This window comes from Poeciliopsis prolifica, unplaced genomic scaffold, assembly GCF_027474105.1.
Source record: "Poeciliopsis prolifica strain line A6 unplaced genomic scaffold, Auburn_PproV2 SCAFFOLD097, whole genome shotgun sequence".
Classification (NCBI taxonomy): Eukaryota; Metazoa; Chordata; class Actinopteri; order Cyprinodontiformes; family Poeciliidae; genus Poeciliopsis; species Poeciliopsis prolifica.
Window position 1 is genome coordinate 893542 of NW_026562472.1, and position 288358 is coordinate 1181899.

At 39.6% G+C, this 288358-nt stretch overlaps 11 protein-coding genes, 3 long non-coding RNA genes and 3 pseudogenes across 30 annotated transcripts in view; 4 read left to right on the plus strand and 13 right to left on the minus strand.

The window, feature by feature from the left end:
- Positions 1-1404: 1404 nt before the first annotated feature.
- On the plus strand, positions 1405-24820 carry LOC129353790 (collagen alpha-1(XVIII) chain-like). The gene is given in 47 exon segments (XM_055023233.1): positions 1405-1797; positions 7948-8366; positions 8369-8488; positions 9180-9260; positions 9335-9388; positions 9518-9593; positions 10596-11134; positions 11859-11939; positions 12012-12071; positions 12185-12260; positions 13021-13142; positions 13216-13233; positions 13571-13777; positions 13844-13870; positions 13953-14015; positions 14096-14179; positions 14255-14305; positions 14377-14517; positions 14602-14655; positions 15015-15059; positions 15168-15227; positions 15491-15622; positions 15734-15793; positions 15865-15891; positions 16530-16628; positions 16723-16758; positions 17526-17615; positions 17765-17797; positions 17905-17931; positions 18015-18074; positions 18293-18370; positions 18498-18533; positions 18617-18670; positions 18758-18829; positions 18905-18952; positions 19036-19066; positions 19158-19208; positions 19276-19310; positions 19400-19513; positions 20100-20256; positions 20810-20874; positions 21081-21209; positions 21285-21317; positions 21396-21662; positions 22144-22341; positions 22418-22527; positions 22603-24820. Coding segments are annotated over 47 exon segments (4944 nt in total). The 5' UTR covers positions 1405-1490; the 3' UTR covers positions 22820-24820.
- A 332-nt stretch (positions 24821-25152) lies between these two features.
- On the minus strand, positions 25153-27501 carry LOC129353822 (PI-PLC X domain-containing protein 1-like). Its single transcript, XM_055023272.1, has 7 exons — positions 27266-27501; positions 27056-27192; positions 26859-26984; positions 26266-26421; positions 26082-26194; positions 25928-25998; positions 25153-25766 (listed from the first exon to the last, which is right to left on the minus strand). Exons 1-7 carry the CDS (start codon positions 27369-27371, stop codon positions 25501-25503), a joined length of 975 nt encoding a protein of 324 aa, XP_054879247.1. The 5' UTR covers positions 27372-27501; the 3' UTR covers positions 25153-25500.
- Positions 27090-37736, plus strand: LOC129353824 (four and a half LIM domains protein 2-like). Of its 4 annotated transcripts, none has more exons than XM_055023276.1 (8): positions 27090-27208; positions 32229-32382; positions 32480-32623; positions 33492-33677; positions 34422-34596; positions 35241-35410; positions 36526-36712; positions 37018-37736. In XM_055023276.1, exons 4-8 carry the CDS (start codon positions 33522-33524, stop codon positions 37167-37169), a joined length of 840 nt encoding a protein of 279 aa, XP_054879251.1. In that variant the 5' UTR covers positions 27090-27208; positions 32229-32382; positions 32480-32623; positions 33492-33521; the 3' UTR covers positions 37170-37736. The 4 variants fall into 4 exon arrangements, with proteins under 4 accessions (XP_054879251.1, XP_054879248.1, XP_054879249.1 ...); XM_055023275.1 differs by lacking the exons at positions 27090-27208; positions 32480-32623 and adding exons at positions 30571-30641; positions 31035-31176; XM_055023273.1 differs by lacking the exon at positions 32480-32623.
- Positions 37737-38353: 617 nt separating this feature from the next.
- On the plus strand, positions 38354-44508 carry cunh7orf57 (chromosome unknown C7orf57 homolog). 4 transcript variants are annotated; one of them, XR_008605078.1, is made up of 9 exons: positions 38354-38471; positions 39493-39565; positions 39722-39895; positions 40727-40814; positions 40997-41126; positions 41901-41965; positions 42061-42161; positions 42770-43968; positions 44369-44508. XR_008605078.1 is itself a non-coding variant. In XM_055023211.1 (8 exons), exons 2-8 carry the CDS (start codon positions 39523-39525, stop codon positions 42826-42828), a joined length of 660 nt encoding a protein of 219 aa, XP_054879186.1. In that variant the 5' UTR covers positions 38354-38471; positions 39493-39522; the 3' UTR covers positions 42829-44508. The 4 variants fall into 4 exon arrangements, 3 of the variants coding, with proteins under 3 accessions (XP_054879186.1, XP_054879188.1, XP_054879187.1); XM_055023211.1 differs by having other exon boundaries at positions 42770-44508; XM_055023213.1 differs by having other exon boundaries at positions 39500-39565; positions 42770-44508.
- Positions 44509-45371: 863 nt separating this feature from the next.
- Positions 45372-76755, plus strand: LOC129353778 (plakophilin-4-like). The gene is made up of 22 exons (XM_055023210.1): positions 45372-45793; positions 46408-46584; positions 54849-54961; positions 55861-55895; positions 56396-56503; positions 58339-58493; positions 60412-60868; positions 65338-65508; positions 66782-66983; positions 67131-67263; positions 68310-68523; positions 69596-69779; positions 70876-70993; positions 71466-71660; positions 71730-71903; positions 72367-72517; positions 72591-72783; positions 72953-73037; positions 73145-73262; positions 73339-73467; positions 74066-74139; positions 74952-76755. Exons 2-22 carry the CDS (start codon positions 46453-46455, stop codon positions 75204-75206), a joined length of 3396 nt encoding a protein of 1131 aa, XP_054879185.1. The 5' UTR covers positions 45372-45793; positions 46408-46452; the 3' UTR covers positions 75207-76755.
- A 6159-nt stretch (positions 76756-82914) lies between these two features.
- LOC129353776 (uncharacterized) lies at positions 82915-84765 on the minus strand. The gene is made up of 3 exons (XR_008605077.1): positions 84702-84765; positions 83050-83130; positions 82915-82978 (listed from the first exon to the last, which is right to left on the minus strand). It is a non-coding gene; the product is annotated as an uncharacterized LOC129353776 (long non-coding RNA).
- A 4167-nt stretch (positions 84766-88932) lies between these two features.
- On the minus strand, positions 88933-110436 carry LOC129353806 (NLR family CARD domain-containing protein 3-like). 4 transcript variants are annotated; one of them, XM_055023252.1, is made up of 10 exons: positions 110347-110436; positions 108812-108938; positions 106649-106722; positions 103409-103533; positions 102813-102955; positions 99159-100932; positions 97560-97739; positions 96525-96694; positions 90468-90620; positions 88933-90002 (listed from the first exon to the last, which is right to left on the minus strand). In XM_055023252.1, exons 4-8 carry the CDS (start codon positions 103522-103524, stop codon positions 96622-96624), a joined length of 2286 nt encoding a protein of 761 aa, XP_054879227.1. In that variant the 5' UTR covers positions 103525-103533; positions 106649-106722; positions 108812-108938; positions 110347-110436; the 3' UTR covers positions 88933-90002; positions 90468-90620; positions 96525-96621. The 4 variants fall into 4 exon arrangements, with proteins under 4 accessions (XP_054879227.1, XP_054879224.1, XP_054879226.1 ...); XM_055023249.1 differs by having other exon boundaries at positions 99159-100935; XM_055023251.1 differs by lacking the exons at positions 88933-90002; positions 90468-90620 and adding an exon at positions 91144-91313 and having other exon boundaries at positions 99159-100935.
- A 1283-nt stretch (positions 110437-111719) lies between these two features.
- On the minus strand, positions 111720-128672 carry LOC129353799 (NLR family CARD domain-containing protein 3-like; annotated as a pseudogene).
- A 1511-nt stretch (positions 128673-130183) lies between these two features.
- LOC129353810 (uncharacterized) lies at positions 130184-131510 on the minus strand. Of its 2 annotated transcripts, none has more exons than XR_008605085.1 (3): positions 131144-131510; positions 130533-130819; positions 130184-130433 (listed from the first exon to the last, which is right to left on the minus strand). It is a non-coding gene; the product is annotated as an uncharacterized LOC129353810 (long non-coding RNA). The 2 variants fall into 2 exon arrangements; XR_008605084.1 differs by having other exon boundaries at positions 130892-131510.
- Positions 131511-137572: 6062 nt separating this feature from the next.
- LOC129353802 (NACHT, LRR and PYD domains-containing protein 12-like) lies at positions 137573-167429 on the minus strand. Of its 3 annotated transcripts, none has more exons than XM_055023243.1 (9): positions 167195-167429; positions 149051-149175; positions 148437-148585; positions 144292-146065; positions 142392-142577; positions 141347-141520; positions 139410-139583; positions 138725-138877; positions 137573-138544 (listed from the first exon to the last, which is right to left on the minus strand). In XM_055023243.1, exons 2-9 carry the CDS (start codon positions 149164-149166, stop codon positions 138436-138438), a joined length of 2835 nt encoding a protein of 944 aa, XP_054879218.1. In that variant the 5' UTR covers positions 149167-149175; positions 167195-167429; the 3' UTR covers positions 137573-138435. The 3 variants fall into 3 exon arrangements, with proteins under 3 accessions (XP_054879218.1, XP_054879215.1, XP_054879219.1); XM_055023240.1 differs by having other exon boundaries at positions 144292-146068; XM_055023244.1 differs by lacking the exon at positions 137573-138544 and having other exon boundaries at positions 138721-138877; positions 167195-167428.
- A 3286-nt stretch (positions 167430-170715) lies between these two features.
- On the minus strand, positions 170716-185586 carry LOC129353804 (NLR family CARD domain-containing protein 3-like). Its single transcript, XM_055023245.1, has 8 exons — positions 184008-185586; positions 182497-182623; positions 180981-181105; positions 180376-180527; positions 176180-177953; positions 172419-172598; positions 171387-171560; positions 170716-170872 (listed from the first exon to the last, which is right to left on the minus strand). The coding sequence occupies exons 2-8, from the start codon at positions 182596-182598 to the stop codon at positions 170716-170718; spliced, it is 2664 nt and encodes an 887-aa protein (XP_054879220.1). The 5' UTR covers positions 182599-182623; positions 184008-185586.
- An 84-nt stretch (positions 185587-185670) lies between these two features.
- LOC129353801 (NLR family CARD domain-containing protein 3-like) lies at positions 185671-202441 on the minus strand. The gene is given in 10 exon segments (XM_055023239.1): positions 185671-185950; positions 186421-186573; positions 187094-187267; positions 189032-189205; positions 190070-190249; positions 191882-193634; positions 193637-193705; positions 195967-196115; positions 196580-196704; positions 202103-202441. Coding segments are annotated over 10 exon segments (2946 nt in total). The 5' UTR covers positions 202265-202441; the 3' UTR covers positions 185671-185943.
- A 3802-nt stretch (positions 202442-206243) lies between these two features.
- On the minus strand, positions 206244-209012 carry LOC129353809 (uncharacterized). 3 transcript variants are annotated; one of them, XR_008605083.1, is made up of 4 exons: positions 208866-209012; positions 206729-206833; positions 206555-206612; positions 206244-206453 (listed from the first exon to the last, which is right to left on the minus strand). It is a non-coding gene; the product is annotated as an uncharacterized LOC129353809 (long non-coding RNA). The 3 variants fall into 3 exon arrangements; XR_008605082.1 differs by lacking the exon at positions 208866-209012 and adding an exon at positions 206905-206935; XR_008605081.1 differs by lacking the exon at positions 208866-209012 and having other exon boundaries at positions 206729-207193.
- Positions 209013-213500: 4488 nt separating this feature from the next.
- LOC129353805 (NLR family CARD domain-containing protein 3-like) lies at positions 213501-234860 on the minus strand. Of its 3 annotated transcripts, none has more exons than XM_055023247.1 (10): positions 234429-234859; positions 232134-232207; positions 230267-230284; positions 229779-229825; positions 228757-229038; positions 223877-225638; positions 220615-220791; positions 219579-219749; positions 214988-215140; positions 213501-214532 (listed from the first exon to the last, which is right to left on the minus strand). In XM_055023247.1, exons 4-10 carry the CDS (start codon positions 229816-229818, stop codon positions 214520-214522), a joined length of 2598 nt encoding a protein of 865 aa, XP_054879222.1. In that variant the 5' UTR covers positions 229819-229825; positions 230267-230284; positions 232134-232207; positions 234429-234859; the 3' UTR covers positions 213501-214519. The 3 variants fall into 3 exon arrangements, with proteins under 3 accessions (XP_054879222.1, XP_054879221.1, XP_054879223.1); XM_055023246.1 differs by having other exon boundaries at positions 230188-230284; XM_055023248.1 differs by lacking the exon at positions 213501-214532 and having other exon boundaries at positions 214984-215140; positions 230188-230284; positions 234429-234860.
- A 2952-nt stretch (positions 234861-237812) lies between these two features.
- Positions 237813-254269, minus strand: LOC129353803 (NLR family CARD domain-containing protein 3-like; annotated as a pseudogene).
- Positions 254270-264132: 9863 nt separating this feature from the next.
- On the minus strand, positions 264133-282610 carry LOC129353808 (NLR family CARD domain-containing protein 3-like; annotated as a pseudogene).
- A 3820-nt stretch (positions 282611-286430) lies between these two features.
- LOC129353826 (kinesin heavy chain-like) overlaps positions 286431-288358 on the minus strand; it is a 12436-nt gene continuing 10508 nt past the window's right edge. The window contains 5 exon segments of the mRNA XM_055023283.1: positions 286431-286852; positions 287086-287192; positions 287418-287634; positions 287760-287864; positions 287935-288006. Of these exon segments, the coding sequence (XP_054879258.1) occupies positions 287107-287192; positions 287418-287634; positions 287760-287864; positions 287935-288006 (480 nt within the window). The 3' untranslated portion in view covers positions 286431-286852; positions 287086-287106.

Below are 288358 nucleotides of genomic sequence, written 5' to 3' on the forward strand. Positions count from 1 at the left end.
GACGATGAGGAGGAAGAGGAAGATGCCTCCTCCTCTCATCTGTGAGAACCTGGAAGTCTGGGGATTTTCACAGTGAGATGTCAGCTGCTGTCTCTCATTCATCACTTCGTGCTGCTGCTGTGTTTCTGTCCAGCTGTGCTGCTCATCACATTTCAACCAGAACAACACAAACTGATTCCTTCTGCGTTCGTCGTTCTGGTGGAAAAACGAGTAGCGAAGCACATGTCAGGGCTGTTTAGCTCAACCATGCCTTCCTATTTCTTATGGAACCTGATTCACTTTTCATCGGCTGTAGCTCATTTGTTTTCTGTCGCAACACGTGGAGAGTTTTCTCACAGAGTCATCTAATTTGTCAGCTGCGTCTCTCATTTTTCCACAGGATGTTCCTGCTTTTTCCCACAGTCTGGTGGCAGAAGAAATACTACATAAAAAAGCACACATTTATTTAGAAAACACTCAATAATTATTATTTTATGAACAAATACTAATGTTACTAATACATTGCATATTTGTATATATTTTTGGACAATTATTCCCTCTGGCATTGGCGGCTGTGCCGTTATGATGTATAACCATGGCACCAAGGTATTGTTTTTACACTTGATTTGCATCTCAAAAGCTACGTAGACCTTTGAGATGCAGAAAACCAGAGGAAGTTCAAATTATCTCTTCAATCAATCATGATGGACAAAGATCGAATCCCCTACTCCAACATTTCTCAAATTTCCAACTCTCCCTCCAAATAGAGATTTAAAAGGAGCTGAAAATCAATCATAAAGACATTGATTATACTTGCCTTCCTCTGAAACTGCGGGATGGATGGACATTTTTATGTTTTTCTTCTTGCTTCTCTTCAACAAAGGTCACAAATGTCAAATTAAAACTAACAATTATCCTGTTAATAGACTTATGCCATGTCATTTTACTGCTTGTTTTATTAATGCTGTAGAAGTATTAGGTGACTTCTACAGTCAATTGTTTTTGGAGAATTTTATTAAAAAGTATCAAATTGAAAATATAAAAACATGCCACACTTTTGAGATTTTTGCAGAACCGTCTTTCTCTTGAAGGCTTATTATATAAAGTTCCAACAAAATACATGAAGGTTTATAGATACAAGCATTTCCTCTGTCCTGTTTGCGTACCAGTCTAGAACTAACACAAATAATACTTCAAACTGAGTCTTGGGTCTGAATAAATTAATTTAATCTGAATATTTCAAGCTATTTCTGCAGATTGTGGGAGCCAGCTGTTTAGTCATTGAGGGAGGAGTTTCAGTGTGTTGGGGAAACTTTCTGTCATCACATCTCAGGTCTCCCCCTTTGCCCTGTTCACTGGGAGGATCTCTGAGCGGTTTATGTTTGGCTGCCGTTCAGCGGATGCTCAGTTGGCCCCGATCAGCGTGGATTTAACTGCTGAGCGGCTGGCTAACAGGTGGCGTCCAGGGGAAACAGTGGAGCTCTGTACAGAAGGGAAACAGCAGCAGCAGCATGTCGGGGATCCAGACATGGTCACTTCTCCTGGTTCTCTGTGCTGGCAGTTTGGAGGCTTGGTGGTTTTCCAACAAACCTCAACCTACAACAGGAAGCCCAACCACAGAAGGAGCCACCACTCCCAGCGGGGCGTTGGTGACGGAAGGGACCAAAATATCGCAGGTTGGGGAGGAAATCCTTAAAGTGGCAACAGGAATACGTCAGGTTGTTGACGATTGGGATGTGACTACAACCGCCTGGACTACCAGTGGAGGCCTGACAGGGACGGTGGAGACAACAAAGCCCAACATTACAGATAACAAAGGCAGGTTGAGAGGGGCGCTGGTGGAGCAATAGGTTGGGGAAGGGCATCGGTTTTGGTCCGGTTCAGAGATTTCTAGTGTTGACGCCACTTCCACTTCACCTTGCTTCCCTGTCCCCTCTGATTGGCCGATATGCAAACAGCCAAAGGTTTTCATGCTGCCAAACTTTTTCAATCACATTTCTGTGGAGGAGATGGAGGAGGTCCTGTGGGAGTGGGAGTGGGTGTGGCTTGTGAGGGCGGGGTGTCACCATGACACAGACCGGTTCCTCTGCCTCCTGCTGGCACCCAGGTGCCCGATTCCTGCTGCACCTCTTCCCTGTCTCAGCTTCTGCAAGGTGCAGCTGGACAGCTGCTGGGCCTCCCTGCAAAACGGGTGTCTCCCAGTGGAGCTGGTAGTAGCAGGAAAGGTAACCCGGTGGATTGAAATGTATCCTTAGTGCCGATGCATTTCAGATCTGGTCAATGTTGTTTGTGTCTGTTTTTTTAAATGTCTTTACATATTAACATAAGTTAATATGTTACATTTTTATTTTTATATTGGGCCAATATGTTGATAAAAAAATTAACAAACTGTTCAAATATTAATAAATATATTTCTCTGTATTCTCAAAATTAAATAATTTAGAATTTTACAATATTTGCATCAGAATAGTAAAAGTAAGAAATACTTGCAGGTCGGAGTTGGTAGTTGCTTAAATCTGGCGTCTTCAAGAATTTTTCTGTAAAATTTGCAATAGAATAAAAAAAACTTACACTGTCCTTATTATCAGGATTATTTCTACTTATTTAAGCATCGATGCATATCAATGAATTAGTAAATGTAGCTACTGGTTACTGTTTAGTGATACAAATCACTAAACTTCTTTGATTTGTGTCTTAGAGAATGAAACGAAACAATACAATAAGATGAAATTGTTTGACATTTCTGAGTCTCATTCACTGCGATTCTGGTTACTTAACATAAACAAAATCCCCTTTTATGCTTAAAACAGGTTGTATTGAAAAGAAATAATTTAGAAGCTTTTCTTCTTTTCTGTGGAATCGAAAGGGATGTGAATGCAAAAACTCTTTTTGTGTCTTGGTGTCTTCATAAATTTAGCAGTGCGGGGTTGTCAGCTAATTGTCAGGGTTAACCTCTGAACTGTGCTCCATAAAACTGTCAGTATATTTTCCCATAGGAAGAGTTTGTACAAATGTCTTGCATTTAATGAACAGAAGTTCCAGGTTCATGTTTAGATAACTTTTTCTGTCTCGTAAAGTAGAAATTAATTGGAACATTTTGCTCCAATTAAATTTACTCAGGGTGTTTTGGATTTAGCTTTGCATTGTGAAGAAAGGGATCAGAAATACAGCTGTGCTTCAATATAGTGTCATGGGGCTTTCCACTTGAAACACATGCAAAGAATCAACTTAAATTGATCAAAAATGTGGAAGAAATTAAAGAATTCAGGTCTTCCTCTTTCCCCTCTCTTTGTTAATGATCAACTTCTGCTTGATTTGCCCCAAACCACCTCAACTTCAAAGTTTTTCTTAATTTACTAACCTATTCTCTCACTCTTAGTGAAAACTCAACATCTTCAGCTCCTCCTCCAGTCTTAGTGATATATAGCCGTAGATATACGTCTGTATATCATAGCAGGTCTCACTGCCAACTTGTAAACCTTCCCTTTCTCTTGCAGCCTCCTGTCACAAATCATTCCTGAAACTTCCCGACCCAGAATCCTTGAACTCATTCATCTTCAAACTATTTACTCCCTGGAGCTTCTTCTCACACATGCATCGTGTTTCACTGTCACACGCTTTTATTCTTTACTCCCCATGTCTCCTGACTTTCTTACTCCTGATCCATAAAACTCACAATGTCATCTGCAAACATCGTAATTAATGAATGCATGTTCATCAGAGCACCGTTCATTACATTGGTGTGCTGAACGCTTCACCACTGGCTTCCAGTCTCACATAAATAAGGAGGGTTGCAAAGACTTTCATCAAATCAAACATGAGGCCATAACATAATCTGATTACCAATGTTTCCCAGAACATATTTAATCTACCAAATATCTAGCCTCAAAACTAGAAAACACCCAAACAAAACAACAATTCATCAGCTGACTTTATGGATTTTCATACCACACTGGCCTGCATTAATGCCTGACATTTACCAAATGTAGTTTTGGACATTCAATACTTATTTTCCTCCTGGGAAAAATAGTAAAGGATTTATCAGCTAATGTGGCAAATAACAATATGAGTAAGGATTAATGATTGGTAGGCCCAGACCAAAGCTAATAATTTGAGAAATAAATATTTATAACCAGTACAAACCAGCGGCTATTGTTGATTACCAGAGAAAATGTGCAAAGTTACCAAAATCGCAGAATCTGAACAGGTTACCTGGAGATCAGAACCATTTAATCACTGGCAGATTTAATAAAGACCATGGATGCTATAGCTTCTGCTGCAGTGGAAAGACGTTTCCAATGTGCAAGTTAATGCATATTAAGGGGCATTAGGCATTTAAACCGTTAAAATCAAAATAGGGAATGAAAACAAAACATTGTTAGAAATCACTACATAATTAGTTTTGGCACATATTCAGGTTTTTCTATCAGTTTTGTGCAATAATTTAGATTTTCATTGGATTAGCAGTAATAAAATTATGGGTTTTGTTTTTGTTCAGAATCAGTGGAGTCAGACGGGTTTCCCCTCATCCCAGTTCTGGTTTACATCTCCTCTTCATTGTGCTGACTTCTAATCAGTTGCTGGGATCTTCTCCTTTCCATAATCCCAGAGAGGGAAAGTCAGTGAGGTCGTCTGCTGTGGGAGAAACTTTTTTGGGTAGGGGTGGAAGCTGCAGATGACATTTATGATGGATGCTGTGGGTGGGAAATCGTTTTTTTCTTGGGGAAGACTGCCTATATTGTATCCTTGGTTTGGGAGAGGGCAACGATGTCGAGGTTGGAAAAAATAGAAGCCTTGTCGCTGGTGTGACACAAGACAGTTTGCGGCTTCTGCCAGGGGTCAAAGGGCAGCACCAGTCGCCTACCCTTTGAAACCAGCAACGCTTGCGGTAAATGTGTACTGGGCAGATAATTAGGAGATGAGCAGACTGATAGTGGGATGCTGTCTGAAAAAGGCTTTTATTGGAGCTTGGATTTGCCTTCTATGAACTTGAAGTGATATCAGCTGAAACACTTTCTTATACTTGGATACTATTTAAAGTCTCTACAAATTACCCTAATGTATTTTTGTCCAAAATTAGAGTACTTCGAGCTGGAGATTAAAGGAAGTAGTAAATCCAATTTCTAACCCTATTTCCTGAACAAAACACTCCTGAAGACAGTTGCTGCTGCACTTTTGAACAAAGTTGATTTCAGAAGACACCCAAAGCCAATTCTCTCCTCTTTTCTGCTTCTTGTAGGACTAATGAAGTAAATTTTTGAGATGATAAGACTCAACTGGAGGTGTAATGACAAGACATGAGAATGAGATTATATTTTAAAATCATGTCAATGAAAACTTGAAGGACAAACTTTATGCTGCAGAATAACTTTGTGTAGCTTGTTTATAGAGTTTTCACAGCTATATCTCTGATCTCTCAGGGCAGGAATACGGTTCTGTCTGTGGATCAGAGGTCAGTTGAAGGTGCAGCAGCTGTCTCACCTCTGTTGGTTAACAGGTTGGTCTCCAGAGGACAGAACTACAGCTGAGCAAAAATGTTTGTCTCTCTCTGACTGTGTGAACGCCAGTATTTGGTTTCAGGTTATTTGAGGATAAAGGGTATGATTCAGCACAGTGTGTCATTATTTGGTCAGATTAACATGCCTCTGCTGGGCTTGTTTGGCCTAATAAGGCAGGCAGCTTTTAAAATTAGGTAAAATTCAGTCATTACTGGAAATAGTACTAACAAAGATTGTGCACAATTAATCTTTTTTCTCTACCAATGAAGAGATTTTAGGTCAAGAAGAGAGTTAAGTAGTGTTTCTGAAGCCGTTTATGGTTTGTCTCATTAACAATGTAAAGTTTAAGTAACAAATCTTTGACTGGTTATTTTTATATTTTCTACAAGGAAATCTATATGTCTCCCCGGGGGGGATAGGAGGCCCTCTTCAACCTCTGGAGGAATCCTGTTTGCTCCAATATGACCTTCTGGCATGTTTCTACCACTCTTTTCTGTCAGTTTTATTCTTTTGGGGCTCTGTGCTTCATCCATCCAAGAGTCCCTCATGGTCCACTTTCCCATGGATATCTGACACGCATTTCCTTCCTCCTCCTATTTGCCCATCTGTCCATCTGAGCCTCTTACTACTGCTGGAAGAGGCTTTTCCTTCAAATTGTACACCAGTGATGGATTTCTCTGAGATATCTGGAAATGACATGTGAAACTGAATATGTCCAAGTCCTGGATGGAGGAATGGTCAGTCTCGATGATTCTCTCTGTAGAACTGAAATGAAACAGGACAGACTGAATAAAAAAACTGTTTCTGTCGAAGGTTGTACAACTTGAGTTGCAGGAAGACCAGTCTCTGCTGGGCAATATTTTTATCAGGTCTAGAGAAATGATTTTTAGGAACCAGGTGGTTCTGACCGCATCACTGGACGAACTGGACCAACCAGTTCAACGATTTAAAGGTTTATAAACTAAAATGAAGAGGAAATACATCTACTTTCTGTCTAATAATTCAGATTATTTAGTAAAATGTAAGATTCTAGGATGCAGTATGTATAAATCTGTTTTCTGAAGCCAGCTTAGAAGAACCTTAAATAACTTTACAGGTCAGGAATAGGTTGCATGTGTGATGAAATTAAAACTCTATGTCTGGTTTTTAGGCAGAAATGTTCCCTGTTCAGTGGAGGTTTATTTCATTACTTCTGGTTTATGTTTGTGCAGAAACTGTAGTCAGTTTAAACAACTTCCAGATGGGGAAATTTATTCAATCAGAGCAGAACTGGAGGGTCTTAATTAAAAGCAAGTTACCCTGCTGAAGTGAACTTTCTCTGCACACATGAGCTGCAACAGCTGCAGCAGCTGCATTCATGGGAGATGAACTGATAGCAGATGCCCTCAGTGGGAAGAAGACCACCCTGTCCCACCCCAGATTCAGCTGGATCAAAATCCCACAAAGGTCCAAGCTAAGCTAAACACAAGAAAACAATAATGAAGCATTGGTTACATTGGTTTCTCTTTGGGTAGAGAAACCCAAAGAGAATTTCCATAATTTGAATGTAACTTTAAAGCTGCTTTCTTTAAATTTACATCTAAACTAAGAGGAAGCAACTTAAAGTTTAGTTTGTCATAGAAATATTGTAGTCCCATCTGCTTAAGTGTAAAATCCTTGTACTGTTTCCTTTGGAATCTTAATAAATATAATCTTAATAAATTATACTAAGTAATATAATTATTTCCAGGAGTGAAACCAAACATTGTTTCCTTATCCAAAAAGATGCCAAAGCTTTTCCAGACCTGAAAGATTGAATATAGTTCCTTTAGTGAGTAACGCTGCTTCAAAGACACTGACATCACACTAATGTCTGCCATGAATCTGCACAAGGCCAGCATGTGTTCCCCCTGGTGATTGTTGGTGTATCAGAATGTGTTATTGCTCTCAAAGCTGTTACTTGTTCATTTTTAGCATATTTCAGTCTATGGGAGCTGGATTGTGTTCATAAGGTCCAGTCTTTGTCTCATAAATGTAGCTTATAATTCTGTGTCTCGTGTTTCTCTATCAAAATGTGTCTCAAATATTTTGCTCAAGGACTCTGCTAGATGAAATTTCAGGTTTCTTTTTAACCTTCAGTTTTATTTGTTTTTCGTCTGGTGCTCATTGCTCAATTAGATTTTTAGCTACCTTTGCAGCAGCTTGTGCCTGGTTTTCTTTAAAACTCCAACATAAGATTTCCTAACTAGTAATTGCACTGTTTGTTACAGAGTTCTTCCTCGTCCCCAGAAGAAGATATCTTGTTTAATTCAACACATTTTAATCAGTGGGTTATTCACAGAACTGCAGAATTTGAAGACATGGTGGATAATTTTATGCATCACTTTGAATCAGTTGTGTTAGAGCAAACCTGTGGAGGATGTGTTTTTATCTCAGGTTTAGAAATGTTTCAAAGGTTTCATTTTATCCTCTGTCTTGATCTCTCTTGCAGAAAAAAGTGGTGTCTTTTTGCACCAGCTGATTGGAGATCCTCCACCAGATTCAATACCTAAAGTTGTAGGGCCCCGAGGACCTGCCTACAGGTTTACCTCAGCATCGTCATCAGGACAACTGGCCCAGGACTTTGTTCCCAGTCCATTCTACAGGGACTTCACCATCATTTTCCGCCTCAGTCCTTCCACTCCCTCTGCATCCGTCCTCTTCTCCATCACAGACAGCACCCAGAAATTCATGTACATCGGTGTGAAGCTCAGCGCAGTGCAGTCTGGTCGTCAAAAGATCCAGTTCTTCTACACTGAACCTGATTCTGAGTCTTCATATGAGGCGGCCAGCTTTGAAGTTCCAAGGCTTGATAGCCATTGGAACGTTTTTGCTCTGTCTGTGTCTGACGAACAGGTCAGTTTTTTCACCCAGAATGTGACAGGGATCCAGAAGTGGTGAGGTTTGAGCGCTCGCCTGATCCGATGGACCTGGATGATGGAAGTATGATCTTTGTGGGTCAAGCAGGAAGAGCTGATCCAGACAAGTTTGAGGTAATAATTAAGTAACTCTTGCAATTGCCTTGGCACCACAGGTTTTATCTTCTTAGTCAAATGCATCAAACCTTACTCTGTCCATAATTCACGTCACGTTCACCTTGTATCTAGTTCTGTAAGATTTCTTTCTTTTTTATTTAACCTTTAATTGCCATTCCCTCGTGTATGTAAACAACACACTTCTTGACAAAAGCTCAACGTGTGTGCCAGTGTTCACATCGGCATGCAAGAGTGCAGGTTTCTCTAATGATGCAGGAGCAGATCCTTTGTCTGCAGGAGCAGATGCTGTTGCAAAGGTTTCTAAGTCCACAACAGCAACAGAGTGTCTGTGTCTGTGGAGCTCTCAGAGCTCTGTGATCTGTGATCAATCTCTCCCTCACTGTTCCCAATGACTACTTCTCAGCCTTTTGTAGGTCCACGTCAGATTTGTGTTACATAAATTCTCTGATGAAAGTTTCCAGACAGAGGCAAAAGACATGGACTCTTGTTGGAAAACTGTGGATTATAGGACAAGGTAAACTGTCCTATAATCCACAGTTTTCCAACAAGAGTCCATGTCTTTTTGCCTCTGTCTCCCATTCCTGTGCTCTGTCAAGAGTCCCTCTCTTCATAAATTTAACTAAACCTCTATGAATTCATGGTTCTATTGTCATACTTGAGTGCTTATAAGTTGTTTGTGTCTTTAAAGGGTGAAATTGAAAACCTAAGACTTGTGGGAAACCCTCAGGCATTTCAAGACTTTTGTGACCAAGACGATTTCCCAGATGAAGTGAGTTTTTCTGCAATCATTTCAATTAAAGTGAATCAACACTTTAGTTTAACACATTCCTTGTCGTGTCTCAGAGTTCTGGAGATGATGGCAACAGAAAGGCTGATGGGAAACAAACAGGAAAGACGGTAGGTTTGTAGACTTCTTTAGATTGTCCAATTAGAATATGATATGCCTGTTATAACTGTGTTGAGGATTTTGTGCATATTTATATTTAACATAAAAGAAATTTCAGTTTCACACTTTTGTCCCCTCAGGTCTCTTCTACATCCTTCCGTCCGGTCTCTAAGCCCACAAATTCACGCCAAATAGGAGCTGGAATCAGAACCTCAGGTGAAACCAAATCTAAACTAAATCAATAAATATAGTCAAAAGTTATAGAACAACTTGGAAAAGTGAAACAGAAGTGATACTTCAGAATCTAGAAACCTCTGCCAAAGATTACTAATCTTGTGTCAAAGTCTAGGCAGCTAAAATATGTATTTGACAATAATTGTCTGGAACAGAGTATGAAATTTTACCCCAAAGGCAAATTTTGTCCATTTTAATCTGCAACTGGAGCATTAAATATGACTCATAAGGCATAAGGTTGGCAAGGTCCACATAAACCTCCCAAAGTTAGTTTGGTTGATATTTACTCTGGGTTGTTTTCCATATTCTGACTGGATGAGGATCTGGAATGATAAACCAACAACTTTGCTATTTGGCTCAAATCTCTAGATGAGACTTTAATAATATCCATCTCACAAATCTAAGAAACCTTAGATTTGTTTACTTTTATTCATTGACCCTGTGTTACATGAATAAAGTAAGAGAAAACAACCACTGACCAAAAACATTAGCTTTCAGCAATCCATAAAAAGATAATCTTTCCTGCATAACCAAAGTGGACCAGGAGTTGAATCAGCCTTAAGAAATTACATTCAAAGAGTTTGTTGCACATTAGATTTATTAGACAAATTCTTCCCACCTGAAGTTATAGTCTAGCCAAAATGTAGAGAAATAAAAGTTGCAGACATGCTAGATTGCAATTTCCCATTAAATAGCCTTTGTTAGGGTTGTAATTTACTGCTAAATTATTTCCACAGAAACAAGACACTGACATCATGTATACTCTGGGGTAAACCCCACATCTTTCAAGAATCGGCAAAAGGCCAAAACTCTTTCCCCCTGGTGATTGTTGGTGTATGAAAATGTAATTATTGCTCTCAAATGTGCTGGTTGTTTATTTTTGTCCTGTTACAGTCTGTGGGAACTGGATTACCAGCAACTTTTTCTTCATCTGGTCCACATTATATCCTCTTATTTTATCCTCTGTCCTGGTCTCTCTTGCAGAAAAAAGTGGTGTCTTTTTGCACCAGCTGATTGGAGATCCTCCACCAGATTCAATAGCTAAAGTTACAGTGGCCCGAGGACCTGCCTACAGGTTTACCTCAGCATCGTCATCAGGACAACTGGCCCAGGACTTTGTTCCCAGTCCATTCTACAGGGACTTCACCATCATTTTCCACCTCAGTCCTTCCACTCCTGCTGCATCCGTCCTCTTCTCCATCACAGACAGCACCCAGAAATTCATGTACATCGGTGTGAAGCTCAGCGCAGTGCAGTCTGGTCGTCAAAAGATCCAGTTCTTCTACACTGAACCTGATTCTGAGTCTTCGTATGAGGCGGCCAGCTTTGAAGTTCCAAGGCTTGATAGCCATTGGAACGTTTTTGCTCTGTCTGTGTCTGACGAACAAGTCAGTTTTCACCCAGAATGTGACAGGGATCCAGAAGTGGTGAGGTTTGAGCGCTCGCCTGATCCGATGGACCTGGATGATGGAAGTATGATCTTTGTGGGTCAAGCAGGAAGAGCTGATCCAGACAAGTTTGAGGTAATAACTAAGTAACTCTTACAATTGGCTTGGCACCACAGGTTTTATCTTCTTGGATAATCTTGGATGCAAATCCAGAGCTAACAACCAGTTGAAAACAATTTAACATTTTCTGTCGTATCCCCTTATGGACTTTTGCTTTTGTTTCTTTTCCTCCTTTATTTTCCCCATTCTAGTTTATTCCCTCAGTTGGTTCAAGTGTTTGAGTTTTGGATTTGTTTGCTTCCGTATGATTTCACTCTAGTTTATTCCTTCTTATTCCAGGTGTTCGATATATTTTGCTAGACTTTCTGTTTAGGTCTCCCTCTATTGTCATTCTTTACCATTTACTCCGCTTCCCCAGATTCTAGTCATTTATCTCATCAAGTCTGACTCGCTGCACTCAGTTTCCCTAATTGGTTCCTTTGTCATTGCCACTCCCTCCTCTGTATATTTACCTCTCAGACTCGTTACTCGTCACTGGTTCCTTTTGTTTGCTTTCTTGTTTTTGGACTTAGAAGGCAGCACTTGGGTCCTGAAGACATGTTTTATATGAAGTGACCAAATAAAAGAAGCTGAAATATTCAAATGTCTCACCAGTGAGGAAATCTTAAGAATACATAGTATTCTGTAATTATTGTAGGCCTCAAACTTCCTCTGAGTTCTAGTTGTTAACTGTATTTTTCACAAATTTATGCTTCTACTGTTTTACTTCATTACTTATAAGTTATTTGTGTCTTTTAAGGGCGACATTGGAGAGATAAGACTTGTGGGAAACCTTCAGGCATTTCAGGGTTTCTGTGATTATGAGGATTACCCTGATGAAGTGAGTGTTTCTGTGAAAATCTTAATTGAAGTGAACAAACACATTTGTGTGACACGTTTCTTTTCATGTCAGGGTTCTGGTGACAGTGGCAACAAAGAAGCTGACAGGAGACAGAAAGAAAACACTAAGACGGTTGGTTTGCAAATGTCTTAGCTGGAATAATAACTATTTGATATAGTTGTGTATAGTTGTTTTTCTGGATATATAGAAAACAACGGGTTTGGTGGTGTTTTTGTTTTTCTTAGATCACTTTTCCACCCCTTCGTCCCGTACCTGAACCCCCAATTACATCCCAAACAGGAGCCAGAAGAGGAACCTCAGGTGAAAAGAACGAAAACTCAACTTGGAAGTGGTTTTACCAAGTTGTTGAATGGTTTGAAAATGTGAAAAAGAAATGTTTTTTCTGAGTACAGTAGCCTCTGCCAAAGATTACTCATGTAGCGTCAAAGTCTCATCAGCTGAAATATGCACTTGATACAACTTGTCTGGACCTGAGAATGAAGTTTTGCTCCAAGCGCCAAGTTTGTCAGTTGTAATCTGTAAGTGGAGCATTGAATATGCCACTCATAACAATCCACAGACCTGAAAAGGTCAACTTCTGTTACCTTAGTACCATTGCTTGGTTGTTCAGAGTTTTCTGAAAAAAAATATTGGATTCCTTTTGCTATCTTTGTGCACTCTGCATAAAGGAGATGTACAGGTAATTTTTGTAGGTTGGCCCCTCTGGGAAGGTCCTTTTATGTTTCATATTTTCACCATAAATAGACTTTAGTACACTATATCTCTCACTGCTGTTCACTTGAGTCTCAAAGTCTTAGAAATGTCTTTGTAAGCCTATCTGGACAAATGAATATTAATGAGTGTTTCTTGCCTCAAATGTCTTTAGATTGGGGCATCATATGTTGCATTTTAGGACTTTAAAACTTGTTTGATCATCTGAACCCACCTAGCCTAATTAGTATTTAGGATCATTCATGCTAACGTCACAAACTGCTTGCTTTGTAAGTTTTGCATTGGCTTTTACATTTGTCAATCCTGTAAGACCATGCTCTAAACAGGCTAACTTGTTGCTCTTCTTTAGGAGGCAAAGGTGAGAAGGGCGACAGAGGAGAGAAAGGTCTGAAAGGGGACAGAGGTCCTGCAGGGCCAAAGGGGGATTCAGGCTCCAGTTTGTCCTCTCAGGGTCGAGAGCAAGGCAACAAAGTAAGAAGTCTCTAATTTCTGAGTAAACATTTACATCTGACACAAATAACCAGTTTTCTTTTCTTCTTTCTAGGGAGAAAAGGGTAAAAAGGTATGTGAAGTGCATTTATTGGACTTTGGGGTAGTGGATTCTTATGTTTTTTCTGATGCTACAACAAAAATGTACAGGAATTAGGGAACCACAATGAAGTTTCAGGAAGTAGAGGCACTAATGGTGGATGATCTACTGTAATTTTCAAAGTGAAGGTTTAGAGAAGAAGTGAATGCTGGCATGGTGGAGTGGATGGCAGTAGGTATCAGGGCTGATTGGTAACAGAAAGAGAACTGTGACAGTGAAAGTGAAGCTATCAGTGGAACCATCAGTGATGTAGACATAAACAAAGTAAGACCAAACATCTAAAAGCTTGCCTACTTGTTATTCTCTCCAGGGTGATACTGGTTTTGGATACCCTGGCAAAAAGGGTGAACGTGGCGTTCAGGGGCCTCCTGGTCCTCCTGGTGCTCCAGGACCTTCGGCCGAGGTTGTCCGACTCGGCGATGGCTCCGTTGTGCAGCCGTTGGCTGGTCCAGCTGGGCCACCTGGGCCACCAGGGCTGGAAGGGCCTGAAGGACCTCAAGGGGCTGATGGACAGCCTGTAAGTGCAAGAAATTAAAATGGTTAAATAAAAATATTAGTTTGTGACCATTTCTTTTTCGTTTAGGGTGATCCAGGAGAGGATGGAAAAGTTGTAAGTGTCTTTTCAGCAGGACTTTTCTCTGAATTGACTGACTATTCATCAATTGACGTCTTTAATTTTATAATTTTTTTAGGGTCCTGCTGGACCGCAGGGTTCTCCAGGAATTCCAGGAACGGCTGGTATGAAAGGCCAAAAGGTGCGATACATGAAGCCATTATGCTAATCATGTGAAGTCTCGATTTATGATGATAATTTATTATCTCTGAATCATTCCAGGGTGAACCTGGAGAGGGTTCCCCTGGACCAAGAGGTCCCCCAGGTCTTCCAGGACCTCCAGGACCTGGCACTGGTGATCGTCCAGTATGTGAAAAGATCTTCCTTTCTAGCCAATGTTTGTCAAAACAAAAAATCTAACCACAGTGAATGTTTTTGTAGACATTTGTTGACATGGAGGGTTCAGGATTCCCAGACTTGGAAACTTTCCGGGTAAGTTGTTCACCATTGAGAAAAGTGTTAAAAAATATCACAGAATGGTAGTTGTGAAATGTGACGGACAGGGTCCACCTGGTCCTTCTGGGCCCCCTGGTCCGCCCGGCCGACCTGGGACACCTGGTACTTCAGTAGCCATCGGACCCGATGGTCCAGTAGCCTTTGGACCTCCTGGACCACCTGGACAAGATGGAGTGCCTGGCCTACCAGTGAGAATCCAATTTTATTTCATTGTATTTTGTTTGATTACTTAGTAGCTAAAGGGTTTAAATCTGCATTTCTGTTGTTTTCAGGGCCCACCTGGACCTCCTGGTCTCCCTGGTAGACCCGGGTCCAGAGGAGAAAAGGTAAAACTCATTATCATCTACGTTTGTGCCAGAAATTGGCACAAAAGTTTGTTGTTGCTTTTTAAATCAGACAGAAAGGATTCCACAAGGTAGTCAGGCTACTTTAGTTTTATTTAGGCCTGACCAACCTTCAAATTATTTAAAAAGAAACTATAAGACTCATCTTTATGATAAACTACAACCAGAACTATACACTTTCTGGGATGAAGGTAGTTCATTTTCAATGTTATGGTTTGACAATAGCGCCTCTTGCTGTCTGTAGCCATGTCAGTGTTTTCATTTTCTGCTTGCTAATGAAACCACCTGCTTTTATGATGCGTTTTGCCTTCAGCAATAATGTTTTAATTTCTATTATTTAGGGTGACGGTGGTGATCTTGGCCTTCCTGGTCCAGCTGGGGAAAAGGTTAGTTAAAATAGCTAAAAATAAAACGCACAAAGATTTGTTTACTGTTTAAAAATAATAGAAAATGCTGCTGCAAAACCACATAGATTCTCTGTTGCTTTCTTCTAGCAAGACACAACGGACTCCAACCCTTTCAATTACCTCTTCTCTTTCTTTGCTCCATCCTGGGTGTGTAATGGGTAGCAGGTACTGGGTTGGGTTACTTCTCTGCTGATCTGCTTTGCTTTTTAACGTTTTCCATTTCCATAAAGATGACAATGTTTCAGATAGAAATCTAATTCTTCTTCGTTTGTCTAAATATTTAGAAATCTGCCTTTGCTTTTCCACTTTTTGAATGTCTTCTTTCGGTTTTCCTCTAATTTTCTCCTTTAATTGTCTAACATAATTTTCCAATACAAAACACAATATTTCTGCTTGTAATCCTGACTCAGGGTGGTCAGGGTGATGCGGGAAGGCAGGGTACACCTGGACAGTCTGGTTTGGCAGGACTTCCAGGTCCCATGGGACCAGTTGGGCCTCCAGGGCCTCCTGGACCACCGGGGCCACCGTACCTCGCTGGCAGTGTGAGTCACGGTTTCAAAGTTAATCTCCTTTGAGGCAGGATTAAAAATTCAAAATCACAAAAGTGTATAACTGTTCAAATATTCTTTCTAATTCACATTTTCTCCATGCAGGGGAATCAAAATGAGGTGCTAAATGCCCTGCCTGGCCTCAGAGGCCCACCTGGACCACAGGTAGCCATATTGGACAGTTGGTTCTCTGATTATGTCATCCTTATACTTTCTGATCTGTATCATGTCTTCAGGGTCCACCTGGCATTGCTGGTCTACCTGTAAGTAATGGACATTTTCTTCAGCTGCTCTTGTAAAGACGTCAGATTGAGTTTTTGAAGCTCGTAAGATAAGAAAACATGATAAAATTTGTAAAGTTAAACCAATCAGTCACTTTCTGGAAATTGTCAAAACAATATTTGTACTAAATAAAAATATTGAAAACTATTATTTTTAGCAGAACTAAAAATCAACTTGACTGCTTTTTGATAAGCTGCAGCCTTGTTTTAGGTGTTGCTGTGGCAACTATTAGGAATAATTGTTTTTATTAAATATTTTATTTATGGTTTCAAACTGGCTTTTTTGATTGGTTATGTTTCCAAAGCATTTTTATATAAAACTTCCTGTATGTTTCCACCAATTAATATTTCTCTGATTAATATGTTTTATGTTTTATGACAATATTGTTTTTAAAATTAATTTTCGTGAAAAAAAATCTGGGATTTTCATCTTGCAGCTTTTTTTCTTAAAACTGGTAAATAATAAAACTGATTTTTGTGACAAATTTTGCAGAACAACCTTCACAAACACAAAAAAGATTAATTTTTACAAGATTTGCCTGTGTGCATCCATGCCCTACTTTATTTATTTGATCTATTAGTTAAAGTGAAAGGTAAAAATGTTTAATTGTGGTTTGTAGGGCAAGCCAGGTTTTCCAGGAGTTCATGGAGCTAAAGGAGCAGAGGGACCAAGGGGACCTCCTGGGATTCCAGGCATTGACGGATACCCTGGAACAATAGTACTGACCATCTTTATCATGCAATATTTCCAGACACATAATAGTTAAATGTGTCATTTAAGATACTAATCTTTACTTGTGCTGATTTCTCTAGGGTAAACAGGGAGAGAAAGGAGAGAAGGGAGAGACGGTGAGTTTCCTTTATTTCCTGAATAATAGCTAAAGAGGAATTTGTTGAATGAGATTCAGAAGATTGGTGAGGCTAATTGGTTTAAATGTTGAGAAAAAGATTATGTTTCCTCTAAGAGTGTAGGTGAAAAGTATGTGGATCTAGAGAAAAGTCAGAGAAACTGTAGTGTTGTATGATGAAAGAAGTGACCGTGGTTTGTTGATATTTGCAAGGGCAGCTAGAAGGTGGTGAGGTGTGCGGGTGAAGAAACCAATAGGTTAGATTGGCAAAATAATATTTCTTTCCAAATGGTTAAATCTATTGAGAAATGTCTAGAAATTTTGAATGAAAAATGTATGGGAATCTTGTCTTTGTACTGTCTAACTTTATTGTTATCTGCAAGAAAAATACCTTCTTGTTCAACCAAAGTATTTGCTTTAAAACTGTGTGTCGAATTTGGTATTTTGAGAAGAATCTTCATTATGTTGTTGAAAAAATTAGCTAATTTATATTGTATAGCTTTCTTTTAAAAAAATAAACTAAAAGGTGTTCCACCGGGTTCTACATTAAGACCTCTTTTGTTTTCTGTTTTTGTGTTATTTAATTGTTTGTTCAAACACTGATGCTAAAATGCCATTTCAGAATCTTATTTTAAACTTCAATTTTAAGTTTTGCAGGCCCTAATGGGCTTTAATCTTAAACTACAACACATTCATTAAGCGTTAACCCAAGTTCACATAAAAAATATTTTGCTGTTTCTTAAATTTACGTGTTTATTCTGAACTCAGGGCCGTCCAGGTCGAGATGGTGGACCACCTGGACCACCCGGACCGCCCGGCCAACCAGGACAGATTCTCTACCAGCCGTCATCTAGAGATGTGAGTCAGACCTCTAACTATAAATGTACATTAATTAATTGGAAAATGAAATTAACCCTTCAACTTTTCACCATCCTCTCCCTCCTTCACTGCACGGTCACTGCCTGCCTCACTGCTTGTTACTAACTAACCTAACTTTGTCTTGCTAGTTTAACGAGGTTTATTGGAACGATTTGGGACAGGTGAGTTGATGCTCCCCCTGTTCCCTAAACTAAACTAAAACTCACTGACGTTCACCAAGTAAGAACCAGGCTGTTCTTTCTTTAATGAGCCGTCTCTCCTTCTTTAGAGCGGATCAGGGCGAGCAGGATTCCCAGTACGTATCAATGCATCTACCAACCTCACTTTATTGAGACAAGCGTTCAACTTAAACTAATGGTGGTATGTCTTTTGATTTAGGGACCAGCGGGGCCTAAAGGAGACAAAGGGGATGCTGGTGCTCCAGGATATGCTCCTAAGGTGAGACAGTCCTATTAGTGAAAATCTGTCCACATCCCTCCACTAATAACGCAGATGAACAGATAAAACCTGGAAAATCTGGATCTGAACAACCATCACTAATGTAGTGGTCGATCTGAATAACTTCTAACCAGTGATGGTGGTTGCAGCAGTCTAGCTGTCAGATTTTTGCTCTCATTTTAAATGTTTTGAGAGAATATGTACTTTTTATCTTGCAGGGACAGAAAGGAGAGCCTGGCATTGTCATGGGACCTGACGGGAGGCCGTTATATCTGGGAGGCCTGACAGGACAGCCGGTACGTCAATGCACAACATCCTCTGCTCTTCCTGGCTTTCTTCATTCTTAAGTCTCAGACATTGAGCCACTGGCACATGAATTATATATAATTAAGAGTTAAAGTGACTGATGGTGTTGATTCGCAGGGGGAGAGAGGAAGTCCTGGCCCAGTGGGACCTCCTGTATGTACTGATTTAATACGTTTTCATCTTTTTGACAAGATACCAGGATTGTGCAAGTTTGACAAGAGTAACTATTTCTCCAGGGTCCGCGGGGTCCTTCTGGGCCAAAAGGAGAGATTGGTATTCCTGGGAGATCAGTATGTTTCTGTTGCGTTAAGAAAACATTTAAACTATTGTTTTTATTAAGATAAGAAAATGACTGAAGGATGACTTTAATATTTCAGGGTCGACCAGGATTAAACGGGGTCAAAGGAGAGAAGGGAGACTCTGGCGGTGGGTCTGGATACGGTTACCCTGTAAGTGCTTTGAAAAGCTTTGGTGTTGGAACAAGTGAGTCATGAAGACGTTATTCATTGCTTGTTATTTCTCAGGGAATCGCGGGACCTCCGGGGCCCCCCGGTCCCCCCGGACCTCCAGGCGTGAGTTGGGTGGAGACATCTCATTCCCATTTAGATCAAGGAACGATGACTTTGTCTCTGACTGTTTCCTCTCTTTGCTTTAGGGGCGTGATGAATACTCAAGGTATTACGCAGGTAAGTTTTCAGACTTTCTTTCATACAAATCAAAGTTTCACAAAGGAAATCTGCTGCTATTTATGTTTTCATTCCTCTTTTTTTTGCATAGTTAAAGGAGAGAAAGGCGATCCTGGACCACCAGGAATACTTGAAATTCAAGGTAGCATTAGTTAATGTTCATATATAAAATTAATACAACATGAGGTAAATATTTGCCTCTTCTTCAGGTCTGGGAACAGGCTTTGACTTTTACACTTTAAAGGTAAAATCACCCACTATTTCCACCATTCTATCTGCGTTACAGATTAAATCAGTTCGTTTCTAAGTGAAAATCGATTTGGTTTTGTCCAGAATGAGTTGAAAGGTGAGGCTGGTTTAAAAGGAGAGAAAGGAGAACCAGGCGGCGGCTATTATGACCCCCGATACGGAGGAGGAGCTGGCTCACCAGGACCACCTGGACCACAAGTAAGACCACCATCTACATCCATTTCCTCAGTATTTGGTAGAATTATCCTTGAACGGTATGACTTGGGTCAAATGTTTTGGGTTTCCGTCCTCAAGCTTCTCATAATAGTTGCTGGAGTTGTCTGTACTCATGTATTATTACTTGAACTGCTGAATTTGGCATCTTCAAGGATGAGCCAGACTTTTTTACAGGATGCATCCCTACTTTAGTGGGTCACAGACATTCAAGCACTGATTAAATGTTTATAAAGTCTAGAAATGTTACACATGTGATTGATTTTATGAAAATATATGTTTATAAGTTAAATAAATGTCCACTTGAAAATTAATCCACAACATAGAAGCATGATATTTTCTGTTAACACTTGTACTCTGAAAACATACAATATAAATATTTTACAGCTATAAGCGACACAAAGACTGATCTGGCATTTTCTGTTACTAGTTTGAACATACTAGCATTAAAAAACACTAGAAGTTATTAACTCTGAATGGAAAAAAAAAAACCCACATTTCTATATTTTCTTGTCTGGGTAAAATTCCAATATGCTGATTTAGGGATGATCAAAGTTGTCTCTCTGACCAGGGTCCAAAAGGAGAATCAGTTGTTGGTCCACCGGGCCCTCAGGGGCCTCCTGGAGCCCCAGGAAGAGGTTATGACGGTCGACCTGGAACACCAGGCCCACCAGGCCCACCCGGACCTCCAGGTTCATCCTTGTCTGGGCCCTATGGAGGAACACAGTGTGAGTCCAGTTAAAAAAACAAACTCAAACTATGAAAGATTATTCCCTCTCCTAATTTAAAGTTAATTCCTCTAAGTAATTTGTAAGAAAATTTCTTTTTTCTCATACTTAACTTTATTCTTTGAAAAATTAAGATTGGTATTTTGGTAAATTTTTTTGAGATATGACTGCAAACATAGGACGGATATAAGTTTTATTATTTTAATTATTTATTTTTGTATATAGTACCACAGAAAATAGGACGATAAACCATTGTGGTGCTTAGGATTAAATTTTATGTCTGTGAAAAATTTATTAAATGCTAAAAGACTTTTGTTTTCTTGTTTGGCTTCTGCTGTTTGCATTTTTCCACATTTCTAATTTCATAACTAAAAACTTAACACAATAAAATATGTGACTAGTAGTTGTAGTGGATAGAGTCAGCAGCTTACTGGCTTTTTCTTAATTTTCTGGAGAAACTGAGTTTTTAAAAAAATTGTAGAAGAAAAAGAAAAATACCCAAAACTTTTGTCTAAAATGTGTTAAAGGTATTTTTTTTGTTGTTTTATTACAGCTATCAGTATTCCTGGACCCCCAGGACCTCCTGGAACTCCAGGTCTTCCAGGACTTTCTTCAGGAGTGAGTTTTTATATACAGATATTTTTAAATTGTCTCAGACATTATGAAATATATATCATAGACAAGGATAATTGTTGAAATAATTACTTGAAAACCGTGAAACTGAACAATCTTCATGGACTTGCAGCTGTTTTTTTTCTGCTGTTGGATCTATGAATGAATAAAACAGGCTAAGGAGATGCAGAGTCATGTCTTGGTGTTTTCAGGTGACAGTGTTTCGGTCTTATGACACCATGGCGGCCACAGCTAGAAGACAGCCTGAAGGATCTCTGGTGTACGTTATCGACCAAACAGATCTCTACGTACGAGTCCGGGATGGAGTCCGACAAGTTCAGGTGAAACTTGTTCTGAGTAATGATTCAACATTTGCCACAAACACTTTTTAAACATACATTTTTTTTTATTTTCAGCTTGGGAACTACATTTCTTTACCAAGTGAATCGGTGAGTGTGGTTTAATGTTTTATGTTTTTAAAACACACAACTCTTCTTGTTTTTTAAGCCATTAAACATTTTTTTCAGGGCGTCGCAGTCGAGGCGTTGCCTCCCGTCATCCAGTCCCCATCACAGTCAAACCCAGACTCTGATCCCCGGTATCGACCCGACTCACGATACCAGACAGATCTGGTTTACCCACAGCCGTCGAATCCCAGATACCCGAGTTACACGGATCGCGTCAACCTGCCGGACGGTCGATATTTGGACCCCCGCTACCCGGTCACCCGTCCTCAGAGACCGCCGCCTCCGGTTCCCCAGGCTCCCATCCACAGACACACTTCAGGACCAGCAGTAAGACAAGATGGAAGTATATTTATAATGAAATGAAGAGCAAGTCTTGGTGAAAATAATATTTTGACTACACAGTTACTAACCCCCTCAAAGAGCAATTCCTATACTAGAAACAGCTGAAGGATTTTCTTTTTCACGTCACTTTTTGAAAGAAAAGATCTTTGCTTGTTTTACTACATGAATAGAACAAGCAATTGTTACTCAGTGGCTGAGCATCCAGATGCTTTTTACCTGCAGTTTTGGATTTGCACCCTGTAGGATTTTGGTTGCATTCCAAAAATGTCAGTTTTGGTTTTTTACATGGCTTTTGTCCTACAGGACGTCTTCTTCTTATTGCCACTCCTCTATTATACCCAGATATATTGCATGGACAACTTCAACAACCAAGAGAATCCCCTCCTTCATTGTTTTCTGAAGAATTCAGTCAGTCTAAATCCTCTCCATCTGTGCGAGTATTCTTTGAGATGATTTGTTTCCTCAGCTCCACCTGATTGCGCTGAACAGCCCTCAGAAGGGCGGCATGCGCGGCATCGCCGGCGCAGATTTCCTGTGCTTCAGCCAGGCCCAGGCCATCGGGATGAAGGGAACTTTCCGAGCCTTCCTGTCCTCCAAACTGGAAGATCTCAACAGCATCGTTTACAGCTCCAACAGGGAGAACGTGCCAATAGTCAATCTGAAGGTGCTGAAACTAATCTGCTTGATTAAATCAATCCCTAAAGTTGTAAAAGCTAATTCTGATGCATGTTTGGTTGCAGGATGAGGTTTTGTTCGACAACTGGAACCGCATTTTCAGCGATAGCAGAATGAGGGACAACGTTTCGATCTACTCCTTCGACGGCAAAGATGTTCTCCAAGATGACTCATGGTGAGGCAACACCTTACACAAAACTAAAACCTGAAAGTAAAGGGTCGCTACAGCCGCTTTGTTTGTTGCTCCAAGGCCAGAGAAGATGATGTGGCATGGGTCAACAAGCAGGGGTCAGCGGGATGTTGACAACTACTGCGAGGCGTGGCGCGTCGGGGAACGGGCGCTAACGGGCATGGCGTCGCCGCTGCAGAGCCGCAGCCTGCTGCAGCGGAGCTCCAGCAGCTGCTCCAGCTCCTATATCGTGCTGTGTGTCGAGAACAGCTACATCCGTGACAGCAGGCAAAGATAGATCTAATCTTTAATTTGTCTGGACACCATTTGTGTTGCATTGTATATATGTTTTTATCATGAAATATCACTTTATGTTTGTTTAGCCTGGATTTATGGTGCTAGAGAGAATCATCCTACACATCTGGTTAAACTCAGGTGACTCAGTCTTATGTTGGAGGTTTATCATTGTTTTCTTGCTTACCTTTGGTTTCAAACTACTTCCCTACTCTAAGATTAAGGCGGGTCAGAAATTAATCTTCCTTTATTGTAGTTCATTCATCCATAATATCCATCCACCCTTCCTTTGTTCTCTGACTTTCTGATATTAAGTCACATGGGTAACAAGTTCAGGAGGGAAACCTGTTCCAAGTGATTCTCTGCAGATATATTAGGAGATTCCAGGACATTTGGAAGGTAATACTGTCCCCCAAATGGATTCTGGGTGTCTTCACGTATCTCCTCAGTGCAAAATGCCTGGAGAAAACTCTAAAGACCATCCAGTGAGGCATCCAAAGCACCTCAATTTCTTTCAATGTGGATGAGCAGTGGCTCTACCAATAGATCTACTATGGTTTGGTTAGAATCAAATAGCAAAAAGATGAGTTCCTGACCAAACTTTAGCTTAGTGAAGATAGATGTGCTTTTTCCCAGGAAGCTCAACTTTGTGCCAACAATGCGAACAGCGATCACAACTCTTGGATACGCCAACAAAAAGAATTGGCAAACAAGGTCGTAAATATTCTCCACATCCACAAAATCAATTTGGATTGGATAATTAAACTTCCCAAATGGCAAACACCTAATTACAGTACCCTTTCTGAATATAGAGTACTCTTTCTGAATATCCAACACCCAGAAAGACACTTGTCCAAGTTTTTGTTTGAAACAATTTTCACACCAAAAACTGTCCAGTAATTTCTGTTAGGTCAGCATGACTTGAGAGCTGATCGTACCAGAGGAACCACTCTGAACAATAATGGTTGTTTTCTGACCCAGTTACAGTTCAAAGGCCTGAGAACTGTTAGGATAACCTTCATAATTGAGACATTACAGTAATGATGTGCAAAGATGAACAAGTTGCCAGAAACTCCTGGTTGTTTGGAGGAGAAACAGTTACGGTTTTTGCCATATGAAGACTAAGACATCTGCTTTGCTTCAGTGCTATGTTCACTTGTCTTTTCCACGTTGGAGAGTGGCTTAGAAGAATGGGCTTTCAAATTAAAAGTTGAATTTTTCAATTTCTCCAGGAAGTGATGATGCTACTGTAACACATTTTTATCTGGACTTAGGGACTATAGCCGCCCGCTGAAAACTGTTGCTTATAGCTGATTGTTTTAATAGTTCTGACAAATAATATTCTTCAATATGTATTATTATGCAGAGTGGAAACATCTACAGTCTATTTTATCTCTGCTTTCGGTTGTTCAGCCAATCAGCTGCAAAGAAAATATGTATTGGCTGCCTTGCAAACCCCAGCCAATGGTAGCATTATTTTTTGGCATTTCAGCTTCCCCTGCTGCCTTTTTTTATGTTTTTAGATATGTTCAGCCAAAAACATGCAAATAACTTGGAATCAGATTCCACAGAAAAATAGGTGAGTAGGTGTTTAAATCCAGTAAATCCAAGTGACTGAACAAACCAAAGATTAGATGATTCTTCTCTGTGAAATGTATATTTTTCACTTCTGTACACTGACTGCAGCCCAAGGCACATGAGTATTATCAATTTATCACTTTGCTACAAGATGGAGAATATTTTAAAACTATATTTTATATCAATAACAAAGGGATATTTATTAGGTTTTTTTTAAATCAACTGCTTTTTTACTCAGACTCTAACATGTGATGTGATTTGCTTTCAAAGTTTGAGAGCATAGATATAAATTGTATGAACAGATATGTAAGGATTCAGCCATTAACCTGCTGTGCACTGTTTTTATTATAACTTCAGCTGGAGATTGCTTCTCTGTCATCCTGGAAAGAGATGTCATGGTTGAATAAACTTGTGTGGGAAAATGTGATGGTGCATTTTTTAAAATTACTTTGGGAAGTTCAGCTCCTCCTAAGAAGAAAAAAAATATTGTCCTCAATTGTTCGTCTGTGGTTACAAATTTGCTCAGCGAGAGTTGAAGACATAATGGAAGCAATTTTATTTGATATAAAATGGGTTTGGTCATGATTTATTCAGAAAGTCAAATAATTTAGACATTTTCCAATGCTCTGGTACTTGGTAATTTAGCAGATATGTCTGGTTTGTGTATTGACACATAGATAATGACTAATAAGTAATGAGAAGATGATGAAAGATTTATAAAAGTAACTAAAACTAAAATAAAAAAGACCTTTAAACAGATTTATTTGAGCCCAACCAACTGTATTGAGTTCATTCAGTCGTACAAAAATATTTGATTTAACAGAAGAAAACAGATTTACATTTTTTACACATATATACAGAAAAAGAAATGTGTTTAAAAGTGGAACAGTTTGCTGTTAAACTGATGGAAATTTCATCAATAATCATTGAAGAAAAGGTTAAGAGGCATTAGTTGATAATAAACATGAGGAGCAAATTAATTGCGGTTGAGATTGTACACAACAGTGTGGAGATTGTGGTAACATCCTCCAAATGTTTCCAAATGTTTTTTCTGTAACGGTGAGTGTGAATGTTCCCAACTAAACCAAGGGAACCAGTACAAGCAGTTCATCCCAGCGGTAACTGGGAACTGGCTGCAGCTTTTAGCAACTTGAAGTTCAGGTCGATCACGATCGAACAGAACCGACTGAAGCCTACGAAGTCGCAGCCCACGATGTTGACTCCACCCATTCCCGGGCCGGGGCGCTGCTCTGCGGTCCAACGGAGCAACGGCGAGAGCGCCTCCATCGTCATCATCCTCAGGTTCTGCAGGGGGTGGAGGAGGACGTAGCGAGTGTCTTCAGTCAGGTTCAGACCGGTGACGTAAAAACTACCTGGAAACACCAGACACTTTAAATCTTGTGTTTCCAGTCCACTTTCCTTCCTGATTCTCCGTTTACTCCAGGTAAGATACTGATTACTGACACATGCAGAATGTTGCAGAAACATTCCTTAATGTAACTCAACTTATTTTACAGGTTTATAACTGAAGTACCTGGTCTTCCTTGGCGTTTCTTTTTCTCCAGATAAGTGATCACTTCCTTTGGATCTGGACTGTCAGCGTACCTGCAGACACAGCGCTCCCATGAGGCCAGATTGTGAGTTTTTTGTGGAGAAAAATATGGCTTCTATATGTGTGTTAAATTCACCAGTAGGGAATCTTTGGCCACAGCTGGCGGTGCTGACACTCCATCTGCAGGTCATCATAGGAGAGAATGACCTGCTGACCTTCAGACCAACAGGACCGCAACGTGGGAGTGTCCTGCACACATAGCACATGCACATAAAGTTCACAGATAACGTGTGTCTTCAGGAAATGCTTTGATTCTTAACCTGGGACAAACAGAGTTTCTCGCTGAAGAGTGAGAGGATGAAGTCCACCAGCAGGACGTGATCTTCATCAGTCAGAGACTCAAAGTGAGAGCAGGAGATGATGATGACCTCTTTGGGATGAGCATCTAGCCACGATGCCAACTCCTCCAGAGCCTCCTACACACACAGACACACATAAACCCCGAATAAAAAATTCAGCTTTTCTTCTGTCCAGAGGTGGGTTGTAATAGTTACTCAATTACATTTACATGAGTAACCAAAAATTCACCAAACGGCAACACACACCAGGAGTTTTTTTTTTAATTAGTCATTTAGAAAGGTTTTCTTTTGCTTGATTTTGTTATTTCTCATTACTTTCTATAAATTATTATTTTGGTCCTTAAAATACCAAAATCTCCATTTAACTTTACAGATTGGTCTGTCTGATTATGTAATTTTTAAATACCAAATTATTTTAGTTACAATCGGTGACTCAGTACTTGCATTTTAATATTGTTTACGCTTGAGTTATTTCTTGGATAGTTTCTCTTTACTTATACTTGAGTAAAAATATGTTGAAGTAGTGCTTCTCTGCTTCTGTCTCCTTCACACACCTTGACGCTCATCAGCGTGTAGATCCCGTGGGCGAAGAACAAACTGCTGCCCCCTGCTGGCTTCTTGGCGATCCGCAGGTCCAAGTAGCGAATACCGAGCTCACACTGACACCAGAGGACAGATTGCTGCAAGAACAAATATCATAAAGATGACCAGTAAAAGACATGAAACAAAGATTTACATCAGAGCCCGGTACCTGTGTGGTGGACCAGCGGTAAATACAGGGTCGGATCAAGCAGGGGAAGAGTCGATCTGTCAGCCGGAGAAGCCAGGGTTCCGATCTGAGCACCGGGGACGACATGTCCAGGCAGAAGGACATGCTGTCATGACTCCCTGTTACACACAGAAGGTTCGTATTAACATTTAAAACAACGCTTGGGTGTTTCCTGAGCAGTTCAGGTGTTACCTGGAATAGCCAGGTTCCAAAGCGGGACGTCCAGAAGCTCCTCCGGGAGACGGGACATCCAGTCCGAGTTTCCTCCTCCGACATCCTCCCGCCGGTTGTCCCCCATCTCCAACTAGCTGCTATATGTATCTCATTTCATCAACAAAAAGATGAAAAAAATGTCTGATAATACTACTTAGCCCCGTTTAATATCCAACACGTATTTGTTTACAAATACTTCCTGTTTTCAACTTCTTCTTCTTGGGTACAGTAAGCAAAACAATGCAGCAGCGCCACCAATAGACGTGGAATGATATTGCAGCTCACCAAAGGATTAACACTCAATTTATCCAAGTTTTCCTTGAAAATAAGTAAATTAAATATTTTCACAGCACTTAACAAAGTGGTGATGTAATTTAAAAAGTTATAAATACTTATCACTCTCTAAACAGATTATCTTAGGATTTGTAGTTGTTTGGAAAAGGCTTCGAAAGACTTTCCAAACGTGTGTGTATCTATAATTTAGTGCGTTTCAAGCACTAGGGGGCAGGAATTGACTCAGTAGTAATCAGTTTTTATTCTTGTGACTTTTTGAAACTTAATGATGATCGAGGTAAAACTGGAGGATTTGTTCGAGACCATGAAAGAGGAAGTTCCAGGAAACTTTCAGGACTAATAAGAAAGATCAAGAAGCACATGATCCCTGTTTCTCCTGGCATTTGATTATCCTATTACATGCACTTTGTGTTTTTGTACAAAACTTTTAAAAACAAAGATTTAAAAATCCCAAATTGTTTTAAAGCCAAGGTAAGTATTAGTTTTTACCTACTATTTCCTCCTTTTATTTTTGTTGTACTTTTTCTAAACTAATATTTCCATGTGAATTTATTTAGGCTTTTACAGATATTTGCTGACCAGAATCAGCAAACATATACTGAGAGATTCACAACATTAGAAATATATAAAATCCCTCCCAGACCCCAAAAATGAACAAAAGGTTTTAACGAAGAACTTTTAAAATTATCATTAAAAACATCATATTATTCAAAAACAACATCTAAAAATTAAATAATAGGAGACTTCATACAACTATAAGCATTCAAGAAGGTATACAGAGACAATAAACAGAAAAATAAGTAGATGCACAACAGCAATACTATTTACAAAACTTTATATTTATTATTTAACCTAATTTAGTTATTATCATATGATGAACAGTGAGTCCTTTTTGATCAAACTAGTTTACATCAGAAATGCAGCAGCTAATAAAAGTGATTGTAGAGTTACAGTCTTGACTTGAAAACTAAATGAACAACATATGGTCTTTAACTAGACTTCCCTGTGTGTGAATGGGCCTGGAGAGGCTAATCAGATCAGGCCACAGTTCATAAAACTTCCCAGAATTCCCCTGTTAGACTCTTAGGAAGCAGATGGTAAAACTAATTATGTAAGCGCTTCGCCTGGCTTCCTTCCAGCAATGGTTTACCCTAAAGGAAAGGAAATAGAAAAACTTAATATTAAGTCGAGTAGCTAAACATAAAACACAAATATTAAATTAAACAGGAATATTTTTTCCCATTCCTTTCCATTTTTTCTTGCATTTAAAAGGTTTAATTATGCATGAAACAATATTTGAAACAGCTTTGGATTTATTGAGGACAGAGGTGAATAAAAAGGAAAAGAAAGAAACCACTGACAGAGACTTCTTAACACTGTTACACATTTGGCCCAGTTCAGTATCTAATTCACAAAGCAAATAGTTCTAATTACCTGTGGCTGTAAAAAAGTTCTAAACATTTAGCAGAAGTTAACATCAGGTTACTTTGTTTTCTGTTTCATTTTTGTTAAACTACTTTCAGTTGAAACCAGATTAATGCATTTTCTGTATAAGCACACATTTTGTATTTTTTTTTTGTCCTTGTCAAAAATGAAATCCAACTAAATTATTCCTGTTTTTGTACATTTAGGATTACAAAAATATTTCTCATTATTCAATCTCAGAAAGTGCTTATGTTTTTAAAACTTATTCAGCATCTAAATACATTAAAACTGCTGAAACTTTAATCAATTATAAACATGTTTCTTGTACTTTCATGGGCTGAAATGCCACTTAAAGAGGAAGAACCATTTCTCCAAAGGAGCATAAATATATATTGTATTTTTATTTTACCCAATACTGGCATCATGTACACACATAAAACAATCAGAGAGGTTAAAAATAGCAAAATAAAAATGGCTCTTGATTATTTAATGCTCATTTTTCTCTAAATGGAATCATGACTTCAAAATTAACATTAAGTCGAAGAAAGGAAGTAGACAGATTCAGCAATAAAGTAATTTGAAAAACATGACTTTAAAAAAGTCAAGTGATAAGTAAAGTTGTTCAACAGACTTTGCTATAAAGTGTGTTCCAGTTACTGCTGGAGGAGTGTGGAAATAATGTGATTTTAAGTTGATTTATTAAAACTGAAAACATGTAATGTTTTTCCACAGGTTTGATACCTAATGTTACCCAGAAATATTAGCAGCTTTTTTGTTTCTTCTCAAGGAACCACATAATGTGTTGTTTTGGAGGTTAGGTACAGATAATTATGTTGTGTCTCTCCTAAATGTCAGAGGAGGTTTCAGCAGTCAAATTAAGTCGAAAAGCAAATAGTTTTTTGTTGCTAATTTAATAATTAAACTTTAAGATTTATGATCTTCTTTCCTGTCTGACACCATGATACACATTCCTGTCATTTAGTCTGCAGAATACAGAGTCTGGCTTGTTTGTCTATGGAAAATCAGGAACAGGAAGGAGTTTAAATGAAACATCTGATTGATAATTTGACTAAAGTCCTAATTATGAACTTTTCAAACTGAGCTCAGATGTATGACCTGCTTCTGTTTTCTTGTAATGTGGAAATAAAAATGAACTTGGACAGAAAAAAAAACTAATTTCATACCAGCATCAGCAAATACAGTTTATCTGGAAAGTATTCGCATTTTCCACAATTTGGTTGGTTTGTTACAGCCTCTTCCCAAATTGTTTTCAATTAGCTGCTGATGTTTGTCACATGTAGCTACAAAAATTCACCCAAATTTAAATCAGATTTTTTGCAGTAATTGAAAGAGAAGTCCTCTGATGAAGATCCTAATGTATAGTTCCCACAAGAACTGCCATCTTGGGAGGCTGCATGTCCTCCTTCGCCAGCAGATAGAAGCTACATTAGCTAAGCTTATTTGAGGGATGTATAATATTTTAAAGCGTTACAAAGTTTATGCCTTTGTTTACGTTTAACTATATTTATATTTAAACCTTGTGATTAGTTTTGGATCAGTATGTTCTCACCACATCAGAGGTTTACCTGGGTAATGCGAATCAGTTGACCTCCAGAACAATAGGCCCTTTCACAGGGTAAATCTCATTCTACTTTTATCTTATTTATTGTTTACTCTTCTTCTTTTGTTTGGTTTATCTGGTGTTATTTCATTATTTAATGTGTCAGCCATGATATATCAAAACAGATTCCTCACATGGGTTAAATTAGATGGTCTAAGTCTAAACGACGTTAAGGAAGTGAATACTGAATGCAGAAGTGGATAATTTGGGAAAAATACGTTTAATTTGTTCCTCAAAACCAAAATGTAGCTGAATAAATTTGTTGTAACTGTTTATGTAAGATATATCAAGTTAAATTTAAACAGATATAAAGGATATCTTTTGTCCGTGTGTGAAAAATATGAGAAATTTTGTCTGCTGGAAACTCTGCGACGCTACGTAATTATGTTAAACTGTCACCTTTATTAGATTTGGATTAAACTGAACCTTCTTACCACAAAGTGCCAGGTTCACAGCAGGCCAAGCAGGCAACAATCAACCCTTCAAGGCTTCGATCGTCTTGTGATGTGAAGAAAGTTTTATTCATAAGAATTTGATGTGGAACTGACAGGTTTGAGGAAAGATATTCACAGCTCCCAGTCATATGCTTACAAGTTAATTACATTAACAATCCATGTGGTTGTCAGTTCTGGTTTAAAAAATACATTGTAGATGAGGCGTTTACTTCCACTCATTATGGCGTAATCATTTTGGGCTGTTGATCTTTATCCAATTGTGTCATGATTATGCAACACACAACTAAAATGATGTTGAAAAACACAAATTTGGTGCTTAATTTTTAATTTTTTGTGGATTTTTTTCAATCCATATGCCCTCAAATACGTACATGCGACTCTACTAATATTTAATTAAATGTCTCAACAAATTTTACTTCATTTATGTACTATTATATGTAAATATGAAGTAGAATTATTCAGGATATTTAACTCCTCATCTTGGCAGAAGTTAATTCAGTTCAGGTGGTTAAATTTATTTGCTTTGTGATCACGATAAAGGCTTGATCCTAGATTATTTAATCCAATTTGAAATCAGTTTTGATGTTTATTTTTAACAATTTTCTGATCAGAACCTTAAATCATGTCAAAGTATTAACATCAGCTGTTGGTTTTACGTTGAAAAATCCTTCATTCATCCTTCCTCTTTATGTAATACACCAATTTCCCTGGAAATAAAACACACATCCTAATTTAATGCAAAACTGTTGGTCACTCTCATGTTTTAGTTTTGACCAGTTGTTAAGGGATTGTTCCTGAACTTCTAAACTAATCCCCTTTCATCTGAAAATTAATATTTAGTCAATCAGAACTAGTTTTGTAATAAGAAAGCAGACTAAACTTCACTGAAAATGTGTTTAATGTGGCTTTTAAGTAAAATTCTGCCAGGAAAAATGTTCAGATAATACTTCAGATGCTAATATATGGATGTGTTATAATGGTGTTTAACATTTAAGAAATAAAAAAACAGTGCTTTCAATGTAGGAATGTAGTAAATATTGGTGTCCAGAACAGGTAGAGTTAAACTTTCACCACTTTATCATCACTAAAATGTGTTTTTGTTCTTCTGTTATAAAAATGTAATCAGTTTGCTGTGATTTTTATACAGGCTGAATGTAAACCAGCCTGCCTCCTCCACTCAGGCCACCGGTCTCCACCCTCCTGCCGTGTCACGGGTCTCGATTTGGACTAATTTAATAAGAAACACCAAGTACTCTGTACAGTAGACACCTCTGGTCTCAGTCGGCAACCAAGCCGGGCAGGTAAGACCTTCATGGTTTCTTTTAATTTATTTTCTTTGTGGGGAAAAATGGTAACTTTTTCAACACTGTTGGTGTTTATTTATTGGTTTTGTTGAAGTTTGTACAATTAGCAGAGCCACAAGTCGCAGGGATTTAAAAAGGATGACAATAAGGACAAGACGAGAGGATGGTGTTCACTGCAAAACAAATGGAGTACATCTGGTTTATAGAAGTCTACCACTGAGTTTCTATAGAAATAGAGGTATTTTATATCGATATGGATGATTAAGCTGGTTTCAGAGAAGTTACTGGTGTCAGATAGAGGAGAAAGACTTCTTAAAGGATTCTGTGTTTGCTTTTCAGAAACTTAGAAACCAAAGATATTTGGATTTGTTTCAGAGTTCTCAGATTGACACAAATATACTCTATTCACTGGGGTTGGAGGTAAAACCACCTGCCAATTTATGAAATTGAATATTTTAGGTGTGCTCTATGAAAAAGTCTTTGAATAGGTAAATATTCTTCTAATAATTTGGAGTTACGCTCCACTGTACAATTAATACATACTGAAAAGGTGGAAATAAACACTGCAAAGCACAACTGGTTTGTAAGAACTGATGGTTGTATCTTGATCCCAAATATGGGATAAGGAGCAATTTGGCTCAACTGTAATATATTGAGACATTAAATTTAGTTTAAAACGACTGCTAATTGCAAGTATTAAGTATTGCAGGTATTAATTTACCAGTGTATTTACAATACTTCAATCACGGATTGAAGGATTGCAATCATATAATCATCATATGACCATATAATATAATTTCCATTAATATAGTGGAATTTACGCTAGAGTTTGTGGTATTTCTCTGCTAATTTGTTGAATGTAGTATTTAATTAAATGGTCATTGAGGCTTAAATGCTTTGAGGACTGGGTCTGGTGCAGGTTAATGTAATTAATTGATTTTATGACCACATGACCTTGAGGGCATACAAGTTTTTCTTTGAAAAACTACAAATCTCTAGGATTCTAGGAACTCAATCTGATCTTCATATTCTACGTTGTAAATCATTCTGTGAGGTTATGTAATTACGACCGTTGTCTTTTAAACTAATTTTATTTTATTTTGCAGAGAAGACTCCGCGAGGAGATCTGAGTCAAAATGTCTGAGCGCTATGACTGCACAGATTGCAAGGACTCTTTGTATGGACAGAAGTACATCCTGAGAGAGGAATATCCTTACTGCATCAAGTGCTATGAGGCACTTTTCTCCAGCAACTGTGAAATGTGCAAGAAGATCATTAGCTGCACCAGCAAGGTGATACATCCATGTTTTTGTTTTTTTTTGTTTTAACTCCAAGGGAGAGCCAACGTTTTGTTGCTCTTCAACTTCTGTGACTTCTTTACTTGGTTTTGTTTAAATGAAGAACCACAGTTAATCTTGAATTAAAATATTTTGCCATTATTTTAATTTTTTAAGGTTAAAATACATACATAAAGTGTGAATTTCTTCTGAAGGACAAATGAAAACAAAGACTATTAGCTAGCTCGAACATAAATAAGGAAAATAAGTGCAGATTTAGTTTCAGCTGTGCTACTTTCTATTTCATTGTTACTCTACATCAGATATGGGTTCACAGACAAAGTGTTGTAAACTGGTTGTTTTCTCACTTCCTGTAGCAGCCAGCTGTGCTGCAATGCTAACAAAAGCTGGTGTGTAAATTGGAAAAACAAGCTGAGATTCAGTTTCAGCTATTCTATTGTCTTCAAATGAAAAAATACAAAATACTGAATATAATATAGTATTCCTGCTAGCATTTATACAATTAAAAATATTGTATTTGCAACTGTGGGTTGTATAAAACAGCAAACTGAGAGTTGATTATATCTGCCTCATTTTTGTTTCTGGACATTTTTCAAAATTTCTGCAACCAGCTCTGCTGCAGTGCTAACACTAAACGAGTGGTAACTTTCATTCTTTTAAAATATCTATTTAAATTTGTCGCTGATGGAATATTTAGCTCAAAATAAAAAGTGTGAACTTCTTGACTTTCTTTTGAAGGATCTGTCCTTCAAGGACCGTCACTGGCACAGCGAATGCTTCCTCTGCAACAACTGCAGTCGCTCTCTGGTCGACAAACCGTTTGCCACCAAAAACAACCTGCTGATGTGCGTCGACTGCTACTCCATTGAGTATTCCTCCAAGTGCCATGCCTGCCTGAAGACCATCATGCCAGGTACAAAAAACATTCCTGATACTGTTACTCAAATAGTTTTGTGCACGGGTGTCCAAAGTGCGGCCCAGGGACCGTTTGCGGGCCTCTGAAGGATTTTAGTTAGCCCCCAGATCTCAAGTGTATAATTGACAAACTGGTCTGCAAACATAGTTGTTTGATGGAGATGGAAACGTTTGTATTTTTAAGGTCATTGTTTTTTAAATAGATATATATTTTTTTAAATTTAGTTGCAGAAAAATAAATTTGCATTTATTTACAAAGTTTTTGCATCTGTCTTAATTTTGGAGTAACCAGAACCAAAGTTATTGACTTAATTTTACTTAAAAGCAATTCTTGTTTTCCAAATAAAAAATAATCAACCCCCCAACCATTCTGAAACTGTGGAGGCTCTTTTAATGTTTCTACACTGATTTACAGATCCAGTTTTTTAAATAAAAATATAGATTTTATTTTGATATAATTTAAATTTCTTAGTTTATTATTGATACAAAAGACATAAAGGGTTTGTTTTAAAATACTTTTCTGTGCCTCCACAGCTTAACCATTTTGTCCCTGATGGGAAAAAGTTTTGACATCACTAATTTAGTATGAAAGAGCATTAATATAAAATCAAAGATTTATGCTATTCAATATTCTGATTCCAGGCACCAAGAAGATGGAGCATAAGGGGAACAGTTGGCATGAGAATTGTTTCATCTGCAAATTCTGCCAGCAGACTATTGGCACCAAGAGCTTTGTCAAGAAGGACGGGAACAACTACTGTCTGGCCTGCTATGAGAAACTGTTTGCCCTGCAGTGTGTCCACTGCAAGAAGGTAAACATCCTCACAATGCTCCATTACGATTTCCGCTATTAAACCAGTTACAATGTTCTGCAAATATATGGTCATACAGGTTTTTTTTGAGGAGCTGAAAGTTGGTGCTACAAAGACTCACATGTATAATACATAACAAATATGAGCAACAAACAGATGGTCAGGCAGGCAGGAGTCGTGGCGCAAGAGGCAATCATCTGTTTCACTTGAGAAAGTCAGCAACAAGATGGCTGCAAAGTGTCATGTCAGAGTGATTCAGAAAAATGCTTAAATCTACTAATTCAGAAAATATCTGTAGTTACATGACATAATGTGTTTTAACATGAACTATAACAGATTTTAAATGATTAATTTTATTAGTAAACCAATATAAGCATTTGATCTCTTTCAGACTCTAAAAACAAGTCAGCTACTCGCTTTGTTAATTTCTCATTCAGTAAGTTTAGTGGTTAATTTTTAGTGTTGAAAATTGAATTGAATTGAAAAACAATTAATTTAGACTCATGAGTTTTATGAATGCTCACTGTTATCTTTAATCCCAGTTTGGCAAATAAAATTTCTAATAATTAACTTTTATCTTTAATACAAATTATGCTTTATCTTTTGGATCATTAGCCTTCAGTTAGCCTTTAGCTTTATTTACTAATAGTTTTATAATAGTTAGCTATTAGCTTTTTTTTAGTTAGATTTGATTTTTAATTCCATTTAAGGTATTTAAGTTTATGATAGTAGCTTTTTGCTTCATCTCAAACCTGGCTAATTAGTTTTATGACATTTTAAGCTTTCATTGCAGTTAGGCTAATTAACTTCTTGTGAGTTAGACTTTACCTTCAAGATAATTAAAAAAATGACATTTTTGCTTTATTTTAAAATATATTGAACTATAACTTGTTTTTTGTTTTTATTATAATATTATTTAATGGCAACAATTCCGCAGCTGATTGATGTGTTTTTATTTTCACTTTTGTTCCTGAATGAAGTGTGTCATAACCAAAATATATTCCCATAGCTGCAGTGTTTTTGTCATAAAATCAAAAATTTCAATGGTCAAACTAGAATTTTTGAAAACAATTTGTCATTTGTTTGTTTTGCTTTGTTTGCTTTCGATCTTTTAGCCCATTACGACTGGAGGAGTGAGCTACCATGACCAGCCGTGGCATAAGGAATGCTTTGTTTGTGCTGGATGCAAATTGCAGCTGGCTGGGCAGAGATTCACCTCTCGAGACGACTCCACCTACTGCCTCGAGTGTTTCTGCAACATGTTTGCAAAGAAATGTGCCTACTGCACCAACCCAATCAGTGGTAAAATGACCTTGCACAACTCTTCAAATACTATTTTAGGTTTTGAAAAAAACTTTTAAGTCACAGCAGAAATTTTAAGTTTGCTTCAGTTTCTGTAGTTTGGAAATCAAGCTGAAAAGATTCACCAAAACCAGTTTTGAACTGTAATTGGTTTGATTTTAACAATGTAAGCAGCACCTTCAATCTAAACTCAACATTCTCAAGATGATATGCTTAACTTCGGTTCTGGTGTTTCCAATCACCATCAATTCCAGAGTTATTGCATTAAAAAAAATCATGGGACTCCTCTGCTGTTTTTACCTCAGGTCTCGGGGGAAGCAAGTACATCTCATTTGAGGATCGACAGTGGCACAACGACTGCTTCAACTGCCAAAAATGCAGCGCGTCGATGGTTGGTCGAGGCTTCCTGACGTTCAAAAATGACATCCTCTGTCCTGACTGTGGGAAAGACCTCTGAGGGGTCTCCAGCACCAAGGAGTCAAACCAGTTTGACGGCCAATCGGGTCAACTCGGCAGCATATTCAAACTATGACGATTATTTTCCAGTTTAATGAATATTAACCAGCATAATATCATTCTTTGGTTTTAAATGAGAAACTGGAACCAGTTTTAACAAAAGTTTGTCTTAAAGATCAAATAAAAAACTATATTAACATCAGTTTGAAGTGAAAACCTTTGTTGCCTAATTTCTTCTATGTATAACAGCATTTAAGCATTTTTATGAAATAGCAATGTCGTACAGGTTTTCCTACTAATTCTTCTCTTTCTAATAATTTTGGATGTTTCATCTGTAGATATTCCTGGATGTCAGTAGAATTAAAAGTCTATTATTTTCAATTATTTGTCAGTCAAACAAAGTTTTGTTTCGTGTTTAGGTTAATGTACATTCTTAATGTTCTTTTTATTTTTTCAAGCAGTGAATGTTTTAATCATTATGACATCTATTTTAAATGCTAACGGTTTTTTCCAATACGTTTTGTTTTAATTTCCTGTAGCCTTGTAGTGTTATCTAAATAAACTAAATATTTCAAATTAAATAAAAAGCCTTAAGTACTCCAAGAGAAATCTCATCTCAGCTATTTATTTATGTATACGTTTGAAAAGTCTGAATAACCTGAGTCTGTTCCTTACTTGTTTTTTTGTAAGTGGATCTTTTCTCAGGATGAGTTTCTTATTGGACCACAATGTTTAGCTAAATACCACCAAAACAATAAGTTTGTTGGTTATTAGTTGTGCCTTGAACTAGTTTGCTTACATTTTTGGTCAATAAGCAGCAGGTATCCTTCCATGATCATAGTAAAAAAGATTGCAAGACAATATGGCTGCCAAAATTTACTATCAAAACTCCAGATTTGATGCTAAGCTAAAGAAATATTTAATTACTCTTGAAGACATTCTAGACACGTCAATATTGGGATCAAAAAAAGCATTTTTGAACTATAAATTAGATTTTTTTTCCTAAGCTTTATTTGACCGCAGAACAAAGATCGTCTATCCATGTATTCAACAGAGATTGCGTAACAGAGTTCTCACTCTTCCTGCATTATCACGCTTCATAAACGTACAGTCGATTCGGAAAAAAAAACTCACACAGCGTAGGGCATTGTTTTAAATAGACGATCTTTGATTTATGAACAGGAACTGAGCAGCAGGTGCCACAGGAAGCTGTTAGCTCTGTGAGGAGGAAAGAAGAAGCTATCGGCTTTTGCTCGCAGCAACCCAACTCACCTCATACAAAAAAGCACACAGCAAAATTAGAGTAAGAAATATTTATATTTTCTTATTTATTTGTTTGCACTTTATTAAAAAGGCGTCACAGTTTCATTGTAAAAAATAGGGAGATAGCGGTGAAACTAGGCGGCTAACTCGGTTAGCATCGCTTTGTTAGCCTCTTATCTCAGTAATTTACTGCCCACATTAGCGGTGAAACCTGAGCCGGATGATGCACATTATGTTGCGGCAAAAATAAACGTTTTATGTACGTTATGTAACGTACATAAAACGTTTATGTACTTCTATGTATATAAACTATGGAAATAAAACCGACGGTTGTAAATGAATGAATCTTGAGCGCTATCAGCTCATTTACATTTACTCACCATGGTCAGATTTTACATTTTATCTCCATGCATCCATCCACCCATCTGCATCCATCTGTTTATCCTTTTGCATGCATGTTGTCATCCATCCATCTGCTTCAATTTCTTTATCCATTCATCCATCCATCTAATCATAATCTATTACTCATTCAACCAATCATTTGAATCATTTTGTTCATCCATGCCTACGTTTATCTATGATTCTACTACGCATCTATTGCACATATTTATCTGCATCAATCTGGCCAATTTATATTTCCACCCATCGATTTGTGGATTCGTCAATGTTTCTTTCATTTATAACTCATGAATCTCTGCATTTCTATTAAAAAATAGACAGATAACTCATCTCAGCTACTGTGTAATACCTCTAACCTTTTTTAGAAACCTTGTGGAACCATGCATCATAACTTTCTATTTGAAGTTTAGTCCAAGTGAAAGCATCTTCTGTTTCTCAATTGTAACTGACATCTTAATTTATACTGCCCCCATGTGGGGACAGTAGGAAGCTGAAGTAGTAAAATAAAAAAATAAATAAATCAGTTTTAATCATTTTCTTATTGATTTATTTAAACTCTACAGACACTCATTCCTTTAATTAAAAAGTGTTTTATAGTTTGTTTTTGCTCTATTTTCTGCCCTAGCTTGTGGCAGTTGTGAATTTAAAATGTTGGTATTTAGTTTGCAGATTTTCTTTTGTCGTCAGCTAAAATGAGTGCTGCTGTACCCAACCATCGAAGGACCAAACCTGGAGGTAAGACTGGTTAAAGTTCGCAAACTATTTTCTTTTATTTCATCACAGCATTTGTACGTATTTGTAGCAATAAAACCAGGAGAGAAATTAAACTATTTTCATCCGAGACCCACTATTTTTCAGCTGTATGATGGTCATGCTTGTATTTTTCTGTAGGCATAAAGCCTGGAGCTGCGAACAGTGGCGTCACCGGACCCACCTCCCAGATTCCCGGCCTGTGCCAGACCGCCACCGAGAGCGCGGCGGTGGAGAGGGTCAGCGGGCGGCGAGTGGGAATATTTGAGACCGACTCGGACTACGTCAAGCTGGCAAAGCAGGGAGGACACAAAGGTGAACCACAAATTTAAAATTACTGATCAGTTCAAGAGTTACTGACAATGACCCAAGCTGATCTTAAAGAAGGTCTTTCACTATTTGGTTTAGTAACCGTTTGTTTGCCTCTGTGCGTTCACATTTAGGAATTATTTTAACTTTATGATTAAGCCTATTGAAATAAGGAATTGATTAATTGCATAAAAAATTAAAAAGAGCTTAATAGTTTTCATTCTGTCTAATATTTTTTGAAGATTAATTTTGTTTACAGAGACATCATAATGAATTGTATTTATGTTTTGGTTGAGTGTGAATTTAATTTTGTTTTATTTGTTTTTGGTATTTAAATTGTCTTAAAGAATTACAAAATGAATACAAAAAATATGGTAAATAAAAACATTACTACAACTAATAAAAACAAATGATTGGAAATGAAATTGAAAATTAAATAGTGAAAATATCAAGTGTTCTATCAAAATTAAAGTTTATTGGTCTTTGAAAACTTGTATTATTATCAATATATTATAAATCAGCAATATTATGATTTATTGCAATAATTTCTGGAACAATTTATCATCCAGTAATATTTGTTATTGTGACAGGCCTATTCAAGATGGATAAGAACTTTTTGTTGTAGAAAATGGGAAATTAATGCCAATAAAATGTGAATTCTCATTTTGGCTCATTGTTTTGAAACAATTCCCGACTCTGAGAGGTCGCAGTAATTATTTGGCCACCGAGCTGCTTTAGGTGTGACTGAAATCCCTCCTGGTGTTTTCAGAGCGGAGATAAGAGTCATTACTGCCTGCAGAGTTTTAGCTTCAACAGAATGTTTCCCTCCTGCTGCAGGCTTATTGAGTCATGATGTTGATGATGATGACACACCGAAGAAAGCCTACAACCCGCCCAACTGGTTCGGAGGGGATGAGTCAAAGAGGTAAGACGGGCCAGACGCTGATTTAGAGGTAAACGTTTTCGTAGGAAGAGTCCAGAGCAGAGGAAGATGAAATGTTCCTGAATGCTTCGTGATCGTTCTGTCTGTCACCCAAGTGTTGCGGCTGCAGGCAAAATGTTCCCAGAACTTTCACATGGAATATCATCGTGGTTTTGTGCTTTCAGCGGAAGCAAAGCCTCGTCTCCTGACAGCCAGATGAAGGCGGGCAGGCTGCCTCTGGCTGCTCCCTTTGGCACTGATAACAATTCCTCCTGGGAAAGAGAGACTGATAGTTTTTCCCATGGTAAAGAGAAGGTGAATGGACCGAACTAGTCACTCCCCAACATCCATGCCACGCAGACGCCACTCCATCTTATGTTATTGCCATTATTTCAGTTTTTATCACAACTTTCCTTCATTTTCCACCTTCGTTTTTCATCCCTGCATTTGGAAATTGTTTCAGGATTTAATCATCCGGAGAGATTTTTGTTTCCTGGGAATTTTGAGGGGAAACGTTAGCTGAGTGATTGCAGTTCTCTGCAATATTCCAGCTGGTTCTAATCTTGAAAAACTGGATTACAGTGATGTGCAAAAGTATTCACACACACTTGAAGTTTTTCACATTACTGGGACTTTATGTGGAAGAAATGTGACTTACGGTTTAGTTACAAAGAAAAAACTGTAAAGTGTGGTGCATTCAGAGGTCACTTTATTAGTAAGTAAAGTTCAGCTTTACCTTCTGCTGTGCTGCATAAAATCACAGTGAAGTACATTCAGGTTTGTGGTTGCAGTTTGTAAAAATGTGAAACAGTTCCTGAAGTGTGAATATGTTTGCAGGTTGCTGAGTTTCTGGGTTAAAACTAACAAATCATTTTAAAATGTTCTGGTTGGTTTTATTTTTAACAGCATAGCAGTTTTTTTTCCTTAAGTTTTCCTCCTTTTTTCATCCTCTGCTCTGCTTCCCTGAACTTTTCCCCAGCCACTCATTTCTCCCTGTTTGATAACTTGGTGAATACCTGTAGTTCTGCAGCCGTCAGTCAGGCTGTTGCTGCTTATATAACTGAATCTGGTTGATGTTTCAATCTGCAGATGTCTCCAGATGATACAGTTCTGCCTATGGAGGGTCTTTCCATGACCAACAAGTATAAGAGAATGTAAGAACTTGTTCCTTTCTTGCATTTACTGACATAAACTTGATTTATTTGGAAGGTTTTAGAGGTTTGATAACGTGACGCTCTCTCCTCCTCAGATCCTACGATAAGAAAGCTCCTCCAGTCAGCATGTCCAAGCTGCTCAGTCATGGCTACATGGAGGAGAAGAAGAAGACTGGAAATGACGACGATACTTCAAGTACAAACATTTTTATAGTTTAGCAAGAAATAAAATCTGAAGTCGGGAAGAAACTGATTTGTTTACATCAAATTTGTCCACTAAAAGTTGTTAGAGCCAAAAAAAATCAAGCTCAGTCTTATATTTATTCTAGAAGATAATGAAATAGTTTTGACAAAACAAGCTCAAGGTCTCTTTATTTAGACGCAAGATAATACATTTCTCTTTGTGACAAAAAAATGGAAATCTTACAGCTTAGCGTGAGATAATGAACAAGACAGAAAAGTTCAGGACCTTTTTATTTTTACCTTAAGGTTTCCTTATTTCAGTGAACATTTATCCTGAAGTTTTGCAATTATGAAACTTGCAGAAAAAACAAAAGAAAATTCAAGGTCATGAACATGAACGGATTTATAGCCTGAAAATTTTCAGTAATTTTATGATCTAACCTGAATCTGAGGACAAGAGAGCTGCAAAAGACAAACACTAAATATTAGACCATAAATCTTTCAATCAGTTTCACTGGAAATGTGTTAAAATAACACCTGAATAAAGTAGTAACATGTTGCTAACACTGCTGACATTGCATGCACGGTTTAGATTTGTTGTTTTCTGTGTTCGATCTGCAGGTGTGACTTCAGAACAGACCAGCACCGTCATGACGGAGGATGTGGACGATCTGGAGTAGTTTGCTCGGGTTCTGGTTAGCAGGAACAATGGGGCTGTTCTTTAAGGTTCTTCTCCCCCCCGACACGGGTGTGAACACACCTCTGCACCCTCTTATGTTTTACTCATGTTTATTGTAAATCCACTGACTGTTAGGTTTTGTACTCATGTTTATGCAAAGGTACTGTCTTTATTATTTATTGCTTTAATTTGTATAGAAAGAAGAAAAAGAAAGGTGTGTTTCTGAGTAGCGTAGTCAGTGTTGATGACTTTTTCAGTTTTGTTTCTGTGCTCGATTTGAAAGCAGGGCTGGAATCAAACAGCTGCTGGTTTTTACTTCTGAGCCTCGTTGCTGTTCGCTTCCCGCCCTGGTCGTATGAAGATCGACTTGGTGACGTTTAAGTGTTTGTGCTGATGATTCGTGGTTCCAGTGACGTGAAGTATTATTTGCTCGGCTCGGCGTGTTGTTTTTTTTTTTTCATTCTTTGGCCGACGCGACGCGTACGATCATCTTTTGAGACGGCAACCCTGCAGCTGCGATCACATGACGAAGTGAAAACTGAAGGCCAAAGTCACTGAGGTTTGTTTGGGTGAAAAGGAGCCAGATGTTTTTTTTTTCTTTCTTTCCTTTGATCGTACTAATTATTCTGTTTTTAAGCTTCCTAAATTAAGAATTGTATGGCCTATTTGCTGTGTTTACCTGCCAAAATAAGAAGAATAAATCAGACGAAGCTGAAGCAACAGGCTTCAGCTGCTTTAGTGCAAAAGTGCCAAGCTTGTTTCGCTGTGAAATCACAACATTCCCCTTTAGCCCTAACTAAACGTAGATGTGCTGTAGGATTTTAACTAAAGACACTTGAATTTTGAAGCTTTTTTTTGCCTTCCTTGTCTAAAAAATTTCTAAATCAACAGTAAAATTGTCTTAAAAGGTTTAAAATTGCTATGCGACTTAAAAAAAATCTTGACACCTTGTCGTTTCTGCTTCTCTTTGAGACGAATCCTTCAAATCAGCAGAGCAGAGGAGTGAGCGAAGCCATTAGGAACGGGCTGACATGTTCCTGGAAGGTGGAGCAAAGTGATCTCAAAGTGCTGCAGCAGACAATAGAGATCTGCTGTTCCTCCTCTCTTTGTCCCGTTACTTTGACTGCCAGGACTTCAGGAGGTAATGCATCCCTGTCTCACTTTATAAATGCCTTGACTCACCTCATAGTTGTCATTTAAGGCATAACTGAGCTGGGAGTTTCATCCTGATCCTTAAAAATGGAATAAATCCATCTAATTAGTCAAAAAACAAATTCCTACAAGAAATGTTGAGCTTTTACTACTAAATATATTCCATCTGTAAGTGTTAAATGTTGACACTGGGTTTTACTTTGCAGTATGAGGAACGGAGAATGTATAATGTTCTGGTCTTTCCTTTTGAAGTACGGGTTTATTATTTATGAACTGTTAAATATTCAGGTGAACAATATTTTGTCATGTTTTTCTTTGTACAAAGAAGCAGTAGGAACCTTTAGTGGCTTAAAATCTTTTCTTTTTGCTTTTTCTTGTCAAATCTTAAGGTGGTTTGGAAAAATGCAAATATGCCAACTGAGATGGAAGAAGGTTTTAAATGAAGGGAAGTTCCCCGTCACTTCTCAGTGTGTAACTTTGCGCTCATAGTATTAATTGTCACTTCAATAAATGAGCATGTGCATGTTCATGTGTGGTGGTGTTTTCCCTTTATTAATATAAACTTACTTCAGGCTCAGTTTGCACGTTTATTAAAAAAAGATTTAACTAAAAACTAACAGTTCCTGAAATCCAGGCCGGGGAGGAGAGACATCAGGAATATTAGCTTAGAAGCTAGTTTTCCTCCAAAATAAAATAATTATTATCACACTTCTAGGATATTTGATGTCTAATAAAAGTTTAAAATATTTGCTTAGAGACCCATTCAATAAATCAGAATGTTATTGATGTCAGTTTATTAAGTGAAGGATGTTATGATTTATCACACATGTATGGATGTTAGATTTTTTGTTAATGATGATTTTTCTGTTAATATTAAAATTAGAATATTCATCTATAACACATTTATTTGAGTAATTATTTGCAATACCCACTAAGCTAACGGTTTTCTACTGGCTGTGTGTTTTGTTTTGTTTTTTCATAAAAAAAAACAATAAACAAAACAAGAAATATTAGAATAAAGTAAAAAGATTATGAAAAATGTGACCATTGAGTATTGAAAAGTCAGGCATCCATCTCTCCACCCATTCTGTCTATTTTTCCCTCCATTTCAATTTAAAGTGTGTTAAATTTATTGTAGTTTTTTGCATTCAACCAATTTTATAAAATAATAGTATAAACAATTGATTAGAAAAATAATAAATTTTGTTTCCATAAAATATATTTACTTTTAAACTAATGTTGGATTAAATTGCAATCTTGACAATATTGGAGTTCCGTATAATGAACCTGATAACCTGAGCTGTTAACTGGGAATCCCATAAATGTCCCTGTGACCAGCACTGGTACGTGTGCGTGCGTACGTGTGTGTGTGAAGACGTATCACGGTAAAACACACACACGCTGGTCCCTGCAGGCTGCATCCTTCCTCTCGTCGCGAAAAGCCGCCGCGCTGCCGCACGACTCCTGCCGCGGCCACAGCGACGCGCGGCTCCTCATCGATCCGTCGATCGGAAATAATCCATAGCCGCATGGTGACGTCACGCCGCTGTCAACCGGCGCTCGTGGCTGGGTGCAGCCTTGACTTCAGGGATGGACGCGCGCGTTTAACTCCTCTGCTCCTTGCACGCGGGGATTGATTGGAAGAAAAAAAAAGAAGGGGAAATTATAATTGCACGACAAGCGCGAGGACGTGCACGCGGCTGTCTGTTTGTTTGTGACGTCGGCGCGTTGGGGAATGGAGTAGCTGTCACGGAGGAGAGGATGGAAACGGACTGAGCCAGCTGTGGCCTGCTTCTAACAGCAACATCTGGCCGGTGAGTCGCGCTCAGCGGAGGGCGAGCAGCTCTGCTGGCTGCACGGGCTCCGCTGCTCTTGGTCGGTGTGACCTCGTGCTTGGCTGCCGAATGGTGAATGAATGATGGAGGATGCAAGGTTGACCGGGAGATGCAAGGTTGACCGGGAGATCCATGCAACCCCATGCATCGTGCATGCACACCTGTTAATACATATAGGGAGCACTGGTATGTGTTGAGACGTAAAACACACACAGAGAGGAAGGAGGAAGGATGCAGCCTGCAGCGCTCTGTGTGTGTGCATGCGTGTGTGTGTGTGTGTGCGTGTGTGTGTGCAGCTCCTGTATGTGTGGAGAAAACTGTACCTGCATGCACAAATGACGGGTTAAAGATTAGAGATGAAAAAACATGCATCGGGAAAATAGAATAATCATCTTTTGTCTCTTTGTGTCTCTTGAGGCATTAAAAAAAGCACAATCACACTGTAAGAGGGAAATTTTTTGCAGGAATATCATGAATTGTGGGATATTGCAACATCTCAAAAGCTTAATCTCTGCAACTGAAACACAGTGCTTCCCTAAAATTAGATTACCGTGATTTTCTGTGCATTAACCCACATCATTATCGTCCTGCAGGGTCAGAGAGGGAGCCTGCAGCAGCCAGCCGGATCAGTGGGGGATATGGAGGAAGGCGACGCAGAAGGGGAAGGGCCCATGGTGGTCAGAGAAGGTCCAAGCCGCCAAGGCCTCCAGTCGGAGTCCAGCGCCACCACAACAACCACCACCAACCTCCTGGCTTCTGTTAAAGAGCAAGTAAGATGCTGCTGTTGCTCATTTCTTCCTTCCTTTTGAAGGCAAACAGCATCTTGCAGTTTTATGGTGTGACTTTGCTAATATTTTTCACTTTAGGATGAGAATTTGTCAGAAATGTGATGAATCTTTGATTATTACAAGAGATTTTCCATCACATTCAGCATGTTTTTTGGTTATTTTGAGCCTAAAGCAGTGCAGCTTAAATCACATCATGAAATGTAAAAATATTACCTTACATGCTCAACTTTATGTTATCAGGCTACAAAATTCAACAGTACTATGTTGTGTTTGTCTTTAATTCCACGGTTTTGTAGTTTCTTTCACTTCCTGGTAGTGGTGGGTGATATGGACTTAGAATTTTATTTGATAAAAAAGTCATAATAAGAACTATTTAATACTTTTGTAGGGACGCAGAAATAAAAAAACACCAATAATGCTTTTGAAAAACATTTCCATTTGTTTTTGGATGCAAGTCACATAAAGAAATGTGATTTATTTCACTAAGCTGCACACAGAGCCTGCAATTAATCATGTTTTCAAAAATATTGATATTTATTGACCTGATTGGACAAAAAAATAGCAATTCAGACAGTTTTGTTGGGTTTTAAAAATCATTCATTTAAAATTCACGTCATGATAAGAAATATACCATAATGTCCAACTTAACTTGTTGGCTGTGATTGGTTGTGTTTCCTCTAAGGAATACGCTGATTGGATGAAAATATTGTGTTATTTGCTAGTGTTGTGTTTTATTTACATTCGCTTTGCAGTTGCTTCCATGTTTACATCTTACTTTGCAGAAGACAGGAAATTTCACAACGTTTTGGCTTTTTTGGTGTTCCAAACTTCAGAGAGCAAAAGTGATTGAGTGTGAGATAAAAAGTCAACACAACAAAGTTTGTTGACAGAGATTTATGTGCTCACATCAGTTTCACTGCATGTTCAGATTGGTGACGCAAAGAAAACGCCACAGAAATGCCAATTTCAGTAAAATTTGAGTAATTTCTTGACATTTTGCTTCTTTTCTGGGTCATAGTTCAGCCTTGTCTTGTGTTTTTGGAGGTGCATACAAGTTTTAAGCAGTTTTTAGCTTAAAACTCAGTTTTTAGTTGTAACCTGAGTCACTCAAATGTGCACTGTAAATCTTGGGGATTATCTCCAGATGTGGATGAAATGTAAATGAATTGCTGTGCTGAGTCACACGAAGCTGGACCTAAAATTCTATTAAAAGCCTCATTAATAATTTCTTCTGCTGCACTTTCTTAATTCAGCACCAGGAAAAAAGATGTAGCGGAACAGAAAAGCTAAGGAAGATGCAGATTGCACCAGATCAGAAGAAGATATTTGTTGTTTGCCAGCAGGAATTTAAAGAAACGGTGATGCCATGCTGCTGTTATATGTTCTTTGCTTTTGCTTCCATGTTTTATAGCTAGTTTAAGTTAAATGACAAACTTTTTTTTTTATTGTGTTTTGCTGATGCTCCCTGAAATGCCTCATATCTGCAGGAAAACAACAACACAAGCCTCAGAAGACAGCGTCCGTCTGTCTCGCTGTCCCTGCTGTTATGTGTAATGCTGATTTATATCCCGTCAGCATGGGAGTCTTTCTGTTCTCCTCCTCTTAATTATACCTGGACAGTAGCCATGTTCTCTGCTCAGTCCCTGGGCGTGCTGCTCTGAATCAGGCGCTCTGCTATTTAAAGGCTTATGATGTCTAAGAAAAGAGACTCAGATCCGATGTTTAATCTGCAGTTTGTTGGAGGGCTGTAGATTGTGCCTAAATCTCTGGAAGAGGCTTCATGTTCATCAAGAGCAAACATTTTCTGCACAGGCATTGCTCTGCAGGTAGAAACTTTAGATCTAGAGAGTAAAAGTTTATGTTGCTTGTTTTAAAATCCAAAATGTCTTCTGAGTAGTTTTGTAGTTGCAGACATGTCACTATTTCTGTTGAGCAGGTGAAATATGATCCAATGTTGCAGAGTGGAATAAATGATCTGTGTGCAGAAGGGTTAAGTCAAGGGCACTTCTGTCGGTTCTGATTGATCTCCACTCAGAGACCGTATATCAATAGATCTGGTAGATTGCTTCATATCTTGTTTTCTTGGGTTGAAGGTACTTCGGTTGTGAATCATTTGCCAAAACACTTACTGACTCCATCGCTCATAGTCTGCAGTTTTTTTTTCAAAGAAAATTAAAGTCAAACTTGAAGAAGGCTTGTCATGATGATAAATTTTTACTCAACAATAAATTGTTCTAGAAGTTAGGATATCATAGTAATGGCGGAATAATGCAAGTTCACGCTCTTAGCGATAGCTAAACTTTAATTTCTAATGAACTTTTAACTGTGTAATTGTAAGACATTTTAGATATACAAAATAAATAAACAAATTTACAACATGGATACTGGAGTCTCTGGCTAGTTGAGACCAAATCACCAGACTGAAGATTTATTATGTCATCAGTCTTTAGCAGAAAAAGAGAGAAACATGACTGAGCTTGTTTTTATTTGTCATACAATTAAGTGATTTCTTGCTCATTGTGACATGCTTAGCATCAACACTAAAGGACATGATGGTGGCCGACATGCGAACGCGTAGCAAACTCCAAAATACTTCAACAAAGAAAAAAACGAATGCAAAAACGTGCAAAGAAAACTGCTGCAGCCTCAGAAAAAAAGAAGCAAATCCTGCTACCAAGAAACCAAATTCAAAAGGAAAATACTGCGAAATGCAAACTCGCCTCACAATGTTTCTGCCTCTGCAGATAAAATTAAAAAAACATGAAAATCTCTTTCTGCTTGACTGATCATCAGCACAGTGTGGAATTGACCTGCTCACTAATTTGAGGATTAACTGAGCAGTAATTTTATATTTAAAAAAATGATTAAAATGAGATTTTTTGTTATTATTTATAGAATTTGAGCCAGCTGAAGCTAAAACTGACACTTGAGAAGTTTTGGGTAGAACATATTTACAGATAAACGTATAAACATTTGTACAGTTTTGGCTTATATTCAACTTGTGTTATTCTTTGAGCAATTTGCCTTTTTTGAGTCTGTATGCTCCACTTTAATTGATTCATCACAATTAATCTTATTAATAATTTCAGCCTTAAAATTAAAAACCTACATTTAAAAGTTTTTAATAATTTTCCTGTGGGATATTTTTACCACAGCCCGGTTGATTTCCAATTAAGGGCAAAAATGAAACTTAAAATCTAAGTCATCTGAGACATTTTTGAACTTCCAGTTAGGCTGTTTTGTGAGAATTTAGAAACTTTCAGGGGATCAGAAGATTATGACAACAACATTCTGTATTGTGGATTTTGTCCTGACGACTTGTCCAAATTGAGACACATTTTTATGAGATTTCCCTGTTTAGAATTGAAATGTAAAGAAGTGAAGCAGAAAAACCTTCTTAAAGCCAACATAGCCACAGCAAAAAGCCTGGAGTGCCTGGAGTTCCTGGAGGCCAAACGTTTCATCATGTGACTTGTTTCAGTCAGCTGAACAGCCTGGGAAGAGAAAATAAAAGTTGCTTTACGTCTCTCTGCGTCGATGCTGCTGAAGCATCAAATCTTCCGCCTGCAGTTCCTCCACAGTAATGTCAAATTAGACGTGCTAAATGGAGCGCATCAGTTATTGCCTTCTATTGTGCTCAGGGCCTGATGCTTTTCCACTTTGCTCCCATTTAGCCCATTAAAAGTGGAAGAGTGATGGATGTGAGCAGGAAAATATCAAATGGGCCGACTCGGAAACCTGAAACTTTGCAGAGGTGTCAACGCACAGTTTGATTTTGTCACTTCTTCAACAAACAGTGGGATCGATCTGATGTTGGGATAACAACATCAGCATTGCCCGCCTGCAGCCGTTTCCGCTAAATGAAAGACGAGAATCGTGTCTGAATCGGGTTGTGAAACGGTGCAGGGATCAAAAAATATATCCGATCAGAATGTTTTAGACTTTTCTGGCAACTGAACTCAACTTAAGAAAGAGGAATGTTTATCACTGTGAAAATATATCCTGTCCAATTCACTTCAAGTTTACATCAATCCAGTTCTTCAGCTTACTTTACTGCAGTTCAGTTAGTTTCAGTTCAGATTGGTTCAGTTCAATTTGCATCTTTTCATTAATATATATATATAAATATATTTAACACCAATTCACAACCATTGGTTGTTTTCTCAATTCACTTTACAAGACAACTAGAGCCAGTTTATACAAAATTTAATTCAATCCAGTTCAGTTAAAGCCAATTAATTTTCACTTTTATTGAGATGAGTTCAGTCAACACTTTCCCAGATTGCGTAAGAATGGAGGCATTGCCCGCCTCGGCTGTTTGCAGGGATTGTTTCCTGTCCCTGAGCTGACAGCGGCAGGCTGTTGCTCTGCAGGCCAGATCCCAGATGAACTTGATGCATGGCGCTGCTGAAAACGAACATGCATGCTCATCAAAAAACACACAAGATGTATGAGGCTCTCAACAAAACCACAACAACCGAGCCACTTCAGCGCTTCTCACCCTGAGCTGGGTTTCAATAAAAGGAGCCAAGAAAGCACGCTCCATGTCGCAGCAAATTACCAGCACAGATGCTGGTAATTTGGTAATTTGGAGTTGTATCTCCAAGGTCTATGAAGATTTATTGGGTCCTCCATCTTGCTGCTCTGTGGCGTCACTCTGTGATGTTCTTTGCAGATGCAGGTCCGCCTCCACCTGCCTCATCCACTTTCTGACGCGTCTCCGCCATTAGAGGAGGAGTGTACTTGTTGCTTTTAGTCAGACGCAGCTCTTTCTGCCTGTGAAGAGACAGGAAGTGCTTTAATGCATCGGAGGGTCACATGTGGAGGTGTGTGGAGTGGGACGATGGGAAAACAAGAGAAGAGTAAACAGAGCAGAGGTCTGCTGAGGCTGATGAATGCCTCCAATGTTACTCTCAGGATTTCATCCAGCCTGGAAAACATGGAAATATATGAAAAACATGGAAATACCTGGAAAAATACCATTGACAACATTGATTCCAGACTGTTTTATCTTAGTGAGACAATATGTACATCCGTCCATCCATTCGCCCATCTGTCCGTCCATTTCTATTTTATTTTGTATTTATGTTTTTTCTATCTACATAAGGGATTTCTGGATTGGGATCACTGGGTGCTGCAAGACATGGCAGCGTTCTTCTCTTTCTTTATCACACGTTTCATCACGATAAGACGCTCATGGAAAATATCTGCCACTGCAGCAAAATTAGCCTGAAAATGTTCCAGCTGGCGTTGTCACAAAGCCTTAGTGATGGAGTTTGCAGCAGCCAGAGAAGTAGGCCGAACATTTCACGGATATCATAGATGCGGCGTGGATAAACCAAACTGCTGGGCCAAGATTAGACACAGCAAACTGCAGAGGTCTGTGGTTGGTGCGACTTGATAACGTGGCGGAAAAACAGGCTGTGACGGCTCACAATAAACTGTGTCGGATCGTCCGTGAGAGCCCCTCAGCTGGTGCGAGGAGTCGCCTGGCACGGCTTTATGTTGGCCTGATGCTGTGCCGTAACCTAGCCAGGCTAAACAAGCAGGCCTGTGTGCTGTTGTCCTGTCTCTGCAAAGCTTTGGGGTGATGTAAGGAATGCAGGAAGGCACAGTCAGCAGCAGTGCTGTGACAATAAGCTGCACACTTTAAGCTCCCACATTTGTTTCCTAGTGTGTAGCTTTTACTGGTTCACTTACACATTCACCAGCTCTGTTGACAATCTGGGCAAACTCTTCTGCCTGTAGTGGACATCATGTTAAACATGTTGATTATTGTTTGAATACAACAATGAGACTCCTGATAGCAACAAATATGAGTTTCTGATGCATTTATTGGAAATGAAAATCCTTTTTAAACAGACAATTCCAACTAACAAGCTTTATATAAAGGATCAATATTAATTACTTAGTGCCATTTTGTAGGGTTATCTTCAAGTGTTATGAAAATGCTATATATACTTAAAGAAAATTGACTTTGTAATTTAACATCTTCAAATTGGGCCTCTGTCTCTTTAAAAACTCCTGCTCTTTCAGAAACTCTTTCCACCTTCAGGAAGTCATCACAACATGGCTCCTCTAACGTTTTAGCAGCATTTCACAGAGAAGTAGCTCAAATAATGTGCTCAGCAAATCTTCAGCTCCACCAGGTGTTTGCTATTTGCTGCCGGCTAGTCTGAAGGAGCTGAATGGGGGAAGGATAGTCTGTGAGGTGGAAGCTAAGAAACTGCAAATTTGAAGAAGAGCTATGCCCCAAATGCAGGGCGAGATTCACCCAAGCGTTTTGCACAGCTGAATAGTTGCCATGGAGGTTAGAAAATGCATGAACATGCAGACATGCATGAAAGATTCAAAGCAACACTCCAGTTTTCTTTCAGTGAGGGATTAATATAACATAATGCAAATATTTGCAATTATCTCCATAATATCTGTGATTTTGACCTTGATTTGTACTCCTGAACTAGACCATGACAGAATCTGTATCACTTTGTTTTCTTAGTTTTATCACCTGTATCAAGCTGCTATAATTTAAAGTCCTTTTAATAACATTGAACAGCTTCTTGCTTGCAGGAAAGAGAAAATCAATATTTAACTTATTAACGTAGAGCTCCTAAATGTTTTCTACTCCTGAATAATCTTTATTACGGTGGAAGGATGGGAATCAAATACTTTAAAAAAGATTTTATAGTTCTTCACAAATATATAGGCTGTGAGTTGCTTGTTCTTTAAGGTCATTTCTGATTTTTTTCCACCTTGACATTTTATTAAAGTGCCAAGCAAAAACAATAAGACAGAAAATAGAAATACCACTTGATTACACGAGGAAAATAGAATTGCTTTGAATCTTACAGCAGTGCATTTCAAGAAAGTTAAAAGAGCTCTTATATACAGTAATGGGTAGAAACAATGCATGAATGCTGTTACAAATTGGAGGTTACATTTCATAAACATGACTAAAACAGAAAAAAGCTTGAATGAAAGTCAATTTGTCATCAGGACAACATTTTGCAGCAGATTACAGCAGCTGACTGCGAACATCGAGAGCTCTGAGTCCACAAACATCTGTCCAATTAGCGAGGATCAGCTGCTTCAGAGAATCAGCACTGATTAAAAATGCAAAATTACTCCTGAGTGTTCAGCCTTCTTGAGATTATGGATGTTTCATGCTGTTAGAGTTAAGATGATAATGCGTCCACTCTGCTGTTCAGGTGTTTGAAATAAAGTCGCTGAACTCTTGGAGTTGGTTTTTACGCAGAGAAACTGACTCGCTGCTTCTGAAATCAGGCCAGCTTTGCTATTTTCATCAGCCGCTGCAGCAGCAGCAGCTCGCTGGCTTTGGGATGTTGGTGAAATAAATGAGAGAAAGGCTCATTCATGGCTGACCCAAAAACAAAAAGGAAATAGATGAAAAGCTGGCAGTGTGGATTTAAAAAGTCTTTTGTAGTTTAAAAGGGATTATGATGTAAAAGGCTATGATGGATGGATGGACTGTTGCATGATCTAAAAGAGACCACTGATGATTGAAAACCATCCAATTCTGCAAAGAAGACTGGGTCAACATTCCTCCACATCGATTTAAAACACTTACTGCCTGGTATTAAGAACATTTGATGGCAGTCGTTGCCTTTAATGATGGGACAGCCAGTTATTACATTTCATTTGGAAGCTCTTAAAAACAAATTGTTTTGAATAATTAGTCCCAAAAATGTAATCGATTATTGAGCTTCTGGTCTTATTTCTAAGATGGAGCCCAACCATTCTGCAACAAAATCTTATTTTAGCTCCATGTCTCACTAACAAATTAAGAGACTTTCCATGTAGTTTTGGCTTTTCTTTGCCACCGCAGAGTAGAGTAAAGCCCGACAACCTATATGACATATATTGTAAATATTGAGACAAAGTTTAGCTTTACAATACCTAAAATAAAGAAAATGTTAAAACACAAACCAATGCATATTACACAGAACCATGTTTACTAAGCTAGCATGCTGCCAACACACTTGCACCCAATAGATAAATTAATTGCTCTGTAAAATACGTACAAAATAATCATATTATAAAATGAAAACAAGTGAAAAGGTTTATAGTGGTGAGGAAAAGCTTTTAACAGAGCTATCACAGAGTCCAAAAAGCTGATTTTGTTTAATTCTAACAAGCCTGGGTAAATTGGGATAAAAAAGCAGCTTTAAGCTGCTGTGTTATGGAAAATGTTGGTTTGATATTGTTTTGTTCATGTTTCGCTGCAGGAGCTCCAGTTTGAGCGACTGACCCGGGAGCTGGAAGAGGAGCGGCAGATTGTGGCGAGCCAGCTGGAGAAGTGCATGCTGGGAGCTGAGTCGCCAGCGGGAGACAGTAGCAGGTAGATCCTGTCTGCGCTTTTATTTTTTTCACAATGATTTGAATGATTTCATCTAAGAAATTCAGAATTAATTTATTTCTGAGAGCTCTCTGAACACTTTGTTAAATTTGTTCTCAGCTACAGATTTATATTTATTTGTTTTGATAAAAAGCATCGAATAATAAAAGACGATATGAGAAAAAGTCTGACCCATTTTAGAGATTATTTGAATCAATAAGTCAATTGATTCGAACCTGAATAAATGAAATCCTCACCTGAAAACTATTGGTTACATTTACTCAGGTTATCTTTGTCTGATATTAAAATTAGTTTTCTGATGGATCAGAAACATTGAAGTGTTACAGTTAATGTAGAAACAGAAGAAATCTTTATCTTTTCACTGCATATATTTTAACAACTTTTATCCAGTTTGGATGGAAGAAACTCAACTATAAATCCAAACTTCTCGCCTGGTTTGAGTTTATTTCAGTTTATTTAATTACTCCAGGTGTGCAGAAACACGATGAGTGCGGCTTTTTGAGATGAAAGGAGTTCCTTAAACTTTTATGGCTTTGAGACTGTAATTACTGTAAAGTGGTTACAATCATAAAGTTTTAAGGTTGTTTCACAAAACAAAATGACATCTGGTAGTTTTATTAAAAATGTGAAACCCTTATAAACTTTCATTTTGTTGCATATCTTTTGGATAAGCAACAAAACAATTCAGATTTGGACTTTATCAAAACTTTTTTTTGTTTTTTTATTTGAAGGGTACAGTGATTGTTTTTTGTGTTTTTTTGTCAACCGAATCTTCTCCGTCCTTCCTGGTTTGACTGAACATTAAGTATTCCTCTGTGATCTAATTTACCCTCTGCTCTCCTGTCTCCTCTATTTCCTCCTCCTCTTCTCCGTTACCAAAGCTCTTCTGAGAAGTCGTATGCATGGAGATCTGCAGGTATACTTTCTCATTTTTAATGTGATATGTTGATGTCTTTGCTCTTATTGCAGTTTGTTTCTGTGATCTTCAGTTTAAAGTTTAGTTTGAGGCTTCTTGTATTTTCCTAATCCTGGAGCTGCAGATAGAATCACGTTTATGAATCTGCCGCCCGGGCGGCATCGTTTTTCCAGATGAGAACGCTTTATAGCCTCCTGAGGACTGAGGATTGCTGGCACGCAGCACCAGCCGGTCAAGCAAAACAAAACAATATTTCCAGCTCTGACCGTGAGCTTTGAATTGAACCATTTACCATTCTGTCAAAGATCTTTCTCCTCAGATGTCAGTGCTATTATTTGCATCCCCTGCAAAACTGATAATCAGTTATACAAAACCCTAAATGAAAAATTTTGCCGCTTGTTTAACTTTAAGATGACTTTGTGAATGTTTAGCATCTTCCGACCTCTCCAGCATTTGAATCAAAAGATGAATGTTTGGCTGACAGGGATGTTGTGTGATAGGTGGAGAGTCTCAAGGTGTGGTTGCAGAGGCACCAGGTCGCCACCTGGAGGTGGAGGAAGGACTGTACCTGCCTGAAGGGGACCACGCCTCCCTGCATGACAGTGAGGGTCCGTCCACATCCACAAAACACACAGAGGGGCGCTAACGTTTCAGACAGCAGATCAGATTGTTTTCAGATTACAATCAAATCTTCTTGGAGATTGAAGTAGTTTTTGACAGTACAGCATCTTTGTGCTTTAAAAGCAAGAAAAATTTTAGTTTGCATACAGGTGTGTGAGCACAATGACATCAGCAAGGGAAAGTTTGTAGTACTTTGCTACTTCCGTAGGATTGAATTGAAAAAAACCAGCAGGATTAGCGGTTTCCTGCTCTGCAGGCCACAGCTTGAGCTGAACAAAAGTTTAAAATATTTAAGAGATTTGAAAGGTTTTCTAAAAGTGGATGTCTCATTAAATACACAGAGCAATTACAAAAACTCCAACAACTGTAAAGTAAATTTGGTAAATGTTAAAACACTTTTTTCGCATCTCGATCAAAAACTGGATGTTACTGGATGTTATAAGAAGACTTATTGTGTAACAAACATTCATTCGTGATTTACTTATTTAGTGGGTTTTGTATTTTTTCAACATTAGTGGAAGATCAACAAAGTTTTGCACACATTAATAATGGAAACGCAGATAATGACGACTTATAAATGCTTGAAAAATAAGTCTTAAAATGTTTGAAAGTAAACATGGCTGCCTGATGGAGGCGCTGCCCCCTTCCTCTCTGCTTTCCAACCAATATGCTCTGTTTGTAGTAAAACATGTAGAGGGATTATCAGCTGACATCACGTTGTGCATGTTGCATTCAGAATGCATGCAAGAATACATTAATTTAACTATTTAAACTATTTATAATTAGGCTAATAAAACAATTTAGAAAGTTGCAGCTAGCGCAGATATTTTATCTTTGCATGGCGCAACTCCTGCATGAAGCTTTGTGGCGTCTGCAGTTATCAGAGGTTTTATTTTCTTCATTTATCGCCTGCCTTGATGGATGCAGCTACATTTTAATTTCCTTCTAATTGTATCAAATTGTGTTAAATGTCAGTTTACTAGCATAATTTATTTAATTACGACGTAAACAGTTGTAGCTCGCTGTCCACATGCTAAAACATCATCAGTGCATCAGTTGTATTTACAAATAAACCCTCTGTATTTTGGCAAAAAAAAACATTTTTTTATAATTTAATCAGTAAAATTACCTAAGTAATGAATGTTTCTACATGTTTAACCTAAATAAAGAACAGTTCTAGCTTTTTCCGGCTCACTAAAACACCCAGAAACTAAAGTTTGCCTCCTCTCTACTGCTGAGGTTTTATTTTTAGCTGTAAAACTTCCACTCGTCCTCACACCTGGAGCTCAGCGTTGCAGCTGCAGCGGCTCCCTGTTGGACATTAGGAACCTTCACTGGAGCGTTTGACACTTTGCTTCCATCAAGCCTCCTGGCAGCATGTGTTAAACCGCCAAAGATAGGCGGGTGATAGAGCGGAGCAGCTGGTGTGCCTATAAATTCTGATTTGAGCGTTTTGTTTGTTTCTTTTTCTCCACACTTTTAAATAATTTATAGGAATTGTCTCAAAACACGGCTCGTATTTATGATTCTGAAAGCTGTTTAACCTCCGACGTTCTGCGGTTAATTCCCACTTTGGTAAATATGCACAATCTGAAATGCTAAAACAAATTGCCTCTGGGCTTATTTGTATTCCATACAGTTGGAGTGGTCTCAAAGTATAAAAATATCCCCCACATGCTTCCTCTTCCTCCTCCTCCTCATCCTACAGCAGAAAGTAGGACAGCAGATTGTTCAAGGAGCAACATAAAACCATAACGCACATATCCATGATATTTAACAAATCTGTGATGATGAGGTGTTGTAATTATTCTGTTTTTTTCAGGGTCAGGAGGTCATTCAGCCCACATGACCTCGTATTCAGACAGCGGGTACCAAGACAGCAGCGTCAGTTATTACAGCAACCAGAACGTGGTGCGTTCAGAACCTCGAGCCTCGATATCAAGAAGCCCCAGAGCAGAAGGTCAAGCCTCTGGACAGGTAGAGGTTGACCTTTAACCTCACTTTAATCAGTCAGTCAAGTTTATCTGTACAGCACATTTCAGTGACACTGCATTTCAAAATGCTTTACATCAGAAAAACACAAAAAATACAAAGTTATAGAACAAAGAGTCCACAATTGAAACATTAAACATGTTGATTAATGTTTCAAAAGCAACTCCAAACAAGTTGGTTTTTAGCTTCGATTGATAGGAAGTCAGTGTTTTGGCTGTTTTGTAGTTTTCTGAAATGTTGTTCCAGATTTGTGGTGCATAGAAGCCCAATGCTGCGTCTCGTTTGGTTCTGGTTCTGGGGTTGCAGAGCTGAACCAGAAGACCTCAGAGGTCTGGAAAGTTGCTATGTCAACAACACCAGATTTATAAGTCGTACAATCATTTATAAACTAACACCAAGTTTATTCTCTCAGTGGAAGGACTGTATAACTGGGTGATGTGCTCTATCTGACTGCCAGCAGCTGTGTTCTGGATCTGATTGATTTCTGAGGCAGATCTGTTGCAATAATCAATACAACTAAAGATAAACGCATGGATTAGTTTCTCTATATCTCGCTCAGACATTCGTCCTCTAATCCTGGAAATGTTCTTCAGGTGACAGAAGGTCGACTTTGTCACTGTCTTTACGTGGCTCTGAAGGTTCATGTCAGAGTCTTTTACTACTCCCAGGTTTAGTGACTGCTGAGAATCAGAGGAAGCTGCTTTATTCAGAATGATAAGCAGAACTGCAGCAGGAACAAGAGAAGAAGAAGACTTGTCCTAGTTGGTAACTCATGCGGGTAAACCACTGGATCAGCTACTGGTTCAGCTGGGACTCTGCATTCCTGAGACTAGAAAGTAACAGGATGGGATTGAAATAATTTAAATTTATCCTCCTACTGTTGTAAATAACTGTCACATAAGTAGCTATACATAAAAATATAAAATGTTCCAGAAATCAAAGAATACAAATGATTCTTTCCTTATTTTTCTTGTACGTTTTTTTTTCTACAGCTTTCAGATTTGACAACCTTAATATAAATATTAGTTATTTACTATTGTGGTAACTTGGTCAGCCTAATGGCTACTGGATTTTGAGTTTGTGAGTTAAGAAATATGTCATAAATTATATCCAGGTTTCTATGAATAGTTAATCAATAGATGAAATCTTTTAATGTTTTTCAATTTTCACTTATTACTCTGAAGCTTTTTAGATGAAAAAACCCCGAGGTTAAAAACACTAATTTAATGAGAGCTGGACAAAAGACCATAAAGCTCAACCATGGCGACTTTATGGAACCACACAGGAAGAGAATATATTCTGCTCTCACTGCTTTCACTGGCAGCTGCCTTATGTTTCTTTTCTACTTCTGACTGACAGCAGTGTCTGTCTGCCCGGTAATTATTGCTATGAGCATCACGTCAAATTATTCCCCACCTTTAAAGTGTCACATTATTCTCTCTGTGTGACAGATGAAAGAGGAATGGCAGATATTAATGAACTCATTTCAATTTTTTCTTTATTTAGCTGCCTTGCTGGATGCTTGGTCAAACATCTGCAAAGCTTCGATTTTTAACATGGAGCCAATGCATCAAATCAGTTCAATTAAATTACATTTTCTTTAGCTTATCTTTATTATTTTTGTTTATTAAAGGTGAAACTGTCTCACTGTCTCAGGTTCTGCTGGGTGCTGATAGTTTCTGTGTTTTTCTGCACCATAAAGCAGATTTCAAGTCCATTAGCTCAAATTAATAACATTTCCTACGCAACACAAGCACACTTTAATAGTATTCCTACAAACATAATGACCTGTGAAAATTAAAGCCCATTTATGGAAGGAGTCATAAAAATAGAGTCTTTTATCAGACTAATTAAATGTCACATTTCCACTGGATTGGGAAGACTAACCTATTTTTTTCCCCAGGCATCCAGTCGGATGTTGAGGAGAATGGCTTCCCTCCCCTCCAGGAGCCAGTCACCCGGCTGCGGCACAACCGGAACCGTCTCCCCGTCTCGAATCTCCATGCGAACATCCCAGGGAAGCACCTACGACTCACCCATTCTGTCTGAGCCCAAACCGCTTGCTGCCGTCTTCCCCGGCACCACCATGCCGCCTTCCTGCCCGTCTCCCACCTCCCCCAGCGACGCCAACCAGGCCCTGGGTAACGGAGGAGGCATAGGAGGCGGGGTCCGCCTGGGCTCCACCCTGTCCTTGATCGAGGGCAGGGCTTTGACGGGGTCTCCGCTGCGTTCTGGGATGACGGCGATGCCTCAGCACTACGGCTCCACGCTGCCCAGACAGAGCCAGTCGCTGGCCTACGGCGCCGATCCGTACGGCCTGTACCAGAGGAGCGCCCTGCCGCGCCCCGACAGCCTGATAGGTCAGTCAGAAATACCACCAAACACCTCCTGTTGGGACAAATCAATCAATCAATCAAATTTTATTTGTATAGCACATTTCAGCAAGGCATTTCAAAGTGCTTTACATCATAAACACAAGAACACAAAGTTCTGCAAACAGTTAATCAGCCTATGATTAATTATCGGTTTACGGCTGCATATTGGGGCAGTTTTATTTAGAAAGAAAGAAGAGTACATTTTCTTTTCTAGAAAAAACAAGAACATTTATGAATTTGAACTGTGGAAAATTTGCTTGAAAGAACTCTGAAACTTTGAAATTAACCTAAATGTACAACTTTTCAAACTCATAAATGTCCTTGTTTTTTCCAGAAGATTTCTGAGATTATTTTCAAAATATCCACAATTTTCTAGAAAATGTCCAACTTTTAGAAATTTTCTGTTTCAAAAGTTACAAATTTTCCACTTTTGAAGCACAAAAACTTTTCTTACAAATTTTCAACTCAGATATTTTCTTGTGTTAAGAAAATTTCAGATTTTAAGATATTTCAGAAAAAAAATTTTCATGCAAATTTAATGCAGATTTTCTAAGATGTATTTTTTTCCTTCTTATATATATAATGTCAGAAAGTCAGATATTTATGAGAACAAACTTTATGATCAATCAGAAAATTGAAAATGTTTGACTTGGCACTTTTTGGTGAAATAAAATAGAATTACCTGCTGGAAACTGTTAAAAACATAGAATAATACAGTTTTACAGCTTTTGCTTCGACTCCCTTAAAGAAAATAAAACACTGTTCTGTTTTTTCCGTAACAAACCTGGACATTGAGTGCATTGACCGATGCAGTCCTCCTTCGTTTGAATCTGCAATATGAAAGGAAAGGTTGAGCGGTCAGCTCACCTCAGGTCACAATCTGAGAGAAAATGGTTTTCTGTGTTGATGTAATAATTTAGTTTTGGTCTGAGTAAACAGTTTTTATGGTGCAGAGTCATTTACTGTATATAGACTCGGCTTTCTCTTCCTGCATTTGCAGATGAAACTTTTCCAAATGCAGCTGAATGTCATGATGCAAGCTGGTGTAAAAGAGAGGAATGCAGAGGTTTTGCTCTGAGCCTCATGCTAACAAAGTTGGACGTTGTGATTGATGTGTAGGAGGAAAACAAGTCAGAAAGACTCACTAGTATTGAGTGAAGAAGCTCAGCATGATCAGTTGGATTTCAGGCTGTGAGGAAACTGTTTTAGTATCAACGGTTGCTTCTTCACCACATGATTTTTTGAACAACCTCCGGTTGGATGTCCGATCACTCTTTAAACCTAATCCTCAGATTTTCAGCAGGGGAAGCCTTTCTGGGAGCTTAAGTCAGCTTTATTCTGCTTGATCATTGTGATGCTGAATCTAGTTTTTAATGTGAGGAGGAAAAGGTCCTTGCTTCACAGTTGGTTCATTGTTTTTTGCCATTTCAGCCACTGAAATTTAACAGCGGCCCATCAAGATTGTAATGGTTTTCTTGCATCATAACATCTTTTTATTTTGCTTCACTTATTCGTGGTATTATTTTCTTTTCAACCAGTGACAGAAATGTCTACAAATCAACTTTGTTAAGATGAATCATGATAAATCGATTATTGAAATTTAGTCTTTGGTTAATTGTTAACTTGAGTCTTAAGACTGAAAAAACACTTTCTGAGAGGTTATGAAACCAAAACTGTATGAAAAATAATATAAAAATGTCCATTTTAGATTAAAAAATCTTTTTTAAATACAAAACTCCTTAAGTAACGTAGTTTTAGGGTTCAAATTTTACTTAAAAAGATGAAAGAAAGAAAATGCCTATTAAGCACATTTTGCTATTGATCAAAAACTAATCAATAGATCACTGTATTGATATTTAGTCAAGCAGATTTTCACATGTTGATGTTGATTTTTAGCTTCTACAAATGATCAGATTCTCACTAAATGAATTTTCTCATATTTTAGATATAAAAAAATTATTTTATTAGAAAACTGGCATTGAATTTTATGTATTTCTTACGATAAATGAAAAATCTGCAGATTAATCATTAGAATGATCAATAACTAAAATAATTGTTAGATGCAGGCATTTTCTCTTTTATTCAATAATGAATCTGTGACTAAAACACCAGCTATTAATTACACTGAATCTTTCTCTGCGTTGTCGATTCATCAGTGCTGCTGATTCATTATTTCTCATCCTGCCATCACCATCGGATCAAAGAGCGATCTATCAGTTCTTGTTTTTGACATTTAGCTGTAACTTTCCTCTCTGGCCAGATGATGGGAGCTAATTGACATTCCTGGAGATGCAGTCCTTCCACTTTGTGCCTCTCTGATTGGGTAAGACAGCTGCATCTTGCTGAGAAACTTGAGAAAGGATTATTTCTGTGCTGCTGCCAGACTCTTCTCTGAGCCCGGCTTACAAACGTCTTTGAGGCGTACTCGGAGGAAATTTCCCACCAAAAAGAAACGCATCAATGTAGCTTTGAACTGACTGTGTTTAACTTTGGCAGCAGGATCTCTCTGAGCTGGAAAGTCTTTCTTCTGCAAACATTAAGCCAGATTTATCGTTCCTCCTGCTTTTATTAGCTATTTATCGACGGCTCTCCCTGCTGAGGCTGCAAAGACGCAGATTTACTCCTGCATGCTGCCCAAAGCCGCTCACTCTGACCCATATAGGTCTGATTCTGTCACAAAGCCCGACGCTGCACAGATTTGCAGATGGTTTTCATCCTGCTGTGGCTGTTTAAATCAAGGCAGAGCTGCAGATGATTTCATGCTCTTTTATCGTTCTGCATGTGTGAAAATGCGATAGAAATTCCTGCTAAGTGGCATATAGGTTGTTTCCAGACTTATTCTCGGTTACCCTGCAGATCCATGATAATCCCAGATTACATGAGGGAGATAAGCAATAGATGGAGCCACATGATTAGGCCAGTAATAATAGTAGCTTAGGTAGTGACGGGGAATCTGCCGGCAAGCAGAAGCTGACTGGTGAGCCGTTTTATTGTGAATGTTGTTGATGTTTGGGAGAACCAGTTTGGAGGCATCTGAACTCAGCAGAAACTATAAAACAGGAGCAAAGCATTGATGTATGGTTTTAACAGAAGAACAAGCGGCATAAATAGTTTTAAAAACACATCAGCTGAAATTCTTCTAGCATTTAAACTGATTTTGTTTCTTGTTCTACTTTCTAACTTAAATTCTATTTAAACTAAAGTTTCCTTTTCCTTTAAGGTACGTTTGAGACTTTACCTTAATTATTTTATTTCTTATATATTCTATCATTATTGATACATCAGTCAATATATTTTGGATTTCATGACACACTTAATAAAAAATATTACAGAATTATATAATAGAATATTTCTGATGGTGTTTTTTTTACCCAACATCTGAAATAACTAACCATTTGTTCCACTAATTAAGCTAAAATCCTACAAAACCTAACTTGCAGTACTTATGTTTAATTAAAATAATGTTTATTTTAATCGAGCTCGTGTATCTTGAACTAAAAAATAAAAAAATCTTCTTTGTAAGAACATTTGAACAAACTTAGAAGTGAATTTATTCTCCTGGGGCTTCATGATCGAGTCGTCTTCATAATTAATAGAGTTAAATAACATCCCGTTTCATAACAGCTATAATAATAAATGAGTCGGTCCAAACCTCTCTTCTTGGAGAAGCTCTTTCCTTCTGCCTTTAAAATCCTCTAACTTGCAGATTACAGATCTGCTTTCTGCAGTTGAAGACTGAAGAGGGAGACATAAATGACCTGACTCTGTTCCAGCCTCACATTTCTTTATGTTCTGCAGTTGATCTTAACAGGAAATTTATGTAAATCATAAAAAAGAGAAGCACAGCAGGGAAATGACTCCTTCATCACCAGTTTTATGTGCAAATCTTTCACTTGAGCTGCTCAACTGATCCACTGAGTCTGTCCTCCCTTCTGCCCTGAAGCCTCTTTATAATTGGAGCGCTTTTTGAGCTGATCTGCTGCGAGATTGGAGGATGGAAAAACCCTTCGCCCCGTTTGTTTGACTTGCTGATGCCAAGGCCTGCAGCAAACCCAATGACCAGAGTCATGGTGCGGATTTTAAGCCGAATGGCAAATTCTCTCTGCTTTTCGCACAAAGTCTCCATGAAATATGCATGTTTGCCACAAAAAGCTGAATGAAAGGAACAAAAACTGATATATTCATGAACTGGAATTAATCGAAATGATGATTAATGGAGAAAAACTACAACTAACTGGAATTATATTGTGTGTTTATAAAACTCGCTAAAACATAATGAAATTATAGATGTATTATTCTACATTTATGTGTTTTTAAATCTGTTAATTAGCTCTTCAAACTGATGTGAAATTTATTTTTACGTCAGCCATCTTGCTAATCCGCAAAATGGCAAAATTATGGTAATAATTGGTCAATAATTAGTCAATAGGGTTCATGTGTTTGTGTTCCTGCAGGGCTGCACAGCTCCTACGCCGGCCACGGCACGCAGATCGACCCCGAGCTGCGAGCCGCCCTGTCACCAGACTGCCAGATGACGCCTGTTTTCGACGACCGCTCCTTCCAAAGCCCCCTGTACCACAGCCCCACCCACGACCCCCAGGGCTCCCTCTACAGAGCAAACACAGGTACTGCATCCTCAGAACCACGGGACACAGATCGAGAATCTGTGTATTGGAGCAACACGAAGCAGCTTTGCATGTCTATACACAGAAACTGTTGCTCATTATGCTATTTCAAAAGCAATATCTCAGCAGATTGACGTCTTTCCAGTTGTGTTTCCACAGACTCTCGGTTAGATTTAGGTCTGGACTTTGACTAGGTCAGGATAAGTTACACTGCAGCTCTGCCTTTAGCAGATTGCTCTCACCTTTGACTTGCTTCGCTTTCGTGCATCCCGTAGCATTATGCTGCCACTGCCGTGCAGCAATCCACCAAACATAAAATAACTGAGCATTATTTTAATGAAAAGGCTTTATTAGTTTTTATGAAGGTTTTTTGATGCAATTTACAAAAAAGAAAAACCAATTATAGAGTTAAGGTATTGATAGAATTTTTAAATAAAGTAATTTTTCTTCATATGTTGCAGTCTTTTTTCTTTTTTGACAGAATATTCGATTAAAAAATTGAATGGATTTGTGAAACTAGTAAAATTACTTTAATTTAAAAATTTGATCAAATGTCCAATAGTAGGGATTATAAGATAATATTTTTTTTGTTTGTTTGTGGCTGGACTGAAGGTAAAAATGTAAAAGTCGTTGACCCCAGATTAAAAGAGAATCTTTCAGATTTTTATTTATGTGATCAAATGTGAGGGGAGTGAATACGTTTACTATGTTCACAGAATATGATTAATTTTCTCAACCTTTCAACAGCAATAAACCTCCCAAATAAACTGTAATAGTTCATTTGTTCCCAGTTGTGGGAAGAAAATGATTTTTGGTGTCAGTTTCAAAAACAGAAGTCTTCATATTTCTCCCAGTGCATTAATTTGCATTTAATTTGTATTTAAATGGCACAAACAACCTGATCTCCACACCAAAGTCTGCCATCCCCTCGTCTTAAGGCCATTGCTTCTCCTCAGATCATTTCTTTTTAAAAGAAAACTCTGTAAAATGTGGTTTGCAGGCTGGGAAGTTGTGATAATTATTGCTCCCTGAGGTCAGCTCTTAATTAGGCTGAAGCCTTTCATGTTCCTTTGCAGATTCCTAATGGAAAGAATTACAGCTGAGCGCTCTGTGGAGGGCGATAGTGAAGTATCCAAGGAGCCATTTTAATTTTGTTTAGTCGTTATTTAAGCTGCCTTTCAGACATTGTGTCTAATTTAAATGGTTGGCCTCCTTTTAGAGCTCATAACGTTGCCGTATTTTTTGTATTTTCTAACTCATGCCGTGCCCTCAGGTATGGGGACCCTTCCTCGGACCACAAGCCATTGCGGCACGCTGCCGTACCAAAGAAGCAGCTACGGACTGAGCCCCGCGGCGGCGTTCGTCGACTCCATCAGGGTGTCTACCGAGCCTGTATACTCCCACAGACACTCAGCACTGGTGGACCGGGTCATCACTCGCACGCCATCCATCGAAAGCATCCACAAAGACCCCAGGTACTCAGCAACTAGAAAACTTTAAAATTATGAGTGTTTAGTTTGAAATGGAAGATATTTAGAGCATCTTATAAAAAATTATGTTTAGCTTAGTTGGAGTTAACATTCAAAAGCAACAAACTGATTCACGATGTTGTCTGTGTTCAGAGAGTTTGCGTGGCGTGACCCAGAGCTGCCAGAGGTCATCCACATGCTACAGCATCACTTCCCCTCTGTCCAGGCCAATGCCGCCGCCTACCTGCAGCACTTGTGCTACGGTGACAACAGGGTGAAGGTGGAGGTAAGGAGACGAGGGACGCTGGGCGGCGGGCTGGATAAAAATAAGACGATGCGTCACGACAAGCGTCACTCTGAGAAAACCTGCTGCTGTTGGAATTTCATGATGTAAATGCCACAATATTCCTCTAAACCAGCTATTCAGAATGTTTTTCATTTTACTTTCCTTTATGCATCGCTGCTCTGGGTGTTTCTAAGCTTTAAAGTTTAAATTTGACTTTTTATGAAAGGCAGCCAGATTCAGAGCCAAAGCGCCATCTGCTCCAAAGAAAACTTCACCTGACATCGGTGCCAAACTTTCTCAGCACTGAAATCCTGCAGCTAATGCTTTCACTGTGGCTTCATATGCTGGAGGCTTTTAATGTCCCCGAATTGCCTTGAAAATTAATTATGATTAATCGTTTAGTGAAAGAATAATCAGCTAATTTAGTTCATTATATACTTTGTCAACTGGAGTATGCAGGCTAAAAAAAAGGCAGAACGCTCTTTGAGTAGAAATTAAGCAAAAGCTGTACATTATATACAAACATTTTGCATTTAAGATTAAAATATTTTGTTTGTCTGTAAATTTGCCCTACTTATAACTCCTAAAGTGACAGTTTTAGCTTCACTTAGTTCAAATTCTGTAAAAAGCAGATGCATCCTTTGCTACAAATTACAAAGCCTAAAGAAATTATGTTATTGCTTTGTTGGCACTAAAATGTTTACTTTCTTTATTAAAAAGGAGTTCAGTTATTTGCATCTTCTAATGAATTCCAAATATTGCAGTAAAAAGGTTTAAGGGGTAAAATAAAAATGTAAAAAAAAATTTAATCCGAAATGATCAATATGTTAATCAATAACTAGAATAATTGTTAGATGCAGCCCTAATATTAGCTTTTAGGTTTTTAGAGATGCAGCAGAATCAAATAATTTCAACCACAATTTGAGCACAGAAGAAGAAAAGGGAAAACATATTTAAATTTGGAGTAAGCGTTTTAAGCACAAACAGTCGATTGTTTAGTAGTATAAGAATAAGACAAACTCAACGGTTTGGTTTTGGATCTGTAGGTGTGCCACCTGGGAGGGATCCAGCACCTGGTGGACCTACTGGATCACAAGACGCCAGAGGTCCAGAAGAGCGCCTGCGGAGCTCTGAGGAACCTGGTGTACGGCAAAGCCACCGACAACAACAAGGTGGCGCTGAGGAACTGCGGTGGCGTTCCGGCTCTGCTGCGCCTCCTCAGAAAAACCACAGACAATGAAGTCCGCGAACTCGTCACCGGTACGCCTGCTAGCACCGGCTAACTCTGTGCCACTAAGCTATCTGCAGCTACATCATGTATGAGCTGCAAAACTATTTGATACAATCCAGAACAGTAGCTTTCTTTATTGTTACAACACAGTTTGATTATATATATTATATTAATATATTTTATACAATTGTTTTTCTTTCTTTTGTTTTATTTTTAACCTAATTTTTATGTTTTTTAATTTATTATTTTATTCACTTATTTATTTAGTATTGAAACCATGCAATGAAACCTCACTCTATGTGTAAATTATATGTGTACATATATATTTAGTGAAGTACAACCATATTTGAAAGGGTTCAAATATTTTTCTGCACAAACATGCAGCTTGAATAATTGATAGTCTTGGTGAGTTCAGCCTTGCTTGCAATCAAATTATTGAACTAATTGTGGCGTTTTAAGCCTTGTGGATATTTATTGTATCCGACACTTGATTTCAAAATGACCAAAATCTGTCTCCAAACACTATCTTGACTGAAATCCCACTGTGATGTGCGTGGGAGTTCTCCTGCTAGCGAGGTCTGTCGGCCAGCTGGCCAGCGCGATGACTGCGCGTCGCTCTGCAGCGTCGTCTGACCGACTGGCTGGCTCGGAGGCGGCGCATTAATCCATGGATTGGCTGTTCGGTGGGAGGTGAGAGTGGCAGAGGCTTAAACACTCGCCACACACTGTTGGCGGAGCGGATCTCAGCACAGCCGCCAGGACAGATGCTCAGATAATGTGCTTTGGAAACAGGATGGCGCCGATGGCTCGGCACATACTGTCGAGCACCAGCAGATCTGAAGCTGCTAGAAACACAGAGGAGAGTCCTTTCACTGGGAGCTGCTACTCTTAAACACTCAGCTCTGGATTGGGATGATTATAGAGCAGGTTGCTCCATTTCTCTGAAGATGCTCTTCAACACCTCCATGCACAGTGCTTAACATTCACAAATGTACCTGCATGTTTAAAACATCACTTCATCTTCCCTATTTTATAAGTAAACCAATTGTTTCTGATCTTGTTACTAATGCAAGATCTCAACGTTTGTTTCTGATTGGTCAGGCGTCCTTTGGAACCTCTCCTCATGCGACGCGGTGAAGATGACCATCATCCGTGACGCCCTCAGCACACTGACCAACACGGTGGTCATCCCCCACTCAGGCTGGAGCACCGCCTCTCACCGCGACGAACACAAAGTCAAGTTCCAGTCCTCCATGCTGCTGCGCAACACCACCGGCTGTCTGAGGTGAGCTGCGAATCAAACGCACCCCTCAAAACCTAAACTAACTGTTGGAACTGTGTTAAAAGTAGATATAAACTCTTGCTGAAGCACTTTTAATGGTCTTGTATTTTCTTTTACCCTTTTTTAGACCCACAACAATTGTTTCTCTTATTTCACTGTTTTGTTAAAATATTGCATTTTTAATTTATTGCTGAGCAGGTAAATAAAGAAGAATTCACTCACAATGAAATTATTGTTTTAATTGGAAAAAATAAATTAGGGATTGCCAAAAATCCTAAACAGATGAATGGGATGGAACAAGATAGCCTGGCCTAGTCAAAGTTCACACTTACATCCAATCAAAGATTTGTACAAAGACTTGATGTTCACAAATGCCCTCCATGTAATCTCACTTATCTTTAGCTATTTAGCAAATATTGTTGTGTAAAGCTGCAAACTCATGCATCAGAGTTAATAAATGAAAATATAAATCATACTATTTTTTTTAAATGTTGAAAACTATGTATTTTAATCTTTCACTTGATTATTGTGCTTCACTTTGTTTTTGTCTGTCACATAAAATCTAACTTTTTCAAGCTTGTAGTTATGACATGAAAAAAGGTAAATTATTTTGATTCTGCCTCATTAAGCTGCTTGATGTTTTATTACATTGATCACTTCCATCTGGATTTATTTGTCATCTTAACGATTGTATAACACTGCAGATTTTATGCAGCTGTGAAGTGTTGATGAGTCTCATTTAAAAGCCTTGATTGTACATTAATTAATCTAAGGAGAAAAAAGCAGCTGCTTTAAAGTTTGAAGTGTGTTTATTAAAAGTTTAGTTTGTTTCTCCTGATGTGAATCTCAGACTCAGAGAGTGAACTCCATCCTCTGCAGCCTGCAGCACTTCAATTCATTCACGCTGATGTGCAGCTGTAGATTGATGTATAGAAATGCATTGTGGGAGTTCAGTGATGCTGTGCGGTCGTTCTCCTCCCTCTCCTATTGGAGGGGCGGCTCCCTCCTCTCCTGTATCCGGGCAGCTTTCCGGCCACCCTGTGGGGGAATCCATGCACTGCAGCGCCGTCTGAACCGCCGGTGTGTGTTTGTGTGTCAGGAACCTGAGCTCGACGGGGGAGGAGGCGAGGAGCCAACTGCGCTGCTGCGAAGGCTTGGTCGACTCGCTGCTGCACATCCTGAAGGCCTGCGTCAACACCTCGGACTACGACAGCAAGGTGCCGCCGCCGCACTTCTCAGTTTATTCCCAGCAGGAGAGAAGCTGAGGATGAGACAAATTCAACTAAACACTGTCACCCACCACACTGTAATGAAGAAGTACTTCAGCCCGCACTTGCATTTTAACCTCCAACACTATAAAATTTATTTTTCATTTCATAATTCGGTCATCAGGCTGAAATTTGCAGGAAAAACAGAAAAATAACCAACTTCCTATCCAGCATCAGGGCCGGTCCTAGACATGATTAATGCAGGGGCTGCTACTGACAGGAGAAAGGGGCCATTTGTCATAAAAATAGAATAAAATAAGTTTGAATGCTATTATTGGATTAAAATTCAGATTTTCCAAATATTTTCATGTGGCGCCACCTTCAGGCTCAAATTATAATTAGTGAAGAACAAAACAAAAACCGATGGGTGAATTAATCTTTATTTTTATGCAGCTAATAGAGAAACATTTCTCCTGTTCAGATTGTGGAGAACAGCGTCTGCACCCTGAGGAACCTCTCATACCGGCTGGAGGTGGAGATGCCGTCCTCCCGTCTCCTTGGCAACCAGGAGCTGGACACCCTGCTGGGTTTCTCCTCGCCGGTGAAGGAGCTGGATTACCTGTGCTGGGGGAAGAGACGTCACGGCAGGAAGAGGGGCGGCTGGCCCGAAGGCAAGGTACGACCGGAGGAAAGCCTGGCTTCCTGATCTGATTTCAGGTTTATTGACGTCCTCTGCGCCCTGCAGTGGGACGGCATCGGCCCCATCCCAGGTTTCTGCCAGTCTCTGAGGGGGGCGGAGCTGCTGTGGCATCCCATGGTGGTGAAGCCGTACCTCAACCTGCTGGCCGAAAGCTCCAACCCGGCCACCCTGGAGGGCGCCGCCGGCTCCCTGCAGAACCTCTCCGCTGGAAACTGGAAGGTAGAACATTTCACTTCATCACAACGTAGCATTCTCTACTTTTGAGGCTGTCCAGCTACAAAAAAAACTCAGAAAAGAGATAAATAATGCCTTACAAGATATTGTCAAGCTTAAGAAGTTGAACAAAAGTAGCAAAATAAAAGAAAAAAAAAACTCTTGATACCTGGATGGATATACATTTAATTGATACTTTTTTAAATTCCAGAAAATTGCAAAACACTGAAATCCTTTTAATCTGGAAATAAAGTTGTGATGGTTGTTTAATTTCTTTTGATTCACAGGTTTACTTATTCCTCTGAGATATAGAAATTGGTATTATGCTACTGTGACTAAATGTTTTGTAAATTGTGCTTTCTTGTTACTCAACATAGATAAAATATATTTATAAAAAGTAATTTACTGTTCTTCATTTTCAGGAAAAGTAAACTGAGTCATATGGAAATCAGTCTGTTTTTATCTGCAGTTCTCCGCCTACATCCGAGCCGCTGTGCGAAAGGAGAAAGGTTTACCCATCCTGGTGGAGCTGCTGAGGATGGACAACGATCGGGTGGTCTGCTCCGTCGCAACCGCACTCAGAAACATGGCGCTGGACAGCCGCAACAAGGAGCTGATCGGTATGCACACACACTCACAAGACAAACTGGAGAAGCAGCACCTGTTTGAGATGAGTATGTCTGAATATGTCAGGAAAGTACGCCATGCGGGACCTGGTGAACCGGCTGCCAGGCGGCACGCCCTCCGTGCTGTCCGACGACACGGTGGCATCAGTGTGCTGCACGCTGTATGAGGTCACCAGCCGCAACATGGAGAACGCCAAAGCTCTGGCCGACAGCGGTGGCATCGAGAAGCTGGTGGACATCAGCAAAGGACGAGGGAAAGGGTAAAAAGAGAGGCTGCTTCCTTCATGAACTTCTAATTAAAGACAGCTGAAGGGCAGGAAGTGCAGCAGTCAATCAATATAATATATATTTGCTTGATTTAATATTTGCTTTTTGTATTGGCTAAAACGGAAAGTAAAATAAGGTTCTTCATATGTTATGGTGTTGCAGGTACTCAATGAAAGTAGTAAAGGCTGCTGCTCAGGTGTTAAATACACTGTGGCAATACAGAGAGCTGAGGAGTCTCTACAAACAGGTGGGTGGAATATATAACAAAGTTACCCTTTACCTTTAAAACATTCCAGATACAAGCTTGATCTTCCCAGTGAATTTGACTTGTTGTGATGTGTCACATGCAAACAGGACGGATGGAACTACACTCACTTTGTCACCCCAGTGTCCACCCTGGAGAGAGACCGCTACCGTTCCCAGCCCACCCTGCCCACCAGCCCTCTGCAGATGTCCCCTGTCATCCAGTCAGGTATGAAACAGGAGATAATTCCCCATATTCAACCCAACTTTAAGGTAAACATTTCCTGTTTTGTGTTCACCACCAGGTGGCAGTGCAACATCCTCGCCGGCCATGCTCGGGATAAGAAGACACAGCTCAAACTACCAGAGGGCGCAGTCATCTATGCAACTCGACACGTATTACGGAGACAGTTTACACAAACGGCAGTACACAGGTTGGTATTTTGGCGTTCCTCAGGGCTGTGTACCTAAGCTCCTAATGCAGTAGTTTCCAAACTGTTTCCCCAGGGGGTAAAACTGGCAAGTTTAAGCTACAAAATTCACTAAGCAATAATAAACCAATATTTTTTTCATAAAATAGGATATTAAAGACCAAAAACATAATAAAGGGCTTTGAACTGTTAGCTTATTAATGGAAAAAGACCATTATTAAATGGTTTTTGTTTTTTGGTCAAATTTGTACCAATCTTGACTTGTGGTTGAGACTGAACAAAATACACTGCTTAAAAAAAATAAAGGAAACGCTCAAATAACACATCCTAGATCTGAATGAATGAAATAAATATGAAAATAATTTCCACCTGTTGTCTATTCCATTTGCACAGGTGATATTGATTGTCAATCAGTGTTGCTTTCTAAGTGGACAGTTTGATTTCACAGAAGTTTGATTTACTTGGAGTTATATTGTGTTGTTTGAGTTTTCCCTTTATTTTTTGAGCAGTGTAATTTCAAGGGCCACAAATGGTCCCTGTGCCACACTCTGGACACACCTGCCCTACTGTTTTAATACTAATTTGAAATGTCTTTTTGCAGGGTCAGAGAAGAAAACTCCTTATTTCATTGGGACATATTCCTCCCAGTCAGGAGAGGATATAAGAAGATCACAGGTGAGAAACATTTACTGGCAAGTTTCTCCTGGTTTAAATTCACTGAAAAGGATGATTTCTTTAAGGAGTCTTCATTTTAGTTATATTTATTTTTATATGATGCTCCAGTCATACAGGTGAAAACCCTCAAAAGAAACAGAAACATCTAAATTACATTGTGAACTCATCAGGACAAATACACTGCGAAAATCCAAAATAAAGTTCCACCGATTTAAATAAGTTAATCCTACAGTATAATAGATATTAAGAAATTTATAGTAAAATTAAACAAATAAATTAGCATTTTCTATCAACATTTGTTCTACTTTAACTAATAAACACCAAGTGCATATAAATATATATACATATCTTTTTTTTTTCCATTCAAACAATCAAACAGTTAAAGTCCATGTAAAACAGTATCAGGAGCTTACCGGCTGTCCTTCAGTTTTTTTTTTTGAAAAATTTGCACAGTTTGCACCTTGCATGCAATCAGCACTGTTTGTCACACAGGCTGTGCCACTTTCTCAAACAAGACTGAGAGCTCAGCCACACCTAAAATACACTCTTTGATTGCCAGGAGATTGACTCCACCTGGTTCTAATCTCCAGCAGGCAGAGCACAAAGAAGCAGCAAAAGGGGAGTGGCTTCTTGGCAGTTCAGCAGAACATTTACACTTTAGTTATCAAGCACATTTGGTATCAGGTGGAATTTAGCCTCAAAGTGAGCAAATCAGTTCCTTCAAAGGTCTCCAAATCGAACTTTTATGGATTTTGAAGAATCTCTCAGCCTGGTGTGGAAACAGTTATTTCAATAAAGTGTTTCTCTCATAGCTCCCAGAGCCATTCTACGACGAACCCGACAGGAAGAACTACAACAGCTACAGAATGTACCTGTCGTCACCTCAAGGCTACGGCGAGGAGCGCTACGAGGACGAAGCGGTCCACCTGCCGTCCTCCCCCGACGGCTATGCCACCCAGTCGCTCCGATTCAAAGCCAACACCAACTACGTGGACTTCTACTCCACCACGCGGAGGCCTTCCAACAGGGCGAACAAGTTCACCGGGTCCCCCGACTCCTGGGTGTAGGCACAAACCAAACTCACACGCAGTGTGCGTCCAGCTTTACCGTGCGTTTCCGTGAGTCTTTGTGCGTGGGGAGTGCACTGTACCGTTTGTTTTGCTGAGAAGTTGCGGATGCATGTGAATCTGTGTTGAAAATGGGCTGAGAGACCAGGATGGAATCGCTGCCGGTTTCATGAAGTCAGAAAGTAAGTAGGAAAATTCAGTATGTTATCAGTTTAAACTGAAGGAGTTTGGTTTAGTTTGATTGTTTTGAGCCAATCAGACACGCATGAGGGGAAAAACGTCTCAAAACTTCAAATGAACGCATCGTTCCTGACACGTTTTCAGCCATACTTCTGCGAAAAAGCATTTTCTTCCCTAAAAATGTGTTTGTTTTACAATTATAGATAAGTTGGATTCATACCGACTTTCTTTATGAGAAAAATCAACATATAAAAAAAGGCTTTTTTCATATAACAGATGAGTTAATTGAGACCTTCTAACAGCTACATTTATTTTCTATCCTCCTGTAATAGTTAGCTGCACTGCAGTTTTAACCCTCTTTTAATTTAGATTGAGTTTGCTGCGCTAGGGATGCTGCTTACCTTTCCTGAAATCAGCAATAATACACAATCAATGCAAACTCATTTATGAGCTTCACAAAAAGAAAAGTGTTGCATAAAAAGTAGGAGGCTCTTCTTGTGCTGTGTGTATATTTGGTTCTTTTGGAATTAAATACTTGGAATAAATTTGAAATGGTTAAACGGCATTTATCAAATTTGTAATTGTATGACAAATTTTACTCCAAAACAAAATTTAAAACCTAAATGCAGCCTTCTAGATTCCCTAGGTATCAGAGTTTGTGGGGGAAATCTCTGAAAATCTCTTTTTTGTTTCTATGTTGCAAGAATTTTAAGAGCCTTATGTTTGTCTATTTGTCACAAGGTGCATTTGGTAAGATAAAGGACATGAAAAAAGAACAAAGCAGCCCTGACGTCACTGTTTACTGGAGTGTTTGTTCATGTTAACGGACTCATTTTCCTCCGCAGTCAAAATGTGAAGTGTGTTGGCTTTATAACATAGATATCGTCTGCCACCGTTTCACGGACACGAGAGAGAACGAGGTTGTTGCAGCCGGGAATTCTGGGAAAAGCTGAGATTTATCCAAACGAGAACAAAAGAGGCCCGGACAAAAAAAAAACAGGTTTGGAGACACCCATCATCACTCTGGGAAACCTTTAAAGACTGAAACTCATCACTTCATGTTGGCCACAAGTGCAGTAACTATATCATAAAGTATATGAAATATGTGCAAAAAAAAAAGTGAAAATCTATTTGTACAGATACACTTAAATAACTGTCCTGTTACATTGTTGTATTCAATATGTAGAAATTTCTATGTGATTGTGAGGATAAGATTTTTCTATTATTTATTGTTTACTTTGTATCGATTTAATCGTGATCTGACCAAAATACACCATCTGTCTGTTTTGTCCAGAAACGATGACAGTAATGTGTAACGTTAAAGAGGGAAAATATATGTATAGGGATTAAAGAATATATCACAACAGTCCACTGGATTTTCAGTCTTTCTTGACAATAATTATGTTCCCAAAGTTGAAATGTGATTCCAAGTCATTCTAATGTGTTGTTGTTTTTCCTCTGATATTGAAGCAGCCGAAGGCCGACTCTGTTCTAAAGGTCTTTTATTCCTTAAACGTCTCCATAAATTCAGTTCAGCTGCAAATGGGCAGAGCTTTTTAGATGATGTAGCTGCAGATTCATCCTTTGCTATAAATAATCAAACAGGAGTAAGATTACAGTGAAAGTACCCTGAAAGTCACTTGTTAGATGAAGATGAAAATACCTCAAGATATGTGAATGAAATGGTAGAAGACTGAAAGATGGTGTGGTGTACAAGTTACGTCAGCAGTCAGCAAATATGAAGGAGAAGAGTTAAAATCCTGGAGAAAATGGATGTTGTCACAGACTGGTTGGGCACACTTGATAGAGACTGTGCTTTGGTCTAAGACCTGCAAGACCTGCTTGAGCCATGGTTGATATTTGTAGTAGTTTGAGCAGCACAGTTTGCAAGACCTTGGTTGGCTCAGTGGATAGAGACTGGGTTTCGGTTCCATTGGTTGTTAGTTCAAGACGTGCTTCAGTTTTCCTTTAAAGTTTAACAAGGAAAACTGACTTTGTGATATGTGTAGGAGTTCGAAAGACAACTTTGGCAGGTGCTCAGTTGGCTCAGTGGATAGAGACTGGGTTTCGGTTCCTGTGGTTGTTAGTTCAAGACGTGCTTCAGATTTCCTTTAAAGTTTAGCAAGGAAAACTGACTTTGTGATATGTGTAGGAGTTCGAAAGACAACTTTGGCAGGTGCTTGGTTGGCTCAGTGGATAGAGACTGGGTTTCGGTTCCTGTGGTTGTTAGTTCAAGACCCGCTACAGTTTTCCTTTAAAGTTTAACAAGGAAAACTGACTTTGTGATATTTGTAGGAGTTCGAAAGACAACTTTGGCAGGTGCTTGGTTGGCTCAGTGGAAAGGGACTGGGTTTCGGTTCCGATGGGTCTGCGTTCAAGACCTGCTTGTGGAGTAGTGTGGAACACAGTCTGTATCCAGAGTGACAGCTAGACTTTTAAAGTTTAACATGGAAAACTGACTTTGAAGTACTTGTAGAAGTTCGAGCAAATTGAAGGGTCGGTGCTTGGTTGGTGCACTGCATAAAGACATGGCTTGTGGTTCTGATGGGTCTGAGTTCAAGACCCACTTGCGGAGTGGTGTGAAACACAGTCTGTATCCAGAGTGATAGCTAGAGTTTTAAAGTTTAAAACGGAAGACTGACTTTGAGGTACTTGTAGAAGTTCGAGCGATAGAAGGGTGGGTGCCCGGTTGGCACACTGCATACAGACATGGCTTGTGGTTCCGATGGGTCTGAGTTCAAGACCTGCGTGAGGAATGTGTGAAGTACATGTCAGGGAGGTTTTTTTTAAATGGGAAGATTCAATAGGGGGAGAGAGAAAAGAAAGAGAGAGAACAAGACTAAAGGAGCTCAATAGGGGGAGGGAGAGAGAGGGGGAGGGAGAGAGAAAAAAATTAAGAGTGGAGAGCGAAACGAGCGTAGCTCGCTTCGCTCGCTACGCTCCATTAAGACAGGTGCGAGAGAAGCGAGCGTAGCGGGCTTCGCCCGCTACGCTCGCTTCGCTCTATTAAGAGTGTGGCTCCCCCCCCCCTCCCCCAAGAGCGTAGCGAGCGAAGCGAGCTACGCTCCCAACTGTCTTAAAGCGAGCGTGGCGGGCGAAGCCCGCCACGGTCGCATCGAGCGAGCGTACGCTCGCATTACTTTTAGTACAGCGTACGCTCATTACGTTCGCTCTGTCTTCTCCCCCTCCCCCATTGATCTCGCTCTGTTTTCTCCCCCTCCCCCTATTGAGCTCTTGTAGTCCTGTTCTTGTAGTCTTGTTCTCTCTCTCTCTCTCTCCCCCTCCCCCTATTGAATCTTCCCATTTAAAAAGCCTCCTTGACATGTGCTTCACACATTCCTCAAGCAGGTCTTGAACTCAGACCCATCAGAACCACAAGCCATGTCTTTATGCAGTGCACCAACCAAGCACCGACCCTTCAATTTGCTCAAACTTCTACAAGTACTTCAAAGTCAGTCTTCCATGTTAAACTTTAAAACTCTAGCTGTCACTCTGGATACAGACTGTGTTTCACACCACAAGCAGGTCTTGAACTAACAACCACAGGAACCGAAACCCAGTCTCTATCCACTGAGCCAACCAAGCACCTGCCAAAGTTGTCTTTCGAACTCCTACACATATCACAAAGTCAGTTTTCCTTGTTAAACTTTAAAGGAAAACTGAAGCAGGTCTTGAACTAACAACCACCGGAACAGAAACCCAGTCTCTATCCACTGAGCCAACCAAGCACCTGCCAACTCTTCTGCTCAAACTACTACAAATATCAACCGTGCCTCAAGCAGGCCTTGCACATATCTTGAGGTATTTTCATCTTCATCTAACAAGTGACTTTCAGGGTACTTTCATTGATCATTCACTGACAGGTTGAACTAATGACTCTCGGTTCAAGAAAACAGGCTCTTCAAAGTTTTAATTATCAGTCAAGATTGCATGTCACATTTCACTAACAACAAAGTTCATCGTGCTTTACATCATAAAGATACAAAACTTTCCCAAGGGCTGGCCAATCTCAAATTGTTCCAGGCTCCACGGTGTCCTGTTTGAAAACGGGATGTAGCTCTCGTCTCATTTTCAAACTGCATCATGCATGAAAACTATGAAGACTTTACATACTTTGACGATGAGGCCAGACTGTTACTGGCAGGTTGGGCTAAAACAGCAAACGAGTACTTAAGTATTCATTTACAACTCTGACATTTCCTGCTCCAGCTCAGTGATGCGCTCACCCTGCGGCTTCTCCTCCTCTGCTGGTTCCGACTTGGTCGAGTCCGAGTGGCCACCTGGCACGTGCTGGTTATGGTGGGAAAGAGTTTTTGTCTGTGGTGCTGGGTTTACATTCTGGTCAGCAGGAGGAGGATGTTCGGCAGCTGCAGAGACATGAGGCACTGGTTGCTGCTGGCTATCGTGCCGCAGGATCCGCTGCAGCCTGTTCAACGTGCCCAGAACCTGCTGATGCTGTGATGACGGAAGTCTGAACAGTTTGCAAATGATGAGAAACAGGAACCCGGTCCATTGCTGTTTGACTGTAATCAAAACAAAAGTGGTTGTATTCAAAGCAATTAGCTTAAGTATACAATTACATGTGGTCAGTGTGAAGAATTAAACAATTAAAACACATTTTCTTTATGTAAATAGAGCCCCAAAGAAAATCCTTTTAAAAATGCAGGTCTGTTTAGAGCAGGAATTGTGTATTTAGCTCTGATCGCTGTGGCACTTTTTGTTACCTTTTGAAAATATATATATTTTTAAAAAGACTGGGAAGAAAATGTATTTGTTTTCTAGTCATTAGTTGTTACAATCAATAAAACAACTTTAGACCCACACCCCGACTTGGAAAATAAACAGATTTCTTATTTTCAATTACAGAAAACCTAAAATTATTCTGCTACGTTTATATGTGGAGATTCAACACACAGTATCACAGAAAACTAAATCATGTTACTATACCGTATTTCCTACTTAGCAGCTGAAATATCATTGAAATCTGCTTTACTTTGAATTCTAGCCTTTGGGTTTCATGCAGTTTATCACTTTGAACAGTTCAGGACCTGATAAGAAAACAGATGCTTTGATTAACACATAATTAGAATCAAAAAATTAAAGAATCTAGCGCCTTTTACTGCATTATATAATATCAACCCTTTTATATAATCTAAGTTGGCACAGCAGCCATTTTGTGATCCTTGACTTGCAAGCTTAGCGGTAAACAGTGAAAACACGAACCACAGAAACCCGTCATTACTCACCTAAATGTCTTATTATCTCCGAACGCAACAGCAACAATAAAAAAAAAACTGCTTTCAATCAGGTAACCAGGCTACTTAGCAGCTAAACCGACCAGCTACTCCAAATGATTGCATGACATCACCTGTCTGGAGCTGAGCTCTCCAGAGAGGCAGGTGAGGTATCAGGAAAACTCAATCCAGGTGTGTGGCAGAACGGGAACAACCTAAAACAAGATTTGACCAGGCGAGGCGCCCTCTAGTGGCTAAGTACGGTACTGACGTTTCTATAAAAACATTCCATATGCACGTTCAGAAAACCTTTTCTAACGAGAGAAAAATAAAGATATTGTCAAAAAAAAGACAGAAAGGCAGAAAGAAAAGAAATATATATATATTCATACACACCACCGTAAAGGCTTGAAATACATTAAAACTGATTAAGTTACAGCAAAAACATTTATTCCACAGTGAGAGAAGTTTTGGAGTGAATGCTACACAAGCTCCTAATGATCGCTTAGATATGAGCAAGTTGTGTATTTCTGTAGTTCTCTCAGTGAGAAGACAGGAGCTTGATTTGTTTTCACCTGCCATAAACCAGAAGGATTGTAGTGTGTCATAACAAGATGTGACCACGAGAGGGCGGTGGAGAGACAGTTTCTGGCGAAAACGGAGTTTATTTCACAAGTGAATCATAAAGAGCGATGGTTTTTACTTTTTTGTGGTGAATATTTAATATTATGTACAAGGTTTTTTTTATACATAAGCGTTTGGAACAACAAAATCAGAGGAAGCTACTTAAAAGCACCATATTTATAACACTAGCAATATGCTAACATCATGGCATCAAGCCACAGGTGCAAAAATTACAGAAATTATTTAATACAGTTTGTTTCTTCCATATTCTGCTACACATCTTTCAAAAAGATTTTTTTTATCAAATGTAAATTTCTTAATTAAAAGCTACTTAAAACTAATAAAGGCCTATGATAAACAGTGTTATTTCGCAGAAAAAAACAAATCACATCTCACATTTGCACATGACGCTGATGAATTGTCTTTTTCTGACGCAGATCAGTGAAGCAGCAAGTTTGTGCTTGAAAATGCATTTAAAGAGCATCAGTTTAAATGTTGAATAATAGACTCCATTGTTTCTTTGCAGAGCTCTGTGGATCCACAGCCTCCTGGTTCTGAGCTTCATTTGAGTGGTTTTGCTTCAACCTCAGTCAAGTTTAGACTTTATTAGAATTAGTAGTGAGATGCTAAAATCCAGAATGGTGGGTAGAAAGCAAATTGCTTCTGCAACTTAAAATGTGTTTAGGTGCAACAGGCCTCAGTATTTCTGCTAAAGTGGAAGTTCAAAACAATGTTAATATTCCTAGTTTCAGAAGCTGATTTGTTCATGGAGCTGATCCAGTAAAAGTTGGTTTCATTGTAAATATCAGAATGTAATTGTTTGCAATTGAAACCAAATGATTATTCTCGTTGCTTGTTCTGCAGATTCTCGTAGGCTGATTGCAAATGTCCCACAGGTGGTGATCCTTGCTGAATGTGTGGCTTCTTCCTCTGTGCTTCAGTCCATGTGGAAGCAGTGTTGGTTAGTTTAGCATGAAATGTCTTGCAAAACCTTTTATTTCTTTGTAGGTGAAGAAGTGCAGCCCCAAAGAGAGGAAAGAAAACATGAGACTTTGTCGAGAATGTGACAAACTTTATTTCTTGCAGATGTCTTCAGTTCCTGAGCAACCTGGTGAGTCAAACAGTGTCAGAAATGTTGTTCCTCTTTCCTTTGGAGGTTTCATCAACTGTCTTGCTGTTTGTTGAATGCGTGTCATTTCTGCTACCCAAAAGTAGCAGAAATGACATGCATTGTTTGTAATTTTGAAAATAAAGAAAATGTTCTTGTCATCTTTGTGGCTGCTTCTTCTTTTGGATCCTTGTTAAAGTTAAAGTTAGTTTTTGAGGAATGCACACACAACAACAAATCTTGCACTGAGCAATAACAGTGTCTTTATTGCAACACCACAAAAGCTTCTAATAAGAGCCATCTTGGTTCAGGAAGCAGAGTTGATACCTGCAGAAACAGAGGAGTCTTCTTGTCTGCAACATAACAAACATTAAAGTGCATCAATCACTGACATTTGTTGAATTGCTGCCACTTAGCTTTTCTGACAAACATCCCCTCACTGTGGCTGAAAAGCAGCTCTCTTCAGACTACCTGATGATCTCCTGCATGGACATAAAACCACTTTAGTTTCACATCAACACAACAGTTTGCATCAGAAAATAATCTACTAACCTGCCTTGTTCTTGTTCTGCCTTTACTGGACAATCACAGGAGGAAATCTGTCAATCTTGACCTCTGCTCCCCAACTGAAAAGTTACAAATCAAGTCATTAGATAAGAATCTCAACATTAATACAACTAGCTAGCGAGTTACATACCTCTTTTGATGGACTGACCACATGGGGAGGATTGAAGACAACATCCGCCTTCCCACAAAACCTTGGAAAAACACTCTGCACCTGGACAACAAATACATCTTTCAATACAACATTGACTGACTAGATTGCCATATTTTGGAACTGACAATGAAACTGTGAGAGTAATTTATCATGCTTTGATAAAGTCAGTTTCATTCAACAACACGTAGAAAACTCTTTGGGATGTTTCTCTGTGATGACGGGCTGCAGGCGGTTCTGTCTGTGCATAAGATCAGAAACATTACAAAACATCTGCTTTGACTTGACATTGATAATGCAGCACAATGAGCAACTTTACACATTACAATCAATCCTATTAAACTCTTCATTGTAGGACAAAATCTCAATGTTATTAAAGAGAAAATTAAGCAATACATTCAACTGTTCATAAATCTATACGTAGCTTTTCCTCAAACCTTTTCTCGTTCTTCTTTTAGCTATGAAAATAAACACTTCTGTGGAGCCTATTTTAAAGCTTTTCTATCATTTTTTTTAAAACTGTCAAGCTTTATTGTGACAGCTTTAATGTCACAATAAAGCTGTCAGTCTGAAAATAAAAGAATATTTATCCAAAAGCCAATGGCCACTCATTGAAAACTTCAGGAAACTGGAGTCAGTTATGAGAAACAACTGACTATAGTTATTAGTCATTGTATCAATTACAAACTGCAGTGACTTTAGTTCAATGTCTTTGACCAACATGGAGTCTACAGGAACACATACATACATGTGAGAGGCAACATTTGGACATTTCAAACATGCTTTCAGGAGAAAACGACTCCCCAGAAACATTAGTGAAAAAATATACATGATATATACATGATTGTTTGTCTGGGAACCAAATACTTTGTGTTAGTTGTTGCATCGTTGCCTGAAATTCATCTGCAAGCTGTAAGGTCACATGAAACCTGGAGGCTAAAAGCCCTGGACCAAAACTACAGAGTCTGAAGGTCTGATAAATTCACTCAATGTTTATGATTACAGGAAAGGAAGCCTCTACTGTAGAGGTTTTCTTTGGATCTGTTACTGTGATGAAACTAAAGTTTCTTTGAATTATTAATAACCATCAATGCTCTCTATTGTATCTAAATACACAGAGAGTCAGTTGTATAAATTAGACAGTAAATGCTGTGTTCAGGCTACATATATTAACATTCACCAACCATATTGATATTATTATGATCTTTACTATTTACCAACATATTAAACTATGTTTCCTTTTACATTTCTACTTTTTAGCCTGTTTTTAGTCCTGATTATTTCTACTAACAATCAGTGTCGTCTCATTAAATATTGACATGTTTGGAGACATTTCATGGATTCATGTCAGAGATGCTGCTTTTGAGAAATGACTAGATTTATTTGCTTCTCCAAGAAGAGACATTCTCTGATCATCAAACATACAGATGAACAACATTGATTAGCCTCTATGGATGATTCCTGCTTGACCTCCAGAGTTTTTAGATGCTTTTCTGCTTCATATTTATCTTGGCTGCAGAACCTCACCTTCCTTATTTAACATCACATGTTGATTTGCTCACATTTCGACACTAACATTAATGTCTTCTGTTCACCATCATGTCTGTGTGTCATTCGGTGTCACAGTGACTCACATGTTCAGAGCTGCAGGTCAGACGCCAGAAAAGCACAAACCGCTCCGGAGCCGCTGTCCACCTCCACGGACACGCGGGGCTGCAAACAGCCCACAGTTACACAGACATCAGGGAAACAAACATCATGCACAGTGGGAAGGTGCAGTCCTGCCTCATCTGCTGGCTTGGATGTAACATTAATCTTTGCTTCATCACATCCTGAAGTTCAACAGATAAAACAGGATTCGTTTATCGGGTTGTTGAGCCTTTTCCTGTCCCTGGATCTGACCAGAGACCCTCTAAACCTCCTCACTTCTAGAAATGCAGCATTTCAGCTTTATATTAAAAACAGTAAACTACAAAACAGCTTCCATTAAATACATCAATTGGACATGATGAGCTTTAGCTCTTCAGAATTGTCAATATGGCTGACTCTCAGATCCAAAATGTGTCCATGTTTACGCTATTTGACATGAATATTTTATCTGCTTCACATTCTAACACAGCATCTAAACGTATGACCGTTTTTAACATACATAATACATGGTTACACTGATAACCACGACATAACATGCATTGACAACCAGAGAAGAAAAGGAACATTATTTTGATTTGAAATTAAACATTGAACACTTTTCTATATAAAAACATGCTATGACAGTCTTTACTATATGTGTGACCAAAACATTCATCACATAATCTGGAATAAGAGATACCAATTGATGTTTTCACACCTATTTCAAGTTCATCTCCTCTTGTTGTTGCGTGCTGTAATTGATGAAATCAAATAATCCTGAGATACGTAACAAAGTTTGGAATAAATATCCTTTCTGTGGTTTGTCACAACATTTCACATTTTTTACTTTACAGAAACATATACTTCCATTTCTTTGGTTGTTTTTTTTTTTTTTTTTTTTTTTTTACAATTGCTGTGTTTGTATTTGGAATATTTATTTTTATTTCCTTATTTTAAGGAACATCAGCCGGTCTTTGGGTTTCCCCTCCAGCTGATTTATCGTCTCACTTGAGTTCATAGTTTCTCTCTAAGGACACATTTATCAGCAACTCTGAAATTATTTCAGCTATAATGTTTCTGTATTGTTGAATTACTCTGATTCCTTCCTCAGAAAGCCTCACCGAAGGAAAGCAGTGACAACAGGTTTCTGCAGGGTTATCTCTCAGCGGGAACCAAGGCCTCTAGAAAACTGACTGTGAAGATGTACAACTTGCTCTGTTTAACCCTGTGTCTGGAATGAGAGTATCAAGTGCAAGATACCTTGTGTTTTAGTTAGTGATTGTCTTTGGCTCTGTAGCCATGTGATGAAGTGTTTTCCCCTCCCTTTAGAGTTACAGTGTGCTTTGTGATTAGGGATCCTGAAAACAATAAAAAGAGAGAAGCAGGCAAATGTGGTTTCAGAGCAGCAGGAGATTGTGACTGAAAGCACATCTCTGTCTGTTCTCCTCACGAGTAAGAAAGAATCTAAATCTCTTGTCTTTCCTGTGTTTGTTGAATCTGTATTTAATAGGTGTTAAACCTGACAAGAGTGAAACAAAAACTAAAGATAGAAAACATTCAGTATTTCTGTTTTGCTGAAGCAGTTATGAAACAGAGCCGCTTTTTTCATGGATTCAACAGAAAACCAACAAAACAAACTATTTTTATTTTTGATAGTCGATTATGAGCGCTCACTCCCCTCTGGTGGTGAAATATTGCAACTACAGATATTCCTATTAGCAGTAATTTCTAACATTTGATCATGTTAGATGATCATTTGTTTAACTTAATTTGTTCTCATTTTCACTTTTATCAGTTCAAATAAAATCAACTTAAATTAAAGTTTCTAAAGAGCCACTGCAAAGTTAATAAATGGAAAAGAAAATTAAACTTACTTCAGAAAAATCCTCCCAAAAAGATTAACTGTCGTTAATTTTTAGAATCAAGGCCTGAAAAATATAAAGAATGAAAATGATAAAATCCAACCTGCTGACATCAGAGCATTGAGAAGGACGAAAATATCAAATGGAGAAAAATTAAACATAAAAAATTTAATTTTAAAACATTACCAGTTATTACTTAGTAAATTGTATGAATGAATGAATCTGTGACTAAATTTATAACACATACAATGATATGATGTTGCTGCTGTTAATTTTATTTAAATACCTTTATCAGTTTGACATGACTATCGAGGAATAGGAAAATTAAATGTTGGTGCTTGAAAACTTCAGCAGAATTTAATTTTGTGCTTTTGATTAAACATTTCAGGGAGAAAAACAGGAAAACTAAAAGCATTATTTAATATGAACGCTAACCGAGAATATTACCATAAGCTCTTAATGTGAAAGAAACTACCGGAAGTGATTGTGGTATGTATGTTCTCTAACTTTATAGAGTAGCTACAGTTACCATCTGGGTCCACTAGAGGGCACTAACCGCCCTGCTCTGAGAGAAGTTCAGTTTGTTTGTTGTGCATCAATCTTCTGAATGTTTCCAGGATAATTTAATCGATCATAAATATTCTCCTGGCCTCAAATCGCAAGCTCAGAGTCTAAACCAGAATTGGAGAGCTTCGTTTCAACTCTTATGGAGCCAAAGCTCCTCTGAAGCTGCTGCTAGAGTCTTTTAGCATCGCTAGCATCGCGAGAACCGCCAATAGTCTCTGCGGGCTGTTTTCAACTCTGTGCAGCTCCTTGTCCACACTGACCGATAAAACACTGATTGCATGTTAAAGTAGGGATAACAGTTATTATTAACATTCAATTATTAATGTTAATAATAATATGTATCATGAGAAAGATATAAACCTGATCAACTTAAACGTCAAAGCTGCAGCTCAAAAACTCACCTCTATATTCGGAGCGGCGTATTTCCGCCCTCTGGTGGCCATAGCGGGAACTACAGCCCTGATAAGGCTGTTTTTTTTTTTTTTTTTTACATTTAATATCCAATTTATAAAATAAAACTAACAATTTTCTCAACCAGAAGACAAAAAATAAATTAATCAAAAATAATATTACAGCCATTTAGAGAGTTTTAAATCATAAAAGATAGCTGGTGTGTTAAAACTCTTTACAGTTTTTTCAGTGTCTCTTACTTCCCGGCATAAACATATGCTGACTTGATAAAAGTGAACATTAAAACAAATTAAAATAATTCAAAATGCAAGGTAAATAACAGCTACTTAGAAAAAAATAATACCATAGAAATGTAGTTACAAAAATGTTTCTATTCAGTTAAAATCCTTACAAAAATATTAACTGAGGGTAATTTTGAGAATCAGTCTGGAAAAACTATAAACATTTTATTAGTCGTGAAAGTCAAGCAGCTAAGATTAGATCAGAATAAAACAATCTAATGAAAAATAATAAATAATATTAAAATTAACAACTCAAAGAAGCTTTTAAAAATGTTTGAGCATTTTAGTGAACAGAAGATTATTTACATTTTTAGGTTTGTTTTTGCCAGTTAGTCACTCTGTACTGCCCTCCTGTGGTGACACAATGTAACTACACACTAAAATCATTTAGACGAGCTCAATGATAAAGTTCTATGATAATAAAACTTTGATCTATTATTAGTGAACTGAAGGTCAGTCGCTGCTGTTCAGCATCAGAGTTTAGATCCGCAGCTGCTGATAATCAGCTTCTATGTAAAACAAGATGCTGATAGTCTGTTAGCATCGCTAGCATCGTTAGCTCCGCTCAGAGTCTCTGCGGGATGTTTTCAACTCTATGGAGCTGCTTCTAGTTCACACTGACAGAGAAAACATTGAAATGAACCCAGGAGAAGAATCTGCCTCCATTTATCTCACTGGGAATCAGTTATCCCGCTGGTTTGAAGCTGGAAACCAGTTAGCTTCCGCGCTAAAGACTCGCATCATTCCCAGCAGCGAGTCTTTCTTTATTGGTTACCATTGCGACCAGGAACCTCAGCAGTGAGTTCAGTCCCTCTGGTGGCGAAACCTAGTAATTACAACAACAATAAAGTTGGAAAATTTACAAATACGTTTCCTGTGAGATCTTTCAAAATAAAATACCGGGAAGTAAAATAACTACTGTGATAGTTATTTTAGCATCACTAAGAATCAGTGAAGCTGATTAATCAGCATTACTAAGAAACTTGGAGGAAAAATAATATTTATTAATGAAATGATTCTCATGTATTTTATTTGAACATCTTCAGTCTAAATAATGCAAAAATGAACTGCAGCTTTAAATTATAAGCTTAAAAATTCTCAAATCAACTGAAATGGATGTTTCTGATTTTATTGAAATAAACTGTCAAACAAAAGATACAAAATCAAAATATATTTGGATTTATTGTTAATCTGAATACAATAAGCTGAACAGCACAGAGGATTAAAATAAAGATGTAGTTACAATATTTGTACAAAATAAAATGCATAAAACGCCCACAAAAAACATTATGAAAAACTTTATTAGCTCATCATTAAACACAGAGGAACCCACGTTACATTAAAATAAATATGAACAAAATATGAACCAGTCACCACGTTATCCCATGAATTCTGAATAAATCAGCACAACCACAGTAAAGAGCCTGATGTGACATATTGAGTCTCCATTCCCCCTAATGTTCTCTAGATTAACTGGAAAACTGAAAAAGTTCACCACCAAAAACAAACTGAGAAATATTATAGCAGTGAGAATCAATGACTATGATGCAAAACTTGATTACTTAAATACTTTTATAATGACTATAAAATATATATGTATATTTATTCAGATTAAAAGATGGATGTTCCTGAAAACTGCTCCAAGATCAGAGTTTCTGTGGGACATCCAGTTCTAAACTGGTTAAACTGGTTTCTGTGGTGGAAGCTGAAGTTTCTCTGCCGTTTCCAGTAAAACATCTTTTTATCTGTGGAGCTTTAAGGAACATTTTCATGTCAACAGAAGGAAGAAGCAGCAGAGAAAAGAGGTATGAAGTGTCTTTCATGACTTTAAAGCTGAACTGGAAATGATTCCCATGTTTCCATTCTCAGACCATTTCTGGTTCCAGGATGAAAATGAACCAGAGAGAAAAAAGATCAACTTTCCAGTTCAGTTGAATCCAGTTCAGATCAAAACTCCATGAAGCCTCTAAATGGAGCCCAGTTTGAATCAGATCTTTATTGATCCAAAGAGACAAACAATATCAGAGACTAAATGACAGACATGAGAAAATAAACAGGAGGAAAATCTTTGAGGTCAGAGGTCATAATCATGATCCAGAGTCTCTTTAGACTCAAACTGCTGCAGCTTCAACCTGTGAGGATCAGCAGGACACAGAGACGTTCTCTACTTTACAGAGATCAGAACCTGCAGAGAGAAGAAGGAAGGAGAGCAGATCAGTGAGTGTTTCCAGCCTCTCCAGCAGCAGTCAGTGACGCAGCACATCCAGTAGATGGTTTCCAGTCAGACTGATCTCAGAGCTGTGACCAAGATGAACCTGATCAGTCATTTCCTGTTGAACTGAGAGAACAAGCAGGTCTGAGATCAGATCTGCTGCTGTTTGATGAATGAGGACCACTGTCTCTAGACATGTTGGACGGCTGGACGGCTGGAGTCCAGCTGGACGTCCTGGAGACATGGACACAGCAACAACACAGCAAGCTGCTGCTCCTCTGATTGGCTGATTGCTGTGTCCAATCAGGAAGCCTGAACCATTCTCCTCCCACTGAGAAGCTGCAGCTTTACTGGGAACACTGGATCTTTGCTTTGATGCTGACTGGGTTTAGTTCAATATGCTGACAGCAGCTGGACTCACTGCAAACATTTACTTACTTTAAAGTCGCTACAAGATCCTTCAGCTGCTGAACATCTGATTCCTTCAGGCTGTTTTCTCTCAGGTCCAGTTCTGTCAGACGGGTCGGGTTGGACTTCAGAGTTGAGGCCAAATCATCACAGCTGATCTTTGACAAACTGCATTCATTCAACCTGAATAAAGAATAAAAGATGTGAACCAACAGGATGCAGGTTAACCAGTCCAACAGAACCAGTTAAAGATTCTCATGAATATTAATGCCAACAAGCTGCTGCTCCAATAAAGACCTGCTGACTTCAGAACCAGAACCAGAACCAGAACCTGGTACTGGTCATGATGTGTTGGAGGATTTTAGTCAATAAAATCATTCCAGGTTCTGATCAAAGTGTTGAAGCATCTATTATTGATTATTGATTTGTTCCTGTCAGATTCCAGGAATTCACTTTTCTAGACTGGATGACCTTTGACCTGCTTGACCTGAGGGGGATTTCTACACACTGGGGTCCGAATGCTGTCCTGTTCTGACCTCAGATCAGCAGGTCCAACTCAGTTACACAGAGAAACTAAATTAAACTCTGGATCCAGGAACAAACTCAGAAAATATTGATTAGATCAGAAGAAATGAACTTTGATTTATGATCAATTATATAGAATTATTCACAGAAATATCAATAATTATATCATTAAAATACCCCAGTCTCTCCAGTCTGCAGCCTTCAGTCTGTAGAAAACCACAGAGATCCTTCAGTCCAGAACCTTCCAGGTTGGTGTACTCCAGCCAGAGTTTTGTCAGATGGGTCGGGTTGGACTTCAGAGCTGAGAACAGAGACGTCCAGCTGGTCTCTGATAAACTGCAGTAAGTCAATCTGAATAAAGAATAAAAGATGTGAACCAACAGGATGCAGTTAAAACTGAAATATGAACAAATCAATAATAAAAATGTATAAATTAATTTCCCTGAATGTAAAAGAAACATGATGAACTGATTCTAACATGTGATCCAGTCAAACTGGTTTAAAGAGTCCAAACCAGCAGAACCAGAACATTTGATCAACAAAGAAACTCAAAGTTTGTCTCAAAGTTTCTGAGGATCTTAAACTCAGTGGATGTTTTTCTCTCCATGTTTCCTTCCAGGCTCTGGATTCTCCGACTGCTCTGTCCATCATTGATCTGCTGATATTTTATGGCTCCAGTTTTTCTTCATTAATCTATTAATGATGTTTTTCTTGCTGCTTGTATTTGAACTGCAGCTCATTGCTCAGTATGACAGATGGAAACGGGTTGATTTCAATCCTTTTATAATATCATCACATTCTGAAAGTTGATCATTTTGTGCTGATTCAGTTTCTGAACCATCAACTAGAAAATATTGATCCTTTTCTCTGTGAGGTCATTGTGGGTCATTTGGTTCTGGTTCTGAATCGTTCATCAGAGACGCTGCAGAAATGGGAATATTGATCAGGATATCAGCATCTTTAATCTGGTCTAGTTAAAGCACTGCAACACCTGGACTCTGTGAACCTGGACTGGATCATCATCAACTAATAGCAGAAGATTTAAAACTAATGTGGGATTTATGGATATTCAATAAAGGGACATTTCATGTTGACCTTTGACCTGCTTGACCTGAGGGGGATTTCTACACACTGGGGTCCGAATGCTGTCCTGTTCTGACCTCAGATCAGCAGGTCCAACTCAGTTACACAGAGAAACTAAATTAAACTCTGGATCCAGGAACAAACTCAGAAAATATTGATTAGATCAGAAGAAATGAACTTTGATTTATGATCAATTATATAGAATTATTCACAGAAATATCAATAATTATATCATTAAAATACCCAATGTCTTCAGTCTGCAGCCTTCAGTCTGTAGAAAACCACAGAGATCCTTCAGTCCAGAATCTCCCAGGTTGGTTCTGTTCAGGTCCAGTTCTGTCAGATGGGTCGGGTTGGACTTCAGAGCTGAGAACAGAGACGTCCAGCTGGTCTCTGATAAACTGCAGTACCACAACCTGAATAAGGAATAAAAGATGTGAACCAACAGGATGCAGTTAAAACTGAAATATGAACAAATCAATAATAAAAATGTATAAATTAATTTCCCTGAATGTAAAAGAAACATGATGAACTGATTCTAACATGTGATCCAGTCAAACTGGTTTAAAGAGTCCAAACCAGCAGAACCAGAACATTTGATCAACAAAGAAACTCAAAGTTTGTCTCAAAGTTTCTGAGGATCTTAAACTCAGTGGATGTTTTTCTCTCCATGTTTCCTTCCAGGCTCTGGATTCTCCGACTGCTCTGTCCATCATTGATCTGCTGATATTTTATGGCTCCAGTTTTTCTTCATTAATCTATTAATGATGTTTTTCTTGCTGCTTGTATTTTAACTGCAGCTCATTGCTCAGTATGACAGATGGAAACGGGTTGATTTCAATCCTTTTATAATATCATCACATTCTGAAAGTTGATCATTTTGTGCTGATTCAGTTTCTGAACCATCAACTAGAAAATATTGATCCTTTTCTCTGTGAGGTCATTGTGGGTCATTTGGTTCTGGTTCTGAATCGTTCATCAGAGACGCTGCAGAAATGGGAATATTGATCAGGATATCAGCATCTTTAATCTGGTCTAGTTAAAGCACTGCAACACCTGGACTCTGTGAACCTGGACTGGATCATCATCAACTAATAGCAGAAGATTTAAAACTAATGTGGGATTTATGGATATTCAATAAAGGGACATTTCATGTTGACCTTTGACCTGCTTGACCTGAGGGGGATTTCTACACACTGGGGTCCGAATGCTGTCCTGTTCTGACCTCAGATCAGCAGGTCCAACTCAGTTACACAGAGAAACTAAATTAAACTCTGGATCCAGGAACAAACTCAGAAAATATTGATTAGATCAGAAGAAATGAACTTTGATTTATGATCAATTATATAGAATTATTCACAGAAATATCAATAATTATATCATTAAAATACCCAATGTCTTCAGTCTGCAGCCTTCAGTCTGTAGAAAACCACAGAGATCCTTCAGTCCAGAATCTCCCAGGTTGGTTCTGTTCAGGTCCAGTTCTGTCAGATGGGTCGGGTTGGACTTCAGAGCTGAGAACAGAGACGTCCAGCTGGTCTCTGATAAACTGCAGTACCACAACCTGAATAAGGAATAAAAGATGTGAACCAACAGGATACAGTTAAAACTGAAATATGAACAAATCAATAATAAAAATGTATAAATTAATTTCCCTGAATGTAAAAGAAACATGATGAACTGATTCTAACATCTGATCCAGTCAAACTGGTTTAAAGAGTCCAAACCAGCAGAACCAGAACATTTGATCAACAAAGAAACTCAAAGTTTGTCTCAAAGTTTCTGAGGATCTTAAACTCAGTGGATGTTTTTCTCTCCATGTTTCCTTCCAGGCTCTGGATTCTCCGACTGCTCTGTCCATCATTGATCTGCTGATATTTTATGGCTCCAGTTTTTCTTCATTAATCTATTAATGATGTTTTTCTTGCTGCTTGTATTTGAACTGCAGCTCATTGCTCAGTATGACAGATGGAAACGGGTTGATTTCAATCCTTTTATCATATCATCACATTCTGAAAGTTGATCATTTTGTGCTGATTCAGTTTCTGAACCATCAACTAGAAAATATTGATCCTTTTCTCTGTGAGGTCATTGTGGGTCATTTGGTTCTGGTTCTGAATCGTTCATCAGAGACGCTGCAGAAATGAGAATATTGATCACGATATCAGCATCTTTAATCTGGTCTAGTTAAAGCACTGCAACACCTGGACTCTGTGAACCTGGACTGGATCATCATCAACTAATAGCAGAAGATTTAAAGCTAATGTGGGATTTATGGATCTTAATAAAGGGACATTTCATGTTGACCTTTGACCTGCTTGACCTGAGGGGGATTTCTACACACTGGGGTCCGAATGCTGTCCTGTTCTGACCTCAGATCAGCAGGTCCAACTCAGTTACACAGAGAAACTAAATTAAACTCTGGATCCAGGAACAAACTCAGAAAATATTGATTAGATCAGAAGAAATGAACTTTGATTTATGATCAATTATATAGAATTATTCACAGAAATATTAATAATTATATAATTAAAATACACCAATCTCTCCAGTCTGCAGCCTTCAGTCTGTAGAAAACCACAGAGATCCTTCAGTCCAGAACCTTCCAGGTTGGTTCTGATCAGGCCCAGTTCTGTCAGATGGGTCGGGTTGGACTTCAGAGCTGAGAACAGAGACGTCCAGCTGGTCTCTGATAAACTGCATTGATCCAATCTGAATAAAGAATAAAAGATGTGAACCAACAGGATGCAGTTAAAACTGAAATATGAACAAATCAATAATAAAAATGTATAAATTAATTTCCCTGAATGTAAAAGAAACATGATGAACTGATTCTAACATGTGATCCAGTCAAACTGGTTTAAAGAGTCCAAACCAGCAGAACCAGAACATTTGATCAACAAAGAAACTCAAAGTTTGTCTCAAAGTTTCTGAGGATCTTAAACTCAGTGGATGTTTTTCTCTCCATGTTTCCTTCCAGGCTCTGGATTCTCCGACTGCTCTGTCCATCATTGATCTGCTGATATTTTATGGCTCCAGTTTTTCTTCATTAATCTATTAATGATGTTTTTCTTGCTGCTTGTATTTGAACTGCAGCTCATTGCTCAGTATGACAGATGGAAACGGGTTGATTTCAATCCTTTTATCATATCATCACATTCTGAAAGTTGATCATTTTGTGCTGATTCAGTTTCTGAACCATCGACTAGAGAATATTGATCCTTTTCTCTGTGAGGTCATTGTGGGTCATTTAGTTCCGGTTCTGAATCGTTCATCAGAGACGCTGCAGAAATGGGAACATTATCATAAAGGAACAACCTGGTAGTGAAGATGAATCATTTTAAATCTATTTTCCAGTAAAACACATGAGAATGATTTCAGTGAACTGCTGAAGCTTGTTGCATACAAAGCATTACAAAGGTAAGACCTCACTTCCTGTCCTACAAAATAAGAGCTGAATCAAGATGTTTGAACAAAATGACTTTAACAAAGTCAGTATTTCCTGCAGGACTGTTAATGAATCATCTTGATATTATTTATGTCTCTTCATGTCCAGGATCTCTGCCAGCAGACTGTGGTCATCCTGATAGAGTCTGACTGTCACAACAAACTCAGATTTTTCTCTGGAAGCTGCTCTCACTGGTTTTAGGACGACTGACTTTCATTTGCTCCATTAGTGGAATTGACACTAAAATGGAAACTCATCACTTGCTTCCATTTAGTTTTGCTTCCTGCCAACATCAAACTGCTGCATGTGCTGCAGCTCCATATGAGCAGCAGTCAAGTCCCCAGAAAGCTTCCCTGTTTCTAGGAACCGTTTCATCCAGTTAGTCCACTTTCTCTGTCCGTCTCTGTCAGACTGTGAACCTTTAGTCTGAGCTTGTGGAGAACCTCTCCTAACAACCTGCTGCAGATCCATGTGATGCATCTCTGCTGGTTCTGATTCTGGGAGCAGAAACTCATGTCCTGAAGAACCTGCAGCCTGTTGAGCTCAGAGAAAAACTCAGTGGTCTGGATTTATTCAGATGAAGCTGAAGTTGGTTTCTGATTGAATCTTCTGATTCAGGAAGTGGATAAAGGGCCATTCCACCTAATTATTGACTATCAGCATCTTTAATCTGGTCTAGTTAAAACACTGCAACATCTGGACTCTTTAAACCTGGACTGGATCATCATCAACTAATAGCAGGAGATTTAAAACTAATGTGGGATTTATGGATCTTCAATAAAGGGAGATTTCATGTTGACCTTTGACCTGCTTGACCTGAGGGGGATTTCTACACACTGGGGTCCGAATGCTGTCCTGTTGTGATCTCAGATCAGCAGGTCCAACTCAGTTACACAGAGAGACTAAATTAAACTCTGGATCCAGGAACAAACTCAGAGAATATTGATTAGATCAGAAGAAATGAACTTTGATTTATGATCAATTATATAGAATTATTCACAGAAATATCAATAATTATATCATTAAAATACCTCAATGTCTCCAGTCTGCAGCCTTCAGTCTGTAGAAAACCACAGAACTCCTTCAGTCCAGAATCTCCCAGGTTGGTTCTGTCCAGGTCCAGTTCTGTCAGATGGTCGGGTTGGACTTCAGAGCTGAGAACAGAGACGTCCAGCTGGTCTCTGATAAACTGCAGTCCAAACTGAATAAAGAATAAAAGATGTGAACCAACAGGATGCAGTTAAAACTGAAATATGAAGAAATAAATAATAAAAATGTATAAATTAATTTCCCTGAATGTAAAAGAAACATGATGAACTGATTCTAACATCTGATCCAGTCAAACTGGTTTAAAGAGTCCAAACCAGCAGAACCAGAACATTTGATCCACAAAGAAACTCAAAGTTTTCTATCAGCCTGGATGAGTTGAGCTATTTCTGCTGGTTCCTGATCATCAGACCCGACTTGGTAACTGGGTCAGAACCAGTCAGGTTCTTCATTAATGGCCTTTGGGTTCCTATTAAAGCTGCTGAAAGCCAATGGAGGCCATTATTTCCTCAGGAGACGGTTCCTCTCTGACCCGGCCCAACAGAACCACAGCCTCAGGACAAAGCTGAGGAACCTGCTGCTGCTGCAAACCTCACTTTCATTCATTGCATCTAGATTTGCTTTTCTACAATCAGTGGTTTCTTAGACGTTCATTAATGAGGATTTGAACTCGTCAGTGTTTGTGGCTCTGGAGGATCAACATTTCATTCTGATGTAAAGAATCAGAAATAAAAGCATCTGAATCTTTACCAAACTGAAACATCTCCATCATTCATTCACAGCATTTCAATTATTTTGCTCATTTTGTTCATCAAAAACATTTTAAAGTGAAAAACTGAAAAACAAAGTTCAATAATGTCAAAGTCTGAAATAAGAAAATAATTAATAAGGTCAAATGTTTTAGAGATTTTATTCTGATGATTAAACAGGTTGTTTTAAAATATATATTAACATTAACTTGATTAACTATTGATTAAAGTATCAATAAATGATTTTATTGTATAAATAGAGAAAAAAACCTCAGAATCTTCACTTTACTGACTGAATTCTCCAGGATCTCAACCAGATGCTTCATATCAGAGTCTCCACCTCCCAGTATGTAGATCTGATTTATTACCAGTTCAGTCAGATCTGGGTTGGACTTCAGAATCGAGGCCAAAACTTCACATTCATCCTTTCGGAGCAAACAGCCACCAAGTCTGTGATTAGAGAAGAAATAAATTCAGTTCTAATGAAATCAATCTGGATCATAAACAGACTAAAATATGATAACAGTGATGTCATCATCTGATCAACATCTGATCTTCAATCTACTGAGTTTGACCCCAGAGAATCTGTGCAGTTCCTGGTTAGAGTCCAGGTTCTGGTTCTGGTTCTGGTCCAGGCTTCATGTCCTCAGACCTTCAGCTGCAGTCAGATGTTGAAGATCTTCTATCATCAGTGAAGGAAAGTTCAGTTTCTCTGCAGCAGCTGATGAAGAGGCTGACTGAGCTGAATGAAGGAAACGACTGGAGATGATGGAGAGGAGGAGGAACTGCTCACAGCTCTGACTTGGACTAGACCGTTTAGATCTTCCACCAAGCAGGAAGAGAGTTATAAATGAAGTGAGCAGAACAGGAAGTCCAGCTGCTGTGGACCTCTGGCATCTCTGGGTTTGTTGAGCCAATATCTGCTGCATCATCATGAATAATAGTAATATATGTATAGAAACATGTTTCCCAGCAGCAGGTTATTAAATGCTGCCACAGAGGAAACTGGGAGCAGAACAAACACATGATGCTCCAGTTCTGTCTCCGTTCATCTGCTGGATTTGATGCTTTAACAAAGTAGAAAGTGGACAGTTGTCAACCTGCTGCAGCTAAAAGCTTCACATTGTTCTGGTCGTCCTGCAGAGCAGCAGCAGAACCGGTCCTGCTGCTCCTTCGGGTCAGAACCGTCCTCTCAGACTGTCGATCTGAGAGGAACTGGGACAAACTGGTTGGAAGAGGGACACATGTCTCTGCAGTGGTCTGTCCATTGTCTCAGAGGAACAAAGGTTTGGATGTCAGGAGAAATTGTTGCTAAACTCCTAAAGAGCTGAAGAGCAAAACCCCTGGAGGAGACGGAGCGTTTGGGTCCAGCAGCATTTCATGGTGAAGCAGTGAAAGTTCTCCAGTAACTAGAAGAGGCTGGATGTCTCCAGAGTTGAAGCTCATGTCTCTGCAGGTCTTCATGGAGGACAGCTAACAGCTTCAACAAAGGCTGCAGATGAAGAGATCCTAAAATGTGAATGATGGAGCAGCGGCTCAATGAGTGAAGAGTTTAAAGTTTAAAAGTTTCTCTGGCTGATTGGATCTTAGAGAAAATAGATTTTCTAGAGTTCAGGGTTTTCTATTCATTTCATCCTGAAAACGGATAAAAAGTTAAATATATTTAAAATGATCAAAATGTCTAAAACCAAAAGCTGCATCTGTCCTGGATGAGCTGAATGTTTAGATGTTTGATTGGCTGAAATAATCCAGAGGATGAAGGAAGTAGATAAAGAGCAAAAACATCCAGAATCAACTTGAAGACAGAAGAAGAAACAGGAGGACAATAGAGCTGAATCAGCATCACACAATGAAAACATCTGGACTCACCGAGCCTTTCTGCAGTTCCTCACAGCTGGAAGCAGTCTCAGTCGTCCTGATTCTGATGTGTTGTACTTCTCCAGGTCCAACTCATCCAGAACCTCTGACATCTGCAGCATGAAGGCCAGAGCTGAACAGTCAGACTCTGAGAGCTCCTTCCCTGAATCCAGCAGCCGTTGGATCTCCTGATAAAATGAGACGTCGTTCATCTCCACCAGACAGTAGAAGATGTTGATGCTTCTGTCAGCAGAGATTCTATCAGTGTTCATCTTCTTCAGGTTGGTGATGATTCTCTGGATGGTTTCTGGTCTGGTCTCTGTCTGACCCAGCAGATCTTCTAAGAGTCTCTGGTTGGACTCCACAGTGAGACCATGAAGGAAGCGGACAAACAGGTCCAGGTGGCCATTTTGACTGCTGAGGGATTCCTTCATGACTTTCTTCATGAACTCATCTAGAGATGTTTCTCTGTATTTTTCTCCCAGGAACGTCTTGATCTCCTCTGACTTCCTGCTGGTGAAGCAGTGGAGCATGTAGACTGCAGCCAGAAACTCCTGGATGCTCAGATGAACAAAGCAGTAGACTGATTTCTGGAAGATCACACTCTCTCTTTTGAAGATCTCTGTACAAACTCCTGAGTACACTGAGGCCTCTGTGACATCCAGACCACACTGCTCCAGGTCTTCTTGGTAGAACATGATGTTTCCTTGCTCCAGATGTTCAAACGCCAGCCTCCCCAGCTTCAGAAGAACTTCCCTGTCAGCCTCCATCAGCTCCTGTGGACTTGTCTCATGTCCTCCATGGTACTTGTTCTTCTTCCTCTTTGTCTGGACCAGCAGGAAGTGAGAGTACATGTCAGTCATGGTCTTGGGCAGCTCTCCTCTCTGCTCTGAGGTCACCATGTTCTCCAGAACTGTAGCAGTGATCCAGCAGAAGACTGGGATTCCACACATGATGTGGAGGCTCCTGCAGGTCTTGATGTGGGAGATGATTCTGCTGGACAGCTCTTCATCACTGAACCTCCTCCTGAAGTACTCCTCCTTCTGGGCGTCGGTGAAGCCTCGTACTTCTGTTGCCCTGGTAACACATGAAGGAGGGATCTGATTGGCCGCTGCAGGTCTGGAAGTTATCCAGATGAGAGCCGAGGGAAGCAGGTTCCCCTTGATGAGGTTTGTCAGCAGAACATTAACCGATGATTTCTGTGTGACGTCAGAAACCAGATGACTGTTGTTGAAGTCCAATGAAAGTCTGTTTTCATCCAGACCGTCAAGGATGAAGAGGAGTTTGCATTTAGCCAGTTGCTCTGCTGGGAGCTTCTGGAGTGTTGGATGGAAAACATGGAGCAGAGAGAGAAGACTGTGCTGCTGATCTCTGATCAAGTTCAGCTCCCTGAACGAAAGCAGAACCACCACACTGACATCTTGGTTCTCAAAGCCCTCAGCCCAGTCCAGAGTGAACTTCTGCACTGAGAAGGTTTTTCCAACACCAGCAACGCCGTTGGTCAGAACCACTCTGATGGGTCCATGTTGATCAGGGAAGGCTTTAAAAAGGTCGTGGACCCTGATTGCAGAATCATGGAGGTTCTGGAACTTGGAAGCTCTCTCCAGCTGCTTCACCTCATGCTGGGTGTTAACCTCGTCACTCTGTCCCTCTGTGATGAAGAGATCAGTGTAGATCCTATTGAGGAGGGTTCTACTTCCTGTTTCATCACTTCCTTCAGTCACACGTTCACATCTTCTCCTCAGACTGATCTTATGTTCCTCTAGAACCTCCTGCAGACCAACATCTGCTGAAACACAGAAGACAACTGTAGTAAAAAACAAGATTCAGTGATAAAGTTGGAACAAAACCATCAGTCATTGAATGCAGGAGTTTTCAGTAACATCAACTCTTCTGCATCATGTCATCATTGAACTTATAGAAACAGAAAAATGTTTCCTCCCTTCATTTTCAGTCTTTATGAAAGAAATCTGGAGAGAAAAACTTTAATCTACCAAAGAAATGACTCATTACATCAGTAATGTTCACATTACAAAGCAAAATAAATTCATAAATTTGAATCTTAGTTCAAATTTACTGAGATATTTGCAGTCAAAACTACACAAAATACTTGGAATGAGAGTAACAAAAATAGACATTAATATAACAAACAACAACATAGACCCAGGTATCAAATTATACTCTTTGATGGCGTCTGAGGCCGCTGCTATTTTAGCACCAAATTATGGCCAAATCATATTAATTCTGATGTAAATAACATCCAGCAGGGGGCACAGCTCCTGTTAGTTCAGGTTTTAGGGCGATCTGAGTTGTGATTCACCATCTTACTTCTCATTCATGGAATCAAACTCAGGAAACAGTTTGGATTTTACAGAGCTGAAGTTGGCTTCAGATTGAGCTTCCAATTCAGGAAACGGTTAAAAGGCCGCCTTTACCTTTGAGTATTTTCAATCTGAGTTTGAGTTTGAGTTTAAAAGCTGAAATACCTGCACTCTTAAAATATGGGCTACATTATTCTACAATAATAGCAGAATACTTTAAACTATAGATTGTGATTAGGGAAAATATTTCCATAAATCCAGGTAAAAGCCAGGATCTGGCAGACAGGGGACAAGTCACTAGTTATCTCTCTGAGTTTTTAATCTTCACTATAGCATGTAGTTATTGTTTCTAGTAATCTTTCTCTAGTTCACCTCTTGTGATTTCTGTGCTCCATGGTTTAAGGAGCCTTGTTGGTCCCCAGATTGTCCTCCACTCCTCTGTTGCTGCTGCAGCTCTGCTGTCCTCACATTCATCTGCCTGATTCTTCTCCAACAACGTTTGAATCACAAACTATTCACTTCCTGAAGAAGCTTTTCTGTAACATAACTCCTTATTATATTCTACATTTACCATCATCTGCCAGGCTACCTTGAACCAGGAGCTTTTCAGAGACTTCAGTGAGGTTGAGGTTGCTCAAAATCACTTTCTAATGGGCAGGAAGTGATTTAAACTCCGTGGCAGAGTTTAAATAATTTTCTCCCAAGTGTCCTTTAATCACTTCCCAAATTGAAAGCTATAATTGTAAACTCCAATTTTCCAGCAGAACCTTAACGGCCTGGTGAAATAACCAATAAAAATAGAAAAAAATCCTTTACAGCAGATCAGATTCACCATTTTAATTTGCTGAGCTAGAATTTTTGTCACTCTTTTATGTTGTTTTATTTTCACTTTATTTCTGTTATTCTAAACATAACATTAATATCAACCAATACCTGATTGCTGCTCTCTTTGCCATCCTTTCTGCTATTTCATTCTCCTTAACCTCATCATAAAATTATCTGTAAGAATCATCAAAGTGATTCTATGAAGTGATTGTTTTATTTAGAGCTGATGACATGTTATGCTGCAACATGACCCTTCAGAGTAAGAGTCTTCATTTATCATTTTGAAAACAAATTAAATAAAAAGTCAAATTTGTACATTTATCTTGTGGCCAATTTTTTGAACAAGGTCAAATTAAATGAGGACTTTATTAAGCCGAGTTACCGAGACATAAGATTCCACTAGCTGGAAAAAGTTGAAACAACTGATCACAAAAAGACTTTTAAACCTCAAATGTCCAAATCTCAACTAAAGACGTGGATCTGGAAAGAAGAAGCTCTGATTGGACATGTTCAGTCTCACCTGGAGCACGGCTGCTCTGATTGGCTGTCGGTCCAGATCCTGTTCTGGGTTGTTTCCCACACTGGGAGAAGCTGGTCCAACCCGAATCCATCAGAACATTCTGACCCAAAGCACAGCACAACTCCTCATCACTAAAGCTGCTCCTGTGAAGACATTTCTTCATCACTGAAATATTCACTAGCAACAGGCTGGAGCTGAACATGTTCATGAAGGTCCGCAAAGAACCAGGGACCAGAAACTGGGTCAGAACAGAACCTCAGAACATTGATGATTTCTGGTTTTAAGTACTTCATTGAATTATATTTGGTATGATGACTGATGCCAGTGTTCCCAGTCTGGAAGATGCTGGTTTCACTGCTTCAGTGGGTTTACAGACAATCTGAATTGTTGCTCCTCACATGTTTTTGTTTTCATGCAACATTTTAATCCATATTAATTCATTCAGACTGATTTACTGACCAACATCCTTCATGTCTAACTTTAAATTAATAAGTAAGAAAATTAAGTTACTGTTTATTAAAACACTGAGATCAACCAGTTAATTTATATTTTATCTCTATAGATTCACATGAATCAGTTAGAAACTGGTTTCTTACTTTCTGTCTGAGGGTCCAGGTTCAGTACTGAAGTCTAGAGGTTCTGGTTTGGACCAGTCACTCCTCATAGATGGACTGATGGATCCTGGAGGTTCTTTTAGATCCAGATTTTCCATCTTCTGGACCTTTTGAGAGAGAAACCAGAACCAGTCAGTCCCAGTGATCCAGTTCCAGTAACTGGAAGCAAAAAGCTGGTTCCCATCATGTGTTCAGAGAATCAGAGTGAATCAGGTGAATGAAGGAGTGAACATTTGACTCTACTGTAAATCTGTATGGAGGGAGTCAGTGTGCAGGAGGTTCTGAGGGAGCAGCAGCTCAGGTCGGGTCCACAGCTCTCCTCCAGACAGAACCGGGTCCAGCTGGGATCTCAGCAACATGTCAGCCTCTGTGTGCAGCTCAGCAGGATTTCCTCTCAGATAACGAATCACAAAGCAGCTTTCAGGGACCACAGCATCCAGCTGAGGTATCAGCTGGACCCGCTGCAAGGAATTATGGGTAAATACCAGCTGGACCGCCTGCAAGGAATCATGGGTAAATACCAGCTGGACCCACTGCAAGGAATCATGGGTAAACAGGTGCTTCTATAGGGGGATGAAGCCCCCCTCATTCAGTGAGGCCTGAAACATATTTAGTCAATTGATCCGTCTTAGAATATAAATTCAATATCAAGAGGCACATTAATGCAACATTTTTAGCTAGAAACTGAAATGTAAATAGTTTCTTACAACTGATACAAAATGTGTTTAAATTATTAATATTGCTCCATTTAAAGGAATTATAAAGTTATTTTAGGGATGCACCGATTGCAGTTTTCAGGCCGATCACTGAACTTTAAAAAGCCTGAACTCCTGATTTTGATTTTAGCCTAAACAATTTCATTTGTTGAGCTGGCAACTGGTTCTGGATCAGTCAGTCTGGATCTGGATGCAGTTTTCCAGCAGAGCTTTAAGAGACAAAGTTTCTACTTGCTGTAAGAAGCAACAAGAGGAAAACCTGGAAAAAGACGAATCTCAGTGAGGAGGAAGAGAGAAAATCTGTGGACTGCATAAAGCCGGTTCTGATCCGCAGATAAGAAAAACATGTTTCTGCTGAACCCCAGACTGCTGAGGGACGGAGTGATGTGATTCACTTTCTGCTGATTTCAACAAGCAGAGAAACTAGTTTACAATGTTTTTGTTCTATTTTTTTAAGGTTAAAACACCAGAGGTTTTACAGTGAGAATTCCTGCATCAAGAACACTGATGCACTGTAAAAAGTTACTTTAAGTTCTCAATTTATTTAGGTTAAATTTGAAAAGGTCATTATTGCACACTCTACACAAACCATATATATATACATGAAGAACTGTCTGATGAGATGATGCCACCAGCTCAGACTGACAGCTTCACAGGACAGAAGTTGGACAGTTTTCAGATGCAGCCGAACATGGAGAGGCTTCAGATTAATTATTTACTGATAAAAGCCTCTGAAGACAAGAGAAACATTTCAAAATCCTCCTGGATCAGAACCAGGACTGATTTGAACCCAATGGAAGTAACTTTATCTAGAAATAGTTTTTCACCCCCGTCTTCTGACACCCCATATCTCAGCTGGTCACAACTGGTGAAGACCTACTGGTCCCAGTTTGACTCTACAGTGTATTAAACTGGAGCTTCTTGGGTAGTAACTACTTAGTTACTCTGTTACTTGAGTTACATTTTTGAAAATAGCATTTCAGGAGTATTTTTACGATGCTGTACTTTGTACTTTTATTTAGAAGTATCTGATGTTGAAGTAGTGCACTCTAGAGAATCATTTCTGGCTGATCTGCCCACTTGTGCCGTTCATTTCATTTCTCCAGTCTGAAAATAACCAGAAACACTGACTGAGTTCAGAGCTACAGAACCAGGACCAACGGGTCGGTTCAGATTCCTGCAACAGAACAAGTGTTTACCTTCTGCTCTAAAGGGGCGGGACTTAAAAACAGGTTCTGAGCTGCAGTCCTGATGAGGAAGTTGCAGACATGAATCATAATCAGAGACCCACTGGTCTCCCAGTCTGTTTACTGGGAGAGTCTGAGATGAGGCCTCTTGTGATGTCATCAGAGGCTCGTTATGAAACAACTGAACAGAAACACGGAGCAGGACGTGTTGCTCTGCAGGAGACAAACTAGAATTTATTCACAAAGCTGAGCCAGAATCTACAATTTCATCCTGGAAACCAGTTTTTAATGATTCAGCTCAATTCTTCCTCTAAAACCAGATGTGAGTCTCTGAGGTCGGCATTTTCTGACATCAAGAGGAAGAGCAGCAGAACCAGTAAAGATACTGGAACCAGTTCAGCTCAGCAACAGGAAACTTTAAAAGAGTTTGTTTGTTCTGATCAACAGGAAACGTGAAGAAGCAGCGTTCAGCTTCTATGCACCACAAATCTGGAACAAACTTCCAGAAAACATCAAAACAGCTGAAATCAAGACTAAAAGCTTTCGTTTGTTTAGAGTTGCCTTTGAAACATAATAACTAGAAAATAAAGTAACTCTTTTCTGTATGACAACTTTTTTATAACTTTTCTTTATTTTCCACTGTAATGTAAAGTTACTTTTTGTTTATTATGTAAAACTTTAAACTGCCCTGTTGCTGTAATGTCTTGTACTAATTAACTTGATAACTTTGAGTCATGCACTCCTCCATGATGCTGTTTTCTGCTCTGAACTGGATCCTGAATTGGATCTTGAACTGGATCCTGAACTGGAACCTGAACTGGATCCTGAATTGGATCTTGAACTGGATCTTGAACTGGATCCTGAATTGGATCTTGAACTGGATCCTGAACTGGATCCTGCTCCAGGTCTGTAGAAACCTCCAGACTGAGGTCAGATGTAGTGAATGAAGGAGTGAACGTTTCCTATGAAGCAGTGAAGTGTTGGTCCTGAACTCAGCGGCTTGTTGCCATGTTGGAGCGGCTCCTGTTAGAGAGCAGCGGTTCTGGAACCGTTCAGGTCCAGATCTGGTTTTGAGGAAGTTGTTCTGCTTAGAGTCAGAAGGAGCAGTAAAAACGTTCAGGCTGAACATCAGCATCACCTGAGGAGCAGACCAGCAGCTGGTACCATGGTAACAGCAGCATGATTTCACAGCAGAACCTCAGAGTACAGAAACTGGACCAGTTAACCCAGAACCAGCAGCACTTAGGCAGGTCCATTAAAACCTGCAGTTTGTATCTGAGAGACTAGAACTGCTGTTCTGGAACGTTCTAACTTCTCACCTTCAGATGGACGGAGGACTTCACTCGGGTTCAGATCCAAACATCGGGTCACAGGAGGCAGGATGAAGAACCGTCTGATCAGAGAGAAAGAACCAAAAAACAGAGAATGAAGAACTGAAAAGAAAACATAAGGTTCTGCAGCTCCTGAGCTTCCATCTTTAATCCAAACATCTGGATCAGAACACAGACTTCTCCTTAATTATCAGATTATTGTTGACTTTATTATTATTTCTGCTCTGTTCTTTTCCTGATCACTGACCTCCATTGTGTGTTTTCAGAGAGTCTGGGAGGATCAGGGAGTGGTGACTGAGCTCAGAGCTACAGAATCAGAACCAACAGGTCCATCCAGATTCCAGCAAACAGAACAAACATTTACCTTCCTGCTTCTCTGTCAGCCACTAAACATTTCTGGACAGGTATTTGTTGTTTATCTGATCACCTTCCTCCAGAATCTGCAGCATAAAATGAACTGATTCAACATCAACGACATTCATGTTTGTTTTCCTCCTGCTTTGTTTGGTGGAATCAGAAAGTTTGCTGGAAACACAATCCAACATGGCTACACATCGTTCTAGAACGGGGAAATTAAAACCTGTTAACTTGTTGGTTATTGTTTACTGCCACAATGTTATCTGAGGTTTTGACTAATATACAAGTCATCTAGAGATAATTCAACATTAAGAAGAGCAACAAGAATCATCCATGATGCTGGGCTCATAAATCCACTGTTTTTAAAAACCAAAATACTCCAAATGTAGACATTTAGTTGACTTCAAAACTCTACAAATATTAAATAAAGCAAAACAAAGTTTACAACTGGAAAACATTCAGTGAAAGAGAAGAAGGAAATGAATCTAAGAAACAAATATCTGTAGCTGAAATGAAACAAATGTTTGTTAGAAAGTGAAGCAGATTATTTTTTACATCAATTTTAAAAAAAAACTAAAACTCAACACATTTAAACAATATGCTGTCTCATAACTTGTACACCTAAATATATTGCAACAGAATAAATTCTTTTTAGAATAATTTACTGTATTTTTCACAAATTATTTGTAAGAAAGGAAAGTTTTACTACAGTCTGCTCCCTCAGAGCAACTTTTCTTCTTTATTGATTCATTGATTCATGTGCCTGTGTGTTTATATGTATATATGTACATATACATAAAGAACTGTCTGATGACATGATGCCACCAGATCAAACTGACAGCCTCACTGGACAGAAGTTGGACAGTTTTCAGATGCAGCCGAACATGAAGAGGCATCAAATTAATTATTTACTGATAAAAGCCTCTGAAGAAAGAGAAACATTTAAAAATCCTCCTGGATCAGAACCAGGACTGATTTGAATCCAATGGGAGTAACTTTATCTAGAAATAGTTTTCACCCCCGTCTTCTGACACCTCATATCTCAGCTGGTCACAACTGGTGAAGATCTACTGGTCCCAGTTTGACTCTAGTGTATTAAACTGGAGCTTCTTGGGTAGTAACTACTTAGTTACTCTGTTACTTGAGTTACATTTTTGAAAATAGCATTTCAGGAGTATTTTTACGATGCTGTTCTTTGTACTTTTATTTAGAAGTATCTGATGTTGAAGTCGTGCGACTCCAGAGAATCATTTCTGGCTGATCTGCCCACCTGTGCCGTTCATTTCATTTCTCCAATCTGAAAATAACCAGAAACACTGACTGAGCTCAGAGCTACAGAACCAGGACCAATGGGTCGGTCCAGATTCCTGCGACAGAACAAGTGTTTACCTTCTGCTCTAAAGGGGCTGGGCTTAAACAACTGATGAGGATTTTGCAGACATGAATCATAATCAGAGACCCACTGGTGTCCCAGTCTGTTTACTGGGAGAGTTGAGATGAGGCTTCTTGTGATGTCATCAGAGGCTCGTTATGAAACAACTGAACAGAAACACGGAGCAGGACGTGTTGCTCTGCAGGAGACAGACTAGAATTTATTCACAGTTCAGCTCAGCAACAGGAAACTGCAGCTTTAAGAGAGTTTGTTGGTTCTGATTAACAGGAAACCAGAATCCGACCAGAACCACAGCTCCATGAAGCCAGCTACTTGGTTCTGAAGGAGAACCGGGCCGAGTTCTGGTCCCTCCACAGAAAGAAAACCCAGAGAGAGGAAAACAAGAAAATGTGAAAACTTACCTGATCCATACTCTGCTCTGCTGCGAAATGGAGTCTGAACCAGTTAGTCCTAATCCTCATCCGTACCTGAGGCTCCGCCCCCTTCAAGGTGACTTTAAGCATCTGGAAGCATCTTAGACTCCTCCCCCTTTCAGGTGACAATTAACACTTTTACTTTCATGTTTCTCTTTGTATCACCAGTGAGTTGAGCTGTAAAACTTTAGGTCACATTTGATCTTTTCAGGTTTTTCTCAGTTTTCAGCTCTTTTCCAGCCAACATTTTATTGCAGGAAATCATTTCAATAAGAAACTAGAAGATTCATTTTCTTCTTTTCTTGATTTTTTTTTATCAAGAAAAAAAAAAAAATCAACTTACATTAATGTTGTTAAATCAGAGTCACTACTGGAGTCATAACTGAATATATAACTAAACTTCAATAAAAATCTTCTCAAAAAAAAAGATGAACTGTGGGAAATTTTGAGAATCACGGCCTGAAAATATAATTATTAATATATATATGTCAAACATTAAAACAATTTTTATAATAAAACACTCGGAAAGGTAATAAATGTACCCTAATTGTTTGAAGCAGGTTAAAGAAGAAGCCTAGAGAAAAACATAACAGCATTTATCATTTAAATGGTTCTTATGTGTTTTATTTAAACATCTTCAGTCTGAATAACATAAAAATAAACTTTTGCCTTTATTAGAAGCTTAAAAATCTCAGATTAATTTAACAGGATGTTTCTGTTTTAACAAGCTGTCAAACTAAAAATGAAAAAAAAAATTGTTCTGTTGAACATTTTGAAAAACTTGAATGACTCATCATTAAACACAGAGGAACCCAAATTATATTAGAAATATAATAAACAATTATGACCCAATCAGCACATTATCCCAGTGATTCTCCGAGGTCTCAGTAAATCAGTAAATCTCAGTAAAGAGTCTGATGAGACACATCGAGTCCTAAAACTCAAAACATGAAATATGGGGTTAAAAAAGTAAAAACCACAATAAACTGAGAAAAATTAAATCTGAGAATCAATGATGATGCAAAACTTCATTATTTAGATTTTATAATGAACATAAAAGAAAAAAAAACATGTAAATCTTTTTTCTCAAATAAAATGATGGATGGTCAGAGATGGAACCGGGTCAGAGATAGATCTGGGTCAGAGATGGGGCTGCTGTTAATGTTATTTAAATACTTTTCTGAACTGAAAATAATTTCAGTTTGAAATGAGTACAATTTAATTTGCTGCTCTTGAATAACAGTTTATTGTTTCAGAGAGAAAAACAACGAAAGTAAAATGTATTATTTCAAATGAAAGCTAACAGAGGAATTCGTTTCTATGGCTCTTATTGTGAAAGTAACAGCGGAAGTGAATGTGGTTTGTAAACGCTCTGATTTTCTCAAGTAGCTGTAGTTACCATCTGGGTCCACTAGAGGGCAAAATCCGCCCTGCTCTAATAGTTCAGTTCGTGACTCTGTAGCTAAAACATCAACATCATTCTGATTCCAGGATAATTTAACTTTTCTTAAATATTTTCCTACCTTCAGACCGGAAGCTCAGCATCTTAGCGTATAAACCAGAGCTGTAGAGCTTTGATTCAGCTCTGTTGGAGCTGAAGCTCCAGTTTAGGAGCCACAGCTCCCCTGAAGCCGCTGCTCGTCTGTTAGCATCGTTAGCTCCGCTCAGAGTCTCTGCGGATGTTTTCATCTGTGGAGCCGCTTCTAGTTCACACTGACAGATAAAAACAATTTCCAGAAACCAGCTGCAGCTCCACAATCTCGCCTCTATTTTCAGAAAGGGGTATTTCCTCCATCTGGTGGCCATAGTGGGAACTACAGCCCTGATCATGCTGCATTATTTACAGTTAATATTCACTTAATGTGGAGTTTAGAGAAAACAAACAGTCTTCCTGAATCATATTGACAGTTTACTAACTCAAATAATATTCTGACATATTTTAATTCAATGTTTGGAGTTATATATGTAATAAAAACTGTTTTAAATCATAAAATAAAGCTGCTGTCTTAAACTATTTACAAGACATTTAATTTCTAATCAGACGGAATAAAATCCTGCAGTGACTCTTATTTAACAACAGTAATGTAAGCTGACTTGCTTTGACTTTATAAAAGTGAAAATTAAAACAGAGATAAACATCTGGTTGAACAATTTCTATTGATGATGTAAATAATGAATAAATCCAGAACGACGGCAGGGTGACCGATGGAGAATGTCCTGATATGTGAGGAAAATTAACTGTTTCATCTCATGTAGATCTGAACATATAAATTTTATCCAAGCATCATCAGAGGTTGAGTCGCTCGTCCCGCCTGTATCAGCGCTGAATTTTCCTGCTGACCTGAACACATCTTCAGTAAAACCAGCCTCACTGAAGCCAATAGACCAGAGCTACGTTGCAGGAAAACTCTGAAGCTTCTTGCTGGTTTTGGCCTCTAAACTGAGACACGCTCTCATAAGAAGTGAAATGTTGCACTAGGTGCAGGAGATGACCTTTAACCCCTTATCCCAGGTTTTAGGCGGTGTTGAGAAGAGCGAGGCTCCTGATCTGCTGTGAGTGACGTGACGCTCGGTGGAAGTTCTGCATCCTGTTGCAGTTTCATGTTGGAGACGTGAGGTTTTGCTTCTCCTGTCAGGAATTTGATGGGAAACGAGTCACAACATTCAGTTGATTTCGTCAAAAGCTGGAAAATAAAACTGTTCTCCTTGAACTACAGCTGTGCAAACTGATCCCATCACATCTGTGAGCAACATGGAGTTGATCTCTGGTTCAACTTTGACCTTTTCTTCCTTCTTGTTGCATCAGAAACTTAAAGTGAATAAAGATGGTTTGAGTGAAACCAGGTTTCAGGTGGACTGAAGTCGTCTTCACTGTGAACTTCATCAAATTTCTGCTTCACAACAAAACCTTTCAAATCCAAGCACACATCCAAGCAGCTGAGTCCAAATGATCCACGTTCAAATATTGTTTCTTTTCTCTGCAGGATCTGGTCAGGACGTCTGGATCTCAAGTGGATTTAATGCCACAGATCCAGAGAAAGTTTTACTGTTTGGCTCTGAATCTATAGAGCTGCTATCATGTCTGATTTTAGATCAACTTTTTTCATCACAACAGAATAAAATTACAGTTTGTCCCATTAACAAGTTTTTAATGAAATTAATGTTTCATGTTTCTACTCAATTTAACTTTTCTAACGAACTCAGAGTATTTTTCTCTCTTTTGTTCCTGCAGATCATCAAACAGATCAGATGAAAAATAAAACTGAAAATCTTCAACATCCTGATCGACATCTGGAAAACATTTGAAATAGAAAAGGAAAATGTTCTGAGGTCAGAGGTCATCATCTTGATCCAGAGTCTCTTTAGACTCAAACTGCTGCAGCTTCAACCTGTAAGGATCAGCAGGACACAGAGACGTTCTCTACTTTACAGAGATCAGAACCTGCAGAGAGAAGAAGGAGAGCAGATCAGTGAGTGTTTCCAGTCTCTCCAGCAGCAGTCAGTGACGCAGCACATCCAGTAGATGGTTTCCAGGCTGCAGTCAGACTGATCTCAGAGCTGTGACCAAGATGAACCTGATCAGTTGTTTCCTGTTGAACTGAGAGAACAAGCAGGTCTGAGATCAGATCTGCTGCTGTTTGATGAATGAGGACCACTGTCTCTAGACATGTTGGGCGGCTGGACGCTGGAGTCCAGCTGGACGTCCTGGAGACATGGACACAGCAACAACACAGCAAGCTGCTGCTCCTCTGATTGGCTGATTGCTGTCTCTGTGTCCAATCAGGAAGCCTGAACCATTCTCCTCCCACTGAGAAGCTGCAGCTTTACTGGGAACACTGGAACTTTGCTTTGATGCTGACTGGGTTTAGTTCAATATGCTGACAGCAGCTGGACTCACTACAAACATTTACTTACCATAAAGTCTTTACAAGATCCTTCAGCTGATGAACATCTGATTTCTTCAGCTTGTTTCCTCTCAGGTTCAGATATGTCAGACGGGTCGGGTTGGACTTCAGAGCTGAGGCCAAATAATCACAGCTGATCTTTGACAAACTGCAGCTCCTCAACCTGAATAAAGAATAAAAGATGTGAACCAACAGGATGCAGGTTAACCAGTCCAACAGAACCAGTTAAAGATTCTCATGAATTTTAATACCAACAAGCTGCTGCTCCAATAAACCTGCTGACTTCAGAACCAGAACCAGAACCAGAACCTGGTACTGGGTCATGATGTGTTGGAGGATTTTAGTCAATAAAATCATTCCAGGTTCTGATCAAAGTGTTGAAGCATCAATCATTGATTATTGATTTGTTCCTGTCAGATTCCAGGAATTCACTTTTCTAGACTGGATGACCTTTGACCTGCTTGACCTGAGGGGGATTTCTACACACTGGGGTCCGAATGCTGTCCTGTTCTGACCTCAGATCAGCAGGTCCAACTCAGTTACACAGAGAAACTAAATTAAACTCTGGATCCAAGTCCAGGAACAAACTCAGAAAATATGATTAGATCAGAAGAAATGAACTTTGATTTATGATCAATTATATAGAATTATTCACAGAAATATCAATAATTGTATCATTAAAATACCTCAATGTATTCAGTCTGCAGCCTTCAGTCTGTAGAAAACCACAGAGATCCTTCAGTCCAGAATCTTCCGGGTTGGTTCTGAACAGGTCCAGTTCTGTCAGATGGGTCGGGTTGGACTTCAGAGCTGAGAACAGAGACGTCCAGCTGGTCTCTGATAAACTGCATTGATCCAATCTGAATAAAGAATAAAAGATGTGAACCAACGGGATGCAGTTAAAACTGAAATATGAACAAATAAATAATAAAAATGTATAAATTAATTTCCCTGAATGTAAAAGAAACATGATGAACTGATTCTAACATCTGATCCAGTCAAACTGGTTTAAAGAGTCCAAACCAGCAGAACCAGAACATTTGATCAACAAAGAAACTCAAAGTTTGTCTCAAAGTTTCTGAGGATCTCATCACATTCTGAAAATTGATCATTTTGTGCTGATTCAGTTTCTGAACCATCAACTAGAAAATATTGATCCTTTTTTCTGTGAGGTCATTGTGGGTCATTTAGTTCCGGTTCTGAATCGTTCATCAGAGACGCTGCAGAAATGGGAACATTATCATAAAGGAACAACCTGATAGTGAAGATGAATCATTTAAATCTATTTTCCAGTAAAACACATGAGAATGATTTCAGTGAACTGCTGAAGCTTGTTGCATACAAAGCATTACAAAGGTAAGACCTCACTTCCTGTCCTACAAAATGAGAGCTGAATCAAGATGTTTGAACAAAATGACTTTAACAAAGTCAGTATTTCCTGCAGGACTGTTAATGAATCTTCTTGATATTATTTATGTGTCTTCATGTCCAGGATCTCTGCCAGCAGACTGTGGTCATCCTGATAGAGTCTGACTGTCACAACAAACTCAGATTTTCCTCTGGAAGCTGCTCTCACTGGTTTTAGGACGACTGACTTTCATTTGCTCCATTAGTGGAATTGACACTAAAATGGAAATTCATCACTTGCTTCCATTTAGTTTTGCTTCCTGCAACATCAAACTGCTGCATGTGCTGCAGCTCCATATGAGCAGCAGTCAAGTCCCCAGAAAGCTTCCCTGTTTCTAGGAACCATTTCATCTAGTTAGTCCACTTTCTCTGTCCGTCTCTGTCAGACTGTGAACCTTTAGTCTGAGCTTGTGGAGAACCTCTCCTAACAACCTGCTGCAGATCCATGTGATGCATCTCTGCTGGTTCTGATTCTGGGAGCAGAAACTCATGTCCTGAAGAATCTGCAGCCTGTTGAGCTCAGAGAAAAACTCAGAGGTCTGGATTTATTCAGATGAAGCTGAAGTTGGTTTCTGATTGAATCTTCTGACTCAGGAAGTGGATAAAGGGCCATTCCACCTAATTATTGACTATCAGCATCTTTAATCTGGTCTAGTTAAAACACTGCAACACCTGGACTCTGTGAACCTGGACTGGATCATCATCAACTAATAGCAGGAGATTTAAAGCTAATGTGGGATTTATGGATCTTCAATAAAGGGACATTTCATGTTGACCTTTGACCTGCTTGACCTGAGGGGGATTTCTACACACTGGGGTCCGAATGCTGTCCTGTTGTTACCTCAGATCAGCAGGTCCAACTCAGTTACACAGAGAAACTAATTTAAACTCTGGATCCAGGAACAAACTCAGAAAATATTGATTAGAACAGAAGAAATGAACTTTGATTTATGATCAATTATATAGAATTATTCACAGAAATAGCAATAATTATATCGTTACATACACCAATGTTATCAGTCTGCAGCCTTCAGTCTGTAGAAAACCACAGAGATCCTTCAGTCCAGAACCTTCCAGGTTGGTTCTGTACAGGCCCAGTTCTGTCAGATGGGTCGGGTTGGACTTCAGAGCTGAGAACAGAGACGTCCAGCTGGTCTCTGATAAACTGCAGTCCAATCTGAATAAAGAATAAAAGATGTGAACCAGCAGGATGCAGTTAAAACTTAAATATGAACAAATAAATAATAAAAATGTATAAATTAATTTCCCTGAATGTAAAAGAAACATGATGAACTGATTCTAACATCTGATCCAGTCAAACTGGTTTAAAGAGTCCAAACCAGCAGAACCAGAACATTTGTTCAACAAAAAAACTCAAAGTTTTCTATCAGTCTGGATGAGTTGAGCTATTTCTGCTGGTTCCTGATCATCAGACCGACTTGGTAACTGGATCAGAACCAGTCAGGTTCTTCATTAATGGCCTTTGGGTTCCTATTAAAGCTGCCGAAAGCCAATGGAGGCCATTATTTCCTCAGGAGACGGTTCCTCTCTGACCCGGCCAACAGAACCACAGCCTCAGGACAAAGCTGAGGAACCTGCTGCTGCTGCAAACCTCACTTTCATTCATTGCATCTAGATTTGCATTTCTACAATCAGTGGTTTCTTAGACGTTCATTAATGAGGATTTGAACTCGTCAGTGTTCTGGAGGATCAACATTTCATTCTGATGTAAAGAATCAGAAATAAAAGCATCTGAATCTTTACCAAACTGAAACATCTCCATCATTCATTCACAGCATTTCAATTATTTTACTCATTTTGTTCATCAAAAACATTTTAAAGAGAAAAACTGAAAAACAAAGTTCAATAATGTCAAAGTCTGAAATAAGAAAATAATTAATAAGGTCAAATGTTTTAGAGATTTATTCTGATGATTAAACAGGTTGTTTTAAAATAATATATATTAACATTAAATTGATTAACTATTGATTAAAGTATCAATAAATGATTTTATTGTATAAATAGAGAAAACAAACCTCAGAATCTTCACTTTACTGACTGAATTCTCCAGGATCTCAACCAGATGCTTCATATCAGAGTCTCCACCTCCCAGTATGAAGATCTGATTTATTTCCAGTTCAGTCAGATCTGGGTTGGACTTCAGAGCCGAGGCCAAAACTTCACATTCATCCTTTCGGAGCGAACAGTCACCAAGTCTGTGATTAGAGAAGAAATAAATTCAGTTCTAATGAAATCAATCTGGATCATAAACAGACTAAAATATGATAACAGTGATGTCATCATCTGATCAACATCTGATCTTCAATCTACTGAGTTTGACCCCACAGAGAATCTGTGCAGTTCCTGGTTAGAGTCCATGTTCTGGTTCTGGTCCAGGCTTCATGTCCTCAGACCTTCAGCTGCAGTCAGATGTTGAAGATCTTCTATCATCAGTGAAGGAAAGTTCAGTTTCTCTGCAGCAGCTGATGAAGAGGCTGACTGAGCTGAATGAAGGAAACGACTGGAGATGATGGAGAGGAGGAGGAACTGCTCACAGCTCTGACTTGGACTAGACCGTTTAGATCTTCCACCAAGCAGGAAGTGAGTTATAAATGAAGTGAGCAGAACAGGAAGTCCAGCTGCTGTGGACCTCTGGCATCTCTGGGTTTGTTGAGCCAATATCTGCTGCATCATCATGAATAATAGTAATATATTGTATAGAAACATGTTTCCCAGCAGCAGGTTATTAAATGCTGCCACAGAGGAAACTGGGAGCAGAACAAACACATGATGCTCCAGTTCTGTCTCCGTTCATCTGCTGGATTTGATGCTTTAACAAAGTAGAAAGTGGACAGTCGTCAACCTGCTGCAGCTAAAAGCTTCACGTTGTTCTGGTCGTCCTGCAGAGCAGCAGCAGAACCGGTCTGCTGCTCTTTCGGGTCAGAACCGTCCTCTCAGACTGTGGATCTGAGAGGAACTGGGACAAAACTGGTTGGAAGAGGGACACATGTCTCTGCAGTGGTCTGTCCATTGTCTCAGAGGAACAAAGGTTTGGATGTCAGGAGAAATTGTTGCTAAACTCCTAAAGAGCTGAAGAGCAAAACCCCTGGAGGAGACGGAGCGTTTGGGTCCAGCAGCATTTCATGGTGAAGCAGTGAAAGTTCTCCAGTAACTAGAAGAGGCTGGATGTCTCCAGAGTTGAAGCTCATGTCTCTGCAGGTCTTCATGGAGGACAGCTAACAGCTTCAACAAAGGCTGCAGATGAAGAGTTGATGAGGAAAATGGTTCCAGCTCTGGAAGCAGATTCTCAGAGCTTTGGGAGGATCTGACAGAAACTAGAACTTTTTCTGGAACCAGACGACAAAAAACACATTTTGGTCTCATTTACAAACTCAGAGGAAACTAGAGGGAGGAGGATTTATTTGAATGGTCAATGTTTTTATTAAACCCAACAATTATTTTATAAAAACAGTCAAAGATCCTTAAATATGAATGATGGAGCAGCGGCTCAATGAGTGAAGAGTTTAAAGTTTAAAAGTTTCTCTGGCTGATTGGATCTTAGAGAAAATAGATTATCTAGAGTTCAGGGTTTTCTATTCATTTCAACCTGAAAACTGATAAAAAGTTAAATATTTTTAAAATAATCAACATGTCTAAAACCAGAAGCTGCATCTGTCCTGGATGAGCTGAATGTTTAGATGTTTGATTGGCTGAAATAATCCAGGGGATGAAGGAAGTAGATAAAGAGCAAAAACATCCAGAATCAACTTGAAGACAGAAGAAGAAACAGGAGGACAATAGAGCTGAATCAGCATCACACAATGAAACATCTGGACTCACCGAGCCTTTCTGCAGTTCCTCACAGCTGGAAACAGTCTCAGTTGTCCTGATTCTGATGTGTTGTACTTCTCCAGGTCCAACTCATCCAGAACCTCTGACATCTGCAGCATGAAGGCCAGAGCTGAACAGTTAGTCTCTGAGAGCTCCTTCCCTGAATCCAGCAGCCGTTGGATCTCCTGATAAAATGAGACATCGTTCATCTCCACCAGACAGTGGAAGATGTTGATGCTTCTGGCAGGAGAGATTCTATCAGTGTTCTTCATAAACGGGCCAGAAGAGAATATTTTAGTGCTCTTCATAAATGGGTCAGGAGAGATTGTATCAGTGTTCATCTTCTTCAGGTTGTGATGATTCTCTGGATGGTTTCTGGACTGGTCTCTGTCTGACCCAGTAGATCTTCTAAGACTCTCTGGTTGGACTCCACAGTGAGACATGAAGGAAGCGGACAAACAGGTCCAGGTGGCCATTTTGACTGCGGAGGGATTTCTCCATGACTTTCTTCATGAACTCATCTAGAGATGTTTCTCTGTATTCGTCTCCCAGGAACGTCTTGATCTCCTCTGACTTCCTGCTGGTGAAGCAGTGGAGCATGTAGACTGCAGCCAGAAACTCCTGGATGCTCAGATGAACAAAGGAGTAGACGGAGACGTCACGTGTCCCTCTCTCTCTTTTAAAAATCTCAGTGAAAACTCCTGAGAACAACGCATCTTGGATGTTGATGCCGCACCGTTTGAGCTCTTTGTCATAGAAGATCAGGTTTCCCTTCATCAGCTGATCAAAAGCCAGTTTTCCTAGAGACTCAATCAGCTTCCTGTTCTCTGGACTCCAGATAGATTCATTCTCTGGTCCTCCTTCATACTTTTCCCTTTTCATTTTCAGTAGAACCAGCAGGAACTCTATGTACATCTCAGTCAGAGTCTTGGGTAGTTTCTCTCTCTCTCTGGTCTTCATCACATCCTCCAGATCTTTAGCAGTGATCCAGCAGAAGACGGGGATGTGACACATGATGTGGAGACTTTTGGATTTCTGGATGTGGGAGATGATCCTGCTGGCCTTCTCTTCATCATCTCTGAATCTCTTCCTGAAGTATTCCTCCTTCTGGGGGTCAGTGAACCCTCTGACCTCTGTCACCATGTCAACACACTGAGCAGGGATCTGATTGGCTGCTGCAGGTGTGGTTATCCAGAGGAGAGCAGAGGGAAGCAGTTTCCTCCTGATGAGGTTTGTCAGCAGAACATCCAGTGAGGTCGACTTTTCAGGGTCAGTCAACATTGTAGTGTTGTTAAAGTCCAGACTAAATCGACTTTCATCCAGACCATCAAAGATGAAGAACCTGGAACGATTCAAAGCTGCTGATTCCTTTGGTTTTAGTGAATCGTTCATGAATCAGTTCTAATAAGCTGAACTTTTCTTCTTTCAGTAAATTCAGTTCTTTGAAGGTGAATGGAAAATGAAATCAATGTTCTGGTTGGTTTTGCCTTCAGCCCAGTCCAGAGTGAACTTCTGTGTTAACAGTGTTTTCCCAATGCCAGCCACGCCCATGGTCATCACTGTTCTGATTGGTTGATCTCCTCCAGGTGGGACTTAAAGAGTCTTCTCTTCTGACTGTTTCTTGTTTCCTGGATGCTGTTTCAATCTGTCTGACCTCATGTTCCTGGTTGACCTCTCTAGTTGACCCCTCTGTGATGTAGAGCTCAGTGTAGATCTGGTTCAGATCAGTTTTATTTCCATGTTCAGCAACGCCTTCAGAGAGACTTTGGATCTTCATCTTCAGAGACTCTTTAAGATCAGGCTGATACTGACCAACAATATCTGAAAAAAAAAAGAAAAACAAACAAAATAAAAACAATTTGCTGGACTAATAAAGTGGCCAGATTGGTTCTTCTTCATAAACTTCGATGAAGGAAACATAATTCAATAATTAGAGAAAGTTATCCCAACGTCAGTCTCAGAGCCGGCCCAAGAAACTAAGCATCCCCAGGGCCTCCAAGGGGCCCATCAGTGGACCTGATTTTTTTTTTATATCAATTTGTATCTCATCACAATGACATAATCACACAATTTCCTCATGAATTGATTTGTTACAATATATTTGATAAGTATGTAGAAATCATAGTTTTAGAGACCAAAACATTAAAAATTGCTCCTGGTGCTTCCAGAGCCGATCCAAACATCCAAAGCTCCGGTCAGAAGATAAGTTGGAAAACAATGTCTCAAAAAACAACTTATTCTTCAGGGAGAAAGAAAATAGGAATAATAGAAAAAAAGCCAAGATAAAGGTTCGTTTTTAATGTGTCTTGGTAATGTAATGTTTATAAAAGAGATTTGTGAAGCTGCTGATAGATTATTAACTTTATTGCCACTTTGAACAATTCAGTGCAACAGCCAAACATTTAAGCTGCGTCTGTGTGAAACTGAGTTTTATTTTGAAATGACTTGATTGTCATGGTTGGCTCTGAATATTTCTAAGGTATTTTGGCTTCAAAACGCAGTTTTATAACGTTTGATGCTCTTTGAATTGTTCTGAATATTCCATACTCTATGTATGGACATGTTTTCATTCTCTCTCTGTTTTTAACTGTTTCTACATGCTCACTGCCACACATTTACAATTCAGACTTAAAAATAAAAATGAAACACAGAAGACAACTGTAGTAAAAAACATGATTCAGTGATAAAGTTGGAACAAAACCATCAGAGTCATTGAATCCAGGAGTTTCAGTAACATCAACTCTTCTGCATCATGTCATCATTGTCCTTATAGAAACAGAAAAATGTTTCCTCTTTTTTCAGCCTTTATGAAAGAAATCTGGAGAAAAAGCGTTAATCTGCCAAAGAAATGACTCATTATGTCGATAATGTTCACATTTAAAATGACTTTCCTCAGATTGTTAGTATTATTACATTTTGCATTCATACTGTAAATATATATAATGCAGTCTGTGTTAATGTCAGAGTGAATAAAGGTTTCTGTTCTAGTTGTTGGTCCCCAGATTGTCCTCCACTCCTCTGTTGCTGCTGCAGCTCTGCTGTCCTCACATTCATCTGCCTGATTCTTCTCCAACAACGTTTGGATCACAACGATTCACTTCCTGAAGAAGCTTTTCTGTAACATAACTCCTTATTATATTCTACATTTACCATCATCTCCAGGCTGAACCTCAACCTTGAACCAGGAGCTTTTCAGAGACTTCAGTGACCTCTGAAGTTGCTCAAAATCACTTTCTGCCTCGTGAAAACCATTTTAGTTTTTGAAGTAGATCACATTAAAGATGCTCAAGGTAGTGAGAAATTACGTGGAATTGTCCTTTAGTCATTTCCTGAATTGTAAGATGCAATTTTCCAGCAGAACCTTAACGGCCTGGTGTAATAACCAATAAAAGTAGAATAAAATCCTTTTCAGCAAGATCAAATTAATCATATTGGCAGGTGGGCAATTTGCTGACCTAGAACTTTTGTCACCTCTCTTTCTTTTATTGTTTTATTATTCACTTTATTTCTGTTATTCTAAACATAACATTAATATCAACCAATACCCTGAGCCATCCTTTCTGCTATTTCATCCCCCTTAAACTCATAATGTGCTGAAACACAAATAAAATTATCTGTAAGAATCATCAAATTGATTCTATGAAATGTTTTATTTAGAGCTGCTCATTTTAAAATTAAAAACAATAATAATAATTATAATGATAATAATACAGACCTTATGGCACTTAAATAACTTAGAAATACATAATATGTAGGAGAAAACATAAAATACAGAAACCCTTCAGCTATGAGCTTGACAATGTCTATGATTTTAACTAAAATGTGCAGATTCATCATATTATGATTATTTTAACTTGCTGCAACATGACCCTTCAGAGTAAGAGTCTTCATTTATCATTTTAAAATGAACAAAATAAAGTCAAATTTGTACATTTATCTTGTGACCATTTTTTGAACAGGCTGAAATTACATGAATAGTTTCTAAAGTCGAGTTACTGAAACTTAAAACTTTTAAATCTTAAATGTCCAAATCTCAATTAAAGACGTGGATCTGGAAGGAAGAAGCTCTGATTGGACATGTTCAGTCTCACCTGGAGCACGGCTGCTCTGATTGGCTGTCAGTCCAGATCCTGTTCTGGGTTTTCCCACACTGGGGGCAGCTGGTCCAGCCCGGATCCATCAGAACATTCTGACCCAAAGCACAGCACAACTCCTCCTCACTAAAGCTCCTCCTGTGAAGACATTTCTTCATCACTGAAATATTCACTAGCAACAGGCTGGAGCTGAACATGTTCATGAAGGTCCACAAAGAACCAGGGACCAGAAACTGGGTCAGAACAGAACCTCAGAACATTGATGATTTCTGGTTTTAAGTACTTCATTGAATTATATTTGGTATGATGACTGATGCCAGTGTTCCCAGTCTGGAAGATGCTGGTTTCACTGCTTCAGTGGGTTTACAGACAATCTGAATTGTTGCTCCTCACATGTTTTTGTTTTCATGCAACATTTTAATCCATATTAATTCATTCAGACCTTCATTCAAACTCATTTACTGACCAACATCCTTCATGTCTAACTTTAAATTAATAAGTGAGAAAATTAAGTTACTGTTTATTAAAACACTGAGATCAACCAGTTAATTTATATTTTATCTCTATAGATTCACATGAATCAGTTAGAAACTGGTTTCTTACTTTCTGTCTGAGGGTCCAGGTTCATTACTGAACTCTGGGTTGTTTTCTTTGGACCGGTCACTCCTCATAGATGGACTGATGGATCCTGGAGGTTCTTTTAGATCCAGATCTTCCATCTTCTGGACCTTTTGAGAGAGAAACGAGAACCAGTCAGTCCCAGTGATCCAGTTCCAGTAACTGGAAGCAGAAAGTTGGTTCCCATCATGTGTTCAGAGAATCAGAGTGAATCAGGTGAATGAAGAAGTGAACATTTGGATCTACTGTAAATCTGTACGGAGGGAGTCAGTGTGCAGGAGGTTCTGAGGGAGCAGCAGCTCAGGTTGGGTCCACAGCTCTCCTCCAGACAGAACCGGGTCCAGCTGGGATCTCAGCAACATGTCAGCCTCTGTGTGCAGCTCAGCAGGATTTCCTCTCAGATAAAGAGTCACAAAGCAGCTTTCAGGGACCACAGCATCCAGCTTAGGTACCAGCTGGACCTGTTGCAAGGAGTCATGGGTAAATACCAGCAGGACCTGCTGCAAGGAATCATGGGTAAATACCAGCTGGATCCACTGCAAGGAATCATGGCTAAATACCAGCTGGATCCACTGCAAGGAATCATGGGTAAACAGCTGCAGTATCACAATATCACAGGAAGTCGGCCCTTTTGGATTGAAGTTCCGATTTTCACCCCATTTTTGCCGCCGTTTACAGCCTTCGTATTTGATCGAACTCCTCTTAGGGATTTTGATTCATCGGCTTCAAACTCGGTCAGTCTGTTCATAAGGCATGTCCCATCTAAAGTTATCAAAACTGAGTGAGCATGCTGAAAGGGCGTTACCAGGGGTCAAAGTTCACCTACTCGCCATGAAAATATAAACTGTTGTATCTCCTACACAGAAACTCACTGAGTCACCAAAGTTACTGTGATTGATCATCATTGGGTCTCCTTCAATACCATATGGTCGAAACTAACTTTGACTATTCCCCTGAAACATCAAGATTCAATAACTTCCAAATGCAAGATCACAGCTGCATCACACTTCGTATGACGTCTTTCTGCAGACCAGTCCTAATCACATTTACATGGTCACTTGATGACATCACCTTTGCCCCGCCCACTTTTAACAGGCAGTCACCAGCTTTTTGTTTGCTGTATGTTTTACTTTTATTCTATGATTTATATGGGTTTCATTCTGTGAAAACTGACTGTATATCTCCTGTCTACATCCACCGATCTGTACCAGATCTTTTGTGAAGATCCATAAGTACCGCCTGAGTTGACTAACATGCGGGCCTCAACCCGCGGCGGCCAAAAGGCCCGAGCAGCACTTGGCTGCGAGGGACGCATGACGCTGCTGTGCGGCTTTAATCTTCATTTTTACCTCACAAATGTGTCAATCATCAATAACAGTGTTATTACCACAAATCAACCTATTAGTGAAGTAAAATTGTAAAATGCTCACAATAAAGCATTTTATTTAACCCGTGACTAATTCCTGTCTAGATGAGGAAGTTAATCAAGTAAACTGGAGCCGAGCGACCCGGTGGTGGAGAACCCGGGAAGCTGCAGTGGTTCATCGGTTAGAAAGGCTCCAGAGAGCCGAGAGAAACACGGAGAGACACGGAGCGGCAACACTTACTGTTATTTACAAGTCAACAAGTTGTTTTCCTCCTGCGACTCAAAGTGGATGCTGTTCTGAAGGAACCCAAAGTTGCTTTCAGTTTCTTTTCCACATGACTTCACGTGACTCACAGAGTGAAACAACAAAACTAGAATAAAGATTGAAAACCTTCAGTATTTAGATTTTGCTTTTAATGAAGCAGATCCGAAACTGATCAGCTTTTTTCATGGATTCAGCAGAAAACCAGCAGAACAAACAGGTTTTGGTGGAGGATTGATTAATTACTCAACCAGATGATTTGCTGAAGTCATTAAACTTTATCAGGTCGAATAAAATCAACTGAAATTAATGTTGTTAAAAAGTCACTGCAGGGCTAATAAATGGAAAAGAAAATTAAACTTACTTCACAAAAATCCTCCCAAAAAGATTAACCGTGGATAAATTTGAGAATCAAAGCCTGAAAAATAGAAACAATAAAAATGTGCTGTGATCAATCCAACCCGCTGAGATCAGAGAATAGAGCAGGATGAAAATATCTAATGGAGAAAAATTAAATATAAAAGGTTTTTTCAAAGTAAACACGATTAACTGAATTCACCTGTAAGTTCTATTTAGCTTCTTAATTATTTTAACAGAAATCATGACTGTGTAAATTTCTTAGGATATGATATCAACAGTAAAATGTGGTTCTGGAGCCAAATCATCACAATTATTCTGTTTTCTAGAAAAATACAATTTTCATAAATATTCTCCTGACTCTAAATAGGAAATTCACCATGTTGGCGAACAAACCAGTTTTTTTATTTCATCAGGAAACTTAAGTGTGAGATTTACTTACGAAATATAGACATATCTATACTCAAATAAGACATCTATATGTTAAATCAGCTGTCAGTTCTTTCGACAGACCATAATAATATTTATAATGAGAAAGATATAAACGTAATCAACTTATTAGTCAGAAACCATCTGCAGCTCCACAAACACCTCTAAATTCAGAGCGGGGTATTTCCGCCCTCTGGGTTTTAACTAATCACCGTTTTATCATCTCTGTTGTGCAGGACCGGGAACCAGTTACCCCAGTGCGCGGGCTCCTGTACGGGGACGCCACCTCCGTTTGGCGCAACGTAAGCCATCCTGTCCTCCCAAACAGACTCCAGGACCGGTTGTGGCGCGCCGGAGTCGGTGAGGCACCTGCTGTGGGAGTGCAGCGCTGCTGAGGACCTGTGGGCAACGGCCGGCTCCTCGCAATTCCCACACTTGCCGGCAGGGGGGGTCCTCAATGCACAGCTTATGCTGTACGGGGTGAGCCAACAGAAATTTACAAAAACAGACTTTGCAGAGGTGTGGCTCACCCTAGCCACCATCAAAGACGCCATTTGGACCTCCAGAAACCTGCTGGTGAGCAGGCGCAGGCAGATCCCCCCGTGGCTGTGATCCGGATGGCGGCAGCAAGAAGAGCTGCAGGTGGCGCGCCGAGGACACAGCCACCAAGAATCGCCTGCGCCTCCGTGGACAGAGGTCCCGGCAGCGGCGGCCTGGCTCTCAGTGTCACGCAGGTGGGAAGGAGCACCAGGGTGAACCCCCGCTGGGCGCCATCACTGTTTGGAAGGACGGGATGACTCCGGACTTGACAGGGAGTCACCCCGGTCCTGCATAACTTTGAACTGTGATGTTTTTTATTCTTGTTTCTTATCTGCTTTTAGTTTAATTTAAATAACGAAACTGTATTTTAAAGAAAGATAAAAAAATTATCTGAATAACTGCATAAATGCCATATTTTTAAAATGTCCCAAGTATCAATAAACTTTTTCGAAAGAAAAACAAACCGCCTTCTGGTGGCCACAATAGGAACTACGGTCTCCATAATGCATTGTTTACGTTTAAAATCCACTTAATGTGGAGTTTAGAGAAAAACTGACTCTATCAACCGTTTTCTGACTCAATTTTTTAATTCACTGTTGTAATGAAGAGAGTTTTAAATAATAAAATAAAGCTGCTATGTCAAACTCTTTGCTGGACGTTTTTTCTGATCAGAATCAGACTGAATAAAAACCTGCAGTGACTCTTCTTTAACGACATTAACATATGCTGACTTGAACTGACTTGATAAAAGTGAACATTAAAACAAAAATGTACTTGACGAATGTCTGTTGTTGCGATATTTCACCACCAGAGGGCAGTATGAACTCACCCAACCACCTCAAAACTGATAAACTTTCAACTTTTCACGAAACAGTTTCTGACTCAATCCTGTAGATAGAAATCAATATATTTCGGACTTGTATGTGATTAGAGATGGAAATGTATAATTAAAATAATTCAGACCACAAGGTAAACAACAGATACTTAGAAATATCATATTTTCTTGTTGCTCAAAATCATTCAGACAAGCTTAATGATAAAATTGAATAATGATAAAATTTGGATCGATTATTAGTGAACTGAAGGTCAGACGCTGCTGTTCAGCATCAGAGTTTAGACCCACAGCTGCTGATAATCAGCTTGTGTGAGCTGTGAACTTTGAGATGTCTCCAACCGGCACTCACTGAGAGTGTCTGTGTTAGATTTTTATATAAATACAAATATAAATATTCAAGGTTAGGAGACTATACAGGTTGATAAATCTTTGTTTGCCCCTTGGACCTGTTTTTCTTTTATCTTTGAAGCAATGAGTTTGTCACTTTGGAGACGGATGGCCAGGGTGACAGTTAGCCTGGTAGGAAGAATGGGTCGTTTGCAAACAACCCAGAGTCTCGGGAACTGAACTTTACGACCCCAGAGGGAACTGAACCAGAGAATCCAGAGAACGGAGCAGTATGCCTGCAGTCACAATTGCCCTGACAGGAGGACAAGGGCACCACAGGTGCCAACCAGGGAGAAAGAGTTGACACCGAGCAGGAGAGTGGATCGAAGGCTAGATGTCCCAAGAAACTCTAGTTTTATGGTCCAGAGAGACAACAAACAACTGTGACATCAGGAGATGCAAAGACAGTACCTTGAGAATGTGTATTGTGTTTGCCACTCCTTCTATGCAAATGTTTGTAATTAAGCTACGCCTCAATGTAATAAAATATGCAGTTGCAGAGAAGCACGTTAGAACTGGTCCGGAGACAGAGATAACGGGATGACTCTGGGCAGAGTTCTCCGTTCAATTGGAAGATTGCATAAGAAAATTTAACCGTTTCCCTGTGTCCTCATTAATGTCCAGCAAGAGTGTTAGGTAATAGATCCAACAGTCTGTAATCAGAACTGTAGCGATAATAATAATAATAATAATAATAATAATAGAAGAAGAACTGGGCTCCTGTCTAAGAAAGGAATTCAAATAATTGACTTTGAATTTCTTTCAACTGCGGGATGTTTTCAACTCTGGAGCTGCTTCTGGTTCACACTGACAGAGAAAACATTTCAATGAACCCAGGAGAAGAATCTGCCTTCATTTATCTTACTGGGAATCAGTTATCTTGGTTTTCTTCTAGTTTATTCTCTGTTTCTGTTTCAAAATGTTTCACCTGCAGCTGTTATCTTTGGATAAAAAGCTAAATGAGAGCTATCTCCTTTAAACTGTTGACCACAATTTAATCAATAGACCCCAATTGTAAGTTTTGAAAACAGTCATTCATTCTGAACTTGTCATGTCACAAAGAAATTATTTGGCCTCAACTTCAAAGTTGAGGCCAAATAACGAGCCACTTCTTCCAGCTGTTCTTCCACATCCCAAGATACTGTTGAAATAGAATTTTAATTCTCAACAATACTTTCTTATTCTTAGCACTAATAAATGATCAGGTCTTGCAGTAACTGTGGCTACATCAGCGCTTCCTCTTTCTCATCCCACCAGCTTCAACACAAAGTTAAACGCTTGCATTCAAATAATGATATATGACAGATTTTAGATAATTTTTTCCTGCATAATGTGCATTGCATGTATTCTACGTTGGGCAAACGTATCTTGAACGACAATATTAAATAAAAGTAGAAGAAGCAATAAAAACTTTAATGTCAAACCTGAACTTCCGTTTCCAACTTCTCTTCTGACCGTACAGGTGAGTGCTTCTCTGATTGGCCTGTAGGTGGCGGTAATGCACCTGAAGTTGGTTTGCAGCCGCCACTGACACCCTGTAGTAGTAGAAGAAGAAGAAGATAATTAACACCGCTTCTGTATTTCATTTAAAACCGACCTGCTTTGCTCCGTAAGTTGTTGGTTTTTCTATTTATTTGTGTCATATTATGACCGAGCATCTGGACCCATGCAGGTTGTTAGCTGCGCTTTAATAAAGTGTCATTTTGTGTTGCTTCGTAAACATTCCGCCACTCGGATCTCCTCTTTGATTCTAAGTTCTGGTTGGGAAATGTCGAGCTCTTTATTATTAATGTTGCAGCCTCCTCTGGTTGGCGTCATAAGGGCAGGAAAAGTCCTGGTTCAGTTGAACCAGGAGGAAAACCACCGCTTCCTTTATTGCAAAAAGTCAGAACTGCGCATGTCTCACATCTTAAATAGTCCCACAATGATGACGTCAGTGAAGAGGCTGGGCCTCACTCTGCAGCCTGCACCTCTCGATGAAGTGTTTACTCAGTGTTTTATTGAACTGAACAAAAAATCAATAATTTTACATTTAAAATAGAATAAAATCTTGTTTGTAAATATTTTCTACTCAGAAGTCATTGTCGGGCTTTAATTGTTCCCTCTGAGGTGGAGGCCCAGAGAAAGTATTTCTGTGTAAAGATGAAGAAATAAAGCTGGAGTCTGTGAGAAGCCGAGTCCTGCTGGTGGATTTACTGCTGACGACACTGCAGGAGCCGAGTCGCTGCAGAGAATCTGGAAAGTCTTTGGTCTGAAGATGAAGAAAATCTGAAGACCTGAAGCTCCAAGCTGTCATCAACTCTCTGATCAACACGTTTCCTCGCCTCTATTCTTCCCTCGCCAGGTTTTTCCACAAAATTTGACAAAGTGTGAAAATGTGGTGGTTTTTTTGTGACAAATTTACGCGGAAATCATTTATTTTTGTAATGAGCAGTAGCTCAGAGGAATAAGAAGTGGACTGGGATTCCACAGGTTGCAGGTTCGAGTCCTGAACTCTACCAATTTTACTTTAATTTTTTCTTTATTTGAGTCAAAACGCAACAAGATCCTTGCTGGACTCAAACCAACAACCTTTAGATAAGCAGTCTGTATTCCTCCTCTCTCTGCCACTCGCTCATCTACACTAAAATGCTTTTTTTTAAAAACTTGTCTTCTGTTTTGGAGGATTTGGGTGAAAAAGGGGCGTTTACTGTGACAACTGGAGGCGTGGCTTCAGAATCGTCTCTGATCCAGGAGAAAAACTCAAAGTTCAGGATCCAGAAGGTCCAAACTGAGCTGATGCATCTGGGCAGGAAAAGCAGAACCAACATTTACTGCTCAACATGTTCAGAACAACAACTGAGGAGATCTGGAACAATTTCACTTCATCTGCAGCTCCACTTTTACTTCTTCACTTGGAGGCTTTAGGCTTTTATTTCTCCTCACGTGTTGGGAACTTTTAAGATCATTGAAACCAGAAGGAAAATATTGATTTTCCATCCGATGATCAGTTTGAACTTTGTAAAAACACAAAATGTTACCCAGTGTTTCAGTTTCTGTTTGCAAAGGGAGAAAAGTAAAACTTTTCTCTGCAAATTCATAAAATACATAAATAAAGAACTTTTTAAATTTAGCCTCACCTGGTTGGAAATAGAAGGAAAAATAAAATAAGGTTTAGTTAAAACACAGCCTAATGACCCTAAATACATTTTAAATTTTTATTCAAAAAATAAGTTTGAAATTTTTAAAAATAAAATAAAAAGTCTGGAAAATCTGAATCGTTTAGAAGCAGTTGTTTTATTTCCTGAATGTCAGATGAAATTAATACTAATTAAATGACAGGAATTCAGTTTGTTTTTATATATTTAGTTTTTATTTGAATGTGAATAAATATCTGCTGGTGGCTCAGCAGCATAAATACACAAGAAGAAGAACCAGAACAAAACGTTACATTCAGAAAGCTGCACCGACAAACATGTCACATGATCCAAAGAGCTGCAGCTCAGACCGCGCCGCCATCGCAGCTTTGTGCTTTCTCTGTGATCTTTGACCCCACTACAGGCCAGTTCTGACCCGACTTCTGGAATGATCCTCCTTTTTCTAAAGTTTGGATTTGGGAGAAAAAAAACAACAAAAGCAATGATTGTTTTCAGCACAAAGCGTTTCCAGTGTAGGCTGCAAGTTGATCACTGACTTCACCTGCAGAGGAGGAAGAGGATGGAGACCTTCATCGTCTGCGGCCTGCCAGCAGCAGGCACTGCAGAGGAAAATATCTTACTGAAAAGCTACTTGTTGGTGTTTTATTTGCAGAGTCCAAGAAACTGGACTGAAATACTTGATAGCATTCAGTGTTTCTGCAGCAGCAGCAGAAGCAGACTCAGCCTCTGGTCTCCTCCTTCCCTGCAGGGGTCCAGCTTCTTGAAGTGCCTCAGGTCCTCATCCTCTCACTTCCAGCTCTGGATGAATGGATGAAGATTCTCAATCAGCTGTTGAGAAACAAGATTCTGTCAGAGAGATCAGACCAGAATCGTTTTAATGCGGTTCCACTAAAACCCCACTTGGTTCTGTCAATAAGCTGATCAAGTATTGTCATCACTGGAGAAAAAGCAACAGCTGATGAATCAAAACATCAACATTCAACAGAATCATTGAGTATAAAACAAGCTGCTGCTTCTGCTAGTCTGTTAGCATCGCTCGCTCCGCTCAGAGTCTCTGCAGGATGTTTTCTTCTCTCTGGAGCTGCTTGTAGTTCACACTGACTGATAAAACACTGATTTCATCTTAAAATAGAAAACATGTTTTTGAAATACCACAGCAGAAACACCAAGAGAGCAACAAGAGCTTCATTAGCCGGTCGGCAGCGGGAAACTAGCTAACTGCTAACTTAGCCTTCTGCCCCCTAGTGGACTCGGTGTGTAAATACAATCAGAGTAAAGCTAGAGAACTGATATGTGATTAGCACTTCCTTTGAATTCTTTCAAAGTAAAGCAATGAACTAAATTCTCCCGTTAGTACATTTTAGCTTGTTAGTTTATGATATTATCAGAAAGTATAAGTGTGTAATTTTCTTAGGATGTTATAGGAATTAAATAATTGGGCTCTGAAGAAAAATTATCATAATTATTATTTTTTCCAGACAAAAAATATATTTCATAAATATTCTCCTGACTCAACATCTTGGCGAACAAACCAGTTATTTATTTAATCAGGAAACATTAATATGTAATCTATTTTAGATATATAGATGAATTATCTGTATGTAAATAACTCATCTATATATTAAATCAGCTGTCAGGCCTTTAGAGAGACCATAATAATATATCTAAAAGTTGCAGGAGACCGGCCCTCCAGGCCTGGAGTTGAACATCCTGCTTTAGACAGACCATAATAATATTTGTCATTAGAGAGACATAAACGTGATCAACTTCACAGAAGTCAGAAACCAGCTGCAGCTCGATAAACTCACCTGTAAATTCAGAGCGGGGTATTTCCGCCCTCTGGTGGCCATAGTGGGAACTACAGCCCTGATGATGCTGCCTTATTTACATTTAATATCCACTTCTCCACTTTATATAGAGAAAACGAACAATATTCCTCAGTTTTTCCACGGTTTTCCGACTCAAATATTATTTTGACACATTTTAAATCACTGTTCGATGTTATATGTGTAATAAATAGTTTTACATCATAAATGATAGCTGCTGTGTTAAAACTCTTGACATTTTTTTCAGTGACTCTCATTTTACGGCATTAACATTTGCTGACTTGATAAAAGTGAACATTAAAACAAAGAAACAAAACATCTGGCTGAAACATGTATTTGAAAAATATCTGTAGTTACAAACGTTCACCCGACTTCACTCAGCCATCATAAAACTGATCAACTTTATACTTTTCACGAAAGATAGTAATCTACAGAATTAAGTTTGATTCGTATTTTATGTAATTACAACTGGAGAGTCTTTATGAAAATATTAGAAAAAAACAAGGTAAATAACAGTTACTTAGAAATAGTAATGGCAGAAATGTAGTGACAAAAATTTTTTTATTCAGTTAAAATCCTTACAAAAATATTAACTGTTGGTAATTTTGAAAATCAAAGTTTGGAAAAACTCTAAACATTACGAAAAACATATTTATTAGTAATAAAAGTCAACCAGTCGAGATGAAAGCAGAATAAAAACAGTTCAAAAGGGAAAAATCTTTGAACAGGATTTAAAGTTTAATTCATCTGAATAAATATTGACAGTTCAATTTGAGTTAATAGAGTTGTTGGATAAATTGTGATGTTATTAATCAAATATTTGTTATTCTCATGTATCTTTATAATGTATCTTTTCTTATTAATGTTATATAATAAAAGCATATAACATTAATTATATGCTTTTATTGTTTAATTTCATCTTAGAATTAAAAATGTTTCTGTGTTGTTGAATTACTCTGATTCCTTCCTCAGAAAGCCTCACTGAAGGAAGCAGTGACAACAGGTTTCTGCAGGGTTATCTCTCGGCGTGAACCAAGGCCTCTAGAAAACTGACCGTGAAGATGTACAACTTGCTCTGTTTAACCCTGTGTCTGGAATGAGAGTATAAAGTGCAAGATACCTTGTGTTTTAGTTAGTGATTGTCTTTGGCGCTGTAGCCATGTGATGAAGTGTTTTCCCCTCCCTTTAGAGTTACAGTGTCCTTTGTGATTAGGGATCCTGAAAAAATAAAAAGAGAGAAGCAGGCAAATGTGGTTTCAGAGCAGCAGGAGATTGTAACTGAAGCACATCTCTGTCTGTTCTCCTCACGAGTAAGAAAGAATCTAAATCTCTTGTCTTTCCTGTGTTTGTTGAATCTGTATTTAATAGGTGTTAAACCTGACAAGAGTGACACAAAACTAGAATAAAGATAAAAACATTCAGTATTTCTGTTTTGCTGAAGCAGTTATGAAACAGAGCCGCTTTTTTCATGGCTTCAACAGAAAACCAACAAAACAAACTTTTTATTTTTGATAGTAGATTATGAGCGCTCACTGCCCTCTGGTGGTGAAATATTGCAACTACAGATATTCCTATTCATGGTAATTTCTCAACCAGATCATTTGTTGAACTTAATTTGTTCTCATTTTCACTTTTATCAGTTCAAATAAAATAAACTTAAAGTTTATAAAGAGCCACTGCAAGGTTAATAAATGGAAAAGAAAATTAAACTTACTTCAGAAAAATCCTCCCAAAAGATTAACTGTCGTTAATTTTTAGAATCAAGGCCTGAAAAATTTAAACAATGAAAATGATAAAATCCAACCTGCTGACATCAGAGCATTGAGCAGGATGAAAATATCTAATGGAGAAAAATTAAACATAAAAAGTTACATTTTAAAACATTACCAGTTATTACTTAGTAAATTGTATGAATGAATGAATCTGTGAATAAATTTATAACACGTACAATGATATGATGTTCCTGCTGTTAATTTTATTTAAATAACTTTATCTGTTTGACATGACTATCGAGGAATAGGAAAATTAAATAGTGGTGCTTGAAAACCTGAGCAGAATTTAATTTGGTGCTTTTTATTAAACATTTCAGTGAGAAAAAAAGGAAAACTAAAAGCATTATTTAATATGAACGCTAACCGAGAATATTACCTTCTTTTAGCTCTCAATGTGAAAGAAGCTACCGGAAGTGAATGTGGTATGTATATTCTCTAACTTTATAGAGTAGCTACAGTCACCATCTCGGTCCACTAGAGGGCATTAACCGCCCTGCTCTGAGAGAAGTTCAGTTTGTTTGTTGTACATCAATCTTCTGAATGTTTCCATGATAATTTAATCGATCATAAATATTCTCCTGGCCTCAAACCACAAACTCAGAGTCTAAACCAGAATTGGAGAGTTTCGTTTCAACTCTTATGGAGCCAAAGCTCCTCTGAAGCTGCTGCTAGAGTCTGTTAGCATCGCTAGCATCGCGAGAACCGCTAATAGTCTCTGCGGGCTGTTTTCAACTCTGTGGAGCTCCTTGTTCACACTGACCGATAAAACACTGATTGCATGTTAAAGTAGGCAGAACAGTTATTATTAACATTCAATTATTAATGTTAATAGTAATATGTATCATGAGAAAGAGAAAAACATGATCAACTTCACAGAAGTGAGAAACCAGCTGCAGCTCAAAAACTCACCTGTATATTCAGAGCGGGATATTTCCGCCCTCTGGTGGCCATAGTGGGAAGCTATTATTTACTGTATTATTTACATTTAATATCCAATTTATATAGAGACAAACTAACGATCTTCTCAACCAGAAGATAAATAATAAAATAATCAAAATAATATTCAAGCCGTTTTTCGACTCAAATATAATTTTGATACATTTTAAAACACTTGTTCGTTGTTATATTTGTAATAAAGTGTTCAAAGAGTATTAACACAGCAGCTATCTTTATGATTTAAAACTCAGTTTTTTTTCAGTAACTCTTATTTTACGACATTAACATTTGCTTACTTGATAAAAGTGAACATTAAAACAGAAACAAAACATCTGGCTGAAAAATGTATTTGAAGAATGTTTGTAGTTACGAAGGTTCTCCACCAGAGGGCAGTAAGAATTCACTCAACCATCATAAAACTGATCAACTTTATACTTTTCACGAAACAGTTTCTAATAACTAGTTATATTGACTTAATAGTGTCTGCAGAATTAAGTTAGGATTCGTATTTTATGTAATTAGAACTGGAAAGTCCTCATAACAACATTAGAGAAAGCAAGGTAAATAACAGCTACTTAGAAATAGTAATGGCAGAAATGTAATTACAAAAAAACTGTGGGTAATTTTGAACATCAAAGTCTGGAAAAACAATAAACATTACGAAAAACATACTTATTAGTAACAAAAGTCAACCAGCTGAGATCAGAGCAGAATAAAGACAGTTTAAAGGGAAAAAATCTTTAGCGTCAGGATTGAAAGTTTAATTCATCTGAATAAATATTAACAGTTCAATTTGAGTCCATAGAGTGAAATAAAACTAGAATAAAGATATGAAACATTCAGTATTTCTGTTTTGGTGAAGCAGTTTTGAAACAGAGCCGGTTTTTTATGGATTCAACAGAAAACCAACAGAACAAACTATTTTTATTTTTGATAGTAATTATGAGCGCTCACTGCCCTCTGGTGGTGAACTATTGCAACTACAGATATTCCTATTCATGGTAATTTCTCAACCAGATCATTTGTTTAACTTAATTGTTCTCATTTTCAATTTTATCACTTCAAATAAAATAAACTTTAATTGAAGTTTTTAAATGTTTTGAATAAACATTTCAGGGAGGAAAAAAAAAGGAAAACTAAAAGCATTATTTACTATGAACGCTAACCGAGAATATTAACTCGTTTCTTAAGCTCTTAATGTGAAAGAAGCTACCGGAAGTAAATGTGGTATGTATATTCTCAAACTTTATAGAGTAGCTACAGTTACCATCTCGGTCCACTAGAGGGCACTAACCGCCCTGCTCTTAGAGAAGTTCAGTTTGTTGTGCATCAATCTTCTCCTGGCCTCAAACCACAAACTCAGCGTCTAAACCAGAATTGGAGAGTTTCGTTTCAGCTCTTATGGAGCCAAAGCTCCTCTGAAGCTGCTGCTAGAGTCTGTTAGCATCGTTAGCATCGCGAGAGCCGCTAATAGTCTCTGCGGGCTGTTTTCAACTCTGTGCAGCTCCTTGTCCACACTGACCGATAAAACACTGATTGCATATTAAAGTAGGCAGAAAAGTAATTTTTTTTTACATTCAGTTATTAATGTTAATAATAATATGTATCATGAGAAAGATATAAACGTGATCAACTTAAACGTCAAAAACCAGCTGCAGCTCAAAAACTCACCTCTATATTCAGAGCGGGGTATTTCCGTCCTCTGGTGGCCATAGTGGGAACTACAGCCCTGATAAGGTTGCATTATTTACATTTAATATCCAATTTATAAAATAAAACTAACAATCTTCTCAACCAGAAGATAAATAATAAATTAATCAAAAATATTAGAGCCATTTAAAGAGTTTTAAATCATAAAAGATAGCTGCTGTGTTAAAACTAAATAGTTTTTTTCAGTGACTCTTATTTAATGGCATAAACATATGCTGACTTGATAAAAGTGAACATTAAAACAAATTAAAATAATTCAAAATGCAAGGTAAACAACAGCTAAATAGAAATAATGATAAAACTATCGAAATGTAGTTACAATTTTTTTATTCAGTTAAAATCCTTACAAAAATATTAACTGTGGGTAATTTTGAGAATCAAAGTCTGAAAAAACTATTAACACACTTTTATTAGTCATGAAAGTCAAGCAGCTAAGATTAGATCAGAATAAAACAATCTAATGAAAAATAATATTATTAAAATTAAAAACTCAAAGAAGCTTTTCAAAATATTTGAGCATTATAGTAAACAGAAGATTATTTACATTTTTAGGTTTGTTTTTGCCAGTTAGTCACTCTGTGTACTGCCCTCCTGTGGTGACACAATGTAACTACACACTAAAATCATTTAGACGAGCTCAATGATAAACTTCTATAATAAAACTTTGATCAATTATTAGTGAACTGAAGGTCAGTCGCTGCTGTTCAGCATCAGAGATTAGATCCGCAGCTTCTATGTAAAACAAGATGCTGCTAGTCTGTTAGCATCGCTAGCATCGTTAGCTCCGCTCGAAGTCTCTGCGGGATGTTTTCAACTCTGTGGAGCTGCTTCTAGTTCACACTGACAGAGAAAACATTAAAATGAACCCAGGAGAATAATCTGCCCTCATTTATCTAACTGGGAATCAGTTATCCCGCTGGTTTGAAGCTGGAAACCAGTTAGCTTCCGCGCTAAAGACTCGCATCATTCCCAGCAGCGAGTCTTTCTTTATTGGTTACCATTGCGACCTCAGCAGTGAGTTCAGTCCCTCTGGTGGCTAAACGTGGCAATTACAACAATAAAGTTGGAAAATTTACAAATACGTTTCCTAATAGACCTTTCAAAATAAAATACCGGGAAGTAAAATAACTACTGTGATAGTTTGCATCAGAATCACTAAGAAACTTGGAGGAAACAATATTTATTAATGAAATGATTCTCATGTATTTTATTTAAACATCTTCAGTCTAAATAATGGAAAAATAAGCTGCTGCTTTAAATTATAAGCTTAAAAATTCTCAAATCAACTGAAATGGATGTTTCTGATTTTATTAAAACAAACTGTTGAACAAAAGATACAAACTTAAAATATATTTGGATTAATTGTTAATCTGAATACAATAAGCTAAACAGCACAGAGGATTAAAATAAAGATGTAGTTACTATATTTGTACAAAATAAAATGCATAAAACCCCCACCAAAAATATTATGAAAAACTTTCTTAGCTCATCATTAAACACAGAGAAACCCACGTTACATTAAACTAAATATGAACAAAATAATATGAACCAGTCACCACGTTATCCCATGAATTCAGAATAAATCAGCACAATCACAGTAAAGAGCCTGATGTGACATATTGAGTCTCCATTCCCAATAATGTTCTCTAGATTAACTGGAAAACTGAAAAAGTTCACCACCAAAAACAAAACGAGAAATATTAAAGCACTGAGAACCAATGACTATGATAAAAAACTTAATTATTTAAATATTTTTAGAATGACTATAAAATATATATATGTATATTTATTCAGATTAAAAGATGGATGTTCCTGAAAACTGCTCCAAGATCAGAGTTTCTGTGGGACATCCAGTTCTAAACTGGTTAAACTGGTTTCTGTGGTGGAAGCTGAAGTTTCTCTGACGTTTCCAGTAAAACATTTTTTTATCTGTGGAGCTTTGAGGAACATTTTCATGTCAACAGAAGGAAGAAGCAGCAGAGAAAAGAGGTTTGAAGTGTCTTTCATGACTTTAAAGCTGAACTGGAAATGATTCCCATGTTTCCATTCTCAGACCATTTCTGGTTCCAGGATGAAAATGAACCAGAGAGAAAAAAGATCAACTTTCCAGTTGAATCCAGTTCAGATCAAAACTCCATGAAGCCTCTAAATGGAGCCCAGTTTGAATTGGATCTTTATTGATCCAAAGAGACAAACAATATCAGAGACTAAATGACAGACATGAGAAAATAAACAGGAGGAAAATCTTTGAGGTCAGAGGATCATCATCTTCCAGAGTCTCTTTAGACTCAAACTGCTGCAGCTTCAACCTGTGAGGATCAGCAGGACACAGAGACGTTCTCTACTTTACAGAGATCAGAACCTGCAGAGAGAAGCTGTTCCCAGTAAAGCTGCAGCTTTACTGGGAACACTGGATCTTTGCTTTGATGCTGACTGGGTTTAGTTCAATATGCTGACAGCAGCTGGACTCACTGCAAACATTTACTTACTTTACAGTCTTTACAAAATCCTTCAGATGCTGAACATCTGATTCCTCCAGGTTGTTTATTCTCAGGTCCAGTTCTGTCAGACGGGTCGGGTTGGACTTCAAAGTTGAGGCCAAAAAATCACAGCTGATCTTTGACAACCGGCAGCCATTCAACCTGAATAAAGAATAAAAGATGTGAACCAACAGGATGCAGGTTAACCAGTCCAACAGAACCAGTTAAAGATTCTCATAAATATTAATGCCAACAAGCTGCTGCTCCAATAAAGACCTGCTGACTTCAGAACCAGAACCAGAACCAGAACCAGAACCAGAACCTGGTACTGGGTCATGATGTGTTGGAGGATTTTAGTCAGTAAAATCATTCCAGGTTCTGATCAAAGTGTTGAAGCATCAATCATTGATTATTGATTTGTTCCTGTCAGATTCCAGGAATTCACTTTTCTAGACTGGATGACCTTTGACCTGCTTGACCTGAGGGGGATTTCTACACACTGGGGTCCGAATGCTGTCCTGTTCTGACCTCAGATCAGCAGGTCCAACTCAGTTACACAGAGAAACTAAATTAAACTCTGGATCCAGGAACAAACTCAGAAAATATTGATTAGATCAGAAGAAATGAACTTTGATTTATGATCAATTATATAGAATTATTCACAGAAATATCAATAATTATATCATTAAAATACCTCAATGTCTTCAGTCTGCAGCCTTCAGTCTGTAGAAAACCACAGAGATCCTTCAGTCCAGAACCTTCCAGGTTGGTGTTGATCAGGTTCAGTTTTGTCAGATGGGTCGGGTTGGACTTCAGAGCTGAGAACAGAGACGTCCAGCTGGTCTCTGAGAAACTGCAGTTCATCAATCTGAATAAAGAATAAAAGATGTGAACCAACAGGATGCAGTTAAAACTGAAATATAAATAAATAAATAATAAAAATGTAGAAAATTAATTTCCCTGAATGTAAAAGAAACATGATGAACTGATTCTAACATCTGATCCATTCAAACTGGTTTAAAGAGTCCAAACCAGCAGAACCAGAACATTTGATCAACAAAGAAACTCAAAGTTTGTCTCAAAGTTTCTGAGGATCTTAAACTCAGTGGATGTTTTTCTCTCCATGTTTCCTTCCAGGCTCTGGATTCTCCGACTGCTCTGTCCATCATTGATCTGCTGATATTTTATGGCTCCAGTTTTTCTTCATTAATCTATTAATGATGTTTTTCTTGCTGCTTGTATTTGAACTGCAGCTCATTGCTCAGTATGACAGATGGAAACGGGTTGATTTCAATCCTTTTATAATATCATCACATTCTGAAAGTTGATCATTTTGTGCTGATTCAGTTTCTGAACCATCAACTAGAAAATATTGATCCTTTTCTCTGTGAGGTCATTGTGGGTCATTTAGTTCTGGTTCTGAATCGTTCATCAGAGACGCTGCAGAAATGGGAATATTATCATAAAGGAACAACCTGATAGTGAAGATGAATCATTTTAAATCTATTTTCCAGTAAAACACATGAGAATGATTTCAGTGAACTGCTGAAGCTTGTTGCATACAAAGCATTACAAAGGTAAGACCTCACTTCCTGTCCTACAAAATAAGAGCTGAATCAAGATGCTTGAACAAAATGACTTTAACAAAGTCAGTATTTCCTGCAGGACTGTTAATGAATCATCTTGATATTATTTATGTCTCTTAATGTCCAGGATCTCTGCCAGCAGACTGTGGTCATCCTGATAGAGTCTGACTGTCACAACAAACTCAGATTTTCCTCTGGAAGCTGCTCTCACTGGTTTTAGGACGACTGACTTTCATTTGCTCCATTAGTGGAATTGACACTAAAATAGAAACTCATCACTTGCTTCCATTTAGTTTTGCTTCCTGCAACATCAAACTGCTGCATGTGCTGCAGCTCCATATGAGAAGCAGTCAAGTCCCCAGAAAGCTTCCCTGTTTCTAGGAACCGTTTCATCCAGTTAGTCCACTTTCTCTGTCCGTCTCTGTCAGACTGTGAACCTTTAGTCTGAGCTTGTGGATAACCTCTCCTAACAACCTGCTGCAGATCCATGTGCTGCATCTCTGCTGGTTCTGATTCTGGCAGAAACTCATGTCCTGAAGAATCTGTAGCCTGTTGAGCTCAGAGAAAAACTCAGTGGTCTGGATTTATTCAGATGAAGCTGAAGTTGGTTTCTGATTGAATCTTCTGATTCAGGAAGTGGATAAAGGGCCATTCCACCTAATTATTGACTATCAGCATCTTTAATCTGGTCTAGTTAAAACACTGCAACACCTGGACTCTGTGAACCTGGACTGGATCATCATCAACTAATAGCAGGAGATTTAAAGCTAATGTGGGATTTATGGATCTTCAATGAAGGGAGATTTCATGTTGACCTTTGACCTGCTTGACCTGAGGGGGATTTCTACACACTGGGGTCCGAATGCTGTCCTGTTCTGACCTCAGATCAGCAGGTCCAACTCAGTTACACAGAGAAACTAAATTAAACTCTGGATCCAGGAACAAACTCAGAAAATATTGATTAGATCAGAAGAAATGAACTTTGATTGATGATCAATTATATAGAATTATTCACAGAAATATCAATAATTATATCATTACATACATCATTATCTCCAGTCTGCAGTCTTCAGTCTCTAGAAAACCACAGAGCTCCTTCAGTCCAGAACCTTCCAGGTTGGTTCTGATCAGGTCCAGTTCTGTCAGATGGGTCGGGTTGGACTTCAGAGCTGAGAACAGAGACGTCCAGCTGGTCTCTGATAAACTGCAGCTCCACAATCTGAATAAAGAATAAAAGATGTGAACCAACAGGATGCAGTTAAAACTGAAATATGAACAAATCAATAATAAAAATGTATAAATTAATTTCCCTGAATGTAAAAGAAACATGATGAACTGATTCTAACATCTGATCCAGTCAAACTGGTTTAAAGAGTCCAAACCAGCAGAACCAGAACATTTGATCAACAAAGAAACTCAAAGTTTTCTATCAGTCTGGATGAGTTGAGCTATTTCTGCTGGTTCCTGATCATCAGACCCGACTTGGTAACTGGATCAGAACCAGTCAGGTTCTTCATTAATGGCCTTTGGGTTCCTATTAAAGCTGCTGAAAGCCAATGGAGGCCATTATTTCCTCAGGAGACGGTTCCTCTCTGACCCGGCCCAACAGAACCACAGCCTCAGGACAAAGCTGAGGAACCTGCTGCTGCTGCAAACCTCACTTTCATTCATTGCATCTAGATTTGCTTTTCTACAATCAGTGGTTTCTTAGACGTTCATTAATGAGGATTTGAACTCGTCAGTGTTTGTGGCTCTGGAGGATCAACATTTCATTCTGATGTAAAGAATCAGAAATAAAACCATCTGAATCTTTACCAAACTGAAACATCTCCATCATTCATTCACAGCATTTCAATTATTTTACTCATTTTGTTCATCAAAAACATTTTAAAGAGAAAAACTGAAAAACAAAGTTCAATAATCTCAAAGTCTGAAATAAGAAAATAATTAATAAGGTCAAATGTTTTAGAGATTTTATTCTGATGAATAAACAGGTTGTTTTAAAATAAAATATATTAACATTAAATTGATTAACTATTGATTTTAAAAAAATCAATCAATGATTTTATGTATAAATAGAGAAAACAAACCTCAGATTCTTCACTTTACTGACTGAATTCTCCAGGATCTCAATCAGATGCTTCGTATCAGAGTCTCCAAAGATTCCACCTTCCAGTATGACCTGATTTATTTCCAGTTCAGTCAGATCTGGGTTGGACTTCAGAGCCGAGGCCAAAACTTCACATTCATCCTTTTCCAGCGAACAGCCACCAAGTCTGTGATTAGAGAAGAAATAAATTCAGTTCTAATGAAATCAATCTGGATCATAAACAGACTAAAATATGATAACAGTGATGTCATCATCTGATCATCATCTGATCAATATCGGATCTTCAATCTACTGAGTTTGACCCCACAGAGAATCTGTGCAGTTCCTGGTTAGAGTCCAGGTTCTGGTTCTGGTTCTGGTCCAGGCTTCATGTCCTCAGACCTTCAGCTGCAGTCAGATGTTGAAGATCTTCTATCATCAGTGAAGGAAAGTTCAGTTTCTCTGCAGCAGCTGATGAAGAGGCTGACTGAGCTGAATGAAGGAAACGACTGGAGATGATGGAGAGGAGGAGGAACTGCTCACAGCTCTGACTTGGACTAGACCGTTTAGATCTTCCACCAAGCAGGAAGTGAGTTATAAATGAAGTGAGCAGAACAGGAAGTCCAGCTGCTGTGGACCTCTGGCATCTCTGGGTTTGTTGAGCCAATATCTGCTGCATCATCATTAATAATAGTAATATATTGTATAGAAACATGTTTCCCAGCAGCAGGTTATTAAATGCTGCCACAGAGGAAACTGGGAGCAGAACAAACACATGATGCTCCAGTTCTGTCTCCGTTCATCTGCTGGATTTGATGCTTTAACAAAGTAGAAAGTGGACAGTCGTCAACCTGCTGCAGCTAAAAGCTTCACGTTGTTCTGGTCGTCCTGCAGAGCAGAAGCAGAACCGGTCCTGCTGCTCCTTCGGGTCAGAACCGTCCTCTCAGACTGTCGATCTGAGAGGAACTGGGACAAACTGGTTGGAAGAGGGACACATGTCTCTGCAGTGGTCTGTCCATTGTCTCAGAGGAACAAAGGTTTGGATGTCAGGAGAAATTGTTGCTAAACTCCTAAAGAGCTGAAGAGCAAAACCCCTGGAGGAGACGGAGCGTTTGGGTCCAGCAGCATTTCATGGTGAAGCAGTGAAAGTTCTCCAGTAACTAGAAGAGGCTGGATGTCTCCAGAGTTGAAGCTCATGTCTCTGCAGGTCTTCATGGAGGACAGCTAACAGCTTCAACAAAGGCTGCAGATGAAGAGTTGATGAGGAAAATGGTTCCAGCTCTGGAAGCAGATTCTCAGAGCTTTGGGAGGATCTGACAGAAACTAGAACTTTTTCTGGAACCAGACGACAAAAACCACATTTTGGTCTCATTTACAAACTCAGAGGAAACTAGAGGGAGGAGGAAGAGGAGAGAATGATGAAGATCAACACTGTTCACATAGTTTATAATTAATGCAATGATTTATTTCAATTTATTTTATTTAATGAGTAATTGTTTCATTAAACCGAACAATTATTTTATGAAAACAGTCAAAGATCCTAAAATATGAATGATGGAGCAGCGGCTCAATGAGTGAAGAGTTTAAAGTTTAACAGTTTCTCTGGCTGATTGGATCTTAGAGAAAATAGATTTTCTAGAGTTCAGGGTTTTCTATTCATTTCATCCTGAAAACTGATAAAAAGTTAAATATTTTTAAAAATGATCAAAATGTGTAAAACCAGAAGCTGCATCTGTCCTGGATGAGCTGAATGTTTAGATGTTTGATTGGCTGAAATAATCCAGAGGATGAAGGAAGTAGATAAAGAGCAAAAACATCCAGAATCAACTTGAAGACAGAAGAAGAAACAGGAGGACAATAGAGCTGAATCAGCATCACACAATGAAAACATCTGGACTCACCGAGCCTTTCTGCAGTTCCTCACAGCTGGAACCAGTCTCAGTCGTCCTGATTCTGATGTGTTGTACTTCTCCAGGTCCAACTCATCCAGAACCTTTGACATCTGCAGCATGAAGGCCAGAGCTGAACAGTTAGTCACTGAGAGCTCCTTCCCTGAATCCAGCAACCGTTGGATCTCCTGATAAAATGAGACGTCGTTCATCTCCAGCAGACAGTAGAAGATGTTGATGCTTCTGGCAGGAGAGATATCATCAGTGTTCATCTCTTTCAGGTTGGTGATGATTCTCTGGATGGTTTCTGGACTGGTCTCTGTCTGACCCAGCAGATCTTCTAAGTCTCTCTGGTTGGACTCCACAGTGAGACCATGAAGGAAGCGGACAAACAGGTCCAGGTGGCCATTTTGACTGCAGAGGGATTTCTCCATGACTTTCTTCATGAACTCATCTAGAGATGTTTCTCTGTATTTTTCTCCCAGGAACGTCTTGATCTCCTCTGACTTCCTGCTGGTGAAGCAGTGGAGCATGTAGACTGCAGCCAGAAACTCCTGGATGCTCAGATGAACAAAGCAGTAGACTGATTTCTGGAAGATCACACTCTCTCTTTTGAAGATCTCTGTACAAACTCCTGAGTACACTGAGGCCTCTGTGACATCCAGACCACACTGCTCCAGGTCTTCTTGGTAGAACATGATGTTTCCTTTCTCCAGATGTTCAAACGCCAGCCTCCCCAGATTCAGAAGAACTTCCCTGTCAGCCTCCATCAGCTCCTGTGGACTTGTCTCATGTCCTCCATGGTACTTGTTCTTCTTCCTCTTTGTCTGGACCAGCAGGAAGTGAGAGTACATGTCAGTCATGGTCTTGGGCAGCTCTCCTCTCTGCTCTGAGGTCACCATGTTCTCCAGAACTGTAGCAGTGATCCAGCAGAAGACTGGGATTCCACACATGATGTGGAGGCTCCTGCAGGTCTTGATGTGGGAGATGATTCTGCTGGACAGCTCTTCATCACTGAACCTCCTCCTGAAGTACTCCTCCTTCTGGGCATCGGTGAAGCCTCGTACTTCTGTTGCCCTGGTAACACATGAAGGAGGGATCTGATTGGCCGCTGCAGGTCTGGAAGTTATCCAGATGAGAGCCGAGGGAAGCAGGTTCCCCTTGATGAGGTTTGTCAGCAGAACATTAACCGATGATTTCTGTGTGACGTCAGAAACCAGATGACTGTTGTTGAAGTCCAGTGAAAGTCTGTTTTCATCCAGACCATCAAGGATGAAGAGGAGTTTGCATTTAGCCAGTTGCTCTGCTGGGAGCTTCTGGAGTGTTGGATGGAAAACATGGAGCAGAGAGAGAAGACTGTGCTGCTGATCTCTGATCAAGTTCAGCTCCCTGAACGAAAGCAGAACCACCACACTGACATCTTGGTTCTCCAAGCCCTCAGCCCAGTCCAGAGTGAACTTCTGCACTGAGAAGGTTTTTCCAACACCAGCAACGCCGTTGGTCAGAACCACTCTGATGGGTCCATGTTGGTCAGGGAAGGCTTTAAAAAGGTCGTGGACCCTGATTGCAGAAACATGGAGGTTCTGGAACTTGGAAGCTCTCTCCAGCTGCTTCACCTCATGCTGGGTGTTAACCTCGTCACTCTGTCCCTCTGTGATGAAGAGATCAGTGTAGATCCTATTGAGGAGGGTTCTACTTCCTGTTTCATCACTTCCTTCAGTCACACGTTCACATCTTCTCCTCAGACTGATCTTATGTTCCTCTAGAACCTCCTGCAGACCAACATCTGCTGAAACACAGAAGACAACTGTAGTAAAAAACATGATTCAGTGATAAAATTGGAACAAAACCATCAGAGTCATTGAATGCAGGAGTTTTCAGTAACATCAACTCTTCTGCTTCGTGTCATCATTGTCCTTATTGAAATAGAAAAATGTTTTCTTGCTTTATTTTCAGTCTTTATAAAAAAAGAGAAAAAAAGAGAAAACTTTAATCTACCAAAGAAATGAGTCATTACATCAGTAATGTTCACATTTAAAATGACTTTCCTCAGTCAGAGTCTGAATTGGATTTTTTAAAGAATAATTACAGGATGGAAATTGTTGAGCCAACAGATTGTTAGTATTATTACATTTTGCATTTATTCTGTAAATATATATAATGCAGTCTGTGTTATATTGTCAGAGTTAAAGGTTTCTGTCTCTCTGACATTCCTTCCCTCTTTCTGTTAAAACAGTTTTAAAGCAGGTTGTTTTTCACCTTTTTGTCTTCATGCATCAAAATTATGACCAGCTTTAAGAAAGTGTTGAGTTTTATTGTATTTATCACAAAAGGATGAAAACAGAGCCACTTCCAAGCAAACCCACAGGTTGTTGGGGTCAACATGTAACATTTACTAGAATATATTGGAGAACACAGTGGGACCAGCACTAGATTCAGGTAATGACAGCAGTGATAGGCTGGGTGTGTTAATAACTGCAGACCAGAGAATATATTTAGACTGCTGGTTTATCATTTGGTAAAGAACAAAGCAAAATAAACACTTAACAAAGTCACATTGTCTGTATATTTTCATTTAGTTCAAATTTACTGAGATATTTGCAGTCAAAACTACACAAAATACTTGGAATGAGAGTCACAAAAATAGACATTAATTTAACAATCAACCACATAGACCCAGGTATCAAATTATACTCTTTGATGGCCTCTGAGGCTGCTGCTATTTTAGCACCAAATTATAGCCAAATCATACTAGTTCTGATGTAAACAACATCCAGCAGGGGGCACAGCTCCTGTTAGTTCAGGTTTTAGGGCGATCTGAGTTGTGATTCACCATCTTACTTCTCATTCATGGAATCAAACTCAGGAAACAGTTTGGATTTTACAGAGCTGAAGTTGGCTTCAGATTGAGCTTCCAATTCAGAATAAAAGGCCGCCTTTACCTTTGAGCGTTTTCAATCTGCTTGAGTTTAAAAGCTGAAATACTTGCAGTCTTAAAATATGGGCTACATTATTCTACAATTATAGCAGAATACTTTAAACTATAGATTGTGATTAGGGAAAATATTTCCATAAATCCAGGAAAAAGCCAGGATCTGGCAGATGGGACAAGTCACTAGTTATAGTGAAGAGTTTTTAACTCTTCACTATAGCATGTAGTTATTGTTTCTAGGAATCTTTCTCTAGTTCTCCTCTTGTGATTTCTGTGCTCCATGGTTTAAGGAGCCTTGTTGGTCCCCAGATTGTCCTCCACTCCTCTGTTGCTGCTGCAGCTCTGCTGTCCTCACATTCATCTGTCTGATTCTTCTCCAACAACATTTGGATCACAAACTATTCACTTCCTGGAGAAGCTTTTCTGTAACATAACTCCTTATTATATTCTACATTTACCATCATCTGCCAGACTGAACCTCAACGACACCTTGAACCAGGAGCTCAAAATCACTTTTTAATGATTTTGACAGAGTTTAAATCACTTTCTGCCTATTGTTCTTTAATCACTTCCCAAATTGAAAGCTATAATTGTAAACTCCAATTTTCCAGCAGAACCTTAACGGCCTGGTGAAATAACCAATAAAAATAGAACAAAAATCCTTTTCAGCAAGATCAGATTCACCATTTTGGCAGCTGGACAATTTGCTGAGCTAGAACTTTTGTCACCTCTTTTTATGTTGTTTTATTTTCACTTTATTTCTGTTATTCTAAACATAACATTAATATCAATCAATACCTGATTGCTGCTCTCCTTTGCCATCCTTTCTGCTATTTAATTCTCCTAAACCTCATCATAAAATTATCTGTAAGAATTATCAAAGTGATGGTTGTTTTAATTTGTTTTATTTAGAGCTAATGACATGTTATGCTGCAACATGACCCTTCAGAGTAAGAGTCTTCACTTGTAATTTTAGAAACAAACAAAAAAAAAGTCAAATTTGTACATTTATCTTGTGGCCATTTTTTGAACAGGCTGAAATTAAATGAGGACTTTCTTAAGCCGAGTTACTGAGACATAAGATCCAGTTACACCAGCTGGAAAAAGACAGATTCAATTGAAACAACTGATCACAAAAAAACTTTTAAACCTTAAATGTCCAAATCTCAACTTAAAGACGTGGATCTGGAAGGAAGAAGCTCTGATTGGACATGTTCAGTCTCACCTGGAGCACAGCTGCTCTGATTGGCTGTCGGTCCAGATCCTGTTTTGGGTCGTTTCCCATACTGGGAGAAGCTGGTCCAGCCCGGATCCATCAGAACATTGTGACCCAAACCACAGCAGGATGGAAGCTCCTCCTCACTAAAGCTGCTCCTGTGAAGACATTTCTTCATCACTGAAATATTCACTAGCAACAGGCTGGAGCTGAACATGTTCATGAAGGTCCATAAAGAACCAGGGACCAGAAACTGGGTCAGAACAGAACCTCAGAACATTGATGATTTCTGGTTTTAAATACTTCATTGAATTATATTTGGTATGATGACTGATGCCAGTGTTCCCAGTCTGGAAGATGCTGGTTTCACTGCTTCAGTGGGTTTACAGACAATCTGAATTGTTGCTCCTCACATGTTTCTGTTTTCATGCAACATTTTAATCCATATTAATTCATTCAGACCTTCATTCAAACTCATTTACTGACCAACATCCTTCATGTCTAACTTTAAATTAATAAGTAAGAAAATTAAGTTACTGTTTATTAAAACACTGAGATCAACCAGTTAATTTATATTTTATCTCTATAGATTCACATGAATCAGTTAGAAACTGGTTTCTTACTTTCTGTCTGAGGGTCCAGGTTCATTACTGAAGAGTGGAGGTTCATGTTTGGACCAGTCACTCCTCATAGATGGACTGATGGATCCTGGAGGTTCTTTTAGATCCAGATTTTCCATCTTCTGGACCTTTTGAGAGAGAAACCAGAACCAGTCAGTCCCAGTGATCCAGTTCCAGTAACTGGAAGCAGAAAGCTGGTTCCCATCATGTGTTTAGAGAATCAGAGTGAATCAGGTGAATGAAGGAGTGAACATTTGGCTCTACTGTAAATCTGTATGAAGGGAGTCAGTGTGCAGGAGGTTCTGAGGGAGCAGCAGCTCAGGTTGGGTCCACAGCTCTCCTCCAGACAGAACCGGGTCCAGCTGGGATCTCAGCAACATGTCAGCCTCTGTGTGCAGCTCAGCAGGATTTCCTCTCAGATAAAGAGTCACAAAGCAGCTTTCAGAGACCACAGCATCCAGCTGAGGTACCAGCTGGACCCACTGCAAGGAATCATGGGTAAATACCAGCTGGACCCACTGCAAGGAATCATGGGTAAATACCAGCTGGACCCACTGCAAGGAATCATGGGTAAATACCAGCTGGACCCACTGCAAGGAATCATGGGTAAATACCAGCTGGACCCACTGCAAGGAATCATGGGTAAATACCAGCTGGACCCACTGCAAGGAATCATGGGTAAACAGCTGCTTCTATAGGGGGAGAAAGCCCCCCTCACTCATCGAGGCCTAAAACATATTTAGTCAATTGATCTGTCTCAGAATAGAAATTCAATATAAAGAGGTGTAACCTGGTTGAATTGCTCTTCTGTTATAAACCAGCACAACGCAGATCGGATACGGTTTCAGAGGCATGTTTATTGCAACATTTTTATCTAGAAACTGAAATCTATAGTTATTTTAGCCTAAACAATTTGTTGAGTTGGCAACTGGTTCTGGATCAGTCAGTCTGGACCTGGACGCAGTTTTCCAGCAGAGCTTTGAGAGACAAAGAGTTTCTTCTTGCTGTAAGAAGCAACAAGAGGAAAACCTCTTGTTTCGTCTTTTCGTTGTTTAAAGACGAAAAGACGAAACTCAGAGAGGAGGAAGAGAGGAAATCTGTGAACTGCCGTAAGCCGGTCTTGTGCGAAATTCGGTTCCCCTGTGAAAATCTGTTCCCCCTGTGTCGGGAGCGCGCATTACAGCCAGAGAGGCGAAAGAGGCGGATCTGATCATTTTCACGTTGCTTCTTAGAGACTTAGACTTAGACTTGACTTTATTGATCCCTTGGGAAGACTCCCTCAGGAAATTATAGTTACCAGCAGCTCACAGGCAAAAATGTGGCACACAGTAAGCATACACAAAATACAAAAAATACAAATTAAATACAAAACAAAGAATATAAATACAACACAAAAGGAAATTAAAGCTGCAAGCAGCCTCGAACGGCCCTCGCAGCCAAGCGCCGCTCCGGCCTATTGCCACCGCAGGGTACGAGCAACCGCCGCCTCACGCCAGCCACCACAGAAGCTCTCACGCAGTTTTCAGCTCCTCCGCCCGCACCGCGGAAGCTGTTGCTCAGATTCCATCAACGCTGGCCACGTGCTAACACAGAAGTTGTTGCGCAGTTTCCGCGCCCGTCCACCAGGTGGTACGCACTGATGCGTTCGGATGCGCTCCTTGACGATGCAAAAAATGTGGTGCAGATTCATTGGTTTAGCGAGGAAATATAGCTGGCGGATTAATGTAGGACGCGCAGTGGAGTCAAAATATATTTCAATGCTGTTGTTCTCTTTAGAGGTCAACAAAGGTCATACGTATCCAATTTGGCGTCAGTCGGATGATCCACGTGTCATTTACAGCCGATCATATGCACATGACGAAGTATTACAGTTCGTCATTTTTCATCATTTTCAGCTGTGTTTCTAAAGAACTCTATTTCATTGTTGGAGTAATACTTACTCAGAGTGGCGAATTACTGAAATGGTTTGTAAGAAGTAAGAAAACGCTACATTTACTGCATGATTTAATTCAACAAAAATTATCTGAGACATTTCTATCCTTTTAGAAATTTCATGGCAACGCTCTCACAAAGTTTTCACGCCCATCGGCCCGTGGATCTGTTTGTCATTGGTGGAGGAACACTGACACCTACTGGCGAAATACTGATATTGTTCTTCATTCTGTTTATCTGCTGTTTCATTTGTGGAGCAATACTGACCCCAAGTGGCGAATTACTGAAATGGTTTATAAACGCCAAAAATGGGATCAAAATCTGAACTTCAATCTAAAATGGCTCACTTCCTCTAGGGTTTAGACCATGGCTCCAAGAGACTTTTTTGTAAGTCCTGACAAGGTACACACGTGTACAAAGTTTCGTAATTGTAGGTTAAAGCATGGCTTGGGGCTGATCATTTAAAATTTTCTAGGGGGCGCTATAGATAAATTAGGCCACACCCTACAAATATTGTGATGGATTCCTGTCGGGGAGTGGATGAAGATCCATACTTGTGAGTTTGGAGCAGCTGTGCCCAAAAATGTGGAATTGAGAGCCAAACGTATGGCGATGGCGTTACAGGTCACTTCGCCACGCCGCCACGCCCAGCTGCTCCATCGAAGCTGGTCGGGGTTGGAATCCTCAACACACCAACATGTCTTCTGTGTCTGGGCACAGTTTCATGTTGATGAGGTCAAAGGGGTCAGATAGCGACCGTTCAGAGTAAAACATGACACTTCCTTTTCTCAGGGGGCGTGGCCTAAGTGATGTCATCATTCGACCATAGGGTATTGTAGGACACCCGATGATGATCAATCACAGAAACTTTGGTGCCTCTGTGAGTTTCTGTGTAGGAGATATAGCAGTTGATTTTTTATGGGGAGTAGGTGAACTTTGACCCCTGCTAACCCCCCTTCAGCATTCTCAAAAACTCACCGTTTTGATAACTTTAGATGGGACATGCCTTATGAGCAAACTGACCGAGTTTGAAGCCGATCAATCGAAATCCCTAGGAGGAGTTCGATCAAATAGGAAGGCTGTAAACGGCAAAAATGGGGTCAAAATCTGAACTTCAATCTAAAATGGCCGTCTTCCTGTGGGGTTTCGACCATGGCTCCAAGAGACTTTTTTGTAAGTCCTGACAAGGTACACACGTGTACAACGTTTCGTAATTGTAGGTTAAAGCATGGCTTGGGGCTGATCATTTAAATTTTTCTAGGGGGCGCTATAGAGAAATTAAGCCACGCCCCACAAATATTGTGATGGATTCCTGTCGGGGAGGTGATGTCGATCCATCCTTGTGAGTTTGCAGCAGCTGGGCCCGAAAATGTGGAATTGAGAGCCAAACGTATGGCGATGGCGTTAGAGGTCACTTCGCCACGCCGCCACGCCCACCTGCTCCATCGAATGTTGTCGGGGTTGGAATCCTCAATACACCAACATGTTTTCTGTGTCTGGGCACAGTTTCATGTTGATGAGGTCAAAGGGGTCAGATAGCGACCGACCACAGTAAAACATTACACTTCCTGTTCTCAGGGGGCGTGGCTTAAGTGATGTCATCACTTGACCATAGGATATTGTAGGAGACCCGATGATGATCAATCACAGTAACTTTGGTGCCTCTGTGAGTTTCTGTGTAGGAGATATAGCAGTTTATTTTTTTATGGCGAGTAGGTGAACTTTGACCCTGCTTACCCCCCTTCAGCATACTCAAAAACTCACAGTTTTGATAACTTTAGATGGGACATGCCTTATGAACAGACTGACCGAGTTTGAAGCCGATCAATCGAAATCCCTAGGAGGAGTTCGATCAAATACGAAGGCTGTAAATGGCAAAAATGGGGTGAAAATTTGACCTTCAATCCAAAATGGCTGACTTCCTGTGATACTTGCACTATGACATTAATTGTAAATTTTGAGCATCTTGGGGAGCTCTACAAGTGTACCAAATTTCATGTCTCTACGATGAAGTAAGTGAATAGCAAAGGGTCCTTTGAAAATTTCTAGGTGGCGCTATTGAGCCATTTCTTGTGGAATTTTTGCGACGACTTTAAAATACGTAAATTTGAAACAGGCTTAAGGCCTCCGCCAAGTTTGGTGAGTTTTTGAATATGATAAAGCCCCCAAAAAGCCAATTCATTTGGAGGGAGAATCGTAATAATAATTAAAGCTGCAAGCAGCCTCGAACGGCCCTCGCAGCCAAGCGCCGCTCCGGCCTATTGTCCACCGCGGGGTACGAGCAATCGCAGTACCCCGAAGCCACCACAGAAGCTCTCACGCAGTTTTCAGCACCTCCGGCCGCACTGCGGAAGCTGTGGCTGAGTTTCCATCAATGCTTCCCACGTTCCAACACAGAAGTTGTTCCGCAGTTTCCACGCCCGTCCACCAGGCGGTACGCATCTATGCGTTCGGCGGCTATCCTTGACGATGCAAAAAAATGTGGTATAGATTCATTGCTTTAGCGAGGAAATATAGCTGGCGGATTAATGTAGGACGCGCAGTGGAGTCAAAATATATTTCAATGCTGTTGTTCTCTTTAGAGGTCAACAAAGGTCATACGTATCCAATTTGGCGTCAGTCGGATGATCCACGTGACATTTACAGCCGATCATATGCACATGGCGAAGTACTACAGTTCGTCATTTTTCATCATTTTCAGCTGTGTTTCTAAAGCACTCTATTTCATTGTTGGAGTAATACTTACTCAGAGTGGCGAATTACTGAAATGGTTTGGAAGAAGTAAGAAACGCTACATTTACTGCATGATTTAATTCAACAAAAATTATCTGAGACATTTCTATCCTTTTAGAATGTCATGGCAACACACTCACAAAGTTTTCACGCCCATCCGCCCGTGGATCTGTTTATCATCGGTGGAGGAACACTGACACCTACTGACGAAATACTGATATTGTTCTTCATCCTGATTATCTGCTGTTTCATTTGTGGAGCAATACTGACCCCAAGTGGCGAATTACTGAAATGGTTAATAAACGGCAAAAATGGGATCAAAATCTGAACTTCAATCTAAAATGGCTGACTTCCTCTGGGGTTTAGACCATGGCTCCAAGAGACTTTTTTGTAAGTCCTGACATGGTACACATGTGTACAAAGTTTTGTAATTGTAGGTTAAAGCATGGCTTGTGGCTGCTCATTTTAAATTTTCTAGGGGGCGCTATAGAGAAATTGGGCCACACCCTACAAATATTGTGATGGATTCCTGTCGGGGAGTGGATGAAGATCCATCCTTGTGAGTTTGGAGCAGCTGCGCCCGAAAATGTGGAATTGAGAGCCAAACGTATGGCGATGGCGTTACAGGACACTTCGCCACGCCGCCACGCCCACCTGCTCCATCGTAGCTGGTCGGGATTAGAATCCTCAACACACCAACATGGCTTCTGTGTCTGGGCACAGTTTCATGTTGATGAGGTCAAAGGGGTCAGATAGCGACCTTTCACAGTAAAACATTACACTTCCTGTTCTCAGGGGGCGTGGCCTAAGTGATGTCATCATTCGACCATACGGTATTGTAGGACACCCGATGATGATCAATCACAGTAACTTTGGTGCCTCTGTGAGTTTCTGTGTAGGAAATATAGCAGTTTATGTTTTTATGGCGAGTAGGTGAACTTTGACCCCTGCTAACCCTCCTTCAGCATTCTCAAAAACTCACCGTTTTGATAACTTTAGATGGGACATGCCTTATGAACAGACTGACCGAGTTTGAAGCCGATCAATCGAAATCCCTAGGAGGAGTTCGATCAAATACGGAGGCTGTAAACGGCAAAATGGGGTCAAAATCTGAACTTCAATCTAAAATGGCCGACTTCCTGTGGGGTTTAGACCATGGCTCCAAGAGACTTTTTTGTAAGTCCTGACAAGGTACACATGTGTACAACGTTTCGTAATTGTAGGTTAAAGCATGGCTTGGGGCTGATCATTTAAAGTTTTCTAGGGGGCGCTATAGAGAAATTAGGCCACGCCCACCAAATATTGTGATGGATTCCTGTCGGGGAGTGGATGAAGATCCATCCTTGTGAGGTTGGAGCAGCTGGAAAAGAAACTGTGGAATTGAGAGCAAAACGTATGGCGATGGCGTTACAGGTCACTTGGCCACGCCGCCACGCCCACCTGCTCCATCGAAGCTGGTCGGGGTTGGAATCCTCAACACACCAACATGTCTTCTGTGTCTGGGCACAGTTTCATGTTGATGAGGTCAAAGGGGTCAGATAGTGAAAGTTCACAGTAAAACATTACACTTCCTGTTCTCAGGGGGCGTGGCCTAAGTGATGTCATCATTCGACCACAGGGTATTGTAGGGCAGCCGATGATGATCAATCACAGTAACTTTGGTGCCTCTGTGAGTTTCTGTGTAGGAGATATAGCAGTTTTATTTTTTTACGGCGAGTAGGTGAACTTTGACCCCTGCTAACCCCCCTTCAGCATAGTCAAAAACTCACCGTTTTGATAACTTTAGATGGGACATGCCTTATGAACAGACTGACCGAGTTTGAAGCCGGTCAATGGAAATCCCTAGGAGGAGTTCGATCAAATATGAAGGCTGTAAACAGCAAAAATGGGCTCAAAATTGGACATTCAATCCAAAATAGCCGACTTCCTATGATACTTGCACTATGACATTAATTGTAAATTTTGAGTATCTTGGGGAGCTCTACAAGTGTACCAAATTTCATGTCTCTAGGATAAAGTAAGTGAATAGCAAAGGGTCATTTGAAAATTTCTAGGTGGCGCTATTGAGCCATTTCTTGTGGGATTTTTGCGATGACTTTAAAATACGTAAATTTGAACCAGGCTTAAGCCCTCCGCCAAGTTTGGTGAGTTTTTGAATATGATAAAGCCCCCAAAAAGCCAATTCATTTGGAGGGAGAATAATAATAATAATAATTAAAGCTGCAAGCAGCCTCGAACGGCCCTCGCAGCCAAGCGCCGCTCCGGCCTATTGCCACCGCGGGGTACTAGCAACCGTCGCCTCACGCCAGCCACCACAGAAGCTCTCACGCAGTTTTCAGCACCTCCGCCCACACTGCGGAAGCTGTTGGTCAGTTTCCATCAACGCTGCGCACGTGCTAAGACAGAAGTTGTTGCGCAGTTTCCGCGCCCGTCCACTAGGCGGTACGCATTGATGCGTTCGACGGCGCTCCTTGACGACGCAAAAAATTGTGGTGCAGATTCATGGGTTTAGCGAGGAAATATAGCTGGCGGATTAATGTAGGACGCGCAGTGGAGTCAAAATATATTTCAATGCTGTTCTTCTCTTTAGAGGTCAACAAAGGTCATACGTATCCAATTTGGCGTCAGTCGGATGATCCACTCTATTTCATTGTTGGAGTAATACTTACTCAGAGTGGCGAATTACTGAAATGGTTTGTAAGAAGTAAGAAAACGCTACATTTACTGCATGATTTAATTCAACAAAAAATTATCTGAGACATTTCTATCCTTTTAGAAATGTCATGGCAACGCTCTCACAAAGTTTTCGTGCCCATCCGCCCGTGGATCTGTTTGTCATTGGTGGAGGAACACTGACACCTACTGGCGAAATAGTGATATTGTTCTTCATCTTGTTTATCTGCTGTTTCATTTGTGGAGCAATACTGACCCCAAGTGGCGAATTATTGAAATGGTTTATAAACGCCAAAAATGGGATCAAAATCTGAACTTCAATCTAAAATGGCCGACTTCCTCTGGGGTTTAGACCATGGCTCCAAGAGACTTTTTTGTAAGTCCTGACATGGTACACACGTGTACAAAGTTTCGTAATTGTAGGTTAAAGCATGGCTTGGGGCTTATCATTTAAAATTTTCTAGGGGGCGCTATAGATAAATTAGGCCACACCCTACAAATATTGTGATGGATTCCTGTCGGGGAGTGGATGAAGATCCATCCTTGTGAGTTTGGAGCAGCTGCGCCCAAAAATGTGGAATTGAGAGCCAAACGTATGGCGATGGCGTTACAGGTCACTTCGCCACGCCGCCACGCCCAGCTGCTCCATCGAAGCTGGTCGGGGTTGGAATCCTCAACACACCAACATGTCTTCTGTGTCTGGGCACAGTTTCATGTTGATAAGGTCAAAGGGGTCAGATAGCGACCGTTCGGAGTAAAACATGACACTTCCTTTTCTCAGGGGGTGTGGCCTAACTGATGTCATCATTCCACCATAGGGTATTGTAGGACACCCGATGATGATCAATCCCAGAAACTTTGGTGCCTCTGTGAGTTTCTGTGTAGGAGATATAGCAGTTTCTTTTTTACAGCGAGTAGGTGAACTTTGACCCCGGCTAACCCCCCTTCAGCATACTCAAAAACTCACCGTTTTGATAACTTTAGATGGGACATGTCTTATGAGCAGACTGACCGAGTTTGAAGCCGATCAATCGAAATCCCTAGGAGGAGTTCGATCAAATACGGAGGCTGTAAATGGCAAAAATGGGGTCAAAATCTGAACTTCAATCTAAAATGGCCGACTTCCTGTGGGGTTTAGACCATGGCTCCAAGAGACTTTTTTGTAAGTCCTGACAAGGTACACATGTGTACAACGTTTTGTAATTGTAGGTTAAAGCATGGCTTGGGGCTGATCATTTAAAGTTTTCTAGGGGTCGCTATAGAGAAATTAGGCCACGCCCACCAAATATTGTGATGGATTCCTGTCGGGGAGTAGATGAAGATCCATCCTTGTGAGTTTGGAGCAGCTGGACCGAAACAGTGGAATTGAGAGCCAAACGTATGGCGATGGCGTTACAGGTCACTTCGCCACGCCGCCACGCCCACCTGCTCCATGGAAGCTGGTCGGGTTGGAATCCTCAATACACCAACATGTCTTCTGTGTCTGGGCACAGTTTCATGTTGATGAGGTCAAAGGGGTCAGATAGTGAAAGTTCACAGTAAAACATTACACTTCCTGTTCTCAGGGGGCGTGGCCAAAGTGATGTCATCATTCGACCATAGGGTATTGTAGGACACCCGATGATGATCAATCATAGAAACTTTGGTGCCTCTGTGAGTTTCTGTGTAGGAGATATAGCAGTTATTTTTTACGGCGAGTAGGTGAACTTTGACCCCTGCTAACCCCCCTTCAGCATACTCAAAACTCACCGTTTTGATAACTTTAGATGGGACATGCCTTATGAACAGACTGACCGAGTTTGAAGCCGATCAATCGAAATCCCTAGGAGGAGTTCGATCAAATACGGAGGCTGTAAACGGCAAAAATGGCCTCAAAATTGGACCTTCAATCCAAAATGGCTGACTTCCTGTGATACTTGCACTATGACATTAATTGTAAATTTTGAGCGTCCTGGGGAGCTCTACAAGTGTACCAAATTTCATGTCTCTAGGATAAAGTAAGTGAATAGCAAAGGGTCCTTTGAAAATTTCTAGGTGGCGCTATTGAGCCATTTCTTGTGGGATATTTGTGATGACCTTAAAAATCAAAATTTTAAACAGGCTTAAGGCCTCCGCCAAGTTTGGTGAGTTTTCCAATATGATAAGGCCCCCAAAAAGCCCCCCAAAGAGGTGGGAAGAAAAATAATAATAATAATAATAATAACAATAGGAAAACAATAGGCCTTCGCAGCGCTTAGCTGCTCGGGCCTAATAATTAAAGCTGCAAGCAGCCTCGAACGGCCCTCGCAGCCAAGCGCCGCTCCGGCCTATTGCCACCGCGAGGTACTAGCAACCGTCGCCTCACGTCAGCCACCACAGAAGCTCTCAAGCAGTTTTCAGCTCCTCCGCCCGCACCGCGGAAGCTGTTGCTCAGTTTTCCATCAACGCTGGCCACGTGCTAACACAGAAGTTGTTGCGCAGTTTCCGCGCCCGTCCACCAGGCGGTACGCAGTGATGCGTTCGGAGGCGCTCCTTGACGATGCAAAAAATGTGGTGCAGATTCATTGGTTTGCGAGGAAATATAGCTGGCGGATTAATGTAGGACGCGCATTGGAGTCAAAATATATTTCAATGCTGTTGTTCTCTTTAGAGGTCAACAAAGGTCATACGTATCCAATTTGGCGTCAGTCGGATGATCCACGTGTCATTTACAGCCGATCATATGCACATGGCGAAGTACTACAGTTCGTCATTGTTCATCATCTTCAGCTGTGTTTCTAAAGCACTCTATTTCATTGTTTGAGTAATACTTACTCAGAGTGGCGAATAACTGAAATGGTTTGTAAGAAGTAAGAAAACGCTACATTTACTGCATGATTTAATTCAACAAAAATTATATGAGACATTTCTATCCTTTTAGAAATTTCACGGCAACGCTCTCACAAAGTTTTCATGCCCATCTGCCCGTGGATCTGTTTGTCATTGGTGGAGGAACACTGACACCTACTGGCGAAATACTGATATTGTTCTTCATCCTGTTTATCTGCTGTTTCATTTGTGGAGCAATACTGACCCCAAGTGGCGAATTACTGAAATGGTTTATAAACGCCAAAAATGGGATCAAAATCTGAACTTCAATCTAAAATGGCTCACTTCCTCTGGGGTTTATACCATGGCTCCAAGAGACTTTTTTGTAAGGCCTGACAAGGTACACACGTGTACAAAGTTTCGTAATTGTAGGTTAAAGCATGGCTTGGGGCTGATCATTTAAAATTTTCTAGGGGGCGCTATAGATAAATTAGGCCACACCCTACAAATATTGTGATGGATTCCTGTCGGGGAGTGGATGAAGATCCATCCTTGTGAGTTTGGAGCAGCTGTGCCCAAAAATGTGGAATTGAGAGCCAAACGTATGGCGATGGCGTTACAGGTCACTTCGCCACGCCGCCACGCCCAGCTGCTCCATCGAAGCTGGTCAGGGTTGGAATCCTCAACACACCAACATGTCTTCTGTGTCTGGGCACAGTTTCATGTTGATGAGGTCAAAGGGGTCAGATAGCGACCGTTCAGAGTAAAACATGACACTTCCTTTCTCAGGGGGCGTGGCCTAAGTGATGTCATCATTCGACCATAGGGTATTGTAGGACACCCGATGATGATCAATCACAGAAACTTTGGTGCCTCTGTGAGTTTCTGTGTAGGAGATATAGCAGTTGATTTTTTATGGGGAGTAGGTGAACTTTGACCCCTGCTAACCCCCCTTCAGCATACTCAAAAACTCACCGTTTTGATAACTTCAGATGGGACATGCCTTATGAGCAAACTGACCGAGTTTGAAGCCGATCAATCGAAATCCCTAGGAGGAGTTCGATCAAATAGGAAGGCTGTAAACGGCAAAAATGGGGTCAAAATCTGAACTTCAATCTAAAATGGCCGTCTTCCTGTGGGGTTTCGACCATGGCTCCAAGAGACTTTTTTGTAAGTCCTGACAAGGTACACACGTGTACAACATTTCGTAATTGTAGGTTAAAGCATGGCTTGGGGCTGATCATTTAAATTTTTCTAGGGGGCGCTATAGAGAAATTAGGCCACGCCCCACAAATATTGTGATGGATTCCTGTCGGGGAGTTGATGGCGATCCATCCTTGTGAGTTTGGAGCAGTTGGGCCCGAAAATGTGGAATTGAGAGCCAAACGTATGGCGATGGCGTTAGAGGTCACTTCGCCACGCCGCCACGCCCACCTGCTCCATCGAATGTGGTCGGGGTTGGAATCCTCAATACACCAACATGTTTTCTGTGTCTGGGCACAGTTTCATGTTGATGAGGTCAAAGGGGTCAGATAGCGACCGTCCACAGTAAAACATTACACTTCCTGTACTCAGGGGCGTGGCCTAAGTGATGTCATCATTCGACCATAGGATATTGTAGGACACCCGATGATGATCAATCACAGTAACTTTGGTGCCTCTGTGAGTTTCTGTGTAGGAGATATAGCAGTTTATTTTTTTATGGCGAGTAGGTGAACTTTGACCCCTGCTAACCCCCTTCAGCATACTCAAAAACTCACAGTTTTGATAACTTTAGATGGGACATGCCTTATGAACAGACTGACCGAGTTTGAAGCCGATCAATGGAAATCCCTAGGAGGAGTTCGATCAAATACGAAGGCTGTAAATGGCAAAAATGGGGTGAAAATTTGACATTCAATCCAAAATGGCTGACTTCCTGTGATACTTGCACTATGACATTAATTGTAAATTTTGAGCATCTTGGGGAGCTCTACAAGTGTACCAAATTTCATGTCTCTACGATGAAGTAAGTGAATAGCAAAGGGTCCTTTGAAAATTTGAAGGTGGCGCTATTGAGCCGTTTCTTTTGCAATTGTTGCGTCGACTTTAAAATACGTAAATTTGAAACAGGCTTAAGGCCTCCGCCAAGTTTGGTGAGTTTTTGAATATGATAAAGCCCCCAAAAAGCCAATTCATTTGGAGGGAGAATAATAATAATAATAATAATAAGAAACAGTAGGAAAACAATAGGCCTTCGCAGCGCTTAGCTGCTCGGGCCTAATAATAATAATAAGAAACAATAGGAAAACAATAGGCCTTCGCAGCGCTTAGCTGCTCGGGCCTAATAATAAGAAACAGTACAGAAACAATAGGCCTTCGCAGCGCTTAGCTGCTCGGGCCTAATTATAGCAATTTGGTGGATAGATTGACCAGTGATATGGTATTGCACTGTATGGTTGGCCTGATAAATATGGAGTTCACATTTGTAGAAAAACTACTCCTTCTTCCCTCTGTCCTGTGTCACCTCCGACCCCCCAGTGAGGAGTTGTACAGTCTGAAGGCGTGGGGGACAAAGGAGTTCTTGAATCTATTGGTCCGGCACTTGGGAAGCAGCAGTCTGTCACTGAACAGGCTCCTCTGGCTGCTGATGACGGCGTGTAGAGGGTGGCTGCTATCGTCCATGATGTCCAGCAGTTTGTTCAGTGTCCTCGCCTCTGCCACCGTCACCAGAGAGTCCAGCTTCATGCCGACCACAGAGCCGGCACGCCTGATCAGTTTGTCCAGTCTGGACGTGTCCTTCTTGGATGTGCTGCCTCCCCAGCACACCACGGTGTAGAAGAGGACACTGGCGATCACTGACTGGTAGAACATCCACAGCAGTTTGCTGCAGATGTTAAAGGACCGCAGTCTCCTCAGGAAGTACATCCTGCTCTGCACCTTCCCGTACAGGTGGCTGGTGTGTTTGACCAATCCAGTTTACTGTCCAGCCACAGCCCGAGGTACTTGTAGGAGCCCACGACCTCAACCTCCGTTCCCTCTAGTACGACTGGTCTCGGCATTGGTCTGGACCTCCCAAAGTCTATAACCAGCTCCTTCGTCTTAGAGGTGTTGAGTTCCAGTGGTTTGTGTGGCACCAGAGAGCAAAGTCCCTCACCAGACAGCGATATTCCTCCTCTCCGTCGTCCCTGATACATCCGACTATGGCTGTGTCATCAGCATACTTCTGTATGTGACACAGCTCCGAGTTGTAGTGGAAGTCAGAGGAGTACAGGGTGAAGAGAAGAGGGGCCAGCACTGTGCCCTGAGGGGCTCCTGTGCTGCTGACCACAGTGTCAGACACGGTGTCCTTTAGCCTGACATACTGCGGCCTGTTGGTGAGGTAACTATGGATCCAGGTGACCAGGTGCTGGTCCACTCCCATGCTATTTAGTTTGTCCTGGAGCAGAAGGGGCTGGATTGTATTAAAGGCACTGGAGAAGTCCAAGAAAAGGATCCTCACTGTGCCACTGCCCTTATCCAGGTGGGAGTGGGCCCGGTGCAGCAGGTAGAGGATGGCATCCTCCACACCAACATCTGCCTGGTAGGCGAATTGCAGGAGGTCCTGAGCATGTTCCACCTGAGGTCTGAGGAGGCCGAGGAAGAGCCGCTCCAACGTCTTATCAGGTGTGAAGTGAGTGCCACGGGCCGAAAGTCATTCAGCTCGCTGGGCCTGTTCTTCTTGGGCACTGGGACGATGCAGGATGTCTTCCAGAGGGTGGGCACTTCCCTTAGCTGCAGGCTGAGGTTGAAGATCCGCTGTAGTGGCTCTCCCAGTTCAGCAGCGCAGGTCTTCAGCAGCCTTGGACACACCTGGTCCGGCCCTGCTGCTTTCCTGGGCTTGAGCTTCCTCAGCTGTTCTCTGACCTGGTCTGTGGTGATGTGGGGTGGAGGTTGTGCTGAGGTGTGTGGGGGGGTTGTCAGTGTTTTGTTGTCTGTGGGGAGGTGTGTGGTAAGGAGCAGAGGTGGCTGCAGTGAAAGAGGGGGTTGGGGGGGCACAGACTGGTTTAACCTGTTGAAGAAGTTGTTCAGTTGGTTTGCCCTCTCCATTGTTCCCTCAACGACTCTGGTCTTTGTGTTGAGGCCAGTGATGGTCCTCACACCTTCCCAGACCTCCCTCATGTTGTTCTCTCAGCTTCTGCTCCACCTTTCTCCTGTAGCTGTCTTTTGCTTCCCTCACACACTGCTTCACCTCCTGCTGTGCTGCCTTCATGGCCTCCCTGAAGGCAACCTTCTTCTTGTTGAGGACAGTTTTGACTTCCCGCGTTACCCAAGGCTTGTTATTAGGGTAACAGCGGACAGTCTTAGCAGGGGATACCACATCTGCGCAGAAGTTCAGATAGTCCGTCAGGCAGTGTGTCAGCCCCTCTATGTCCTCGCCATGCGGGCTGAACAGTGCATCCCAGTCCGTGGTGTTATAACAGTCTCTCAGAGCACTCTCCATCTCAGGGACCACCTCCTGATGGAGCGAGCTGTTGTAGGCTGCTTTTGGACCAGGGGGGTGTACAGTGGCTGTAGGTGAACGATGTTGTGATCTGACTTCCTTAGTGGGGGTAGGGGTGTTGCTCTGTATGCATCCCTCACATGGCATACAGGAGGTCGATTGTCCTGTTATTCCTGGTGGGGCAGTCAACAGCTTGGTGGAAAGTGGCCAAAGTAGAGTCCAAGGTCACATGGTTGAAGTCCCAGAGATTATAATAAAAGCGTCAGGATGTTTTGTCTGTAGCCTTGCTGTGACAGAGTGGATTTTTTCACAGGCAGTGGTAGCGTCCGCTCTCGGTGGGATGTAAACGCAGATGGAGATCACGTGACTGAACTCCCTCGGCAGGTAGTATGGCCGCAAGCTAACGACTAGTAGCTCGAGGTCCCGACAACACCAAACAGTCTTTACAGTGATATGTCCTGGGTTACACCATTTATTGTTCACATACATGATGAGTCCCCCACCTTTTCTTTACCACTCGCTTTCGTGTCCCTATCAGCCCTCACAGCGGTGAATCCTGGCAGGTCCACGTTAGCGTCCGGCGGTTCAGCCATGTCTCTGTAAAGATGAACAAGCTGCTCTCTCTGTAGATCCGCTGGTTGTTCAGTGCAGACAGCTCATCCATCTTGTTCGGCAGCGAGTTACATTCCCCATGATTACAGTGGGAATCGATGGCTTGTAGCGCCTCCTGTTGTCCGCTACTTAGCCTTTAGCTTAGCCCCAGCCTTGCAGCCCCTCGGTCTCCTCCTCAACTCCACCGGAATGTTGTGTCTTATGCCGGCTTGTCCCATTGTTCTAAAGTCCAGCAGTTCCTCTCTCGAATAAGTGAGAAGTTTGGAATTATCCATAGGATAAATAAAAAACACACACAGCCTCTTCTGTGTTGAAGAGGCAACATAAAAAGTTAAAAAAGAGCTAAAAACTGAAGAGCTACTGGAGAGGCAGCCGTATCCCACAGCGCCAAATTGAAAAAAAAAAAAAAAAATTTCGATTTCTCAGTAAAAACAACTTATATAATCATGTCAAGGTTGTAACATTCAGTTTAATTGGTAGCTGTTGTTTGAAAAATTGTAAAATAAATAAATAAACGAGGTCTTCTGACGCTGTTTTTTGTTATTTTAAACGCCAAGAGAATCGCTCTTTTTCCAACTTTTCTAACGTAAGCCTGGCAGAAATAAAAGTCAGTCACCAAACAGTTTTCCCAACAATTGGTGTGTATGTAAAGGTTTTTGAGAATTTGGAAACAGTTGTTCTTTATTCCCCAAGGTTATGGGGTATAAGGAGAGGAAAGAATGGATGATTCAGCAGCCTGAAATAATCTGTTCCCCCTCCATAAAATGGGAACAAATTATTTGACCTGCAAATCCTTAACTGTGCTTATTCCTCTCACCATCAAAAATAATCCTGTGATTTTGGTAGCATTTGCTCTAGTTTGCCAGTTATGAGGGGGGAACCATATATTTCAGGTCACTAAAATAATCCGTTCCCCCTCCATAAAATGGGAACAACTTCACTTACCAGCAAGATTTTTTCTCTGCTTATTCCTCTCATAATCAACAATAACTCCTGTGATTTTGGTAGCTTTTGCTCCTTGTTTTCCAGAGTTATGAGGAGGGAACCATATATTTCACGTCACTAAAATAATCCGTTCCCCTCCACAAAATGGGAACAAATTATTTTACCCGCAAATCCTTAACTGTGCTTATTCCTCTCGTCATCAACAATGACTCCTGTGGATTTGGTGACATTTGCTTTTTAGTTGCCAAAATTATGAGGGGGGAACTGAATATTTTAGCTGTTTTAGCTGCCTGAAATAATCCGTTCCCCCTTTTAATCCGTTTAAAATAGGAATAAATTAATTTAACTGCAAATCCTTAAATGTGTGTATTCCCCTCATCATCACAATAACTCCTGTGATTTTGGTAGCTTTTGCTCCTTGTTTGGCAGAGTTATGAGGGGGGAACCATATATTTTAGCTGGCTAAAATAATCCGTTCCCCCTTCATAACATGGGTATAAATTAATCAACCAGAAACTCTAACTGTGCTTATTCCTCTCATCATCAACAGCAAATCATGCAAATTTGAAAAAACTTCATGACTATTTGCCAGAGTTAAGAGGGGGAACCATATATTGAAGCCACCTGAAATAATCCGTTCCCCTCAAAAAAACAGGGTCAAATTGATATACCAACAAGTCTTTAATTGTGTTTATTCCTCTCATTATGGACAACAAATCAGGTAAGTTTGAAAACATTTGCTCTTCATTTGTCAGAGATATGAGGGGGAACCATATATTTTAGCCACCTGAAATAATTTGTGTCCCCTCCAAAACATGGGAACAAATTAATTTACCAGAAAAATGTTCTCTTCATTTCTCAAAGGTAAGTGGCCTTGGGATTTAAACTATCTTTCCATAGTGCTCTTATATTAAAGTCTTGTAAGGACACATATCAAACACAGTTATCAAATGTAATTTATTAACCATTATACATATTAATTTGACCCCCTGTTTTTTGAGGGAGAAACGGATTATTTCAGGTGGCTTCAATATATGGTTGCCCCTCGTAACTCTGGCAAATAGTCATGAAGTGTTTTCAAATTTGCATGATTTGCTGTTGATGATGAGAGGAATAAGCACAGTTAAAGAGTTTCTGGTTGATTAATTTATACCCATGTTGTGAAGGGGGAACGGATTATTTTAGCCAGCTAAAATATATGGTTCCCCCCTCATAACTCTGGAAAACACGGAGCAAATGCTACCAAAATCACAGGAGTTATTGTTGATTATGAGAGGAATAAGCAAAGAAAAAAATCTTGCTGGTAAGTGAAGTTGTTCCCATTTTATGGAGGGGGAACGGATTATTTCAGATGGCTAAAATATATGGTTCCCCCCTCATAACTCTGGCAAACTAGGAGCAAATGCTACCAAAATCACAGGATATATTTTTGATGATGAGAGGAATAAGCACAGTTAAGGATTGCAGGTCAAATAATTTGTTTCAATTTTATGGAGGGGGTCTTCTGATCCCCTGCAACAGACAGTTAAGAAAAACATGTTTCTGCTGAACCCCAGACTGCTGAGGGACGGAGTGATGTGATTCACTTTCTGCTTATTTCAACAAACAGAGAAACTAGTTCACAATGTTTCTGTTCTATTTTTTTATGTTTAAACCCCATAAGTTTTACAGTGAGAGTTCCTGCATCAAGAACACTGATGCACTGTAAAAAGTTACTTTAAGTTCTCCATTTATTTAAGTTAAATTTGAAAAGGTCATTCTTGCACACTCTACACTAACATCCATACCACTTTATTCTAAAGCTCATAAAATACAATATTGCAGCTGTTCAACATGTGCAAAAATAAAAACAAACATCCCAGCAAACGACCCAGACTCGGTGGCGGAGAACCCAGGAAGCTGCGGTGGTTCATCGGTTAGAAAGGCTCCAGAGAGCCGAGAGAAACACGGAGAAACACGGAGAACACGGAGAGACCTGGAGAAACACGGAGCGCAACACTTACTGTTATTTACAAGTTGTTTCCATCCTGCGACTCAAAATGGACGCTGTTCTGAAGGAAACCAAAGTTGTTTTCAGTTTCTTTTCCACGTGACGTCACGTGACTCACAGAGCGAAACAACAAGGATAAAGATTGAAAACATCCAGTATTTAGATTTTGCTTTTAGTGAAGCAGATCCGAAACTGAGCAGCTTTTTTCATGGATTCAGCAGAAAACCAGCAGAACAAACAGGTTTTGGTGGTTTGGTGGTTTTTGGTGATTATGAGCGCTCACTGCCCTCTAGTGGTGAATCATCATATTCCTCTTATTACTCAACCAGATGATTTTCTTCTTCTTCTTTAGGTTTTAACGGCAGCTTGCATCCATTTTTGTTGCACTACTGCCATCTATTGGATCCTAATCATCTCTCAAATTCTCAAAATAATCCCACTGTTTTTTTAAAAAACGAAAAATGTTCTTCCTCCCCTCATTACTATTTAACTGATCAACCACTTTTTCAAACTTCAATTCCCCGGTACAGCCTAATTCCAATATTAATTTTTCAACCAGATGATTTGTTGAAGTCATTTCACTTTCAGGTCGAATAAAATCAAATTAATGTTGTTAAAAAGTCACTGCAAGGTTAATAAATGGAAAATAAAATAAAACTTACTTCACAAAAATCTCCCAAAAAGATTAACTGTGGATAAATTTGAGATTCAAAGCCTGAAAGATAGAAACAATGAAAATGTGCTTATGATCAAATCCAACCCGCTGAGATCAGAGTATAGAGCAGGATGAAAATATCTAATGGAGAAAAATTAAATATAAAAGGTCTTTTCAAAGTAAAACAATTAACTGAATTCACCTGTAAGTTCATTTTAGTTTGTTAATTATTTTACCAGAAAAGAACGAATGTGTAAATTTCTTTACACTATTCATAAATAGTATAATGGAGTTTCAAAGCAAAATCATCACAATTATTCTATTTTTCAGAAAAATAAAATTTTCATAATGATTCTCCTGACTCTAAACAGGAAACTCACCATGTTGACAAACAAACCAGTCATTTATTTCAGAGGAAACTGAACTGTGATTTACTTACGATATAGACATGTTATCTAAACATAAATAACACATGTATCTATTAAATCAGCTGTCAGTCCATCAGACAGACTATGCTAATATTAATATTTATAATGAGAAAGATATAAACGTGATCAACTCAACAGAAGTCAGAAACCAGCTGCAGCTCTACAAACTGATCTCTATATTCAGAGCGGGAATTTCCGCTTTCTGGTGGCCATAGTGAGAACTACAGTCGTGATCATGCTGCATTATTTACATTTAATATCCACTTAATGTGGAGCTTAGAGAAAAACTAACCGTCTTCCTGAATCATATTGACAGTTTACCAACTCAAATATTATTCTGACATATTTTAACTCAGTGTTTGGAGTTATATGAAATAAAAACTGTTTTAAATCATAAAATAAAGCTGCTGTCTTAAGTTCTTTACAAGACATTTTATTTCAGATCAAACTGAATAAAATCCTGCAGTGACTCTTATTTAACGACAGTAATGTAAGCTGACTTGATCTGACTTTATAAAAGTGAAAATTAAAACAAAGATAAACATCTGGTTGAACAATTTCTATTGATGATGTAAATAATGAATAAATCCAGAACGACGGCAGGGTGACCGATGGAGAATGTCCTGATATGTGAGGAAAATTAACTGTTTCATCTCATGTACATATGAACTTTTATCCAAGCATCATCAGAGGTGGAGTCGCTCGTCCCGTCTGTATCAGCGCTGAATTTTCCTGCGTACCTGAACACATCTTCAGTAAAACCAGCCTCACTGAAGCCAGTAGACCAGAGCTACGTTGCAGGAAAACTCTGAAGCTTCTTGCTGGTTTTGGCCTCTAAACTGAGACCCGCTCTCATAAGAAGTGAAATGTTGCACTAGGTGCAGGAGATGACCTTTAACCCTTTGTCCCAGGTTTTAGGTGGTGTTGAGGTGAAGAGCGAGGCTCCTGATCTGCTGTGAGTGACGTGACGCTCGGTGGAAGTTCTGCATCCTGTTGCAGCTTCATGTTGGAGACGTGAGGTTTTGCTTCTCCTGTCAGGGATTTGATGGGAAACGAGTCACAACATTCAGATGATTTCGTCACTTTGACGATGCAAACTCTGGTTCCTCAGTGTTTGGTCTGTCAAACGCTGGCTCAGGTTTCTCCTCTAGTTTTTCTTTAAACTTGTTCCACTTTAAATCCACACAAATAAACCACAGAAAGTTATTTTCTCATCTTCTGATGCAAATTTACATCCATCAACAAAAGCAGGAAAATAAAACTGTTCTCCTTGAACTACAGCTGTGCAAACTGATCCCATCACATCTGTGAGCAACATGGAGTCGATCTCTGGTTCACCTTTGACCTTTTCTTCCTTCTTGTTGCATCAGAAACTTAAAGTGAATAAAGACGGTTTGAGTGAAACCAGGTTTCAGGTGGACTGAAGTCGTCTTCACTGTTAACTTCATCAACTTTCTGCTTCACAACAAAACCTTTCAAATCCAAACACACGTCCAAGCAGCCGAGTCCAAATGATCCACGTTCAAATATTGTTTCTTTTCTCTGCAGGATCTGGTCAGGACGTCTGGATCTCAAGTGGATTTAATGCCACAGATCCAGAGGAAGTTTTACTGTTTGGCTCTGAATCTATAGAGCTGCTATCATGTCTGATTTTAGATCAACTTTTTCATCAAAAGAATAAAATTACAATTTGTCCCATTAACAAGTTTTTAATTAAATTAATGTTTCATGTTTCTACTCAATTTAACTTTTCTAATGGACTCAGAGTATTTTCTCTCTTTTGTTCCTGCAGATCATCAAACAGATCAGATGAAAAATAAAACTGAAAATCTTCAACATCCTGATCGACGTCTGGAAAACATTTGAAATAGAAAAGGAAAATGTTCTGAGGTCAGAGGTCATCATCTTGATCCAGAGTCTCTTTAGACTCAAACTGCTGCAGCTTCAACCTCTGAGGATCAGCAGGACACTGAGACCGTTCTCTACTTCAGAACCTGCAGAGAGAAGAAGGAAGGAGAGCAGATCAGTGAGTGTTTCCAGTAGCAGTCAGTGACGCAGCACATCCAGTAGATGGTTTCCAGTCAGACTGATCTCAGAGCTGTGACCAAGATGAACCTGATCAGTTGTTTCCTGTTGAACTGAGAGAACAAGCAGGTCTGAGATCAGATCTGCTGCTGTTTGATGAATGAGGACCACTGTCTCTAGACATGTTGGACGGCTGGACGCTGGAGTCCAGCTGGACGTCCTGGAGACATGGACACAGCAACAACACAGCAAGCTGCTGCTCCTCTGATTGGCTGATTGCTGTCTCTGTGTCCAATCAGGAAGCCTGAACCATTCTCCTCCCACTGAGAAGCTGCAACTTTACTGGGAACACTGGATCTTTGCTTTGATGCTGACTGGGTTTAGTTCAATATGCTGACAGCAGCTGGACTCACTGCAAACATTTACTTACTTTACAGTCTTTACAAGATCCTTCAGCTGCTGAACATCTGAATCCTCCAGGTGGTTTCCTTGCAGGTCCAGTCTTGTCAGACGGGTCGGGTTGGACTTCAGAGTCGAGGCCAAATAATCACAGCTGATCTTTGACAAACTGCATCTCCACAACCTGAATAAAAAATAAAAGATGTGAACCAACAGGATGCAGGTTAACCAGTCCAACAGAACCAGTTAAAGATTCTCATGAATTTTAATGCCAACAAGCTGCTGCTCCAATAAAGACCTGCTGACTTCAGAACCAGAACCAGAACCTGGTACTGGGTCATGATGTGTTGGAGGATTTTAGTCAGTAAAATCATTCCAGGTTCTGATCAAAGTGTTGAAGCATCAATCATTGATTATTGATGTGTTCCTGTCAGATTCCAGGAATTCACTTTTCTAGACTGGATGACCTTTGACCTGCTTGACCTGAGGGGGATTTCTACACACTGGGGTCCGAATGCTGTCCTGTTCTGACCTCAGATCAGCAGGTCCAACTCAGTTACACAGAGAAACTAAATTAAACTCTGGATCCAGGAACAAACTCAGAAAATATTGATTAGATCAGAAGAAATGAACTTTGATTTATGATCAATTATATAGAATTATTCACAGAAATATCAATAATTATATCATTAAAATACCTCAATGTCTCCAGTCTGCAGCCTTCAGTCTTTAGAAAACCACAGAGATCCTTCAGTCCAGAACCTTCCAGGTTGGTTCTGTTCAGGTCCAGTTCTGTCAGACGGGTCGGGTTGGACTTCAGAGCTGAGAATAGAGACGTCCAGCTGGTCTCTGAGAAACTGCAGAAAATCAATCTGAATAAAGAATAAAAAATGTGAACCAACAGGATGGAGTTAAAACTGAAATATGAACAAATAAATAATAAAAATGTATAAATTAATTTCCCTGAATGTAAAAGAAACATGATGAACTGATTCTAACATCTGATCCAGTCAAACTGGTTTAAAGAGTCCAAACCAGCAGAACCAGAACATTTGATCAACAAAGAAACTCAAAGTTTTCTATCAGTCTGGATGAGTTGAGCTATTTCTGCTGGTTCCTGATCATCAGACCCGACTTGGTAACTGGATCAGAACCAGTCAAGTTCTTCATTAATGGCCTTTGGGTTCCTATTAAAGCTGCTGAAAGCCAATGGAGGCCATTATTTCCTCAGGAGACGGTTCCTCTCTGACCCGGCCCAACAGAACCACAGCCTCAGGACAAAGCTGAGGAACCTGCTGCTGCTGCAAACCTCACTTTCATTCATTGCATCTAGATTTGCTTTTCTACAATCAGTGGTTTCTTAGACGTTCATTAATGAGGATTTGAACTCGTCAGTGTTTGTGGCTCTGGAGGATCAACATTTCATTCTGATGTAAAGAATCAGAAATAAAAGCATCTGAATCTTTACCAAACTGAAACATCTCCATCATTCATTCACAGCATTTCAATTATTTTACTCATTTTGTTCATCAAAAACATTTTAAAGTGAAAAACTGAAAAACAAAGTTCAATAATGTCAAAGTCTGAAATAAGAAAATATTAATAAGGTCAAAATGTTATTCTGACAATTAAACAGGTTGTTTTAAAATAATATATATTAACATTAAATTGACAAACTACTGATTAAAGTATCAATAAACGATTGTATTGTATAAATTAAAAAAACAAACCTCAGTTTCTTCACTTTACTGACTGAATTCTCCAGGATCTCAACCAGATGCTTCATATCAGATTCTCCACCTTTATACATGTAGATCTGATTTATTTCCAGTTCAGTCAGATCTGGGTTGGACTTCAGAGCCGAGGCCAAAACTTCACATTCAGCCTTTTGGAGCAAACATCCACCAAGTCTGTGATTAGAGAAGAAATAAATTCAGTTCTAATGAAATCAATCTGGATCATAAACAGACTAAAATATGATAACAGTGATGTCATCATCTGATCATCATCTGATCAATATCTGATCTTCAATCTACTGAGTTTGACCCCTCAGATAATCTGTGCAGTTCCTGGTTAAAGTCCAGGTTCTGGTTCTGGTTCTGGTCCAGGCTTCATGTCCTCAGACCTTCAGCTGCAGTCAGATGTTGAAGATCTTCTATCATCAGTGAAGGAAAGTTCAGTTTCTCTGCAGCAGCTGATGAAGAGGCTGACTGAGCTGAATGAAGGAAACGACTGGAGATGATGGAGAGGAGGAGGAACTGCTCACAGCTCTGACTTGGACTAGACCGTTTAGATCTTCCACCAAGCAGGAAGTGAGTTATAAATGAAGTGAGCAGAACAGGAAGTCCAGCTGCTGTGGACCTCTGGCATCTCTGGGTTTGTTTAGCTACACTGTAACCAATTGCTGTAAAAAAACGGCCAAAACTGAACAGTATCATACTGTTTCTATTGAAAACGGTACTGCACCGTGAAAAACAATGCATTCTGGGCAATTATTACTGTTTTTAATAAAATACTGTAGTATACTGTGAGCATTGCATTTTGGGAATGATGTTAGATTCAACGGTAAGGAGGCTCTCTTTGAACAGAACGCTACTGTATTTCTGAAGAAGACATGTTGTTGTGACATGTGGAAGCAACGTCTAGAACTTTCTTTACAAGGACTATCCATTTGAATCCTGCATTTTATGAGCCAATCCTAAGGTAAGTCGTTTTTGATGATTCATATTTACAAATATTGACATGTTTGGAAGCTCTTTTTCTTTCTTTTGTGTAATTTAACTTGAATTGCTCTATTTAGCTGCTAAAGTGAAATTGGTGAATGATATCAACTGGGAATTTGGAGTTTCACAAAGTTGACTTGGCAGAAAACTGTTTAAATGTTATGCTGGTGTCTCTTTATTAACTCTTAATATTCAAAAGTTTGTCTTCATCTAGCACACATTAAACCCTGACTCCTTAAGCATCATATGCTAATCTGAAATTACTGCATTTTCAGACGCTTTCTTGATATCAACCCGGACCAAGGCCAGCTGTAGCAAGATCATCTCCAAGAGGACAGGGAAAACTTTTCAAAAGAAGTCGGTCACTGTCATCCCCCGTGTTTCAACTCTGCTGAAAAACCTCATGGACTTTGAGTGGAATTTCATAGTGAGAACTTTCTAACCAAGCTATAGATATTGTTTGCCCCTCCACGCAAAAACAAACAAACAAAAAACTATACAGGCATGAAGGCAACTTATCCCTGAACAGGAGTGTTCTTGAGAGATTTTTTTGGTTTAAAGGTCAGCATAATCTTAAGACATCTCTTTTAATGAAGAGCATACATTTTGTTAAGGCTCCCACTTTCTGTTCTTCAGATGTAATTCTGACTGTACAGGCACCATGTTTAACTTATCTTGTCAAATATTGTTTCATTGTTTTATCATTTGAAGTTGGAGCTCTGATTTTGCCCTAAAGGAAATTCATGTCTAAATGTTTCATTTAAATTTTTATCAAACTAAAATTTGCAATTTTTTTCTATGCTTTAGATTGAAAGTTAAATGTTTCATTTGTTTTATGTTGCATCATATTGTTCCTCAATTCCACAAAAAGTAGTATTTTGTATTGAAAAAGTAGTGTGCTGAGTTGTACAATGCATTATTTCCATAATTTATTTCATACTTATTTTATTTCAGACTAATCAAAAGGCCGCAATTCATGCTTTATTCAAATGCTCTTTACATCAGTTAAGAAATTTATTTCACAAAATAGATGGTGATTTTCTTACTGTTTTTCCAGAATATGACTTACTTTGGACAGTTTACCCTCAACATTCTTGTAGAAAAGGTTTAGGTTTAAGGCACACATACATTGTCGTTTCAAAACCTTCGTCTTTATTATGTGGCCCACTAAAGACTGTATGAGTCAATGTTTGAGTTGGTTCTTTTTTTTTCCAAATAAATGTTTGACATGATGGAACTTACATTTTCTAAGTGTTTTCTTTTCATGTTTCTATTTTATATTGGAAATTTACAGTAGGAAGCTGTATGGGAATTCAACAGTAATGGTACCGTAGAAAAACTGTAATATACTGGCAGCAGTGCTGCCAGTAGTCTACTGTAAATCTGATAAAAAACAGCAATGTGCTGTAATCAAAAGATTTCTTTTGTGACAGAAATATACTGTAAAGTTGATTACAGTAAGGGTATTATATAATTAACAGTAAAATGCTGGCAACCCTGCTGACAGCATTTTACTGTAAAAATACAGGGCAGTTTGTTACAGTGTAATATCTGCTGCATCATCATGAATAATAGTAATATATTGTATAGAAACATGTTTCCCAGCAGCAGGTTATTAAATGCTGCCACAGAGGAAACTGGGAGCAGAACAAACACATGATGCTCCAGTTCTGTCTCCGTTCATCTGCTGGATTTGATGCTTTAACAAAGTAGAAAGTGGACAGTCGTCAACCTGCTGCAGCTAAAAGCTTCACGTTGTTCTGGTCGTCCTGCAGAGCAGCAGCAGAACCGGTCCTGCTGCTCCTTCGGGTCAGAACCGTCCTCTCAGACTGTTGATCTGAGAGGAACTGGGACAAACTGGTTGGAAGAGGGACACATGTCTCTGCAGTGGTCTGTCCATTGTCTCAGAGGAACAAAGGTTTGGATGTCAGGAGAAATTGTTGCTAAACTCCTAAAGAGCTGAAGAGCAAAACCCCTGGAGGAGACGGAGCGTTTGGGTCCAGCAGCATTTCATGGTGAAGCAGTGAAAGTTCTCCAGTAACTAGAAGAGGCAGGATGTCTCCAGAGTTGAAGCTCATGTCTCTGCAGGTCTTCATGGAGGACAGCTAACAGCTTCAACAAAGGCTGCAGATGAAGAGTTGATGAGGAAAATGGTTCCAGCTCTGGAAGCAGATTCTCAGAGCTTTGGGAGGATCTGACAGAAACTAGAACTTTTTCTGGAACCAGACGACAAAAACCACATTTTGGTCTCATTTACAAACTCAGAGGAAACTAGAGGGAGGAGGAAGAGGAGAGGATGATGAAGATCAACACTGTTTACAAAGTTTATAATTAATGCAAATGTTTATTTTAATGGTTTAAATTCACATTAAACCTAAAAAATTATTTTATAAAAACAGTCAAAGATCCTTAAATATGAATGATGGAGCAGCGGCTCAATGAGTGAAGAGTTTAAAGTTTAAAAGTTTCTCTGGCTGATTGGATCTTAGAGAAAATAGATTTTCTAGAGTTCAGGGTTTTCTATTCATTTCAACCTGAAAACTGATAAAAAGTTAAATATTTTAAAAATGATCAAAATGTGTAAAACCAGAAGCTGCATCTGTCCTGGATGAGCTGAATGTTTAGATGTTTGATTGGCTGAAATAATCCAGAGGATGAAGGAAGTAGATAAAGAGCAAAAACATCCAGAATCAACTTGAAGACAGAAGAAGAAACAGGAGGACAATAGAGCTGAATCAGCATCACACAATGAAAACATCTGGACTCACCGAGCCTTTCTGCAGTTCCTCACAGCTGGAACCAGTCTCCGTCGTCCAGATTCTGATGTGTTGTACTTCTCCAGGTCCAACTCATCCAGAACCTCTGACATCTGCAGCATGAAGGCCAGAGCTGAACAGTTAGTCACTGAGAGCTGCTTCCCTGAATCCAGCAGCCGTTGGATCTCCTGATAAAATGAGACGTTGTTCATCTCCACCAGACAGTAGAAGATGTTGATGCTTCTGTCAGGAGAAATTTTATCAGTGTTCATCTCCTTCAGGTTGGTGATGATTCTCTGGATGGTTTCTGGACTGGTCTCTGTCTGACCCAGCAGATCTTCTAAGACTCTCTGGTTGGACTCCACAGTGAGACCATGAAGGAAGCGGACGAACAGGTCCAGGTGGCCATTTTGACTGCTGAGGGATTTCTCCATGACTTTCTTCATGAACTCATCTAGAGATGTTTCTCTGTATTCGTCTCCCAGGAACGTCTTGATCTCCTCTGACTTCCTGCTGGTGAAGCAGTGGAGCATGTAGACTGCAGCCAGAAACTCCTGGATGCTCAGATGAACAAAGCAGTAGACTGATTTCTGGAAGATCACACTCTCTCTTTTGAAGATCTCTGTACAAACTCCTGAGTACACTGAGGCCTCTGTGACATCCAGACCACACTGCTCCAGGTCTTCTTGGTAGAACATGATGTTTCCTTTCTCCAGATGTTCAAACGCCAGCCTCCCCAGCTTCAGAAGAACTTCCCTGTCAGCCTCCATCAGCTCCTGTGGACTTGCCTCATGTCCTCCATGGTACTTGTTCTTCTTCCTCTTTGTCTGGACCAGCAGGAAGTGAGAGTACATGTCAGTCATGGTCTTGGGCAGCTCTCCTCTCTGCTCTGAGGTCACCATGTTCTCCAGAACTGTAGCAGTGATCCAGCAGAAGACTGGGATTCCACACATGATGTGGAGGCTCCTGCAGGTCTTGATGTGGGAGATGATTCTGCTGGACAGCTCTTCATCACTGAACCTCCTCCTGAAGTACTCCTCCTTCTGGGCATCGGTGAAGCCTCGTACTTCTGTTGCCCTGGTAACACATGAAGGAGGGATCTGATTGGCCGCTGCAGGTCTGGAAGTTATCCAGATGAGAGTCGAGGGAAGCAGGTTCCCCTTGATGAGGTTTGTCAGCAGAACATTAACCGATGATTTCTGTGTGACGTCAGAAACCAGATGACTGTTGTTGAAGTCCAATGAAAGTCTGTTTTCATCCAGACCGTCAAGGATGAAGAGGAGTTTGCATTTAGCCAGTTGCTCTGCTGGGAGCTTCTGGAGTGTTGGATGGAAAACATGGAGCAGAGAGAGAAGACTGTGCTGCCTATCTCTGATCAAGTTCAGCTCCCTGAACGAAAGCAGAACCACCACACTGACATCTTGGTTCTCCAAGCCCTCAGCCCAGTCCAGAGTGAACTTCTGCACTGAGAAGGTTTTTCCAACACCAGCAACGCCGTTGGTCAGAACCACTCTGACGGCTCCATGTTGATCAGGGAAGGCTTTAAAAAGGTCGTGGACCCTGATTGCAGAAACATGGAGGTTCTGGAACTTGGAAGCTCTCTCCAGCTGCTTCACCTCATGCTGGGTGTTAACCTCGTCACTCTGTCCCTCTGTGATGAAGAGATCAGTGTAGATCCTATTGAGGAGGGTTCTACTTCCTGTTTCATCACTTCCTTCAGTCACACGTTCACATCTTCTCCTCAGACTGATCTTATGTTCCTCTAGAACCTCCTGCAGACCAACATCTGCTCAAACACAGAAGACAACTGTAGTAAAAAACATGATTCAGTGATAAAATTGGAACAAAACCATCAGAGTCATTGAATGCAGGAGTTTTCAGTAACATCAACTCTTCTGCATCATGTCATCATTGTCCTTATTGAGACAGAAAAATGTTTCCTCCCTTCATTTTCAGCCTTTATGAAAGAAATCTGGAGAAAAAGCTTTAATCTGCCAAAGAAATGAATCATTACATCATTAATGTTCACATTTAAAATGACTTTTCTCAGTTAGAGACTGGATTGGACTTTTTAAGGAACAATTAGAGACTGGAAATGGTTGAGCCAATCTGATTTGGTCCAACAGATTGTTAGTATTATTGCATTTATTCTGTAAATATATATAATGCAGTCTGTGTTATATTGTCAGAGTGAATAAAGGTTTCTGTCTCTCTGACATTCCTTCCCTCTTTCTGTTAAAACAGTTTTAAAGCAGGTTGTTTTTCACCTTTTTGTCTTCATGCATCAAAATCATGACCAGCTTTAAGAAAATGTTGAGTTTTATTGTATTTATCACAAAATGATAAAAACAGAGCCACTTCCAAGCAAACCCACAGGTTGTTGGGGTCAACATGTAACATTTACTAGAATATATTGGAGAACACAGTGGGACCAGCACTAGATTCAGGTAATGACAGCAGTGATAGGCTGGGTGTGTTAATAACTGCAGACCAGAGAATATATTAGACTGCTGGTTTATCATTTGGTAAAGAACAAAGCAAAATAAACACTTAACAAAGTCACATTGTCTGTATATTTTCATTTAATTCAAATTTACTGAGATATTTGCAGTCAAAACTACACAAAATACTTGGAATGAGAATCACAAAAATAGACATTAATATAACAAACAACAACATAGACCCATGTATCAAATTATACTCTTTGATGGCGTCTTGGGCTGCTGCTATTTTAGCACCAAATTATGGCCAAATCATACTAATTCTGATGTAAACAACATCCAGCAGGGGGCCCAGCTCCTGTTAGTTCAGGTTTTAGGGCGATCTGAGTTGTGATTCACCATCTTACTTCTCATTCATGAAATCAAACTCAGGAAACAGTTTGGATTTTACAGAGCTGAAGTTGGCTTCAGATTGAGCTTCCAATTCAGGAAACGGTTAAAAGGCCGCCTTTACCTTTGAGCGTTTTCAATCTGCTTGAGTTTAAAAGCTGACATACTTGCACTCTTAAAATATGGGTTACATTATTCTACAATAATAGCAGAATACTTTAAACTGTAGATTGTGATTAGGGAAAATATTTCCATAAATCCAGGTAAAAGCCAGGATCTGGCAGACAGGGGACAAGTCACTAATTGTCTCTCTGAGTTTTTAACTCTTCACTATAGCATGTAGTTATTGTTTCTAGTAATCTTTCTCTAGTTCACCTCTTGTGATTTCTGTGCTCCATGGTTTCAGGAGCCTTGTTGGTCCCCAGATTGTCCTCCACTCCTCTGTTGCTGCTGCAGCTCTGCTGTCCTCACATTCATCTGCCTGATAATTCTCCAACAACGTTTGGATCACAAACTATTCACTTCCTGAAGAAGCTTTTCTGTAACATAACTCCTTATTATATTCTACATTTACCATCATCTGCCAGACTGAACCTCAAACTTGAACCAGGAGCTTTTCCGAGACTTCAGAGACCTCTGAGGTTGCTCAAAATCACTTTCTAATGGGCAGAAAGTGATTTAAACTGACAGAGTTTAAATCACTGTCTCTCTATTGTCCTTTAATCACTTCCCAAATTGAAAGCTATAATTGTAAGCTCCAATTTTCCAGCAGAACCTTAAAGATCTGGTGAAATAACCAATAAAAATAGAACAAAAATCCTTCTCAGCAGATCAGATTCACCATTTTGGCAGCAGGACAATTTGCTGAGCTATAACTTTTGCCACCTCTTTTCTTGTTATTTTCACTTTATTTCTGTTATTCTAAACACAACATTAATATCAACCAATACCTGATTGCTGCTCTCCTTAGCCATCCTTTCTGCTATTTCATTCTCCTTAACCTCATAATAAAATTATCTGTAAGAATCATCAATTTGATTCTATGAAGTGTCTGTTTAATTTTGAGCTGATGACATGTTATGCTGCAACATGACCCTTCAGAGTAAGAGTCTTCACTTGTAATTTTAAAAACAAACAAAATAAAAATCTAATTTGTACATTTATCTTGTGACCAATTTTTGGAGCAGGGTCAAATTAAATGAGGACTTTATTAAGCCGAGTTACCGAGACTTAAGTTCCAGTTACACCAGCTGAAAAAAGTCAGATTCAGTTGAAACAACTGATCACAAAAAAACTTTTAAACCTTAGATGTTCAAATCTCAACTAAAGACGTGGATCTGGAAGGAAGAAGCTCTGATTGGACATGTTCAGTCTCACCTGGAGCACGGCTGCTCTGATTGGCTATCAGGAGTCTGGATCCTGTTCTGGGTCGTTTCCCATACTGGGGGCAGCTGGTCCAGCCCGGATCCATCAGAACATTCTGACCCAAAGCACAGCAGGATGGAAGCTCCTCCTCATTAAAGCTCCTCCTGTGAAGACATTTCTTCATCACTGAAATATTCACTAGCAACAGGCTGGAGCTGAACATGTTCATGAAGGTCCACAAAGAACCAGGGACCTGAAACTGGGTCAGAACAGAACCTCAGAACATTGATGATTTCTGGTTTTAAGTACCTCATTGAATTATATTTGGTATGATGACTGATGCCAGTGTTCCCAGTCTGGAAGATGCTGGTTTCACTGCTTCAGTGGGTTTACAGACAATCTGAATTGTTGCTCTTCACATGTTTTTGTTTTCATGCAACATTTTAATTCATATTAATTCATTCAAACTGATTTACTGACCAACATCCTTCATGTCTAACTTTAAATTAATAAGTAAGAAAATTAAGTTACTGTTTATTAAAACACTGAGATCAATCAGTTAATTTATATGTTATCTCTGTAGATTCACATGAATCAGTTAGAAACTGGTTTCTTACTTTCTGTCTGAGGGTCCAGGTTCAGTACTGAAGAGTGGAGGTTCTGGTTTGGACCGGTCACTCTTCATAGATGGACTGATGGATCCTGGAGGTTCTTTTAGATCCAGATCTTCCATCTTCTGGACCTTTTGAGAGAGAAACCAGAACCAGTCAGTCCCAGTGATCCAGTTCCAGTAACTGGAAGCAGAAAGCTGGTTCCCATTATGTGTTTAGAGTATCAAAGTGAATCAGGTGAATGAAAGGAGTGAACATTTGACTCTACTGTAAATCTATATGGAGGGAGTCAGTGTGCAGGAGGTTCTGAGGGAGCAGCAACTCAGGTCGGGTCCACAGCTCTCCTCCAGACAGAACCGGGTCCAGCTGGGATCTCAGCAACATGTCAGCCTCTGTGTGCAGCTCAGCAGGATTTCCTCTCGGCTAAAGAGTCACAAAGCAGCTTTCAGGGACCACAGCATCCAGCTGAGGTACCAGCTGGACCCGCTGCAAGGAATCATGGGTAAATACCAGCTGGACCCACTGCAAGGAATCATGGGTAAATACCAGCAGGACCTGCTGCAAGGAATCATGGGTAAATACCAGCTGGACCCGCTGCAAGGAATCATGGATAAACAGCTGCTTCTATAGGGGGATGAAACATTTAGTCAATTGATCCATCTCAGAATATAAATTCAATATCAAGAGGCACATTAATGCAACATTTTTAGCTAGAAACTGAAATGTAAATAGTTTCTCACAACTGATATAAAATGTGTTTAAATTATTATTATTGCTCCATTTAAAGATATTATTAAGTTATTTTAGGGATGCACCGATTGCAGTTTTCTGACCGATCGCCGATCTTTAAAAAGCTTCACCTCCTGATTTTGATTTTAGCCTAAACAATTTCTTTTGTTGAGTTGGCAACTGGTTCTGGATCAGTCAGTCTGGATCTACATGCAGTTTTCCAACAGAGCTTTGAGAGACAAAGAGTTTCTACTTGCTGTAAGAAGCAACAAGAGGAAAACCTGGAAAAAGACGAATCTCAGTGAGGAGGAAGAGCTACAGAACCAGGACCAACGGGTCGGTTCAAATTCCTGCGACAGAACAAGCGTTTACCTGCTGCTCTAAAGGGGCGGGGCTTAAAAACAGGTTCTGAGCAGCAGTCCTGATGAGGAAGTTGCAGACATGAATCATAATCAGAGACCCACTGGTGTCCCAGTCTGTTTACTGGGAGAGTCAGAGATGAGGCCTCTTGTGATGTCATCAGAGGCTCGTTATGAAACTGAACAGAAATACGGAGCAGGACGTGTTGCTCTGCAGGAGACAGACTAGAATTTATTCACAGGTCAGCTCAGCAACAGGAAACTGCAGCTTTAAGAGAGTTTGTTGGTTCTGATTAACAGGAAACCAGAATCCGACCAGAACCACAGCTCCATGAAGCCAGCTACTTGGTTCTGAAGGAGAACCGGGCCGAGTTCTGGTCCCTCCACAGAAAGAAAACCCAGAGAGAGGAAAACAAGAAAAAGTGAAAACTCACCAGATCCAGACTCTGCTCTGCTGCTAACTGGAGTCTGAACCTGTTAGTCCTGATCCTCATCCGTACCTGAGGCTCCGCCCCCTTCAAGGTGACTTTAAGCATCTGGAAGCATCTTAGACTCCTCCCCCTTTCAGGTGACAATAAACACTTTTACTTTCATGTTTCTCTTTGTATCACCAGTGAGTTAAGCTGTAAAACTTTAGGTCACATTTGAACTTTTCAGGTTTTTCTCAGTTTTCAGCTCTTTTCCAGCCAACATTTTATTGCAGGAAATCATTTCAAGAAGAAACTAGAAGATTCAGGATTCAGTTTTATCAAGAAAAAAAAAATCAACTTACATTAATGTTGTTAAATCAGTCACTACAGGATTCATAAATTAATATATAACTAAACTTCAATGAAAAATTTCCCAAAAGATTCACTGTGGGTAATTTGGAGAATCATGGACTGAAAATATAATTAAAATAAATATCAATCATTGAAAATATATTTCTAATAAAACACTGGGGAGATAATAAATGTACCCTAATTGTTTGAAGCAGGTTAACGAAGAAGCCTAGAGAAAAACATAACAGCATTTATCATTTAAATGGTTCTTATGTGTTTTATTTAAACATCTTCAGTCTGAATAACATAAAAATAAACTTTTGCCTTTATTAGAAGCTTAAAAATCTCAGATTAATTTAACAGGATGTTTCTGTTTTAACAAGCTGTCAAACTAAAAATGAAAAAAAAAATTGTTCTGTTGAACATTTTATAAAACTTTATTGAATTATCATTAAACACAGAGGAACCCAAATTACGTTAGAAGAATTATAAAAAAAAAAGCAATCATGACCCAATCAGCACATTATCCCAGTGATTCTCCGAGGTCTCAGTAAATCAGTAAATCTCAGTAAAGAGTCTGATGAGACACATCGAGTCCTAAAACTCAAAACATGAAATATGGAGTTAAAAAAGTAAAAACCAAAATAAACTGAGACAATTCAAGCTGAGAATCAAGGATGATAAAAACTTTATTATTTAGATTTTAGAATGAACATAAAAAGATAAAAATATGTAAAATCTTTTTTCTCAAATAAAATGATGGATGGTCAGAGATGGAACCGGGTCAGAGATAGATCTGGGTCAGAGATGGGGCTGCTGTTAATGTTATTTAAATACTTTTCTGAACTGAAAATAATTTCCGTTTGAAATGAGTACAATTTAATTTTCTGCTCTTGAATAACAGTTTATTGTTTCAGAGAGAAAAACAACGAAAGTAAAATGTATTATTTCAAATGAAAGCTAACAGAGGAATTCGTTTCTATGGCTCTTATTGTGAAAGTAACAGCGGAAGTGAATGTGGTTTGTAAACGCTCTGATTTTCTCAAGTAGCTGTAGTTACCATCTGGGTCCACTAGAGGGCAAAATCCGCCCTGCTCTAATAGTTCAGTTCGCGACTCTGTAGCTAAAACATCAACATCATTCTGATTCCAGGATAATTTAACTTTTCTTAAATATTTTCCTACCTTTAGACCGGAAGCTCAGTATCTTAGCGTATAAACCAGAGCTGTAGAGCTTTGATTCAGCTCTGTTGGAGCTGAAGCTCCAGTTTAGGAGCCACAGCTCCCCTGAAGCCGCTGCTCGTCTGTTAGCATCGTTAGCTCCGCTCAGAGTCTCTGCGGGATGTTTTCATCTGTGGAGCCGCTTCTAGTTCACACTGACAGATAAAACACAATTTCCAGAAACCAGCTGCAGCTCCACAATCTCGCCTCTATTTTCAGAAAGGGGTATTTCCTCCATCTGGTGGCCATAGTGGGAACTACAGCCCTGATCATGCTGCATTATTTACAGTTAATATTCACTTAATGTGGAGTTTAGAGAAAACAAACAGTCTTCCTGAATCATATTGACAGTTTACTAACTCAAATAATATTCTGACATATTTTAATTCAATGTTTGGAGTTATATATGTAATAAAAACTGTTTTAAATCATAAAATAAAGCTGCTGTCTTAAACTATTTACAAGACATTTAATTTCTAATCAGACGGAATAAAATCCTGCAGTGACTCTTATTTAACAACAGTAATGTAAGCTGACTTGCTTTGACTTTATAAAAGTGAAAATTAAAACAGAGATAAACATCTGGTTGAACAATTTCTATTGATGATGTAAATAATGAATAAATCCAGAACGACGGCAGGGTGACCGATGGAGAATGTCCTGATATGTGAGGAAAATTAACTGTTTCATCTCATGTAGATCTGAACATATAAATTTTTATCCAATCATCATCAGAGGTTGAGTCGCTCGTCCCGCCTGTATCAGCGCTGAATTTTCCTGCTGACCTGAACACATCTTCAGTAAAACCAGCCTCACTGAAGCCAATAGACCAGAGCTACGTTGCAGGAAAACTCTGAAGCTTCTTGCTGGTTTTGGCCTCTAAACTGAGACCCGCTCTCATAAGAAGTGAAATGTTGCACTAGGTGCAGGAGATGACCTTTAACCCCTTGTCCCAGGTTTTAGGCGGTGTTTAGGAGAAGAGCGAGGCTCCTGATCTGCTGTGAGTGACGTGACGCTCGGTGGAAGTTCTGCATCCTGTTGCAGTTTCATGTTGGAGACGTGAGGTTTTGCTTCTCCTGTCAGGGATTTGATGGGAAACGAGTCACAACATTCAGATGATTTCGTCAAAAGCTGGAAAATAAAACTGTTCTCCTTGAACAACAGCTGTGCAAACTGATCCCATCACATCTGTGAGCAACATGGAGTCGATCTCTGGTTCACCTTTGACCTTTTCTTCCTTCTTGTTGCATCAGAAACTTAAAGTGAATAAAGACGGTTTGAGTGAAACCAGGTTTCAGGTGGACTGAAGTCGTCTTCACTGTGAACTTCATCAACTTTCTGCTTCACAATAAAACCTTTCAAATCCAAACACACATCCAAGCAGCCGAGTCCAAATGATCCACGTTCAAATATTGTTTCTTTTCTCTGCAGGATCTGGTCAGGACGTCTGGATCTCAAGTGGATTTAATGCCACAGATCCAGAGGAAGTTTTACTGTTTGGCTCTGAATCTATAGAGCTGCTATCATGTCTGATTTTAGATCAACTTTTCACCACGACAGAATAAAATTACAATTTGTCCCATTAACAAGTTTTTAATGAAATTAATGTTTCATGTTTCTACTCAATTTAACTTTTCTAATGAACTCAGAGTATTTTTCTCTCTTTTGTTCCTGCAGATCATCAAACAGATGTACTCTTTACAGATGATCCAGTAAAGAGTCCAAAAATAAAACTGAAAATCTTCAACATCCTGATTGACGTCTGGAAAACATTTGAAATAGAAAATGTTCTGAGGTCAAAGGTCATCATCTTGATCCAGAGTCTCTTTAGACTCAAACTGCTGCACCTTCAACCTCTGAGGATCAGCAGGACACAGAGACGTTCTCTACTTTACAGAGATCAGAACCTGCAGAGAGAAGAAGGAAGGAGAGCAGATCAGTGAGTGTTTCCAGCCTCTCCAGCAGCAGTCAGTGACGCAGCACATCCAGTAGATGGTTTCCAGTCAGACTGATCTCAGAGCTGTGACCAAGATGAACCTGATCAGTTGTTTCCTGTTGAACTGAGAGAAGAAGCATGTCTGAGATCAGATCTGCTGCTGTTTGATGAATGAGGACCACTGTCTCTAGACATGTTGGACGGCTGGACGCTGGAGTCCAGCTGGACGTCCTGGAGACATGGACACAGCAACAACACAGCAAGCTGCTGCTCCTCTGATTGGCTGATTGCTGTCTCTGTGTCCAATCAGGAAGTCTGAACCATTCTCCTCCCACTGAGAAGCTGCAGCTTTACTGGGAACACTGGATCTTTGCTTTGATGCTGACTGGGTTTAGTTCAATATGCTGACAGCAGCTGGACTCACTACAAACATTTACTTACCATACAGTCTCAACGAGATCTTTCAGCTGCTGAACATCTGATTTCTTCAGCTTGTTTCCTCTCAGGTTCAGATATGTCAGACGGGTCGGGTTGGACTTCAGAGCTGAGGCCAAATAATCACAGCTGATCTTTGACAAACTGCAGCTCCTCAACCTGCATAAAGAATAAAAGATGTGAACCAACAGGATGCAGGTTAACCAGTCCAACAGAACCAGTTAAAGATTCTCATGAATATTAATGCCAACAAGCTGCTGCTTCAATAAAGACCTGCTGACTTCAGAACCAGAACCAGAACCAGGTACTGGGTCATGATGTGTTGGAGGATTTTAGTCAATAAAATCATTCCAGGTTCTGATCAAAGTGTTGAAGCATCAATCATTGATTATTGATTTGTTCCTGTCAGATTCCAGAAATTCACTTTTCTAGACTGGATGACCTTTGACCTGCTTGACCTGAGGGGGATTTCTACACACTGGGGTCCGAATGCTGTCCTGTTCTGACCTCAGATCAGCAGGTCCAACTCAGTTACACAGAGAAACTAAATTAAACTCTGGATCCAAGTCCAGGAACAAACTCAGAAATTATTGATTAGATCAGAAGAAATGAACTTTGATTTATGATCAATTATATAGAATTATTCACAGAAATATCAATAATTATATCATTAAAATACCTCAATGTATTCAGTCTGCAGCCTTTAGTCTGTAGAAAACCACAGAGATCCTTCAGTCCAGAACCTTCCGGGTTGGTTCTGAACAGGTCCAGTTCTGTCAGATGGGTCGGGTTGGACTTCAGAGCTGAGAACAGAGACGTCCAGCTGGTCTCTGATAAACTGCAGTGATCCAATCTGAATAAAGAATAAAAGATGTGAACCAACAGGATGCAGTTAAAACTGAAATATGAACAAATAAAGAATAAAAATGTATAAATTAATTTCCCTGAATGTAAAAGAAACATGATGAACTGATTCTAACATGTGATCCAGTCAAACTGGTTTAAAGAGTCCAAACCAGCAGAACCAGAACATTTGATCAACAAAGAAAGTCAAAATTTGTCTCAAAGTTTCTGAGGATCTTAAACTCAGTGGATGTTTTTCTCTCCATGTTTCCTTCCAGGCTCTGGATTCTCCGACTGCTCTGTCCATCATTGATCTGCTGATATTTTATGGCTCCAGTTTTTCTTCATTAATCTATTAATGATGTTTTTCTTGCTGCTTGTATTTTAACTGCAGCTCATTGCTCAGTATGACAGATGGAAACGGGTTGATTTCAATCCTTTTATAATATCATCACATTCTGAAAGTTGATCATTTTGTGCTGATTCAGTTTCTGAACCATCAACTAGAAAATATTGATCCTTTTCTCTGTGAGGTCATTGTGGGTCATTTGGTTCTGGTTCTGAATCGTTCATCAGAGACGCTGCAGAAATGGGAATATTATCATAAAGGAACAACCTGATAGTGAAGATGAATCATTTTAAATCTATTTTCCAGTAAAACACATGAGAATGATTTCAGTGAACTGCTGAAGCTTGCTGCATACAAAGCATTACAAAGGTAAGACCTCACTTCCTGTCCTACAAAATAAGAGCTGAATCAAGATGTTTGAACAAAATGACTTTAACAAAGTCGGTATTTCCTGCAGGACTGTTAATGAATCATCTTGATATTATTTATGTCTCTTAATGTCCAGGATCTCTGCCAGAAGACTGTGGTCATCCTGATAGAGTCTGACTGTCACAACAAACTCAGATTTTCCTCTGGAAGCTGCTCTCACTGGTTTTAGGACGACTGACTTTCATTGCTCCATTAGTGGAATTGACACTAAAATGGAAACTCATCACTTGCTTCCATTTTGTTTTGCTTCCTGCCAACATCAAACTGCTGCATGTGCTGCAGCTCCATATGAGCAGCAGTCAAGTCCCCAGAAAGCTTCCCTGTTTCTAGGAACCGTTTCATCCAGTTAGTCCACTTTCTCTGTCCGTCTCTGTCAGACTGTGAACCTTTAGTCTGAGCTTGTGGAGAACCTCTCCTAACAACCTGCTGCAGATCCATGTGATGCATCTCTGCTGGTTCTGATTCTGGGAGCAGAAACTCATGTCCTGAAGAACCTGCAGCCTGTTGAGCTCAGAGAAAAACTCAGTGGTCTGGATTTATTCAGATGAAGCTGAAGTTGGTTTCTGATTGAATCTTCTGACTCAGGAAGTGGATAAAGGGCCATTCCACCTAATTATTGACTATCAGCATCTTTAATCTGGTCTAGTTAAAACACTGCAACACCTGGACTCTTTAAACCTGGACTGGATCATCATCAACTAATAGCAGAAGATTTAAAACTAATGTGGGATTTATGGATCTTCAATAAAGGGACATTTCATGTTGACCTTTGACCTGCTTGACCTGAGGGGATTTCTACACACTGGGGTCCGAATGCTGTCCTGTTGTGACCTCTTATCAGCAGGTCCAACTCAGTTACACAGAGAAACTAATTTAAACTCTGGATCCAGGAACAAACTCAGAAAATATTGATTAGAACAGAAGAAATGAACTTTGATTTATGATCAATTATATAGAATTATTCACAGAAATAGCAATAATTATATCATTACATACACCAATGTTATCAGTCTGCAGCCTTCAGTCTGTAGAAAACCACAGAGATCCTTCAGTCCAGAACCTTCCAGGTTGGTTCTGTACAGGCCCAGTTCTGTCAGATGGGTCGGGTTGGACTTCAGAGCTGAGAACAGAGACGTCCAGCTGGTTTCTGATAAACTGCAATCATCCAATCTGAATAAAGAATAAAAGATGTGAACCAGCAGGCAAACTAAAACTGAAATATGAACAAATAAATAATAAAAATGTATAAATTAATTTCCCTGAATGTAAAAGAAACATGATGAAGTGATTCTAACATCTGATCCAGTCAAACTGGTTCAAAGAGTCCAAACCAGCAGAACCAGAACATTTGTTCAACAAAAAAACTCAAAGTTTTCTATCAGTCTGGATGAGTTGAGCTATTTCTGCTGGTTCCTGATCATCAGACCCGACTTGGTAACTGGATCAGAACCAGTCAGGTTCTTCATTAATGGCCTTTGGGTTCCTATTAAAGCTGCTGAAAGCCAATGGAGGCCATTATTTCCTCAGGAGACGGTTCCTCTCTGACCCGGCCCAACAGAACCACAGCCTCAGGACAAAGCTGAGGAACCTGCTGCTGCTGCAAACCTCACTTTCATTCATTGCATCTAGATTGCTTTTCTACAATCAGTGGTTTCTTAGACGTTCATTAATGAGGATTTGAACTCGTCAGTGTTTGTGGCTCTGGAGGATCAACATTTCATTCTGATGTAAAGAATCAGAAATAAAAGCATCTGAATCTTTACCAAACTGAAACATCTCCATCATTCATTCACAGCATTTCAATTATTTTACTCATTTTGTTCATCAAAAACATTTTAAAGTGAAAAACAGAAAAACAAAGTTCAATAATCTCAAAGTCTGAAATAAGAAAATAATTAATAAGGTCAAATGTTTTAGATTTTATTCTAATGATTAAACAGGTTGTTTTAAAATAATATATATTAACATTAAATTGATTAACTATTGATTAAAGTATCAATAAATGATTTTATTGTATAAATAGAGAAAACAAACCTCAGAATCTTCACTTTACTGACTGAATTCTCCAGGATCTCAACCAGATGCTTAATATCAGAGTCTCCACCTCCCAGTATGAAGATCTGATTTATTTCCAGTTCAGTCAGATCTGGGTTGGACTTCAGAGCCGAGGCCAAAACTTCACATTCATCCTTTCGGAGCGAACAGTCACCAAGTCTGTGATTAGAGAAGAAATAAATTCAGTTCTAATGAAATCAATCTGGATCATAAACAGACTAAAATATGATAACAGTGATGTCATCATCTGATCAACATCTGATCTTCAATCTACTGAGTTTGACCCCACAGAGAATCTGTGCAGTTCCTGGTTAGAGTCCAGGTTCTGGTTCTGGTTCTGGTCCAGGCTTCATGTCCTCAGACCTTCAGCTGCAGTCAGATGTTGAAGATCTTCTATCATCAGTGAAGGAAAGTTCAGTTTCTCTGCAGCAGCTGATGAAGAGGCTGACTGAGCTGAATGAAGGAAACGACTGGAGATGATGGAGAGGAGGAGGAACTGCTCACAGCTCTGACTTGGACTAGACCGTTTAGATCAAGCAGGAAGTGAGTTCTAAATGAAGTGAGCAGAACAGGAAGTCCAGCTGCTCTGGACCTCTGGCATCTCTGGGTTTGTTGAGCCAATATCTGCTGCATCATCATGAATAATAGTAATATATTGTATAGAAACATGTTTCCCAGCAGCAGGTTATTAAATGCTGCCACAGAGGAAACTGGGAGCAGAACAAACACATGATGCTCCAGTTCTGTCTCCGTTCATCTGCTGGATTTGATGCTTTAACAAAGTAGAAAGTGGACAGTCGTCAACCTGCTGCAGCTAAAAGCTTCACGTTGTTCTGGTCGTCCTGCAGAGCAGCAGCAGAACCGGTCCTGCTGCTCCTTCGGGTCAGAACCGTCCTCTCAGACTGTCGATCTGAGAGGAACTGGGACAAACTGGTTGGAAGAGGGACACATGTCTCTGCAGTGGTCTGTCCATTGTCTCAGAGGAACAAAGGTTTGGATGTGAGGAGAAATTGTTGCTAAACTCCTAAAGAGCTGAAGAGCAAAACCCCTGGAGGAGACGGAGCGTTTGGGTCCAGCAGCATTTTATGGTGAAGCAGTGAAAGTTCTCCAGTAACTAGAAGAGGCTGGATGTCTCCAGAGTTGAAGCTCATGTCTATGCAGGTCTTCATGGAGGACAGCTAACAGCTTCAACAAAGGCTGCAGATGAAGAGTTGATGAGGAAAATGGTTCCAGCTCTGGAAGCAGATTCTCAGAGCTTTGGGAGGATCTGACAGAAACTAGAACTTTTTCTGGAACCAGACGACAAAAACACATTTTGGTCTCATTTACAAACTCAGAGGAAACTAGAGGGAGGAGGATTATTTGAAGGTTAGTCAAAGATCCTTAAATATAATGGAGTAGCGGCTCAATGAGTTTTAGTTTAAAACATTTTTATTATAAAAACAAAAAAATAAATCCAAAAAAAATGAAGTTTAAAGTTTAAAATTTCTCTGGCTGATTGGATCTTAGAGAAAATAGAACTTTTCTGGAGTTCAGGATTTTTTTTATTCATTTCAACCTGAAAATTGATAAAAAGTTAAATATTTTTAAAATAATCAACATGTCTAAAACCAGAAGCTGCATCTGTCCTGGATGAGCTGAATGTTTAGATGTTTGATTGGTTGAAAAATCCAGAGGATGAAGGAAGTAGATAAAGAGCAAAAACATCCAGAATCAACTTGAAGACAGAAGAAGAAACAGGAGGACAATAGAGCTGAATCAGCATCACACAATGAAAACATCTGGACTCACCGAGCCTTTCTGCAGTTCCTCACAGCTGGAAACAGTCTCAGTCGTCCTGATTCTGATGTGTTGTACTTCTCCAGGTCCAACTCATCCAGAACCTCTGACATCTGCAGCATGAAGGCCAGAGCTGAACAGTTAGTCTCTGAGAGCTCCTTCCCTGAATCCAGCAGCCGTTGGATCTCCTGATAAAATGAGACGTCGTTCATCTCCACCAGACAGTAGAAGATGTTGATGCTTCTGGCAGGAGAGATTCTATCAGTGTTCTTCATAAACGGGCCAGAAGAGAATATTTTAGTGCTCTTCATAAATGGGTCAGGAGAGATTGTATCAGTGTTCTTCTCCTTCAGGTTGGTGATGATTCTCTGGATGGTTTCTGGACTGGTCTCTGTCTGACCCAGCAGATCTTCTAAGACTCTCTGGTTGGACTCCACAGTGAGACCATGAAGGAAGCGGACAAACAGGTCCAGGTGGCCATTTTGACTGCGGAGGGATTTCTTCATGACTTTCTTCATGAACTCATCTAGAGATGTTTCTCTGTATTCGTCTCTCAGGAACGTCTTGATCTCCTCTGACTTCCTGCTGGTGAAGCAGTGGAGCATGTAGACTGCAGCCAGAAACTCCTGGATGCTCAGATGAACAAAGGAGTAGACGGAGACGTCGCGTGTCCCTCTCTCTCTTTTAAAAATCTCAGTGAAAACTCCTGAGAACAACGCAGCATCTTGGATGTTGATGCCGCACCGTTTGAGCTCTTTGTCATAGAAGATCAGGTTTCCCTTCAGCAGCTGATCAAAAGCCAGTTTTCCTAGAGACTCAATCAGCTTCCTGTTCTCTGGACTCCAGATAGATTCATTCTCTGGTCCTCCTTCATACTTTTCCCTTTTCATTTTCAGTAGAACCAGCAGGAACTCTATGTACATCTCAGTCAGAGTCTTGGGTAGTTTCTCTCTCTCTCTGGTCTCCATCACATCCTCCAGATCTTTAGCAGTGATCCAGCAGAAGACGGGGATGTGACACATGATGTGGAGACTTTTGGATTTCTGGATGTGGGAGATGATCCTGCTGGCCTTCTCTTCATCATCTCTGAATCTCTTCCTGAAGTATTCCTCCTTCTGGGGGTCAGTGAACCCTCTGACCTCTGTTACCATGTCAACACACTGAGCAGGGATCTGATTGGCTGCTGCAGGTCGTGTGGTTATCCAGAGGAGAGCAGAGGGAAGCAGTTTCCTCCTGATGAGGTTTGTCAGCAGAACATCCAGTGAGGTCGACTTTTCAGGGTCAGTCAACATTGTCCTGTTGTTAAAGTCCAGACTAAATCGACTTTCATCCAGACCATCAAAGATGAACAGAACCTGGAACGATTCAAAGCTGCTGATTCCTTTGGTTTTAGTGAAGCGTTCATGAATCAGTTCTAATAAGCTGAACTTTTCTTCTTTCAGTAAATTCAGTTCTTTGAAGGTGAATGGAAATATGAAATCAATGTTCTGGTTGGTTTTGCCTTCAGCCCAGTCCAGAGTGAACTTCTGTGTTAACAGTGTTTTCCCAATGCCAGCCACGCCCATGGTCATCACTGTTATGATTGGTTGATCTCTTCCAGGTGGGACTTTAAAGATGTCTTCTCTTCTGACTGTTTCTTGTTTCCTGGATGCTGTTTCAATCTGTCTGACCTCATGTTCCTGGTTGACCTCTCTAGTTGACCCCTCTGTGATGTAGAGCTCAGTGTAGATCTGGTTCAGATCGGTTTTATTTCCATGTTCAGCACGCCTTCAGAGAGACTTTGGATCTTCATCTTCAGAGACTCTTTAAGATCAGGCTGATACAGACCAACAATATCTGAAAAAAAAATAAAACAAACAAAATAAAAACAATTTGCTGGACTAATAAAGTGGCCAGTTTGGTTCTTCTTCATAAACTTCGATGAAGGAAACATAATTCAATAATTAGAGAAAGTTATCCCAACGTCAGTCTCAGAGCCGGCCCAAGAAACTAAGCAGCCCCAGGGCCTCCAAGGGGCCCCATCAGTGGACCTAATTTTTTTTATATCAATTTCTATCTCATCACAATGACATAATCACACAATTTCCTCATGAATTGATTTGTTACAATATATTTGATAATGTATGTAGAAATCATAGTTTTAGAGACCTGGTGCTTCCAGAGCCGATCCAAACATCCAAAGCTCCGGTCAGAAGATAAGTGGCAAAACAATGTCTCAAAAAAACAACTTATCCTTCAGGGAGAAAGAAAAAAAAGAATAATAGAAAAAAGCCACGATAAGGTTTGTTTCAATGTGTCTTAGTAATGTAATGTTTATCAAAGAGATTTGTGAAGCTGCTGATAGATTATTAACTTCATTGCCACTTTGAACAATTCAGTTCAACAGCCAAACATTTAAGCTGCGTCTTTGTGTGAAACTGAGTTTTATTTTGAAATGACTTGATTCTCATGGTTGGCTCTGAATATTTCTAAGGTATTTTGGCTTCAAAACGCAGTTTTATAACATTTGATGCTCTTTGAATTGTTCTGAATATTCCATACTCTATGTATGGACATGTTTTCATTCTCTCTCTGTTTTTACTGTTTCTACATGCTCACTGCCACACATTTACAATTCAGACTTAAAAATAAAATGAAACACAGAAGACAACTGTAGTAAAAAACATGATTCAGTGATAAAGTTGGAACAAAACCATCAGAGTCATTGAATCCAGGAGTTTTCAGTAACATCAACTCTTCTGCATCATGTCATCATTGTCCTTATAGAAACAGAAAAATGTTTCCACCCTTCATTTTTCAGTCTTTATGAAAGAAATCTGGAGAAAAAGCGTTAATCTGCCAAAGAAATGACTCATTATGTCGATAATGTTCACATTTAAAATGACTTTCCTCAGATTGTTAGTATTATTACATTTTGCATTCATACTGTAAATATATATAATGCAGTCTGTGTTATAATGTCAGAGTGAATAAAGGTTTCTGTTCTAGTTGTTGGTCCCCAGATTGTCCTCCACTCCTCTGTTGCTGCTGCAGCTCTGCTGTCCTCACATTCATCTGCCTGATTGTTCTCCAACAACGTTTGGATCACAAACTATTCACTTCCTGAAGAAGCTTTTCTGTAACATAACTCCTTATTATATTCTACATTTACCATCATCTCCAGGCTGAACCTCAACCTTGAACCAGGAGCTTTTCAGAGACTTCAGTGACCTCTGAGGTTGCTCAAAATCACTTTCTGCCTCGTGAAAACCATTTTAGTTTTTGAAGTAGATCACATTAAAGATGCTCAAGGTAGTGAGAAATTACGTGGAATTGTCCTTTAGTCATTTTCTGAATTGTAAGATGCAATTTTCCAGCAGAACCTTAACGGCCTGCTATAATAACCAATAAAAGTAGAATAAAAATCATTTTCAGCAAGATCAGATTAATCATATTGGCAGGTGGGCAATTTGCTGACCCAGAACTTTTGTCACCTCTCTTTCTTTTATTGTTTTATTATTCACTTTATTTCTGTTATTCTAAACATAACATTAATATCAACCAATACCCTGAGCCATCCTTTCTGCTATTTCATCCCCCTTAAACTCATAATGTGCTGAAACACAAATAAAATTATCTGTAAGAATCATCAAATTGATTCTATGAAATGTTTTATTTAGAGCTGCTCATTTTAAATTAAAAACAATAATAATAATTATTATAATGATAATAATACAGACCTTATGGCACTTAAATAACTTAGAAATAATATAATATGTAGGAGAAAACATAAAATACAGAAACCCTCAGCTATGAGCTTGACAATGTCTATGATTTTAACTAAAATGTGCAGATTCATCATATTATGATTATTTTAACTTGCTGCAACATGACCCTTCAGAGTAAGAGTCTTCACTTCTCATTTTAAAATGAACAAAATAAAGTCAAATTTGTACATTTATCTTGTGGCCATTTTTTGAACAGGCTGAAATTACATGAATAGTTTCTAAAGTCGAGTTACTGACCACAAAAAGACTTTTAAACCTTAAATGTCCAAATCTCAACTAAAGACGTGGATCTGGAAGGAAGAAGCTCTGATTGGACATGTTCAGTCTCACCTGGAGCACGGCTGCTCTGATTGGCTGTCAGTCCAGATCCTGTTCTGGGTTGTTTCCCACACTGGGGGCAGCTGGTACAGCCCGGATCCATCAGAACATTCTGACCCAAAGCACAGCAAGATGGAAGCTCCTCCTCATTAAAGCTCCTCCTGTGAAGACATTTCTTCATCACTGAAATATTCACTAGCAACAGGCTGGAGCTGACATGTTCATGAAGGTCCACAAAGAACCAGGGACCAGAAACTGGGTCAGAACAGAACCTCAGAACATTGATGATTTCTGGTTTTAAGTACTTCATTGAATTATATTTGGTATGATGACTGATGCCAGTGTTCCCAGTCTGGAAGATGCTGGTTTCACTGCTTCAGTGGGTTTACAGACAATCTGAATTGTTGCTCCTCACATGTTTTTGTTTTCATGCAACATTTTAATCCATATTAATTCATTCAGACCTTCATTCAAACTAATTTACTGACCAACATCCTTCATGTCTAACTTTAAATTAATAAGTAAGAAAATTAAGTTACTGTTTATTAAAACACTGAGATCAACCAGTTAATTTAAATTTTATCTCTATAGATTCACATGAATCAGTTAGAAACTGGTTTCTTACTTTCTGTCTGAGGGTCCAGGTTCATTACTGAACTCTGGGTTGTTTTCTTTGGACCAGTCACTCCTCATAGATGGACTGATGGATCCTGGAGGTTCTTTTAGATCCAGATCTTCCATCTTCTGGACCTTTTGAGAGAGAAACCAGAACCAGTCAGTCCCAGTGATCCAGTTCCAGTAACTGGAAGCAGAAAGCTGGTTCCCATCATGTGTTCAGAGTATCAGAGTGAATCAGGTGAATGAAGGAGTGAACATTTGACTCTACTGTAAATCTGTATGGAGGGAGTCAGTGTGCAGGAGGTTCTGAGGGAGCAGCAGCTCAGGTCGGGTCCACAGCTCTCCTCCAAACAGAACCGGGTCCAGCTGGATCTCAGCAACATGTCAGCCTCTGTGTGCAGCTCAGCAGGATTTCCTCTCAGCTAAAGAGTCACAAAGCAGCTTTCAGGGACCACAGCATCCAGCTGAGGTACCAGCTGGACCCACTGCAGGAATCATGGGTAAATACCAGCTGGATCCACTGCAAGGAATCATGGTAAATGCCAGCTGGATCCACTGCAAGGAATCATGGGTAAACAGCTGCAGTATCACAATATCACAGGAAGTCAGCCATTTTGGATTGAAGTTCCGATTTTCACCCATTTTTGCCGTTTACAGCCTTCGTATTTGATCGAACTCCTTAGGGATTTTGATTCATCGGCTTCAAACTCGGTCAGTCTGTTCATAAGGCATGTCCCATCTAAAGTTATCAAACTGTGAGTTTTTGAGCATGCTGAAGGGGTGTCACCAGGGGTCAAAGTTCACCTACTCGCCATGAAAATATAAACTGTTTTATCTCCTACACAGAAACTCACTGAGTCACCAAAGTTACTGTGATTGATCATCATTGGGTCTCCTTCAATACCATATGGTCGAAAACTAACTTTGACTATTCCCTGAACATCAAGATTCATAACTTCCAAATGCAAGATCACAGCTGCATCACACTTCGTATGACGTCTTTCTGCAGACCAGTCCTGATCACATTTACATGGTCACTTGATGACATCACCTTTGCCCTGCCCACTTTTAACAGGCAGTCACCAGTTTTTTATTTTTTTGCAGTATGTTTTACTTTTATTCTATGATTTATATGGGTTTCATCCTGTGAAAACTGACTGTATATCTCCTGTCTACATCCACCGATCTGCACCAGATCTTTTGTGAAGATCCATAAGTACCGCCTGAGTTGACTAACATGCGGGCCTCAACCCGCGGCGGCCAAAAGGCCGAGCAGCGCTTGGCTGCGAGGGATGCATGACGCCGCTGTGCGGCTTTAATCTTCATTTTTACCTCACAAATGTGTCAATCATCAGTAACAGTGTTATTACCACAAATCAACCTATTAGTGAAGTAAAATTGTAAAATGTTCACAATAAAGCATTTTATTTAACCCGTGACTAATCCTGTCTAGATGAGGAAGTTAATCAAGTAAACTGGAGCCGAGCGACCCGGTGGTGGAGAACCCGGGAAGCTGCAGTGGTTCATCGGTTAGAAAGGCTCCAGAGAGCCGAGAGAAACACGGAGAGACACGGAGCGGCAACACTTACTGTTATTTACAAGTCAACAAGTTGTTTTCCTCCTGCGACTCAAAGTGGATGCTGTTCTGAAGGAACCCAAAGTTGCTTTCAGTTTCTTTTCCACATGACTTCACGTGACTCACAGAGTGAAACAACAAAACTAGAATAAAGATTGAAAACCTTCAGTATTTAGATTTTGCTTTTAATGAAGCAGATCCAAAACTGATCAGCTTTTTTCATGGATTCAGCAGAAAACCAGCAGAACAAACAGGTTTTGGTGGAGGATTGATTAATTACTCAACCAGATGATTTGCTGAAGTCATTAAACTTTATCAGGTCGAATAAAATCAACTGAAATTAATGTTGTTAAAAAGTCACTGCAGGCTAATAAATGGAAAAGAAAATTAAACTTACTTCACAAAAATCCTCCCAAAAGATTAACCGTGGATAAATTTGAGAATCAAAGCCTGAAAAATAGAAACAATAAAATGTGCTTGTGATCAAATCCAACCCGCTGAGATCAGAGAATAGAGCAGGATGAAAATATCTAATGGAGAAAAATTAAATATAAAAGGTTTTTTCAAAGTAAACACGATTAACTGAATTCACCTGTAAGTTCATTTTAGCTTGTTAATTATTTTACCAGAAATCATGACTGTGTAAATGTCTTAGGATATGATATCAACAGTAAAATGTGGTTCTGGAGCCAAATCATCACAATTATTCTGTTTTCCAGAAAAATACAATTTCCATAAATATTCTCCTGAATCTAAACTGGAAATTCACCATGTTGGCAAACAAACCAGTTATTTATTTAATCAGGAAACTTAAGTGTGAGATTTACTTACGAAATATAGACATATCTATACTCAAATAAGACATCTATTTGTTAAATCAGCTGTCAGTTCTTTCGACAGACCATAATAATATTTATAATGAGAAAGATATAAACGTAATCAACTTATTAGTCAGAAACCAGCTGCAGCTCCACAAACACCTCTAAATTCAGAGCGGGGTATTTCCGCCTCTGGGTTTTAACTAATCACCGTTTTATCATCTCTGTTGTGCAGGACCGGGAACCAGTTACCCCAGTGCGCGGGCTCCTGTACGGGGACGCCACCACCGTTTGGCGCAACGTAAGCCATCCTGTCCTCCCAAACAGACTCCAGGACCGGTTGTGGCGCGCCGGAGTCGGTGAGGCACCTGCTGTGGGAGTGCAGCGCTGCTGAGGACCTGTGGGCAACGGCCGGCTCCTCGCAATTCCCACACTTGCCGGCAGGGGGGTCCTCAATGCACAGCTTATGCTGTACGGGGTGAGCCAACAGAAATTTACAAAAACAGACTTTGCAGAGGTGTGGCTCACCCTAGCCACCATCAAAGACGCCATTTGGACCTCCAGAAAACTGCTGGTGAGCAGGCGCAGGCAGATCCCCCCCGTGGCTGTGATCCGGATGGCGGCAGCAAGAAGAGCTGCAGGTGGCGCGCCGAGGACACAGCACCAAGAATCGCCTGCGCCTCCGTGGACAGAGGTCCCGGCAGCGGCGGCCTGGCTCTCAGTGTCAGGCAGGTGGGAAGGAGCACCAGGGTGGACCCCCGCTGGGCGCCATCACTGTTTGGAAGGACGGGGTGACTCCGGACCCCGGTCCTGCATAACTTTGAACTGTGATGTTTTTTATTCTTGTTTCTTATCTGCTTTTAGTTTAATTTAAATAACGAGACTGTATTTTAAAGAAAGATTTAAAAAAAATTTCTGGATAACTGCCATAAATGCCATGTTTTTAAAATGTCCCAAGTATCAATAAACTTTTTCGAAAGAAAAACAAACCGCCTCTGGTGGCCACAATAGGAACTACGGTCTCCATAATGCATTGTTTACGTTTAAAATCCACTTAATGTGGAGTTTAGAGAAAAACTGACTCTATCAACCGTTTTCTGACTCAATTTTTTATGACATTTTTTTTAATTCACTGTTGTAATGAAGAGAGTTTTAAATAATAAAATAAAGCTGCTATGTTAAACTCTTTGCAGGACGTTTTTTCTGATCAGAATCAGACTGAATAAAAACCTGCAGTGACTCTTATTTAACGACATTAAACATATGCTGACTTGAACTGACTTGATAAAAGTGAACATTAAAACAAAAATGTACTTGACGAATGTCTGTTGTTGCGATATTTCACCACCAGAGGGCAGTATGAACTCACCCAACCACCTCAAAACTGATAAACTCAACTTTTCACGAACAGTTCTGACTCAATCCTGTAGATAGAAATCAATATATTTCGGACTTGTATGTGATTAGAGATGGAAATGTATAATTAAAATAATTCAGACCACAAGGTAAACAACAGATACTTAGAAATATATATTGAATAATGATCAATTTGATCGATATAATTGGATGAAACTGAAGTCACGCTGCTGTTCAGCATCAGAGTTTAGACCCACAGCTGCTGATAATCAGCTTGTGTGAGCTGTGAACTTTGAGATGTCTCCAACCGGCACTCACTGAGAGTGTCTTTTAGATTTTTATATAAATACAAATATAAATATTCAAGGTTAGGAGACTATACAGGTTGATAATCTTTGTTTGCCCCTGGGACCTGTTTTTCTTTTATCTTTGAAGCAATGAGTTTGTCACTTTGGAGACGGAGGCCAGGGTGACAGTTAGCCTGGTAGGAGAATGGGTCGTTTGCAAACAACCCAGAGTCTCGGGAACTGAACTTTACGACCCCAGAGGGAACTGAACCAGAGAATCCCGGGAACGGAGCAGAATGCCTGCAGTCACAATTGCCCTGACAGGAGGACAAGGGCACCACAGGTGCCAACCAGGGAGAAAGAGTTGACACCGAGCAGGAGAGTGGATCAAAGGCTAGATTTCCCAAGAAACTCTAGTTTTATGGTCCAGAGAGACAACAAACAACTGTGACATCAGGAGACGCAAAGACAGTACCTTGAGAATGTGTATTGTGTTTGCCACTCCTTCTATGCAAATGTTGTAATTAAGCTACGCCTCAATGTAAAAAATATGCAGTTGCAGAGAAGCACGTTAGAACTGGTCCGGAGACAGAGATAACGGGATGACTCTGGGCAGAGTTCTCCGTCAATTGGAAGATTGCATAAGAAAATTTAACCGTTTCCCTGTGTCCTCATTAATGTCCGCAAGAGTGTTAGGTAATAGATCCAACAGTCTGTATCAGAACTGTAGCGATAATAATAATAATAATAATAATAATAATAATAATACTAATAATAATAATAATAGAAGCAGAACTGGGCCCCTCTCAGGAATTCAAATAATTGACTTTGAATTTCTTTCAACTGCGGATGTTTTCAACTCTGGAGCTGCTTCTGGTTCACACTGACAGAGAAAATTTCAATGAACCCAGGAGAAGAATCTGCCTTCATTTATCTTACTGGGAATCAGTTATCTTGGTTTTCTTTAGTTTATTCTCTGTTTCTGTTTCAAAATGTTTCACCTGCAGCTGTTATCTTTGGATAAAAGCTAATGAGAGCTATCTCCTTAAACTGTTGACCACAATTTAATCAATAGACCCCAATTGTAAGTTTTGAAAACAGTCATTCATTCTGAACTTGTCATGTCACAAAGAAATTATTTGGCCTCAATTTCAAAGTTGAGGCCAAATAATGAGCCACTTCTTCCAGCTGTTCTTCCACATCCCAAGATACTGTTGAAATAGAATTTTAATTCTCAACAATACTTTCTGATTCTTAGCACTAATAAATGAACAGGTCTTGCAGTAATTGTGGCTACATCAGCGCTTCCTCTTTCTCATCCACCAGCTTCAACACAAAGTTAAACGCTTGCATTCAAATAATGATGTATGACAGATTTTAGATAATTTTTTCCTGCATAATGTGCATTGCATGTATTCTACGTTGGGCAAACGTATCTTGAACGACAATATTAAATAAAAGTAGAAGAAGCAATAAAAACTTGAATGTCAAACCTGAACTTCCGTTTCCAGCTTCTCTTCTGACCGTACAGGTGAGTGCTTCTCTGATTGGCCTGTAGGTGGCGGTAATGCACCTGAAGTTGGTTTGCAGCCGCCACTGACACCCTGTAGTAGTAGAAGAAGAAGAAGATAATTAACACCGCTTCTGTATTTCATTTAAAACCGACCTGCTTTGCTCGGTAAGTTGTTGGTTTTTCTATTTATTTGTGTCATATTGTGACCGAGCATCTGGACCCATGCAGGTTGTTAGCTGCGCTTTAATAAAAGTGTCATTTTGTGTTGCTTCGTAAACATTCCGCCACTCGGATCTCCTCTTTGATTCTAAGTTCTGGTTGGGAAATGTCGAGCTCTTTATTATTAATGTTGCAGTTTCCTCTGGTTGGCGTCATAAGGGCAGGAAAAGTCCTGGTTCAGTTGAACCAGGAGGAAAACCACCGCTTCCTTTATTCCAAAAAGTCAGAACTGCGCATGTCTCACATCTTAAATAGTCCCACAATGATGACGTCAGTGAAGAGGCCGGGTCCAGTCCTCACTCTGCAGCCTGCGCCTCTCGATGAAGTGTTTACTCAGTGTTTTATTGAAGTTTGTAAAAATTGTGGCGGTAGCCCTGTGACGTCACTTCCACATCCAAAAAAATAAACTACAAATAAATAATAGAACCAAATAACTTTCTATTCCACAGCAGATTTGACATTAATTTCATAATTATCTATTAAGTTTTCTCTGTAATGAGTTTCTGTAAAAGAAATCTAAAATAAATATCAATTCCTATTTTGTGTTTTTGAGACAAACATTTTTCCAATTGCAACTTCATGAATGTTTTTAGAAATATTTGAAAACTGAATTTTGTACAATAAATCTGTTCCACAAGTTTTAATCTTATAAAATTTGATGAAAAGTTAAATTATGATATTGACAATTTCATCCTCTGTCAAAGTTTTTATTTATTCTAAAAATCACTTCCATTTTTAAAGTGAAATGATTTTATTCAATAAAGTGCTTAAACATTGCAACATCACAAAATCCTAATATTTATACCAATATATTAACTTAATTTAAGATTTAAATTCATCTCTCATTTGTTACATTTTCTGTTTTTCTTTCTTTCCTCACAGTTAGTTTGCGACGATTGTTTTTTATTTCTTTTTTCTGCTCAGTTTATGAGAACTACGTAGTAAGAAAAGAACTTTGAACATGAACAGTTCTGAACTGAACTGGTTCTGTTTCAAATGAATTAATTAGTTCTTGTTTTCTCCTCAGTTCAGAATCTCAGGATGAGAACTGAAGACGATCTGCCACCGTTTCCCCGCCCCTCCTGGTCTTGATCCTGATTCTGGTTCTGGTCCTGGTTCTGGTCCTGGTTCTGATCCTGATCTTGGTTCTGATCCTGGTTCTGGTCGTTCGTCGCTCCTGGTGGTTCTGTTCGGCCCGTTTGCGCTCCGCGTCCTCGTCATGGTGGGCTTTGTTTAGTCCAGCCGTCTGCAGCTTTTCCAATCCAGAGACATTTTTTGCTTTTCCAGGTAAATAAACGGGTCCAGAGCCACAAAATGACATTTTAAAATATTTACTTCATTATTTAGCTGTTACAGGAAATATTTTAAAAGAAAAACAAACTTCCTGAAAAAAATGTTTTTATATAGGATGTTTATATTTACACATGGCTTTTATTTTAATATCAAGAAAAATACATCTAAATAAAATAATGATGAATCAATTATTAAAATAAGAGTCAGCTAATTTGGTAATTGATAAATCAGTAACTTAAGTATTGACTCTTAAATGTTAATTTGCTGGAAAAATAACATTCAGATGTAATTAAACCAAAACTGAACATAAAATCTATAATTTTACATTTAAAATAGAATAAAATCTTGTTGTAAATATTTTCTACTCAGAAGTCATTAAACTGCAGTTTTAGCTTCACCAGGTTCAAATTCTGCAAAAAATAAAAACATCTTATTCACTATTAATTAATTTTTCATCAAATTAAAAAATTGAATAAAATTATTATCTCAGTCCTGCATTCTGTGAAGTTTAACGTGTTTTTAGAAATACAAATTCTTTGCTACAATTTATCAAGCGTTTATTAAAGAAATGCTATTGCATTTTAGGCAACAAAGTGTTTTATTGTTTAAAAAATAAATTAATTAGTTTGTAATTTACTCCTAATATTACAGAAAAAAGGCTCAAATAGTTTGGTGATTGATAACTAAAATATAAGTTCAATAAATACCACTTGCCTAATATTTACATTTTAAATTTAATACTTAAAAAATCCTGTGTGTAAATATTTTCTATCCAAAACTCCTTAAGTGTCACTTTTAGCTTCACCAAGTAAAAAGAAAATATCTTAACCAATTATTAATTGATTATTTAATAAAATAATCAACAGATCAGTTCTCCTCTCTATTGACAAGCAGCTAGAAATTATCGAGTGTTCAAGAAAGAAATTCTGTTATTAAATTTTAGGCAATAAATGTTTATTTTCATATTTAAAATAGTGGCTGAACTATTTCATTATTTTCATCTTTTATTTCTAATATTGTAGAAAAAGTTTAAAGTGAAAAATACTCAAAATGTGATTTTGATGTTTATCACATTTTGTTACTTAAACACTTTTAAAGTCATTTTGTTGTGAAAATGAAAAAGTAATTTTCACTAAAAAGTGTAAAATGGTTAAATTTGTATGTTTTCTTTGTTAAACTTGAGTTTGTGATCTTTAGTCCTAATGAGCTGCAGGCTGCAGAGCTCTGCTTTAATTAGTCTAACTTACCTTCATCACTGCTGAAGACTCTGAAAACTCTCCTGTTTGTATCAATGTGACTCTGCTCGGCTTTGTCGGGCTTTAATTGTTCCCTCTGAGGTGGAGGCCCAGAGAAAGTATTTCTGTGTAAAGATGAAGAAATAAAGCTGGAGTCTGTGAGAAGCCGAGTCCTGCTGGTGGATTTACTGCTGAACAGACGAAGGTCTGCAGGAGCCCAACGAGTCGCTGCAGAGAATCTGGAAAGTCTTTGGTCTGAAGATGAAGAGAATCTGAAGACCTGAAGCTCCAAGCTGTCATCAATCCTCTGATCAACACGTTTCCTCGCCTCTTTTCTTCCCTCGCCAGGTTTTTCCACAAAATTTGACACAGTGTGAAAATGTGGTGATTTTTTTGTGACAAATTTACGCGGAAATGATTCATTTTTGTAATGATCAATAGCTCAGAGGAATAAGAAGTGGACTGGGAGTCCACAGGTTGCAGGTTCGAGTCCTGAACTCTACCAATTTTACTTTAATTTTTCCTTTATTTGAGTCAAAACACAACAAGATCCTTGCTGGACTCAAAACCAACAACCTTTAGATAAGCAGCCTGTATTCCTCCTCTCTCCGCCACTAGCTCATCTACACTAAATAGCTTTTTTTTTAAACTTGTCTTCTGTTTTGGAGGATTTGGGTGAAAAAGGGGCGTTTACTGTGACAACTGGAGGCGTGGCTTCAGAATCGTCTCTGATCCAGGAGAAAAACTCAAAGTTCAGGATCCAGAAGGTCCAAACTGAGCTGATGCATCTGGGCAGGAAAAGCAGAACCAACATTTACTGCTCAACATGTTCAGAACAAACAACGGAGGAGATCTGAAACAATTTCACTTCATCTGCAGATCCACTTTTACTTCTTCACTTGGAGGCTTTAGGCTTTTATTTCTCCTCACGTGTTGGGAACTTTTAAGATCATTGAAACCAGAAGGAAAATATTGATTTTCTATCCAATGTTCAGTTGAACTTTGTAAAAATACAAAATGTTACCCAGTGTTTCAGTTTCTGTTGCAAAGGGAGAAAAGTACAACTTTTCTCTGCAAATTCATAAAATACATAAATAAAGAACTTTTTAAATTTAGCCTCACCTGGTTGGAAATAGAAGGAAAAATAAAATAAGGTTTAGTTAAAACACAGCCTAATGACCCTAAATACATTTTAAATTTTTATTCAAAAAATAAGTTTTGAAATTTTTAAAAATAAAATAAAAAGTCTGGAAAATCTGAATCGTTTAGAAGCAGTTGTTTTATTTCCTGAATGTCAGATGAAATTAATACTAATTAAATGACAGGAATTCAGTTTGTTTTTATATATTTAGTTTTTATTTGAATGTGAATAAATATCTGCTGGTGGCTCAGCAGCACAAATACACAAGAAGAAGAACCAGAACAAACACGTTGCATTCAGAAAGCTGCACCGACAAACATGTCACATGATCCAAAGAGCTGCAGCTCAGACCGCGCCGCCATCGCAGCTTTGTGCTTTCTCTGTGATCTTTGACCCCACTACAGGCCAGTTCTGACCCGACTTCTGGAATGATCCTCCTTTTTCTAAAGTTTGGATTTGGGAGAAAAAAAACAACAAAAGCAATGATTGTTTTCAGCACAAAGCGCGTTTCCAGTGTAGGCTGCAAGTTGATCACTGACTTCACCTGCAGAGGAGGAAGAGGATGGAGACCTTCATCGTCTGCGGCCTGCCAGCAGCAGGCACTGCAGAGGAAAATATCTTACTGAAAAGTACTTGTTGGTGTTTTATTTGCAGAGTCCAAGAAACTGGACTGAAATACTGATAGCATTCAGTGTTTGTGCAGCAGAAGCAGACTCACCCTCTGGTCTCCTCCCTCCCTGCAGGGGTCCAGCTTCTTGAAGTGCCTCAGGTCCTCATCCTCTCACTTCCAGCTCTGGATGAATGGATGAAGATTCTCAATCAGCTGTTGAGAAACAAGATTCTGTCAGAGAGATCAGACCAGAATCGTTTTAATGCGGTTCCACTAAAACCCACTTGGTTCTGTCAATAAGCTGATCGAGTATTGATATCATCAGTGGAGAAAAAAAACAGCTGATGAATCAAAACATCAACATTCACCAGAATCACTGAGTATAAAACAAGCTGCTGCTGCTGCTAGTCTGTTAGCATCGCTAGCTCCGCTCAGAGTCTCTGCAGGATGTTTTCTTCTCTCTGGAGCTGCTTGTAGTTCACACTGACTGATAAAACACTGATTTCATGTTAAAATAGAAAAAAATGTTTTTGAAATACCACAGCAGAAACACAAAGAGAGCAAGAGCTTCATTAGCCGGTCGCAGCGGGAAACTAGCTAACTGCTAACTTAGCCTTCTGCCCCCTAGTGGACTCGGTGTGTAAATACAATCAGAGTAAAGCTAGAGAACTAATATGTGACTAGCACTTCCTTGGAATTCTTTCAAAGTAAAACAATAAACTAAATTCTCATGTTAGTACATTTTAGCTTTTTAGTTTATGATATTATCAGAAAGTATAAGTGTGTAATTTTCTTAGGATGTTATATAAATTAAATAATTGGGCTCTGAAGCAAAATTATCATAATTATTATTTTTTCCAGACAAAAAATATATTTCATAAATATTCTCCTGACTCAACATCTTGGCGAACAAACCAGTTATTTATTTAATCAGGAAACATTAATATGTAATCTATTTTAGATATATAGATGAATTATCTGTATGTAAATAACTCATCTATATATTAAATCAGCTGTCAGGCCTTTAGAGAGACCATAATAATATATCTAAAAGTTGCAGGAGACCGGCCCTCCAGGCCTGGAGTTGAACATTCCTGCTTTAGATAGACCATAATAATATTTGTCATTAGAGAGACATAAACGTGATCAACTTCACAGAAGTCAGAAACCAGCTGCAGCTCGATAAACTCACCTGTAAATTCAGAGCGGGGTATTTCCGCCCTCTGGTGGCCATAGTGGGAACTACAGCCCTGATGATGCTGCATTATTTACATTCAATATCCACTTCTACACTTTATATAGAGAAAACGAACAATATTCCTCAGTTTTTCCACGGTTTTCCGACTCAAATATTATTTTGACACATTTTAAATCACTGTTCGATGTTATATTTGTAATAAATAGTTTTACATCATAAATGACAGCTGCTGTGTTAAAACTCTTGACAATTTTTTTCAGTGACTCTCATTTTACGGCATTAACATTTGCTGACTTGATAAAAGTGAACATTAAAACAAAGAAACAAAACATCTGGCTGAAACATGTATTTGAAAAATATCTGTAGTTACAAACGTTCACCCGACTTCACTCAGCCATCATAAAACTGATCAACTTTATACTTTTCAAGAAAGATAGTAATCTTTTTGAAAATATTAGAAAAAAACAAGGTAAATAACAGCTACTTAGAAATAGTAATGGCAGAAATGTAGTGACAAAAAATTTTTATTCAGTTAAAATCCTTAAAAAAATATTAACTGTTGGTAATTTTGAAAATCAAAGTTTGGAAAAACTGTAAACATTACGAAAAACATATTTATTAGTAATAAAAGTCAACCAGCCGAGATCAGAGCAGAATAAAAACAGTTCAAAAGGGAAAAATCTTTGAACAGGATTTAAAGTTTAATTCATCTGAATAAATATTGACAGTTCAATTTGAGTTAATAGAGTTGTTGGATAAATTGTGATGTTTTAATCAAATATTTGTTATTCTCATGTATCTTTATAAGGTATTTTTTCTTATATGCTTTTATTGTTTAATTTCATCTTAGAATTAAGAATGTTTCTGTATTGTTGAATTACTCTGATTCCTTCCTCAGAAAGCCTCACTGAAGGAAAGCAGTGACAACAGGTTTCTGCAGGGTTATCTCTCGGCGTGAACCAAGGCCTCTAGAAAACTGACCGTGAAGATGTACAACTTGCTCTGTTTAACCCTGTGTCTGGAATGAGAGTATAAAGTGCAAGATACCTTGTGTTTTAGTTAGTGATTGTCTTTGGCGCTGTAGCCATGTGATGAAGTGTTTTCCCCTCCCTTTAGAGTAACAGTATTCTTTGTGATTAGGGATCCTGAAAACAATAAAAAGAGAGAAGCAGGCAAATGTGGTTTCAGAGCAGCAGGAGATTGTAACTGAAAGCACATCTCTGTCTGTTCTCCCCACGAGTAAGAAAGAATCTAAATCTCTTGTCTTTCCTGTGTTTGTTGAATCTGTATTTAATAGGTGTTAAACCTGACAAGAGTGAAACAAAACTAGAATAAAGATAGAAAACATTCAGTATTTCTGTTTTGCTGAAGCAGTTATGAAACAGAGCCGCTTTTTTCATGGCTTCAACAGAAAACCAACAAAACAAACTATTTATTTTTGATAGTAGATTATGAGCGCTCACTGCCCTCTGGTGGTGAAATATTGCAACTACAGATATTCCTATTCATGGTAATTTCTCAACCAGATCATTTGTTTTAACTTAATTTGTTCTCATTTTCACTTTTATCAGTTCAAATAAAATCAACTTAAATTAAAGTTTCTAAAGAGCCACTGAAAGGTTAATAAATAGAAAAGAAAATTAAACTTACTTCAGAAAAATCCTCCCAAAAAGATTAACTGTTGTTAATTTTTAGAATCAAGGCCTGAAAAATATAAACAATGAAAATGTGCTTATGATAAAATCCAACCTGCTGAGATCAGAGCATTTAGCAGGACAAAAATATCTAATGGAGAAAAATTAAACGTAAAAAGTTACATTTTAAAACATTACCAGTTATTACTTAGTAAATTGTATGACTGAATGAATCTGTGAATAAATTTATAACACGTACAATGATATGATGTTCCTGCTGTTAATTTTATTTAAATAACTTTATCTGTTTGACATGACTATCGAGGAATAGGAAAATTAAATAGTGGTGCTTGAAAACCTGAGCAGAATTTAATTTGGTGCTTTTTATTAAACATTTCAAGGAGAAAAAAGGAAAACTAAAAGCATTATTTAATATGAACGCTAACCGAGAATATTACCTTCTTTTAGCTCTCAATGTGAAAGAAGCTACCGGAAGTGAATGTGGTATGTATATTCTCTAACTTTATAGAGTAGCTACAGTTACCATCTCGGTCCACTAGAGGGCACTAACCGCCCTGCTCTGAGAGAAGTTCAGTTTGTTGTGCATCAATCTTCTGAATGTTTCCAGGATAATTTAATCGATCATAAATATTCTCCTGGCCTCAAACCGCAAACTCAGCGTCTTAGCCAGAATTGGAGAGTTTCGTTTCAACTCTTATGGAGCCAAAGCTCCTCTGAAGCTGCTGCTAGAGTCTGTTAGCATGGCTAGCATCGCGAGAGCCGCTAATAGTCTCTGCGGACTGTTTTCAACTCTGTGGAGCTCCTTGTTCACACTGACCGATAAAACACTGATTGCATGTTAAAGTAGGCAGAACAGTTATGATTAACATTCAATTATTAATGTCAATACTAATATGTATCATGAGAAAGATATAAACCTGATCAACTTAAATGTCAGAAACCAGCTGCAGCTCAAAAACTCACCTCTATATTCAGAGCGGAGTATTTCCGCCCTCTGGTGGCCATAGTGGGAACTACAACCCTGATAAAGCTGCATTATTTACATTTAATATCCAATTTATATAGAGAAAAACTAACGATCTTCTCAACCAGAAGATAAATAATCAAAATAATATTAGAGCCGTTTTTCGACTCAAATATTATTTTGGCATATTTTAAAATACTTGTTCGTTGTTATATTTATAATAAAGTGTTCAAAGAGTATTAACACAGCAGCTATATTTTATGATTTAAAACTCTGTTTTTTTCAGTGACTCTTATTTTACGGCATTAACATTTGCTGACTTGATAAAAGTGAACATTAAAACAGAAGCAAAACATCTGGCTGAAAAATGTATTTGAAGAATGTTTGTAGTTACGAAGGTTCTCCACCAGAGGGCAGTAAGAATTCACTCAACCATCATAAAACTGATCAACTTTATAATTTTCACGAATAACTAGTTATATTGACTTAATTCTGTAGATCGTGATCTACAGAATTGTAATTAGAACTGGAAAGTCCTCATGACAACATTAGAGAAAGCAAGGTAAATAACAGCTACTTAGAAATAGTAATAGCAGAAATGTAATTACAAAAGAACTGTGGGTAATTTTGAACATCAAAGTCTGGAAAAACAATAAACATTACGAAAAACATATTTATTAGTAATAAAAGTCAACCAGCTGAGAGCAGAATAGAATAAAAACAGTTTAAAGGGAAAAAATCTTTAGCGTCAGGATTGAAAGTTTAATTCATCTGAATAAATATTAACAGTTCAATTTGAGTCCATAGAGTGAAATAAAACTAGAATAAAGATAGAAAACACTAAGTATTTCTGTTTTGCTGAAGCAGTTATGAAACAGAGCCGCTTTTTTCATGGCTTCAACAGAAAACCAACAAAACAAACTATTTTTATTTTTGATAGTAGATTATGAGCGCTCACTGCCCTCTGGTGGTGAAATATTGCAACTACAGATATTCCTATTCATGGTAATTTCTCAACCAGATCATTTGTTTAACTTAATTGTTTTCATTTTCAATTAAAATAAACTTTAATTAAAGTTTTTAAATGTTTTGAATAAACATTTCAGGGAGGAAAAAAAAAGGAAAACTAAAAGCATTATTTACTATGAACGCTAACCGAGAATATTAACTCGTTTCTTAAGCTCTTAATGTGAAAGAAGCTACCGAAGTGAATGTGTTATGTATATTCTCTAACTTTATAGAGTAGCTACAGTTACCATCTGGGTCCACTAGAGGGCACTAACCGCCCTGCTCTGAGAGAGGTTCAGTTTGTTGTGCATCAAATTAATCGATCATAAATATTCTCCTGGCCTCAAACCACAAGCTCAGCGTCTAAACCAGAATTGGAGAGTTTCGTTTCAACTCTTATGGAGCCAAAGCTCCTCTGAAGCTGCTGCTAGAGTCTGTTAGCATCGCTAGCATCGCGAGAGCCGCTAATAGTCTCTGCGGGCTGTTTTCAACTCTGTGGAGCTCCTTGTTCACACTGACCGATAAAACACTGATTGCATGTTAAAGTAGGCAGAACAGTAATTTTTTTACATTCAATTATTAATGTTAATAATAATATGTATCATGAGAAAGATATAAACCTGATCAACTTAAACGTCAAAGCTGCAGCTCAAAAACTCACCTCTATATTCAGAGCGGGGTATTTCCGCCCTCTGGTGGCCATAGTGGGAACTACAGCCCTGATAAAGCTGCATTATTTACATTTAATATCCAATTTATAAAATAAAACTATCTTCTCAACCAGAAGATAAATAATAAATTAATCAAAAATAATATTAGAGCCATTTAAAGAGTTTTAAATCATAAAAGATAGCTGCTGTGTTAAAACTCGAAACAGTTTTTTTCAGTGACTCTTATTTAATGGCATAAACATATGCTGACTTGATAAAAGTGAACATTAAAACAAATTAAAGTAATTCAAAATGCAAGGTAAATAACAGCTACTTAGAAAAAAATAATAATACTATAGAAATGTAGTTACAAATTTATTTTTATTCAGTTAAAATCCTTACAAAAATATTAACTGTGGGTAATTTTGAGAATCACAGTCTGGAAAAACTATAAACACACTTTCATTAGTGATGAAAGTCAACCAGCTAAGATTAGAGCAGAATAAAACAATCTAATGAAAAATAATAAATAATATTAAAATTAACAACTCAAAGAAGCTTTTAAAAATATTTGAGCATTATAATAAACAGAAGATTATTTACATTTTTAGGTTTGTTTTTGCCAGTTAGTCACTGTGTACTGCCCTCCTGTGGTGACACAATGTAACTACACACTAAAATCATTTAGACGAGCTCAATGATAAACTTCTATGATAATAAAACTTTGATCGATTATTAGTGAACTGAAGGTCAGTCGCTGCTGTTCAGCATCAGAGTTTAGATCCGCAGCTTCTGATAATCAGCTTCTATGTAAAACAAGATGCTGCTAGTCTGTTAGCATCGCTAGCATCGTTAGCTCCGCTCAGAGTCTCTGCGGGATGTTTTCAACTCTATGGAGCTGCTTCTAGTTCACACTGACAGAGAAAACATTAAAATGAACACAGGAGAAGAATTTGCCTTCATTTATCTCACTGGGAATCAGTTATCGCTGGTTTGACGCTGGAAACCAGTTAGCTTCCGCGCTAAAGACTCGCATCATCCAGCAGCGAGTCTTTCTTTATTGGTTACCATTGGGACCAGGAACCTCAGTAGTGAGTTCAGTCCCTCTGGTGGCTAAACGTGGCAATTACAACAATAAAGTTGGAAAATTTACAAATATGAGACCTTTCAAAATAAAAAACCGGGAAGTAAAATAACTACTGTGATAGTTTGAATCTGCATAACTAAGAAACTTGGAGGAAAAATAATATATATTAATTAAATGATTCTCATGTATTTTATTTAAACATCTTCAGTCTAAATAATGGAAAAAAGCTGCTGCTTTAAATTATAAGCTTAAAAATTCTCAAATCAACTGAAATGGATGTTTCTGATTTTATTAAAACAAACTGTCGAACAAAAGATACAAAGTTAAAATATATTTGGATTTATTGTTAATCCTAATACAATAAACTGAACAGCATGAAGGATTAAAATAAAGATGTCGTTACTATATTTGTACAAAATCAAATGTATAAAACCCCCACCAAAAACATTATAAAAAACTTTATTAGCTCATCATTAAACACAGAGGAACCCACGTTACATTAAAATAAATATGAACAAAATAATATGAACCAATCACCACGTTATCCCATGAATTCAGAATAAATCAGCACAACCACAGTAAAGAGCCTGATGTGACATATTGAGTCTCCATTCCCCCTAATGTTCTCTAGATTAACTGGAAAACTGAAAAAGTTCACCACCAAAAACAAAACGAGAAATATTAAAGCACTGAGAACCAATGACTATGATAAAAAACTTAATTATTTAAATATTTTTAGAATGACTATAAAATATATATATGTATATTTATTCAGATTAAAAGATGGATGTTCCTGAAAACTGCTCCAAGATCAGTTTCTGTGGGACATCCAGTTCTAAACTGGTTAAACTGGTTTCTGTGGTGGAAGCTGAAGTTTCTCTGCCGTTTCCAGTAAAACATCTTTTTATCTGTGGAGCTTTGAGGAACATTTTCATGTCAACAGAAGGAAGCAGCAGAGAAAAGAGGTTTGAAGTGTCTTTTATGACTTAAAGCTGAACTGGAAATGATTCCCATGTTTCCATTCTCAGACCATTTCTGGTTCCAGGATGAAAATGAACCAGAGAGAAAAAAGATCAACTTTCCAGTTGAATCCAGTTCAGATCAAAACTCCATGAAGCCTCTAAATGGAGCCCAGTTTGAATTGGATCTTTATTGATCCAAAGAGAAAAACAATATCAGACACTAAATGACAGACATGAGAAAATAAACAGGAGGAAAATCTATGAGGTCAGAGGTCATCGTCATGATCCAGTCAGTCTCTTTAGAATCATACTGCTGCAGCTTCTACCTGTGAGGATCAGCAGGACACAGAGACGTTCTCTACTTTACAGAGATCATCAGTCCTTCCACCTGCAGAGACAAGAAGGAAGGAGAGCAGATCAGTGAGTGTTTCCAGCCTCTCCAGCAGCAGTCAGTGACGCAGCACATCCAGTAGATGGTTTCCAGTCAGACTGATCTCAGAGCTGTGACCAAGATGAACCTGATCAGTCGTTCCTGTTGAACTGAGAGAACAAGCAGGTCTGAGATCAGATCTGCTGCTGTTTGATGAATGAGGACCACTGTCTCTAGACATGTTGGACGCTGGAGTCCAGCTGGACGTCCTGGAGACATGGACACAGCAACAACACAGCAAGCTGCTGCTCCTCTGATTGGCTGATTGCTGTGTCCAATCAGGAAGCCTGAACCATTCTCCTCCCACTGAGAAGCTGCAGCTTTACTGGGAACACTGGATCTTTGCTTTGATGCTGACTGGGTTTAGTTCAATATGCTGACAGCAGCTGGACTCACTGCAAACATTTACTTACTCTACAGTCTCTACAAAATCCTTCAGATGCTGAACATCTGAATCTTTCAGGTTGTTTCCTCCCAGGTCCAGTTCTGTCAGACGGGTCGGGTTGGACTTCAGAGCTGAGGCCAAATAATCACAGCTGATCTTTGACAAACTGCAGTCCAACAACCTGAATGAAGAATAAAAGAGGTGAACTAACAGGATGCAGGTTAACCAGTCCAACAGAACCAGTTAAAGATTCTCATGAATATTGACCAAATTGTACTAACTGAATCAGCGCCTCCTAACTACAATTCTTTAAGTGAGAATAGAAAACATAAAAAAGGAGGAGGCGTGGCTTCTATATTTAAGAAAACCATAAATTGTAGTAACATTTCTTTGGGTCATTTCACATCTTTTGAGTATCTTGGAATTCAAGTTAAAGGCTACAAACAAACTTTGACACTAACTTTATACAAAACTCCAGCATACGTGGAAAATTTCTTTACTGACTTGAATGATCTTCTATCTCTCAAATGCATTGATTATGATTGTTCAATAATTGTTGGTGATTTCAACATTCATGTGGACAAACCTGAAGACAGAGAAGCAAAAAGCTCTCTGATATTTTAGAAAATTTTGGTTTAACACAACATGTCAAACAAGCAACACACACTCAAGGACACACACTGGACCTGGTTATCAGTAAGGGTGTGAATATTTCCAATGTCTCTGTAACTGATGTCGCCTGTCGGATCACTTTGCTGTTATCTTTGAAGGTTCTTTATTCTTTGACCCACTTGGACAAACTGTCACGAAACGTTCTTTCACAAAAAACACAGCAGAAACATTTAATCAAATCTATTCTTCCTCCTCACTCTTAAGCTGTAATGCTGTAGATCAGTTGGTAGATGATTTTCAGTCTAAAGTTTCATATATCATTGATTCCATTGCTCCAATTAAAATAAAGGTTGTGTCTGGTAGGAAGAAATCTCCATGGAGAAAAGCACAAATAGTTCGATCTGCAAGACAACTCTGTCACAGAGCAGAACAACAATGGCGTAAAACTCAACTTCACATTCATAATGACATCTATAAAGAAAGACTACGTAACTATCACGTAACACTAAAACATGCAAGGGAGGCTTTCTTTGCAGATGTCATAAACAAAAACATCAACAATGCTCGAACTTTATTTGCAACAGTTGACAGGCTCACAAACCCTCCTGTGACGTTACCACCTGAACTCCAATCTAATGCTGCCTGCAACAAGTTTTCCAGCTTCTTTTCAGAGAAAATCCAAAAAAATCAGAGGATTAATCTGCACATCAACTCTAAAGCCAGAACCATTGCTGTACCAAAACAAAACAAATACAGGAAAAATGACCCATTTTCAACTACTTCACTATAAAACCCCAGAAAAGTTACAAGTCAATTAAGATCAAGCTCCTGCTGTCTGGATGTTACAGATCTATAACTCTAGAACATTTCTTTAAGAAAGTCCTGCCTGTTATTGCTACTGATCTCATCCAAATAGTAACTCATCACTTACATCAGGCGTTTTCCCCCAGGTTTTGAAAACAGCAGTTATCAAACCACTGCTAAAAAAGAACAATCTGGACAAATCATTACTGCAGAATTACAAACCAACCTCTGACCTTTGACCTCCCATTCATCAGCAAAGTTATTGAAAAAACTGTGTGTAAACAATTAAATAGTTTCCTCATGATGACCAACTGCTTTGACTCTTTACAATCTGGTTTTCGTGCTCACCACAGCACGGAGACTGGCCTAGTCCAAGTATTCAATGATATCCATATAAATACGGACTGTGGGAGAACCACGGTGCTGGTTCTGTTGGACCTCAGTGTCGACCATGACATATTACTGAATCGACTGGAGAGTTGGGTCGGACTCTCCGGTTCGGTGCTCGCCTGGTTTGAATCTTACTTAAAGAACAGGGATTTCTTTGTTTCAATTGGAAACTTCTCATCAAAGAGGTCAAAGGTCACATGTGGGGTACCCCAAGGTTCAATCTTGGGACCAATATTCCCTCTAAGCTGCGCGCCTGCGCAATCGCGCACTGCTCACATATTCTCAGCGCACAAGAAAATCTATGTAGCGCATAAAATAAAGTCCAACGTAAAGTGGACATTGAGCTCAGACATCAGTTTTGACGATGGACCAATAATTTTTTTTTTTTCCGTACTACTTTGCGATCGAACTCAGTGAGTGACAGGAATCCAGCCAATGATACAATACGGTTCACTTTCGCTACGCAGCCAATCAGCGCATGCTGATTGGCTGTGTGTACGTGGGTTACGTGCCTTGGTCATATGCGCCGTGCAGGTGAGAATAGTGCGGTAGAGTTAAGAAACGTGAAAGCCATCACCTTATCATGTCTACGTGGGACATCCACTCACCAAGCCAAAGTAAAAAAAAAAGAAATGCACTTCTTCTAAGATCAAATGGAATCAAATCAAATGAAAGGAATGGTCTGCATTTGATATTGAAATGTTGAGTTCAGACTTTTGACTATGGAGAAGCAGACATTTGTACACTGGCAAAGAAGTATGAGTTCATTGTCCTCCACCCACAGATTATGGAGGCCATTAACAGTCAATATGCTGAATTCAAGTACATAAAGCAAGAAGCAGACTGACCCATCAACCTGGGCAAAGTGTACAACCACTGGAGAAGTGAGAAGTGAGAAGGGCAGACGTGAAAAAAACTGTAATTAAATATTTTACAAGAATTTATACTGCATCACAAGCTACAGAAAACATTTCATTGTGCAAAATGTGAATGTTTTAATATGAACAAACATTTATGTCTGAAAGGTGTAATGTCTCATTTGTCACCCTGGCTGAAGCAGGACTCATACCTATAGTATGCATCTCATGAACAGCAATGTTTTCTTTTCTTTTTTTTATTTTAATTGAGCAAATCACTTAAATTAAAAGCAAACGAATGAAAATTGCTGATGTGATTTGATTTTTCTAATAACCCTTGCAACTTTCTATGATCCCAGATTTATGATACTTGTGCGTGGCCACACCGTGTACACTGATGATGCTCACAGTGGTCCTCAGTGTGCCCAGGAAGCTTGTGTGTACGCCCAGACACATAAAAAATTAGAGGGACATTGCTTGGGACCCCTCTTATTTAATATTTATATTCTCGCACTAGCTCAGGTTGTAACAGGAAATAATATTAGCTACCATAACTATGCGGATGACACACAGCTCTACATTACGATGTCACCAGGTGACCTTTGACCCCATCCAATCACTGAATAAATGCTTAGAACAGATAAATGTGTGATGTGCCAAAACTTTCTCCAACTGAACAGAAACAAAACTGAAGTCATTATTTTTGGACCTAAAGGAACGATCTAGAGTCAATGCACAGCTTCAGTTATTACAACTAAAAACTAGCGATCAGGCCCGAAACCTGGGAGTAGTGATGGACTCGGACTTGAACCTTGCGAGCCACATAAAGACAATTACAAAGTCGGCCTTCTATCATCTGAAGAACATCTCCAGGACTAGAGGACTAATGTCTCAGCCAGATCTAGAGAAACTCATCCATGCATTTATCTTTAGTCACATTGATTATTGTAACAGCATCTTCACAGGCCTGTCCAACAAATCAATCAAACAGCTGCAGCTGATCCAGAAGCTGCTGCTCGCGTTCTCACTCAATCCAGGAAGACAGAGCACATAACACCAGTTTTAAAGTCCTTAAATTTCTTCTGTAGTTCAAAGAAGAAATTTTAAAAATGTGAATGTTTTAATATGAACAAACATTTGTAAACTGTTGTTTACAAATCAATGAACTGTTTAGCACCACAATACATCAAAGATCTGCTGTTGTTGTATCAACCTTCCAGACCTCTCAGGTCTTCTGGTTCTGGTCTGCTCTGCATCCCCAGAACCAGAACCAAGAGAGGAGAAGCAGCTTTTAGCATCTATGCACCAAGAATTTGGAACAAACTTGCAGAAAGCTGTAAAACAGCAGACACCCTGACTTCCTTTAAATCACAACTAAAAACACACCTGTTTAGAATTGTATTTGTAATGTAATATGTAAGAATGTATCGTTTATTCTATGTTACATGACTTTGTGTTTTTGTGTTTATGATGTAAAGCACTTTGAAATACTTTGCTGCTGAAATGTGCTGTACAAATAAAATTTGATTTGATTTTGATTTTGCTCCAATAAAGACCTGCTGACTTCAGAACCAGAACCAGAACCTGGTACTGGGTCATGATGTGTTGGAGGACTTTAGTCAGTAAAATCATTCCAGGTTCTGATCAAAGTGTTGAAGCATCAATCATTGATTATTGATTTGTTCCTGTCAGATTCCAGGAATTCACTTTTCTAGACTGGATGACCTTTGACCTGCTTGACCTGAGGGGGATTTCTACACACTGGGGTCCGAATGCTGTCCTGTTCTGACCTCAGATCAGCAGGTCCAAACTCAGTTACACAGAGAAACTAAATTAAACTCTGGATCCAGGAACAAACTCAGAAAATATTGATTAGATCAGAAGAAATGAACTTTGATTTATGATCAATTATACAGAATTATTCACAGAAATATCAATAATTATATAATTACAAACATCAATGTTTCCAGTCTGCAGCCTTCAGTCTGTAGAAAACCACAGAGATCCTTCAGTCCAGAACCTTCCAGGTTGGTTCTGTACAGGCCCAGTTCTGTCAGATGGGTCGGGTTGGACTTCAGAGCTGAGAACAGAGACGTCCAGCTGGTCTCTGATAAACTGCAGCTCAATCTGAATAAAGAATAAAAGATGTGAACCAACAGGATGCAGTTAAAACTGAAATATGAACAAATAAATAATAAAATGTATAAATTAATTTCCCTGAATGTAAAAGAAACATGATGAACTGATTCTAACATCTGATCCAGTCAAACTGGTTTAAAGAGTCCAAACCAGCAGAACCAGAACATTTGTTCAACAAAAAAACTCAAAGTTTTCTATCAGTCTGGATGAGTTGAGCTATTTCTGCTGGTTCCTGATCATCAGACCCGACTTGGTAACTGGGTCAGAACCAGTCAGGTTCTTCATTAATGGCCTTTGGGTTCCTATTAAAGCTGCTGAAAGCCAATGGAGGCCATTATTTCCTCAGGAGACGGTTCCTCTCTGACCCGGCCCAACAGAACCACAGCCTCAGGACAAAGCTGAGGAACCTGCTGCTGCTGCAAACCTCACTTTCATTCATTGCATCTAGATTTGCTTTTCTACAATCAGTGGTTTCTTAGACGTTCATTAATGAGGATTTGAACTCGTCAGTGTTTGTGGCTCTGGAGGATCAACATTTCATTCTGATGTAAAGAATCAGAATAAAGCATCTGAATCTTTACCAAACTGAAACATCTCCATCATTCATTCACAGCATTTCAATTATTTTACTCATTTTGTTCATCAAAAACATTTTAAAGAGAAAAACTGAAAAACAAAGTTCAATAATGTCAAAGTCTGAATAAGAAAATAATTAATAATGTCAAAAGTTTTAGAGATTTTATTCTGATAATTAAACATGATGTTTTAAAATAATATATATTAACATTAAATTGATTAACTATTGATTAAAATATCAATAAATGATTTCATTGGATAAACAGAGAAAACAAACCCCAGTTTCTTCACTTTACTGACTGAATTCTCCAGGATCTCAACCAGATGCTTCATATCAGAGTCTCCTTCATATATGAACATCTGATTTATTTCCAGTTCAGTCAGATCTGGGTTGGACTTCAGAGCCGAGGCCAAAACTTTACATTCATCCTTGTAGAGCAAACAGTCACCAAGTCTGTGATTAGAGAAGAAATAAATTCAGTTCTAATAAAATCTATCTGGATCATTATTAGGTTTTTATAAAAATAAAAATATAAATATTCAAGATTAGGAGACTATTAGGGTTGAAAAACCTTTATTTGCCCCTGGGATCTGTGTTTCTTTTATCTTTTAGGGAAGCAATGAATTTGTCACTTTGGAGACGGATGGCCAGGGTGACAGTTAGCCTGGTAGGAAGAATGGGTCGTTTGCAAACAACCCAGAGTCTCGGGAACTGAACTTTACGACCCCAGAGGGAACTGAACCAGAGAATCCCGGGAACGGAGCAGATGCCTGCAGTCACAATTGCCCTGACACGAGGACAAGGCACCACACAGGTGCCAACCAGGGAGAAAGAGTTGACACCTAGCAGGAGAGTGGATCTAAGGCTAGATGTCCCAAGAAACTCTAGTTTTATGTGACATCAGGAGATGCAAAGACAGTACCTTGAGAATGTGTATTGTGTTTGCCACTCCTTCTATGCAAATGTTTGTAATTAAGCTACGCCTCAATGTAATAAATATGCAGTTGCAGAGAAGCGTTAGAATTGGTCTGGAGACAGAGATAACGGGATGACTCTGGGCAGAGTTCTCCGTTCAATTGGAAGATTGCATAAGAAAATTTAACCGTCTCCCTGTGTCCTCATTAATGTTCAGCAAGAGTGCTGGGTAATAGATCCAACAATCATTAACAGACTAAAATATGATAACAGTGATGTCATCATCTGATCATCATCTGATCTTCAATCTACTGAGTTTGACCCCACAGGGAATCTGTGCAGTTCCTGGTTAAAGTCCAGGTTCTGGTTCTGGATCTGGTCCAGGCTTCATGTCCTCAGACCTTCAGCTGCAGTCAGATGTTGAAGATCTTCTATCATCAATGAAGGAAAGTTCAGTTTCTCTGCAGCAGCTGATGAAGAGGCTGACTGAGCTGAATGAAGGAACGACTGGAGATGATGGAGAGGAGGAGGAACTGCTCACAGCTCTGACTTGGACTAGACCGTTTAGATCTTCCACCAAGCAGGAAGTGAGTTATAAATGAAGTGAGCAGAACAGGAAGTCCAGCTGCTGTGGACCTCTGGCATCTCTGGGTTTGTTGAGCTAATATCTGCTGCATCATCAATAATAATAGTATTGTATAGAAACATGTTTCCAAGCAGCAGGTTATTAAATGCTGCCACAGAGGAAACTGGGAGAATAACAAACACATGATGCTCCAGTTCTGTCTCCGTTCATCTGCTGGATTTGATGCTAAAAGCTTCAGATTGTTCTGGTAGTCCTGCAGAGCAGCAGCAGAACTGGTCCTGCTGTATGGAAGTAAATATGTGCCATCAGGATTTGAATAAAAAATGCCTCTGAATTTTCAACGTAAAAAAATTCAGTGATAAAAAATTCACTGTTAAAAATTCAACGTCTAAAAATTTGCTGTAAAAAAAATTCAACGTCTAAAATTTGCTGTAAAAAAATTCAACGTCTAAAAATTCGCTGTTAAAAATGGCAAGGTTACTTCAGGTGACAGACATGCGCAATGGACGTCAGATTCCAACACCCAGCCAATCACAAGGTGCCGCGCCATATAGAAGAAATACCAGCATCACGGAGGCTGGCGACTATGGAGGCGAACGCTAACCCAAAGGTGAGTTTAATGCTTTCATATTTCTGTAGTACATTTCATTTTGCGCCTGAGGTTTGATACATTATCTTAAAGCTCGATTTAAAACACGGGTTTGGTTTGGTCCGTTGTTAATCTTAGCGCATGTAGAGCAGGCATATAACGTCTCGCTACCTCCTAGCATCCAGCCCCTCCGCGCTGTCCCTCACCCAACTTCCCCCGTTTTATTTAAAAAAGAAAGAAACTTGGATCTTTAAAGAGAACTGATGGGTGGCTACTTTCTGCCTGGACTTTTTACAGCAAATTTTTAGACGTTGAATTTTTTCACAGCGAATTTTTAGACGTTGAATTTTTTTACAGCGAATTTTTAGACGTTGAAATTTTAACAGCGAATTTTTTATCACTGAATTTTTTACATTGAAAATTCAGAGGCATTTTTTATTCAAATCCTGATGGCACATATTTACTTCCATACTGCTGCCTTCAGGTTTAGACCGGGTCAGAACAGAGTCCAGATGGTCCATGAGTGGACAGACATGATCTCTCCAGAATCAGATGATCCTTATTAATATGTCTGCATACATTCAGATGAGACAGACTGATAAACTCAGTTCATCAGTGAGTTCAATCTACTATTGTGATGATATGGATCATAGTGGACAGAACCAGAACCAGAGCATTTGGGTCAATTTTTTCATGGTGAAGCAGTGAAAGTTCTCCAGTAACTAGAAGAGGCTGGATGTCTCCAGAGTTGAAGCTCATGTCTCTGCAGGTCTTCATGGAGGACAGCTAACAGCTTCAACAAAGGCTGCAGATGAAGAGTTGATGAGGAAAATGGTTCCAGCTCTGGAAGCAGATTCTCAGAGCTTTGGGAGGATCTGACAGAAACTAGAACTTTTTCTGGAACCAGACAACAAAAACCACATTTTGGTCTCATTTACAAACTCAGAGGAAACTAGAGGGAGGAGGAAGAGGAGAGGATGATGAAGATCAACACTGTTCACATAGTTTATAATTAATGCAATGGTTTATGTGAATGGTTAAAATTTTTATTAAACCCAACAATAATTTAATAAAAACATTCAAAGATCCTAAAATCTGAATGATGGAGCAGCGGCTCAATGAGTGAAGAGTTTAAAGTTTAAAAGTTTCTCAGGCTGATTGGATCTTAGAGAAAATAGATTTTCTAGAGTTCAGGGTTTTCTATTCATTTCAACCTGAAAACTGATAAAAAGTTAAATATTTTTAAAATAATCAACATGTCTAAAACCAGAAGCTGCATCTGTCCTGGATGAGCTGAATGTTTAGATGTTTGATTGGCTGAAATAATCCAGAGGATGAAGGAAGTAGATAAAGAGCAAAAACATCCAGAATCAACTTGAAGACAGAAGAAGAAACAGGAGGACAATAGAGCTGAATCAGCATCACACAATGAAAACATTTGGACTCACCGAGCCTTTCTGCAGTTCCTCACAGCTGGAACCAGTCTCTGTCGACCTGATTCTGATGTGTTGTACTTCTCCAGGTCCAACTCATCCAGAACCTCTGACATCTGCAGTATGAAGGCCAGAGCTGAACAGTCAGTCACTGAGAGCTCCTTCCCTGAATCCAGCAGCCATTGGATCTCCTGATAAAATGAGACGTCGTTCATCTCCACCAGACAGTAGAAGATGTTGATTTTTCTGTCAGGAGAGATTCTATCAATGTTCATCTTCTTCAGGTTGGTGATGATTCTCTGGATGGTTTCTGGACTGGTCTCTGTCTGCCCCAGCAGATCTTCTAAGACTCTCTGGTTGGACTCCACAGTGAGACCATGAAGGAAGCGGACAAACAGGTCCAGGTGGCCATTTTGACTGCTGAGGGATTTCTTCATGACTTTCTTCATGAACTCCTCTAGAGACATAAAAGACATAAAAACATTTGTTTTTCCCAGGAATGTCTTGATCTCCTCTGACTTCCTGCTGGTGAAGCAGTGGAGCATGTAGACTGCAGCCAGAAACTCCTGGATGCTCAGATGAACAAAGGAGTAGACAGAGATGTTGCCCGTTCCACTGTCCTTTTTAAACATCTCAGTGAAAACTCCGGAGAACAACACATCATCTTGGATGTTGATGCCGCACTGTGTGAGCTCTTTGTCATAGAAGATCAGGTTTCCCTTCAGCAGCTGATCAAAAGCCAGTTTTCCTAGAGACTCAATCAGCTTCCTGTTCTCTGGACTCCAGATAGATTCATTCTCAGGTCCTCCTTCATACTTTTCCCTTTTCATTTTCAGTTGAACCTTCAGAAACTTTATGTACATCTCAGTCAGAGTCTTGGGTAGTTTCTCTCTCTCTCTGGTCTTCATCACATCCTCCAGAACTTTAGCAGTGATCCAGCAGAAGACGGGGATGTGACACATGATGTGGAGACTTTTGGATTTCTGGATGTGGGAGATGATCCTGCTGGCCTTCTCTTCATCATCTCTGAATCTCTTCCTGAAGTATTCCTCCTTCTGGGGGTCAGTGAACCCTCTGACCTCTGTTACCATGTCAACAAACTTTGCTGGGATCTGATTGGCTGCTGCAGGTCGTGTGGTTATCCAGAGGAGAGCAGAGGGAAGCAGTTCCTTCCTGATGAGGTTTGTCAGCAGAACATCCAGTGAGGTCGACTTTTCAGGGTCAGTCAACATTTCAGTTTTGTGAAAGTTCAGACTAAATCGACTTTCATCCAAACCATCAAAGATGAACAGAACCTGGAACGATTCAAAGCTGCTGATTCCTTTGGTTTTAGTGAAACGTTCATGAATCAGTCCTAATAAGCTGAACTTTTCCTCTCTCAGTAAATTCAGTTCTCTGAAGGTGAATGGAAATATGAAATCAATGTTCTGGTTGGTTTTGCCTTCAGCCCAGTCCAGAGTGAACTTCTGTGTTAACAGTGTTTTCCCAATGCCAGCCACGCCCATGGTCATCACTGTTCTGATTGGTTGATCTCTTCCAGGTGGGACTTTAAAGATGTCTTCTCTTCTGACTGTTTCTTGTTTCCTGGATGCTGTTTCAATGTGTCTGACCTCATGTTCCTGGTTGACCTCTCTAGTTAACCCCTCTGTGATGTAGAGCTCAGTGTAGATCTGGTTCAGATCGGTTTTATTTCCATGTTCAGCGACTCCTTCAGAGAGACTTTGGAACTTCATCTTCAGAGACTCTTCATGCTCCTGTTGACACCGAACATCAAAATCTAAAAAAAAATAAAATAAACACACAAGAGTAGACACTTCACCTAAACATAACGAAAACAGTTATTTTGATATTCTCAATGACGGTATGTATATAAAATTAAATTAAGGAAAAATCCAATATTAATATAAAACAAATATTTTTTCTTTTCTAAAAGTAATTCCAGCTTCAGTCTTTAAGGAGAAAAATTTAGATTAAATTTGAGATTTTCTGAAGAATAGCGAGTCTTGAGCTCATTGGAGCGAAAGATAAAAGAAAAAGTAAATATATGAAAAATTGAAACTTGATAAAACTGTAAGGTAACAAAAACTTGTTTGTTATTGCACAACAGCCAGGCCAGTCCTAAACCTCACAACTCCTCTGGACTCACTACTGACCAGTTCTCCGTCTAACGGGTCCAGAAAGTCTCTAAACCTGCAGAAGGACTGAGAGGGACATTCTGTCTTAGCTGGTGTGGAGAGACATTCGTCCAGCTCTAACTACCTACAATCCAGAAGTTATGACCCTTTAGAGTTGAGGAGCTATCGGTTGAGGAGAACTCACAGCTGCATAACTCCAATAATCATTTCTGTTAACAAAGCAGAGCTGGTTGATGTTTTCCAAACATCCAGATCTTTGTCTCATCCCCAAGTCCAATGCAGCAATCTAGAGATCTTTAGGGCTGAGTGCAGAACATTGATCAAATCAGGAGCCAGAGTGGATGGGCATCGGGTCCGTCTCTCTTCCAGCGGTGTGAATGCTTGACTTCCCTCTTGTTACAGGGCAGGCTCCCTGCTGCTCTCCTGATCTGCTTCTGTCACTCGACACGCTGGAGACGAAGAACCAAATTTCTCCTTTCCTTCAGGTTTTTATTCTCTCTCCCCTCATTGTTGTAAATTGGGAGATGGTGGATGTGACTCCTCCAGCATTCGATTACCTAATGGAAGGTCCCATGCCTTCCCATGTTCAGTCAACACCCTGTTTGCTTCTGCTTCATGTGTTCATGTCCAGCTTCTGTTCCTGGACTTCCTTATTTGGCACACAGACCAAGACATGTTCAGACTTGCCTCTGCATCCACAAACTATTCTCTTATTGTGTGATTTCAGACTTTTATATGCCATATGATTACCATAAATCATCAACACAATCGTCTTTTAATACTTTTCTCCAACCTTAACTGCTTTTAATACTCATTAGTTTCAATAATCATGATAAAATCAGATTATTTCATCTTATGGTTCATCATTCAGCTGTTTTGTGACGTCATCAATCATTAACTTCAGAATTGACTCACTTTATAATCGTTAATAAATCAATACAATTGACATTTTTATCATCATCAGTAAATCAGCATATAGATTACTTCAGTCTCTCAGGCCTGTATGATCTGTTTTCTGTGTGAAACTGGAAAGATCTCAACTCCTCAAACCAGTTTTATAAACTAAACCAGGTTCTTGCTGCACAGAGATAATTAAATTAGTTTTGCTCGTCAAAATTCTTTCATGGTTTTAGGTTTCAGTTAATTAGACATGTTTCCCACAGAGTAACCTCTGACCTTCAAGCTTGACAGTTTTATCAAAGTGTTTAATTTGAAATTGCATTTTTTAGAACTGTCTGCAAGCTGGAAAGAAAGAATCAAACTGGCCATTTTATTAGGGACACCTGTCCTGTTACTTGTTAACGGTTGGAGAAGATTGAAAGCAGCAGGAGTGGAGATGAAATTTGTTCCAGCCAGTCCACAACATGAGGAACCATGAAGGGAAACAAGAATAGTTGCAATAATAAACTTTATCTGAGAAACATTTATTCAGAAGTCAAAATAAAATCTGACACTACTCCACTTTAGGTTACATTTTGTGAAAAAGGGAAGTTGTGCTCAAGTTTTTGTAATTTCTTTTAGTGGTTCTTGCTGCAGCGCCCCTACAGGCGAGGAGGAGAACAACTTTTTCAACTAATTTGGATCATTTGACTGAGTGTAATATGAACGAGAACCGCAGCAGCTGAAAATGTAACATTAACATTTTGTTCCCAATCAATGAGTCTCTGGACTATCAGATGTGAAAAACAGCAGTAGGAGCAAAATTGTAATATTTCCTATTGGACCTAAAGCAAAAGAGATTCTCAGTGTCTCATGGCTCTCTTCTGATTTGCAGTCAGAGATTTGAACGTTTTAATCGTCTATCCTGTAACAAAGCTGAGACCACTGACCACCTTTCTATGATAATATGCTCATGGTTTTTGTGAAGATTTACATCACTGATTAAATATATTCCATGTTACGATTTTGAATAAATTGCTCTGAAGAATGGGAAGAAATAAAGAGAGAAACGGAGCTGAGGTTTGCACAAACACAAGAAAGACCAAAATAAATAATATTAGCTTGTTGTGATGTGAATTTGGATTTAAAATAAATCAATAAAGTTCATGCATGGCTGTTGGTTTACATCTTTTGACTGCATTTCCTAAATTCAAAAGGAGTTGTACATATAAGAAGATAAAGTGTCAGAATTTATTTATATTTAAATGCCTAGACAAATAATGAGCTGATTTGAGTCTTTGTCATTATGTTTGGCTCAGCAATAATTTTCTCCAAGACAAAATGAAATATTTGGGTTTCTGAGTTAATCAGAACCAGAACCTGGAGGTTCTCCATTGCTGAGTGTTGCTGCAAACATCAGAGGAGAATTGGCCACTTATGATTTATGTATCTCTGCAGTATAGAAATATACTTGAGTATATTTATTTCTTATTTCTAAATGTACTGAAAATGTTTGATTATTTAAAAAAATGTACAGAAGCATTTATTTCATCTCCATTGGGTTCACAAATTGTGCTGAACTTTTTTGTTGATCATCATTCAGTGTCAGAAAAAGATAATCCATATTTACCTATCAGTTTTTTAAATTTAACAAGTCATATTGATATATTTAGTTACATTTGAGTTTCATTCAGTTTAATATTCAACAGACTGAACTGAGAATCCATTGTGTCATCACACATCAAGCACATTAACTTTTTCTCTGTGGCGACAAATTTTGAAATCAGAAAATATTAGAAGAGATCAGATTTACTTATTATTAGAGTTTAATCAAAGACAGTAGATGTTGTAAAAGCAGCTTTAATGAACTGTGTGTCTCACCTGGACCAAAGGAGTCAGAGGACAAACCTAACTGGCTGGAAAGAGTCGGATCCATGTGATGAAGACGTTTGATCATCAATCTGCAGGCTCTCTGTCCTTTCTTCATCACAGCATCGATGGTGTTGCGGGCCTTGTTTGTTTGGGTTTGGTTATTCTGCAGTATACTCTCTATCTCCGAATGTTTAAAGACCCCATCTGATAGAAGGTCATCGAGGAGCTGAATCAAGATTTCCTCAGAAACTCTCTTCACAAACTCAGGGCGAACCTTGAAAAGTTTTTTCTCTGCAGGCAGAAACAGAAACAGGATTAATTTACATCTGAGAGACAAACCTGATGAAGATAACCTCTTCCTGTTGCTCCATCCAGAGATTCTCCTCAGAGTCTGTTGATCAGCTCCTCAGGTCTGAACCTGCTGTTGTGTTTCTGCCTCATATCTGAGTGACAACCACTGATTCTGTCTACATGAGAACAAATGAAGCTTCTGTTCATCATTTGTTTCCTCACTGCAGGAAGAACAATAAAACAAACACCTTCTAAATATAGAGCTGAACTATTTCAGGAAAACAGGAAATTATAATATTATTGGTGAAAATATCGACTGATTAACAAACATTTTCATCACTTTTCTGTCTTTTACTTTCAACAAGTTTTTAATCTCCATCTCTAAGCTTTAGCGTCTCTGTCACCAAATGTTGGGATAAAAGACACAGCAAGTCTTTGATAATAAATTAGTAATAAATGATGTGATTATTGGATAAATTAATTAGTGTATATAGTAAATATTCCTGAAGTATCAGAGCTGTTGGCCTGTTTCTTCACTTTGGTTCCTTTTAGTTTTGTTTCCATCTGAGTTCAGTTTTTATCTTCAGGTTTCACAGAAACTCAGTTTCCAGCAGAGCTTCACAGAAAGCATGAAAACAATAAATACTCTGAGGCTGAGGTTCATCACATGGCAGCAACACGGGCTGTGATTGGTCAATTTGTTCCTTCATGATGGTTCATTTCTGCTTCTGATCACTTACCAAAATCCACTTCCTGCTGGACTTCCTGCTGCTGCGCCATCTTTTATCTGGAAAACATGAAGGATTCATTATGTTTCAGACTTTATCTCATAAATAATTTACTGTGATATAAATGATAAACTAAATGGAAAAATACCAGATTAGCGATGAAAATACTCATTTAAATCACACAATAACACACCACTGAAAAACACAATTTCTTTAATTCTTAAAACTAAAATTTGTCTTTTTGAAAACTGACTTGATTCTTCCAGAACATCTGAAATCAACACTATTGAACCAAATGTTTGTATTTAAGGATGGAAAGCGACTGTGAGTCATTCTAGGATCAGATTTCCTTCAGACTGAAATGAAAATATCTTTAAATCCTGTTTGTTGCCATTGAACAGTAATGTGTTGCTGCCATCACCAGCTGATTAAATGTCCTCCAGAAATGCGTCTGGCCTCCTGCTCAGGCGTTTAGTTTTCAGGTGACCAGTTGTCCTCACCGTCTCTGCCGTCTTCCTCTGAGTGATGATGAGAAGCAGCAGAAATAAAGACACAGAGGGATGAGAGGGACGAATCTGGACTGACAGAGTTTCATCCTGTTGAAACAAACCAAGTCCTGACTGGTTCTGCTGAAGCTGCTGACTGGGACCAAACTGGAGAACTTAGTGGAATTAAAACCTCTACAACCCTAAAGGCGACCCAATCAAAACGACTCACTGTAGATATTTGAAACTTGCTACATAAAGCCTTCAACACAGGAAATAAACTATTGGAGGGAGGGTCAAAGGTCATTTTTGACATGTCACATGATGAATTTAGTCCAAGAAATTTAGATATATTGGCTTCTTACAGCAGGTATTGTTGTTGCGCAACTCCTGGCCCCCTTCCCTCACTCTGTCCTCTCTCAGTCACTACTTCCTCTTCTGAGAGGGGAGATGTGCTACCAGCTCTCTGTCTAACAGGTGAATTGAGTTTCCTAAATCTGTCCAGAACTGAAGTAAACTGTTTAAGCTGCCTCCAGAAAGGATTCGCCTGATTTCTACGACCTCCATCCAGATGTCTCGTCCTTCTTCCCCCTGTGAATCAGCCAGACTGAGCAGCCAACTGGTTTCACAGAGCACATCTGTTAACGGTCGCTCCTACTCTTTACTACAACTTGCACTTGTTACTGAATCAGGTTGGTTTTAGTGACTCTGGCGAGTCCCAAGGATGTTGTTTTAGATTTGGGCTAAAGCAACCTATAAAACATGACCTAGTTTTCTTCCCCAGAATCAAACATCACAGCTATTTTACTACCATCAAAGAACTTTGAGGTGACTCATTAATTGAATGTCCACAACATCTTTTAGATTTTCTTTATGCTAAAGATTTTATTAGTCAAGCACTTTTGCAAGGGTGATTATTTCTGCTTAATTCAGTAGCAGAAATAATCAAATAAGTAAAATCAATCATCTAGTTTGTCTTTTTCTAACGCTGATACTAAGAACTAAAAAGGGAACCTTTGAGAACCTTTGAGAGAGACGGACGATCACACAAGTGACCTCTCAGGTTCTGGTTCGGGTTCTGCTCTGCATCCCCAGAACCAGAACCAACAGAGGAGAAGCAGCGTTCAGCTTCTATGCACCACAAATCTGGAACAAACTTCCAGAAAACATCAAAACAGCTGAAATCAAGACTAAAAGCCTTCGCCTGTTGAGAGTTGCCTTTGAAACATAATAACTAGAAAATAAAGTAACTCTTTTCTGTATGACAACTTTTTTATAATTTTTCTTTATTTTTCCACTATAATGTAAAGTTACTTTTTGTTTATTATGTAAAACTTTAAACTGCCCTGTTGCTATAATGTCTTGTACTAATTAACTTGATAACTTTGAGTCATGCACTCCTCCATGATGCTGTTTTCTGCTCTGAACTGGATCCTGAACTGGATCCTGAACTGGATCCTGCTCCAGGTCTGTAGAAACCTCCAGACTGAGGTCAGATGTAGTGAATGAAGGAGTGAACGTTTCCTATGAAGCAGTGAAGTGTTGGTCCTGAACTCAGCGGCTTGTTGCCATGTTGGAGTGGCTCCTGTTAGAGAGCAGCGGTTCTGGAACCGTTCAGGTCCAGATCTGGTTTTGAGGAAGTTGTTCTGCTTGGAGTCAGAAGGAGCAGTAAAAACGTTCAGGCTGAACATCAGCATCACCTGAGGAGCAGACCAGCAGCTGGTACCATGGTAACAGCAGCATGATTTCACAGCAGAACCTCAGAGTACAGAAACTGGACCAGTTAACCCAGAACCAGCAGCACTTAGGCAGGTCCATTAAAACCTGCAGTTTGTATCTGAGAGACTGGAGCTGCTGTTTCTGGAACGTTCTAACTTCTCACCTTCAGATGGACGGAGGACTTCACTCGGGTTCAGATCCAAACATCGGGTCAGAGGAGGCAGGATGAAGAACAGTCTGATCAGAGAGAAAGAACCAAAACAAGAGAATGAAGAACTGAAAAGAAAACATAAGGTTCTGCAGCTCCTGAGCTTCCATCTTTAATCCAAACATCTGGATCAGAACACAGACTTCCTTAATTATCAGATTATTGTTGACTTTATTATTATTTCTGCTCTGTTCTGTTCCTGATCACTGACCTCCATTGTGTGTTTCCAGAGAGTCTGGGAGGATCAGGGAGTGGTGACTGAGCTCAGAGCTACAGAATCAGAACCAACAGGTCCATCCAGATTCCAGCAAACAGAACAAACATTTACCTTCCTGCTTCTCTGTCAGCCACTAAACATTTCTGGACAGGTATTTGTTGTTTATCTGATCACCTTCCTCCAGAATCTGCAGCATAAAATGAACTGATTCAACTGATTCAACTGATTCAACATCAACAACATTCATGTTTGTTTTCCTCCTGCTTTGTTTGCTGGAATCAAAAAGTTTGCTGGAAACACAATCCAACATGGCTACACATCGTTCTAGAACGGGGAAATTAAAACCTGTTAAGTTGTTGGTTATTGTTTACTGCCACAATGTTATCTGAGGTTTTGACTAATATACGAGTCGTCTAGAAATAATTCAACATTAAAAAGAGCAACAAGAATCATCCTTGATGCTGGGCTCAGAAATCAGATAAATCCACTGTTTTTAAAAACCAAAATACTCCAAATGTAGACATTTAGTTGACTTCAAAACTCTACAAATATTAAATAAAGCAAAACAAAGTTTACAACTGGAAAACATTCAGTGAAAGAGAAGAAGGAAATGAATCTAAGAAACAAATATCTGTAGCTGAAATGAAACAAATGTTTGTTAGAAAGTGAAGCAGATTATTTTTACATCAATTTTTTAAAAAAACTAAAACTCAACACATTTAAACAATATGCTGTCTCATAACTTGTACACCTAAATATATTGCAACAGAATAAATTCTTTTTAGAATAATTTACTGTATTTTCACAAATTATTTGTAAGAAAGGAAAGTTTTACTACAGTCTGCTCCCTCAGAGCAACTTTTCTTCTTTATTGATTCATTGATTCATGTGCCTGTGTGTATATATGTATATATGTACATATACATAAAAAACTGTCTGATGAGATGATGCCACCAGATCAAACTGACAGCCTCACTGGACAGAAGTTGGACAGTTTTCAGATGCAGCCGAACATAAAGAGGCTTCAGATTAATTATTTACTGATAAAAGCCTCTGAAAAGAGAAACATTTAAAAATCCTCCTGGATCAGAACCAGGACTGATTTGAACCCAATGGGAGTAACTTTATCTAGAAATAGTTTTCACCCCCGTCTTCTGACACCTCATATCTCAGCTGGTCACAACTGGTGAAGACCTACTGGTCCCAGTTTGACTCTACAGTGTATTAAACGAGCTATTGCTTGAGTTACTTTTTTGAAAATAGCATTTCAGGAGTATTTTTATGATGCTGTACTTTGTACTTTTATTTACAAGCATCTGATGTTGAAGTAGTGCGACTCTAGAGAATCATTTCTGGCTGATCTGCCCACCTGTGCCGTTCATTTCATTTCTCCAATCTGAAAACAACCAGAAACACTGACTGAGTTCAGAGCTACAGAACCAGGACCAACGGGTCGGTCCAGATTCCTGCAACAGAACAAATGTTTACCTGCTGCTCTAAAGGGGCGGGGCTTAAAAACTGATGAGGAAGTTGCAGACATGAATCATAATCAGAGACCCACTGGTGTCCCAGTCTGTTTACTGGGAGAGTCTGAGATGAGGCCTCTTGTGATGTCATCAGAGGCTCGTTATGAAACAACTGAACAGAAATACGGAGCAGGACGTGTTGCTCTGCAGGAGACAGACTAGAATTTATTCACAAAGCTGAGCCAGAATCTACAATTTCATCCTGGAAACCAGTTTTTGATGATTCAGCTCAATTCTTCCTCTAAAACCAAATGTGAGTCTCTGAGGTCGGCATTTTCTGACATCAAGAGGAAGAGCAGCAGAACCAGTAGAGATACTGGAACCAGTTCAGCTCAGCAACAGGAAACTGCAGCTTTAAGAGAGTTTGTTGGTTCTAATCAACAAGAAACCAGAACCCGACCAGAACCACAGCTTCAGCTTGGTTCTGAAGGAGAACTCGGTCGAGTTCTGGTCCCTCCACAGAAAGAAAACCCAGAGAGAGGAAAACAAGAAAAAGAGAAAACTCACCCAATCCAAACTCTGCTCTGCTGCTAACTGGAGTCTGAACCTGTTAGTCCTGATCCTCATCCGTACCTGAGGCTCCGCCCCCTTCAAGGTGACTTTAAGCATCTGGAAGCATCTTAGACTCCTCCCCCTTTCAGGTGACAATAAACACTTTTACTTTCATGTTTCTCTTTGTATCACCAGTGAGTTGAGCTGTAAAACTTTAGGTCAGATTTGAACTTTTCAGGTTTTTCTCAGTTTTCAGCTCTTTTCCAGCCAACATTTTATTGCAGGAAATCGTTTCAGGAAGAAACTAGAAGATTCAGGATTCAGTTTTATCAAGAAAAAAAATCTACTTACATTAATGTTGTTAAATCAGAGTCACTACAGGATTCATAACTGAATATATAACTAAACTTTAATAAAAATCCTCTCAAAAAGATGAACTGTGGGAAATTTTGAGAATCACGGCCTGAAAATATAATTATTAATATATACATGTCAAACATTAAAACAATTTTTATAATAAAACACTCGGAAAGGTAATAAATGTACCCTAATTGTTTGAAGCAGGTTAAAGAAGAAGCCTAGAGAAAAACATAACAGCATTTATCATTTAAATGGTTCTTATGTGTTTTATTTAAACATCTTCAGTCTGAATAACATAAAAATAAACTTTTGCCTTAATTAAAAGCTTAAAAATCTGAGATCAATTTAACAGGATGTTTCTGTTTTAACAAGCTGTCAAACTAAAAATGAAAAAAAAAATGTTCTGTTGAACATTTTATAAAACTTTATTGAATTATCATTAAACACAGAGGAACCCAAATTACGTTAGAAGAATTATAAAAAAAAAAAAGCAATCATGACCCAATCAGCACATTATCCCAGTGATTCTCCGAGGTCTCAGTAAATCAGTAAATCTCAGTAAAGAGTCTGATGAGACACATCGAGTCCTAAAACTCAAAACATGAAATATGGGTTAAAAAAGTAAAAACCACAATAAACTGAGAAAAAATTAAATCTGAGAATCAATGATGATGCAAAACTTCATTATTTAGATTTTAGAATGAACATAAAAAGAAAAAAAAACATGTAAAATCTTTTTCTCAAATAAAATGATGGATGGTCAGAGATGGAACCGGGTCAGAGATAGATCTGGGTCAGAGATGGGGCTGCTGTTAATGTTATTTAAATACTTTTCTGAACTGAAAATAATTTCAGTTTGAAATGTGTACAATTTAATTTTCTGCTCTTGAATAACAGTTTATGTTTCAGAGAGAAAAACAACGAAAGTAAAATTTATTATTTCAAATGAAAGCTAACAGAGGAATTCGTTTCTATGGCTCTTATTGTGAAAGTAACAGCGGAAGTGAATGTGGTTTGTAAACGCTCTGATTTTCTCAAGTAGCTGTAGTTACCATCTGGGTCCACTAGAGGGCAAAATCCGCCCTGCTCTAATAGTTCAGTTCGCGACTCTGTAGCTAAAACATCAACATCATTCTGATTCCAGGATAATTTAACTTTTCTTAAATATTTTCCTACCTTTAGACCGGAAGCTCAGTATCTTAGCGTATAAACCAGAGCTGTAGAGCTTTGATTCAGCTCTGTTGGAGCTGAAGCTCCAGTTTAGGAGCCACACTCCCCTGAAGCCGCTGCTCGTCTGTTAGCATCGTTAGCTCCGCTCAGAGTCTCTGCGGGATGTTTTCATCTGTGGAGCCGCTTCTAGTTCACACTGACAGATAAAACACAATTTCCAGAAACCAGCTGCAGCTCCACAATCTCGCCTCTATTTTCAGAAAGGGGTATTTCCTCCATCTGGTGGCCATAGTGGGAACTACAGCCCTGATCATGCTGCATTATTTACATTTAATATTCACTTAATGTGGAGTTTAGAGAAAACTAACAGTCTTCCTGAATCATATTGACAGTTTACTAACTCAAATAATATTCTGACATATTTTAATTCAATGTTTGGAGTTATATATGTAATAAAAACTGTTTTAAATCATAAAATAAAGCTGCTGTCTTAAACTATTTACAAGACATTTAATTTCTAATCAGACTGAAAAAAATCCTGCAGTGACTCTTATTTAACAACAGTAATGTAAGCTGACTTGATATGACTTTATAAGTGAAAATTAAAACAGAGATAAACATCTTGTTGAACAATTTCTATTGACGATGTAAATAATGAATAAATCCAGAACGACGGCAGGATGACCGATGGAGAATGTCCTTATATGTGATGAGAATTAACTGTTTCATCTCATGTAGATCTGAACATATAAACTTTTATCCAAGCATCATCAGAGGTGGAGTCGCTCGTCCCGTCTGTATCAGCGCTGAATTTTCCTGCGTACCTGAACACATCTTCAGTAAAACCAGCCTCACTGAAGCCAATAGACCAGAGCTACGTTGCAGGAAAACTCTGAAGCTTCTTGCTGGTTTTGGCCTCTAAACTGAGACACGCTCTCATAAGAAGTGAAATGTTGCACTAGGTGCAGGAGATGACCTTTAACCCCTGGTCCCAGGTTTTAGGCGGTGTTGAGGTGAAGAGCGAGGCTCCTGATCTGCTGTGAGTGACGTGACGCTCGGTGGAAGTTCTGCATCCTGTTGCAGCTTCATGTTGGAGACGTGAGGTTTTGCTTCTCCTGTCAGGGATTTGATGGGAAACGAGTCACAACATTCAGATGATTTTGTCACTTTGACGATGCAAACTCTGGTTCCTCAGTGTTTGGTCTGTCAGAACGCTGGCTCAGGTTTCTCCTCTAGTTTTTCTTTAAACTTGTTCCACTTTAAATCCACACAAATAAACCACAGAAAGTTATTTTCTCATCTTCTGATGCAAATTTGCATCCATCAACAAAAGCTGGAAAATAAAACTGTTCTCCTTGAACTACAGCTGTGCAAACTGATCCCATCACATCTGTGAGCAACATGGAGTCGATCTCTGGTTCAACTTTGACCTTTTCTTCCTTCTTGTTGCATCAGAAACTTAAAGTGAATAAAGACGGTTTGAGTGAAACCAGGTTTCAGGTGGACTGAAGTCGTCTTCACTGTGAACTTCATCAACTTTCTGCTTCACAACAAAACCTTTCAAATCCAAACACACATCCAAGCAGCTGAGTCCAAATGATCCACGTTCAAATATTGTTTCTTTTCTCTGCAGGATCTGGTCAGGACGTCTGGATCTCAAGTGGATTTAATGCCACAGATCCAGAGGAAGTTTTTACTGTTTGGCTCTGAATCTATAGAGCTGCTATCATGTCTGATTTTAGATCAACTTTTTTCATCACAACAGAATAAAATTACAATTTGTCCCATTAACAAGTTTTTAATGAAATTTATGCTTCATTTTTCTGCTCAATTGAACTTTACTATTTTGAACTCAGAGTATTTTCTCTCTTTTGTTCCTGCAGATCATCAAACAGATCAGATGAAAAATAAAACTGAAAATCTTCAACATCCTGATCGACGTCTGGAAAACATTTGAAATAGAAAAGGAAAATGTTCTGAGGTCAGAGGTCATCATCTTGATCCAGAGACTCTTTAGACTCAAACTGCTGCAGCTTCAACCTCTGAGGATTAGCAGGACAACAAAGGTGTCTTCCACCTGCAGAGAGAAGAAGGAAGGAGAGCAGATCAGTGAGTGTTTCCAGCCTCTCCAGCAGCAGTCAGTGACGCAGCAAATCCAGTAGATGGTTTCCAGTCAGACTGATCTCAGAGCTGTGACCAAGATGAACCTGATCAGTTGTTTTCTGTTGAACTGAGAGAACAAGCAGGTCTGAGATCAGATCTGCTGCTGTTTGATGAATGAGGACCACTGTCTCTAGACATGTTGGACGGCTGGAGTCCAGCTGGACATCCTGGAGACATGGACACAGCAACAACACAGCAAGCTGCTGCTCCTCTGATTGGCTGATTGCTGTCTCTGTGTCCAATCAGGAAGCCTGAACCATTCTCCTCCCACTGAGAAGCTGCAGCTTTACTGGGAACACTGGATCTTTGCTTTGATGCTGACTGGGTTTAGTTCAATATGCTGACAGCAGCTGGACTCACTGCAAACATTTACTTACTTTACAGTTTCTACAAGATTCTTCAGCTGATGAACATCTGATTCCTCCAGGTTGTTTCCTCTCAGGTTGAGTTCTGTCAGACGGGTCGGGTTGGACTTCAGAGCTAAGACCAAATAATCACAGCTGATCTGTGACAACCTGCAGAACCTCAACCTGAATAAAGAATAAAAGATGTGAACCAACAGGATGCAGGTTAACCAGTCCAACAGAACCAGTTAAAGATTCTCATGAATATTAATGCCAACAAGCTGCTGCTCCAATAAAGACCTGCTGACTTCAGAACCAGAACCAGAACCTGGTACTGGGTCATGATGTGTTGGAGGATTTTAGTCAGTAAAATCATTCCAGGTTCTGATCAAAGTGTTGAAGCATCAATCATTGATTATTGATTTGTTCCTGTCAGATTCCAGGAATTCACTTTTCTGGACTGGATGACCTTTGACCTGCTTGACCTGAGGGGGATTTCTACACACTGGGGTCCGAATGCTGTCCTGTTCTGACCTCAGATCAGCAGGTCCAACTCAGTTACACAGAGAAACTAAATTAAACTCTGGATCCAGGAACAAACTCAGAAAATATTGATTATCAGAAAATGAACTTGATTTATGATCAAATACAGAGAAAATAGAATATATCAATAAAAAAACAATTACATACAACAATCTCTCCAGTCTGCAGCCTTCAGTCTGTAGAAAACCACAGAGATCCTTCAGTCCAGAACCTTCCGGTTGGTTCTGAACAGGTCCAGTTCTGTCAGATGGGTCGGGTTGGACTTCAGAGCTGAGAACAGAGACGTCCAGCTGGTCTCTGAGAAACTGCAGTCCCACAATCTGAATAAAGAATAAAAGATGTGAACCAACAGGATGCAGTTAAAACTGAAATATGAAGAAATCAATAATAAAAATGTATAAATTAATTTCCCTGAATGTAAAAGAAACATGATGAACTGATTCTAACATCTGATCCAGTCAAACTGGTTTAGAGTCCAAACCAGCAGAACCAGAACATTTGATCAACAAAGAAACTCAAAGTTTGTCTCAAAGTTTCTGAGGATCTTAAACTCAGTGGATGTTTTTCTCTCCATGTTTCCTTCCAGGCTCTGGATTCTCCGACTGCTCTGTCCATCATTGATCTGCTGATATTTTATGGCTCCAGTTTTTCTTCATTAATCTATTAATGATGTTTTTCTTGCTGCTTGTATTTGAACTGCAGCTCATTGCTCAGTATGACAGATGGAAACGAGTTGATTTCAATCCTTTTATCATATCATCACATTCTGAAAGTTGATCATTTTGTGCTGATTCAGTTCCTGAACCATCAACTAGAAAATATTGATCCTTTTCTCTGTGAGGTCAATGTGGGTCATTTAGTTCTGGTTCTGAATCGTTCATCAGAGACGCTGCAGAAATGGGAACATTATCATAAAGGAACAACCTGATAGTGAAGATGAATCATTTTAAATCTATTTTCCAGTAAAACACATGAGAATGATTTCAGTGAACTGCTGAAGCTTGTTGCATACAAAGCATTACAAAGGTAAGACCTCACTTCCTGTCCTACAAAATAAGAGCTGAATCAAGATGTTTGAACAAAATGACTTTAACAAAGTCAGTATTTCCTGCAGGACTGTTAATGAATCATCTTGATATTATTTATGTCTCCTTAATGTCCAGGATCTCTGCCAGCAGACTGTGGTCATCCTGATAGAGTCTGACTGTCACAACAAACTCAGATTTTCCTCTGGAAGCTGCTCTCACTGGTTTTAGGACGACTGACTTTCATTTGCTCCATTAGTGGAATTGACACTAAAATGGAAACTCATCACTTGCTTCCATTTTGTTTTGCTTCCTGCCAACATCAAACTGCTGCATGTGCTGCAGCTCCATAAGAGCAGCAGTCAAGTCCCCAGAAAGCTTCCCTGTTTCTAGGAACCGTTTCATCCAGTTAGTCCACTTTCTCTGTCCGTCTCTGTCAGACTGTGAACCTTTAGTCTGAGCTTGTGGAGAACCTCTCCTAACAACCTGCTGCAGATCCATGTGCTGCATCTCTGGTGGTTCTGATTCTGGGAGCAGAAACTCATGTCCTGAAGAACCTGCAGCCTTTTGAGCTCAGAGAAAAACTCAGTGGTCTGGATTTATTCAGATGAAGCTGAAGTTGGTTTCTGATTGAATCTTCTGATTCAGGAAGTGGATAAAGGGCCATTCCACCTAATTATTGACTATCAGCATCTTTAATCTGGTCTAGTTAAAACACTGCAACACCTGGACTCTGTGAACCTGGACTGGATCATCATCAACTAATAGCAGGAGATTTAAAACTAATGGGATTTATGGATCTTCAATAAAGGGACATTTCATGTTGACCTTTGACCTGATTTGACCTGAGGGGGATTTCTACACACTGGGGTCCGAATGCTGTCCTGTTCTGACCTCAGATCAGCAGGTCCAACTCAGTTACACAGAGAAACTAATTTAAACTCTGGATCCAGGAACCAACTCAGAAAATATTGATTAGATCAGAAGAAATGAACTTTGATTTATGATCAATTATATAGAATTATTCACAGAAATATCAATAATTATATCATTAAAATACTTCAATGTCTTCAGTCTGCAGCCTTCAGTCTGTAGAAAACCACAGAGATCCTTCAGTCCAGAACCTTCCAGGTTGGTTTCGCTCAGCTCCAGTTCTGTCAGATGGGTCGGGTTGGACTTCAGAGCTGAGAACAGAGACGTCCAGCTGGTCTCTGATAAACTGCAGTTCTCCAATCTGAATAAAGAATAAAAGATGTGAACCAACAGGATGCAGTTAAAACTGAAATATGAACAAATAAATAATAAAATGTATAAATTAATTTCCCTGAATGTAAAAGAAACATGATGAACTGATTCTAACATCTGATCCAGTCAAACTGGTTTAAAGAGTCCAAACCAGCAGAACCAGAAACATTTGATCCACAAAGAAACTCAAAGTTTCTATCAGTCTGGATGAGTTGAGCTATTTCTGCTGGTTCCTGATCATCAGACCTGACTTGGTAACTGGATCAGAACCAGTCAGGTTCTTCATTAATGGCCTTTGGGTTCCTATTAAGCTGCTGAAAGCCAATGGAGGCCATTATTTCCTCAGGAGACGGTTCCTCTCTGACCCGGCCCAACAGAACCACAGCCTCAGGACAAAGCTGAGGAACCTGCTGCTGCTGCAAACCTCACTTTCATTCATTGCATCTAGATTTGCTTTTCTACAATCAGTGGTTTCTTAGACGTTCATTAATGAGGATTTGAACTCGTCAGTGTTTGTGGCTGGAGGATCAACATTTCATTCTGATGTAAAGAATCAGAAATAAAACCATCCGAATCTTTACCAAACTGAAACATCTCCATCATTCATTCACAGCATTTCAATTATTTTACTCATTTTATTCATCAAAAACATTTTAAAGAGAAAAACTGAAAAACAAAGTTCAATAATCTCAAAGTCTGAAATAAGAAAATAATTAATAAGGTCAAATGTTTCAGAGATTTTATTCTGATGATTAAACAGGATGTTTTAAAATAATATATATTAAAATTAAATTGATTAACTATTGATTAAAGTATCAATAAATGATTTTATTGTATAAATAGAGAAAACAAACCTCAGAATCTTCACTTTACTGACTGAATTCTCCAGGATCTCAACCAGATGCTTCATATCAGATTCTCCAGCTTTATTTATGTGGATCCGATTTATTACCAGTTCAGTCAGATCTGGGTTGGACTTCAGAGCCGAGGCCAAAACTTCACATTCAGCCTTTTGGATCCAACAGTCACCAAGTCTGTGATTGGAGAAGAAATAAATTCAGTTCTAATGAAATCAATCTGGATCATAAACAGACTAAAATATAATAACAGTGATGTCATCATCTGATCATCATCTGATCTTCAATCTACTGAGTTTGACCCCACAGAGAATCTGTGCAGTTCCTGGTTAGAGTCCAGGTTCAGGTTCTGGTTCTGGTCCAGGCTTCATGTCCTCAGACCTTCAGCTGCAGTCAGATGTTGAAGATCTTCTATCATCAGTGAAGGAAAGTTCAGTTTCTCTGCAGCAGCTGATGAAGAGGCTGACTGAGCTGAATGAAGGAAACGACTGGAGATGATGAGAGGAGGAGGAACTGCTCACAGCTCTGACTTGGACTAGACCGTCTAGATCCCACCAAGCAGGAAGTGAGTTCTAAATGAAGTGAGCAGAACAGGAAGTCCAGCTGCTGTGGACCTCTGGCATCTCTGGGTTTGTTGAGCCAATATCTGCTGCATCATCATGAATAATTGTAATATATTGTATAGAAACATGTTTCCCAGCAGCAGGTTATTAAATGCTGCCAAAGAGGAAACTGGGAGCAGAACAAACACATGATGCTCCAGTTCTGTCTCCGTTCATCTGCTGGATTTGATGCGTTAACAAAGTAGAAAGTGGACAGTCGTCAACCTGCTGCAGCTAAAAGCTTCACGTTGTTCTGGTCGTCCTGCAGAGCAGCAGCAGAACCGGTCCTGCTGCTCCTTCGGGTCAGAACCGTCCTCTCAGACTGTCGATCTGAGAGGAACTGGGACAAACTGGTTGGAAGAGGGACACATGTCTCTGCAGTGGTCTGTCCATTGTCTCAGAGGAACAAAGGTTTGGATGTCAGGAGAAATTGTTGCTAAACTCCTAAAGAGCTGAAGAGCAAAACCCCTGGAGAGACGGAGCGTTTGGGTCCAGCAGCATTTCATGGTGAAGCAGTGAAAGTTCTCCAGTAACTAGAAGAGGCTGGATGTCTCCAGAGTTGAAGCTCATGTCTCTGCAGGTCTTCATGGAGGACAGCTAACAGCTTCAACAAAGGCTGCAGATGAAGAGTTGATGAGGAAAATGGTTCCAACTGATAAAAAGTTAAATATTTTTAAAATGATCAAAATGCCTAAAACCAGAAGCTGCATCTGTCCTGGATGAGCTGAATGTTTAGATGTTTGATTGGCTGAAATAATCCAGAGGATGAAGGAAGTAGATAAAGAGCAAAAACATCCAGAATCAACTTGAAGACAGAAGAAGAAACAGCAGGACAATAGAGCTGAATCAGCATCACACAATGAAAACATCTGGACTCACCGAGCCTTTCTGCAGTTCCTCACAGCTGGAACCAGTCTCCGTCGTCCTGATTCTGATGTGTTGTACTTCCAGGTCCAACTCATCCAGAACCTCTGACATCTGCAGCATGAAGGCCAGAGCTGAACAGTCAGACTCTGAGAGCTGCTTCCCTGAATCCAGCAGCCGTTGGATCTCCTGATAAAATGAGACGTCGTTCATCTCCAGCAGACAGTAGAAGATGTTGATGCTTCTGTCAGCAGAGATTCTATCAGTGTTCATCTCCTTCAGGTTGGTGATGATTCTCTGGATGGTTTCTGGACTGGTCTCTGTCTGACCCAGCAGATCTTCTAAGAGTGTCTGGTTGGACTCCACAGTGAGACCATGAAGGAAGCGGACAAACAGGTCCAGGTGGCCATTTTACTGCGGAGGGATTTCTTCATGACTTTCTTCATGAACTCATCTAGAGATGTTTCTCTGTATTTGTCTCCCAGGAACGTCTTGATCTCCTCTGACTTCCTGCTGGTGAAGCAGTGGAGCATGTAGACTGCAGCCAGAAACTCCTGGATGCTCAGATGAACAAAGGAGTAGACGGAGACGTCGCGTGTCCCTCTCTCTCTTTTAAACATCTCAGTGAAAACTCCTGAGAACAACGCAGCATCTTGGATGTTGATGCCGCACTGTGTGAGCTCTTTGTCATAGAAGATCAGGTTTCCCTTCAGCAGCTGATCAAAAGCCAGTTTTCCTAGAGACTCAATCAGCTTCCTGTTCTCTGGACTCCAGATAGATTTGGTCTTTTTTCCTCCATCAAACTTTTCCTCCTTGATTTTGAGTTGAACCAGCAGGAACTCTATGTACATCTCAGTCAGAGTCTTGGGTAGTTCTCTCTCTCTCTCTCATCACATCCTCCAGAACGTTAGCAGTGATCCAGCAGAAGACGGGGATGTGACACATGATGTGGAGACTTTTGGATTTCTGGAGTGGGAGATGATCCTGCTGGCCTTCTCTTCATCATCTCTGAATCTCTTCCTGAAGTATTCCTCCTTCTGGGGGTCAGTGAACCCTCTGACCTCTGTTACCATGTCAACAAACTTTGCTGGGATCTGATTGGCTGCTGCAGGTCGTGTGGTTATCCAGAGGAGAGCTGAGGGAAGCAGTTCCTTCCTGATGAGGTTTGTCAGCAGAACATCCACTGAGCTGGACTCTGTAACATCAGTCAGGATTGGATTGTTGTAGAAATCCAGACTAAATCGACTTTCATCCAGACCATCAAAGATGAACAGAACCTGGAACGATTCAAAGTTTCTGATTCCTTTGGTTTTAGAAAATAATTTATGAATCAGTTCTAATAAGCTGAACTTTTCTTCTTTCAGTAAATTCAGTTCTCTGAAGGTGAATGGAAATATGAAATCAATGTTCTGGTTGGTTTTATCTTCAGCCCAGTCCAGAGTGAACTTCTGTGTTAACAGTGTTTTCCCAATGCCAGCCACGCCCATGGTCATCACTGTTCTGATTGGTTGATCTCCTCCAGGTGGGACTTTAAAGATGTCTTCTCTTCTGACTGTTTCTTGTTTCCTGGATGCTGTTTCAATCTGTCTGACCTCATGTTCCTGGTTGACCTCTCTAGTTGACCCCTCTGTGATGTAGAGCTCAGTGTAGATCTGGTTCAGATCGGTTTTATTTCCAAGTTCAGCGACGCCTTCAGAGAGACTTTGGAACATCATCTTCAGAGACGCTTTAAGTTCAGGCTGATACAGACCAACAATATCTGAAAAAAGAAAGAAAACAAACAAAATAAAAACAATTTGCAATATTTTAACAAGTAACTGGACTAATAAAGTGGCCAGTTTGGTTCTTCTTCATAAACTTCTATGAAGGAAACATAATTCAATAATTAGAGAAAACCTATTGAAAGTTATTCCAACATCAGTCTCAGGGCCGGCCCAAGGCAATCTGTTGCTTAGGGCCCCAGGGCCACCAAGGGATCAAGAGGCCCCTTCAGTGGAGCTGATTTTTGTTTATTAAATAATGATTTCTATGTCATCACAATAACAAAAACACACAATTTAATCATTTCACCATTTTAATGTGGTCCAGATACATTAAAAGGGTTGAAATCAACCTGCATTGAAGCTTCACAAATCGAAGCTTTCATGGAGCTTGGTTTAGAGAAAAAAAAACAACTACAAACTTGGTTTTAGAAATTCTGGCCTGAATAATCTACACCATGATTGAAGTCTGCATATTTTAATTTTTTGAAGTAGATCACGTTAAAGATGCTAAAGGAGAAATTATGTGGAATTGTCCTTCAGTCATTTCCCTAATTGTAAGCTGCAATAGGAAACTAATTTTCCTGCAGAACCTTAAAGGTCTGGTGAAATAACTAATAAAAGTAGAACAAAAATCCTTCTCAGCAAGGTCAGATTCACCATATTGGAAGATGGGCAATTTGCTGACCTAGAACTTTTTCCACCTTGTTTTTTTGTTTTATTATACACTATATTTCTGTTATTCTAAACACAACATTAATATCAACCAATACCTTGAGCCATCCTTTCTGCTATTTCATTTAGAGCTGATGACATGTTATGCTGCAACATGACCCTTCAGAGTAAGAGTCTTCACTTGTAATTTTATAAACAAACAAAATAAAAAGTAAAATTTGTACATTTATCTTGTGGCCAATTTTTTGAACAGGGTCAAATTAAACGAGGACTTTATGAAGTCGAGTTACTGATACATAAGTTTCCGCCAGCTGGAAAAAGACAGATTCAGTTGAAACAACTGACCACAAAAAGACTTTTAATCATTAAATGTCCAATGAACTCCAACCCGGAGGCGGCCATGATTGTGGCGGGGGACTTTAACCACGTGGAACTGAAGGCTGTGTTTCCCAAATTCCACAAGTTCATAAACTTTCCCACCAGAGACAATAACATTTTGGATCAGGTTTACTGCAATACCCCCGGAGCCTACAAGGCTGTAGCAGGTCCACATCTGGGCATGTCTGACCACATCTCAGTGGAGCTGATTCCTGTCTACAAGCCTCTGGCCTGCAAACTAAGCCGACCACCAGAATAGTTCAGGTCTGGACTGAGGAGGCCTCCTCTGCACTTCAGGACTGCTTTGAGCACACAGACTGGAGTGTGTTCAGGGACGGAGCAGACTTGGAGGAATACTCATCGTCCGTTCTGTCCTATATTCAGTTCTGCACTGATGCTGTCCTACCTGCTAAGACCATAAAAGTGTTTCCAAACCAGAAACCATGGCTGGACAGCACAGTACGGGCCCTGCTGAAAGCCCGGGATGCTGCCTACAGATCTGGAGACAGGTTGGCTTATAGCAGGGCCCGGTCGGAACTGAAAAAAGGAATTAAGCAGGCCAAGCTCCAGTACAAACAGCGGATTGAGGAACACTTCATCAATAACAACCCCAGTAGCATGTGGAGAGGCATCAGGACCATGACAGACTACAACACAGCACTCAGCTGACCAGCCGCGACCCCACCCTGCCTGACACCTTAAACAGCTTCTTTGCCCGCTTTGACACAGTGGGCAGCAGAGAAGCTGTACATCTACCCCGACTGGAAGAGCAGTACCAGCCTCTCGTCCTGCAGCAGCACCAGGTGACGTCCACCCTGAGGAGGATCAACACCCGCAAAGCTACAGGACCGGACAAGGTGTCAGGCCAGACGCTGAAAACGTGCGCCGACCAGCTGGCAGGAGTGTTTCTGGACATTTTCAATCTGTCCCTGCAGTTCACCATGGTTCCTGAGTGTCTCAAGTCTTCCACCATCATCCCTGTACCGAAGAAGACGACCATCACCAGCCTGAACGATTACCGGCCCGTCGCTCTGACCCCGGTGATCATGAAGTGCTTTGAGAGGATTCTTCTGAGGTACATCAGACACTTCATCCCCGCAGACCTGGACAGCCTCCAGTTCGCCTACAGAGCGAACCGGTCAACAGAGGATGCTGTCTCCATCACTCTGCACACAGCCCTGACCCATCTGCAGCATCCCAACACCTACGTCAGGATGCTATTTGTAGACTTCAGCTCAGCATTTAACACCGTCATCCCAGACAAGCTGGTGCTGAAGCTACTCAAGGTGGGGCTGCCTGCTTCACTGTGCCACTGGATCAGAGACTTCCTCACCAACAGGCCTCAGGTGGTGAGAATAGGTGGCTCAACATCGTCCCCACTGGTCCTCAACACAGGCACGCCGCAGGGCTGTGTGCTCAGCCCAGCTCTCTTCACCCTGTTTACACACGACTGCGTTGCCATCCACCCCACCAACACAGTCGTCAAGTTTGCGGACGACACAACAGTAGTGGGTCTCATTTCAGACAACAACGAGACCCACTACAGAGAGGAAATTCTGCAGCTCACTCAGTGGTGTTCAGCCAATAACTTGGTGCTGAACACAGGGAAGACCAAGGAGGTCATTGTGGACTACAGAAGGTCCAGGAGGACGATGATTGAATGAATTGTTTATGTCCACTAGATGGCAGTCGCAGTTATAGTTATAGGTGATTGCATAAATGTCAAGAATAGGACAACAGAAGTAGTCAGTCATTAGTGAGACACCTGTGTGCAACTTGTATGAGCAAACGAGCCAGAGCGACTTTAATAAAAGCATCTAAGAAGAAGCACAACGTCTGGTTCTTATCAAGCATGAACAGAACATGGTGTCAGAAGTGGGATAAGATGGTGTCAGGAGTAAACTGAAGGGGTGAATTGAAAAGCCGACCATGGAGCTGAAACCACCGGAGAGCTTAAAGCTGACGGGAAACGTGGATGATGAAAACTGGCGTGCTTTCAAACAACGCTTTCAACTGTATGTCGCCGCAATGGGTTTGGAGACGAAGCCGGAGCCAAGAAAGGTAGCGATGTTGCTGACCATAGCGGGAGCAGGCTTTGGAAGTCTACAACACATTTGTGTTTGATGAACCTGAAGACAAAGAAAAGTTGGACGTTGTGCTGAGTAAATTTGATGCTCACTGTTCACCGAAGAAGAATGAATGCTACGAGAGATACGTTTCGTTCCCGGATGCAGACTCAGCATGAACCCTTCGATAACTTTCTGACCGATCTGAAAGTAAAAGCGCAGTCATGCAATTTTGGCCTGCTGAAGGACTCGATGATCAGAGATCAGATCGTCTTTGGTGTACGTGACGGGAAGCTCAGAGAGAGACTACTGAGAGAACTGGAGCTGACCCTGGAAACAGCTGTAAAGATGTGTCGGGCAAGCGAACTGTCTGCAGCAAGTGAGGACATTTTCTGAACTTTCAACAGGAACTACTTCACAGTTCAGTGATGGAGCAGCGGCAGTGGGAGCGGTGTCCTGCCACAAGAAACGACATGCACAAACCAGGAAGCTGCAAGAGGAAGCCATTATCAACTGTAAGCGCTGTGGATCAAGGCATAAAGTGAGACAATGTCCTGCTTATGGTAAGCAGTGTTTAAATTGCCGTGGACAGAATCATTTTGCAAAGCAATGCTTTAAGAAGAGGAAAGAAGAAAAGAAGAGGAATTGTGTAAACTTAGTAGATGAAACTGATCTAAGTGACACATTCTTTGTCGTGTGTTGTGAATTGTGAAAATGAGTCAGAAAAAGTGCAATGTGTTGACAGAGATGATAAATGGACAATTCCTTTGTTAGTAAATGGAACCACAATTAAGTTCAGATTGGACACAGGTGCGAAGGCGAATCATAAGCATATCTGATATAAAAGAAATGCAAGTAAAACCTCTCATAAAAGAAGTCAAGTCAGGTCTAAGAGACTATAATGGACAATCAATTGAATGCATTGGAACATGTCAGCTGAATGTAACAGTTAAAGGAACAAAACATCTTGTGTTCTTCTCTGTTGTAAAAGAGGATCGAGAATCACTTTTAGGTGATAAATCTTGTGAAGAACTTGGACTGGTGAAAAGAGTCTACCACATAAACACTGAATTTAATGAATCTAATAACCCGATTGATGCAATGCTTCGGGATTATGAGGAGTCTTTCGAGGATTAGGTTCTGTACCCTGCACATATAAGATTCAGTTAAGAGAGGGCGCGCAGCCTGTTGTTCATGCTGCACGTCGCATTCCAGCGCCACTGCGAGAGGGGTTGAAAAATGAGTTGGATCGAATGATCAGGTTGGGAGTCATTCAGAAAGTGGAAGAGCCCACAGATTGGGTTAATTCCATTGTGATTACAAAGAAGAAAAATGGAGAATTAAGAATATGCATGGATCCAAAAGATCTAAATGAGAACATCAGAAGAGAACATTATCAATACCCACTCGAGAGGAAATAATCAGTGAAATGTCCGGAGCAAGTTATTTCACCAAGTTGGATGCATCACAAGGATTCTGGCAAGTAAAGTTGGATGAAAGCAGTACCAAGTATTGTACTTTTAACACACCTTTTGGAAGATACTGTTTTCTAAGACTTCCTTTTGGAATAAAATCTGCACCAGAAATATTTCATAGAGCAATGGAGAGGATCATAGAAGGCTTGAATGGAGTAAGAGTCTACATTGATGACATCATCATTTGGGGATCAACTGTTCAAGAACACAATGACAGATTGAGACGTGTCATGGAGCGCATACGGAAAAATGGACTGAAGCTCAATAAAAAAAATGTGAGTTTTGTGTCGAAATTATGTTTCTGGGAGACAAACTATCTGGCCGAGGTGTTCAACCAGATGAAGATAAAATACAAGCCATTTTAAAGATGCCACCGCCTGCTGACAAAACGGGTGTTCTGCGCATCATGGGCATGATTAATTTTATAGGAAAATTCATTCCCAATTTGAGTGCAAGGATGACTAACATTCGCAGACTCTTGTACAATGACAGTCAATTCCAGTGGACAGAAGTTCATGAACAAGAGTGGAAGGAACTGAAAAAATATCTGACTTCAGAACCAGTGCTTACCTTCTACGACCCTACTAAAAAATTAAAACTGTCGACCAGATGCCTCAAAAGATGGACTTGGAGCAGTTCTTCTTCAAGCTGAGAATGACAAATGGAAACCAGTAGCTTATGCATCCAGAGCCATGACAAAAGCTGAATGCAGATATGCTCAGATAGAAAAAGAATGCTTGGGGCTGGCTTATGGGCTAGAACGGTTTCATAAATGTATATGGTTTACCATCTTTTGTAGTTGAAACAGATCACCGACCATTGGTTGCCATCATTAAAAAACATCTGAATGAGATGTCACCCAGGATTCAGAGGCTTATGATGAAGATGCAGAGGTATGAATTTACACTGATCTACACTCCAGGAAAAAACATCTGATTCTTGCTGATGCTCTGTCTAGAGCCCCTGCACATGATAGTGTGAGTTCAACTGAAGAGGATATTCAATGTCATGTGAATTTGGTGTCCAATGTGTTGCCTGTATCAGATAGAAAGTTACAGCAAATAGTTGATGCAACAGCTAAGGATACGGAGTTACAGTTGGTCATACAGAATATGGATGAAGGATGGCCAATAGGCTCATGTTCACAGTTTTCAATGTTAAAGCTGATCTAAGTGTTGTGAATGGACTGTTACTGAAAAACAACAGAATAGTGATTCCACAAGAGTTAAGACAGGAAATTCTACAGCGGATTCATGAGGGTCACCTTGGCATTGAGAAATGTAAAAGAAGAGCTAGAGAATCTGTTTTCTGGCCTGGACTAAATAAGGACATTGAGGTGCTGATAAGTAAATGTGAAACATGTCAGACATTTAGAAACAAACAGAGCAAAGAACCGATGATAATATCTGACACTCCAACATCACCATGGCTAAAAGTTGGAATGGATTTATTTCATCTTAAAGGAAAAAGACTATTTAGTGATCATTGATTACTATTCAAACTATCCTGAGATGGCTCTGTTGGCTAATATGTCATCAAATTGTATCATAACACATGCTAAATCAATCTTTGCAAGGCATGGCATTCCACATGTTGTAGTGAGTGATAATGGACCATGTTTTAATAGCAGAGAATGGCAAAGGTTTGCAGAACAATATGATTTTAAGCATGTAACATCAAGTCCACATTATGCACAATCAAATGGAAAAGCAGAGAAAGGAGTTCATATTCTTAAGCAACTTCTGAAGAAAGCTGCAGATAGTAACTCTGACCCGTATTTAGCTTTATTAAGCTATAGATCATCACCATTGCAATGTGGTTATTCACCTGCTGAACTTTTGATGAATCGAAAGATTCGTACAACTTTGCCAAGTTATGATAAAGGACAAAGAGCAAAGAAATCGTCAAAGTTGGAGTACAAGTTACGAAAGCAGAAAGTAAAACAAAAGTCATATTATGACAGATCAGCAAAGCTTCTACCCCACTGTCATACCAGGACCCAGTAAGGATTCAGGATGATGAGGGATGGAAAACGAAAGCAACTATTCTGCAGGAAGTAGCTCCACGTTCATTTGAAGTGAAAACTGAAGATGGACAAATTCTGAGACGAAATCGTCGCAGTTTGTTGAAAACTCCATTTGAACATGTGATGAGTCGAGTGAAGATTCTAAGGACTCTCAGATTACTCCTACAACTGAAACGCATTGTGACATGGACAGTATTAAGGATAATACACCACCTGTGTTAAGAAGATCTACCAGAGTGGGTAAAGAAACCTGATAGACTGATTATGTAAAAAAAAAAAAAAAAAAAAAAAAGGGGGAAAAAGAGAAAAACAGAAAAAAAGTTGAAATGTATGTAGTTTGTAATTCATGTTTTTAATGAGTACTAAGTAAGATAGGTTAAGTGAATTTTATTATAGCTATGTGATATTATGTGCTATCTGTCTCATACAATGGTTGTTTAATTTTAGAGAGTATTCATGTAACATTCTAACTTTAAAGAAAGGAGGATGTGATGATTGAATGAATTGTTTATGTCCACTAGATGGCAGTCGCAGTTATAGGTGATTGCATAAATGTCAAGAATAGGACAACAGAAGTAGTCAGTCATTAGTGAGACACCTGTGTGCAACTTGTATGAGCAAACGAGCCAGAGCGACTTTAATAAAAGCATCTAAGAAGAAGCACAAACGTCTGGTTCTTATCAAGCATGAACAGAACAGACGGGTCACACTCCCCTTCTCATAGATGGAGAAGAGGTGGAGCGTGTGGACAACATCAAGTTCCTGGGCCTCCACATCACCTCTGACCTCTCCTGGAATACCAACACCTCCACCTGGTGAAGAAAGCACAACAAAGGCTCTTCTTCCTCAGGAAACTGAGACGGGCTGGACTTTCCTCACGGCTGCTCGTGAACTTTTACAGGGCAACGATCGAGAGCGTCCTCTGCCTCAACGTGACTGTGTGGTACGGTAGCTGCACAGCACTGGAGAGGAAACAACTGACACGGGTGGTGAGACACACAAGGCATTGGGATGCCCCTCCCGGACCTGGACTCTATTTACATAGGCCGGGTCAAGAAGAGAGCTGGATCCATAGCCATGGATTCCAGCCACCCGGGCCACAGTCTGTTTGTGCCACTGCCATCAGGCAAGCGGTACAGGAATATACGGACTACAACAAACAGACTGAGAAACAGTTTCTTCCCCACAGCCGTCAGAGCCATTACTCCCTGCCGCCCCCTCCCACACATATCATAACCTCACATACACCCCCCACCCCCACACAGCCATATTGTTCTGCACTTGCACTGTCACATCATCTGCACTTTACCATAATTGGACCTGCTGCTTCTTCTTGGTGTGGTTGAGTGCCTTTAGTTAATTTTAGTTGATATATTATTATTATTGTGTGTTTGTTTATTTAATATTGTATTTGACTTTATGCACGGGAGTTGCAATAGAAATTTCGTTGAATCCTGTTCAATGACAATAAATGCTATTCTATTCTATTCTATTCTATTCTAAATGTCAACTAAAGACGTGGATCTGGTTCCACAGAGACGATAGAAGGAAGAAGCTCTGATTGGACATGTTCAGTCTCACCTGGAGCACAGCTGCTCTGATTGGCTGTCGGTCAGATACTGTTCTGGGTTGTTTCCCACACTGGGGGCAGCTGGTACAGCCCGGATCCATCAGAACATTCTGACCCAAACCACAGCAGGATGGAAGCTCCTCCTCATTAAAGCTGCTCCTGTGAAGACATTTCTTCATCACTGAAATATTCACTAGCAACAGGCTGGAGCTGAACATGTTCATGAAGGTCCACAAAGAACCAGGGACCAGAAACTGGGTCAGAACAGAACCTCAGAACATTGATGATTTCTGGTGTTAAGTACTTCATTGAATTATATTTGGTATGATGACTGATGCCAGTGTTCCCAGTCTGGAAGATGCTGGTTTCACTGCTTCAGTGGGTTTACAGACAATCTGAATTGTTGCTCCTCACATGTTTTGTTTTCATGCAACATTTTAATCCATATTAATTCATTCAAACTGATTTACTGACCAACATCCTTCATGTATAACTTTAAATTAATAAGAAAGAAAATTAAGTTACTGTTTATTAAAACACTGAGATCAACCAGTTAATTTATATTTTATCTCTATAGATTCACATGAATCAGTTAGAAACTGGTTTCTTACTTTCTGTCTGAGGGTCCAGGTTCATTACTGAAGTTTTGGAGGTTCATGTCTGGACCGGTCACTCCTCATAGATGGACTGATGGATCCTGGAGGTTCTTTTAGATCCAGATCTTCCATCTTCTGGACCTTTTGAGAGAGAAACCAGAACCAGTCAGTCCAGTGATCCAGTTCCAGTAACTGGAAGCAGAAAGCTGGTTCCCATCATGTGTTCAGAGAATCAGAGTGAATCAGGTGAATGAAAGGAGTGAACATTTGACTCTACTGTAAATCTATATGGAGGGAGTCAGTGTGCAGGAGGTTCTGAAGGAGCAGCAGCTCAGGTCGGGTCCACAGCTCTCCTCCAGACAGAACCGGGGTCCAGCTGGGATCTCAGCAACATGTCAGCCTCTGTGTGCAGCTCAGCAGGATTTCCTCTCAGATAACGAATCACAAAGCAGCTTTCAGGGACCACAGCATCCAGCTGAGGTACCAGCTGGACCCGCTGCAAGGAATCATGGGTAAATACCAGCTGCTTCTATAGGGGGATGAAGCCCCCCTCACTCAGCGAGGCCTGAAACATATTTAGTCAATTGATCCATCTCAGAATAGAACTTTAATATCAAGAGGCACATTAATGCAACATTTTTAGCTAGAAATTGAAATGTAAATAGTTTTTACAAGTGATATAAAATGTGTTTAAATTATTAATATTGCTCCATTTAAAGGAATTATAAAGTTATTTTAGGGATGCACCGATTTGCAGTTTTCCGGCCGATCACTGAACTTTAAAAAGCCTGAACTCCTGATTTTGATTTTAGCCTAAATAATTTCTTTTGTTGAGTTGGCAACTGGTTCTGGATCAGTCAATCTGGATCTGGACGCAGTTTTCCAGCAGAGCTTTGAGAGAAAAAGAGTTTCTTCTTGCTGTAAGAAGCAACAAGAGGAAAACCTGGAATAAGACGAAACTCAGTGAAGAGGAAGAGAGAAAATCTGTGGACTGCATAAAGCCGGTTCTGATCCACAGAAAAGAAAAAACATGTTTCTGCTGAACCCAGACTGCTGAGGGACGGAGTGATGTGATTCACTTTCTGCTGATTTCAACAAGCAGAGAAACTAGTTTACAATGTTTCTGTTCTTTTATTTTATGTTTAAACACCAGAGGTTTTACAGTGAGAGTTCCTGCAGCAAGAAAACAGATGCACTGTAAAATTCATTTATTTAGGTTTAATTTGAAAAGTTAATTCTTGCACACTACACAAACAGGTCAGCCTTGGATGCTGGTGCTCGCAAAAAACAATATTGCAGTTGATCAAAGTGAACAAAAATAAAAATAAACAATAAATGTAAGAAAATAGAAATCAAAACATCACCAATTCAAGTAAGTAGGAGCGCAGCATTAAGACAGAGACCTTAGCTCACTCTGGGTTAAAAGCTAAAAAGAAAAAAAAATGTTTTTAATTAGTTTTAAAAAGTTGTATCATAGAGTTGACCACCCATCTCTGATGCCTTAGTGGGTCCTTTTTGACTTGGTGACGTCATCTTTTTGCAATATCTTTGTAGTGACAAGTTTTTATCACTTCATATTCCAGATATTTCTCAAAAATATGTTACTGATATCATGCAAATAAATATTTTGATTTACCTTTAATACATTTTGAGAAATAGCATGTTTTATATTTCTACCCTGAATGAGGGTCAAAAATGACCCGCATTCATGTCTTATGGAATTTAATGGGAATTTTTGTTTCTTACCAACTTAGGACTCAGTGTTTACGGTTCACTAAACAGTGTTTAGTGAACCGTAAACACTGAGTCCGTGTCACCCTTAAGTAATAATATTTTACAAAGAAAGAACTCCTACAGATAAGTATTATCTTTATTTTCACCTCACAAATGTGTCAATCATCAGTAACAGTGTTATTGTCACAAATCAACCTATTAGTTAAGTGAAATTGTGAAATGCTCTCAAAATAAAGCATTTCATTTAACCCGTGACGAATTCTTTTCGAGATCAGGCATTTAAGAAAGTAATTAGAAGAGCTGAGCGACCCAGGCTTCGGTGGCGGAGAACCCAGGAAGCTGCGGTGGTTCATCAGTTAGAAAGGCTCCAGAAAGCCGAGAGAGACACGGAGAAACACGGAGAAACACGGAGGGACACGGAGTGGCAACACTTACTGTTATTAATAAGTCAACAATTATTTGTTGACTTGTTAACAATAGTCAACAATGAAAATGTGCTTGTGATAAAATCCAACCCGCTGAGATCAGAGCACTGAGCAGAGTGAAAATATCTAAAGGAGAGAAATTTTGTATTAAAGTTTTTTTAAAGTAAAACACAGTTAACTAAATTCACCTGTAAGTTCATTTAGCTTGTTAATTATTTGATCAGAAAGCACGACTGTATAAATTTCTTAGGGTGTGATATAAATAGTATATTGGGGTTTTGAAGCAAAATGATCACAATTATTCTGTTTTCCAGAAAAATTTATTTTTCTTAAATATTCTCCTGACTCTAAACTGGAAACTCACCATGTTGAAGTTGACCCAATTATATATTTCATCAGGAAACTGAAGTGTTATTTACTTATGATATACAGACGTGTTATCTATACATAAATAACACATAAGACAGACCATAATAATATTTATAATGAGAAAAATATAAACGTGATGAACTTAACAGAAGTCAGAAACCAGTTGCAGCTCTACAAACTCTATTTATTCTGAGCGGGGTATTATTGGGAACTACAATCTTGATAATGAATTGTTAACGTTTAATATCAACTTAATGTGGAGCTTAGAGAAAAACTAACAGTCTGTCAACCGTTTTCTGACTCAGACATTATCATGACATCTTTTTATTCACTGTTTGGTGTTACTGTTGTAATGAAGAGTTTTAAATCATAAAATAAAGCTCCTGTATTAAAGGAGGACGTTTTTCTGATCAAAGTCAAACTGAATAAAATCCTGCAGTGACTTTTATTTAACGGCATTAACAAATGTTGATCTGACTTGATAAAAGTGAACATTAAAACAAAGGAACAATAAATCTGGCAGAAAAATGTCCTTGAAGAATGTATGTAGTTACGACAATTCACCACCAGAGGGGAGTATGAACTCACTCAACCATCACAAAACTGATAAACTTTCAACTTTTCATGAAAGAGTTTCTGATGACTAAAACCTACATTGACTTAATCCTGTACCTATTAATCTATATATTTCGTACTTGTATGTTATCAGAGATGGAAATGTATTTTTAAAATAATTCAGACAACAAGTTAAACAACAGCTACTAAGAAATAGTAATATTTTCTTGTTACTCTTGATGGAAATGTAGTAACAGAAAACAAAAACATTTCATTTTATTCAGTAAAAATCCTAGTAGAAATATTAGCTTTGGATAATTTTGAGAATCAAAGTCTAGAAAAACTATAAACATTATGTTGATGGTATCACATCAGTGATAAAACTCAAGCAGCTGAGATCAGGACATCCAGCAGGATAAAACCATCTACAGAACAATTAATAAATTGAAAAGTCAATGAAGCTTTTAAAAATTTGAGTATTGTAGTTAACAGAACATTATTTACATTTTTGGGTTTGTATTAATAAGGTACTCGCTCTGTACTGCCCTCCTGTGGTGACATAATGTAACTACACACTAAAATCATTCAGACCAGCTTAATGATAAAGTTCTATGATAATAAAACTTTGATCGATTATTAGTGAACTGAAGGTCAGTCGCTGCTGTTCAGCATCAGAGTTTAGATCCAGAGCTCCTGACAATCAGTTTCTCTTTAAAACAAGATGACTCTGGAGGTTTGATGTTAGGAGAATTTTTCCAGTAGAGCGTTACATGCTGCTTTGGTGTCTTGACTGTAAAATCATATTTTAACGAATTAAACCAGCAGAGAGGATTGTGGGTAGGACAGCTCCTCTGTCTCCTCCAGATCTGTTGGAGCAGATCAACCTCAGCAGACAGACAGGATTTTAACTGATCATGTTCTGAACTCTGAGGATGTTTTCCTGAACTCAGAGCTGAGCTGCAGAGATTTCCTCTGTCAGAATCTCTGGTTGTTATCAAGAGGTTCAAAGGTTGATAACTTTACCTTTATAAAGTAATGTTATCTATGAACACAGAGCCTGAGAGGGACAGGCCCAGAAGAACAAACTACAGATAACAAACTCCTCAATTTAGCTCCTCAATAAAGCACTGAAGCAGCTGTTTGGTTTTAAACTATTTAATGTCCATATTGATCTATGAATTTATTGATTATTTAGTGATGATATGGAAGAGTACAACTCAAGCAACAGAACCAAACTAAAGTCAAATTTCTCCAAGAGGGACAATTAAAGAGACTTTATCAGGAATAACGGGTCGGTCCAAGATTCCCACTGACAGAAGAAAGTTTGAACTTCCTGCTTCTCTGTTAGTTTGAGTCCATCTGTCAGAAAATAAAAGCTTCGTCTGTTTCCTGTGAAGATATGACGAGCTGGAGCTGAAGGAGAATCAGGCCGAGTTCTGGTTCTGGTTCCTCCACACAGAGAAAACCCAAAGAGAGGAAAACAAGAAGAAGTGAAAACTCACCTGATCCAGATTCTGCTCTGCTGCTACATGAACATTGAACTCATTTCTCCTGACCTGATACCTGACTCCACCTGAGGCTCCGCCCCCTGCCCAGGTGATTTAAACACCTTTAATGTCTTTTTCCCTTTGAATCAACAGTAAGCTGAACTGTAAAACTCTGAGCTCAGATTTAAGCTTTTTAAGGGTTTTTCTCATTTTTAGGTCGTTATCAATACAGGAAGTAGTTCAGTAAGACAGGAAGTGATCAGCAGAAATCCTGGGAGGAGATCTGATCACTTTAGTTCAGCTTTAATATTTCTGTCTTTATTTATAGTCTGGAAAACATTCTGATCCATTTATAGAAGGATCATTTTTCTGATTGCTTCGACTTCTTTAAGCCTTAATCTTTCTCAACATCCAAACAGCTCCACACGTTACAAAGTGGAGCTGATGGTGAGACTGAATGAAGCAGTTAGTTCTGATGGTGGTGAGGTGAATCTGCAGCTGATGGACGAAAACAAGGTCTGTCCTGATTGGACGACTCGGATCCATCAGAACAGCTCCATACGTAAAGATATTTAACCATAAATCTTTACAACACTCTAAAGTCTCTTCTGATTCAAACAGTTGTGCAACAACAGGTTTAGTTTGTTAATCAATAACTATCAATATGAACTTCCAGGTTTTAGTCTAAACAATTGTGGAAATTTGAAGGAAAGTCTGCAATCACCTGTATTCTAGTGAATGAACAAGAGCCACTTTCTGCTCTCTTTTTGCTAAAAGAAGTTTTTACTAGTCTTTCTGAAACTTAAATATCCAAAAGATTGGAGGTTTTACTTTCTAAACCTCCTCACTTCTAGAAATGCAGCATTTTAGCTTTATATTAAAAACAATAAACTACAAAACAGCTTCCATTAAATACATCAATTGGACATGATGAGCTTTAGCTCTTCAGAATTGTCAATATGGCTGACTCTCAGATCCAAAATGTGTCCATGTTACTCTACTTGACATGAATATTTTATCTGCATCACATTCTAACACAGCATCTAGACGTATGACTGTTTTTAACATACATAATACATGGTTACACTGATAACCACGACATAACATGCATTGACAACCAGAGAAGAAAAGGAACATTATTTTGATTTGAAATTAAACACTGAACACTTTTCTATATAAATACATGCTATGACAGTCTTTACTATGTGTGACCAAAACATTCATCACATAATCTGGAATAAGAGATACCAATTGATGTTTTCACACCTATTTCAAGTTCATCTCCTCTTGTTGTTGCGTGCTGTAACTGATGAAATCAAATAATCCTGAGATACGTAACAAAGTTTGGAATAAATATCTTTCTGTGGTTTGTCACAACATTTCACATTTTTTACTTTACAGAAACATATACTTCCATTTCTTTGGTTGTTGTTTTTGTTGTTTTTTTTACAATTGCTGTGTTCGTATTTGGAATATTTATTTTTATTTCCTTATTTTAAGGAAGATCAGCTGGTCTTTGGGTTTCCCCTCCAGCTGATTTATTGTCTCACTTGAGTTCATAGTTTCTCTCTAAGGACACATTTATCAGCAACTCTGAAATTATTTCAGTTATAATGTTTCTGTATTGTTGAATTACTCTGATTCCTTCCTCAGAAAGCCTCACTGAAGGAAAGCAGTGACAACAGGTTTCTGCAGGGTTATCTCACAGCGTGAACCAAGGCCTCTAGAAAACTGACCGTGAAGATGTACAACTTGCTCTGTTTAACTCTGTGTCTGGAATGAGAGTATAAAGTGCAAGATACCTTGTGTTTAGTTAGTGATTGTCTTTGGCGCTGTAGCCATGTGATGAAGTGTTTTCCTCTCCCTTTAGAGTTACAGTGTTCTTTGTGATTAGGGATCCTGAAAACAATAAAAAGAGAGAAGCAGACAAATGTGGTTTCAGAGCAGCAGGAGATTGTGACTGAAAGCACATCTCTGTCTGTTCTCCCCACGAGTAAGAAAGAATCTAAATCTCTTGTCTTTCCTGTGTTTGTTGAATCTGTATTTAATAGGTGTTAAACCTGACAAGAGTGAAACAAAACTAGAATAAAGATAGAAAACATTCAGTATTTCTTTTGCTGAAGCAGTTATGAAACAGAGCCGCTTTTTTCATGGATTCAACAGAAAACCAACAAAAAAACAAACTATTTTTATTTTTGATAGTAGATTATGAGCGCTCACTGCCCTCTGGTGGTGAAATATTGCAACTACAGATATTCCTATTCATGGTAATTTCTCAACCAGTTCATTTGTTTAACATAATTTGTTCTCATTTTCACTTTTATCAGTTCAAATAAAATCAACTTAAATTAAAGTTTCTAAAGATCCACTGCAAGGTTAATAAATGGAAAAGAAAATTAAACTTACTTCAGAAAAATCCTCCCAAAAAGATTAACTGTCGTTAATTTTTAGAATCAAGGCCTGAAAAATATAAACAATGAAAATGTGCTTATGATAAAATCCAACCTGCTGAGATCAGAGCATTGAGCAGGACGAAAATATCTAATGGAGAAAAATTAAACGTAAAAAGTTAAATTTTAAAATATTACCAGTTATTACTTAGTAAATTGTATGACTGAATGAATCTGTGAATAAATTTATAACACATAAAATGATATGGTGTTGCTGCTGTTCATTTTATTTAAATACCTTTATCAGTTTGACATGACTATCGAGGAATAGGAAAATTAAATAATGGTGTTTGAAAACCTGAGCAGAATTTAATTTGGTGCTTTTAATTAAACATTTCAAGGAGAAAAAAGGAAAACTAAAAGCATTATTTAATATGAACGCTAACCGAGATATTACCTTCTTTTAGCTCTTAATGTGAAAGAAACTACCGGAAGTGAATGTGGTATGTATATTCTCTAACTTTATAGAGTAGCTACAGTTACCATCTCGGTCCACTAGAGGGCATTAACCGCCCTGCTCTGAGAGAAGTTCAGTTTGCTTGTTGTGCATCAATCTTCTGAATGTTTCCAGGATAATTTAATCGATCATAAATATTCTCCTGGGTTCAAACCACAATCTCAGCGTCTAAACCAGAATTGGAGAGTTTCGTTTCAACTCTTATGGAGCCAAAGCTCCTCTGAAGCTGCTGCTAGAGTCTGTTAGCATCGCTAGCATCGCGAGAGCCGCTAATAGTCTCTGCGGGCTGTTTTCAACTCTGTGGAGCTCCTTGTTCACACTGACCGATAAAACACTGATTGCATGTTAAAGTAGGCAGAACAGTTATGATTAACATTCAATTATTAATGTCAATACTAATATGTATCACGAGAAAGATATAAACCTGATCAACTTAAACGTCAGAAACCAGCTGCAGCTCAACAAACTCACCTCTATATTCATAGCGGGGTATTTCCTCCCTCTGGTGGCCATAGTGGGAACTACAACCCTGATAAAGCTGCATTATTTACATTTAATATCCAATTTATATAGAGAAAAACTAACGATCTTCTCAACCAGAAGATAAATAATCAAAATAATATTAGAGCCGTTTTTCGACTGAAATATTATTTTTGGCATATTTTAAAACACTTGTTCGTTGTTATATTTGTAATAAAGTGTTCAAAGAGTATTAACACAGCAGCTATCTTTTATGATTTAAAACTTGACTTGATAAAAGTGAACATTAAAACAGAAACAAAACATCTGGCTGAAAAATGTATTTGAAGAATGTTTGTAGTTACGAAGGTTCTCCACCAGAGGGCAGTAAGAATTCACTCAACCATCATAAAACTGATCAACTTTATAATTTTCACGAATAACTAGTTATATTGACTTAATTCTGTAGATCGTGATCTACAGAATTGTAATTAGAACTGGAAAGTCCTCATGACAACATTAGAGAAAGCAAGGTAAATAACAGCTACTTAGAAATAGTAATAGCAGAAATGTAATTACAAAAAAACTGTGGGTAATTTTGAACATCAAAGTCTGGAAAAACAATAAACATTACGAAAAAACATATTTATTAGTAATAAAAGTCAACCAGCTGAGAGCAGAATAGAATAAAAACAGTTTAAAGGGAAAAAATCTTCAGCGTCAGGATTGAAAGTTTAATTCATCTGAATAAATATTAACAGTTCAATTTGAGTCCATAGAGTGAAATAAAACTAGAATAAAGATAGAAAACACTAAGTATTTCTGTTTTGCTGAAGCAGTTTTGAAACAGAGACGCTTTTTTATGGATTCAACAGAAAACTAAAAAAACAATTTTTATTTTTGATGGTAGATTATGAGCGCTCACTGCCCTCTGGTGGTGAACTATTGCAACTACAGATATTCCTATTCATGGTAATTTCTCAACCAGATCATTTGTTTAACTTAATTGTTTTCATTTTCAATTAAAATAAACTTTAATTAAAGTTTTTAAACGTTTTGATTAAACATTTCGGGGAGAAAAAAGGAAAACTAAAAGCATTATTTATTATGAACGCTAACCGTGAATATTAACTCGTTTCTTAAGCTCTTAATGTGAAAGAAGCTACCGGAAGTGAATGTGTTATGTATATCTCTAACTTTATAGAGTACCTACAGTTACCACCTGGGTCCACTAGAGGGCACTAACCGCCCTGCTCTTAGAGAAGTTCAGTTTGTTGTGCATCAATCTTCTGAATGTTTCCAGGAATTTAATCGATCATAAATATCTCCTGGCCTCAAACCACAAGCTCAGAGTCTAAACCAGAATTGGAGAGCTTCGTTTCAGCTCTTATGGAGCCAAAGCTCCTCTGAAGCTGCTGCTAGAGTCTGTTAGCATCGCTAGCATCGCGATAGCCGCTAATAGTCTCTGCGGGCTGTTCTCAACTCTGTGCAGCTCCTTGTTCACACTGACCGATAAAACACTGATTGCATGTTAAAGTAGGCAGAACAGTTATTTTTTACATTCAGTTATTAATGTTAATAATAATATGTATCATGAGAAAGATATAAACGTGATCAACTTAAACGTCAGAAACCAGCTGCAGCTCAACAAACTCACCTCTATATTCATAGCGGGGTATTTCCGCCCTCTGGTGGCCATAGTGGGAGCCACAGCCCTGATAAGGCTGCATTATTTACATTTAATATCCAATTTATAAAATAAAACTATCTTCTCAACCAGAAGATAAATAATAAATTAATCAAAAATAATATTAGAGCCATTTAAAGAGTTTTAAATCATAAAAGATAGCTGCTGTGTTAAAACTAAATAGTTTTTTCAGTGACTCTTATTTAATGGCATAAACATATGCTGAATTGATAAAAGTGAACATTAAAACAAATTAAAGTAATTCAAAATGCAAGGTAAATAACAGCTAAATAGAAATAATAAAACTAAAGAAATATAGTTACAAAAATTTTTTTATTCAGTTAAAATCCTTACAAAAATATTAACTGTGGGTAATTTTGAGAATCAAAGTCTGAAAAAACTATTAACACACTTTTATTAGTCATGAAAGTCAAGCAGCTAAGATTAGAGCAGAACAAAACCATCTAATGAAAAATAATATTATTAAAATTAAAAACTCAAAGAAGCTTTTCAAAATATTTGAGCATTATATTAACCATAAGATTATTTACATTTTTAGGTTTGTTTTTGCCAGTTAGTCACACTGCCCTCCTGTGGTGACACAATGTAACTACACACTAAAATCATTCAGACGAGCTCAATGATAAACTTCTATGATAAAACTTTGATCAATTATTAGTGAACTGAAGGTCAGTCGCTGCTGTTCAGCATCAGAGATTAGATCCGCAGCTGCTGATAATCAGCTTCTATGTAAAACAAGATGCTGATAGTCTGTTAGCATCGCTAGCATCGTTAGCTCCGCTCAGAGTCTCTGCGGGATGTTTTCAACTCTGTGGAGCTGCTTCTAGTTCACACTGACAGATCAGCACAATCACAGTAAAGAGCCTGATGTGACATATTGAGTCTCCATTCCCCCTAATGTTCTCTAGATTAACTGGAAACTGAAAAAGTTCACCACCAAAAACAAAACGAGAAATATTAAAGCACTGAGAATCAATGACTATGATGAAAAATTTTATTATTTAAATACTTTTAGAATGACTATAAAATATATATATGTATATTTATTCAGATTGAAAGATGGATGTTCCTGAAAACTGCTCCAAGATCAGAGTTTCTAGAAAATGTTAGAAATGTTAGAAATGTTTTTGAAATGTAATATGTAACAATGTATTGTCTATTATATGTTGCATGACTTTGTGTTCTTGTGTTTATGATGTAAAGCACTTTGAAATGCCTTGCTGAAATGTGCTATACAAATAAAATTTGATTGATTGATTGATTGATTCTAAACTGGTTAAACTGGTTTCAGTGGTGGAAGCTGAAGTTTCTCTGCCGTTTCCAGTAAAACATCTTTTTATCTGTGGAGCTTTGAGGGACATTTTTATGTCAACAGAAGGAAGAAGCAGCAGAGAAAGAGGTTTGAAGAGTCTTTCATGACTTTAAAGCTGAACTGGAAATGATTCCCATGTTTCCATTCTCAGACCATTTCTGGTTCCAGGATGAAAATGAACCACAGAGAAAAAAGATCAACTTTCCAGTTGAATCCAGTTCAGATCAAAACTCCATGAAGCCTCTAAATGGAGTCCAGTTTGAATTGGATCTTTATTGATCCAAAGAGACAAACAATATCAGACACTAAATGACAGACATGAGAAAAAAAAGGAGGAAAATCTTTGAGGTCAGAGGTCATCATCTTGATCCAGAGTCTCTTTAGACTCAAACTGCTGCAGCTTCAACCTCTGAGGATCAGCAGGACAACGTATGTGTCTTCCACCTGCAGAGAGAAGAAGGAAGGAGAGCAGATCAGTGAGTGTTTCAAGTAGCAGTCAGTGACGCAGCACATCCAGTAGATGGTTTCCAGTCAGACTGATCTCAGAGCTGTGACCAAAATGAACCTGATCAGTTGTTTCCTGTTGAACTGAGAGAACAAGCAGGTCTGAGATCAGATCTGCTGCTGTTTGATGAATGAGGACCACTGTCTCTAGACATGTTGGACGCTGGAGTCCAGCTGGACGTCCTGGAGACATGGACACAGCAACAACACAGCAAGCTGCTGCTCCTCTGATTGGCTGATTGCTGTGTCCAATCAGGAAGCCTGAACCATTCTCCTCCCACTGAGAAGCTGCAGCTTTACTGGGAACACTGGATCTTTGCTTGATGCTGACTGGGTTTAGTTCAATATGCTGACAGCAGCTGGACTCACTACAAACATTTACTTACTTTACAGTTTTTACAAAACGCTTCAGCTGCTGAACATCTGATTCCTCCAGGCTGTTTCCAATCAAGTCCAGTTCTGTCAGACGGGTCGGGTTGGACTTCAGAGCTGAGGCCAAATCATCACAGCTGATCTTTGACAAACTGCAGAACTGCAACCTGAATGAAGAATAAAAGATGTGAACCAACAGGATGCAGGTTAACCAGTCCAACAGAACCAGTTAAAGATTCTCATGAATATTAATGCCAACAAGCTGCTGCTCCAATAAAGACCTGCTGACTTCAGAACCAGAACCAGAACCAGAACCTGGTACTGGGTCATGATGTGTTGGAGGATTTTAGTCAATAAAATCATTCCAGGTTCTGATCAAAGTGTTGAAGCATCAATCATTGATTATTGATTTGTTCCTGTCAGATTCCAGGAATTCACTTTTCTAGACTGGATGACCTTTGACCTGATTGACCTGAGGGGGATTTCTACACACTGGGTCCAAATGCAAACTCAGAATGCTGTCCTGTTCTGACCTCAGATCAGCAGGTCCAACTCAGTTACACAGTGTGACAGCGGAGCCGTCACGATCTGAGAGTCTGTGTTAGCAAATATATACAAACATGCACAGTTATCAACTTACCTGTTTCTTTTCCTTTTAGTTTGGATTGAGGCGGTTCATCGTGGGTGCACACGCGGTGTTTTCGTTTGACGTTGATTCTAATCGGTTATTTTTATGTAGATGTTTTTCCGGTTTTCTGTTGGGTGAAGTTGTTTCCGATTTGGAGCGCACCGGGAGTGAATTATGTGATGTGTTGTAGCCATCACAATGTGCTGGTTGGTTTTTGTTTGAATGTATTTTGATTATAAATTTATTTATTTTTCCTTATTATTATTTTGTATATTTCAAGGATTTGAGTTAGAAATAATTGCTTAGTTTTGTTTAGTTTTTGTTTTGTTTGGGACTGACAACTCAGTTACACAGTGTGACAGCGGAGCCGTCTGGGCGGAGCCTGCGGCTAAAAAAGCAGGGCTCTGTTTCACAGAGGGCAGTCTGCACCGAGACGCAAGAAGTGTTACATTGGAGATGATGAACTGGGACTTGAAGGTACTGCTGTGCTATGTTGATTTTTAACTCATTTTGGATGCTTTTGTAAACATCCTGCATCGACCACCTTTGATTCACTGTTTTGATAGAAAATAAAATTTATTAAGATAATCTCTGGCCTTGGTTTGTCAATCTTTATGTGTGGTGGCCCAAGTCATAAAAGAACCCCGTCACACACAGAGAAACTAAATTAAACTCTGGATCCAGGAACAAACTCAGAAAATATTGATTAGATCAGAAGAAATGAACTTTGATTTATGATCAATTATATAGAATTATTCACAGAAATATCAATAATTATATCATTAAAATACCTCAATGTCTCCAGTCTGCAGCCTTCAGTCTGTAGAAAACCACAGAGATCCTTCAGTCCAGAACCTTCCAGGTTGGTGAAGCTCAGGTCCAGTCCTGTCAGATGGGTCGGGTTGGACTTCAGAGCTGAGAACAGAGACGTCCAGCTGGTCTCTGATAAACTGCAGTCAATCAATCTGAATAAAGAATAAAAGATGTGAACCAACAGGATGCAGTTAAAACTGAAATATGAACAAATAAATAATAAAAATGTATAAATTAATTTCCCTGAATGTAAAAGAAACATGATGAACTGATTCTAACATCTGATCCAGTCAAACTGGTTTAAAGAGTCCAAACCAGCAGAACCAGAACATTTGATCAACAAAGAAACTCAAAGTTTTCTATCAGCCTGGATGAGTTGAGCTATTTCTGCTGGTTCCTGATCATCAGACCCGACTTGGTAACTGGATCAGAACCAGTCAGGTTCTTCATTAATGGCCTTTGGGTTCCTATTAAAGCTGCTGAAAGCCAATGGAGGCCATTATTTCCTCAGGAGACGGTTCCTCTCTGACCCGGCCCAACAGAACCACAGCCTCAGGACAAAGCTGAGGAACCTGCTGCTGCTGCAAACCTCACTTTCATTCATTGCATCTAGATTTGCTTTTCTACAATCAGTGGTTTCTTAGACGTTCATTAATGAGGATTTGAACTCGTCAGTGTTTGTGGCTCTGGAGGATCAACATTTCATTCTGATGTAAAGAATCAGAAATAAAACCATCTGAATCTTTACCAAACTGAAACATCTCCATCATTCATTCACAGCATTTCAATTATTTTACTCATTTTGTTCATCAAAAACATTTTAAAGAGAAAAACTGAAAAACAAAGTTCAATAATCTCAAAGTCTGAAAAAAGAAAATAATTAATAAGGTCAAATGTTTTAGAGATTTTATTCTCATGATTAAACAGGTTGTTTTAAAATAATATATTAACATTAAATTGATTAACTATTGATTAAAGAATCAATAAATGATTTTATTGAATAAATAGAGAAAACAAACCTCAGAATCTTCACTTTACTGACTGAATTCTCCAGGATCTCAACCAGATGCTTCATATCAGAGTCTCCACCTTTATTTATTAAGATTTCCCTGATTTCCAGTTCAGTCAGATCTGGGTTGGACTTCAGAGCCGAGGCCAAAACTTTACATTCAGCCTTTTGGAGCGAACAGCCACCAAGTCTGTGATTAGAGAAGAAATAAATTCAGTTCTGATGAAATCAAGCTGGATCATAAACAGACTAAACTATGATAACAGTGATGTCATCATCTGATCATCATCTGATCATCATCATATCTACTGAGTTTGACCCCACAGAAAATCTGTGCAGTTCCTGGTTAGAGTCCAGGTTCTGGTTCTGGTTCTGGTCCAGGTTCTGGTCCAGGTTCAGGTTCTGGTTCTGGTTCTGGTCCAGGTTCTGGTTCTGGTTCTGGTTCTGGTCCAGGCTTCATGTCCTCAGACCTTCAGCTGCAGTCAGATGTTGAAGATCTTCTATCATCAGTGAAGGAAAGTTCAGTTTCTCTGCAGCAGCTGATGAAGAGGCTGACTGAGCTGAATGAAGGAAACGACTGGAGATGATGGAGAGGAGGAGGAACTGCTCACAGCTCTGACTTGGACTAGACCGTTTAGATCTTCCACCAAGCAGGAAGTGAGTTATAAATGAAGTGAGCAGAACAGGAAGTCCAGCTGCTGTGGACCTCTGGCATCTCTGGGTTTGTTGAGCCAATATCTGCTGCATCATCATGAATAATAGTAATATATTGTATAGAAACATGTTTCCCAGCAGCAGGTTATTAAATGCTGCCACAGAGGAAACTGGGAGCAGGACAAACACATGATGCTCCAGTTCTGTCTCCGTTCATCTGCTGGATTTGATGCTTTAACAAAGTAGAAAGTGGACAGTCGTCAACCTGCTGCAGCTAAAAGCTTCACGTTGTTCTGGTCGTCCTGCAGAGCAGCAGCAGAACCGGTCCTGCTGCTCCTTCGGGTCAGAACCGTCCTCTCAGACTGTCGATCTGAGAGGAACTGGGACAAACTGGTTGGAAGAGGGACACATGTCTCTGCAGTGGTCTGTCCATTGTCTCAGAGGAACAAAGGTTTGGATGTCAGGAGAAATTGTTGCTAAACTCCTAAAGAGCTGAAGAGCAAAACCCCTGGAGGAGACGGAGCGTTTGGGTCCAGCAGCATTTCATGGTGAAGCAGTGAAAGTTCTCCAGTAACTAGAAGAGGCTGGATGTCTCCAGAGTTGAAGCTCATGTCTCTGCAGGTCTTCATGGAGGACAGCTAACAGCTTCAACAAAGGCTGCAGATGAAGAGTTGATGAGGAAAATGGTTCCAGCTCTGGAAGCAGATTCTCAGAGCTTTGGGAGGATCTGACAGAAACTAGAACTTTTTCTGGAACCAGACGACAAAACCACATTTTGGTCTCATTTACAAACTCAGAGGAAACTAGAGGGAGGAGGAAGAGGAGAGGATGATGAAGATCAACACTGGAGAAACAGGAGGACAATAGAGCTGAATCAGCATCACACAATGAAAACATCTGGACTCACCGAGCCTTTCTGCAGTTCCTCACAGCTGGAACCAGTCTCAGTTGTCCTGCATCTGATGATGTTTTGTACTTTTTCAGGTCCAACTCATCCAGAACCTCTGACATCTGCAGCATGAAGGCCAGAGCTGAACAGTTAGTCACTGAGAGCTTCTTCCCTGAATCCAGCAGCCGTTGGATCTCCTGATAAAATGAGACGTCGTTCATCTCAACCAGACAGTAAAAGATGTTGATGCTTCTGTCAGGAGAGATTCTATCAGTGTTCTTCTTCTTCAGGTTGGTGATGATTCTCTGGATGGTTTCTGGACTGGTCTCTGTCTGACCCAGCAGATCTTCTAAGAGTCTCTGGTTGGACTCCACAGTGAGACCATGAAGGAAGCGGACAAACAGGTCCAGGTGGCCATTTTGACTGCAGAGGGATTTCTCCATGACTTTCTTCATGAACTCATCTAGAGATGTTTCTCTGTATTCGTCTCCCAGGAACGTCTTGATCTCCTCTGACTTCCTGCTGGTGAAGCAGTGGAGCATGTAGACTGCAGCCAGAAACTCCTGGATGCTCAGATGAACAAAGCAGTAGACTGATTTCTGGAAGATCACACTCTCTCTTTTGAATATTTCAGTGAAAACTCCTGAGAACAACGCAGCATCTTGGATGTTGATGCCGCACTGTTTGAGCTCTTTGTCATAGAAGATCAGGTTTCCCTCCAGCAGCTGATCAAAAGCCAGTTTTCCTAGAGACTCAATCAGCTTCCTGTTCTCTGGACTCCAGATAGATTTGCTCTTTTTCCTCCATCATACTTTTCCTCCTTGATTTTGAGTTGAACCAGCAGGAACTCTACGTACATCTCAGTCAGAGTCTTGGGTAGTTTCTCTCTCTCTCTGGTCTTCATCACATCCTCCAGAACTTTAGCAGTGATCCAGCAGAAGACGGGGATGTGACTCATGATGTGGAGACTTTTGGATTTCTGGATGTGGGAGATGATCCTGCTGGCCTTCTCTTCATCATCTCTGAATCTCTTCCTGAAGTATTCCTCCTTCTGGGGTCAGTGAACCCTCTGACCTCTGTTACCATGTCAACACACTGAGCAGGGATCTGATTGGCTGCTGCAGGTCGTGTGGTTATCCAGAGGAGAGCTGAGGGAAGCAGTTCCCTCCTGATGAGGTTTGTCAGCAGAACATCCACTGAGCTGGACTCTGTAACATCAGTCAGGATCAGATTGTTGTAGAAATCCAGATTAAATCGACTTTCATCCAGACCATCAAAGATGAACAGAACCTGGAACGATTCAAAGTTTCTGATTCCTTTGGTTTTAGAAAATAATTTATGAATCAGTTCTAATAAGCTGAACTTTTCTTCTTTCAGTAAATTCAGTTCTCTGAAGGTGAATAGAAATATGAAATCAATGTTCTGGTTGGTTTTGTCTTCAGCCCAGTCCAGAGTGAACTTCTGTGTTAACAGTGTTTTCCCAATGCCAGCCACGCCCATGGTCATCACTGTTCTGATTGGTTGATCTCTTCCAGGTGGGACTTTAAAGATGTCTTCTCTTCTGACTGTTTCTTGTTTCCTGGATGCTGCTTCAATTTGTCTGACCTCATGTTCCTGGTTGACCTCTCTAGTTAACTCCTCTGTGATGTGGAGCTCAGTGTAGATCTGGTTCAGATCGGTTTTCTTTCCATGTTCAGCGACGCCTTCAGAGAGACTTTGGATCTTCATCTTCAGAGACTCTTTAAGGTCAGGCTGATACTGACCAACAATATCTGAAACAAACAAAATAAAAACAATTTGCTGGACTAATACAGTGAACATTTTGATTCTTCTTCAAAAACTTCTGTGAAGGAAACATAATTCAATAATTAGAGAAAACTCAATGACACATATTCTAACGTCAGTTTCAGGGCCGGCCCAAGGCATAAGAAACTATGCAGCCTCTTAGGGCCACCTTTCAGTGAAGAAAGACTGACCTGGTGTAAATAAAATTTTTAGCTCTTGGAGTTATGCTTTAAAATCCTGATCTGCCAATTTTGATTTTGGTCGATACCATTTTTTTGTTTTGTTTTGAAATATTGCTAAATATAGGAAGAAAGTCAGTGAGTTGGCTACAGTGCAGTGAATATTGTTAACTGTAAACATTGAGTTTTCATCGAGGCGTGGTCCGGCCCTGGTCAGTCTGCAAAGTCTGTAGTCTAGTCTGTAATCTTTTTTTGTCAACCACCAAAACCTTCAGGCCCCATTGAGTGAACTGGAATCTCAGTCATTATCTGACTGTGAAGTGTCTGCAGTATTAGCAGAACATGATGCTTTGACCAAAGTTAAGGTAACAGTTATTTGGGAATCAATTTGAGAACGTCTAGACGGAATATTAAAAGTTATTATTTTAAAAACAAACAAAATAAAAAGTCAAATTTGTACATTTATCTTGTGGCTGGCGGAATTTACCGAGACATAAGTTTCCGCCAGCTGGAAAAAGACAGATTCAGTTGAAACAACTGACCACAAAAAGACTTTTAATCCTTAAATGTCCAAATGTCAACTAAAGACGTGGATCTGGAAGGAAGAAGCTCTGATTGGACATGTTCAGTCTCACCTGGAGCACGGCTGCTCTGATTGGCTGTCGGTCCAGATCCTGTTCTGGGTCGTTTCCCATACTGGGGCAGCTGGTACAGCTCGGATCCATCAGAACATTCTGACCCAAATCACAGCAGGATGGAAGCTCCTCCTCACTAAAGCTGCTCCTGTGAAGACATTTCTTCATCACTGAAATATTCACTAGCAACAGGCTGGAGCTGAACATGTTCATGAAGGTCCACAAAGAACCAGGGACCAGAAACTGGGTCAGAACAGAACCTCAGAACATTGATGATTTCTGGTTTTAAGTACTTCACTGAATTATATTTGGTATGATGACTGATGCCAGTGTTCCCAGTCTGGAAGATGCTGGTTTCACTGCTTCAGTGGGTTTACAGACAATCTGAATTGTTGCTCCTCACATGTTTTTGTTTTCATGCAACATTTTAACCCATATTAATTCATTCAAACTGATTTACTGACCAACATCCTTCATGTCTAACTTTAAATTAATAAGTAAGAAAATTAAGTTACTGTTTATTAAAACACTGAGATCAACCAGTTAATTTATATTTTATCTCTATAGATTCACATGAATCAGTTAGAAACTGGTTTCTTACTTTCTGTCTGAGGGTCCAGGTTCATTACTGAAGAGTGGATCATGATCTTTGGACCGGTCACTCCTCATAGATGGACTTTTGGATCCTGGAGGTTCTTTTAGATCCAGATCTTCCATCTTCTGGACCTTTTGAGAGACAAACCAGAACCAGTCAGTCCCAGCGATCCAGTTCCAGTAACTGGAAGCAGAAAGCTGGTTCCCATCATGTGTTCAGAGAATCAGAGTGGATCAGGTGAATGAAGGAGTGAACATTTGACTCTACTGTAAATCTGTATGGAGGGAGTCAGTGTGCAGGAGGTTCTGAGGGAGCAGCAGCTCAAGTCGGGTCCACAGCTCTCCTCCAGACAGAACCGGGTCCAGCTGGGATCTCAGCAACATGTCAGCCTCTGTGTGCAGCTCAGCAGGATTTCCTCTCAGCTAAAGAGTCACAAAGCAGCTTTCAGGGACCAGAGCATCCAGCTGAGGTACCAGCAGGACCTGCTGCAAGGAATCATGGGTAAATACCAGCTGGACCCACTGCAAGGAATCATGGGTAAATACCAGCTGGACCCACTGCAAGGAATCATGGGTAAATACCATCTGGACCCACTGCAAGGAATTATGGGTAAATAAAAGCTGGATCAACTGCAAGGAATCATGGGTAAACAGCTGCTTCTATAGGGGATGAAGGCCCCCCACTCAGCGAGGCCTCAAACATATTTAGTCAATTGATCCGTCTCAGAATATAAATTCAATATAAAGATACACATTAATGCAACATTGTTATTGAGAAACTGAAATGTAAATAGTTTCTTACAACTGATATAAAATGTGTTTAAATTATTATTATTGCTCCATTTAAAGATATTATTAAGTTATTTTAGGGATGCACCGATTGCAGTTTTCTGGTCAATCGCCAATCTTTAAATAGCCTGACCTCCTGATTCTGATTTCAGCCTAAACAATTTCTTTTGTTGAGTTGGCAACTGGTTCTGGATCAGTCAGTCTGGATCTGCATGCAGATTTCCAGCAGAGCTTTGAATGACAAAGAGTTTCTACTTGCTGTAAGAAGCAACAAGAGGAAAACCTGGAAAAAGACGAAACTCAGTGAAGAGGAAGAGAGAAAATCTGTGGACTGCATAAAGCCGGTTCTGATCCGCAGATAAGAAAAACATGTTTCTGTTGAACCCCAGACTGCTGAGGAATGGAGTGATGTGATTCACTTTCTGCTGATTTCAACAACCAGAGAAACTAGTTCACAATATTTTTGTTCTATTTTTTTAGGTTAAACACCAGAAGTTTTACAGTGAGAATTCCTGCATCAAGAACAATGATGCACTGTAAAAAGTTACATTAAGTTCTCAATTTATTTAGGTTAAATTTGAAAAGGTCATTATTGCACACTCTACACTAACAGCATATATATATATATATATATATAAAAAAAAAAAAAAATCCCTTCTCACCCACCGCGGGTGGTTCTTATCCTCTGAGCTCGGGTCCTCTACCAGAGGCCTGGGAGCTTGAGGGTCCTGCAGTATCTTGGCTGTGCCAAGGACTGCACATTTCTGGACTGAAATGTCTGATGTTGTTCCTGGGATCTGTTGTAGCCACTGCTCCAGTTTGGGGGTTACTGCCCCGAGGGCCCCGATCACCACAGGCACCACTGTGGTCTTCACCTTCCAGGCCCTCTCCAGTGACCTCATCGAGGTTGCCATTTGCTTGTGGTATACCTAGGTACTTGTAACTGTCCTCTATGTCTGCTATTGTTTCTCATGCTTCTTTTTCCTGATGTTGCAATCACTTGGTATTGCTACATCTACCACAACGGCTTTCCTCTGTTGTTTATCCACTACGACAATGTCTGGTTGGTTCGCCATTACCATTCTGTCTGTCTGGATCTGGAAGTCCCACAGGATCTTAGCTCTGGCGTTCTCCACCACCTTTGGGGGTGTTTCCCACTTTGATCTCGGGGTTTCCAGTCCATATTCTGCACAGATGTTTCTGTACACTATGCCTGCCACTTGGTTATGTCGTTCCATGTACGCTTTCCCTGCCAGTATCTTGCACCCTGCTGTTATGTGCTGGACTGTCTCAGGGGCCTCCTTGCACAACCTACACCTTGGGTCTTGTCTGGTGTGGTAGATCTGGGCCTCTATTGCTCTGGTGTTTAGGGCCTATTCCTGGGCGGCCAGGATGTGGGCCTCTGTGCTGTCCTTGAGTCCAGCTTTTTCCAGCCATTGGTAGGATTTACTGATATCAGCCACTTGGGTTATTTGCTGGTGGTACATCCCATGTAGGGGCTTGTCCTCCCATGATGGTATCACTGGCACCTCAACCTCCGTTCCCTGTTGTCTGAGACATTCACTGAGCACATTGTCTGTTGAGGCTTTGTCCCTGATGTATTTATGGATCTTAATTGTTTCGTCCTGGACAGTGGTTCTCACACTCACTAGTCCTCTGCCTCCTTCCTTGCGGCTCGTGTACAGTCTCAGGGTGTTGGATTTGGGATGGAACCCTCCATGCATGGTTAGTAGCTTTCTAGTCTTAATATCTGTGGCTTTTATCTCCTCCTTTGGCCAGCTAATTATTCCAGCAGGGTATCTGATTACTGGCAGGGCATAGCTGTTTATCGCACGGATTTTGTTCTTGCCATTGAGCTGGCTTCTCAGGACTTGCCTTATTCGTTGGAGGTATTTAGCTGTAGCTCCCTTTCTTGTGACCTCATCGAGGTTGCCATTTGCTTGTGGTATACCTAGGTACTTGTAACTGTCCTCTATGTCTGCTATTGTTCCTTCTGGGAGTGAGACCCCTTCTGTGTGGATGACCTTCCCCTCTTTGTGACCAGTTGACCACATTTCTCTAGTCCGAATGGCATCCCAATGTCCGTGCTGTAGATCCTGGTGGTGTGGATCAGTGAGTCGATGTCTTGCTCACACTTGGCATACAGCTTGATGTCATCCATGTAGAGTGGGTGACTGATATTGGCCCCATTTTTCAGTCTGTATTCATAGCCAGTCTTGTTGATAATTTGGCTGAGGGGGTGCAGGCCTATGCAGAACAGTAGCGGGGACAGAGCTACTTTGGTATATGCCACATCTGATGGACACTTGTGCAAGTGGTTTGCAGTTGGCTTCAAGGGTGGTTTTCCACAGCCTCATCGAGTTTGCAATGAAGGCTCTTAGAGTCCTGTTGATGTTATACATCTCTAAGCATTCAATGATCCAAGTATGCGGCATTGAGTCATAGGCTTTCTTGTAATCAATCCAAGCCATGCACAGGTTGGTGTGTCGGGTTTTGCAGTCTCAGGCAACTGTGTGGTCTACGAGGAGTTGGTGTTTGGCTCCTCTACTATTTACACTGATACCTTCTGTGCCATGCTCATGTGTTTATCCATGTGTTTGCTTATCTTGACCGCTATGATGCTTGACATGAGCTTCCAGGTTGTGGACAGGCAGGTTATTGGTCGGTAGTTGGGTGGGACTGGACCCTTTGATGGATCCTTCTGGATTAGGATTGTCTGCCCTTCAGTTAACAATTCAGGGTGAGTCCCACTTTGTAGCAGCTGGTTCATTTGGGCTGCCAGTCACTCATGGAGGGCAGTGAGTTTCTTTAGCCAGTAGGCAAGGATCATGTCAGGCCCTGGTGCTGTCCAGTTTTTCATACCTGAGACTCTTTCTTGGACATCTGTCACAGTGATGGTTATCAGCTCATTGATTTCTGTTATGGTGTTGGTAGGGATCGTTGGTAGGGATCGTTCTCAATGCTGCATTCACATTTTCAGTGAGGCTTTCAGATGGTACTTCACTCAGCGTTGTAATTGGAGGTCTGGTTGTCATTCGGGTCATGATTCTCTCTCTCAGGTCAGCAGCTGTTTCGCTCATTGGGGCCGTGTATCCCCTCACTGGGTGGGGACTTGTAGTTAAGTCCCCACAGTTCTGACATCCAGGTTCCTCCTTTTTGCCGTAGCATTTGTGTTGTATCTCGTCAATCTCAAGTTGTGATAGCAGTTGCCGTTTGTGGATGTTGGAACACTGAGCTACTAGTTGTTTTAGTGCTTAGTGTTGACTGGGGATGTCGAAGTAACCATTCCTTCCCCAGCCTTTGCATGTAACCTCTCTGGTTAGGGTTACTTGAGTAGTAGCATTCCAACAGATCCACGTTTTCACCTCTCACCATTTCCGTCTTGTTCCAGTAGTCCATTTGTCATCAAGGTGCTCTGGTTCTCCAACACCTGACGCAGACCTTGACGCGACCAGACGTCGCCCGTCAGGTGACGGGCATGTCATGCAACTTAGTATCTCTCATGGTATGAGGTAGGCAGTAGCTTGAAGGGTCTTGCCTAAGGACCCAGACTGGATTGGAACCCCGCCCTCTCATAATAAATAATAAAAATTCTCTCTCACCCACCGCGGGTGGTTCTTATCCTCTGAGCTCAGGTCCTCTACCAGAGGCCTGGGAGCTTGAGGGTCCTGCAGTATCTTGGCTGTGCCAAGGTCTGCACATTTCGGGACTGAGATGTCTGATGTGCTCCTGGATCTGTTGTAGCCACTGCTCCAGTTTGGGGGTTACTGCCCCGAGGGCCCCGATGACCACAGGCACCACTGTGGTCTTCACCTTCCAGGCCCTCTGCAGTTCTTCCCTGAGGCCCTGGTATTTCTCCAGTTTCTCATGCTCCTTTTTCCTGATGTTGCAGTCGCTTGGTAATTGCTACATCTACCACAACGGCTTTCCTCTGTTGTTTATCCACTACGACAATGTCTGGTTGGTTCGCCATATATATATATATATATATATATATATATATATATATATATATATATATATATATATATATGACTGGATAGCTCATACATAAGGCATCAGTATATCACCCGAGAGGGCAGGTTCGAATCCAGTCTGGGTCCTTAGGCAAGACCCTTCAAGCTACTGCCTACCTCATACCATGAGAGATACTAAGTTGCATAACATGCCGGCTCAGACGTCGCCCGGCCAAACAAGGTCTGCGTCAGGTGTTGGGGAACCAGAGCACCTTGATGACAAATGGGCTACTGGAACAAGACGGAAAGGCGAGAGATGAAAATGTGGATCTGTTGGAATGCTACTACTCAAGTAACCCTAGTGAGAGAGGTTACATGCAAAGACTGGGGAAGGAATGGTTACTTCGACATCCCCAGTCAACACTAAGCGCTAAACAACTAGTAGCTCAGTGTTCCAACATCCGCAAACGGCAACTGCTATCACAACTTGAGATTGACGAGATACAACACAAATGCTACGGCAAAAGGGAGGAACCCGGATGTCAGGACTGTGGGGACTTAACTACAAGTCCCCACCCAGTGAGGGGATACACGGCCCCAATGAGCGAAACAGAGCTGAACGAGACGCTGCTGACCTGAGAGAGAGAATCATGACCCGAATGACAACCAGGCCTCCCCGGCGCCAATTACAACGGCTGAGTGAAGTACCATCAGAAAGTCTCATTGAGAATGTGAATGCAGCATTGAGAACGATCCCTACCAACACCATAACAGAAACCAATGAGCTGATCTACAACTCAGCATCAGTGATCCTTGAGATACTTGGCTATAAGAGCAACCATGAGACCCAATACCCACCATGGAAAAGACGGTTAGAGGCTAAAATCAAGGTAACAAGGAGGGAAGTGAGCCAACTGTCAGAGCTCCACAAGGGTACAATGAAAAGATCAGTACCCAGAAAGTACAGGCAGATGCCCATACCTGAAGCACTCGAGACTGCCAAACAGAGGCTCCAAGCCTTGTCCAGCCGCCTAAAGAGATACACAAGGGAGAATGAATCCAGAAGGATTAAACCGGCTCTTCTCCACTCAACCAGCTAAGGTGTACTCTCAATGGCAGGGTAACAATAACAACAGAGCAGACCCACCAAGGCTGGAGACGGACAATACTGGAAAGGCATATGGGAAAGGGAGGCGTCCCACAACAGCAATGCACAGTGGCTGATCTCTCTACGAGAGGACCACAGCAACCTCCCTGAGCAAGCCCCGGTAACCATCACTGTGACAGATGTCCAAGAAAGAGTCTCAGGTATGAAAAACTGGACAGCACCAGGGCCTGACATGATCCATGCCTACTGGCTAAAGAAACTCACTGCTCTCCATGAGCGAATGGCAGCCCAATGAACCAGCTGCTACAAAGTGGGACTCACCCTGAATGGTTAACTGAAGGGCGGACAATCCTAATCCAGAAGGATCCATCAAAGGGTCCAGTCCCACCCAACTACCGACCAATAACCTGCCTCTCCACAACCTGGAAGCTCATGTCAGGCATCATAGCGGCCAAGATAAGCAAACACATGGATAAACACATGAGCACGGCACAGAAGGGTATCGGTGTAAATAGCAGAGGAGCCAAACACCAACTCCTCGTAGACCGCACAGTTGCCCGAGACTGCAAAACCCGACACACCAACTGTGCGTGGCTTGGATTGATTACAAGAAAGCCTATGACTCAATGCCGCATACTTGGATCATTGAATGCTTAGAGATGTATAACATCAACAGGACTCTGAGAGCCTTCATTGCAAACTCAATGAGGCTGTGGAAAACCACCCTTGAAGCCAACTGCAAACCACTTGCACAAGTGTCCATCAAATGTGGCATATACCAAGGAGATGCTCTGTCCCCGCTACTGTTCTGCATAGGCCTGAACCCCCTCAGCCAAATTATCAACAAGACTGGCTACGGGATACAGACTCAAAAATGGGGCCAATATCAGTCACCTACTCTACATGATGACATCAAGCTGTACGCCAAGTGTGAGCGAGACATCGACTCACTGATCCACACCACCAGGATCTACAGCACTGACATTGGGATGTCATTCGGACTAGAGAAATGTGGTCGCTGGTCACAAAGAGGGGGAAGGTCATCCACACAGAAGGGGTCTCACTCCCAGAACGAACAATAGCAGACATAGAGGACAGTTACAAGTACCTAGGTATACCACAAGCAATGGCAACCTCGATGAGGTCACAAGGAAAGGAGCCCAGCTAAATACCTCCAACGAATAAGGCAAGTCCTGAGAAGCCAGCTCAATGGCAAGAACAAAATCCGTGCGATAAACAGCTATGCCTTGCCAGTAATCAGATACCCTGCTGGAATAATTAGCTGGCCAAAGGAGGAGATAAAAGCCACAGATATTAAGACCAAAAGCTACTAACAATGCATGGAGGGTCCATCCCAAATCCAGCACCCTGAGACTGTACACGAGCCGCAAGGAAGGAGGCAGAGGACTAGTGAGTGTGAGAACCACTGTCCAGGACGAAACAACTAAGATCCATAAATACATCAGGGACAAAGCCTCAACAGACAATGTGCTCAGTGAATGTCTCAGACAACAGGGAACGAGGTTGAGGTGCCAGAGATACCATCATGGGAGGACAAACCCCTACATGGGATGTACCACCAGCAAATAACCCAAGTGGCTGATATCAGTAAATCCTCCCATGGCTGGAAAAAGCTGGACTCAAGGACAGCACAGAGGCCCTCATCCTGGCAGCCCAGGAACAGGCCCTAAACACCAGAGCAATAGAGGCCCAGATCTACCACACCAGACAGACCCAAGGTGTAGGTTGTGCAAGGAGGCCCCTGAGACAGTCCAGCACATCACAGCAGGTGCAGATACTGGCAGGGAAAGCGTACATGGAGCGACATAACCAAGTGGCAGGCATAGTGTACAGAAACATCTGTGCAGAATATGGACTGAAACCCCAAGATCAAAGTGGGAAACACCCCAAAGGTGGTGGAGAACGCCAGAGCTAAGATCCTGTGGACTTCCAGATCCAGACAGACAAAATGGTAATGGCGAACCAACCAGACATTGTCGTAGTGGATAAACATCAGAGGAAAGCCGTTGTGGTAGATGTAGCAATACCAAGTGATTGCAACATCAGGAAAAAGGAGCACGAGAAACTAGAGAAAATACCGGGCCTCAGGGAGGAACTGGAGAGGGCCTGGAAGGTGAAGACCACAGTGGTGCCTGTGGTCATCGGGGCCCTCGGGGCAGTAACCCCAAACTGGAGCAGTGGCTACAACAGATCCCAGGAACAACATCAGACATCTCAGTCCAGAAATGTGCAGTCCTTGGCACAGCCAAGATACTGCGCAGAACCCTCAAGCTCCCAGGCCTCTGTAGAGGACCCGAGCTCAGAGGATAAGAACCACCCGCGGTGGGTGAGAAGGGAATTTTTTTTTTTATATATATATATAATATATATATATATATATATATATATATATAAAGAAATGTCTGATGAGATGATGCCACCAGATCAGACTGACAGCCTCACAGGACAGAAGTTGGACGTTTTCAGATGCAGCCGAACATGAAGAGGCATCAGATTAATTATTTACTGATAAAAGCCTCTGAAGACAAGAGAAACATTTCAAAATCCTCCTGGATCAGAACCAGGACTGATTTCAATCCAATGGGAGTAACTTTATCTAGAATAGTTTTTCATCCCCCGTCTTCTGACACCCTCATATCTCAGCTGGTCACAACTGGTGAAGACCTACTGGTCCCAGTTTGACTCTACAGTGTATTAAACTGGAGCTTCTTGGGTAGTACTACTTAGTTACTCTGTTACTTGAGTTACTTTTTTGAAAACAGTATTCAGGAGTATTTTACGATGCTGTACTTTGTACTTTTATTTAGAAGCATCTGATGTTTGAAGTAGTGCGATTCTAGAGAATCATTTCTGGCTGATCTGCCACCTGTGCAGTTCATTTCATTTCTCCAGTCTGAAAACAACCAGAAACACTGACTGAGCTCAGAGCTACAGAACCAGGACCAACGGGTCGGTTCAGATTCCTGCGACAGAAAGGGGTGCTGCTCTAAAGGGGCGGGGCTTAAAAACTGGTTCTGAGCTGCAGTCCTGATGAGGAAGTTGCAAACATGAATAATAATCAGAGACCCACTGGTGTCCCAGTCTGTTTACTGGGATGTCTGAGATGAGGCCTCTTGTGATGTCATCAGAGGCTCGTCATGAAAACAACTGAACAGAAACACGGAGCAGGGACTGTTGCTCTGCAGGAGACAAACTAGAATTTATTTACAAAGCTGAGCCACAATCTACAATTTCATCCTGGAAACCATTTTTTAATGATTCAGCTCAATTCTTCCTCTAAAACCAGATGTGAGTCTCTGAGGTCGGCGTTTTCTGACATCAGGAGGAAGAGCAGCAGAACCAGTAAAGATACTGGAACCAGTTCAGCTCAGCAACAGGAAACTACAGCTTTAAGAGAGTTTATTGGTTCTGATCAACAGGAAACCAGAACCCGACCAGAACCACAGCTCCATGAAGCCACAGGTTGGTTCTGAAGGAAACCGGGTTGAGTTCTGGTTCCTCAACAGAGAGAAAACCCAGAGAGAGGAAAACAAAAAAGTGAAAACTCACCTGATCCAGACTCTGCTCTGCTGCGAAATGGAGTCTGAACCTGAGCCACACCTTAGGCTCCACCCCCTTCCAGGTTACTTTTACTTTCATGTTTTTCCTTTGAATTAATAGTGAGTTGAGCTGTAAACCTTTAGGTCAGATTTGAACTTTTTCAGGTTTTTCTCAGTTTTCAGCCAACATTTATTGCAGGAAATGGTTTCAGGAATGATCTAGAAGATTCAGGATTCTGGGAGTTGTGACTCTAACTGACCTGAACTGCAGCTGAGGAAGAGGAGGACGATGAAGGTGAAGCGGCCATCTTCACACTTCCTGTTTATCAACCCAAGTTCACCTCGCTGCAGCAAACAAAGGGACGGATTCAGCTCCGAGACAACTATTTACAACTACATACTGACACATATGTACAACATTTTAGTGTTTCTAAACACGTTTCTATAGTTTAGAAAACATAAAAACTATCAGCAGTTTTCACAGGAAAGTTTTAACACTTACATTAAAACTTAACCTTTGAAATCAAGCCATATATTTGTTTACTAAAATATTTCTTCATTGCTCCTTTCACAATAAAACTTAATAAATATCTTGTGAAAAACACTGAGCTAAAGGGCCAGAAACAAACGTTAAGTCCATATAGATGCACATAAATATTGGCTCATTGAAAATGCATTTAAATATATTCTATGTATCATAGCTGAGTCTGATTTGTGGTTCATATTGTAAAAATGGGGAAAAAAAGTTTATTTTCATTATTAAACAAATATGCTCTTCAAAATTCCAGTTCAACTTTGTCAAGTAGAGAAATTGGCAACAAAAACAACAAAAATCAAACCAATCAAACATTCAGTTGATTAATGTAGCTACAAAAATGATCTTTGTTACCAGACTTGACATGAGCATGACATAAAACAAAACCATGATAAAAATTTGTTAAATCTAAAAATGGATTGTCATGCTTAACTGATCTTGTTTCCATTGCCAACATTCAGCAGGACGAGAGCTTGATGACACACAGATGACATCATGGACCTCAGAGCTACAGAAGGCCTGTGACATCATCAAAGCCCTTATGGGCTTCTAGAAGTTAAGCCTTCAGTTGAAATCTCAGTTCGGTCTGAAATGGAAAAGATGATTTTCTCAAGAGAAGAAGGTTTTATCTTTGCAGCTGGAATCAGCGTTGGAATAATTTGTTGCAAAATATTTTCCAGTTTAATGAGGTCGGAACCTGTAACATTTGTTGTTCCAGAAGATATTGAGATTTCTGTGGATTTTAAGAAGAGGAGAGTCATTTTTAGAAGACTAGATGAAAACGATGAACTTGAGGGAACTGTTCTGAAAGGCTAGACTTCTAACATACAGACTCCAGATTTGCAGAGAGAGATGGTAAGAAAGACCACAAAATTTCATATTCAAACTTTGAGAGAAAACAGCCATCAAGTCTGTGGGCCGGTGAGCAGAGTAGTCTGGTCCGCATTGGCGGCACTAAGTCGGGCTCATTTCCGGTGAGGGTTGGACTCCGCCAAGGCTGCCCTTTATACCCGATTCTGTTCAATACTTTCATGGACAGGATTTATAGGTGCAGCCGAGGTGTTGAGGAGATCTGTCTGGTGGCCTCAGGATCACATCTCTGCTTTTTGCGGATGATGTGGTCCTGTTGGCTTCATCAGGTCATGATCTGCAGCTCTCGCTGGAACGGTTCACAGCTGAGTGGGAAGCGGCCGGGATGAGGATCAGTGGCTCCAAATCCGAGGCCATGGTCTGGTGACACATCATCTCCGGGTCGGGGAGGGTGTCCAGCCCTAAGTGGAGGAGTTCAAGTATCTCGGGATCTTGTTCACGAATGAGGGTAGAAGGGAGCGGGAGATCAACAAGTGGATCGGCGCGGCGTCTGCTGTGAAGCGGGGGCTGTACCAGTCTATCGTGGTGAAGAGGGAGCTGAGCCAAAAAGCAAAGCTCTCAATTTATCGATCGGTCTATGTTCCTACCCTCATCTATGGTCACGAGCTTTGGGTTATGACCGAAAGAACAAGATCTCGGATACAAGCGGCCGAAATGGGTTCCCTCCATAGGGTGGCTGGGCTCTGCCTTAGAGATAGGGCGAGAAGCTCGGTCACCCGGGAGGGACCCAGACTAGAGCTGTTGCTCCTTCACTTCGAGAGGAGCCAGTTGAGGGGCACCTGGCCAGGATGCCCCCTGGACATCCTCCCAAGACATGCTGGAGGGACTATGTCTCCAGGCTGGCCTCGGAACGCCTTGGGAATCCCCCGGAAGAGCTGGAAGAAGTGGTTGGGGAGAGAGAAGTCTGGGCCTCCCTTCTGAAGCTGCTACGCCCGACACGAAGAAAATGGAAAAGAAAAACACAGACTCAAATATAAGACATTTCAAAATAGTTGGCCTATAGATGCAAACTTTGCAACTTTTCTTTGATACATCGAGTACAGAAACAAATCTGTGTTGGGCTTATTTTCATTTGTTCAGGTTTTTAAATTATTTTTGGCTTAACTGAACAAATGTATTCAGTTAAAAGCTGATTTAGGCTCAGCAAAGTTTGTTTTCCAGGAAAAGTCTCTACTTACTACAAAAGATTGGTTATAAAAAGACAAATATTTAGCATCTTTTGTAAATTTCTACTGGGCTGCACAATGGTTGTGGTTAGTAGTATTGTTGCCTTGCAACAAGAAGGTCCTGGGTTTGATTCCCGGGGTCTTTCTGCACAGTTTGCATGTTTTCCTGTGCATGCGTGGGTTCTCTCCGGGTACTCCGGCTTCCTCCCACAGTCCAAATACAAGACTGTCAGGTAAATTGGTCTCTCCAAATTCTCCCTAGGTGTGAGTGTGTGTCTGCATGGTTGTTTGTCTCTGTGTTGCGACCTGTCCAGGTGACCCTGCCTCTTGCCCGGAACGTTAGCTGGAGATAGGCACCAGCACCTCCTGACCTCACTAGGAAGGTCAAGAGGGTGTAAGAAATTGGATGGATGTAAATTTCTAAAAATAAAAAATTTGCATCTGCACTTGTGATGGACAGGCCATACATTATTATCATGAGACCCCTGAGTCTTTCCCATTTGGCCCATCAATTAATTTCTATGAAACAAAATGAAACATTTGGGTTTATTTGACTGCAGAACTTCAACCTCGAGGTTTTCCCATCGCTGATTGTTGCTGCAAACTTCAGCGGAGAATTGAACACAGCTGCTGCGTCCTCAAGCCCCGCCCACAATGAGAAACATGATAAAGTCAGAAAATGGAAATAGCTCTGATTTTTTGACAAAAATAAATGATGTTAAATATGTTTATTTGCAGGTTTATTCAGACAAATTATACATCTGTCAGGAAAATAAAGGAGTCAGTTAATTAAACCAATAACATCCATTAGAACAATGAGGCAAATCTTTTGTTTTGTGACTTTGTTACAAGCTCTCATCCCATGCTATTACATTCGTTATTTGGTTGTTGTTTTTGTACATTCGTGGACAGAAATATGTTGTTTTTCTGATCAAACTGCCATTGATCATGTTTTCAGAACTTGGAGATAAAATATTCTAAAGTAGATTTGATTCATTTGTTTAATCAGGATATTTTAAGAGGTTAAGAAGAGCTTTAAAAACCCAACCTACCGCAGAGAAGAGATATTATCCCACTTTCAGTCAGGAGAACATCTGATTGGATGGTCAGTGTCCTGCTAGTTCTCTCTTTTCTCTACCTGCTGTAGAAATGAACTGATTCATCTAATTCATCTAGGAGGGGTGGAAGTGTGTCATTAAAGAAAGAAATAGGAAAAAACTGCATCATATGCTATATGTATGATGTACTAATTAACAATACAGGGTTTATAATTACCTGACTGACATGAAATGCATATTTCACAAAATGGTAAATAATAAATAATAGCACTTCAAATTGGACCCCTATGGTCAGGATAACAATCAGGTCCCAGATGGTATTTACCACAGATTAAGAAACTGACTGTGGGTTTAATGTAGAACAACTCAAATTACATTTATTTGGCCTGAAATATCAGTTCTGCATTCTGGTTTAAACAGCAAAATATTCTTAGAAAAACATGGAGCAGGTTTATTTTGACTTTAAAAATAACTTTGTTGCATAATTTCAAATATGTCTTCCTACACTAATCACTGCGTGTGAAGAATCTGGTGTTGGATCACGGAAAACGTCAGACATTCTTTGTGTCTTGAAAGCCTCCCATTGGTGCTCCAAGGAAAGGGGCGTGGCTTGTGAATCCAGGTGAGATTGGTTGTCAACATGCGGCAAAGTGATACAATCTGAAACACAGGGTGATTTCATAAATAAAACACAAGATTATGTTATTTCTGCAAAAGATTTTTGATTACATATCATAACATGTCTGCCACCAACTTTGACCTGGAGACTTTGTTGTTGTGTCTTTAATTTTAATGATCAAAAATTCACTACCATGAGCAAAAGTGGTAAAAAAGACAATAAAAGTCCCTTCAGAATTTCTCTGCAGCATGAACATAATGTGCTGATCCCTCACAGGTTTACTTGCTGTTAATTTTCAGTTGTGAGTGTAGATTCCTCCAGTTCTGGTGGTGCTGATGATGGGAGATGATACTGGATGGTGGCCCGGCCTGATGGGCTTCGCTGAAACCCAGAGGAAATTAACCTTGTTCAGTGACTGGGGTTGCATTTTTTTTCAAAGCAAAGTAAAAAACAAAGATGTATTCTGGTTTATTTTATTCATAATTCTGCAGAAGAAGCCTTTAAATGAAATTTCCTGTAAACTACCTACGTCCCAAGTCAACTTATGCTTGCAGAAATTCATAAGTTACATAAAATTCAGTATCAGTTCATCTGTAAATAAATCACCGATCTGAGCAGAATAGCCCCTCCTGGCCATGTTCTTGGCTCGGACAGCCTCTTTGATGCGGTCCACCTCTTTCTGGTAGCGCTTGCGGTCCCTCATGGCGTTCTCCTTAGCCTCCTTCAGGGCGTTCTCCAGAGCTTTGACTCGCTCTGCTGTGGCCCGCAGACGCTTCTCCAGCTTGGGCAGCTCACAGCGAAGGTCTGCGTTGTCTCGCACCAGCTGAAGAGAAAACCAGAAACCACTAAATCAATCTCTGAGCCCCAAAAACCACTGGAGGCTCAAACAGGACGCCCAGACCGCTCAATTCAACCATTAGCATGAATTATGAACGTGTTCCAATTTACCTGCTTGTGGACCTTGGTGAGTTGGTCCAAATTGTTTTCCAAGAAAGATATTTTCTGTTTCTGAGCGACGTTCCCAAGACCCTCCTCACAGTCCAGTTCTGCACTCTGGAAACCAAAGCAGCAGGTCGAGAATCAGAGCAACACATTGCAGTGAAGCAGCGATTTTAAGATTTACCTTCTTAACTCGAGCTGTGAGATCCTGAACAAACAGTTTGCGTAGGTTGTGCAAAGTCTGCAGTTCTTTGGCCTGAAAATGGAGAAAATATCAATTTTCTGACTCAATTAATAATCCAAAGTGTGTAACAAAAAAATAAATAAACAAGACAATCAAAATGCAATAAAATCACAACTTTTGTGTAGTTAATGTAGAAATATTACAAAGAAATCTAGCAAAATTACCACTTATGAATAATAAATTTAACTTTTGTTACTCTCCATATTGATCACATAAGGTTGAGGCATCAGTGTTGCAGACGTAAGAAACATTCCCACCTGCAGGTGGGAGTCAGCGTCACTTTAACTCAAAGTTTTTGTGGAACATTTGCAATAAACTCAGAATTCTCTATTAGTGCAAAACACTACTGATCAAGCGTGAATTT

Excerpts from the sequence above, each read along its gene's own strand:
- LOC129353805 (XM_055023247.1), bottom strand. The coding sequence starts at position 229,818 with ATGGCGCAGCAGCAGGAAGTCCAGCAGGAAGTGGATTTTG. Across the intron at positions 229,039-229,778 it reads CCAGCAGGAAGTGGATTTTG|AGAAAAAACTTTTCAAGGTT; the intron begins GTAAGTGATCAG and ends TTCTGCCTGCAG. Across the intron at positions 220,792-223,876 it reads AGGAACTGCAGAAAGGCTCG|ACTTGGTGACTGTTTGCTCT; the intron begins GTGAGTCCAAAT and ends CTCTAATCACAG.
- LOC129353804 (XM_055023245.1), bottom strand. The coding sequence starts at position 182,598 with ATGCTTAAAGTCACCTTGAAGGGGGCGGAGCCTCAGGTACGGATGAGG. Across the intron at positions 180,528-180,980 it reads CCTGGACCCTCAGACAGAAA|GAGGAGCTTTAATGAGGAGG; the intron begins GTAAGAAACCAG and ends ATGTCTTCACAG. Across the intron at positions 177,954-180,375 it reads TCAGAGCAGCCGTGCTCCAG|ATGTTGGTCTGCAGGAGGTT; the intron begins GTGAGACTGAAC and ends GTGTTTGAGCAG.
- LOC129353778 (XM_055023210.1), top strand. The coding sequence starts at position 46,453 with ATGGAGGAAGGCGACGCAGAAGGGGAAGGGCCCATGGTGGTCAGAGAA. Across the intron at positions 54,962-55,860 it reads CCAGCGGGAGACAGTAGCAG|CTCTTCTGAGAAGTCGTATG; the intron begins GTAGATCCTGTC and ends CCGTTACCAAAG. Across the intron at positions 68,524-69,595 it reads AGTCCGCGAACTCGTCACCG|GCGTCCTTTGGAACCTCTCC; the intron begins GTACGCCTGCTA and ends CTGATTGGTCAG.
- LOC129353822 (XM_055023272.1), bottom strand. The coding sequence starts at position 27,371 with ATGGGGGACAACCGGCGGGAGGATGTCGGAGGAGGAAACTCGGACTGG. Across the intron at positions 25,999-26,081 it reads TGGCCAAAGATTCCCTACTG|GTACGCTGACAGTCCAGATC; the intron begins GTGAATTTAACA and ends CTGTGTCTGCAG. Across the intron at positions 25,767-25,927 it reads GAAACGCCAAGGAAGACCAG|GTAGTTTTTACGTCACCGGT; the intron begins GTACTTCAGTTA and ends TGGTGTTTCCAG.
- LOC129353802 (XM_055023240.1), bottom strand. The coding sequence starts at position 149,166 with ATGGAAAATCTGGATCTAAAAGAACCTCCAGGATCCATCAGTCCATCT. Across the intron at positions 141,521-142,391 it reads AGTAAAGTGAAGAATCTGAG|ATTGTGGAGCTGCAGTTTAT; the intron begins GTTTGTTTTCTC and ends TTCTTTATTCAG. Across the intron at positions 139,584-141,346 it reads TGCAGACTGGAGATAATGAT|ATTGATGAACTGCAGTTTCT; the intron begins GTATGTAATGAT and ends TTCTTTATTCAG.
- LOC129353806 (XM_055023249.1), bottom strand. The coding sequence starts at position 103,524 with ATGGAAAATCTGGATCTAAAAGAACCTCCAGGATCCATCAGTCCATCT. Across the intron at positions 100,936-102,812 it reads TCAGAGCAGCCGTGCTCCAG|CAGATGTTGGTCTGCAGGAG; the intron begins GTGAGACTGAAC and ends TCTGTGTTTCAG. Across the intron at positions 96,695-97,559 it reads AGTAAAGTGAAGATTCTGAG|TTTGGACTGCAGTTTATCAG; the intron begins GTTTTTTTCTCT and ends TTCTTTATTCAG.
- LOC129353824 (XM_055023276.1), top strand. The coding sequence starts at position 33,522 with ATGTCTGAGCGCTATGACTGCACAGATTGCAAGGACTCTTTGTATGGA. Across the intron at positions 33,678-34,421 it reads TCATTAGCTGCACCAGCAAG|GATCTGTCCTTCAAGGACCG; the intron begins GTGATACATCCA and ends TTTCTTTTGAAG. Across the intron at positions 36,713-37,017 it reads CTGCACCAACCCAATCAGTG|GTCTCGGGGGAAGCAAGTAC; the intron begins GTAAAATGACCT and ends TTTTTACCTCAG.
- cunh7orf57 (XM_055023211.1), top strand. The coding sequence starts at position 39,523 with ATGAGTGCTGCTGTACCCAACCATCGAAGGACCAAACCTGGAG. Across the intron at positions 39,566-39,721 it reads TCGAAGGACCAAACCTGGAG|GCATAAAGCCTGGAGCTGCG; the intron begins GTAAGACTGGTT and ends ATTTTTCTGTAG. Across the intron at positions 40,815-40,996 it reads GGAGGGGATGAGTCAAAGAG|CGGAAGCAAAGCCTCGTCTC; the intron begins GTAAGACGGGCC and ends TTGTGCTTTCAG.